This window comes from Hippoglossus stenolepis, chromosome 5, assembly GCF_022539355.2.
Source record: "Hippoglossus stenolepis isolate QCI-W04-F060 chromosome 5, HSTE1.2, whole genome shotgun sequence".
NCBI classification, from domain to species: Eukaryota; Metazoa; Chordata; class Actinopteri; order Pleuronectiformes; family Pleuronectidae; genus Hippoglossus; species Hippoglossus stenolepis.
In genome coordinates, this window is record NC_061487.1 from 11,490,990 (window position 1) to 11,709,797 (window position 218,808).

The following is a 218,808-nucleotide window of genomic DNA, read 5'->3' on the forward strand; positions in this document are numbered from 1 at the left end:
GAAGCCAATTGCAGAGCTCCATGCGGTTTCTCTGTTTGGTTTGAGTAAAACTAAAAGCTACGCTGCCAGTATAACAGGTATTTGTCTCCACTGTCCCTTTACCATGGCCCCTTATGCTTCCTCTGAGTGGAGTAGCCGGTTTCAAGACAGCCACCTTTTACATTCCCACCATTTTATTACCTCAGTTAACTTTTCAATTCTCAAACCTTTTTATGTCCCAATGTGACCGTTCAAATATTGTTGTGTTTGTGTATCTTCCTGTATTCTTGGCAGCTACAGTATTAATTGTAAATATATTTACTCTGTATGTTTCAATGCATGTGACTCACCAGGTAGAGCAGGTTGTACATTTATCGCAGGATTTGACCTCTGGCTCCTCCTGTCCACATGTCTACATGTCCTTGAGGAGGACATTGAGTTCCCTTTACATTGCGCAATCATGGGCTGAGACGTAAGTTTACAGTTGTAAGAAAAACGTGGAAAGATCTTTGGCTGTCAATCAAAAGGGTGGATGTTCATCTCTGCACTGATTATAGACAGTGTCAGAAATGGAGGGTCAAATTCTCATAAATTTTAAATACCGTTTTAAATAAAGTCTAGGAGAAAACAAAACTCACTCGAGTTTGACTAAAGCCAAACGTCCACTTCCTCCTTCTGCTACTCTGGAGTGTCATCACCATGGCTAAGGCCTGTATATACTTTTTGGTATGACTCATTATGGGTTTCTTCCATTATGATATAATCTACATCCTAGCTAGTGCTGTAACGAACAAGGCCTTCATTGCACAATCTGACATCAGATTTACACAATCGTTGTCTGGGAGAGAAACTTGGGTTCAGCTTTTCACTGACAAAGTTTTCCAACAAATTCCCATAAAAACAAATTCCAATGTGTTTATAGGACATACACACACTTCAGTCTAACTCCATAGAATCTTCACTGATGTCTCCTGACTCTGTAAAGTAAACCATGGACAGAGACACCTTTAGGACGGTAAGAAAATACAAACTTATTGGTCTGCGTGACATTAATGGTACAAAAGATTATTGCTAAAAAAGGTCCCTTTGTCTCCTTTTATATATTTTTGGTAAACTTGAGATACACACAAATGGCCTATAAATGCATTCTTATGCTCATGTCTTCCTCTGTTAAGGTAAAAATGTAAAAAAAAAAAACTCTAACATAATTTACAAAACAAACATGTAATATGATAAACATTTCAAAATAAAAGGTACACAATCACTGTTTTGCACAGTCTAATAAGGTGACTTAATAAATTCTTAATGTTAAACACACCTTCTCTGACATCACAATTTTTTGGGGCATCACAATGGTTCTCTACATACCAATAACAACCTGTCAGACTTTTAAGCAGCGGCCCAGGCTGAGACACGTTTTCAAATGAGTCAGACTGAATGAATGTATCTACTTTCCCTGCTTACATCTGACAATCATGCCAGACTGTAGCGGCAGATTTCTCTCCTCTAAACTTCAGTATATATATATTTTTTCCTTTGTACCAGGCCACCCTGATGGCTCTATGTCGGGGCTCGGTCATGTGATGAGAACTTCTGTCTGTGAGGACTGTAAAAAGGCTGCTGTGCAGATTTCTCATCAGTTTTGATCAGACCAAAAGGTTTAAGTGACGTTTATTTTTTACTCCTGAACTGAACACTCTCACTTGCTGTTAACATCACAGCCCAGATTAGAACAATAACTCAGCTCAGATTACTGTTCACCTACATCTCATTGTTTAATGATATCAGTGGTGTGCAAATCATCTCCCCATTATTTGAAATGTCTTTCTTCGCATTGCAACCCTTGGTTAGACTCATAATGTAATTGATTGCTTTTTAACTACTTTGTCCCAACAATTATTTACAGTAATTTTGACACTTTGTTCCTGACATTTTCTTTCCAAGGCTCCCTAATTAAGGTCTTGATATCATTTTAAATGAATGAGATACAGTCTTTGTATTTACCTATGTCCCACGTCAGTTTCCAGGTAGAAGGTTGCTTGGAGACCGCATACCTCAACATCCGATCCAACCATGTTAAATAAAATGGAGGGAAAATCCCTGATCTTCCTGTTTATCCAGATCCGCTCCAATCAGTTTTAATAGGTTCTTCCTTAGTTCAAGCCCCAGCCATCCACAAAGGTTCATGTAAACCGGTTCAGATCAAAAAGACAGAATAACAAACAAACAAACATAGAAAATATAACCTCCTTAGTGAAGGTAATCATTTCAATACAAGATGAAAATTAATCAGCAGAAAATTTACTAATTTTAAATTCTAAATCTATAAATTGAAATACATTAAAATACACACAATAAAAATAGTTTTGTTCTGTTTATTTACACAAATTGAATAAAGGTAAAACCACATTATTTACAAATTTCCATGAAAAATAAATACTCCCTGAATATATACAAATAAATACAATCCTAGTGAGACCACTTCAAGTTCCCTTAAGGTGGAACAAAGTTTTACAGGATCTATGTGGACTTACATTCAAGTTTACTTGGTCATGATGAGCAAGACAAGTACATGTTGATTTACTTCAACCTCCATTAGGCAATATTATATACTTAGATCAAAAGCTGCCCAACATGTGCTCCTTTGTTGTGGCTGATTTTTACACAGCTTAGTTTGTAGGTGAGCTGATCTATGATGGGACAGATCTGAGGTTAACACAGTGTTCTATTAAAGGTGTAGTTTGTTCCGGCGTAACAAGTACGAAGAGCTGACGTTGGTGTGCATGGCCTTTACCGGCCAGTTGTTATGATCTTTCAGCCGTTAAACTGGCCTTACCTCTCGAAACCACCATTAGCAGCCAGTTTACAACTACTTGGCAAGCATGATACTTGATGTAAATAAGTGGTGAGGAGTTGTTAGACTAGAGGTGAAAGGTGAAAAAGTATGAGACTTCACATTAACTTGGTGGACAGATAACTCGACTCCAGTGAAATGTTAAGTGTAGCTAAGGCGTTAATTTAGTCTCGAAATTCGCTGTGGATGTGGGAACAGTGGCTGATGCTCCCCTCCTTGGATTGGTCGCAAGGCCTCCACCCTATCGCTGATCTTCCCCCCTGCCCTTTCTGCAGCACCTGTAAAATTCGTGGTTCATGTATACCGTTGCTGTCTACATCTTGTCTATGCACTATTTACTTATGTTAAGGGCATTATAGAAGTGGCTTGCTCATTGCACCTCTTTTTTCTCAAACTGCGACATTTCCCGGACATACAGTATTATTGATGATTCTGCCGCCAAGAGAGGCGTTAGAAGATCAGAGATAGGCTGATCACTGGAGTATTGAAAGTGACCAATCAAAGGAGGTGAGTAACTGCCACTGTCCCCGCCTCCAAAGAAAAAAAATTCAGCTTGACGAGTCAGCGACCGTCGGGTGATGTTGAGAGGTTGCGAGGAACCACATTTCTGCACGTGGAGCAGAAATACTTTCAGCTCGTGGATACTGTTCCTTCCCCTCCTATCATATGCAGGGGTGTGGTTTTTACTTGTGTGAATGTTGAGTCTCTTGTGTTAGTTGGCAGTGGTTTGCATACAGATTTGTCATAATATTGGATCTTGATGAGCTGATGGTGTATCATGGCTCTACTTTCCTTTACCATTAACACATCTGCTAATGTAACATTATTACTGATAGTTAGCATGGATCAACAGCCTAATGACTTCTCTATGCACCTACAAGTCTGGCAGTGTTCAGATATTTCATCTGTGCTGCTCTTCAGCCAGCGCCAACATCCTGTCATATGACTTCCTTTAGAGAGAGATCCACAGCACACGTAACAGGTCTGTATTTAACCTCTTCAGAGCTGCATCCCAAGTTTCTCAAAGTGATAAAAGTTCAATAACTGGAGGTGGTGTGTAAGAAAGAAATCGTATGATGCGATTGGGCAGGCCCAGCTGGGAAACCACCTCATGGGCTCTTGTGCCGAGAGTCCTCCTCACTGTCACTCTGCTGATCTGCTGGAGACTGAGGGGAGTATCTAAGGCAGAGAAAACAAGAGAGGCCATTTAATTTTACTGCTGCTCTTAGGCCCTGTGCATTATCATCCTGGGTATCATCATCCTGTACCCAGAACACACTGAGAAGTGGCCTGGGACACATGTGGCCACATTTTTTCTACTGTGTGAACCCAAATGAGTCATAGTCAGTTGACTTCCTCTGTTGTGACGTCCACTGCAGTTTCAAAAGGAACCAAAAGTAGAGTTGGTAAAAGTAGAGTTTTCCACACACTGAAATATATGTGACCACCACCACTATATTAACATGAACTTCAACCATATATTGATATTATACTTTTTCTCTGGCGCCCCGGGCCACACTGGGTGTAGAGTATGAACGGCGCTTGTGTGTCACAGAAAGTCTTGCTTTTCATTTCGGCGCCCATGTTATCAGTTTAGAGCCACGTGTCTCAGGCGTGTGAGCAGTGCTGCTCTTCTAGGGGTCTCACCTATTTTTCTATATTTACTCTAATGTTTCTGTAAACTGAATCCATTCATTTGTTTAACAAGGGTTTTATTGTTATTGTAAGACCAGAACATCTTCATACCTTAATGTCCTGGCATTTCGTTGAGCACATAGGCTACTTTTAATGTAGGAAATACAGTAGTAGCAACAGAAACCTCACGCAGCAGATCAGCAACACAGTCGTCACACGCTGCACACGCACTCAGTGTGGCCCAGGCCTCAGCCTCTCCTGGCCCCGCTTTCCCTCTCTCTCTCCCTTTCACACTGACTCACACTAACTCACAGATACACTGACGGAGCCATCTGTATAGTTGAACTGGTGAAAAACAACATCGATGCTCTTTGTAAACAGAAATAATGTGTGTTTGCATGTAGAGCAGGGAGGTGAGATCTGATCACATGTGGTCTCTGAAGTCACATGTGGAGAAACATTGTAATGCCATGTGTGAAGTGACAAACTTCAAGCTGTGTACTTGTGATCGTGTCTCTGGAGACGGATGTTAATACCAGTTCTGAACAGGGCCACTGATGATACCGTACATAGAGACATTAAGATATGCAGACTGTGTGTAAACAAACTTACTTTCATAGAACTCAATGCAGAGGTAACAGGGAGATCCCAGACTGGTGTAGTGGATGGGTTTTTTGTTCAGGTTGTCCCTGGCATACACGTTCCCCCCAAATTCCACAAGTAGCTCAACTAAGTCAACATTCTTTGCTTTGGCTGCATGATGAAGGGCAGTCTCATGTAGCTTGGCAGCATTAACGTTTGCCCCTAAGGGAAAGAAAAAAACAGAACGGCATGAGTGAGAAGTACATGAACTATGAATGTCATAATAACTTTATATCATTTAAGGTACAGATGAAAACAAACCTGCTGTTAAACTAAATCTCCCTCATGTGAAATATAGACGTGATGAGACATGTTAACAAGCTGAGCAAAAGCAGGCTCTCAGTTTGTATAACTGTGACAAATAACAGGCACAAAAAACAGTCATATCGAAAGTAAACAACAGACATGCTCCATCACTTCACCGTCCTACTGTGAATCTCTACACCAGTCTTAAAGGGATAGTTCACCCAAAAATGATTATTCACTCATTAAAAACAACAGGAAACATGCTGCTCCGTACTGCTCGTGTGGTGTCATCGAAGTGTTCCCAAGTCTCGCCATTCATATTCGACTCGAAACAAGGTAATTTCCACCGTATTTTAAGCCTAAAAGTCCACCAGAATTGGTTAAGCTAGCAGACGTTAGCATTTCCGACAGTCCTTGAATGCGTCTTTACGTCTGAAGATAGGTCACTAATAGATAATGGGTGAATTATCATTTTTCGGTGAACTATCCCTTTAACGGTTACTAACGCTGTAGGTGTCCAGAGTTATATAGTTTCCTATCTACACAAAAATAGGGATATTTTAAGTTGTAAAATGACTATTAATCGAGTCAAACAGCTAAAAAGTTTTACTCACAGTTATTCAGAGATATCAATGTTGTCCCATGAAGACAAAATCAAGTTGACTTTGTTGTGGTAATTATCCGAATACTGAATATCATGATGTAGATGTAACATTTACAGTTTTTTAAAAAGTGACAGATTGTGTAATAAATGGAGCGATGCCGGCGAGCTAGTTCAGGCAGCCAACTCGAGCTGCGCTGCGCCAATCATGTGACATTCATCATGTGACATACCTCACTCTCCACAACCATCTATAATAAACACCCACCTTATCAGGTGGGCTACTTAAGCAGAGAGACATTTCCCATCATCCCCTTTGCTCGCACTGCTGCTGCAGTATTGCTACCAGTTGCTTCAGCCCCCCCCCAGCATCCACCTGTAGGCTCCAACGGGGGGGTTACAAGTATTTGCTAATCACTCCCATCATTCCTGTGTAATCATATAGGGGAGTTACTTAGTTGGAGCCTAGACGCAAAACACTAAACCTGTTCTACTGCTGCACTAAACATTTGAACGCGAGTTGTCTGACTGAAATGTATTTAAAAATATATTAACAATAAGATTTTGATATAAACATATTGTTACATTTAATTTAACTCACTTGTGGTTTGCAGAGAATAAAAAAATGGACTCACCTGCACTGAGGAGAACTTTGGCGCAGTCGTAGTGTTGCCTGGCACAGGCTACATGAAGCGGTGTCCCGTAGTGGCAGTCGTGGGCCTCCATGAAAGCTCCTTGATCAATCATGAGCTGAACACAATCTGAATTACCTTTCGTGAGAGAAAGGACAAATTTATTTATTTAGAACAAAATGAAATGTCTCTCTGAGCACAGAAAGGTTAGGAGATACTTATTTCCTGTGGGCTTGAAAGGTGGCTGTGAAATGATTTGTCCTTTAAAGAGCACAGGAGCTGTTGTTTAGCTTGAATAGATTTTGGCTGAAGTTTCACCTTAGTGGATTCTCCTTACCAGTCCATAGCCTGTACACTTTGTTCCATAGTTTTTTCTAATTTCCACATCCACAAATTATTTTAAATATGAATCAAGAGCTCAATAGTCAATCGCTTTTGATCACAGGGACACGTTTTCATATTGTACTGAGCTTCCTCTGTTCAGCTTTGTCTCTACCTCTGGGTAAATTTTCTAAATTTGCGATTAAATCAAATTGTTTAAACTGGAAATCATGAGTAAAATTAATCAAAAATCAATGGGTAACTTTGTGTGACTAAGACCTACCTTAACTATTCTAATTTATTTCAGAACGTTATGAACGTTTTCCACAAACAAAGGAAAACTATTTTTCCTGATGTTTCTCCTGCACTAACACATTATAAACTCTGGTAAAGTGACACCAGTGAGGCAAATACATCTTGATGCACAGATTCGTGCTTCAAAGTACATTCTTGTCTGATGTTGTACATAACATGACGCACCTCCCATGCACGCCTCGTGAAGAGGTGAGAAGGTAAACAGCTGAGGGTTAACTGTGGCTCCATACTCCAACAATAGCTTGACACATTCAAGGCTTCCAGCAGCACAGGCATCACACAGTGGAGTGCTACCGTCGATGTTGCGGGCATCCACCTGTCGGACACAGAGGTATAACAAAGTCGTACATACAATCAGTCTATCATGCTCTGATGAGCTAAGACATTCACTTGACTCAATTCTGGTGGAACTGTTCACCTGTGCACCAGCGCCCAGCAGCAGTCGGACACATTGGGTCTGGCCCTGTATGCATGCCTCATGCAGCGGCGTGATAGAGTCAATAGCCACGATGTTTACTGCTGCACCTCCCTCGATCAGCTGCTGCAGCTGCAGCGCCCTGCCCTGTGCGGCGGCCTCATGCACAGCTGACCGGTCCGTCCAGAATCCAAGGCCGTGAGCTGCAAACATGTGACACCAAACAAAAACTCTGTCTGTCTGTTTATGTGAATTAATCTTTCTAGGTTTGTGAGTGTTGACTTAAGATTAATTCAATCTTCTCTCCAAGTTCCAGTTTATTTAGTCACTTCAATGTTAAAAAGCACAATAGAAATATTTGTTTGTTTCTCATTTTGGCTCAAACACAAAGTGATATTTGAGAGCCGCAGAAGTTTTTTAACCAATTCTTAACCAAAACAAGAGACATAAATCCCTTGAATAGGTCTTGATCCTGTTGTACTGCAGTTGAATTTATCAGTATATACATATATTACATTGTCAGGAGTATGTTATTGTTTTATATTACATTGTAAGAGGTTGACTAATGTGTTTTATTACATTGTAAGAAAACACAATGGCTGCTTTACAATTTACAGCTCAAATGAGCTCAGACAAGTCATAAGACCTTCTTGGTCAGAATTGTGACATTTCCTGTAACCATGTAAACATTGAGGTGCAGCGAAGGTTGATCCTTCACCAAAGGAGACGAAGTTGTCACAACTCCACTGTGCATTGTCCAATCAGCACCACAACTCTGTCACATGATCAGTGTCCCGGCCTGAACAGCTCCATATGTCAATATTAACTCACGGTCATAGCGTCACCTACTGATTGCCTGTGAAAACAACTTTTTTTTAAAGACTCCACTGTGCATTGTCCAATCAGCACCAAAATAATCACCTATGATCAGAGCTCTGGCCTGAACAGCTCCATATGGGAATATTAACTCAGGGTCATAGCGCCACTTACTGATTTGTCATGAAACGGGAAGTATTTTTTAACTTCACTGCACATTGTCCAATTGGCCCCAAATTGCTCAGGCTTCATCAGAGCCCCAACCTGAACAGAGCTATTAGTCTGTATGTAGCGATAGCGCCACCCACTGGCAACAGGAAGTAAGCCTCCTTTTACAACTTTAATTTGATTTAAAATTGTCACTGTGTGGTCTGAACTTGATGGTTTAGACTGTAATAGTTAGTGTTTGTTTGAGTCTCTCTAGAGTTTGTAAGACACATGTAACGTAACGTGACGCACAAAGTCAGAACTTCAGTGTTAAAGTGACCGAACAATCCGGAGTCATGATCCGACATCATCGATTAATAACTAAATACATGTGATTATCAGTTTGTGTGAAGAGTGACGCCCTGTTTATCCAGCAACATAAATATGAATTCAGCAGGTTTTTATAAAGTTAGTGAAAACATTAGAACAGACAGATTTTATTAAATGATGAAAAAGCAGCCATGTGCAGTAATAGAGAAATTGTGGATGTGATACATTGAAATGCATTGCGATACATCTTTGTAAATCGAATCGTTGAATGCTGGATCGTAATCGATTCGAATAGTGAGGCTAGTGAAGATGCACACCTTTAGTGTTAAATGGCCAAAATGGACACTAAATCCAAAATGGCCAACTTCCTGTTGCGTTAATCAAATTAGTGGCAGGCCTTTTTTTTTCGTCCGGTCATGTTACACGAGTGTACCGAATTTTGTGAAGATTGGTTAAAGCAGACAGATTTGCTGCGTTTTAGGGGGCGCTGTTGAGCCATTTTGCCACAACCATTTCCAATTACTCCAGAATACGTAAATTTTAACCAGGCCTGACGCACCTGCGAAGTTTGGTGAGTTTTCGAGTATGTTCAAGCCGTCGAAAAAGCCGTCAGCTTTGCTTTGACCTCATTGTATCTCTCCGGAGTCATCTTTGTTTCGCAGAGCTAGATATTGAGGTCATTACTGAAACTCTTCTCTTGTACCAGCAATTCAAAGAGCTCCAGATTTTGATTTAGCAGATTCTCTTTCTCCTGAGTTCTGATTCCCGCTCACTTGGCTCTAGAACTATAGTGTCATCTGCCACCTTTTCCTAATTTTTCATTGTCGCCACTTCCTCACTGGTCTCTCTTCTCTTTATTCTCCATTGCCCTCAGTTCTGCAAGGTACAGCAGAAACATATACAAAATCGGTCAAAAATTACCTGTATTCATTTCCTGTGTTATTTCATGCATGGCTGGGTGTTTCTTTGCTATATTCTCTTATAGCTTATTCTTTCTTCTTCATTTAGGAGAAGGCTCCTTTGATGACATGAAGATGAGTCTTCTAAGTCATCCAAGGAGCCTTCTCCGTTTAGGAGAGCTAAATTCCAAGACACACCCACAACTCCAGCTTGATCCTGTAGAACATTGTCTAGGTCCTCAGCATCTGAGATTTCAGACTCAGAATCAAGACCAAGTATTGCCTCCAAATTTTCCTCATCCTGTTCTTCATGCAGCATCTTTATGGCCATTCAACTCAACCGTAAGTCTGACGTGTTCCGTAGTGAATACAGTATGTGGATGGTTCATTTTTGACCCATGTGTGTCAAAGTGATGTACAAATACAAAATGTACGTTTGTTTATAAAGTAAGGAAGGAAAAAGGAAGATAATGATTTGTGGTAATCAAAAACAAGATATTTAATGAATACTTAGAATATTAAATGATAAAATACATTTATTTCAAACATATAGCGAAGAAACACTCATACATGAAATAAAACAGGAAATGAATACGGGTCATTGTTTACCCATGTTGTGCATTAGAAAGGTCTTTTTTCGCAAAAATATTTTTATTCAAAAAGGAAAAAAGGAAAAATTAAAATAAGGATTTGTGATGATCATAAACAAGTTAATTTGGGAATACCTGAAATACTGAATGATGAAATTCATTCACTGCAAAGATATAGAAAATAAAAACTGAGCCGGGTCAATTTTGACCCATGTTGTGTAAGCCTCGTTTTACAACATTAATTTGCTTTACGTTAAATTTTTACCGTGTGGTCTACACTTGATGTTTTTTTTACCGTAATGCGTGATTAGTGGGCGTGGTCCAGCGCCGAGTAACTGACGCAGGAAGTGACGTGTTTATCATTCCATTTGTGTTGTATTGTATTGTAAGGAGTGTGTTATTGTGTTGTATTACTTTGTAAGGATAATTTGTTATTGTGTTGAATCATAATATAAGGATCATTTGTTATTGTGTTGTATTATAATGTAAGGATAATTTGTTATAGCGTTGTAGTATAATATAAGGATCATTTGTTAATGTGTTGTATTATAATATAAGGATCATTTGTTATTGTGTTGTAGTATAATATAAGGATCATTTGTTATTGTGTTGTAGTATAATATAAGGATCATTTGTTATTGTGTTGTAATACACGTTATTGGCTCCATTGCCCTGTGATATCAATCTCTGTATAAATGAAGTCTGCAACTTTTGCTGTTAAAACTAGAAACTATGTGAAAAATGGTGCAACAGGTACTTCAGAGCCCACTGGCCTCACTCACGAGCTTCCAGCTTTGTGCCCTGCTCTCCATTTATTTACCAACACTTGTTTCTGACGTTGAGCTCGATATCTACAGTGACTTGCAGCTACTCACCATGAAATGAAAGCTACATGAACCGGCTGATATCACAGCTACCAACTGTTAGCCTTCGTTCGCTGTTTCGCACAGTTGTCCCGGGTTAGTCACCAGCTCTAAGCTACTTACCGATTTCTCCGTACAAGGACGGTCTGGCCCGGGTGACATCCATTTCATGTTACTGCTCCTCTCCTCCGCGAACCACGTAGATTACGCTAAAAGTGAAAGTCATGTCGGAGCAGATCAATAATGACAGAGGGGATATCACCACTACAATAACACGGTGGGCAGACGAGGGGCTGAGGTGTAGTCCTGAAAGAGACAAACAGTGGTGTGGAACTCTGGGTAATGTAGGCGACTGACAAGCAGGAAGTCTCCTCGTTAAATAATTGATTTAAAGAATAGAAAATACACAGAAATATCTCCCAGCCAGGAATAAGAAAATTAATTCAACTTATAAAACTAATTTGCTTATTTATTGACTTTTTTTCTATTCAGCTTGTTCATACTAACACAGATTATATTATAGTTTACGCTAGCTTGTTAACCTGTAACAATAAAGCTCTTAAAATACACAATATAAAATTATGAAAATGCATCTACATGCAGTTTGTGTTCCAGCAGTAACATTTGATTTCATGGTGAGGAGAAGCCATTTTTAAAGTAAGCTAGTATTATTAGATTTGGCTGAGGAAAGTTAGCCAGGGCTCACAATAAATAGACTAACTTTGCATTATCTTACTCTTGCCCAAGTATCCTTGTTTTTGGTGTAATGTGCAATTGGTTAATTCAGAAACAGAAACAATCACATTTTCATGTGTAAGTTTAAAACCTTAACAATAACATTGCTGTGGACATTGTTTCCACAATTATATCACATATTGAAAATGTTCCCACACCACAAAAGATTTTAGAACTATTGATGAACTTTAAAAAATGTTTGTGGTTTGGGTTAAATGCCTGGTTAAGTGATGGGTGTGTTGTCACTGTTAAAATAAACATTTGGTTAAGATTATACGACTGTGCTCAAAACCTCTTTAATGTTGACTCAACAGTCAAACATTAAAGTCAACTGGTTGGAAGTGAGAAACAAAGTTATCTATCCTGTTGCGCAATATTGATCAGAGATGACGCCAATTTATGATGAGTCACTGTCCAACATTTCAATTTACAGCTTACTACTGAGTATTGGTGTTCTATTTTACAGGGAGTAGTAAATGAGTGAACAAGGAAGTGATTGTGGGTACAGCAATGGATTGCATACTTTGGTGGTGAGAGCAAAGAGACGCAACCATTTTGAATTTTGTCCCCAGTTTCCATGGTGGCCCCATAAGTTTCAGTTGCTTTGTGAATTTGCCTAGATGGGTTGATGATGGAACCCAGCTAGGTCTTATCCGGTTCTTACGGGTAAAAACAAGTGTATATATTGGGCTACTGTGTTAGGATCCAGAAAGCAGCTTGACGTTGAGTTGATTTGGATAGTTAGGGATTTGTTGACACTTTTGACACTTTAGTAACCATAGACTAAAAAAATGGTCAATACTTGATACTTTATTTTGTCATTAACCTCTGATCAGGTCAGTGAAACATAAAAAATGACAGTAAAAACACAAATAAATGACAGTGACAGCATGGGCAGTAATTCATATCCGGTCACAAAAACACGCTAATAGGAATAAATAGACCTCATGTTGGTTCTGCCACTGTTCTAGTAGTTAAATATTGACAACCTGAAGTTTGTGGTTTATCTCAACTTTCTCTTCATGGCAGAATCCAGTGTTTAGTCCTCCAAGTCGTGACACGTGTTGTGGCACGTCAGTGTAAAACGACAGTTCCGATAGTCTTGCTTATGATGATTCAGTCGTTGAGGCAGGCGAAGCACACACCCGCCTCACCGCCGCCGCAGTCCTGCGTTGACTTTCAAAATGGAGGCTTTCTCCTCCGTAGGTTTCTGTTTCTTTTTCGAGAAGGACTCTACCAGAGCCGATCAGCGGAACAACGAAGCACGTCGGAAACCGAGGAGATTCCACCATTAGCCGAACATCTAACCTGGGAAACGATATGAAATGTCAACCTAAGCGGATATATTCGGTCCTTCGTGGGTTTGACTGGGCTCAATTCTGTAACTTCCTGGTTTTTTCGCATTAATATGTCAGTCGAAACTGCGGCGAAAGCTCGCGTGACTCTGAGAGGTTTAGTGGACACAACAGCACGCTCAGGACCTTTTAACACGTCTGTGGTTATGTGTAAAAGAAGAGACAAGAGTTTTCAGCGAATGGCAAAGGGAGAGCGACAGATTTCCTAAATCCAGCGATGGAAAGTGGACATGTCGGTGCTGCGCGTAAGGGTGACAAACACTTTCTCCTCCTGAAACTTTAACTTTGACTATTGATGTGACTTGAGTGTGTGGACCCCACTATACCTCACCTATATTGTTATATATTAAATATATATATGATTAGATATACTATAAATGTCGTTGGATTCCACGGGGAAGGACGTGGCGCTTCTGTCGTGTCTCTCAGGACAAATAGTCCCAGCCTGGTGGAACTTTTCTCGCTCGCAGAAAGCGAAAACGCAACTTAATGTAAATTCGCTCAGTAGCTTGTAGTTTACACGCTGTTGTGGTTTGTGTTCACTTTTAGGTGTTTTAGTCCCTGTGTCAGACTCTTCAGACGTCTTTCAAAGCAGGATTTTGGCTCCCCTTCAAAGTGCGTACTTGTACGAAGAGTCAAAGCAGTCTTTCAAGTATAAGTCCGCAGTGTTGATCAAGAATGAGCAACTGGAGGAGAAGGTTAGTCCAAATCTGATCCCACCATTTCAATGTCATGGAATACTCTGACTTCAATTCATTCACATTACAGCACCGTACAACATTTGATGGAATGCTATTTAAAACAATTGTCAAACTATTTATATTTAGTAAAATAATTGATATTTTTGTCATTGCGTCATCTGTTTTTAATTAAAAAGTTAAGGCAACATTGTTTTTTAAAAATCTTTTAGTATAATGCGTTCCGAGAAAAGAGAAGACAAGCAGGATATTCAGAAGAGGATTTGAAGGAAACCTTTGGGTTTTTGCTGTTTGATGACGTCAACCAGGTACAGATTTGCTACAACGACTCATCTGAGACAGTACATGTTCCAGAGCTCGCTGATTTTCTCATTTTTATTTGCTTAAAGGCTCATTTGTTCGGAGAGACAGGCCTTCTCACAGGAAAGAGTGCTTGCACAACTCTGGGAGATCCCATCAAAGGTAAGTTCTGATTTGCTTCACTTCGTCATACTGACACTTGGTCACCCAGTGGTAAGCTCACCACTTCGTATTGAAGAGCTCAGCTATGAATGAACAAGCAATCCGGTTTCTATGCAGATGACGCTCTTGTAAGATTTGTAAACAATGATCATCGGATCATATACAACTAATCCATTAAATCTTTCTTATTGATTTAAATTATTTTATGGAGTTATTACCTTGATCGCCGTGTCCAGGTTATTATCCATGCATCTATGCTGTTCAGAGTGTTTGTAGTGCAGATGAGGCTAAAAAAAATGGTCCAAGTTGAGTGCATGGGGATCCACTGCCTTTAAAAGTGAAAGCAAGTGGAGGAGCTTTATGAATGTTTTGAAATGAAAGTGGAAGAATAGGTGTTGTGAAACAGAAACTGTAATTTGGTGTATAGAAGTGTGTTGGAAGGAGGGGGAGAGACGGTATGTGTTGCCAGTTTCATTGCTTAGTGCAACTTTTTTTTTAAATCTCATTTAACTGTGACATGTTTTGTTAATATATCAAGTTTTGCCTCTTAACTTCCATTTAGAAATGTTGCCAGTCAAATATTTGCCGTGTTAGACCTGTGCAAATACTCCCACCTGGTCAGACATGTGTACACCAGCATCTCTGCACATCTACATGTGTTTATATTTTCAGAAGACCCCTGCCTGCCCCAGGCTGTTTGAAGTGTGGATGTTGTAAATTGTAAACACGGGTCAAAGTCCCTTTTAATGACTCTGTTTTTCAGCGAACAGTAGTATAATATTACGACCATGAAAACAAGAGCCCTGCTGTGTCACGTGTAATTAAATGTAGCAACGTTGCACTGTTACCGAACATCCGTTTCTGTTTGGATCTGTTTGAGTTCTTGTCCACATCCCAAACGTGATGTAACAGATTTCCTCTTCTACATTTTCATAACCAAGATGTGAATTCCTAATGCTAGGACCACAAATTTGCTTTATTGATTTTCAGAGACATTTGGACAGGTTATACTTTTAGTATTTTTTATTGTCATGTTACTTACAGCACTTTGACAGGATACTTAAGGTGAGGGTGTATAATAGACCCACCAAATCTGCCAAACTAGTCATTGCCTGTTTCTTCTACCTCTTCTTTTGTAGATCTAATTAACTCTACGTTTTAATATCTGTAAGTTTATTGAGTGGCTTTGTAGAAAATAAGAATTCAGTGTATGGCCCTGATCAGTGTGAAGCAATATGTGTTCTTACTTGTACAGTGAAGCTTAAAGTATCTATAATATTCAACACTTTCCAGATGTAAATTGTTCTTTTAAAGTTTCTTATTGTTAACGATTGAGGATAAAATGATGTCGCATGTAAATGATCTGTCATTCAGTGGGTGAGGTAATTCAGATAGCTGTTAAACATGTGGTGTGTCCTTGACAGTTGAGGCATTCATTTTTAAAGGTGTGTGCTGTTCAGTTGTTTTTGAAAGTCACTGCAAAGTTATGTGTAGTTACATTGTAGTTTGTTATAATGTATTCAAATCTTAGTGTGTCCCTGTGTTTATTTCTACCGGAAAACACATCAAGTGAAAGTTTCCTGTGTCTACTCAGGTGTTTACATATCAATGTACTCTGACTGTTTGGATCTGAATCGCTGGTATCAAGGAAAATCCGGATACGTTGCCATCATCAAGCTGACAAAGGTATTCAAAAAAAATGGGAACTTTGAAATGTATTTATTATTATAACATAATATTTTACGAGCTAAATCATTGTCCTTTGTTGTTTCCACCAGGGCAGAGTTAAGAAGGTTCCAGAGAACTACACCCAGAATTTCACAGCACCCACAGTTGGGTTTGACTGCCATGAGTCAGAAGAGTTGTCCTCAGTATCTTCCAAAACCAGTTCCTTTCTTGCTTTTGAAAGAACCCAGGTAAGCAGAGGCATGTGACTGAGTGCTGAAATGTCAACAGATAGTTTAACTTGGAGATGTGCTTAACTCAGGAGATGATTTGATTCCAGAGACAAGTTGTTCTGTAAGAGATTGCCCACGTCTTTATTTTCCACTTAATTAAAATGGAAAGGAAATGTAAATGCATGCAAGTAACATCGTAACACAGTCTTTTGATTTCATAAAATAGAGGCACCCGATAGTAGTATTGTTTAAGTCGTCAGATGTTGTTGTAGTGGCATCTATAGCCGTTTTCAGACATGAACACCGGAAAATGTCTGCACAGTAAGGTCGTCGCCTTTCACATATGAAGAACGTTGCAGGAGATTCTTCGATCAGACTCATTCACAACAACAGAAAGATCTCAAAGGGATGGCACAGCATGCACGTATAAATTCCTATATGGATATCACATGTTTTTGTTCACAGCACATCGACACCAGTGTCTGCCCTTATCACCAAAAGCTCTTAAATCTCGTTTTGTATTTCCAAGTTGACACCTTTTTCTGCTTCCGCTCATCGGACATTATTGTGGACATTATCTGGAGTTTTTACGAGGGGGCTGGCGAACTCTGGAGAGTGTCCGCAGCAACTGACTCGGACATTTGCAGTTGAAATTATCCGGAGTTCAGTGCATGTCTGAAAGCAGCTCAAGTGTCTTTATCTCTTCGTCTATATGCATCCTTGTTAGCACAGTATTGCTGAGCACCTTAATATTTGACAAAGTGTGTGAAGAAAGAAAGAATGAAGGTAGCTCAGAAGTCTTTTGTTTTGTATTTGCAGTATTACCTATATGAGCTGTTGGACGAGGAAAGCAGTGAAACAGCTCTATCTCCCAGTGCTGCCGTTCCTTTTGCTATTGTATCATTTTCATATACGGACACAAAAGCAATACGAACACCACAGGCTACAAGGTACTGTAACATGATGGCAGCACAAATTCTGCTCTGCCTATATCAACACCATTTAATACAAGTCAAGAATATTTGATAACTGGTTTCCTGATTTCTCTTTTCAGTGAGAAGAAAAAACTGGGTAAGTAAAATCCAGCAAATCTAGCAAATTCAGTACAATAGCAATTCCATAAGGTTTATTATTTGGTAATTCAGCCGCAGCCCAAGTGTGCCAGTCTTGAAATATATTGTTCATGTAAATAATTTTACACCTTCAAATTTAAATAATGGCAGTCATTTCTTTTGCGATCATTTGCATGTCCAGTAAAACAGCTTTGTCATGGTTTACATGCACAACTTCATGTATAATTTCCCAGGTATACCTGATAAGTGCCCCATGAGTGTATTTAATTTATTAATAAACTGAAATGAGCATGCATATAGCTTTTTAATAGTTGTTGTATGTGATTTTATTTCAGTTCGTGATTACATGGCCTGGAGGGGTCAGCTTCAGATAGGCACCCAGTCCTATGATGTTGGGTTGAGGTCCACCAAAGGGGCACTGATTCCTACAAAACTGTAAGTTAAACGTGCAAAGAGAAGTATATACTGCTCTCTTTATTACCTTAGACTTGAATTTAATGACTATTTTTCTCTCTGTCTTTGTTTTCTGTTTAAGGCCTCCAGTGGTCAAAGTTGAGAAAGCCATTTCCATGATAGATCTGATGCAGCTGTTGCCAAAGGCTGCCTTTGAAACCTGCTTCTCTGCTGAAGGTGGGTTTTCCAGATATCAGAAAAAATGTCTTTATTGTCCAGGAGTTACATTGCAAAGGAATGTTCAACAAAATGCTTGGATTTAATTCATGTATAGTAATGATTTTGGCTCTTTTGCTGTCTTTCAGTCTTTCTTGGTGGCTTATACTGCAGTCTGTATGAGCTGGTTCCTTCTGAGGCGAAAGATACAAACTCACTCTCTCAGCTTCTGCAGGAGATCAAGGAGAAAGATATTGTGAGTCTTTTTATTACAGATCTTTCAGACATTAAAATGCTTTGTCTTTCATTCCAAAAATGTTAAAGGAATATATAACATTGTTTATTCAGTTTGGCGAAAGAACCATACTTATACCAATTGAATTTGTCAAGCAATGTAGAATCCTCCTGTCAATTGACTAAATCAGTGAATGGACTGCATTTATGTTGCGCTTTCAAGTCATGGTTTTATCTCTGGAACTTTCCTGCCTGTCATAAAACATAGTAAAAGAAAGTGCTGACAGATAAACGATCAAACAAACCAACTGAAAGGGCACTCAGAGAGAGCGGAGTTCTCGCCATGTTAAAGAAATCCTGAATCTGCCCGTTTATCTGGATCCTCTCCAAAATTGAATGGGTTCTGTCTCGGGTCATGCCCCATCCCTCCACATAGTTTAATGGAAATGGTTTTAATAGTTTTTGCTTCATACTGCTAACTATCAAACAGACATGGATGAAAACACAACCTCCTTGGCAGAGGTAACAATTAAATTAAGTAACTGACTTTGTTTTTTTTATTTGCTCAGGCTCTCACTGTTCCACTGAATGATGGTGGTTTTCTTATCCTGTTGCACTCATCCCATTTTTCCCCAATCGATGGTAAGATAAGAAAATTATGATGATGAACAGGGACATATATGATGCAATCTTTTATCAACTACATAATTCAACTAATCCTTTTTTTTTTTTAGATAATGCTTTGAATGCATCTGAGGTCCTGCAAGGCATGTTTATTTTTCCAGGCTCACGGGTCATAAAGAGAGGTACAGCATGCATTCACTTTCATCTTGTGTTTTTCACACCCCTTAAATTCAATGACAATAACCCAAATCAGTGACAGTTGTAGTTTGTTTTGTTATAAGGCCAAACCAGAGATTTAGAAGTATTCTTTCCTCTTTTTTTTTTTCATCACAGGCACAAAATCTGGACAGATAAAGGCAACCATTTCATCTGAAATCCTTCAGGTTCTACCAGTGCTAAGTTATGCAGAGGGTGTAGTTGAGAAAACACCCCTCAACTCAACTGAAGAACTGTGTGACGTGTTGAGGCAGCACATGCAGAGCTACGCAGAACTGATAAACCCTGGGTTGGACTTATGTCCATCAAGAGAAGTCAGCCTCTTTCCAGATCAGTACGATGTGCTGGATGACCACACAAACCTCTACTCGTCCCCCGAATGGACTGACAAAGCACGACAAAGCTTCAGGTCATACATGAGCAAACCAGTCTCCTTTCAACTACCAGTGTCCATGGCTTCAGAAATTCTGGCAGCTGACGAGGGGGAGCAAAGGGAAGACCTCGATGACAATATCTACTGTCTGTCATTTCCTGAGGAGGCACCAACCAATCCTATTGGCATGGGCTCAGAAGACCAGTTGACAGACCAGAAATCTCCTGTAAATGCTGTGACATCTGTGGAGAATTGTCTAATAAGCACTGGAGCACAAGTGGATTTCATAACTGTACCTCAGAATGTTGTACCAAATGATTTGCAAGCAGAAGATGCAACTGAAGACAATTCAAAATCTGACCTGACTGCACTGAGCAAAACATATGATACGGGGGCCAAAACTCCCTTATCCTCCCCGACATCAGATGACATGTCAGCAGAGCTTATTGTCAGCATCACATCAGCAGAGCAAACTGTCACTGATGAAAGTTTAAATGTGATCAGTTCTATGACAGCAACAAAGCATGATGACTTTCAGATTTCTGGTTTTTCCGCAGCCAAATTACAAACAGCAGGAGTCAACTCTCTGCATAAGACGGTCAAAATTAAAACTATAGATTGCCCAGAGGTCACCAACAGCTCAGAAACAAAACGAAGGAAATTGCTGAAGGGGCATTCCAAAATCTGGCCAAGTCTGGAAAAGAAGCCTAAAGCTTGTGTTGAAACTGAATCATCTGGCGACTCACAGTTGAACAATCTATTGGATATTGATGGGAGAAAATTAAGTCGAAAATGCAATTTTGGAAAACTTTTATACAAAAAAAAGGTGAGATGCGTTACACATGGTTCAGCTGTAGCAGAGGAGAAAAAAACTGACCCTGGACAGCAGAGCTCGGAGGACGCCATTTTAATGGATCTTGAACTTTGTCCCCTGAGAAGGAAAACCGAGCGCTGGGAATTGAAGCCTGTTATCAGTGAATGTGGAAGGATCTTGGTTCCTCATGGCTCTGTGGCTTTTGCTGAACAGATTCAGTCTTTAAAGCATAAGTTTCAATGTACAATAGATGAACAGTGCTCTGAGAAAATGTTGGTTGATGCCTCTGTGAACGATCACAAAAAAGTCGAAATGGAGCAAGAGTCAAACACTGTGCCATTAACAGCAGTGGACAAAACGGATGACATAATATCCACGGATGGAAGGAATCTTTTTGAGAACATTGTGGCCAGTTTTACAAATAATGAAAATAGCCTGTTTAGACAATCAGACAATTGTTCATTGCCTTTGCATCCAGTGAGTAGTGAGCATTCCTCAAAGAATGATGGCACTGACACTCCTCCAACAGAGGTTAAAGGAACTGGTACTCTCCTCCCAGGAAAGTGTGCAAAAAAGGGTGAATTTAGTTTGAGTAAACTAAAATCAGTTCTGTTAAAGGCAAAGAGAAAAAACAATGTCCTTGTGTCCAAGGAAACAACAACAGGTATTGCCCACACCGAGCCTTGTCTCAGTGTGTCCAAGGAAACAACGACAGGTATTGCCCACACCGAGCCTCGTCTCAGTGTGTCCAAGGAAACAACGACAGGTATTGCCCACACCGAGCCTCGTCTCACGAAGGGCAAAGATGATGCGGAGGCATTGGAGGCCTTGACCAGTGTCCAGGACACTAATGTGGATGTCAAGGAAGTGACAAACATGCTATCAGTTGACCCTCGTTTTGCATATGCCCTTGGCCTGACCCCGAAAGAGAACCCAGATAAGGTTCAAAAGAGTGAGGGTCAGGACTCTCAATTTAAGGAAGTCTCATCAGAGACACAAGAACAAGCCCTTTCAAACAAACAGTCTCAAATCCTACAAAATCCTCCATCAATCTTCACAAGAAGGGGTAGGATTAAGATGCTCAAAAAGCATCAAGGCATCTCTGAAGACAATATTAAAAAGAAATGTAAGTCATATTTCAAAATTCTGAGATTTGGAATGCATGTTTTTGGTTTAATTTGTGTAATCCGTTGAATATTGTGAAGGACCTTAAAAATAACTGACATTTTCTTGGCTCTGTGGCTTCTGCAACTGTCCTCACAATGCTATCTGTGCTTTGCTAATTAATTGCTTTTGCTCTTCTCTTGCTTTTTCTGCATTTTTGCCAGTCCTATCCATCTGAACCCAAAGTATTGCTTGACAAACACGATTTAAAACAGTAGTTCACATGTTGGTGGCAAGTTCCTTACACTAATATATGTACTTTATTTTTTCTCCTCTGTTTTGTCTTCGTAGGGTGGTTGCATTTTCAAACCCCAACTCATTTTCCCAAACTCAAACACAAAGAGGGTTTTAGGGATAATTCTGTCAGGAAGACTGGTACGGAAAAATTGAACAATGCTTGCTCATCTACTGAAGCTTTGAACTTACTTGCTGACTTGGCCCTAAGTGCCAGTATTGACAAGGTTCCACCACAACCAGCGCTTGAGGGAAAATCTGAGACGAGTTTCAAGAAGTGTGGCCTTATAAAAGATGTTCCCAGTGCTGGACAAGAGTCACTTCTTCATTCTCTGCTTCGACAGCCTGCTGCTAGATTCATTCAGCCTCTTGAGACTTCTTCACCAAGCCCCCCTGTGGAAGACAGGGAATTGGTTGGTTTGATATCTAAAGAACATGGTTACTCATTGCCCTCGTCTTTCTCTCTGCTGTTGGGTTTGCCAGGTACAACCTTCCGGGTAGCCCCTTTAAGTGGTTCTACCAGATTGCTGCACCATCAACAACACTTGAGTAGAGATCATACTGTTCGCCCCTCTGTTGGCCAGGAAGACAGACATGAACGCAACCACTGCAGGACTTCAGAATACCAGAACAAATGTTTGGTACGCAGGGAAAAGTTCAGTCACTCACGCACCATTGTTAATAAGGATAAATCTGTCAGTGTCACTAGACAATGGAAGGAAAACTATGACTTCAGCAGAGACAGCAAGTTTGCAAGTGTCTCTAAGGGGAGAGCTATCGTCCGAGCCTTGCATGGGTATGTATGTTCTGTTACTTATTTATACAAAGAATGACTTTTCGCATCATTTAGACATGAAGAGATACTTAACTTGAAGAGCTCATGTTTACACATTTCCCATTTTTGATAGGCCGTGGGATTCCTCAGTTCAAGACATCAGTGATGAGTTACGACTCATCGTCCACATGTGGATTGGTCTGTTTTACAGCCGGTCAACAGCCAGATTCTTTCAAGATGACTCGAACTTTACAAACCTTTGTTCAGAAGAGAGTGATTCTTTGGAAATGTCCTGTGAAATGGTATCACCACCAGCTCAGTCTGAGAACAGGGCAAATTCATTTGGTGCTTTCCCAAGTCCAACAGACTCTCAAGACCCTTCAATTTCAAAGGTTTTGGACCTCAGCAAAAATGACAACTTTGTCGTTGACCAAGGATCTGTGATTTTGGACTTGTCACTGAGAAACTCTTGTGCAGAGACTGTCACTTTAGATCCACAAATCAACAGTGACAAATCTTCTGTGTCCAGTGAACTGAAAGAAGCAAGTGACATATTGAATACGCCCAAGTCATCGGTGGGACTACAGGAAGCAAGAACGTTACAGGTTTGTTTCTAAAGTTAATGTTGTACTGAAGGCAAACTATTACACGTCATATTTTAACCATGACAGTGTGTGTGATATTTGAAGGACTAGGGGCCAGATGCGCCAAGTGGTCTTTCTCCTGGTCTTAGGCTAAGTAAATCATAACTTGATCATCTTGAATCCAAACTTATCGTTACGCCAGTTGCACCATTTAGGCTTAGGGGAGACATATTATGCTTGTTCACTTTTTCCCTTTTTTTTGCTAGAGCGTTGTTTGGGTTTATGTAAAATGTCTGTAAAGTAAAAAAAACAAAGGTCCATGGTAAAGGCAGATCTTCTCCCCCAAAGAAAACAGTGCTCCTTAAGCTCCTGAAACACCTTGTCAGTAATGCAACTGATACTTCCGGGCATCACGATTCCCCACAACATCACATTTGGCCACATTTGCATTATGCATGCCTAACGGCTAGTCTGGCACTCCTGCTAGCAAAGCCAGGTAAAGCACACAGGCTGAAATTTCCTATACATGTTGGAAGCAGTTAACCAGCACAACAGAGATGGCTAGCTGACCAATCAGAGCAGAGCTGTATGGTAAGAGGGGGCCCTTAAAGAGACATGAGCTAAAACCAAGTGTTAAGGTAGAGGAGAGGCAGCAATGGACAGATGGAGAAAGAATTGCATTTTCTCTGGAAAACCCTAACCCTAGATCATGTAAAGCTTGTCAAGAAATAACCCAAATAACCCCAAAATTCTGAACTTAAATAAGCATGATATAATCATAACATTTTACTTCTATTTAAAGTGCCTTCAGATAATGTATATTATAACTATACAAATACAATATACAATTGAATTTAAGCCTTCTTTTCCCTAAAGCTGCTTTCAGATATGCACTGGACTCCGCAGATCCTCCGTATTTTCTTCGGAAGAGGTGCATGTGTGAACGCAAATGTCCCAGTGAGACGCTTCACAGTCCCTGCTGACTTTATCCACCCGGTCACCAAATTTTTTAAATTGTTACCTTAAGCTGTTTTCTTGGGTTGGGCATTTGTAGTTGAGATTATTGTGACTTTTGTTTTCATCATAAAAGATCATTATTGTTTGCTGCGTGTCAGGAAACAATTATTTAGCCTCATACTTCTGTTCGTATTGATACACATTTCCCATTATAATTAGTGTAGCTACCTTTTGTAATTATCTTTTACAAGATTCCTTTTTTTAATTGCAGGTGCATAACTTGCAAAATTGGCCTTTAAAACATTGAATACTGAATTAGCTAAATGCTCACAGCTTTTACTCAATGAAAAATACAATGGGTGTAACATTTAATTCCTATGTTCTGTTTTCTATTTCTTTTTCCAGTGTTACAAACCGATGGTACACGTGACCGAGACTATCAACGAGGTGAATGATCTCAGAAGCAACTATGCAAATGAAGAAACTAGTAGTCCTTCACAAAAAGCTGACTGCCTGGATTGCATTGATAAACCATCTTTTGAAGATGATGGATCACTCACTCACGCACGAGAAGAGATAAAAAGTGTATCAATCTGGACAGGAAATCTTGTAACCCCATTTTGGATCGGCCATATGTTACATGGATACAACAAAGAGAAGACACATGAGAACAATAATATTGAAAATTCACAAACTACAGGGATATGTTTGGTTAAAAAACAAGCAACGGATTCACTCAAATCCATGACTAATGAGGAGACAGAATCAGACGAAGCAGATGATGTGCTTTGTATAGATGAGAATTATGAAAGTCAACCTAAAGATGGTGAAGAATGGGAAGTGAAAGAGAACCCATGCCAAGAAAAGGATATACAACCTTCTCCTAAAGTGATTCACAAATGGGACTCTACAAAGCAGCAATTGGGTATTGGTTGCAATGGATATTGTTTTGAAAATGAAAAGCAGTTACCGAGGGAGGGACCTAAACCAGTATCACCTGGCCAGACTGAAAATGTTGCTGAAGAAGATAACTGTGGAAAAGAGGATGAACTTGATTGCGTATCACATGACAGTGATTTGAGTGATCAGTCGTTACCTATGAAATGCGACGGCCTTGAGTCAGTTCAGGATTGTTTTACAGATTGTAGTCGCCAAGCACCATTTGATGAGCAACCACCTCAAGCCTGCCATGATGCACAGTTGAGAAAACCTTGTGCAAATGACAGTGCTTTGACAGATGAACATGCTATTTCAGAAGAAGCTCCTTGCACTCCACATGAAAATGAACCTTTTTGTGATGAATCTGCAGATGAGGAAAACCCAGTAAAATACACTTGTTTGGCAGAGGAGGCACCGCATGAGGAGGCACCGTGTCAGAAGGCAGAGTTACTCGTATCGGATGAGAGCACTTGTTCTGTAAATGGTTCCTCCGCAGCTGGGTTTATCCCCCAGACAAAGGACAGTTTGGAGATGAGAGGTAGTAATGATCCTGATGATCAGAAAACCAAATCAGTTGTGTTGGAGAGAAAGGACAATAACGCATCTCAAGAAGAATTATTTCATCACCAGTCTCACTCACCTCCGTCTGAGGTTATTAAAAAAGATGAGGCTGAAGAGGCATCGACTAAAGAAACAAATCTCAAAATGAACATAACAAATGAGGAATTGGAAAAAGCTCACAAGGAGGTTGTAATTCCATTTATTGCAACAGATGTAGTACAACTACATATCTCCAACCCACAAGGCAAGATAGACGTTCAAGGCCAGAAAGGAATACCATTTAACAGTGAAACTGCACACCCTGACAAGCTCACAGAGGTATCAAGTTCTTCTATAATGTACCGTAAAGAAGAGGAAGTGAATGCTGGCACAATATCACTTCTTGATGGAAGCAAAACCAATCAGTCATTAGTCTTTGGAAGTGAGGCTGATAACAGGTGCCCTACTCCAACTTTGGATGAGGTGCCATGCGACTGCATACCTTGTTCTCTACCTGGCGGCAGTACTGAAAAAACCTGCATAAACATTACTGCACGATGTCTTAGCAGAAGCTCAACACCTCTAAATCTTGAGAAGCCTCTTGAGCAAAAACTCTGTTACCCATCTAGAGTTCATCGTGATCCCAGCCCTCACTACGTTCAGCATTCTGATGAACAAAGAACTCTAAATGTTCTGAAATGTCTAGAAACGTTTCTCTCCAATTCAAAACGTACCGACAAATCTAACCAGATTGAAACAACTGATACAAAAAACGGTCTTGATCAAAAGCCTAACCTCAGCAGCAAGCACCTCTCTACTTCTTCAGCTGACATTATGAACAATAAATTAGGCAATTTAAAGCCAGTGGTGGTGTCAACCTCTACCTCACAAGAACTGCCCAAAGAATCTTCAGGTCACCTTGTATCATCTTTAAAAAATAAGCTTGAGGAAGTACTTGGTCCTCAACACAGTTTTGAAAGAACAGATATAACAAAGGACACCTCTATAGGGCAAGATGATTGTCATTCCTATAGATCTACTCCCTCTGCTCAGTGTTTGCAAACCATTAAACCAAATATTGACCAAGACGGGCATAAGACAACATCAGAGTCCAATTTAAATGATGGACCTGGTTCATTCAATCAGCGTCCTGTCATGGCTGTAAAACCCTCTAAGAATGATGAAAGTCAATCAGATCATAGCTCTAAAGATGGACAAATTGAGTACTCTCCCACCAACGCACCACCCACCACCATGCCCTTGGAGAAGACAGAATGTTTCATAGAAAATTCTGGACTAAATGATGAAAATCAAAAGCTCAGTGAGTTTTCTACCAAAGGTTATCAACTGTCGATTGTTAATGACGGTAACTCTAACTCAGATGAAGCTACATTGGCACCTTTAGATCCTCCTGATAAGTACCAAAGAGGGAGTATGATTCTTTCATCAGCTCTGTCCAAGCAGTCAGTTGAATTGGCAAAAAGTGATCAACACCAAGGTTTCTTTACACATAGTTTACTTGAGAAAGTTGGGGAAACAATTAAAGAGAACCCTAAAATGGATCAGAAAGATGGCTCAGAAGCATCAACTTTATTTGGGGATGACAACGACACCAGCATTACAGAAGAAAGTCTCATCCCTGGACCGCAAACTTCTCTCACGTGCACAGTTTTTAACACTGGTCGGAAAAGACCATATTCTTTTCTGGAGGAGGTTTCTCGAAGATGCCTACAGGATGACCCCACACAGGCGTCAATGGAACAGGAGTGTCTTATCTTCTCTGACCAAATGAAACAGCTTTTGAAAAGTAGTAAGAGAGGACAGATAAGCAAACAGGATACAGATGACACCTTGACATTGTCTTGTGCTAGTCCTTTGACTGTGCACTTTTCAAGCCTGGAGGAGCAGGAGGATTCAATGGATCTCCTGGACGCACCCTCACTCGCTGGACAAAAAATCAAGGTTGACATGTCTGACAGGAAAAACACAGAGGATGAAAAGGCTATGCATCCTCAAAACCTATCCCAAAAAACAGATAACCTCAAGGAACATGTGGATGTATCTGCTGTCACTGCAAAAAGTGCTAGGCTTTATGAGGCAATGATGGATGACATTTGTGGTGTCCGAAAGGCCCCATTGAGACCCAAGCACTTAATGAACAGAGGTTACAAAAACATTGAACCAAGTAACCCTTTCGACTTCTGTGATCAAATGAAGAGAGAGATGGACGAGAGCTTTCGAAGTAAACTGAATTCAGTTGTGAAGAAATCCTGTAAAACAAAGTACAGATTCTACATATTGGCAACGTCAGACGATGCCGTCTTTGAGGAAACCAAGGTAAGACCAAGTTTTCAAAGAAATAATGAAGCAGTATTTCTGTTAACTATATTGTTCTGGATTGTTTTGTTTTTAGCCGGCATTCCTAGAGCCATTAAAGGTATATGCCACTATAATGTATTCTCTGACAATTTAACATTCATTCCCTGTACAAAAAGGGCCTGTCCTGAGTTGTTGTTTACTCCTTGATGGAGATGGATGGTTGTTTTGAATAAGGAAAAAAAACCTAAATGTCCATGCACATTTCTCAGCTTCTGCAGAACAATCAATTTCTTGGGTACTTGATTTGTCTACACCTCAAATTTCCAACATGTAGAAAAGATATTGGCGTCTTTCTATAGCTTAAAAACAATTTGTTGATTAATTGATGAGGCATTAAACAGAAAATGTATCAACTATTGATAATTTTCTAATAAACTAATTCGATTTGCTAGAAATTTTGGTCATGTCTCAAGTAATAATGTAAACGATTCCCTTTTCTTTGTCTGTCATGAAATGTCAGTTAAAACAAGACATGTGATGATGGCACCTACCACTTGATGGGGACTTTGCAATGTTTTTTTCAATATTGTATGAACCAAAATGAAAGTAATCATTTGCTACAGTTCTAGTCTTTTACTATACATCTCAAACTGACCAATGGATTTAAGCATGGACACTGATTACAGATATATAAAGCAGCTCAGTGTAGTTTGTCTGATATATCTGAAGTTTGGTGTTTGTAAGTTATATCTCTCAGTATCACTTGACAGCCTGTATGAGGAAATGTTCTTGTTATATATATGACAAGTTAAACATGACCTGTTTGCCTGCAGGTCAGGAAATGGTAAAAATAGAACTGACCTTCAAGTTAAGTCCCTCAGCGGGTCTGCAGAGGGGGTTACTTAGTAAATGAAGCAACTAGCTTATTTATATTTATTATAGGACACATCACTGATTGTTTAAAAAGATGGATGACTTGACACCTTCTTTAAAAGTAAAACCAAAACATCTCAATTGTGTCATGGCTGGCTGCAGTTTGGGTCATAAATCCTGCCCACTGCGAGTTAGCGGATGGGACATGAGGCAAACTAATTAGTATACAAAGAGTTTCTGTCATTTTTAGGTTGTTCTGATCCCTCTGACATAGAGTATGTGCAACTGTTCAATTCAGTGATACGCTTGGTTTTGATTAGTGTTTTGACGCTAATGTTCGAGACATCATAATTGACACAGGAGATTGACTCATAATCGGTTGTGTTCTCTATGAGACTTGTTGTTGGAGCCTGTCCCCATCACGCCACAAGGTGCACTGAAATATTAGAGATTTTGTAGAGTTTGATTGTATCACAGAATTTTTTTTTAAAAGAAGATTCAGTTGCCCAGTTATTAGGGAAATGTTGAAATGTTTCAAGTTTTTACTGATTAATGTAAAGATATTTCGACATGTTGGCATAGAAGTTTTGTCTGAAGGTTTAGTCTTGACCATGAAATTAGAAAAATGTGAACACGCTGTTTCCAAGGTCAAGAATAAACAGTTGTTGAGATTAACAGGGCTAACAGCACACTTTACAATGCACACTTGACTGTTCTATACGGTTGCATATGTGGATTAAGACAAAAGCAGTGTTGACTCATAGCTTGTTAAAAGGCTAAGTGGGACTGGGTATGATCAACAGAAGTGGGTAGAAAGGTTTCTATGGTCATCTTGATTTGCTTTTTACTATTGCATTTCATTGTAACCACCTTGAATCCTAAGTGATCACCACCTCTTTCTGTTGTTATAGAAAAACTACTTACATACACTTATGATGCAGAAACTCACTTCATACACTAAGGTTTACACAATGGATGGATGATATAATGTCTCATTCATTGTACCATTTATTGTATTGGTATCAAGAGGTAAGCAGCAAATAAAAGCTGAATTCACAGCTGAAAACACAGTCTCTTAATTAGCCCTATACATGTTGGCTGTCCTAAAATATATAACAGAAAGTCAAGGGAATGTGTTTATTGCAGTGTAGGACTAAAGGAAATTTGCTTCTAACGTTTTGTGATTTCTCCTTTCTTTTTAAAAGGCACAGTTAGAGTCAGTGGGCCATACTTCCATACAGCCATCCAAGTTCTTCCTTGGTGAAGGCAGTTCTTCATCCCTTCTCATCGTCCTCAGGAATGAAGACATTGCAGAGCACATTTGCAAGGTAACCGATCATCTACTGTTAAAGATCACATCAGGACTTTTGCGATAGATAATGAATTAATGACTCTGCCCTCTTAAATCTAAGGTCCCACATTTGCTGGAGTTAAAGAAGTCACCAGGCGTGCAGTTTGCTGGAATAGATGAACCAGATGATGTTGTGAATCTCACCCACCAGGAGCTCTTCACACGGGGAGGTTTTCTAATGTTTGACAATGCAGCACTGGAGTCCCTCAGTCTTTGTAAGTGGACTAGGTTGTAGTGTGAGATCTTATTATGTGAGCAGTTTATACTAGTGTATCTAGTATATCTGTACACGTGTAATTAATCTTCTTAATTTGTATGAATGTTTAGGCGACATGAAAAAATGCTCCGACATCTTGCAAGAGCTGGGCAGAACAGGGAAGTGGAAATGGATGTTACACTACAGAGACAGTCGTCGGCTGAAGGAAAATGCGAGGTAGGGGCAGCTTTGGAATGAAAAGTATAAAAATAACTTGCTTCTCACTTCCCTATGTGGCAGGACACAGCTGTTCTAGAAGACCTTTTTATTTATTTTATATATTAACTTTTTCCATAATCTAACAAAAGACAAAAAATAAAGCAATAAATTAAATCTTGGATTATAGAAGTAGCTAATATTAATTAGAATTTTTCTTCTTTTATGTACATTATCCTTTATACAAACTTCTTCACATAATCACAGGTACATACTTCACAGTTGTAGATTCAAAAGATGTAATGTCAGTCATAATATTTATTTAATATTAAGAAGGGGAACAGTCCTTTCTTCCAAAATTGATCCTGAAAGTCCAAGTCCAACTTTTTGTCTGTATGAATCCTTTGGTAGGAGACACTTGATAAACACAGCTCAGGAGATTCTCGTAATGGTTTATCCAACCAGTCTCCGATGCTTTTGTTGTGTATGTCGCACTTTGGAGAAACAAAAAAGGTCATTGTTACATGTTCAAAAGTAATGCTCATCAAAGAGCCCTATTGTACCTGCGGTATTATGGCAACCACAACTGAGCTGACTTTTATTCTCATTACAACATAACAACATGCACTGTTTGTCTGAATATTATTTTCTTTCTCCCACATTCAGGTTGAATTCAGAGGCCAAAGAAAAGAAGTGCTTCTTAAACTCTTGCCAGGACAGTGGGATACTGGAGTTCTTGCCTTACCACAAGTGTGACCACACATCAAGAGATCAGCCTGACTATCTCACATGTTTGGTTCGCTTGCAGGTCCAGAATATATCAGCCCGTTATCCTTTATTTATAACTGGTGAGATCCTATTGAATTAATATTGACATTCAATGAGTCGTGTGCTTTTATTGTTAAGGGATTGTTTGCGAGGAGCATCTGATATTTTATTTAAGTGAATACTTTCAGGATAAACATAACATGAAACAACAAAAAAGTTGAGTTTACCTGTGTTTTGGTTATGTAGCCGTACAAAAGGAATAATGTGGATTTCTTGTTCTTACAGATGCAACAACAGACGGGACATTTGGGATAAACGGAATTTTAACAATGACCGTGAACTCTTTCCTGACAAAGTCTCCAAGTGAAACATTGTTATGATGTTTTCTGACCTGAAAACGTCTGATGGACTTTTCGTTTCATCTAAAGTACAGAACAATAAATTACTCACTGGATGTGAGGAAAAACTGGTACTAGGGATTATAAGTGATTTCAGACATACTGCATATATACTCACACATGTACTTATGTTCACCTTAGGGTGTGTGCAGCAATACCTCTTGATCTGTTTTAACAGGCTTTTCTGTATGTTTATTTGTTAAGTCAGTTATCATTCAGTTAATGAATTGAGTGACAATGATGCCAGTGTACTGGCAGGTGTGCTGTACATACTGTAATCATTTTGTATTATATTTATGTTGTAAATTATAAAGTTTCAAAGACATACATTTGATTTAAGTATATATCATCTTCTAGCTTATAACTCTGACTTTATACAATCTGTACTCATGTTTGTACGAAGATAATATTTTTGTTGTCAAAAAGTTCACTACGATTTTAGACTTTACAATACTTTGCTTAGGCCTGGCAGCAAAGCAAATTTGGCTGTTTGGCAGTTGTGTGTTACTACTACACTGTGAAGGTTACTGACAGTGATTCTTAACTCCTGTTGGAGCAAAAAATAACATTATTATTATTAAATGCTAAATATCTTAGTCCAGTGAACAGTAGAGTTCTCATACATTGTTTTGCTTTGAAAAACATTGTGTTGAATGAAGCATCTGATTGAAAAACGCTGTCAATGAAATGGTCTCAGATCAACAAAGCTGTCTTTACTCAACTAAGTAATGAAATAAAAATATGGATTTAGTTTTTGTAAGGAAACTCCAGTTTGGCTCTATCAGAGTAAAATGGTTCAAATGTTTGGTTTCTCTACATTATGTAATTTCTTTTATCATGGATTTAATACTGTAAAATAAACATTACATTTATTGGTTGATTTATTAAAATTACTGAAGCTCTTCTTTAATTGTTGTGGGCATGAGCCAATAAAAAGGTTATACAACAATAGTGAATGCAATGCAGTGTTTATCTGTTTGAGCGGCCTTCAGTTTCTTATCTGTTGTGTATGTTGCACTGTGGAGAATAACTTTTTTTGCTCCCGTCTGTGTTCGACAGAAGTGACAAAGAACTTAAACTTGTGTTTTACATAATCAGCTTTAATACAAGGCAATATGGCACCATCAGAAAATGTGGTATTTGGAGTTATTTTACAGACATTATGCAATGGGAATTTATAAAAAACTATATTTAACCAGGAGAGGGCCTCGCTGAGAATTAAAATCTTTTTCACAGGAGTGTTCTGGCTTGAGCACAGACGCACACAACACTGAGGTTATAAGAAACATTTGATGAAACCGATACGTAATATGAAGAGCAGATCCAAAAGTAATGTAAACTTGATAAAATAGAGTATTCCAACATTTTCAAATTATTTATGAAATTGATAAATACAATATAAAAGGTTTGTAATGATACTGCAGAATGAGCAGATCCCCCTCTTATTTGTATATACTTAAAGAGTAATAAAAGGAAGAACCTGATTGTTATGCAAATAAGGCAGCAGACATTTTTATATACTCTAGTCGAAGGGTTTGAAGTGCAATAACAAATGTAATACCCCAATATTCTACAAATATATTACTCATTCATTGACATTATTCTGTTTAGCTTATTTCAAGAGGACATCAAAAGAAGAGTTTTTTTAATGGTTCTCACTGAAAATTTTTTGGAAATACAGCGCCACAGTATGGACAGTTAAACTTGAACTAGCCTCTCAATCACACCAAATTTGTGTCAGCTTTGAAAATTATTAGAAAGCTTTAAATTGTATTGAAAATGCTCATACATCTTGAAAATTAAAATCTGACTACTTTAAGATTACTCTTGTGATTTTTAAGTCAAAAACTTTTTGGACAAAATAGACGTAGATAAATATAACTCTTGAGGTGCCTTTGGGCAGCGAGCGGTTGCTGCTATAAACAATATTCATGAACCTTGAATAGAGAAAAATTACTTATAATTACTCATTTTTTTCATCATTGAAACTGACATGAAAATAAAAAACATTATTGTTCGAAATATATGTCAAAAATAGTGAAATATGCCAATTATTATTTCCTGAGCCACAGGTCAACATTCATACTGAAGCCTGACTTATTGGTATGAGCCTTTCGCAGGCATATCGGTAACTGTTCATGATTACTCATATGCACTAACATGACAACTTTTATTTCACAGAATCAACAATGCAGATGTGCATTTGTTTTTACTTTTCTACATCAACTTCTACATATTTTGTTGCATTTGGTTTTCTTTTTTGTAAAATATCAAGACATTACATTTCTTTGTCAACAGGGCCTGATGACCTTTGGGGAATTATTGTCAAAGTTTTATATATATGTCGGTCAGCAATTCTTCTTTTACTCCAAAATTAGCAGGTATATACAGGTTTATAAACATACGTACACCAGCTAAATTAGGGCGATTGACTCCTTTCCCATTGCCATTGCAAGTAGAGTAGGTGTTTTTTTCCACACTGTGTCATGTTTGACGCCACAAACGTGTCAGGAACTGAGGCGCTCTCTCACCTCGCTCATTTGCCAAATTATCATGTTCACCCGGGTGTCATGTTTCCATCAGCGCCGATAAAACCCTACTGCATCTACTGCACAGTCATTTGATTCAGGAGTGGGGTTGTTTACTATTGCAGAAACCCAGAAAATCCCATAAAAAAATTGGTACCACTTAATTTTAAGACATATTTACTTGACGATGAAAATTAATTGATCAGTTATTAAAATTGTCGCCACGTCAGCTCTCTGGCCCCGTAAAAACCTGGTATTAACATGTGGTTTTTGTGATCCGATCACAAGAGGACAGTATTCGGAGGTGGTCTAAGCTACATGTGTCCATATTCTTTTAACAGTGTGAACGTAAATCAGTCCCGGGCCACATATGAAGGACTTCCTACTCAGCTGAGGTCCTCTGAGCCGCTGCAGTTTCACTGTGAATCTAACTTATTTTTTCTCTTCTCGTTGATTTGTTCTGACCACCAGCACAATATCAACACTGATCACCACATACTGATCGATACTTTCCTTAAATTGGTCAAATCTTTATTCACAGAGCAACTGCACGGTATTCATTCAGCGCCTCTCTCTCTTGCTCGCTGGCTCGTGTGGAGACAGACACAGACAGACAGTGACATCGGTCACACTTGTGTACTCAGACTGGGTAAAAACTGCATGACTTGATCTTCGTGAACAGAAATGATGTACATGTTTATTTGCATCTAGGGCGAGGAAGTGAGATCCGCTCACGAGACATATGTGGGGCCGCATGTTAATACCAGGTGTGAATGCACGCACCCAGAGCGGTCCACTTGTGATCGGATCACAAAAACCACATGTGAATACCGGGTGTGTACTGGTACTGATTTTCTGGGTGCTGGCGGAAACACAGAACCTCCCGTGTACAATGGGGGGAACAAGGGTGCCTAACCACAAATGGAGCCCCTCAGCGAGGTAACTGATGATTCCGGCCGTGGTGAGAAACCATTGAAGAAACGTGTTCTCTCATTTCAACGCGCCTCAGTGAAAACGGACACAAAAACTGGTTCCCAGGCGAATGGACAGCGACTCCTCTGAATCCGAACCTTCTCTTTGGAGACTACAGGACATTTCCGCACAGATTTCCCTCCATGTGGCGCACGAGCTGTTGTTCTGCGCATAGTCAGGCGGAAGTGAGCTGCGCGCGCACAGCGGAGCAGCGGAGGCAGACGCTGACCTACTGCGCAGGCGCCGTGTGGATTTCGGGGATGGGTCTATCGATGGAATCAAGATGGCGTCTCTGGCAAAAGCGCCAATATATGTACTGAAGTAGATGTTCCAAACTGACCGCGTTGGCGGCTTTTCTCAAGCCCCTCGGCGGGGTCCGTGAAAACATGCAGACCGGGAGCATGCTTTGGAAGAGGAATTGACCGGGTTCGATACCGCTACAAAGTCAGCGAGATGTGCGAGAGCTATGCCCGCTCGCTGCTGCGTGTGTCGGTGGCGCAGATCTGCCAGGCTCTGGGCTGGGATGCCGTTCAGCTCACTGCGTGCGATCTGCTGTCCGATGTGCTGCATCGGTATATCCAGCAGTTAGCCAGGGTCTGCCATCGCTACTCCGAGCTCTGTAAGTGCCGCATTTGTCGCCTCCATTACTTTTTAACCTGAAGTGGTCGATCACGTTGTTGTTGACTGGGCTCTGGAGCTGGCGCCCCCTAGCAACGGTTGATGTGTCAAAAAGTACAGTAGCTACATAGCTGAGATGCTACTCTGTTTATTTTTGTGACCGTGATGCTCTCCTGCTGTGGTGAACACACGGCGAGTGGCTCACGTCACATGCTTTAGTAACCAGCCTGCTGTGCTATCTGTAGTTGAGTCACTATCGGTGTGAAACCTGTTGAGCTCTACTTCTTGCTGTAGCTCGAATGTCAACATCAGCCAGAGCTCCTCCTTGTGTGTGTGTGTGTGTGTGTGTGTGTGAAGTCAAACCTCTGTCCCAGGTTATCAGTGCAGTTAAGGGATCTGAGCTTTAACGGCTTGTTCTGATGCTGCATTTCAGATGGAAGAACGGATCCGGTCCTGGATGATGTGAGCCAGGCCTTCAGGCTGCTGGGCGTGAGTCTGAGTGAACTGGAGGACTATGTCCACAACCTGGAGCCCGTGGCCTTCACCCATCAAACGCCACTCTTTCCTGTTAGCAAAAATAACGTCCTCCAGTTTCCCCAGCCCGGAGCCCGAGATGCGGAGGAAAGGAAGGACTACATTCCAGATCACATGCCCCCCCTGGTCTCCTTACAAGAAGGTGCGTACACAAATGGTTTACCAGTGTATGCCTATTGCGTGTGTGTGTTTTTCACAGGTTGAAAGTTTCTTTGTGGTGTTTATACACTATACAGAATACAAATTTACATTCAGTTTGCCAGTATTTGGTACATCTAGCTAATACTAATGTCGTCCTGCAATTTATCGTACATCCATGATGGTGAAAGTATTCTTTAAAATATTTTGTGGTTTATTAGTTAAGTTGAATCAAGACCTCTTTAAACTTTATAACTTCCAACTCCTATTAAACCACTTTCAAACATGCAATGTACTCTGGATATTGTAGCTGCTTACAGACATGCACTGAACTCCGCATAATCTCCTGAAATTATCATCAAATCAGTTGCTGCCGACATTCTCTAGGGTTTCTCCTGCCAGCCCCCTTGTAAAAACTTCAGATAATGTCTGAGTAAACCCATGTGAGAATATAGCAGGAGATTTTTTGCTGAGGATTCACTGGGAGCAAGTGGGTGTGTTGATGACGTTTCTCACATGCGAAAGACGCAAAACTGAAAAAGAGGAGCCATAAACGTAGAAGACGCAGACAAAGATATCAACTTGGAAAGGCGACGAGATTCACTGGTGTTGATGTGCTGTAAACAAAAACGTGATCTCCCAACGTACATCATACATTATGTCCTGCCTTCTGGAGGCTGCACCAGCCCTCGCTTGAGCGCTACAGAGATTTTGTTGTGAACTCGTCTGACCAGAGAATCTCCTGCTTCGTTCTCCAGAGTTCAATGTCTGAAACCTGTTTAGACTGTGTTAGTTCCAGCTAGGCACCTAATAACCGGGCAGCTGTGCATGTATAACTTTATCTTGGGGTGGGTTAGGGTTAATCAGTATGGCTGAACCACAAAAATAGCATGTAAATATGTAAAAAAAATAGTAGGTCCTGTGTTTGTGAGAAATCTGGTAGATTAATTGAAAATAATGCCTCACAAATTTGTGTCCCTTTACTCTCCAGAAGAGGAAGAGGAGGAGGTCCTTGCTGACATGGGCACCTCAGCCGAAGCTATGCAGGTGGCACTGGAGGAGGATGAGGATGAAATCGAAGAAGATGAGACCGTCAATGATGAGAACTACCCTCTGAAGAGGCACCTGGACAGCCCCGATGCTGCTGTTGGCATGATGCCTACTTCCAAGAGACCACGGATGTACCCTGGCCTCAGCCCAGAATGGGGGGTTGAGCCCCGGGAGCCCCTGACGTCTCTCAATCCACAACGTGTTCCCCCAGGCATCCTGCCTTCCCATGATAGCCTTGATCCCCTGTCACCTGAAACACCCTCTGGAGCCTTGCCCCCCTTCAGACCTCAGCCGGTAGTACCAAAACACTCTGATCAAAAAGGCCTCACCACTCCAGGGAGAAAGCCTAAGGTCTCATCCCCTGGCAGACAACGGACTAAGTCCCCTAAAGGGGGGATTCCTGTTTCGGTGGGTGGTAGTCCCATCCACTCTCCAAAAGCGTCTAAGGAAAGGAAGAAATCCCCGGGCAGGACGAAGAGTCCTAAAAGCCCCAAGAGCCCAAAAATGAGTTCGGTCAAAGCATCTCAACCCCCAAGCAAGACAGACGTTGTGCATAAATTACCGCTGTCTGCGCTGAGTGAGAGGATGGGTAAGGAGAACATCCATATGCGTCAGAACATAGAGGACCGGGAGTTAGCCGAGGGCCCCTTTAAGAAACTAGAGCCTGATAATACAGCTATCGATGACTCAATCGATGCTGTGATTGCCAGAGCGTGTGCCGAGCGGGAGCCCGATCCTTTTGCCTTCTCATCTGGTTCTGACTCAGACAGCAATGGATTCTCCAGCCCCAGGAGACTGACCATTATGGAGCCATCGACACCTAAAGTCCTGATGGGGGCCAGCAATGCTATAACAGACACGTCAACACCACTTCACCTACAGACACACCCAGGCCTAGGAAACTGGACAATGGATGATTCAATCAATGAGGTGATCCGAAAGGTCAACCAGGGGGGTCCGTCTGCACAGCCGCCAAACCAAGGAGTGTATGTGTCGTCGGGGTCGGCCTCGCCACCCACTCCTGAACCTCTGCTCAAGGTGTTTGAGGAGAAGAACAAGATTGTGTCGTCAATAGATGTCAAGAAAAAGCTGAAGAAGGAGCTCAAAACTAAAATGAAGAAGAAGGAGAAAGACAAGCCGAAAGACAAAGACCGGGAAAAGGATAAGGGCAAGGTAAAAGAGAAGAATAAGGATAAGAACAGGGATAAAAACAAGGAGTTTTCCAAGGAGGCCAAGATGCCCTGGAAGGAGTTTGGGGTGAAGGATGAGGAGCACTTCCTTCAGCGAGACTTTTCTCTGCCCGAGATTTCCATCAAGATGAAATCCAGAGATGGAGATGTTCCTAAGAAGGAGAAGGAAAAACACAAAGACAAAAAGAAGGATAAAGAAAAAAGCAAAAAGGACAAAGACAAGAGGGAGAAGGGCAAAGACAGAAACAAGGAGGACAAACAGAAACAATCTGGCTTAGCTTCTTTTGCTCTGGGTGAAGGCCTACCACTGTTCAGCCCCTCCGCCTGCCTGCGCATGCCCCCCATACTCCCTCCTCTGCCCCCGATGCTCCAGGAGAAAGATGTGAAGAGCAAAGAGAAGGACAAGAAGAAGGACAAGAAAGAGAAGAAGAAAAAGAAGGACAAGGAGAAGGATAAGGAGCGAGAGAAGGCCAAAGAAAAGGAGAGGGAGAAAGAGGAGAAGAGGAAAGAAAAGGAGAGGGAAAAGGAGAAACGAGAAAAGGAGAAGGAGAAAGAGAGAGAGAGGATTCGATTGGAGAAGGTAACTTTTAAATTTGATTGGGTTTATCTTTTAATCTCAGTGTTTGTTTGTTACTTAGATTGATCTTATTCTTCCCGTTTCTTCAGGTGAAAGTAGAAATTCCAGCTGCTCTACCGTCTCCAGTCATCCCCAGACTGACGCTCAGGGTGGGAGCAGGCCAGGACAAAATGTGAGCAACGAATGAATGAACGAATGTTTCCAGTGATATTTCCTCCATCACCTCTTTGTGACGTTCTCCTTCTTGAACTGCTAAAAGCTGAAAGGCAGTTTTACCATGACATACAAGTGGGGTTTAGTATCACACCTCCAATATTTTTTTGGCGTAGTCTGAAACAATAACTTTAATAATATCATTATATTATTTTAGTGCCTTTCAAGCTGCCTGAAGCCGCTTTACTAAGTAAGAATAAAGTGAAATATGCGTATGGCTTCGGCCGGATTTTCTTGTCTGAACCTAACTGGACAGGCATTCTGTATTTTCTGTCCGAATCCAACCCAAACCCGATGCAGTTAATACAAGCTGCATTGAGTTTGTGTTACTCTGTCCCTCACACACATGGTTATTGCTCGATTTCTCTGATTACATGCACAGTGGCAAAAATCAGGGGAAACCTCACCACTACATAAACCTTCCTGCGCTCTGATTGGCTAGCGCTGGCCCAAATCGTCAGCGACTCCGACTACATTTCTAGCAGGTTGGAAATCTGATTGGAGTGAGCAACTCGTTGGTGACCTGTCAGCGAGCCTGTCTATGAGCGTCTATGAACAGTTCACACATCGCGGTTAAATACTGCCAATCTGATTCTTTTGTCTGAGACTTGCAAAACTCATCGGTGACTGGTATATTAGCCTGAAAATCGTGTGGTGTGAACTAGGCTAAAAGCTTGCATCAATGTAAGGTCAGAACTGTGTTATTTATTTATTTTTACTTTTCTTATAATATAATTCCTGATTCAAATCAAAATGATGCCAGTTTTCTTATTATATAATCAGGCAACGTTGCTTTACTCAATATTGGAAAACTGTTTCTTTCTTCCCATGAAAAGGTTTTGTTGAAAAATGTTAGAATTTTTTGGAATTGTTTATATATGAAGAAAGTATTGTTTTAGTATCTATATTTAAATTCAGGTATAGTATTGGCACTGATAATAATTATATCTTCACACTGACGTGTATTTGTCTCTTTTCATCACCAGAGTTATCAGCAAAGTGGTTCCAAATACAGAATCCAAGACGCCAACACCCAAGACCCCCACTGCCAAGTCTGGACCTGGGAATCGCCCTCGGACGCCTCCACCTCCTCCAATACTTGTCCCAGTCGCACCCCCTCTGCCTCCACCCGCTTCCCCGCTCCCACTAGCGCCTGCTCCTTCGTCTTTGCTCTCCCTGGCACCCATGCTCTCTCCCACCACTTCCGTCAAACCACCGGTCCGCAGCGTAGTAACTGAGACCGTCAGTACCTACGTGGTGAGTGTTCATGCTCTGGGATTTTTTAAACTTATAATTAATGCAAATGAGAACAGTATTTACACAAAGGGTGTGGTTTGTCTTAAAGGAATAGTTCACCAAAAATGTAAAAGTCACCACTATGACGATGGAGGGGTGGGTGAAGTGTTTGAGTCCACAAAACACTTTTGGAGTTTCCCGGGGTAAACAGCCAAATCCAATACAATTGAAGTAACTGGGGACCACTTCTTCAAACTTAAAAAAACAACAGACATATAATGCCTGCATACTGCTCCAGTGGTGTCATCCAAGTGTCCGGAAGCCCCGACATTCAAATTCGACTTGAAATGGCATAATTTACACCATGTTTATAGCCTAAATGTCCAGTGTTATCTTCAGCCCGGAGCCACGTTCTCGCGCACACAAGCTCTCGCCTCTGTGCTCTCGCCCAAGGGGCAAGTGACGACATCAGCGAAAACTCCAGTAAATGAATTTCCCCTAAGATTGAAGGGACTACATTGTTAGTTTTTCACTCATGTGCTTTGCAGTCAACATTTTGTCATTAAGCGGTTTGTCGCTAATATTTCTCTTATTGTCTGTATCTATTCTTAGATTCGAGATGAATGGGGAAACCAGATCTGGATTTGTCCTGGATGCAACAAACCTGATGATGGCAGTCCCATGATAGGATGTGATGATTGTGATGATTGGTATCATTGGTAAGAGAAAGTTTCTTTTCTGGCCTGTTCACCCATGTTGTGTTTTTATAAAAGATCATAGTTTTGCATAGGGGACAATTTAGGTGCCATTATTTACAACCCATAACAATTAGGCCACTGAGTTGTTGTATGGTCAGTAAGAAAAAAGGTAAATAAATGTCAGTTTTAAGCCATACTTATTACAAAACAATCAACTATGCATATTTGCTAATGTAAATTAAATGATAAAACGTCCTTTAAGATTAGTTAATCATATTAATAATCAAGCAGTACAGTTTTACTCATTTACTTAACTGTGTTCGATGGTCGTCCAGGAGGACGTCCATGGAACAGCAGTGAGCGTCTAAGTAAAGATGAGGATAATTCCTGGATAATGAAATAAAGCTTGTCTTTCACTGAAATAGACATGTAAAGGAACATTACAGCCTGGTTGTGGTTCCTCGTTTGTGTTTGCCAGCGACAGCGACGGCCAGATTCCTCTGGCTGGAACTCTTTGGAAATGTTCTACATTTACTGAAACATGAAGATAATTTGGCATTATTGAGCTAATTTATATATTTATTATAGTCCAATTGGTTTTCAAATATTTCACACAGTAAGTAAAGTCACAGATGCAATTCATGTACAAATTTATACACACAAAATCTGAATAAAAGATTGATATATAATAAAGAACAAAATGTATATGGTTTAGTACTAAATCAAACTGTCATAATCCAAAAAGAGCAGAATTAGCTGGGTAACATGGTTTCCAAGTGAGGTGTGAAGCATCCACATATGTTTTGGAACAGAGTATTTGTTCGGGGTCTTAAGAAGCCTATGTCAGCTTTTCAATGACCAGTCAAGTTGACGGATGTAACGATTCTGAAACAGACCAAAACAGAATCTGTATCTCGATACATGACGACCGAGCCACAATCCCCCCCACCGCACCACTACAGCTGCATGTGCTAGTTTTTCATTTTGCAATCAACTGTATAGCACCTGTAAATCACAAAATTAATATTTATTAAAAGTTAGGACACACTGCATTTATTTTAAATACAGTATTACACATAACACATGTTTTACTGTTTTCCAAATGCATGTTTCATGTGATTATTTTGGTCCATTTATAATCAAGTGACCAGTTCAACAACATTGTAAGGAATTAGGGATGTGAGGCCAATTCAGATAAGAAATGATGTCCCAGCAACGACTCAAAATCTCTGGTCTGGAGGTCTTGACCAGCTTTAAATATATATTTTTTGCAATTCAACTGTAATAGTTATTAACCCTCAAAATGCTCATAATATTTTTTTAATATTGAGGGTAACATACTTTAAAGCTTTAGAACAATATGAGCACCATTTCTCATGTCAAAAAGTCAAAGTCGCAGTTAAACTTCATCACCCCATTCTCCCTTAATTAGGATCAGTGGCACTTACAGTTTAGGTTCCATAGGCTTCTCATATGACCGAATCAGCATGAAAATCTTATGATCAGCGACAGTGCGACCTAAAAGTGTGATGATCTGACACAGCATGACCCTGTTCTGTAATTCTTTCTGACTGATGCCTGTGCTGTTTCACCTCTAGTAGAAATGTTAAACCAGCAAACTGAACTGTCTCCTCCTCTTGTCCGCTCAGGCCTTGTGTCGGTGTCATGACAGCGCCTCCCGAGGACCAGCAGTGGTTCTGTGTTAAATGTTCCGGCAAGAAGAAGGACAAAAAACACAAGAAACGGAAACACAAACTGCATTGAGACTATGCAAAAAGCACATATCCTGGACTTTTTTTCGGACTGAAAGCCATCACCGAACACACGTGGCACTGCTGTAAAAGAAAGGAAAAAAAACAAAAAAAAAATAGAAAGTTTAAAATTTTGGCTGATACTAACTTCTGATGATTTTTTAAAATGATGTCAGCCATGATGCATTGTGATTGGGTAAGGAGAAAAAAAGACTTTAACCAGCACATAATCTCGCCTTCGTTCTCATGTGGGCTCTGTGGGTTTCCCTTATACACGTGTACGTTGTTTGATTGTTTTGGATGTCCGCTCCTTAGAGATCAAGACAGTTATGTTTGTATGAGGAGACCAGACCACGACAATTTGCATGAGATGAAAACTCAACAAAGCAGAACTAGAGAACAGCGAACATCCATTGTCTTTATTTCTGTTTCCGTCACGTGACCAGAGAACGACCGATCTCGACGTCAACACCTCCCCCTGGTTTTCTGCAGTGTCATTGCAATGTCATGTATATAATGATGATGGCATCAGGCATGTATAAAAGTGTAAATACCAACTTCCAAGCCAAGTGCATTTTGTTCTTAGGATGATTCTGACTTGTTAAATCCATTTCCAGATATTGGTTTTTAACTCAAATTCTTTTCTGTACATTTTTTAAATTCAAAGTTTGTATTTTTATTTTTTTTCTTTACATTGATTTTTTCCCCCGGGGTTATAATGTAGCCGTGCTTGTAATGTAATTAATTTCTCTGATGCTTCAATATTAAAGATGAACAGTCTGTTTGCTCGCAGACTTTAAGACTTTAAACCTCATTGCCATCGAAACTGTACCTTAAATTGTTTGTCTATTGCTTTTCTGCACCTTTTGTTTTATCTTTTAACACTGACAGAAGTCTCTGCTTTTACCCCACTCCCCTTCTTTTTTCCCCTCAGTAGCTGTTTGTTTGCATTTGCTTTACGAAAATAGATTGAAGATATTTTAACAAACTGAGTTGCGGATGTGGAAATTTGTTCCAGGACAGTTTGTTTTGTGTTGAATCATCTTGATTCTGTGTGCAATTGGTTACAGATCTAGTTCAGGATTCAGTTTGTCCTTCCACACTACACCTACATGAGATATGTGGGACAGTGCGTGAGAACTACATTTCAGAGCATGACTTATTTAAAACTGGATTTTGAGGACCTTATTTACTGTGTCTAAAATATCTCCCGAGCCGTGTGCAGCTGCTGTTTTTTGCCTTTCCCTGAGCGACCACACGGTGTCATTCTTCCTGCACGGTCACTGTGGCACGCTGCCTCTGACATGTGCCGAGAGCACAGCAGGCTTTCGGAACGTGTTTCCCCCACATGCATGTATGAATGTATGCAAGAAATGTAACAGGTGTCTCAGTTGATGCATGTGGAATCTTAAACCCTGCAGTTAGCCCTGAAGGGAAAGCAGCTTGAGACGTGTTGTCCCTCATGAGGGAACCTATAGATGACTGGGACTGTAAAGATGGTTTACAGCCTCTCAGAAGCCTCTTTTAAAGCTCAGATTTCTACAGAGTGAAGTGTGAGATCGTTAAAACACATTTGTCCGAGTTATCACTTATATTTATCATGCAATCTCTTCCAACGGTTTTCAGAAGGAGGAGTACTTGACTGTTACAGGAGCTTTTATTACCGCTCATCTGCTACTTTACATGCTGAACTCTGTATCAGATTGCCTCGTTTCTCTGGCAACAATCAGCAGCCTAGTAGTGCTCACAGGCCTCTCACACCAGAAGCACATCAGAAATGTATTTTGGTGCAAAACCATTGAATGATTTATAAACAAGCAGCAGCAGCACCACAACATGAATTCTTTGGTAGAGCAGTGGTGTTCTGAATGAGCTGCTGCTCTCTGACAGAGCAATGAGGAAAAACCTGAGAAACAGCCCATTCATATTTTATCATTTACTGAGGTTAAAGACACAAAGTAGTTTTAATAGATCTTGTTGGGCCATTAATGTTCTTGAGATGGTGAGGGCTGAGTTCTAATATGCTGTTTAGATTAAGATCTGAACCCAGGATTAGTTCAGTTTGTCGACTAGGGCACTAAAATATATTGTATCTATAATAGATCTATAATGATGATGTTTATTACTCAAACTCGGGGTCTAGATAAAATACAACATAAATTTAAAATACATAAAACCAAGATGACTTCCATTTCATAATCATGTGCCGGCCAATGAATGTATACATGAGATTTCTCAGGACAGATTTGGTAAAATAATATATATTTAAAATAATAATATTTCAGTTATGTCCTGCTAAGATTTAGGAGGATTGTGGCTCACCAGATCAACCATTGTTCAATGCATTTATTTATTGAGCATGGTCATTGTCTAAATAAGAATAATCCTCACACTCTCAGATACAACACATTGAACATATACAGATACCTGATATCATTTTAATTTAGAAAGCTCACTTGACTTATTCGCCTTTTAAACTTAAACTTCAACTCTCTCTCTCTCTCTGTCTCTTTGAGCGTATGTCACCCATCCATGTGTGTTTATGGGAATCTACTCATTGTCTGTCAATAACCCGACATTAAAGAGGAAGTGGAAAAAGTGATGTGCTACCAGAGAAGAAAGAGGAAGTAGAATGTCTTCTGCCCATGCAAAAGAAACTGTCATTTCAATGTGGTGCAGCTTTTTGCCACATGAAATGCATCCACTCACAAAAAGTAAATTACAGGGGGAAATACAGAATGTTAAATATGTGATAAAGAACTTCATGATAAATTAGGTCAAAATTAAATTAAATCTTTCTTGAGATCATAAGAATATGAATTCAAGATCAAAAAGGTCACAGATCCATTGAATAGTGTATCTTGTAAAAACACAGACTTCACTCCTGGTTGCAGTGGCTCCCTCACTCCCTCTGTAGTCACTCATGCTGGTGTCAGATGTCATCTTGTTGTTAGCATGTGCTGGATCATATATGTTTCTGTGCGGTGGTGGTACACAGAGCTCTGGGACTTGTCACATTAAAGAAAATTAAATCTTTATTATCTTACATTGCCTTTTAAGCATGATATAATGCTCAACATGTGCTGCTTATTTACACATACACGGGTGACATGCTTTAAATTGAAAATGACAAACTACTTCTTTACTTTAATGTTAAAACAGTTCTTGACATTTGAGCACGCTACAGTGCACAATGTGCACCCAGTTGTGACAGTTTCAGTTTTAACCCACAAAAACACAGACTGCATTTGCTCGAGCAGTCAGTCCCCAGGGACCCTAAAAGTGGTAAAAAGGGAAAGCTTTCACTTCTCATGAGACCACCTGCAGGGCTGTTATTTGACTTTTTGCATGACAGGCACAAGTGCAGCATGAGCTAAAAGGCTCCGAGATGTGCACAGGATGTGGCTGCATTCACTTCCTGCTTTTCAGAATCTCCCTGTGTTCTAAGTGCATTTCTTACAGCATTTTCTCACCATGTCTGTTGCACTATTTTACTTCTGTAACCGCTTTTCATATAAATTAACTGTAAAACATTACTGCAGAGGGTTCTCAGTGCTTGTACACAGGCGGATCAGCAGAGAGAGAAACCCCCTCTCTGTTACTCTGTGCTCTACATGACGCCTGTGGCACTGACAGATATATTAAGCAGCAACGCATCATATAGAACTGCATTTCAACATCAGTGTTTTAAAATATTCATGTCAGCAGAAAGAAATGTGGGGCAGAAACCAAGAGGATTTGTGCCACGATCGGAGGAAGTGGAGTCCCTTCTTCGCTCAGGCCCTGTCGACTGTTCTGATACCAGGACGCACTGACATGACCCTGTTTCAGATGACTTTCCTACTTAATGTCAGGTTTGCTCTGAAGGGACACAGCACCTATGGGACAGCGAGGCCTAGATTTGATTTCTCCTGGGTTTTGTGCAAAGAATATCGAGACAAATTGCTCTTTCATTTTTAATCGGATGAGATGATGGTGGTGTTTGAAGCGTGTTGGTTATGAGATGATATGTTCACCAGTGATGAGCACGACGGAAAACTATGTGGCTCATGGGATGTAGGCAAATGAGCTTTGCCTAATGCAAATTAACTTTGTCCAAAGCAAATGAATGTGCCTGTTGTCTTTGCCGTAAAAGCTTCTTCACTGTGAACTGAATCCTGCCTTTGGTTGATGGAACAAATTCCTACCCTACATGTTTCTGCAGAATTATAGAGCTCATGTGTGTGTGTGCATGATGCTGTGGGTCTACTCACAGGTGAACATGTACCATTGGAACCACAGGCAGTAAAATTAACCTGCAGGGATTTCAGTCCCAGCGTAGATTGACTGCAGCCTGATGGTGAGCTCCAGCGACAGTACGGTTTATATAAGATGCATTCATGCTGACTGTAATGTTTGCTTATGCCCTGACAGGCTATCTTTATACTCCAGAATAATGATGTCATGAGATTGTCATGGCAAGCTCTGTCCCCGTCACCCACAGGTTTATTATCAGCCGACTCACAGGAGCTGGACAGGGGATGGTAATGTTTACCTACAGTATGAGAGGTTGGCAGTTTATTTAATGAGAATATCAGTTATAATAGGCTCAGTTATGAGGTGATCAGGTTTGGTAAACCAATTTCCAGGAGCGTACCTCACTTTGACCTTTATTTTGTAGCACTGTTGTTAACACCCACAGAGACATGCCACAAAACCAGAACTTGTGGATGAGCTCTTGTGGCAACTGCTTCTAATTTTCCCAAACTCTGACAGTGGGAATAAATCATCTACGTCCAATTTCCCCAAGTTTCCCTAATATGGGTGTCAATTAGCGCAGGGGTGCTACTATAGCCACAGCTTTACAGCCTGCAAACTGGGCTGCCGCAGGCAACACAATGCATTAGCGCATGATGAGCTGTCAGAGAGGATTATTTCAGCCACGCCAGTCAGCAAAGGGGGTGGGCGCCGCTCTGCTGCACTAAACCGAGGAGAAAGAGTGGGCGGGAGACAGAGAAAGAGAGAGAAACACATAGAGGAAAGAGGGAAAGAGAAGAAAGTGTCCATTACACCGGGTGGATTTTTCCAGAGCACCGATGTTGGAACACTCTTCTGAGCTGGCTCTGGTGCAGAGTTTGTATGCCAACAGCATGCGCTGTCCCCCCTCTGCGGCTGGGATCTCTGTCAGGAATGAGGACCTGCCTATGAGGTACGTCGGGGTTGGCCCCTCACTCAAATCTGGGCTAGCTTTTGTGGAGCAGCCTGTATTTGGACTGCCTCTTTGTCTAGGCTGGATATTGTCATAGGATGTATTGTTCCCAGTGGAGGCATTCTTCCTGCTGTGATTGTGACTGTGGGAAGGGCAGAGGGGTAGGCTTCTCCTGGTGCCCCAATATCTATATACATATATATTTGGAATCCAAAAACCCTGTGTTCAAATCTATTGAGTCAGGCTTTTCAAATCAATGACATCTTCACATGACACAAATAATTCATTCAGGTGGAGCTTTAGTTCTTAAATGGATTTGAATAGAAAAATCAATCACTTTGTGTGTTTGCATCATTAAATTTACCTTCCTCTTCCCTTCAAAGTTCCACAGGGGCTCCGATGTTTGCATCCCCTATGAATGAAGAAAGAGAGGTGAATGTGTCAGTGATGCAGGTGTTTGTCTCTGGATTGCACAGGCCACTGAAAAACACCAACCTCTGTGATACTGAAACCAGCCCGGGGCCTTCGTCAGTCCAAAAACAGCAACAACAAATGATAAGAATTATCTGTAAAAGAACAAGAAGAAACATTCATATCCACTGTGGAATTTGCATGAATGTAGGAGAACCGGTCATTGATAAGAGGGTGGTATCACATGTGCTCAGTACATCTTGACACAGAAGATTTCTTCTAGAAAACATGATACGATGATGTTCCCTCTCTCCATTTTCTCCATTTGTAGTTGGTCGCCATTCTGCAAACGCTGTCAGGAGAGGCAGAGCTCTCACAAAGCGTGACTCCAGGATGATGTTCAAAAATATACACTGCGTGACCCATTTGGGTTTTGACACTGGCCTATTTTTACACTGCGCAGCTTGACATGAAAGGGTGCAAAATTTAAATGCAGGATAATAACGAGTGACCCGCAGGACCCGGGCTCCACTGCACAAGGGGAAAACATTTGATGTAAACAACAAAAGCATGGTACGTGTGGGGGATTATTATAGGATTACAGTAGTAATAATCTCAGATTAAGAACAGGAGACTAGTATTCAAAGGTGCCGGCAACTAGGTATTGGCCACTGGAATCTGCCCCAGTAAACATCTTTGAAGAAATGACAAGGAGATAGATGCCAAAATATGGAAATAAATACTGTTGCGATGACATTATGCACTTCCCTGTATATATTGTATATACCCACGAGAAAAACAGGGCAGCTCTTTACAAGAATCCTGCTTTACTTCTTAACAAATCTATTCAAGAAGGTCCCCTGAGATCTAATTGAGTCAAAGGAAATATGTGGATGCTGAAGATGGGATGACATTATTGTATTTTTCCTCCATTTTAATGAAACCTGATTCTCCAGAGAGGTTTACACTACCTTTTTATAGCATCCCCTCAAGATAAATGGTAATGCATGTTGCATTGTGGGCTTGTCTGCATGTATATGGCAAAATAGGTCGCATATCTCATTATGCATACAAACCTCTTTTAGGCACCATTTAATAAAGAGCACACTCTGCGCTGATGCCAGGTTGCCTTGAAATTGCTATGGATACAAGGATTAAGTCGGATTTCACAAATGGGATGTTTCTTAACACTCGCCATGAATAATATTTTCGGATTGTGCAGCTGCTGGAGCGGTAATGAATGGTTTGATAATTAGGCGAGTCCCCACCACCACCACCACCACCCTGCCTCTCTGCTAAAGGCAAACAGTACTTGACAATGACCCCCTCTACCTTTCCCCCGCAAGTGTAGAGGCCTCGCCTGCAAGTCCTGCACAACAAAAGGAGACAGGCTCCCGCTCCCGCTCCCCCAGGGCAACCACAGCCATGCACAAAGGGGAACGTGACCTCTGACCCTGGGGAGAAAGCAAGAAAAACTGTTTCATCCATCTCACTTTTGGATTGGGAGAGATTGAATGTTGTTGCAAAAAATAAGTGCACAATAATCTCATTTCTTTAAACAAAAAGGTCAGGTGCCTAATTTAGATTGCTGAGGAAAGCTGGAAACAGGAGCAACATAATTAGTCTCTGTGCTGATGACCTCGTTACTATATATAGTAGAAGTGGGACAGAATATCGAAAGGGAAATTTATCGTCGTCCTGGCTCATGAGATACAATTATCAATATGCTGGTGCCAAGTATCGATATTTAGTTATTCAGTTTTATATTTTGGACTTTGGCCAGTTTATGGCTTTTTTACAATGGTTTGATGGCACATGTTGAAATGTACAAATTACAGTGTGTTTGTGAAAGACTAAAGAGGCACTGAGAGCTCACAGGTTATGTCAAACTTTGTGAAGCTGACATTAAAATGCAGTGAATAAATGCACTTTGCACTGCACTGTACCTCCTTAGGGGCATTTTGTTGTTTTCTTCAGTCTGACAGATATCGTAAATTAGCATTATACGATTGTGGATTATTGCAGAATCGCTGTATCGTGATATTAAGGTCATCGCTGGCCGTGTATCACGTATCGCATCGTACCGTGAGTCACGCTATAAACGATAAATGTCTCTCTAATCAGGACGATTAGATCCCTGACTCATCCACAGGCTCACCTCCCTTCATAGTGAGGCTCTGTTTCTTCTCATGTGCATTTTGTATTTGTCTGGAAATGACGGAGGGCTCTTTAAAAGGCTGTTGTGGTGATGCTGCAGCACTTTAAACATCATAATCTGCAAATAAATCGGCGTGGATCGCCATGTGCAGGTCCCCGTGGAGACATTACAGTGATTTTACGTGGGAGTAGCAGCTCAGTGAGCAGCAGCAGCAGCAGCAGCGTGGATTCAGACTTTTGTTGGAGGGGCAGACCACGCCTCTGGTTTGCTGCAGCTCGCTGTGCAGTCACACTCGTGTCTCTGCCTGGGTTTATTTCAGTCGGGGGACGGAGAGAGGGAGAAATTAGGAGGAAGGAATAAAGGCGGATACCACCGGCGCACATTCCCACCACCACCACCACCTCTCAGTGGCTCTCTGATGCAGTTTTGAGGAGGACACCCCCTCCCTCCCTGCACCTGTTCTGCCTCGTCTTCTCGCCGTCTCGCAGGAGTTGTCGAGCCGCCTGAGAGCGAGCGGAGCGCACGTCGCCTTTCATTGTTAGACAGACGGCGTTCGGAGCATGACTTCTGCGTTCAACATGGATTTCCACCCCCTGACGGAGAGTCGGCTAATGGCTTCGAGCGATTCACTGTAAGTAACCCAACCACCGAGCTGTGTTGTGGAGGGCAGCGTTGGTTTTTTCGAGAGGAAGCTAAAACACACGCACGCACGCAGGAGACAGTTCAGGGCGAGTTGGGAGTTAGCTAGCGTTAGCTTAACTGCCTACAGGGATGCTAATGTTGCTAATGATACGATACGCTCACCTGGGAGTTGGGAGTAGTTCGCTTCAACTTACCAAATAACACATGTATCCACATTTGAAGTCGACTACATAATTATCACACAACCCACCAGATACGACCGAGCACCCGCGGTGGGGCTAACCCGTGTTGCTCGCAGCGGTTCCGGGGGGGAAACGCAGTTTGCTCGGCGCTACAATAGTCAAGTGACATGTGCTTCCGGACATCACACGTTTCGGTATCGGGCTCAGAAAAAGCAGCATCGATTAGCTTTCAAACGCCAGCAGCCCGGAGTGTGTTCTCTTCGGTGCTGCACACACACACACAGCTCCGCAGTGTTGTCTAGTTAGTTATTTACAAGTGGGTAAGTTAACATGGGCGTCAAACGGTACGTGTTGTATAGGTGGGTAATGCACGGTTTGAAATAGGAAGTGTGTTGAGAGGAGTTTCCGTGTTAACTTTGCTTGAAGTTTGTTTATAATACACAACGTTGCAGACTAGGCTGTAGTTTGTTTTTCGGCTTTATTTGCTTAAATCAACAGCATGAGTGAAGACAACCGCGCACACACTGCCTGTGCTAGCTGCCGAGCTAGCTCCCCTCGTTAGCCGCAGCTCTCGGCCACTGGTGACCCCCCCTCCATGTTGAATGTGGAGTGCTTACTTAACGGAACCGAGCACGTGGTTTCCTACATTATTGAGCCATTAATGGGAATCTTGTGACAGGGCATGTAAACAAGCGAGGGAAAGACCTAGCACAGAGGTCCATATTGTAGCCTGTGTCCTCTCCACATAACATCAACTCATCCTGATTGACGATAACATTTACAAAACCCACCGCTCGCTTTTTACAAGATTGTTTGAAATTCAAATGTTTGCACTTTGAGGACTCGTGTCTTTATTTGGCCACAAAATGGATCCTTGGTCTGTTAAGATTATTTCCCTAGAGTGGTTCTAACCTGCCGTTTTGGTTGTTAGTTTAATTGATCTATAAAAGTCACCAAACAGTGAAAAATACCCAGGATGACCTCATTTATTATATTGTTTTATTTGACTGACAACTCCTAATTATTACTTTATATTTAATGTAGGACCAAGATGTGCAGCTTATCCTCAACCTCAGGTGGTTGTATTCTTGTATTTATCAACTACTAAAATTAACACTTTAATTGTGAGGATTTGTTGTTTTTCTTTTAAGTGACTGTAAATTGGGAAATTTTAATGCTCATTTTCATTGTTTTCACAAATCAATGACACCAGACAATTAATTAAATCAGAAAATACATGACAGATTAATCAGTAATGTAAATATTTTTTAGTTGCATGCCTGCCTAATACTACAATATGACATTGCAAAATCTTGGGGAAATGTATGCTTGGTTTAAACCTTATTTTAGTAATATTTCACATGTTGATGGGTGTTTTTTGAAGAATATCTCATGTGAAATTTGACAACAGTGAGCTGGTTATAAGATCTTGCCCTCGCTGTACTTGATTGATTTATCCCTCTGATTGTTGACAGTGAGAGTGACTATCAGGGCTTAAGCGGGATCCTTTGGCAGCTAACACGGCCATAGTGCTGTGTCAGTAAGCTAAGCGTCTCGGTGATCCCTTTTGTTGTGGCCGGGGAGCTGATGATCTGTGTGAAGTGTAGGATCTTGGCACAGTGTCCGGGGGCTGCTCAGACCAGCTGTTCTTTTCCCTCGTGAGGGTGGCAGTGGTGGGAGAGTGCCATACAACCAGATGTTGAAGGCCAAGAGTAGGAGGACTCTGATCTAGCCTGTCACCTGTTTCTCTGCTCCTGCTGCTAGCTTGGCGCTGCTATAATTACGAGACTGGCTGTCCTAGAACTGCAATGTGCTCACAGCCTGGGAAGGCTCCTAATCATGTCCCCTATCTGCAGTGTGGGGTTGTGATCGAAGGTTGAGCAAATTCTTTTGCAAGCAAAATAATATTCTAGAACAGGGTTACCTAAGACCAGATGCACCCACTATGGCCATAAATTCGTCAGTGCTACTTGACTGTTAAGTTATTAACTTATGTCCAGTTAGCAGGGGTATGTTGACGCAGCAAAATAACCGAGCCTGTCATCCTGAAATTGGATATCAATGGCATAATGTTATCAAGATAATTCACTGACCAGGTCAGTGTGCTTGTGAGCCAGAAGTCTGTGGCTGCAGTTCACATGAGGTGGAATCAGCTGATTGGCTTTAAAAAAGGACTTCTTGAGTGGACAAGTGAGGAGTGGCAGTAATGGATTAGGGCAGTTGGCTGGACTGACCCCGTTGCTAAAAGGGGTAACACTGCATCATTTTCAGCAGTGGGGGATTATAAAGGAGAAAAATAATTTAATTTTTGCAGACCTACAAAAAAGAGTATCCGTGGCACTGTCCTACAGTGTATGTCCAATTTTTATACATCTGAAAATTTAATTCTAGAGTTAATCTGAATCTAGATTCTTTATTGATCTAGAGCGAAATTTCATGAAAATCATATTCACTGCTGACTTTAGTGGAAACTACTGAGTGTCTTTATAGGAAGTAGGGAATGATGGAGGGATTTTTTGGACACAACTATAGATAAATGTAAGGTATTTGTTGACATAAACTGAAAGCAAATAATTATATGTTTAGTAAGTGGGGTAGTGTATTATAGATCTTCTGCCCTTAATAGGTTAGGATAATGGATGAGTAAGTGTGCAGTAAGCACTACTGTTAAAGTAATCAAGTCTAATTGCTGCTTTTAGTGGACTTTGTCTCTTTATTTGAGAAGCCTTGGTAAGGATGTTGGTGAGCTCCACCTGAACAGTTACACTCATGCTCCATCTAATGCTGACAGAGGTGTAAGCAGAGTTTATTTAATTGCCTGTAGACTGTGGATATAAGCCTACCATTGGGTGCCTATTCTGGGCTGTAGTCTCTTTCCCTGTTGCTCTCCGGATACTGAATTTAAAATCCCCTTCTTTATGAGAAACAAGACCAACCCCCAAGCTGGTAACCTACACGCTAAAAATAGACAGATTTGATGAAGCTTGGGATCATGTATGGGGTTGGGCAGTAACATGGTATCCCAGGGTATTTGAAAATAGCAGTGGTGTCCGTTTCATTACCGCCATGAAAGAATTCTGCTGCGTAATGTGTGCATGTATCTAAGAAATGCCTTGAGTGTCTATCCAACGCCACTGTTTGTGTGGTGGAATATGCTATGAAAGTAGCTAGACTAGTTTAATTAGCTCAAAACGAATATTAACCCTGAGATTGCAGACAACTCAGGCACACTGAAGTGATGGGAACATTTTGGTTATTCCTAAAACCAAGGTGTGACACAAACCTTGCCTCAAAAACCAAGGTCTGAACTGAGTTCCACTCGTGCAAATGCTCCACCAAAAGACGTTCCCTCACAACACAATTTTTTTTGCTGGCCAAGACATTTGGAATTGGTTTAAAGAAATACAAGCAAGCCATAGCGTTTTTCCCCTCGCAGAATATTGGGTATAGTCGGACCTATTTCCATACCGCTGATGCTGTGGAGATGCGAGACTACACTGTTCATTCACACAAGCTTAACTTTAGCAACGTCATCTATAATCACCAGGGACACTCGGTTTGATTATGGGGCTAATGGGGCGGACCTCGTCATCAGATGCTGTCTGTCTGTTAACATGCTGCCCATTCAGAGGCTGATTGAACATGTCTGTCTTCATCAAACAGAAAAATTCAACGAGGAAATCAAGCCATATTGAGCTGAGTTGGAGTTAACACCAGGACGAACAAATCTTAATAACTAATGATCAGAACCATAGTGTGCTGATTAGGGCAGACCACTATGTATGGAAATCAAGTAATGTATAGTCTTCTTTTCTCGCCTCAACCGATATCCATTCTTCATCTTTTTTTCCCCCAAACCTTGACCATGAGTCTCAGTGATTCTTGCTCAAGGTTCCTACAGAAAATCGGTCCTTTTTTCTGTGGCCAGTTTTCAAGTCACAACGTCAGGTCTTTCATGAGGTTTTGTTTATTCCTAGCTTGTGAAACCTTATTTAACTTAACAAATACTGTTTGTGCTGTGAAGAAAATACATGGAGTTAGAAGAGAAAGCCTTTACATCGTGCGTGACAGATGTCAAAGATATTACCAAGGCATTAGAGTCATTCTGTGTCTTGGTGAATCAGATTATAAGGCCATTGGTTTCCTGAAAAAAGAAACATCTCGTTTATTTTTTGAGAGTACTACTAGCAAACAGCTGTTTCATTTGACAGATTTATTTCCCAGAAGCATTACGTGTCCGTGCGATCTTTGACATTTTTTTATCCTCAATAAAGCATTACAGCAGTGTGCTGTTGCAGAAACAGTTCAAAGCAAAGAAGCAAGTTTCACTCTAACTCAAAACAGGAAGCGACTCAGCAATGTGTCAACATTACCCCCAAAAAAGGCTTGTTTGATCAATATTTTAACTAAAGCAACATGTGATAGTTTAGTTCACATTTCATGTGCCATCGTACATTAAAAAGGCAACTGCCCACAAACAGTGTAGAGAATCAAGAAATTGTTTGCCATCAGCAGTGGTGACATAACAAAATCATGTGACGTGTTGTTGGTGTGACGCCTGGAGGTTTAAGGTTGAGTATCGTCCAAGCATACGATGCTGAGCTTTCAAAATCCATGTACATTAGGAGACAAATTAGCTGGCTTTCTATTATGGGCACAGCAAAGGTGTCGCTGACATGCTTGCGCGGTCAGAGCTCAACAGGACAGACACATGGTCCAAATAAATCACCAGTTTTTAATGGATGGTGCAACAGTAAGCATGCAACTGTCGTGGCTCTAAAGAAGTCGTCAGCTGCTGCGGGGTGTCTTTGAGCATGATGAGCTGCCACCTCGCAGGGCTGTTTGTGGAAGCTCAGAAAGAGGACTTCATCAATATTGTCTGTGAGCACCCTGCCGGCTGCTGTAGGGAGCGGAACAGCGCTTTATTGACAATCAGTTGTAGGATTTTGGAGTTGGTACAATCTATTATGTGCAAACATGTACAATGTCTGAGGCGAGTAAAGATTAATTTGTGGAGCCTAAATCTTTAGCGGGAAAAATGAAAAAGCGACCCACACAAACATCTCACTGAACCCACTGTGTTTTCAACAAAACTATCAAGTGTTTCAAACACCTTTTTATACTTGCATAATTCTCTATTGACATAATAATATACTTCCTAAACAGTTCCATAGCTCCACGGATAGATATTACTTCTTGTCTGTCACTGTCATCTTCCTGCTACCTAAGTTAGCAGAACTAGTCATAGGTAATTTTAGGTAAAAGAATCACTTACTTGGTTTCATAACATTTCTTGTGCAGGCTCCATATTTTTCTGAGCTTTAAGATAAATGGATTTCATAACCTTCAGAGTTGGGCTCGCCATTACTATTTTGTTTAAAATTCCAGAAATGTTGAACCACTTGTTTTAATTCAAGAGCAGCAGCATTCGCACCTTTTACTTGTCAAGCCTAAGTGTCTTTTTTACTTTTAACCATCCAGTCACTTTTCTCTTTTGAGGTTCAACTCAATACAGCCTAGAGTGACAGTGCTGTCTGTCCACCTTGTTAGCATTTTAGGCAAGCAATTTCAATAAATGATTTTTTAATTGAAGTTCATTGCATAATGTAAATTTTTGACTGAGGTAATTTTTTCATTTGTGGGGGTTAAATAGGTAGGCCCAAGAATTTATTATTACCTTCACCGAGGAGGTTTTGTGTGCGTTTGTTAGCAGTATTACACAGAAACTACTCCTTGCGGAGGAGTGGGGCATAACATGAAGAATAATTCATGAAATCAGGCATGTTTGAGGACTTTTATAAATCAGTAATTTTCTGCAGCTCTAAATAAAAATCCAGGTCTAGTGAATTTAAATGTGTTTTCACAAGAGGAATGTTGGTTCTTTGTGGAGTTATGCGCTCTGAGCACCATTCTAGTTACATTTAAATTTGTTTTTAACTAAAGGGACAGGGGGGCTGGGGCACGTTAATTAATGTAAAAGTGGGTTTATTTTGAGCCTTCGTGTTTTTGAATGAATCCAGTTTTTCAAGTGAGATTTGCCATTTTTACTGTGAGCACTCATCAAAGGGCACTCAGCAAAATGGCGTCGGGAGTGTCACTGGCAAAACGGGATAAATGGTCTCACTCAGTACTGTGGCCTTAGCAGATGTAGGCTTCTATCTGTTCCGAAGCATCTCTCTGACTCGGCCCATTGTGTTGTAGAGGAACGGTGAATAGTGTTCTCCAGCATGGGGGAACAATATGTGATTGTTCCCCTGCTGTGCTGAAGAAGCTGTAGGTTACTCTCTGTACCATCGCCAAAGCGCCTGAAGAGAAGATGTACCGCAAAATCGGTTTCTGCTAACCAGCGATTCTTGGAGGTTTAGAGCTCTGCTGTGCCTTTTTTGTGTAGCTGTCGAAGCTTGTGGGAGGAGGGGGCACTCACCCCTTTTTTGGTGGAGAGGCTTTTGTTTCAGTGGAGGGATTTTTCAGTTTATATCATTATTTGAATGTATCGACGGCCTCCAGGAAGAAAAAGCTGAGGAAAGGAGTTGGATTAAAACAAAAAAAAAAGGAACCGAAGTGTGATTTGTTAGCATGTCATTTAAGTCCCTCAAGGAGTTCGGTGTTTCTGCGGAACGACTGGGATCAATTTGTAAGAGATGGATGGCTCGTGTCCAAAGGTCTGTGTGTTAAATTGTCTCTACCTTAATGTATCTTTAGTGTTATCTTTTTGTCACTGGACTGTGTACTATAGTCGCCACTTTCTGTCTTATACTTGTGAACAGTGGTCCTTCTTGATCCTCTGTGGTACTTCACTGAGTAATGGAGTGATACTTTATCCTTAACATAATTTACATGCATCAATATCTGTCGATGGCTGCTGATGTGGCCTCACTGTTTCCAGCATCTTTACCACTGTCAGGAAATATTTATATGCTTGATTTTGTGTTAGATAAAGATCCTTTAGTCCTAGGTAAACTGGTATTGATTGTCTGTCTCAAAGGCTTCCCTCAATGTTAAATGGCACCATTTAGTATTTTAAACATCATCATTGCTGTACTACCCACCATCACCCAGATTGTTGCTCGATATGTTGTTGACTATGCAATTCAGAGTGGTTTACACCATCCATTTCCGTGAACAATATATTGTTTCAGCATCTACTTGGGTTTAAACATTAAACAGTCACACTGCTAAGGATTTAGAAACCATTGAAAAGCGCTCATAATGATTTTTGGGTTTCCCCTTTTTTGTGCTCGTAAAAGTTGCAATGCGAGTCCTTCTCGCACAGAATATACTGCTCCCGAAGTGCCTCACATGCCTTGTATGCATTCCTGGCTTTTTGCCGTAAATCACCTTCAATATCTAGTATCATGCAACTAGCGTACTGGCTGCTTCAGCTTGAACTGGTATGGTATGTTGCCATTGTTAACGTGCCTACACATGAGTTTACAGGTTATCAGGAAGTCTCTGTAAGGAACTAGGCTTTTTGTGAGGTCACACAAAAAATGAAATGGAGAGACAGAGGGTGAAAAGAGGAACTGTATGGAACAAATAACGCTTGTATTGAACATTACAGCAATGGGAACATATTCTAATCCACCCCCAATTTAAAATTATGGACCTTTTAAGTAGCCATAATATGGGCACAATGACATGTAACGGAACTATCATAGCTTGGTGTTTTTCATTAAAGACAGTCTAACCCATACAATAAATCACTATAGAATGACTCAGTATGTTTTGGTTATTGGTTTCACACACTGCCATTGAAAGATTCATGCCCTATTCGTTCAGCAAATTAGCTAAAACAGTATAAAAATTGGTTTGTGATTAACTTTTGAAAGAATGGTTCTAAAACCATAATTGGCTAATTCCAATGTTTACATTTTTAAGAGAAACAACATGATTGTTGTAACAACAAATCTATCCATTTATTTTGTAAACTAAACTGATGAAACGAAAAGACCGAGCTATAGTAGAACCGGTTTTGTGTGTTTGTGATATCTCCTAAGCCTCAGGGTAAAATCTGGAGAATTGGCCACCTTGTTACCTGTAGTCTGCCTTTCACACATGCACAACACGGCGGGAGGTTCTCTGTCACATTAGTCTTTGTTATTGAAGTGTTGGGTCTCCCTGTGGTCCTTATTGATAATTTGTCAGTTTTGAGTGGACTTGATACAACACCACTGATTGATCCCGAAGAAATGAATTTTCTAGAGACTATATTTATTTATTTATTTGTGTATATTAACTACAAATGCCTTTTTGCTTGTTTCTCTTAGCAACGGCAGCAAGATGAATGGGTCGCTGGAGCATTTGGACCAGCCAGACCCTGACTCCATCAAGATGTTTGTGGGACAGATTCCACGCTCCTGGTCAGAAACGGAACTTAAAGAGCTTTTTGAGCCCTATGGAGCTGTGCATCAGATCAACATCCTCCGCGATCGTACACAGAATCCCCCTCAAAGCAAAGGTATAGTCAGCAAAAATGTTTCTCCTATAATTCATTTTTTGAATATCTAATTGATTAGTTGGCTGGATATAAGATGTATTGAGTCACAGCAATAATAAATAAGGAAAATCTAATTATTGGTTTGTTACCTGCCAAAGTGTCCAGAACTACAGATAAACTTAGGGCTACTTGCATTGCTTTAAGTGGGCAAGCACGATACACAAAACCCTCTTATTGCCACATCGTCTACCATCACATTTCAGCAAATTCCCCTTAGGCAATGTACAGCATTACTCGTCTGCACACGCAACCCAGCTAGATTTGTGCTCACAGATGAGATCATTCAATAGTCTTTTTGTTTCAGGGTTAAATAAATAACACCTTTTTTCATAACCCTGCTTTATAGAAGACGTTGCCATTCGGCTTTAAAAGCAGCGTAGTATGAAGGAAGTGTTACTCAGCTGCAATTTTCCATTAAGCCGTCCATCGATGGGCTCACCTTAGAAATGGTGCTCGAGTTGAGCAATTCAGTTTAGGTTACAATTAGAGGAGACTGAAGTGGAAGCCTGCTGTCTGCAGAGTGCTGCAAAGTGCCACTGGAAGTGCTCAGTCTCCCGTAGCTAACTGCAGGTGAATAAAGTAAACTGGTTCCCTGATGTAACTGTCCTGGGTTTACAACATCACCCAAATTTCAATTCCCCTGATGGTTGGATGATTCACTATGACTAAAGGCACTAATCCCCTCTTTGGCTTTCATGTGGTGGGACCATGTTTGATGATGAACAACCATTTCATGACCCTGAAATACCACCATATCTGACCACCATTGAAGGTGTCAAGCCAGCCATTGCTATTACTTTTTAAGGTTTGTCCAAAACCATTGGCTCTATTTAGCCCTTATCGGCCTTTAAGTCTAAAATTGGTTTAATAACCAGGTGAATCAATGATTTTACACACCGAATAGTTTATCCTTATTTTAGGTCAGACTGTGGGGCCAGCCCAAAAACATCAATGTCCGTGACTGACTGAGTTCGTGACAAAGTTGCATCATTCGTCAGTGTGCTGAGTGTTGGACTATTCACATTAGCCGTAGAACTTTTAGGTTGATTCGTTTCGAACTCTTACGATTGTGTCGTCAACCGTTGCTGTTAGCCAATCCGACACTTTCAACTCCGGTGTCAGTTGTTTGCCCAGTTCTTCGTGCCTGCAGAGAACTGCGTGCCCATTCCCGTCAGGGGAATGTGTACAGCTATAGCACGAACTATCGGTGATACGCCGAATTAATACCAGCTGACAGCGATGTCAGCAGCCCAGCAGGAGAGACACTAAGCGCTGCGGTAGGATTTTATAACTGAGCTGTGACCAAGATGCCAACTTAATATATATATTAGAAAAGGTACAAACAGTTGAATCTCAAATTTATCTCACCCATGCTCCATGCAGCCATATCCTAGGTTTTTTCCCAGTTTTGTATGTGTGTCACCTGCAACAGACAGACCAACCACAGCACTACTTCTGAGTCATGAGCCTTTCTTGCTTTTATAGTCCCTTTTTAATCACTTATCTCTCATGCCTGCAAACATTGGTTGAACAGCAGCACTTTACATAGATGTATGCAAAGATGGAACTTGTGGTTCCTGGTTTAAATCTCAATGTAGTACCTTTGGTTTTCCACTTCACCATGGCTATTTGACTAAAACAGCCTTTCATTTGTCAGAGCCCGGACAGCAACACACCCTGAGTTCTTTTACCACACCTGCATTAAGACAGCACTTAGATCCACATTATCAGGCTTTTTTTTTATCCAAAAATGTAAACATCTGACATCAAACAATCCTGAATGTGTTCAAAGGTATACAAGAAAATCTCCCGGGTGCTTTATATGCAGTGTGTATATAAATATACAGCCAACACTGAGTAGTTCATTGGGAGGCTAAGGAGTTCAAAGCCTCCTTTTTAAAGAAGAGCCCTCCCCTGATCTGTGTGGAGTGTCAGCTGTGATGGCCTATTGACATGTTAATGCATGTTAATGTATTCTAATAGATAATCTGGCCTGATCACAGTGGTCTTTGGCTCTTCCAGCCTGTGTGAGGTGAATTAGTTTCAGTGGCACTCCCACACCCATGAGTTTCACTCCCGTCTACCTTTCCCTTCTAGCCAAACTCCTGCTGGGAGAAGTGATGGCAGGTTTATCAAAGCACAACAACCCAATGCTATCAGGCTTATGTTTATTTGCATGGCAGATAATACAACCTTCACCTGCTTTTTATGTCATCAATCTTGCTTTTGTTAGCTTTGCTCTTTGAAATTGCTGTAATCCCACTTCCGTTTTGGTTGGCTGTTTTTAGGTCGCATCTACTGCAGGTCATGAAAAAAATCATCTGATAACTATCACGCCTCTCCGGATGGTTTATTTAGCTCCGGTAAATCGGAGGCAGGGCTAAGCGGCAGCAGAGAGAGAGAGAAACTCAGCTGGTTGAGAGAGAGAAGAGAGCAGCTCGATGCATATTAGAGTTCAGCCCTCCCTGCAGCCTGGGAGCTCCAGTAACAGCATAATACACACTATGTAGGTCAAAGACGCTGCAGTGCTCCACTTCCCCAGCCCAGTGAAACTGACAGGCTGGAACGCCACTGGCAGTCTACTGGGACGGAAGGATGAGAGGCTTTTTTTCCCTCCCCCGCTTTAAAAAAAAAAACCCCTCCCCCACTATCTCTTTCTTCCTCTTATTCCTCTTCCTTGCTCTTGCTTCTGCTCCCTCATGTTTCTTTGTGCTGTTTTTAGGGCTCTGATATGTATGTCGAGTGTGATTGGAGCTTTATGCAATGCGGCACGTCTCTCCCTATTGTGTTGGTACTGTGCCCTGACTTGCCCAAGCTGTGTTGACCTGCGGACTGTGCAACAGTATGTCCTGACAGCAATCCAACCTTGTTGTCCTCTCTATGGCCAAGTGACAGAAAAACAATCTCATTACTCCAGTGTCCTCACTGCAAGCTACTACACGAGCGATCAAACTGTCGGCATTAAGAATATCCAGTCACGTTTCTAACGTGATATATGCAGAGAGAATACTTTCATCCATTTAGCTTCTTACCTGCTCTGAAGTAGTTGTCATATTACATTTACTGCCTGTATGGGTTGTGTTTTAATGCTGTTTGCCTCCTTCCCCTCACCTATTGTTTGTAACTGTGCTTTTTCTCCGCAGGATGCTGTTTTGTAACTTTTTATACAAGAAAGGCTGCACTGGAGGCCCAGAATGCAATGCACAACATAAAGACCTTAAGTGGGGTGAGTAAGCACAGTATGGGCTGCTTTTAGCAGCTTGAGCCCCTCTACATCTCCGGTGCAGACTGTGAGCGGTGTGCCGGCCGATAATGAGCTCTCAGCTCACCAAACGCCAGTATGGCCTGTGAAATATCTCAGCTCCCACTATGCACTAACATCACACCCATACACAGGTATCAGGAAAAGGGTGCCTGACCGGGCAGTGGGTTATTCAGGCAAATGACCCAATTGCCACAAAGTAGAGCAAATTATGAATGCTTGTCTGCATGAATCACTGATGCACTTCTACACTTGTTTCCTAAATTCAGAGGTAAAGAGGAGAGTTAAAACCTTTTTTACCAATGGAATCTGGCGTGAGTGAGCATGATCTCTTAATTCCTCACCTGATTTATCTGGTTAGATTAAAGCCCAGTCAACTGGAATAAGTGCAGTTGCTTGTTAAACCTCAACAAATTAGCAATGCCTATACACCACTCTAAATTACTTTCCTTGCAATCAGTTCAATCTATACCAAACAACTGGTGGCATCGATTAAATCAATAGCTCAGTCTATTGGAAAAGGAGCCACAGTCAGTGAGGTCACAGGTAAATATTGAACCAGGTTGATAAATGAGTGTAGTGGGCTGAGTATACAGGCCCAGCGGTCTTCACCGAAGGACTATCAATCAGTCAGACGTTTCAAATAAAGTGTGGTCAAACAGCTCAGCTCTCGAACCCCAATTCCCGCTCATTCCATTACTTGCATCGACTGCAGGTGACCGAGTTTGGTTCGCACGACAGTGGAAAAGCTTGTTTCCCTTTCCCTTTTTTCTCTCCCTTCTGTGCCTCGCTCGCCTTCGTCTGTGACGCTAGCCAGTACCCATACCGAGCAGACCATCTGTCTGCTTCTCTTTAGTGCTTGTCAAAAACAAACCCACCACTTCTCATAAGTACAACCTGCTCAGGCATCTCGCAGCCAGATTTATTTCTTCTTTCACATGGAAGGTAAATGTGCTAAAAATATATTTGCTTGAAGTTGTGTGAATTGCCTTGGACAAAAGTTTTTATCGAACGTCTTGCAGTGACACATCTTTTAAGCATTCTTTTTTTTTTTCACATAATGAACACGGCTTTAGAAGCGGCAATGTGCTCAGAGATGTTAAGCTGACTTGAATTAGAATTTTCACAGCTCAGTGTGTACATGTGTGTAATATGATGATTTGTAGGGGGTCATGACAAAAGTATTGCATCAAAATCTGAAAAAAACTCCCTGTTCATTAGAAACCAATACAGGAATAGCTTTCTTGTCAACCATCTCTTCGAACCATTCTAAAGATGATGAGGGATGTTGACCGGAAGAATCGATAAGATCATTCACAGTTCTGCACTACAGCGAGAAGTGAAATTAGATACTAGAGAATTTGATCCCTGCCATCAAGCCAGATACTTGCAGTGGTGAGGGATGATGGTCTTGGAGTGAGAACAAAATAAGAAGCAGAGAGAAATGCTTGAAGATGGGGGGGGCTAGTGTGAAGGTATGATATTTTAGTGATGAAAAATAACAAGGCCCTGCGTACATGGTGTAGAACGGTAACAGATTTGATAACTATTCCTCTACCCCCTTTTTTTTTTTTTTCTCAGATGCATCATCCTATCCAGATGAAACCTGCAGACAGTGAGAAAACAAGTGGTGAGTGGATTCATCTGAAAAGCATGGTGACACCAGCTGAAGGATTCTTAATGTTGAGGCAAAAGTTTAGCCAAGAAAATAGTGGTGTGAGTTTTTAAAAAGGCAGGGGCTGGATTGTGTCTATTAAATGCCAAAATTAAGACCTGAAAAGGACTTAGTTCTGGGAATGTGCTGCAATACACAATTCCCATATGGTGTAAAGGGTTAGGAGGATTTAAGGATTTTAAAAGGCACTAAGGGTTGAGGGATAGACCAGGCACAGAGGATCTGGAGGACAGCACAAATGGATGATATAGTCATCAGTCTAGAGAAGTGGACACAGGGAAAACAAAGCTGCAAGTTGCAGAGATTTGCTCAAGATCCTTGCACCTTTGGTGAGAGGCAGAAAATGTGTCAGCACGACGAGGAGTGAGCTTGAACATTGAGAGAGGTGCAAGATTTTGCGCTTGACGTAACTGCTGCTTTCATAGCTCCATAATCGTCTGGCTATAACTGAATTTTTTTTTATCCCTCTGCAGCGGTAGAAGACAGAAAACTCTTCATCGGAATGGTTTCAAAGAAATACGGCGAGAATGAGATCAGAATGATGTTCTCGTCTTTCGGCCAGATTGAAGAGTGCCGAATTCTCCGGGGACCAGATGGTCAGAGCAGAGGTAGGTGTAGGCACTGTGTTCTTGGCTTTGCAGCCGCCACCTTCAGTGTAGCCAAGAACAAATTCTCATCAAGTATTTATACAGGCCCCACCCCGCTTCTTCATTTCAACCCCCTCCGCCCCCAAATCAAGTGCTATTCACCTCCACTAGCACCCATTCCATCCCCACAGTCTTCCCTCCCCTCACTGTGACACTCAGCCTCCACATCTCACAGTGAAGGGCCGCTGCACTCGCGGTCCGGCACAATGGCCCGTTGCCTTGGCAACCGCTGGCTGCTGGTGTTCGTGGGCTCAGCTGGCAGGCGGCTCGGCTCAGCTCCTCCTTTACCGCCTCCTTCATCACACTCCACAAAGGCTGGAATTAGCCTGTCGTCGCATCTCCTACATAATTCTCTGCTGCAGAAAAGCTTAGATAGCGGGCGGCTTCGGGCTCGCGTGTCCATGTGTATACGATAAAACCTCATAGAGACAAGGAGCCATGAATTTAGGCTTTTTTTTTCTGGTAAATTTACGCAGCTTAACCACAATTTGAAAAGGACCATATATGAATGCAGATCTTGCACATTTCAAAAACCTTTCAATGTTTATTTATGTGTGCATTTTATGTGTATATAGTCACTGTTTCACCATGACGCCACATAGTCGAGCCTCTCTGGGTGGCTATTTAATCCGTCGATCACTGTGCTCATGTGACACGTGTTACTGTTCTCCTTGTTGTGTACCTTCTCTGTGTGCTAACCAGTGAGGGTGATTCTGTGTGCTTGGGAGTTGCCATTCTCTGTACTGTAATGTGTTTTTTTGGGGTTCATAACGAGTTGTCCAAACCTTTTGTCTTGTTTTGTTTCTTCTTGTCCCTCCCTCCCTCCCTCCTCCCCCCCTTCCTATTGTTCCCCCCCTACAGGCTGTGCGTTTGTCACATTTGCTACCAGGGCAATGGCACAGAATGCAATCAAAACCATGCATCACTCTCAGACTATGGAGGTACTGTACCCCTTAGCACCTATTTCTCACCCCCTTTACATTCTGCTGCCCCCTTGTGTTTGAAAGATGAAGAACCTGTCCAAGCAGATGGTTGCCATTCATCACAGAGCACAAGATATTTCCAAAACCACTCTTGTTAATTATAAAATTACATTTTCATCTGCAAAATAATCAAATAAAACCTGAAGCATTGCCTTGCACAAAGTGTTTACAGGACACGACAGGATATGACAAGAATTGCCGTCATCTCTAATTTTGGGCTGGACTAAATGGATCTCATTTATTGATTCTGATAATTGTTGAGAGCCTAGCCATCCGTATGCCATAATCAGTCTATATTTTGGGCCACAGGGAAAATAGCCCACACCATCAAATATAGGTTAACAAAGAATTACTTTAGACTGGAGCAGCCACCCGATTAGATTTCTTCAAAAACTGGGTCCATGTCCTGGTGAAGCCGGTGGAGACTTTTGGAAGTGGAGCAGCAGTAATTTGACAGCTAGCAGGTCAGAGGCTCCCCAGTGAAGCATCAGGCCACATCTAATTAGGAGCCCAACCAAAAACATAACACTCCTCCTCTCATATAAAATGCAGGCCCTAGTGGTGGTACCGCCTATTCCTCCCATATCATAACTTACCCAGTTTTCAGCTGCCATGGGAGGTGCTGCTGGTGCAGAAGCCATTTTCCCTGTCCAGCCTGGTCCCTGTTTGGCTCTCAAGTATCAAAATACTTTTGCACCGCATGCCTCGTGTCCATACGTCTGTCTCTACCGTATGTGACTGTCTGTTTGCGAGATTGTGTGTATTGTAATGCATTTTTCTTGTTAGTGTCTGCTGACATATCTTTGTTTTAAATGTGTATTTTTTATATGTTGTCTCCATCTGTTGTCTGCTTGTCTGTGGACTCTGTTCAGCTAAAAGTGCTAAAAAGATTCACTGACTGCAGCATTGTCCTGTGCCCCGTATTGGAATGTGGCCTGGCTCAGCTATGCATGGCAGATGTCCTGTGTGTTAGTTTTGATATGAAGATTGTCTTGAGGCATAGACGATACCCTCCTTTTTAAACATCCCTTGCAATGACTGCGTCTTTGCATTGGTAAATTAACTGATGAATTCTTCTGTGTGTTTCTGAACCGGTCTGACTCCCTATGTTTTCACTGCTCCAGGGCTGTTCCTCACCTTTGGTAGCGAAGTTTGCCGACACACAGAGAGATAAGGAGCAGAGGCGCCTGCAACAGCAGCTAGTACAGCAGATTCAGCAGCTCAACAATGCCTCCACCTGGGGAAACCTGGCTGGCCTGGGGACCCTCACACCACAGTACCTGGCTGTAAGTGTTACTCAAATTTGCAACCCGGCTGAGCTTCACATTATTCATGTATTATGGTACAAGTTTAGTTTCTTCAATATGTGTTCTTAGATTGGACATATAATGAATTTTCATGGGACTCCCAAAACACCAAGGTAGTAAAAAACTACAGCTACCACTGGACATTTAAACCAATACGTACACATAAGGCAGTGAGTAATAATTGCGGTGCTTGGACTTTTTAATAAATTTGTGTAGATGGAGTCAGATGGAATTTTGAGGTGTTAAGATTCATGTATGAACAGATCTCAACCAAAACCTAACGAAATAAAAAGCTTGACAAAAGCAGGATTCTTCTCAGCGATGTGTATTTAATCATATCATTATTATGTGACCCTGTTCTTGTTTAATGTTGTTTGAATAACAGACTGCACTGGATGGGAATGCAGAAGCCAGTTTGTTTAACAGATACAACCTTGTAGGCTGTAATACTGTAAACTTAGTAAGTATCCAAACTATTAACTTATTTAATAACTAGTACATAAAAAGCACAAACAAGCTACAAAATAATTCAAAATACCTCCTAGTTTTCAGACCTGAATAGATGAATTGTCTCAGTTTGGGTTCTGCCTGAAGAAGCCAGGCATGTGATTCACATGTGGCTTCTCTGTATTGGAGCCTGTAAACATGTGACTTGAGTGTGTTTACAACATAAACAGTTGAACTGTTTGTTTACAGTCAGTGGGTTTTTTTATTTCTCAGTGTCAAAACATGGGAGTTAAAAACCAATCTTCCCCTAAATTGTTGGCGAGCCTTAAAGTAATTATCACCAATATATATCAGTTTGTCAGTCAGATCATTACATATGTTATCAGAAGACTAGATAAAAGTCAACATTAGGATTTTTTTATCTTCTTCCTGCCACAAATGTGCAGTATGCTGTAATGGCAACACAAAATTGTCTGTTCTGAAATTAAATGATAAACTAGTTAATTTGGTAACAAGACCTAATTGTGCATTGCCTGTCTGATTATTGATCTTTCTTTCTTTCTTTCTTTCTTTATCAACAGTTGCTCCAGCAGGCCACATCTACCAGTAATCAAAGCAGCTTCAATGGTATGCAGAGACTAGGAGGTGAGTTAATTTTTTCAGACTTTGTTCTTAATCTGTTCGCTCGTGTCACAAGCAGACTTTTCATGTCACCAACCATGTGACTTTTAGTACCATAAATCACATTACTGTCTCAGATCAGTGGCACATAAAGAATCAGTGCTGCTAGGTGCAGGTCTTTCTAAAGACAAACAGCCTGCACTTCACCATGAAATTAAGTATCAAAATATCTTAGAGCACCATGTTGCTTTAGAAATGTAACATTACATAACAAAATTAGGCTGGCTTAAAATTTTGGGCCTTGAGTAAGGAAACTAGCAAGATCCCTTTCTTATTATAAGGGAGATTTAAGTAATGGAGAAATTCAGTTTTCAGTCATATCGGGTAAAATTGATACAAAATGCTGTTCGGATGTAAATAATGGACTACATTTCCCTACATTAGTCTTCCAAATGAAATAAATAAATGCCTTTTTTCCAACATGTTCCCTACACCTTCTTATTTCCAAGTTTATACTTTATGTTTTGCTTTTTAGCTTTGTTTGTTTATTAATCCAAATGTAATGCAAGTCAAATGACAGAGACCCATGATGTAAAAATTAAATACTGACTAAAAATATTAGTACCAAAAATGTTTTAAATTTCTTGGAATACAAAAAGGTACTGCACACTACAGCCAGCCTTAGCTCAGGCTAATGTTTCCTTACCTGTTTTCTGTGATTTTACTTGATGTGGCCCTAAAAGTATATCCAATCTTAAACTGTAGCGATATATTCTGGAGTAGCTGGTTCCCTCCAAGTCTGTTTGCAAAGGTGTTTGTGTGCAGGAACATGAGCATACTGTAAATGTGTAAGTCTTTGATAATCACCTGTTGGTTCGTCCTCTCAGCAGGTGTGAATCCCCTTCAGCTGCAGAACTTGGCCACATTAGCTGCTGCAGCGGCTGCAGCTCAGAGCTCTGGCAGCCCGAATTCCAACGCCCTGTCTGCAAGCGCTGGAGCCCTGGGAGCTCTGGGCGGTCAAGGTAATTCATCACCAACTAGAGCTGAATTTATAGTATGTGCATGTGCTGTACATTCAGGGTTGAACTCTGTGGCAGCGTTGATGATCATTTGTTATTTCAGTTGAGTGAGATTATTTGTTTATGAATGTGTTCTGCATCCACAGCTTTTGACCTTATTTATTTGTAATTGATAAATTAACCTGTCCGTTTTCTTGGTTTATCGTCACATAATATTTAAATAGATATTCCTCACCCATTGATATATAAATGTCCTCAAGTCAGTGCTCCTGCTGCTGTAATGGTACCTACCAACTGCTCTTCAAACCTCCCTCATCCGCAGCGGTCATCAGCCATTCCTCATTGATTTTATGGGAGTTAATCACCCTCATATAAAGCTTTATGAGAGGCCCCATTTCCTTTTTAATCTGGAGCCAGTGTATATACATTTGCTCCATCTGTCTGAGTTTAGCATATTGCTGTTGTGCTAATGACCACTCATTAAGAGACAGATTTTTAACTGCCCCTTCACTGCTGTTTCATCCTCTCTTAACTATAACAACTTGTGGCAAAGATGCCAGGGGTTTAAAGTGTTATGGCGTGTTTTGAACAGGAGCTCGTCACGCTTGTAGTAACCCATATTTCCTCTTTTTTAATTGTCTCTCAACAGTTTGTTCATCAGCCTCCAGCGCTGGTGCTGCTATGAGCACCTTGGCATCGCTGGGCACCCTGCAGGGTCTCACTGGGACCTCTATGGGCCTCAATAGCCTTAACGCTCTCACCGGTGGCGTCAGTGGTGAGAATCTGCTTTATACTAAACAGATAAAATCTACAAAATGTCACCTGTACACTTTTGCTAACCTGAAAGCTGCATTAAATGATTTATGTCACTGCTGGATGTACAAGCAGCAAGTTGTTTGCCAAGGGCATATTCAGATGGATGATAAAACATTTTTAAAACTGTAGCATTTTCTATTCAACCTAAGGCTATATGGCAAAAAGTTAACCTAGCTCAATATTTGCCACAATGCAGTGTCATCGGATTGAAGGTGCTTGATTGAGCATAACCTTCTTGGTAAATAAATGAAGCTCTTTTCGGAATTAGCTACAGACTTTACCCATAGTTTGCCTTTCACACATGCACAACATGGGAGGTTTTCTGCACAGACGAGAGGTGGAGCAGCCGGGTGCAGCAGACAGAGGCAGGAAGTGACGTATTAACTCTGCTGCATGTATATCATGATTTTGTTAACAGCACCCTAACATGATGCCGCTTTTGCACCAGGAGATATTTTTTGGAGTCTGTCGCATTTTAGAGGCATCATCAATCCCCCCACTCGCCCGTGTTGAATCCAGTGGGGGATACCCTGCTGTGTTCACACACCGACTTCTCCTGGATTTCTACAGACATTATACTAGGAGGCCAGGCGGATAAAAATCCATAGAAACTGCAGAGCGTCTCACTCAGACATTTGTGTTCACCACCTCCGGAGAAAATACGGAGGAGCTGCAGAGTCCAGTGCATGTCTGAAAGCAGCTTGAGGGAAATGCCTTTTTAGCAAGGCTGCTGACATGTTGAGTTTGGGACAAACCTGACAAACTAGCTAATCCCGACACAGACTGGACAAACCACACTTAGTCCCTGTTCAGACCTGGCATTAACTTCCGTCCTGAGAGATCTGATTACAAGTGGACACTTCTAAGTTCATCTGTTCACACCCGTCATAAAATGTGTCCTCTGTGACCACTTGTGATCAGATCCCATTTCCCAGCTCTATATGGGAAATGTGTGAAAAGAATATGGACAAATGAGTCCCAGTCCACCTCCCATTGTGGCGTGAATGATCAGATCTCAGGATGCATTTGGGTGCGCTCAGATCTGAACTTGGCGCTAATCACTTGTGATCTGATCACGCAGGGCAGATGTTGATACCAGGTCTGAACAGGGTCATAAAGACAAACCAGAATCTAGGTAATAAACACTAAAGGAGCATTGACCTTTGGACTGAGTAAATACATCTGACAAAACATGAACGACAGGTCACTAACAACTGGTGGTCTGGTGTTAGATGACCACACAGATTCTGCGAGAACACCAGTTGTTGTTTTTTCTACTAAAATACGGCAGCGCAGTCAGTACTACAAAGACAGAGAAAAACAGTTTTGGTGAATCCTGTGTTTCTCTTGTCAAGTCTTGGTTGCCTGTCTTCCTCTTTTGTTGATTTACAAGTATTTTCACACATATTCACAACACACAAGTGATTTCTATAGTATCAGATCAATCTTTACATATCACACACTGAGTTTATGTGCCGAATGACACATAAATTATACTGTCCTGTGTCCCCTTCTTAAGTCATAACAACTTGAAGGTTATATTTCTGAGTTTGTCTTTCTGCCCCCTTGTGGTCAAAATCATTTAATGCAGCTTAAGTACATGTTAGATATTTTACAACTTGCACCAAACATTTGAGTTGTGATTGTTTATACAACACATTAATTTGATTGCGTTTCACAGGTATGGCGGCCATGAACGGCGGCCTGGGAGCCTCCATGGCTAACGGGTCAGCAGCCAGCTCCATGGACGCTCTGACCCAGGCCTACTCAGGGATGCAGCAGTACACAGCCTCCGCTCTGCCCTCCCTCTACAGCCAGTCCCTCCTGCAGCAGAGTATCGCTGGCAACCAGAAGGAAGGTGAGCAGATCCTCAGCACGTACCAACACACTCTGGCTTCACATATTAACATTGGCTGCGTGAACATATCTTTTTCAGATGTGTTCTACATAATTTGACTTTTGCATTGATAAAAAAAAACTGGTGCATGTGCCTTTTTTAAAATGTAATCTAACTTGAGTGTTTGGTTTTCTTACCAAATGGAGTAGGGCCAGAGGGCGCCAACCTGTTCATCTACCACCTGCCCCAGGAGTTTGGGGACCAGGATCTTCTGCAGATGTTCATGCCTTTTGGAAACGTGGTCTCTGCCAAAGTCTTCATCGACAAACAGACCAATCTGAGCAAGTGCTTTGGTAAGTTTTTAGCCTTCTGAACACCTACATATTATGACTGAGAATACAGCCTGGAGCATTGTGTCACGAATATTGTCATGGTCAATTTCTGGATTTTTTTACAGGTCTCCATTTTGAATAATGCAGTGACAGTAATAATGTAGTCCAAGCGACAGCCCTGCACATTTTTCGTAGAAGAAGCAGTGTATTCAAAGTGTGACACACAGCATTAAAGTATCACATCTCGGACATATTTTAAGACTTATAGAAATAATGTTTTTTTTCCTACACAATGTTGCAGACTATATAAATGTGAATATATATTACTTCAGAAGTAGCTACTGTCTGGGTGATCCATGCTTGGAAATATGCACAAACAGAAATCAGTTCTCAGTTGAAGAATTACTTTTCTTTCTTTCTCTGGTGGTTATTCAGGAAAAACCGTAGTTGTATCCATAACATTTGTTTGATGTTTTGGTGTAATTTTACAAGAATGTTTGGTTGAGGGCATATTTATGCTAAAGCACGACAATGAAGAGTTTAATGCGTCTTTTACCTTTATGTCCTCAGGGTTCGTCAGCTATGACAATCCAGTGTCTGCGCAGGCTGCCATCCAGGCCATGAATGGTTTCCAGATTGGAATGAAGAGGCTGAAGGTTCAGCTGAAGCGCTCCAAGAACGACAGCAAACCCTACTGATCCTAGCCCCGGGGCCTTACCCCCTTCCCAGCTCTAATGCTAGCACTGCTAGGGTAAGTTCACCCTCCAGCCAAGGTCACCACAGCAGAGACTCAGTGGGGCAGGGGGAAAGGAGCCCACTACAGGAGGGAGACTTGCCCTATTACTAAAAAATGGTTGCAATGATCGTTCCACTTTTTACTGTTTCATTCCTGCGGTTTTCTCATGTAATTTGAGTCTGATTAAATATTTTAATGTGTATAATTATTTATGACTATCACTGGAGTCAGTGTTCGCTGGAGGTATTTTGTGTCACTGTATTTTAGTGGAGAGCATCAGATGTGTTTCCATGCCATTTCATTGCCTTCAGGTCAAGTTTGACAGGTTGACTAAGGATCAGTTGTTGTGTTGAAGGGCTGAAGCCCCCAGGCCACGTAGACCCCGGGCCCAGAGCTTCACCCTTTGTTTGGCTTGTGTCTCGTTTGTGTCGTGAAAATTTCTTTCACTCTCAATCCTTCAGTCTTTGTCTCCTTCCCTCTATCTGTTGCTCACTCGTTCTCTCCCCTCCCTGTCGTTTCATTATCTAGGCCATGCGGAGCTAGCCTACCTCTCTATCTCTCTATTAACAACCTCTTATAGTACTTCCATCCATCCTCCACGTCTCTCACAAGGGACTGGCTCTAGATGGATTTCTTTGGGGACCAAGTATACAGTTTGCATGTTGGAGTCTCTGCCCATGCGTCCCTGGTGGTGTCACTTCCTTAAATCTGTGTATTGTTTTTGTGTGTCGGGCGAGATAGGGGTGGGGTCGTTTACTGCACTGTCCTTTACTGTATGTGGTGATTGTTTTTGTTGGTTTTTGTGCCTCATGGCTAAACGATTCTTGTGCCGTGCCCCTAACTTTCTCTTCTCCCCTCTTTGTCTCCTCTCTCTCTCTCTCTTCCTTTCGTGTTTTTGTTCCTTTTTTTTAGAACAAATCTCCATGCCTGTTTGCTCATCATTAGCCTAGCATGTCTTCATGATGTTGAAAGCCAAGCCAAACTCCTGGCCTCATCATCCCACCATTGTCTGTGATGTCTCTCTAAGCTCGCCTGACCAATACCTGGCCACCCACTGACCCTTGACCTTAGCTCAACCTGATTTTGTTTTTTGTTTTTCCTGCATGAATATTTTTTGTTTTTTTCTCTGTATCGAAATGTGATAGATGGGAGAGAGGTCAAGCTAATCAATGTGAAAACTTACCTACGTTTAATTCATTTAAGAGAACTTTTTTGTGTTTGCGAATGTTTAAAAAAAACAAACCTGTGGGATTCCTTATTTTAATTTAGCTTTTTTTCTCTTTGTTTTTTTTTAAGTTGCTTTCGTTTTACCTCTCAGTAAACTTCACTTGAAAGTTGAATACAGGGATTGGCACACAGCTGTGCTATTCGGTGCCATTAGCAATATGTTGGTTTAAAAAAAACTTCAGACAACTTTCCAACACTTTTAAAAGTCTGACCAGTAAAACCCCTCTCAGTGCTCTGTGATGATCTCTACATTTTGCGAGCAGTGTGAAGATTTACACCAAGGCTATTTAAAAATTTATTCTTTTCATTTACAAAAAAATATCCAGTGTATTTACCTTTTTTCTTTTGAACTATCGATGGCACAATAACAGGTACATTTGCTCTGTTTAGAGAAATGACTACCTACATGAGTCAACTTTTTTAGAACTGATTCACAAATAGACAATCTGTGGTTTAAATGCACACTTAGATTACCTATATTTTATACCATTGAATCTATAGAAGTTTAACTAACAGGACCCAGGCAAAACGTTGGGTTTTTTGTAGATTATGTTGTAATGTCATCTGTGTCAGGGGGTTCTTCAGTGTATTACATTTATAAAGAGGACTAAATCAGTTGTAAAATCAGCGTGACCATTTAAGGGTCATTTCTAGAAAATTAAAAACACTGAGTCAATGATTCCTCTGCATTACTTGTAATTTCAACTTCTTGGGGGTGGGGGGGAAGTACTTTTTTTTTTTTTTAAATAGTCACATTTTTGAGTATGTAGGCAATTTTCTTTTTTCTGCATTTAAAGAAAACTTAAAAAGAAGTGTTATTCTCCATGGTACGTCTGGTTGACTTTCTGTGAATTTCTCATTAATAATTTAATTAATGGATGTTTCATTTTGGTTTAGTTCGGATGCCTCATGTTGAAAGATGATTTACAATGTCTGTTAATCACACAGATGCCAGACATGTGTTTTTTTTCTTTGTTTTGTTGTTAAAGTGCCCATGTGTCAAAACTCAGTGTTTTTGATTTCACACATTTCTCTCATGTAATATCTCCTGGTTCTCCTAACACGCACACATGCACACTGCGACACACAAAAACACTTTCTGTCATTGCTAACGTGGGAGCCCCTGAAGGAAGAGATCACCCGGACACAACATGCGACCTGTGGGTCTCTGCACATTTATTTAGACACACACACACACTTGCTTTTATTTTAGTTTTTTGCTGATTATTCTTTTTATGTGACTTCCAGTGTAATGTTTGAGTCGTACACCGCAGTATGCACAGCACATTAACCACTAAACCACTAAATCGACCACAAAAGTGTTGGTTTACAAATACATTCCATTTTTTTCAACACAAAGTTTACAATTTTTTTTATCGGGGTGGTATTTTGTCTCTTGCACCACCATTCTGGTAAAATAACAACCACTTCAGCCCCTAAGGGAAGGGTTCCCTAAAACTGCGTACCTGATGGCGCTTAAGAGTTGTCAACTCAGGGGTTTTTGTGTGTGTGTGGGTGAAACTAAGACACACAGGATTTTACGACACAATGCACAATTGTCACGTTTGTCCTTGTTTCAGTTTGGATTTTTTTTTTCTCTCAAAATACATAAATGTTCCAAAAAAAGTAATAGAAAGGTACCAAATTTTAAACAGTGCTTGAGGAAAGTGTAGTTTTGTAAGGGAACGTTAAAGCACAATTTGTGGGAGCTAAATCACTTTTTGCAGAATGTTGTGTGTGATTATAATCCCAAAAATGTCACGGTACCACTGATTTCACTTTTGAATAATGGGCATGTGCTTTTTACAGTGTTTTTTCTATCCAAATGCAATACAATATTCAAAGTGCCATATATACGTCTATAGAAACTGCCTACACATCCTTATTAGGCCTTGGTTTAGAGATTGCTGCAGTTTGCCGTTTTTTCTTGTCTATTTATGCCAGTGTCATTAAAGCTCTTGTCACCTGCTCATGTTCCCCCCTCGCCTCCCACTCCTCCCCCACTCTGTGTTGAGTTACTGGTTAATGTGTATTGTGATGTACTTCAATTTGAACAGTTGGTTTGAAAAACTTGTAGATAAAACAATAAACTTCCCTATACATTTGAAGGTCGAGTGTGAACACATGTATTTTGAGAAACTCAACGATCAGACATTTTCTTTTTGGGGGGGGTGGTCATAGACGATGACTTTGGGATCCATTTCTAACATCTTATAGTGATTTAAAGTCGTGTAGAAAACGAATGCAGGTCTTTAGGGACATTCAGTGTATGTTAAAGTGTTCCTGTGAATGAATATATATATTTAAAAAAGCACAATGTACAGTCCACAGTGGTCCCGACAAGAACTTGACTCACTTCAGGGGCTTCCATCACAAATCCCGTTCGAGCTCTAACAATCACTTATTTCTTTTGTTTTCATATTCTCAAGTGCTACTTTTATTTTCTTCTTTTGACTTTGTGGTAGCTTTGCATCACTAGATATTGTCCTGATCCAAAAGAAGAGAGAGAAATATCTTTTTCCTGTTATTTTCTTGTCTGGTAATCGGTAAGACTTTGTTCATGTTCCACCAATAATTTAATGGATGTTTTTTCTTGTCTTGATGAAAGCCAAAGTGGGTGCATCTTGATGTGATCTGTATCATACACACAGTAGTTATTCTTTTTTTCTGTTTGGTCAATATCAATTTTTTGAAACTGGGGGGGGGATTTGAAAAAGATAAAAAATAAAAGACCTACACAGGCTTTCCAATTTCTACAACTGGTTGTTCATATGTATTTTGTACCAGTGAAGCTTTTTATATTGGAAATTAAAGGATAAAAAAATCTATATTGGGGAAAAAAAAGTAGTCTGGCCTATCTATGTGGCCTCGTCTTGACCATATCTCGAGTTCGGGCTCTTGGTGGCGTCAAGCAATTTTTGTTTTGTTTTTTTGTCTCTAAAAATATAAAGATGCCTGATTTTTGGTTTGACTTGGATCTCCACGTGTTCCTCACACTTCATTGATCAGTTTTTTCGGTGGTGGGGGGCTGGGATCCAATAAATCGTGGTAAGTTTCCTGTTAGTATTTGTGCTGTCCACATAGTTTAATGGTCATCGGGATTTCGACAACTTGTGTGGATAATTGTCTTAGTTGAAGAGTTAACTATCTGTTTAGTTTGGAGCCTTGCTTTTTACCTGTGTAGAGATTTGTTTTGTTTTTTCCCCATAGAGGTGTGTAGCAGAAAGACTGTGTTCTTTTTTTGGTCAATGTTTGTTCACGTGTGGTGTGTTTCTTTGCCTCTGTCTCCAAATTAAACCATTTCCCCTAATATGGACTGTGTGTCTTTGTGCGTCGTGCTCGTCCAGTGTTTGTTAAAGACATTTTACAAACCACCCCCCCTCCCCTCCCTAGTGTGTCCTGTCTCACTGACGCATTTCTCTCGTCATGCTTCTCTTTGCTGCTTTCTGAGCAGGGACAGGTGGGTGGGTGGGGGGGGGTGGGAGCAGGTTCATGTTACAGTCCCTGGTGTCTGATGGGCTGGGCGGGGGTGGGCACGTGTTTACTCCTGGGGCTTCAATCATGAAAAATACCGATAGATTTCTTACATGCATCAGAAATTGAAAATAATATAAAATAATGGATTCATAAAAACACCTTAATATGTAACAAAGCCCACTTCAAATGTTTTATACGTTGTAAACTTAAGCTATAACATTTTAAGTTGTACAGTGGAAATACATTATTTTGTTTAGACAAAACAGGCAATTTGAAGACATCACATGGATCTGTGGTAGATGTAATGGGTGTTTTTTATTTTATGCCATTTATTAACAAAATGCCGAACAAATAACCAGCTTGATAAAACCTCCAACCAAACTAATCCCAGAAAATCCTCAGTTTTCAAGTAAACTGAAGGCTGTTTAAAATTTGAGCAGAGAATTATGTGAAATCTTTACAATTTGTAGCTCATTCACTTGCCTCAGCCACTTCAGATAGTTATTTCTACGACCTTCTAGAATTAGCTTTTACCATCTGTTGGTAAAGAGCAGTTAGAAACCTTGGTTATTTCTGTTGGCACAAATATATCCTCACGCCACCCTTTAAACAAGATGAGACATGTTACACAACAATGCAACCATGATGGCAGAGGCGTGGCAGGAGTAGCTGCATCTCTGCTCCTTTCATTACACATACACCGTTTCCTCTGTTGTGTAACATTCGTACATGTTAGTGAGAAGCTCAGTGAAGCTGAGGCAGCGAGCCAGGACTGACTGAAGGAAAGATGCTGAGGATGCTGTGTTATCAGAAGACACAGTCGGATGTGACTATTCCCTGTGCTCCTCTACCATGTGTATGTTTCTGTGATGTCCTTTTAGATGAAGTGACTTTGAACGAGAGACCCCATCTCAAAATCAAATTTCAACACATTCTATGTTTTGATTTGTTAATTTGTTGTAATGCTGTATGGATTTTAACTTTCACATCACTTTAACCATTGATGGCTCTATTTTCATTCACAGTTTGATTAAATTTAGGCAACAAATCAACTTTGTTTGATTTTTAGAAACAATCGTCAGGTTAAAATCACAATGTATTTAAAGATGGACGACATGACTGCACCCCAAAAGTGAAGCCAAAGCATCTCAGTCTCCACCTGGTGGCTGGCTGCAGTATAGGTCACAAATCCTCCGGCCTCCCCCATGTTAGTGGACAGGACACAGAACAAACTACAAGAGTTAAAGTACACATTAGATTCTTCTCAAGTGTGGTTTATGTCAATGTATGTCGTTTTTTTTCACACTGATTCATTTTTCTGGTTAGTTTGGTTAAAATTAGTTATTTGATGCTATAATAATGGGTTGAATCATCATGATTGAAAGAAGAAGGCTCGAGCTTGTGTATCGGTGGGACCTCGCCATCGCGGTGGAAACCTTGAAGGTGAGATCCACCTTTGTTCGGCCTGCAAACAAATACAAGTAAATGGAGGAGCTTAAGTGTTTCTGGCCCAAAAATATCCACTTTAAAATATAAAAATGGAGAAAAATTTAATTTGGTGTGATTACAGTGTAAGACGTGGAACAGAAACTGTGTTTTCCTCTGGTACAGTTAATAAGTTACGTTCACTGTGAATACAGAAGAGCTGAGTTCAAATTCCCAGTTGAGCAATTCTGACTTACCAACAGTTAAACAAGTTATAAATGGATGTCTCCAAACACTAAATCAAGGTCATTATGAAGTTTTCCTAGGTCACTGCATCAGAAATCTAAATAAATGGATAGTTCACCCAAAAATTTAAATTCACTCATTATCTACTCACCACTATGCCGATGGTAGGGTGGCTGAAGTGTTTGAGTCCACAAAACACTGAATGAGTCTCAGGGGTAAACAGCTTGGAGCCAATGTTCAGACGTAATAAAACAACAGAAAAAAGAAAAACATACTGTTCGTGTGGTGTCATCCAAGTGTCCTCAAGCCCCGACATTCATATTCGACTCGAAACGGCTTCATTGACACCATGTTTTAGGCCTTAAAGTCTCCTACTGGAAGTGGCGATGATAGCGGACGTAGCGATGCGAACGTGTACCCCGCGCCTGCCCTTTTGCGAGAGCTTGTGTGCAAGTGTGTGGTTTAAGTGACGCCGTTTTGAGTCGAATATGAATGTCGGGTCTTGCGAACACCACACGAGCAGTATGGAGGCATGTTGTTTTTTTTCTCTAGTTTTATTACGTCTGAGAAGAGGTCACCATTGACTTCAACTGTATCGGATTGGGCTGCTACAAAGTTTACTTCTGAGACTCCAGAAGAGTTTTGTGGACTCACACACTTCACCCACCCCTCTATCCCTTTAAATCACAGCTAAAAAATGTTAAAAAAAACCAAACTAAAACACATTTTCAACAACTCAATGCATATTGTGTTGCTTGAATGTATCAAAAACATAATTTGGGAACATTGTCTAATTTATGACAAATGTATGTGACATCAACCCCATGAAGTCATGTGATTTCAACCCCATGATGTCAATGCTAACCTGTAGTAAAATGACTAGATTTAGTCAGAACAGGAAATGAACAGACTGGAGCTTAGATGTCCCACATTACACAAAATCACCCTAATAAAAATAATATCTGTGGAACCTAAATCACATGTGGATATAGTGAATGGACCGATTGTGGAAGACACAGTGAAACTCAGCTGATGAACACAGTTCAAATGGAAATGGAAACATATATTATATGCATTAAGCCAAATGTATGAAAACCACACAGATTTTCATGAATCTAAACATTTTAAATCTGAATGAAAATTTTAAAATAATCTAAAATCTGCTAAAATAAGTACTGAAATGTGCACAATTTTAACCAAGGGTGGGGTAATTGTTATTGTTACAATTATATATAACCCACTTTTAAAAACTTGATTTACTGTTGTTTTGAAGCTGTAACATCCTATAAACAGTATTTAATGGATCTATGTTTGGTTGACTTGCCTCCTGCTTTTGAACGTGTTGTTCAATAAAGTTGAGAAGTTAAGAAAAAGTATTCAGCCAATAGGATTCCCGCGTTGCGTGTCCTCCCGTCACGTGTCAGCCGGCAGTATGGCCGCCGTCCTGTAGCCGCAGGGAGCCGCTGCTGACACACGGGAGGAAAAGTTTGGTGCAAACATGGCGGCGGTGTTTCTCCTGAGACAGTCTCTGAGCAGACTTCCTCCGGCCGCGGCCCGACAGCTGCTGCGCCGCCACTACCACACGGAGAGAGGGGTCTACGGCTACCGACCCAAACACACCGAGCACGAGCTGCACGGCGCGGCGCTCAACCAAGGTCAGTGAGGAGTTAACTGTCTTCATCACCTGAGAGGAAGAGGAGGCTGCTGCTTCCGTGTGTCTGACTGAAACACGTGTCTTTATTCTTGTTTGTTATGTCCTTTTTAATAAGCACTTTACAGTCTCATTACTTTGTAAACGTGTCATTCATTCACTCAGATGGAGTTGTTATTGTTAATGTTGTTGTTTTGTTGTTGTTGTCACTTTGACACTGACAGCCTCTTGCTCTGTGCTCAGATCATGGTGTTGCTCGGCTGGTGGAGGCTTACAGAGCACATGGACACAAGGCTGCTAAAATCAACCCCCTACTGCCTGTTTCTGAAAGTGTCCCAGAGATCAACATGCTGAGGGGCAGCATGACAGGACCACTCAACACCTCAGGTACATAACAGCTGTGGATGGACACCTGCAGAAAACACACAACTCACAGTAGGATAATGACAATATCCACAAGTTATGTTTCCTTATACATGCAGAGGCCAAAAGGGTCAAGGGGCTCAGGGGCCAGTAGTGTATGAGTGTTGTATGATAGAGAAGGTGCTGCACATAGATGCACAATGTGTGACTGGCAAATCTGTACTGGAAAGCCTTTTGAGTGGTCATCAATATTAGAAAGGTGTGATATAAATACAGACCAAGTAAACCTATTGGAAAGCCAACTAAATAGCTTCAGAGAGAAACATAATGAGCATAAGGAGACACAAAACAACCACAAAAAGACACAAGAAGATACAAAGCAACCAGAAAGACAATAGAACCACAAAATGACACAAAACCACCACAAAATTACTCAAAATTACCAGAAGAAGACATAAATTGACCACAAATACAAACAAAACCACAACACAATGACACAAAGTGACCAGTAAGACACAAGAAGACACAAAGCCACCACAAATATACACTAAATGACTACAAAATTGAACAAATTGAAAACAAAAAGACGCATTGACTCAAAATAACAACAAACGACCGAATAAACACACAAAATGACCACAAAATAAACACAAAGATGTAAAAAAAAAACACATAATAAATATTGAGTACACCTATTGAGTATATTGTGTATGAAAAGTAAAAGTACTCGTCCCTTTGTTATATTGATTGTATGTCGTGTCCTGGTTGTGTTTGAGTAGATGCACTTTCCAGTGCTGCTCGCCCTCTGTATTCTTCTCCCATATTTACTCGTCATGCACAGTTAGAGCCTCACGTGTTGGCGTTACCACAGCTCACTGTGTGTGTGTCTCTGCAGGTCTGAGGCACTTTGGAAAGGCTGAGGCTTCACTGGAGGAGCTTCAGGCCTATTTAGATGAAGCCTACTGCGGCCACCTGTCAGTGGAGACCAGCCAGCTGAGCACCCTGGAGGAGAGGGAGTGGTTCGCTGACCGCTTCGAGGAGCTCAAGAGGAAAAGTTTCTCCACGGAGGAGAGGAGGCAGCTGGCCGAGATCATGCTGGAGTCTCAGGTCGGTACAAGGACAAAGATGAGAATAAAAAAATCCATTCTCACATTTCATATTGAAGAGTTTTTTGTGCATCAGCTTCTGTCCTTTTCCTCGCACCACCTGTAGGAATTAGACCACTTCCTGGCCACCAAGTTTGCTACTGTGAAACGTTACGGAGGAGAGGGAGCAGAGAGCATGATGGGCTTTTTCTACGAGCTGTTCCACCAGTCAGCTCACTGCGGAGTCACGGACATTGTCATCGGTATGCCCCACAGAGGCCGACTGAACCTCCTGATAGGCCTGCTGAAGTTCCCACCTGAGGTTAGACACTCCCATACAGTACTGTAACCGGCAGCACACGTACAGTGGCAAGAAAAAGTAATCAAGGCTTTTAAAATGATCTGTATTTATGTATAAATGAGTCAGATCTACATCTAAGTTTCACTTATGAACAAACACAATGTATTTTAATCAAGACCATTGAATATATATATATATATATAGATGGAAGACGTGTCTCCACTTCCTCTCAATATGCGGTGGGTTAAAGACACTTCTTTTTGTTTTTGTTCTCAAGAATAATAACGGAAGACTGGATCAATAATTGTTGATTAGCATGAAGCTGGAAAGGTTAATGCATTGATCTTAAAGAGTGCAGGTACTCATCTGTCAGACAATATGTCTGTACATGGAGAGGTCGGCTGAGATCACTGAGTTTATAAAAGCACATGGTGGTTGTCATACTTTGACTCAAAGATCAGGTCAGATTTTATGGTTAATTAATTCAGAAAACCATTAAAATCCCACAGGGTTCCCATTCTTCCTCTTGCCACTGTAAACACGTCACAGTTCGCAGCTAAAGAGTAAACACGGGTGTGATAACGTCAAACAACAAACTTCTTCCACCCCTTTTATCTCTCCAGCTCATGTTCCGTAAGATGCGTGGCCTCAGCGAGTTCCCCGACAGCTCGCCGGCCATTGGCGACGTGCTCTCCCACCTCACCTCCTCGGTGGAGTTGGATTTCGGAGCTGGACACCCTCTTCACGTGACCATGCTGCCCAACCCTTCTCACCTCGAGGCCATCAACCCGGTGGCTCAGGGCAAAACCCGAGCCAGGCAGCAGCTCAGGAAAGAGGGCGACTACTCCCCGGAAGACAGCGCCCAGCCAGGGGACCAAGTCATCTGTCTGCAGGTACCTGGTCACAACAGCCAATACACACCCACAAGAAGGTGAAGAGTTCTTACTGATCTGTTGTCTGAAACCATGGATCAGGGTTGATCCCATGATCCTACGCTGCTCCATGATGTCATCAAACTAGGTGTTTTGTTAATGTTTTAAATGAGAGACCCCTAGTGGCTGAAGTTACATACTGTAGCTTTCAATGGTATCAAACATGAATCATCATTTTTGTTTATCAAGATCCAGGATATTTCATAACCTTTTGACAACAGTGAAAAAACCTTTTCCCTTTTGAATGGAAAAAGAAATGCACATGTATCCCAACATCACTCCACTATTTTGATGTAGATAAAGATGCTGTGTAGAAAGTTTGTATTTGTGGAGCTCACATGAAATAGGGGGAGATAGATGTGGTTGTGGGACTAGATCCAACAGAGATTCCTGGATTGACACAAATCGTGAATGTTGCAATTGGAAGGTCGTAACTTGAGACCACCAGGATGCCCATACACATCTTCTGTTGCAGTACACTCCCTCTTGTGATAACCATCTTTTTCCAGCAAATAAACTGATATTCTCTTTAAACACAACTAATCAAATGCAACAGCTGTGAAATATCATTTGAGTCAAAACAACCTATACCTTTCTCGAGCTGTGGACCTCCTACATGACGGCAGTTGAAAGCCTTCTTTATTTCCCACTCCTGATCCATGGTTCATCTCTGAGTGTAACAACAGACCTCCTTGAACATACTACAGACGTTAAGATTCTCTGTTTCACATTGTTTTATGGCTGAATTAGCACAAATGTAAAGCAGTGGGAGACTTGTGCAAAGCAAGGAACTGTTAAAGACGTTTTCATCAGACTTCCTGTATAATTAAAAGTTGAATTAAAACTTTGAGACCATCTCTGTTGTTCTCTTTTTACAGGTCCACGGCGACGGCTCTGTCTCTGGTCAAGGGATCGTTACAGAAACCTTGACTCTCTCCAACCTGCCTCACTACAGAGTCGGTGGGAGCATCCACCTCATAGTGAACAACCAAGTGGGTTTCACCACTCCATCAGAAAGAGGGAGATCATCTATGTACTGTAGTGATGTCGGTCAGTGACACAGATTCAGTATTCATTAATTATTATTATTATTTATACACAATATTTCTGTGGTTGTCAAATATTATGACATCTCTTTTAAATGTCATGTCACAAGTTTTCGATCTTGGAAGCATCTTACAATCGCAGACTTGTATTTGTATCCCAGGTAAGATGGTGAACTGTGCTGTGATCCATGTAAACGGAGATGATGCAGAGGAGGTGCTGCGAGCCACTCGGCTGGCTGTCGAATACCAGCGGCGTTACAGGAAAGATGTGATCCTGGACCTGATCTGCTACCGTCAGTGGGGCCACAACGAGCTGGACGAGCCGTTCTTCACCAACCCAGCCATATACAAGATCATCCGGTAAGGTCAATTTCAATTTACCTTCTTTACTTTGCATTATAACTCATTTTCAAAAATGTGTGTAACATACACTGTATTTCTCAGGAGTGGAAAGTTGATCAGGGACTTTTTTTTACACTTCTCATTAAGAGATCTTTAACTTGGGGGTTTGCTCCATTGCTGCGGTGTTCTTGGAATATTATTGGGTAACTGTTGCTTTATTGCAGCTCCCGTAAGAGCATCCCTGACTCCTACTCAGACAAACTGATCTCCGAAGGTCTGATGACCGAAGCCGAGCGCGACCAGATCAAATCAAAGCTCTACGGCATGCTGAACGACAAGCTGGCCAACACGACCCTGTACAGCCCCTCGCCCACCAACCTGCAGGGCCGCTGGGGAGATCTGGTCGAGCCCCAGGAGAGAGTCACCACCTGGGACACGGGCGTCCCCATTCCTCTGCTGCAGTTTGTTGGAGCAAAATCAGTGACCATCTCCGAGCCAATCCAGCTGCACAGTCACCTGGGAAAGACCCACGCACAGGTAAGGCCGTGGTCTCTTTCATATCTGTTGGGTGGTGTTGTGCTGCTGATGTTGCAGCAGCTGGATGATGCTGGGCTGCTCCTTTTGTGAACTCAGGCTCGGTTGCACAAGTTGGAAGAGGGCACCAAACTGGACTGGTCCACAGCGGAGGCCCTGGCGTTTGGATCTCTCCTCAGTCAAGGTAAGTGTCGAGCAGAAAATAACATCAGATCAAATTAATGAATCATTGAAATTTTATTGCTGGCATTCAACTGATTTCTTTATGTGTTGTTGCTGCAGGTTTTAACATTCGAATCAGTGGGCAGGATGTTGGAAGAGGCACATTCAGTCAGCGTCATGCCATGGTGGTGTGTCAGGAGACCAATGACATGTACATCCCTCTCAACCACATCAGTCCTCAGCAGACTGCTTTCCTGGAGGTAACACTCTTACCCTCTAAATAATGTGTATTTAACACAATATTCTCTAAGTATAACTTTCTTACATTACCTTTACATACATCTATTGGAGATGTTCCGATACCATTTTCCCCTTCTCGAAACAGACTACATGGATCCCTGTATGGAAGTTATTATTGCTTGTTTGGCCTGACTAAGGTTTAACCCTTTGAAAACTATATATACAGAGAATGAATGGCATATAGCTACTTTTATTATATAGTTTGAACACAAATAAATAGTCCTGGAAAACACAACAATCACTTCCTTTCAATAGCTTGAGACTAAATACTTGCATTCAGTACTTGTATCTATTTTACTTGTTTGACCTTCCACAGAAATATTGCCAAATGGCTGACATTTTAGCTAGCTCTGTCTAAAGCTACACTGCCAGAAATCACTTCTTCCTCACCGCTCTTAAAACAGTACTTAACCGTGGCAGTACAATGCGACTGCTGTTTTGTAGCAGCGAAGAATAGCTAGTGATTTCTCGGAAATGAAAACCGCAGCTTTATCTGGGTGAAACCAATATACTGTAAAGATGTGGTATCTGATTGGTACTTAGATTTGTGTACTCACAGATGCCCAACCCGGTATTTTCAGCAGTATTTGAGGCATTTCTGCATCTGGTATCGTAATCAGAACATCTCTAACATCTATGATAAGAGTGCTTCCTTTCAAGTAGCATATTGTGGTGTTTTGTGTATCGTCAGGTGTGCAATAGCCCTCTGTCTGAGGAGGCGGTGCTCGGGTTTGAATATGGTATGAGCATCGCACAACCAAAGCTTCTTCCAATCTGGGAGGCTCAGTTTGGAGATTTCTTCAACGGAGCACAGATCATCTTTGACACGTTCATCTCTGGAGGTAAACCTCTGACCATTCTCACACATCTAGTATTAAACTCACATTGTCTAACATCTTAGAAGCATTTAGAATCTTCATACATTTGAAACTATGTCCCCAGGTGAAGCAAAATGGCTGCTGCAGTGTGGGATGGTGATCCTGCTGCCTCACGGCTACGATGGAGCCGGACCAGAACACTCGTCCTGCCATATGGAGCGCTTCCTCCAGGTCTGTGGAAGTGTCATTCTGCCTCCATCTCATATTGAGTAACTATTGAGTAATATTCTGTGTTCACATTAACATCCAAATATCAAATCTTTTGTTTTATTTATATTGGTCAAAATCACAATTTGCCTTTTAGGGCTCAACAATCTGTACAAGGTTCTACATTATCTGTCCACAAACTCTCGACTAGGATGAGGAAGAATTAACAAAAAACTAAACATTTATGAAATATGAATTATTGAAACCAAACAAACTTGGATGCCTCACATTAACCACAGTATGTCAACCCCACATTTTATGGATACTGTGCTACTGTAAAGGACAATTTCACAATTTGTCAGGTGTGTCTGAAAACGTCAGTCAGGTCAGGTGCTTAGTGTCCTCTCTCCTCTGGCCCACTGGCCATCAACAGATCATTATGCATAATGTGCTTTGAATTGAAGTGACGGTGATAAAATCCACAGTCGTCCTTCAGTGCAAAATACATGCAACAGTTTGACTGCAGTTAATCTGAGGCTTCAGCTGATAAATCGAGTGTATCTGCTAAAATTCAATAGTGATGTGATGAGGGACAAAATCTGTAGCTTTGTTCAACACTGTGTTGAATAAATGAGGATAATATGCAGCTTCAGGAGCCTGGTTTAGACAAATCGAGCAGATCTCTGCCACAGCTAGTCTTTTTCCCTCTTTGTGTTTCTTTGTTGAGCTGCAGTAGAAAGATGTTAAATGAGGAGGGAACATTTTAGTGAAAAGGCTTAAGCTGTGGACAATTATCTGCCTGATCTCTTTGACCCAGATGGCCTCATATTATTATATTATCCTCACAATAATGGGAAAAAAAATGTGAAACCTATTTTTGAAGCTGAAATTCCATGGATCTGTGTTCCTTGGTATAAATATTACACTGTGTCCATGTGCTGATGTGAAGATCTAAATCAGAAAACATGCACCTGTGTATTTGGAATGAGAAATTATATTTAAGAGTCATAATTCAATTTAAAAAGGGTAATTTTAGTCCAGGTCTCCTCTCTTCAGAAATGCAGTGCAGCTCAGATCGTGTTATATACAGGAGTCTAAGCAGGTATAATCAAGAGCAAGTAATGGAGATAATGGGTCTTGATTGGCCACCAGACAAAAGACATCACACGTAGGTTGTGTCCAATTGCACTTCCACCTCCATTTCTTCACTACTGTCACTACAGTGGACACGGTCTTTTACTCTGAAGCGAACAGTAATTTGAGATTTCAGACACTTGTGAATCATCGTCATTTTGTGTCATTACTCAGATGAGGTGTCCCCACAGTGGCCATTTTTGAATCTATAAAATGTGATGCTTGATTTCCTATTGTGGGAGTGTTAATAGTGTACACACCACGGCAACTGTGCTTGTTACTGCATTATGGACATTTTTGTGGACACTAGAGAGCATACATTTCACACAAATAGAGTGCACTAATACTCTTAGTGGGTCTTTTTATTAGTTACACCTGCACAATAATAATATAATAATAACTTTATATAGCACCTTTAGAATAAATAAACAGGGTTTACAAAGTGCTTTGACAGACAAAGCAGACACAGGAAACTCAAAAAATACATTCACACCGATAAAAGCAGTTAAACAAAAGCAATAAGAGGACAGGATCATTTAAAAGAACATACAACTAAAAAGAATAGGAACAATAAAAAGAAGACGACATTACCGAAAACCAAATGAGACTTAAGCCTTGACTTTGAAACGACCGTCTGAGGATCTAAGGCTGCGAGTTGGTTCATCAGGGGTCAACATATCTGCTAATGTAGTTTAAGGCCAGCGAGCTTTAAAAGTGATTGGTAAAATATGAAAGTGAACAGCGAGCCAGTGGAGAGAAGCCAGGATTTGGATGATGAAAACCAGTAAGAAGTGGAGCTGCTGCGTTCTGAACTACAAACACTAAAAGCACATCACCAACAATGATCTCAGTGTTGAAAGGTATAATCAACATTTCTATGATGGTGCCAAAAAACAAATAATTTTAGGTTATTATAAAAGTAGACATTTTCCACAATACATCAACATACAGATCCTGTAATTGAAAATTACAGATTCACGCACAATTAGAGCAAGTAGACAGGCAAATCAGGAAATGTTGGATAACAGTCTGTTATTACCATCTTCACCAAGATATTTTCAGGAGGGAGGACCACCAGTCCGTTTGTTGAGTGATGAGGGGGAATGTCAACATCCTATAGTTATTGCAGGTTCTGCAGTTTATTTTTAAAAAATGAATGGCATTGAAAATAGCAGCGCTCCCTCACAGACACACACACCGTCTTTCACAGTCCAGATCAACAAGACCACCGCCCCTGGTAAAAATGATCACCGTCTGGGGAGGTTTATTCAGAAAACTAATTCCCACTTTTATTACTGACCAACACACAGTACCAGATTTTGAAGGAATGTTTATATTAATATTTTAGTGCAGATTTGAAGGCACGACTCTGTCTCTGCTGTTACATGTTAACTGACAGGAAGGTGTTTACATGAGTCTCTGTTGCTGAATCTGTCTGACTGGATGTTTCTTAATCTGCTTTGTACCAGCAGCAGTCACGTTGGTGTTACACATTACCTGAATTGTAACTCATCCTCTCTTGTACTTTAGTTGTGTGACAGTAAAATGGAGGGTGTGGACAGCGACACCGTGAACATGGCCGTGGTCAACCCCACCACTCCCGCTCAGTACTTCCACCTGCTGAGGCGACAGATGATCCGGAACTTCCGCAAACCTCTCATCGTCGTTGGACCCAAGACACTGCTGAGATTTTCTGTGAGCGTGGAAACCACCGTGAAGAGCATGTTCAACATTTTGTCTCCTACTTCTTTTATTGTTGAAGTGGGTGAACTGTGTATTTTCATTTAACAGGGGGCCGTGTCCAGTCTGACCGAACTGGCACCGGGAACATCTTTCAGACCAGTGATCGGTGACACTTCAGCCTCTGCAGAAAGGTACATTTTTAATAACTGCACAAACTTCAAGGACTCGGCTAAAAAATATTTTTTTCAAATGGTCTTTGATATGTGATTTAAGGTACCTACCTAAGTTAAGATCAGTAAGAGGTCAAAGCTGACAATTGCAGCAGGAATTAGAATGTCTCTTACACCCACTAAGGCCCAACAGTCGCCTTATGTAACCACATTTAAATTGAGTAGATCTTGATTTTTATTTGGATCTGCACCAAATTGCACACACTCATAAATATCAGCCTAAACATGTCTGATTATTTTCATCAAGATCAAGAAAAAACGCACAATGTTACAGATAGTGAAAGAATAAATCCTAGATCCACACTAAAATTGAAAGGGTTTTTCCCTGATCCGTAACGCATGCTTCCATCGATTCTCGTGGAATTCCATCCTGTAATTTATGTGTAATGCTGCTGACTAACAGATGCATTAACAGCTGCTGAAGAAAGCATAACCTTCTTCATCCATGTGCATCACCTCCACAGCTACAACACCATGACAATTAACAATGTCAACTATCAGTAGGTGAGAACATGTTTCAGCTTTTTGGCCCTGAATCGTTATAATTCGATTAACTTAGTGGATCTCGTAACTGTTTATTAGTCTTAACGGTTCAGACCGCTCTGCTGATGAAGACAATGTGGTGACATTCATAAACAGGAAGTTTCCTCTGCAGCAGTGAACACAATACACAGTCGCCTAATACTGTTCTGCTGCATCCTAAGCTCACCTGGACTATTATAAGTCTCTACCTTACTGTGGCTGGCAGCGGTATCATCCAGGTAATCCTCTCTCCAAAACTCAAGTGAGATCCACTTCCTGCCGGTCACCCACAAGGTCACCGTCCTCAAACATGAATTAAACTGGGGCTCGAGGATTTTGACTATTTGTTGTTTGACACGGATGCAATAAACCTATGTTGTCTAATCCCTCTCAGTGTCCAGAGGGTGGTGCTGTGCTCAGGGAAGCATTACTACGCCCTGCTGAAACAGAGGGCGGCATCAGCAGCAAACCAGAACACAGCGCTGGTCCGTGTGGAGGAGCTGTGTCCGTTCCCACTGGGGGCTCTGCAGCAGGAGCTCAACAAGTACCCCAACGCCAAAGGTAGAGCTACCTCGCACTGAGCAATACACAGACCTGCTGTCTGACTCACAGAGCTCCACCTTCACACCAGCACACATAGTCAGTATACATGCACCTTTACTCCAGCAGTTTGCTTTGACACAACACTTCTCTAGTTCATTTCTGTAGGTTTTGTTATGGTTTCGCTGCTATCTAATTTAGGTTTCAGGCAGCTATGGGTTAAGAGGGAGAGCGGGTCGTTGACCGACCAGGATGTTGGTGGTTCAATCCCTATCTCCTCTAGTCCACATGTCAGTGTTAAGAACCACAATGTCGTAACAGTTGTGTCATCAGTGTGTGAATAAAATGATTAAAAAAAAAACACAGCATGCAGAAGTGCTGTGTTAATGGGGGAAAGTGACTTGTGGTGTAAAGCCCTTTGAGTGGTTGTTGAGACTAGAAAAGCTCTAAATAAATACAGTCCATTTATAACAAGTAAGCCCAGGCTTCAGTGTGTGGAGACAGAAACATTTGAGTGTAGCTTCACCTGAGTGATATGATACCATTTTGGACGTCACTTAACCATTATTTAGTTCTTTATATAAAACTAAAGAATCTAAGTGACATTTAAAAGACAGGGGGAAAGAAATTGTTTAATTTAAAGAAAAAAAACACAAAGCACCAAATAGTAAAAGAGAAATAAGTGTGAACAGAATTAGGATACAAATCTGATGTAGAAGTTTGTTCCGAATATAAATGTAAAGCAGAGAAACAGATTTTTCATGATGGGGTTTATTCCCTCCCCCTTTTTTGGAGAAATCTACAGATATTATTTTAGACGCTTGTCTTTTAATTCTCATTTTTCATTATCTTGAAATCCTAAAATATGTTTTGAATCCAGAACAGAGCCAAAGTGATCAATCACCTTTGAGGAATTTTTCTTCAGTATCTTGTTATGAACTGAGAGGAATTTCTGTCTCTTGCTTTTGCCAGCTACAGTTGAGTGTCAGGCAGAAAACCAATTACAAGCAGCTACACAACTAAGTCACACTAAGTTTAATGGCATTTAGGAGAATGTGGCAACTTCAATAGAAAACCACAGTCACCACTATCATTGTGACGAGTCTGGAAGAGGACATTAAATAACCAGAAATACTGGTAGATCATTGTAAGTGACATCTAAACATCTAAAGTATGAGCCAAACTGGTATTAACTGCAGGACGAGTGCTTCTGCTGCTGTACCAGTTATCAGTGGCTGAGTGAGTTTCAGGCCAGACACTTGTTTTGCAGCACATTCCAAGCTTGATGAACCACTGCCATCAACATCCTTCTCTTCTTCACCCACTAATCTTTGTCATTTCTGGGTTCTTTACTGTATTTTTCTCTTCTAATGAACTCACCACAACCACTCTCCATTAGAAGAGGAGGATGCATTTACAGGCAGTTTTCACAAATCCTGAAACAAGTCCCCTCTGGACCTACCACATGTCTGTCTGGGTTTTACAAGGAAGTAGTTTCTATTTGTGTTGATCAAAATGTTATAATGCTCATCTGAGTCATGTGCTCACAGCAGTTAAGCTTTTAAAACACAAACAGTAGTGAGGGATGTTGAGACTTTTTTTAATGCAGATTTAGCTTCTTGAGTAAAATACAAGCTGTCAGACATGAAGCAGGTTGTGAAGATGTTTGTAAACCCAACTCCGAGCTGAAACGCCAAAATGTCTTTTCTGATTTATTTTTATTAGATGTTTTTATTGACAGTTGATTACCCTAAAAAAGATTGAAGATGAAAGCAACTTAAAAGAGTGTTCTAAAAGTGTTCCTGAATTTGTTTATTTTCTGAAAACCTTTGCTTAAGGTTTTACTTCAGCTTACATTGTTCTCCGATCAGGAAAAATGAAATGTATTCAACATATCACTACATGTTTGGTCTGATCTCCTTCTGTAAAACAGTGAATCACCTCCTTGTTTACTGTGTATTATAATCAGTTTTCCCTTTGTTTCTCCACAGAGTTTGTTTGGAGTCAGGAGGAGCCTCAGAACATGGGCCCCTGGTCTTTTGTGGCTCCCAGGTTTGAGAATCAGCTGGCCTGCAAGGTGAGCAGAGTTTGGAATAACACAATCAACATTGTAAAGCCTGATGTTTGTAAACAAACCGTGTGTAATAAACTCACAGCTCTTACTCCTCTATCCTCCTCAGCTCCGGTTAGTGAGCCGGCCCGCTCTGCCTGCACCTGCTGTCGGCATCGGGACCCTGCATCACCAGCAGCAGGAGGCCATCCTCACCGCTACCTTCTCCTAAGACTGGGAGCTAAAACAACCAGTACACAAGCTTCAGTACCACACTACACCACACTACTGCTGTGGTTTTTCCGCTTTCATCACTAAATGCATGAAGCTGCTGCACGGCAGATACATCGGACTGTTAGAAAATGTGAACGGCTGTGAAACTAATTGGTCAATAATTTAAGGAACAAATCAAAGTGTTAGAGAGAGGACGTTTTTGGATTGTTCTATTTGTACACGTAGTCAAACAAAATTTTTTATTGTGTTTTTGTGGTTTGAAGGCAAGGCCTATTTTCTGTTTACTTCTTTTCCCCTTTCTCTCATTTAACTTGACAGTTTCCTTTATTTGTCCAAAATGTAAGACTCTATGGTAAGAAGAAACACACCTGCTAACTAAGTTTGGATCTAAATCAAGGCCTTGTAGTAAACACACATTTAGCCGACCATGGAGTTTGTAGCACTGGAGATTGTTGTATCGTGCCCGTGTCAAACCTGTAAGGGCTCCACACCTCAGGAATCTAAACCATTGAATTGTGTCATGCATCTTAGCTTGAGTTGTTAATTTTTTAATTGACTTGGTAGACATCTCAGAGCATTACCCTTAAACTATTTATATAAGAATGGCAGTATTTTAACTGGATTAAATACTTCAGGAGATGAAATGTTTCTAAAAATAACAAGATTTGTTACCCCTGTGGTTGTTAAATGTTTATTCTATCATGAATTAACATTTGTACATTTTATGGTACAAATTTGGGCTAAGAGGTACTTGATTATTTAAATTATTTAATCACAGTTGAAAGCGGGACTTGAGTTCAAAGTACTGGCATTAAAGGGCTAATGTAAATATACTAAAACAGAATGATCAAATGGAAATATTTTTCAATAAATCTATTTTCATGTTTGTGCATTGTGCTTGAGTTATTTTTGTCTCCACCAGTCTCATAAACCCTTGACCTGAAATAACCGCATATAGTTACAATCGGGGACATACTGAGGGATCAGGGGTGGGAAGTATATGTACTGAAATACTGCAGTTAAATACATTGATGAGGTACATGTTGAATTGAGTATGTCCATTTTCTGCCACTTTATACTTTCACTCCAATACAGTACAGTGTCAAACATATCACTTTTTACTTCTTTATATTTATCTGACATCTCAGTTACTCTGAAAACTCAGATTTATAAATCAAACTATAATCCAAGAGATTTTGAATTAAATCATGATTACACTTATTTTTCATATAAATTAAGACTTAAGTAATCCCCAACTCCACTCACCTGTCTGAATGTGAGAATCTGTAAAAAAAAATATATATACATATATATATATATATATATATATATGTGTAAACGAAGATGTTGAAAAAGGCCTTATCTCACAATGTTAGAGAAAGTTTTTTAAAAAAGTGTTCCATAAAACTTCATAACTGTTGAGTTGTTTTTGCGTAATCCTGCTAATGAAAAAGACAAACAAATGGAAACATAACCTCCTCGGTGGAGCTAATAAGGGCGAAAGAACAATAGCATCACATTAGACTATTGTCAAACCAATTGTGAACATTTATACTGGGTTCGAAGCAGTTTGGCGTCAAGCACCTCTCTTCGGACTACACCTTGGCTAAGAAGGTGGTCTAAGTCAAGTTGCTTTTTTGAAGCTAATGTACTTACATGATTCATTGTTGTTCTTCTGTTTTGGGTTTGCACCCTCATGGTTGAATGCACTTCTTGGAAGTCGCTTTGGATAAAAGCATCAGCTAGATGATATGTAATGTGATGTGAATCTTCAGCCAAAGTCAAACTGAATAAAGTGGAAGGGGGCCGGGGGGGCAGGGGGCACCTGCTGCACATGAGCCTCCATAACTCCTGGCTACTCCCCTGCCTGTATATTTCCCCACCTGTTAAAATGAACCCATGTTTGTTTACAACACGTTAAACCAGACCTGGTGTGAACATGTGAACGTGCATGTGAGCAGAGACCGACCCTGACACCGGTGATTTGGCGCAATGCGAACACTTGAGTCGTTCATGTATCTGTCACACACGCACGCACACACACACACACATCCTCATCCTCATATCGCTATAACAACCACGGGGACGTCCCTGAGGCTCCACGGTGCAGCCCGACCTCAGATCACCGCGTCGCCGCTTGACTCTGACTGAACCCCGGCCGGGAGGAGCTAGGAAGAGGAAGAGGGGGAGGAGGTGGATGAGGAGGAGGAGAGAGGAGAGAGGAGAGGCTGTGTTTCCCTCCCTGTCACAGTGATCTGAGCAGCGGGGAAGCTCAGGCTCGGGATCCGCTACGTCAGGCAGATTAGTCAAATAACCCCTCAGACCTCCCTCCCCTCCCCGGGCTGGGCTGCATGCAGGGGGCCGAGGAAGCGACACGGTCTGACAAAGAGCCAGGAAGTCTGTGAGCTGAGATACACCAGCGCACCACTTCTCCTTCCTCCCGTGGCTTTTGTGTTTCTGGATGAGGGGACTGTGGTGATCGACCCCAGCCAGCGGCGTCTCCTCTCTGCTCATCCCCGCAACCCCCCCCCACCCACCCACCACCACCATGGCGAGAGAGAACGGCGAGTGCGGCGATGGATCCTGGAAGAAGAACGTCGACGATATCAAGAACATCTTCGACTTCAAGGAAGTGCTCGGGACGTGAGTAACGCAGAAACTTTGAATGCACCAGACAACACATGACACCACACTGCAGCGATCCGCGGGAAGGGAAAAGGTTCACTGACAGACAGACAGCTGTTGAATATGTGCAGAAGTAACCGAGCATGGCTCCAAACACAGACTGGGCCTGTTTAAACTTCAAATCACAGCCAGGACCATCATCGGTTGATTGTTCACGGAGGGGGACATTATGCAGCAGTCACAGTTCATTAAAAAAAAACTATACCGCAGATCAGGGCTGAAGCCACACAGAGACCGGTGCAGGCAGCCATCCATCTCCTCCACAGTTCATCATAACAAGTGTGATAGAGAGAACAGGGCTCATTTGCATGCACACACGATGCAATCAGCTCTGAAGGGCCATCTGTGGTGACTCTTCTTATTCCAACAAGGAAACAATGGGTCTGGGGTTGTGTCTTCATCTTGGATTAAAAACTGTGGTCATGAGAACTGTCCTCCAGCTCCATCTCATTTGACTTGTGGTTATAGTTTTTAGGGACCACTGTGGTTATAGTCGTTCTCTTGCCCTTGGCCCTCAGAGGAAGTGAATTCCAGAGTTGTTATTGGTCCTCTGTAGGGGCTGTAATACCAGGTTCAACGCTGGTTTGGAGCCAGTGACTAATCTCAAACTGGTTCTTTGTGTTTCTCCGGCCGAGGAACATGGCTCTAGTGCCAGAAAAATTGGTTCGGCTCTGGCACCAACGCTTGTTGATCTAGAAGAAGAATTGCTTACATAAGGGGGTGGGACCATCATGACCAACAAGACCAATAACACAAACCAAAACATTAGCTGCTTTCAGACATGCACTGAACTCCGTTTCTCCGGTCCACATAAAGTCCACAGAAACTCTGGAGGAGCCGATGTGAGAACACAGCAGTAGATCCCCCGCTTGACTCACCGTGAGCTAGTGGGGGGGTTGATGACACACCTCACTTGAATCCTCCGGAGGATTTGTTGCTGTTTGAACGCCTGTGTGAGTGAAGAATCTCCCGCTGCGTTGTGCATGTGTGAAGGAAACCTCTGGAGAAAGTCCGGACCCAGGTCTCCAGAGTTCCAACAGAGGTCATGCCCGAAAACGGCTTAATTGTCTCCTTGTTTTGTAGTCGTCGAGTAATGTGCAAATCGAAGAGCAACTCTAGCAAAGAGAAGCTGTAGTCCACCACTGTCAATGTTGTGCTTGAAGTGTAGTGTTGCCAAGAAATCTGAGATGTCTAGAGTTACGCATTGAGTGACAAAGTGACATGGCTCTAGTATGGCTCTAGCTTTAGCACCAGCCCAGCACTAGCACCAGGTTCACCTTGGTCAAAAAGGGAGCTTTGACTTCATGTCTCGTCTTCTTTGCTGCAGAAAGAGATTCCAAACGTTCCCTGAACAGAAGACCCCTTGGTCTAGATACGGTCAAGCTCTCAGGCTTTCAGACTTGTGATGGATTGCTTGTTGCTATCACACATCTAATGTGCATTTCTCTTTTCCCCCCTCTGGTCTTCGTCCCTTGAAGTCATGTCCCTTCTCCCTAGACTGAGAGTAATTTAATGTGGTGATGTTTGTGTTGTTAGGGATTCAGGGGGGAGGCCCATGTCTCCCTTGGGAAATGTGTGTTTTTCCTTTTTTTTAAATTGGCCTCAGAATCTGATGTCAAGCAGGGCCAAAAATGGCCTCCATTAGTCACTATGATATAGCTAAGCCGGGAAGGAGGTATTTCACAAACATTCAAACACACTCGCTGTTGTAAGAAATGCAACCTTATCTTGTGTAAATTTAGAATATTCAACATCCTCTTGGCTTTCCTCCCCATCCCCTGATTCCGTGAAAGTCTACCCTTGCTCAGCAGGACCATGCACCTGTTTTTCCTGAGCGGCAGCAGCATCATAAAGTCCTCGGGCAGATTGGTGATTCATGAAGTGCACTCGACACTTCAGCTGTTTCTGCTAAACAGTCAGACATTCCTACCTGGAGGCTCTTCTGATTTCCCCAAGGCTTTCATTTATGTGCGAGGAGCCTCTGAATAACAGCAGTGAATCATCGTGATTTACTGTGTCCACACACAATGGCCAGGTTGGAGGAACACGCATCCCTCGCCCACAACACATCTCTGGGGGCCAGTTAGTCTCAGCTCGGCCCGTATGTTAGATATTGTACAGCGTGTTATCGTGCTGATTGACTCGACCTAAATCCCATTTACTAGTTCCTGTGTGCCTTAATGAGGGAGTTCCTTGTAGCTGCACGCTGGTGTTCACAACAGGTCACCATGGGTAGAAAATCCCAGCAACTCAGCAGCTTTACCTGAGGATTAAAAATGGATGAGGAAGGACTGTTGGTCAGAGGAAGAGCGATAGATTACCCTCCCCCTCCTCCTCCCCCTTGTCCTCCTCTTCCTCCCACTCTAACTCTCTGTAGATTCCATGTCGGGTTTCCCCTCAGTGTCCAACAGGGACCGACCCTTTGCAGAGGCCTTGAGTTAAAGGAAGCTCTTTCACTGCCTCATTGGAAAGTACATTTAGAAGTGTACCGTGCTTTCAGTTTCATTTATATTCATTTGTACTTGTGCTCCACTACATTTTAGAAGTCTTCACTTCTGTAAACAGATTGTGTTTGTGAATCAGCAGAATCTGTAGGTGAGAGACAGTATTTGCTGGTGTCTGTTTCTAGGTTGACCAATCCTGTTTGAGCAGGCTTTGGTTGCACGCAGGTAATGGCCCAGTCACACACACATACAAAGACTACTTTGTTTTCATGTGATGGCCGATTGGCTCAGAGATTGCAGAGGTGTATGGGCGATTACATGTTTTACAGCACTGCATTTATCAAACAGATTTTGTCCTCAGTTATTTTGCTGATACAGTTTTGAGTCACTAAACCTTCAGGTTATTTTATGGGATCTAACACATTAGATGTAAACTACCCAACAGTTTAAAATGGTTCAGTTTAGCTCCAAGTCCTACAACCATTCTGCCGCGTTAAGCTTAATTTACTGATATCATTTATTGATACCGTCACTCTTAATATTTCTGTATTATTGTCGGATCTTTTTCCATTTTCCAACACTGCTGCAAACCTCAGCACTGACAAATCAGGGCTGAATAGAAAGTGAGAGGTTCTATTATATTAACTATGATTTTTTTTTTTTCTGAAACATTTCAATTTGTGGATTTAAAAAAACAAAATGCACGTTGTTGAGAACATTCAGCAAAGAGCAAAGACTGGACTTGGGCAGCAGCTGGAGGCCAGTATCTCTCTCTGTGTGTGTGAACGTTATGACTGATCAGATAATAAGAGGAGCTTGCGAGCTGAACACCTGCAGCGGTGGCGGTAATGCTTCGGCCTCACTCCTCCGCCGTGTGTTCTACTTGCTTTAGATGTTGTAAGCTAATGAGATCTTCACCAGTGAAGCCAGTCCTCCCTCCTCACCTGCCACTCGCCCTGCAGCTAATTTCAGACCCGTAAGCTGCTGACACTCTGAAGCAAATTAAGTAACCTGACCACAAGCGCCCTCGCAGATCCCAGTTGGCAAAGTGTTGGAGTTACCAACAGTGGTTGTTGTAATGTGTGTCTCAGGTTACAGCTTGATGGATGATTAAGCATTCATTAATCCAACTTTTTCCAATTCAATACCCATTACAGCCTTACTGATAATTGATTGGTTTGATATATGATATTGATACATTTCTTTCCGTTTATATGCAAAGTGACTCGAGATAATGTTCAACCCTTTTTCATTAAGTCAACCTTTATTTTAACTTTAGTACATACATGTAGACCTCGTTTCCAATATAGTACAGAAAATAAATAAATCAAGATACCAAGAAAACACAAAATAGCAAACGCCTTAGGAGTAAATACATTTAGATTTAAAGCTAAGTAAAACAAGAACAACTGGAGGTCAAATAAAGTGAGATAGATAACTTAAATTGCCCTTGGGATAAGAGTTGAGATTTAGATTGTAAAGAATGGTATTCCATGTTTCAGGTGCATGATGACAAAACCTGTAGCTCAGTAAAAACAGTTGGCACCTGCTGGCTAATCCAGTCATTTGAGTGTGTTGGATGAGACACTTTAAAAGACAGCAGTGAGGTGGTGTTAAGGGGTAAAAGACCAAAAAGGGCCTTATCGATATATGTCGTATAACATATGTTGTGACTTGGCACTATACAAATAAAGATTTAATTGAATTAGCCAATAAAGAAGTAGATGCTGCAGAGAAATGCCAAAGATATGTTTTTAAGCTGATTTAAAAATAGTCTGAGACTCAACCAAAACAGTGAAGTTGCCAACTGGGCAACCAAAAGAATGAGCTAAAGTTGCTAAAACAGGTTCTACTGGCTCATCATTACAAAGCTATGCTCACACTACAAACCTTAGTGCTCAATTTCAGATTTTTTTCTAGGTCTGATTTTTTTTTATGTAGCTGTTCACACTATCTTGTAAAATGTGGCCATTATCAGATTCCAATGTGAACTGGTCATGGCCCTGATGTGCACAAGAACAACAAGACGTCACACGCAGAACACTTTGTATGGAAGTGAACGAGGAGAAGAAGTTGGTAATAAACATGGAGGCCACAGATGTGAGCGTTTACGGTTTCATTTTCTCTTGATACTTTCAAACACAGACCGGTTACGTGATGAACCCCTCAAGTTTTGCTTGTACAGATGTGTCACCCCAAGTACTCATGAGTACCCTCCCCCACTGGCTACCTCTGTCGCAGCTGTCTTCCATGTTTGTTTTCACCGGGTGACTCCTGCCCGCCCTTGAGCCTGCGCTTATTTATGAGGAATATTGATCTACAGTGACGTAAAAGTTGCTCTGAATTCAGATACGGGTCACATGGCTTTTCAGACTGAGGTCACATTTCAAAAAAGCTGATCTGTGTGTATATATATATATATATATATATATATATATATATATATATATGTGTGTATATATATATATTATACAGGTTTTTTTGTATCTTCCTCAAATTCCAGTTCACTTCACTACTGAGAGGAACAAATTACAGCAGTGGTTTATTTATTAAAATGTAGTAGCTTAAAAGCGATGCTGTCTGATTGCATCCTGTCTAAGTGCTTTTCCATGTATTTGCAGAATCCCACATTTTGAGATTAAAGTGCCAAAGTTGTCTCTGTCAGCTCCGAGCCAAGCAGAGCGGAGCTGCAGCTCACTCATTCATCTCACTGTTTAACCACTGAAGCTACAACCTTTTATCGTTCTTTATTTCTTTTAACCAAGACGTAAATTTCCTTTCCTGAGTTTGATGTTAATGAAAGAAGAGGCCTCTACATCTGATATTAAACCGACCCTGGATGTGACTAGGCCGGGGTCAGCTTTGTCAGATCTGCTCATTCCTTCGAGTGTTGATCATTCTCTGAAACAGCCTGTGCGGAGAATAGTGGGATCCTTGAACGCTGCCTGAAGCGGGGAAAATGGCAGCTAGGCAACAAGGATGGTGGAAGACCTTGGTTGCACCCTTTTGAAGAAGATTCCACACCGACCACTTTGCACCACCACTGTCCTCCAGCTCCATTCACTGTGGGAGGACATGACTGTAATGATGGAAAGTCAAATAATTGTGTGTGTGTGGTAATTTCCTGAGTTCCCATTTGTATTCATGCCCATTGGTGTGAATGCCTACAGAGAGAAATCTGCTGTACTCTGAGTGTTGAAGTGCACTAGACTGTCCTGTATCAAAGCACAGGAGCCAGTTATCACCCTCATTAACATAATGCAGCCTCTCTCTGACTTACCATGGGTTTCTGCCAAATATCTACCCCCACTGTCTGATATTCCTTTTCTTTCCATTTGTTTACGAGTGATGTCAGCTCTCGCCTGTAAACTGACTATCTTTCTGTGTTTGATCAACAGTCTGGTGAACACAAAGTGCACTATCCTGGAAAGCTGCCATAGGTCCAGAGTGTGTTTAATGGTTGTCAGCTTCAGTCTTTGGAACTGAAGCTAAAATATCCTGGATACGGGAGTCGCCATCTTCCCTTATGATATAATTTGCAGCCTGTGTCTGTGCAGTACTGATCGTGGTGTGGAGCCATGGTATTGAGGAAACATGCTCTCGACCAATCATAAGTCAGTCTCAGCTGTCAGTCATGACGTTTCGCCCCCTTTTTTTAATAGCATCAAATAACTATAAAACCAAACTTACTGGAAATTATAACACTTTTAACAATGACAGACATCATGTGAGAAAATGTTATTTAACATTTATTCCGATTTTCAGTTTGGTCCATGTCCCATCCACTAGCATTTGAGGCAGGGTTTATGACCAATAAGGCAGCCAGCCTTAACATGGTAAATCGACAGATTATATTATAAAATATGATGATGAATTCTTCATGAAACTTCCCGACAGCTAGAACTTTAAAATGCTAATTGTTAACACACCAGCAACAATATTCCAGTATTACACAGACAGAAAACATTGTGTCTGCATCATTAGCACTTTTACTGTTTGATACTTCACGTTTTTATTAAACATTTTGTATTTAATACTGTACAGCTTTCTGATGATATAAAGTCACAACCTTTACTTGAGTGATGGATTGGCCTATGGACCAATACTGATACAAAATTAGCTTATTGCAGGTATATTGGCACTGCATGTAAACCCATGAGAAACAGTTATAGCAGGATAGAAAACAAAAGATAGAGATCATATTGTCATAGTTACATGATGTTGTTTTTCCACCAGAGAGGTTTTAACAACAGATTTTTTTTTAAAAACTTAATGGTATTTGATATTGGAATTGGCTTCAATAATCCTGTATCAACAGGCTACACTGGAGCTTTACTTAAACGTCAAACTTAACTAAAGGATCTAAACAGTTCGTCCGCTGCCACTAATAATGATTCTTTAGAACCCAGAGAAACCCAATAGTAAACCGAAGGAGCAAAGCCACTATTGCAGTTGAATAAGTATTTTCCAGATGTTGCTGATGAGAATAACACTGAAGTTAACTTAGAAGCATTTTGTCCAGCTGACAGTGGAGTTTACAGAACTGAGTAGACAGAGTTGTTTATCACAGCCGAGCAGATGGTGCTGTGACGCCTGTTTAAAAAAAGTGTTTTGTGTAATTGTAAAAACGATCTGCTGCCAGTACAACTTTGTGATGAATCTCAGCTGAAATGTACAAAAGTGTGTGGTTTGTCATTCCAATCATCCAGTATCTGCCTGTAGTCACATTATTCACAAACTTCGTGCATCAGATTATTTTGTATCTTTTCAAAGCACTGATCAAATCATGTTTCAGATTAAAGGGCGACTCTGACCACTCTGGGTCACAGAGGCAGCAGCTCCACCTGGATTCCCACTTTTCCTCTCCATACATTGTGTAATGAGCCGCTGTAATTCATCTTACACAAGATGATTCAGTGTGATTACTCAGCAGCAGCACAATACACACACCGCTGCTGAATGTCAATAAGGCAGCCTCAGTCGCAGACACCCCCACCCCCTAAAAAACACGCTTCCTCCATGGAGAGCACCCTGCATTTCCATAATCTCCAGTGGTGAACAGCTGAGGTCAAAGCCTGAAAAAGTTTTCTGGAGGATTATTCAAAACGAGGCTCCACACTCTTGCATCTGCAGCATCAGTGGCTGTTTTCACAAAGACATCAGCCCACGTTCTCACATGAGTCAGCCCGTTTGGCTCACACACACACACACACAGCGTGGTGCTGGTGTGTGGCGGCAGAGCGACACACGCAGCTCATCCAGGAGCTTTGTGGAAGAACACCATCACCACCATCCAGCTTTTATCATTATTCAGCAGCATGAGTCAGTGTGCTGAATCCTTGGTGCAGCCTGTGACACTGGAACATTTTTTTTGCAGCCATTCAATCATCTTCACCTTACGTAAGAGAATGAGATGTGCATCAATACAGGTGGAGCCTTCTGTCATTACTTAGCGCTCCCCCAGATCACATCGGGGATTAGTGTGGAGATGAACTGGGTGAGCCAGAAGTCAGATAGGTTGTTACCTCTAAGGAGGTCATGTTTTCACCTCTGTTCGTTGGCTTGTAAACAGGATTATGCAAAACAGCTAAACAGATTTCAGCCAAACTCGGGGAAGGATGCGGCCTGTTTCTGGGAAGAACCCATTTAATTTTGGTGTGGATGTAGATTAAGAAATGGATACAAGAATCCTTTTCTTCATTTTTACAGTTCTGGCACACAGTCCCCTAATGAAACCACATTTAAATTCACTAGATAAGGATTTTAATTGGGTTCTGCACCAAAGTGCACACACTCATAGATATCAGTCCCCTAAACATGTCTCTTTTTTTCTTTCATCAAGAGCAATGAAATATTTTCTGAGAAATCTATGAAAATGTTGAAAAATGCTCTATCTCACAATGTGAAAGAAAGTGAAAAGTAAATTCCTGGATTCCCCCCGAAAATGTGCACCAACATTGAATGGGTTCTTTTCTTCCTGAAACTCGATCTTCCTTTGCTGCTAAGCCGCCCAATAGCTTAAACTTTCTTACAAACAAACCAACGAACACACTGACAGGGGCGAGGTAATAAGAACTAGACAATCATGTGAAAGTTCAGCCTTGGTGGAGGTGTGCACTTTACTTCTAGTTTAGGTATGTAGTTTTCCCACTCACTATTTCTTTTATTTTTTTTCAATTTTCAAATAATCTACGAATAATATTTATGATTAATCAGTCATTCTATGAAATAATAGAACTTTGAGCCAGTAGGGATGTATTCAGTCTGAGCAGAAATACAAACTCTAAACAAATAAAAGCATAAAAACAATGAAAAAGAAAACAGAAAATTATATGAATTAAAATACTGGAACCAGCAAATGTCTTGGCTCAGGAACAACAGAGAGGATTAATAATTTATCAAAGCAGTTGCTGATGAATTTATTTTCTTTAGATGCACTAATCATTTCAGCTCTGGAGTGAGGTGTGATGGTGGTGGATGTGTCACCACGGCTTTTATGTGTGTGCAGATACAGCGTGTGTGGGCGGCAGCGTCACCATATGCACGTCTCCAACAGACATCGCACCTCTTTCTCTTCTGCGAATTGTGAATTGATAGAGTGAGAGCTCGCAGCAGCGTTGTTGTCGAGCCGAATGCAGGGAGAGAGCGAGGGAAGTCACAGGCTCGGTTTCTGTCATGATGTCTGTCATACACGGAAAAGGATGCTGCTGCTTGTCAATGTGGTGAGCACGGGGACAGAAATGGTGCTCGAACCATGCTCCCTGTTAGTTTGCAGGTTTCCTGTGGTTTTCAGCTGTGTGTGTGTGTGTGTGTGTGTGTGTGTGTGTGTGTGTGTGTGTGTGTGTGTGTGTGTGTGTGTGTGTGTGTGTGTGTGTGTGTGTGTGTGTGCGTGTGCGTGTGTGTGTGTGTGTCCTGCTGCAGAGAGGAGAGGGCGTGCTCTGAAAATGTAAACGTGCATGAGAGCTCACTTGCTGGTGGTGGAATTTTGCTCTACAATGTCCACGCAGCTGTAGAAGTCGGTAGCATGCACTGAATAGAAATGATGCTCATTGTCCTCAAGGCAGCAGCTGCAGTTTGTGTGTGTGTGTGTCGTGCACCATCTCCTTCACATGAGCCCTTGAGTTTACATATTGTCCCAAATGTCAGAGCGAGGTCAAAGTCAGAAGGGCGTTTGCTCCAAGCCCCTTTCAGTTCTCTTTGTTTGCTGTAACATCTTCCACCTCATCACACCTGGGGCTGGGCTTTGTGACCAGGTTGTGTGTGTGTGTGTGTGTGTGTGTGTGTGTGTGTGTGTGTGTGTGTGTGTGTGTGTGTGTGTGTGTGTGTGTGTGTGTGTGTGTGTGTGTGTGTGTGTGTGTGTGTGTGTGTGTGTGTGTGTGTGTTCTGGCTCTGACTGACCCTCCCGGTTCCTCCCCTGCCCCCCCGTGTCGTGTGATGGTGGAGTGAGGGATTAGCGTGGATTTGATGGCCACGTTAGGATTTAGCGAAGCAAGAGGCGCTGACTTTAGAGCCCGTCAAGGGAAACTGAGAGAACATAATGGACCTTTTGATGTTGGGCCCGTCTCGTGAATCACTTCAGGTGTTTATCACATCACTTTTATTTTGGTTAAACTGAGGATGCTCCAATTTATAACTGCAGGAGTCAGTATGCTTTCATATTGTTATAGGTTTTAATTTCAAACATGTTAAAAATACAAATATCAATATATGCCAGTGAGAAAAGGGCACAGCTTTAAGAACAAATGAGGTCGTAAAAGTGGAAGGAAGGAGTGAATACTTATTGAGTCCTCCACTTCTCTTTTCATATTTCATCAAAACATTTTCGTGAAATACCGCAATACTCCAGCTTTCATCATAAACAGCTCAATTACAATCAGCAAACATGAACATTCATGGCTCACTGAGAGCAGGTAAGCAAATCTAAAGCAAATGAAGCATTTCCACATCCTGTTCCATGTCTTGCTGTGCTACCTCCCCTCCTCAAGCATCCATTTCATTTGTATTCATGTAGTTTATCTGTTTAAAGTGTTTTTAATGTTGGACACGTTTTTGTTCTGTGGGCTGATTCTTTCATTTACTTAAACATTAACAAGAGAGCTCTAAATAGATAATGAAATGATTTGGAATAGAAGTTTATTGCAAGACCCTGTTGCTGTGTCAACACACTAATTTAGCTGTAAAATATGAATTGAAGTAAAACTTTGTGAGCAGCTCAGTTTGTGTTAAAAAACAAACAAATATAATGGATAAGACAAATAAATAACACATGGTTTTATGAGCTGTGGAGCCAGTCAAAATAATCCTTTTATTTTCTTGTCCTGACACATTTTGCTGAGCCTTCACCGCGGAGCCATCAGTTCATCAGTAATAATCAGGGATTATTTTATTATTTTAGATCGTACGACCTGTTCTGGTCCAGTAACCGTGACCCTGAGCGAATCAAAACACCAATCCTCTTTTAAGATCTTCACCTCAAACCATCCTGGGGCGGAGGTTAAAAAAACGCTTTTTGTGAAGATGTGTAACGAAAACAAGAAGTGGGGGGGGGAGCGATCATGCCGCGTGCTTCGCAAGATTTAAGGTGGACAGAATGTGGTATCATAGCAACAGATACAGATTGCTCAAGCAAATATTCGCTTAATTCAGTATTTGTTTTTAAGGCTCTCGCGTACAGAGACAGATGGTCGAGGCGGACACGCTATCTGCCGATCTAAATGGGTGTTTTAAAAGTGTTTGCCATGCTTTCGGCCGCACACGAGCACCAGGCGTAAGCCAGTGCGGATGGCTGTTGGCTTTAGTCAGGGACTTTAGCCAGTTCTTAGTAAATATTCACAATATGCTGTTTGTGTACTCTGGCCTGTCTGCCTCTGAGTGCCCTGTATGTACTCACCCACGATAGGTTTTCTGTGTCAATATTGCCCCAGCGCATGTGAAGGAGGACTAACACGTCTCCTCTGTCTATCCCGCAGGGGCGCGTTTTCAGAAGTGGTGATGGCTCGGGAGAAGACCACGGGAAAGATGGTGGCGATCAAGTGCATCCCCAAAAAAGCACTGAAGGGGAAGGAGACGAGCATCGAAAATGAAATCGCCGTGCTGAGGAAGTAGGTACCGCTTGACTGAGCCTGTGGGGGAGTTTGCAGTAGAGGAACACCACTTTTAGAGGGGGTCACCAGTGTGTGCTTCCTCTGGGGGGGTAACGCTTGTGTGTCTGTCTGCTCTCTGAGTTGAGATGCAGATGCCACTCAGGCTACATCCAAACTACTCCGTTTTCATTTGAAAGCCCATCAACTCTGCTTGTGATACGCCTCCCATCCACACTACTCCAGAGTTTTAGAGCTGCTGTTCCTGTTTCAGGGGTTTCTGTTGTGTGGGGCTGTATTTTTCGTTTTGGTTTGGAAACAATGACGTAGACACTCACAACCACTTGCTGATTGGGATTCATCAAGCTCCTGTCACATGACCCCTCTCTGGAAAAAAACTGTTGCCTCAGCTACCAGTGTAGAACACAACATGGATAACTAATTACAAATGTGCTGTTAAATTCTGCCTTTTAGAATCATATAACTGCCTACATGCTTAGGAGAAGAGCTATTATTCGAACAACCAAATTCTTCTTGTGTACATTGGCATGCACATTCCCAGTGTCCATGAGTGTTTTCAGGAGCGTTAGTGTGGACAGGGATTCAAAATGATACAGTGTGGACTGGGATCGTTTTGAAAATGCCATTTTTAACAGTCATTGTCAGGCTTGAGTGACGTCCTTGTGGAATCTCATCTATCCACCATTTTGGGTCTTCACAGCGTGCACACTCACACACTCACACACACCTACACGGGGTATGACAGGATTGCATTGACAGTAGGTGACACCCCATCCTTCTGCAAGGCCTGATTCTGTAATTCCACCAAGGAGCTCAGTTATCAGTCACTCTTGAAGTGAGCACGCCAGTTGTTGGGTGTAGTTGCCTGGCTACAGTTGCTATCCTCTGACTTCTTCCTTTTTTCTGTCTCTCTTTTCTGATGTGTCATTCCTTCTATTTCCTCTCTGTCTTCATTCTCCTTCCTTGTATCTGTAACGTCCCCAAAACTGCGACTGGGAGGAAGTTGTGAACACTGAGACGCTCCCCACCGCTTCCTGCCTACACTACCACCCCCACCTATTCTTTATCAGCCACCTGCCCATCTGTCATCTGCATATCTCCTGGCAGAGGCTGCTTTATTTCTTTTTTCTTTAGCTTAAACCTTACATGTTGGTTGCCTGGACACAGACTCTTCATGACTCATTGATTAGCATCCTCCAAGAACAACCCCCGCCCTGCTCTCCATCACTCAATTAAGGTTTTCTCCTTTAGGTGAATGATAAGCTTTGCCAGGTACACACATGCACAAGCATACACAGAGAACAAAAGAACAAAAGAGGCAAAGAAACATAGGGTTTGAGGTGGAAGGGCATGGTTTTAACAAAGGAAACGGCTAATTGCACCTCATTAGGGGCCTGTTTTAACAAACATAGGCCAAGAGCAAACAAAGTGATTTTGTTTTCTCCTCCCTCCTCCAGGATAAAGCATGAGAACATTGTGGCTCTGGAGGACATCTACGAGAGCTCAAACCATCTGTACCTCATCATGCAGCTGTAAGTATATCAGCTCACCTCTTTGTGTAGCTCAGCTCTTTGTCTCCCATTTGTCTTGTATCTGCATTGTGTAAAGTCCTCGAGGGATTTTTGTCCTCACCTGCACATCTGAGTGAATACAATGATTGGTGGGAGATTGATCGTATTACACACACAAACAGAGGGACCAAATAAAGTTAATTATGACTACCATGCTGGACCAAAACTTTGCATCAGTGAATAAATACATTAAAGGCACAATATGTTACTTCAGCCACTAGGGGTCTCTCAATAATAACAATAACAAATGCCCACCATTGCCTATGAAAATCCTCCTGACGCAACTTTTTCACATTACGCAACGGGAATATGTAATTGTGATCCATTAAGAGTGACAAATACAAACGCTGGAAAGAAAAACCGCATACTGGGTAACTGGTGAACTGGCTAGCAGTGTGTTCTTCCTTCATCATATGTTGTTTGCTCCGGACGTTATAGCAAAGCCACATGACGCAGTCAAACACAACCAAAATGAAACGTCCTGTTTCCTATTACAATACAATTGTGGCTTTCTCTGGGTTTCAACATTGTCACTTCGCAAGTCAGCAAAATACATAGCATAGGTCTAATTGTGTTGATACATTTTAATGAAGAAGTGTTGCACGTTGTATCTTTAAAGTAACTCATTTAGAATTTTAGGAAATTAGCGTATTTACTTTTGTAATGACAGTTGATTCACGAGATGATTACGATATGTACCATAAGTACGAAGCTGGAGCCATGACCAGTGGGCTTAGCTTTACTGACGTCTGGAAAGATAGGGAAAAGTTTGACCAACTTTATATTAAATAATTCAATTTAAATTGTCCTATAGCATCTATATCTATAGTGTGATAACAAGCTGATGTTTGAGACCAGCTTCTGGTTGTGTCTCTCAGGTATTATAATGACATGAGTCACTAAGCTAAGAATCTGTCGCACACTTATTGTTGTTCTAAAAGTTTCCAGACTCCTCACAGACTTCTTTCAGCATCTGGATGAAAAAAATATTCTGTCTGGTGCTTGAAAAAAACAATGTTTTACCAATTTCACAAGTTACGTCTAAGATAGTTTCCTATCCAGGTAGTATGGTGGCTGTGAGGGTCAAAACAAAAGCACATTTCACAAAACACAACATTTGAAGAAACACTACAACATTTTAAGTGATAATATAATAAGTGATTGTGGCTTACAGGAGCTCATAGGCAGATTTTGTTATCAATAGACAAACTTAGGTGTTTCCCCCTGTTTCAAGCATAGACTGTATATAAATAAGGACGACGCATCTCCACTTCCTCCATTTGTCAGTTGCCTGACTTTTTGAAAGCACTTCGTTATCACTGATTCTGATTAGAGCGAAATAAATCAACTTCTTCATTGGTTTTATCATTTTATAAACCTGACTGTTGTTTTGTGTGTGTGCGGGCAGTGTGTCTGGAGGTGAGCTGTTTGACCGCATTGTGGAAAAGGGCTTCTACACAGAGATGGATGCCAGTCGACTCATCCGGCAGGTTTTGGATGCGGTCAACTATCTACACTCTATGGGCATAGTGCACAGAGACCTAAAGGTATCAACAGTATTTAATATCACAGTTCCTTACAGAATCACCTGCATTTGTTGTTGATGACTTCAAAATGTTTTACATCTTACAGAGAAGAGAAATCCCTGTCACCTGTGTGAGTGATTCACTAACTACTGTATGTGGATCATCCACAGAGGTTAAATGTCAGGGGGTTTCAACCTCAGTAAAAGTGATGAACCTGTCTGGATGAACTTTAAAACTTCCCCAGACTCATGAATGACAAATCCAGGGGGATTTTGTTTCACATTTTGTCTGCCATCTTACCGTCTGGGCGACTGAAATTAATCCACACAGAAACAAAACCCACAAGCTTGACAGACTCTTTCTTTTTGTTGTTTTCAGCCTGAGAACCTGCTGTACTTCAGTCCTCATGATGAGTCCAAGATCATGATCAGTGACTTTGGCCTCTCCAAGATGGAGGGAACAGGTGACGTGATGGCCACCGCCTGCGGGACTCCGGGATACGTGGGTGAGGATGCACTTTGAGCTCTTCCCTGTGGTGGAAACTTGCCCTGAGATAATTAGCTGCTCTAGTTGACTAAACATGACCTAATCCAAGTGGTCACCGGTTAACCTCCGCCATCTGCCACAGGCAAAGCACCAAACATTCACATTTGTCTCCAGCCTCTGTGTCCTGGTGAATTGCATTGGTCACAACATGAATATTAGTGTTTCTGATCATTTACAACAATATTTCTTTGTTCCAGCTCCTGAGGTTTTGGCTCAGAAGCCCTACAGCAAAGCTGTGGACTGCTGGTCCATTGGGGTCATCGCTTATATTCTGTAAGTGCTTCATTTAAAACATAAATACATATACTTTGGAATGACCTGAATCTTGTTTTCTGTATTTGAACATTTTAAACAGGAAACCTTAAATCAGATCCGAAACAACCAGGGAAAGCTGACTGAGAGGAAAAACCTCTTTATCAAAAGCGTCCTAGCCATACATGAATTTAAAGTTATAGATGAACAACACAAAGTGGATAACCAGATTAGAATTGAAAAATAAACAAGTCTCATATACTACATACTGATTCTAAGCATGGTCACATGGTTTGTATTAAATCATGTTTGTTTAGTGATACCAACATCGCAGTTTGATTGACAACCAGCATCACATGTTATTATTTCCTGTTCGTAGAAAATGGTTAAGTAAGTCTGATATTGTGCTGATTTATTAAAACAATATATTCTGATGATTAGTTTATTGTATGGATTTGAAATACAGCTTATTTTATTTAATTTTTTCCTTATATTTTCTTATTGTCTTTAGTTTTTTGTAGGAGTTTGATCTTGAATCAAATTAATTATTTTTGAAGGCCCTAGATTAAAAGTAATGAACATCACCAAAGGGTTAAAAGTTCATCCTTTGGGAACCATGAATGTGTCCAAGAAATTTTAACAGCAATCATTGTGATCATTGTTGAGATTTTTCAATCAGGACCAAAGTGAAGGACGTACCAGCAGACCAACTCTTCTCTGGGTCCACATGATAACGTGGCTAAAATTGTGAAACACATAAAAACATCAGAGAGAATCACTTATGCTGCTCATTTTATTTTACACAACCTATAAAGTTTGTAGTGGAAAGTGTTACACAAAGCCACTCAAATAATTAGATAAAGTGATGCTTCACGTTTGCAAAAAGAAAATCCCAGGTCTCATTTTCCACTTAATGTCATGTAGTGGAAGAGTTTCTGATGCTCCCGCAGATAATTCTTCTCTCTGATGGTCGTTATGCAATAATGTCATACTGTTTCATTATCAGGAGACGACTTAAATGTACAGGGTTAGGGTTGTGTTATGGATTTAGGTTGCATATCTGCAATTTGCATGTCCTGTTTTTTTCCATATCATATGGAGTGTTTTGTCCTATTTCTTCCCCTCTTAGACTCCATGTAGTCTCTATAATCCCCCTGAACCATCTCCTGTAGCATGCTGCATGAAATCAAACTGCCAGTGAATGAGATTAGGCCCACAGCAAATCCTGTTAGATTAGATTTGGGTTAAAGTTTCTAACACCAGCTGGATGACAGTGCTCACACAACCTATTGTTGTGCAATCATCCATCTTCATGTTCTCAGGCTTTGTGGTTACCCACCTTTCTACGACGAAAACGACTCAAAGCTCTTTGAGCAGATCCTCAAGGCAGACTACGAGTTTGACGCACCGTACTGGGATGATATATCAGACTCTGGTGAGCTTCGTCGGACTGTTTGTGTTGAATATGTTGAAATATATTGTGACAACTCTGAATCACAGGTTCTGCAGTTTCCTTGTAAATTCAAGGAAGCAAATTTTAGTTTGGAGCCCCGAAACTGACAGTAAACAATAAAAACAAGAGACGTTAGTCTATAATCTTGCAGGTGGTGTCAGTGTTGAGCACAGACAATAGATTGTATATAAAGAATGAATGAATGATGCCTCACAATGTACAAAAATGAAGCTAAAATATCCCGAATACGGGTGCTGCCATCTTGCATTTTGACATCATTCTGAGCCAGAGTAAAGACGGATAGAGTCATGATATCAAGGTTCAGTTGATACACATGCAACCGACCAATCATGAGTCAGTCTCAGCTGTCAATCATGAAATTTTACCCTGTTTATATGTCATTAAATAACTAATTAAACCCAAACTTACTGGAAAAATGAACGCTCGAACATCAGTGTGATAAGAGCTACTTAAATGCAGCATGACTGCAATTATAATTGTTTCTATATATTTATAGATTAGTGCCAAGTTTATAGTAAACCAGATTTTTTTAGAAGATTATTCCTGTAATTCATTTGGATCTCGGTTTTTCCGGTCATTTATTTATTTTTGCTTTTTTGGTTATGTTAATAAAATGAAAAAGGTTACACATGGCATTTCCCGCTTCCTCTTAAGTTAAGTTAACTTTTTTATACATCACAAGGCTTTACAATCTGCACAGTATTCAACTTCCTGGATGTGCTCTTGACCTTTTCGATTGCTTTCATAGCCAAAGACTTCATCAGCTTCCTAATGGAGAAGGACCCAGAGAAGAGATTCACGTGTGACCAGGCCCTTGAGCACCCCTGGTGAGTAACCAACCGCAACACACTGCGCTCCGCCCAGACAATCACAGGGAACCACACGTCCCGGTGCAATTAAACAGCAGTATGACGCAGATAGCCAGGCTTGCGCATTTGTCATAGAGAGCATGTCCTCCCACTGTCATCTGTCGCCATGGCTCCGAGCCGCGAAACCCACCTCTGCTGGCCACCGGCAGCCCTCAGAGAGAAATCTGCTGAATAAATGGCTGCCAATTAGCGTCCGGTGTCCTGAAGGATCCTTAAAGAATGTAAAAGCTTTAATGAACAATTAGGATGTTTTTCCAGGCCTGAGCTGGAGGTAATGAGAGCGAGCTGTGAGCAGCGTGGGCTGCTGTCTCCGGCTGAAGCGGCCAATATGAATACGTCTGTTAGACAGTAATGGGTCTTTCGGGTGCTGGGCAGGTGGTCCCTCTGATCCAAATATGTGGCTTGTGACACCAGTAACAAGTGTTCGCAACAGAGAGGAATGGGTTTCATTGACAAGGAGATATTATGATGAATGTGGGAGAAAGTGATGTGGTGAATGAGCTCCGGCAAAAAACACATTGCCCCATCAGTCAAACATGTTTAGGGAGGATGAAAATAAGTGATGGGAGCAAATAGGAAAACAGAATGAGGATGGATTCCCAGGTTATAACACATACAAATATATATCAGTTGTGCAATGCCGTGCTTGTATGTGTGAATTGTTATTTACATGATCTAAAGGGACTTGACTTTAATTTTCAGGATTGCTGGAGGCACAGCTCTCTGCAAGAACATACATGAATCTGTCAGCCGACAGATTCGGAAAAACTTCGCCAAAAGCAAATGGAGGGTGAGTCCTCGATGTGGTCAATCTTGGTTTTACCCAAGAAATGGTAAAACTGAAAGAAAACATATATCTCAGGATGAAAAAGTGGTGCCACACACTTAAAAGACACAGGCGAAGATGTCAAGAGAGTCTCTAGTGATAAGGGTTGACGCCGGAGACGATGTACTGTAAACAAAAAGCAGCAGAATTAATACGTAACTTTCTGCCTCTGCCTGCTGCACCTCCGGAGATTTCTGTGTTGTTGTGAACGCTTATTAGCGGAGAATCTCCTCCAGCGTGGTTCATGTTTGAAAGGAAACCTCTGGAGAAAGTCTGGACATAATTCTCCGCACATCCCCGGGAGGTCATGTCTGAAAATGGCTTTTTAGGGTTGCAAATACATGCAAGAATCTGTCTTTGGTATCACACTCTTCTCTTTACACTCTCTCTCCTCACAGCAAGCCTTTAATGCGACGGCTGTGATCCGCCACATGAGGCGTCTGCAGCTGGGAACCAGCTTTGGCAGCAGCATCTCCAGCAACAACTCCGATGCCAACCCCCAGAGCCGAGCTCCAGCCAAGAGCCAGTCTGTGGACTGCGCCCCGCTCTCCCCGAAGGACTGTGAGTGATGCTTCAGACGCTCTCTGTAGATATGGTCATGTCCAACTTGTTAGTGCACTCAGCTCAGCTCTGTTCACTCTGCTGCCGTCTCCATTCAACTCACTGGCAACTGTTTGAAAAGCTCTTGAGGCGTCATTTTCAGTCCAAGAGTCTAAACTGGGCTTGAGATGAGCCATATGTTTGTGTTTCTGGTGAGAGTTTAGTTTAACACAAGAGCTTTTAAAAATCAAGCTCACTCAGTAGTGTTGTATCTCTGTGCTTCAGTGGTGAAACGAATACTTGACAAATTAGTTGATGTGCAGAAAATGTATCAACATTTGCTGGTTTCAGTTTTTCAAATGCGAGACTTTGCTGCTTCAATTTATTTAAAATCATTGTAATTAAAAACCTTGTGGCTCTTTGATCAAACAAAACAAGCAATTGGAAGATGTCACAATGGAATTTTCACCAGTTTCTCACCTTTTTAAAGTCTTAATTTAAATTATTTTATAGATTTAATTGATCTTAAATCTATTCTTTAGGCCAAATTATAATGATTATAATCATTGGTTACAACTGTTGTGTATGCTGTAGTATGTCACATCTGCTGAGTACTCATGGGTCAGAAGGCGTAGCAGCTTATATGATCCCATCACGAGATGGTCTCTACCAGGTATAATATTTACTATGTCAGGAATGACAGAAAGAAAACTGTTAAAAAACGCATCACTGGGCCACATTGTAGCAATGTCTACATTAGCATATTGCATTCTGTATTAGATGTGTGTCAATCCGCTGCTGAAAATAGTCCCTGAAATATTCACTATTTTACTCCTGTTTGATCAACATTGGCTGAAATCCACAGTGCCCAGCTGTTTCAGGAATTATTTGGTTTATTTAGAAACAAAAGTACGTGTGACATTTTTATTGAAAGATCAATATCTTCAGTAGGAACCAGTGGGCTCTGTGCTGCGGAAAGGCCAGTGAAGTGGAACAAATTGAGACATAGGATTTGTTGAAAAATAATACAAAATATAGAATAATCATCATTTTAACTTGAATCTCTGCTACTTTTTAAACAAACTTAAGATAGTGACAATTCCTTATGTTGCACATATTCTGTCCCATAGGTCCTCCAATAGCTCCTCTGCCATCTGCGGTTAAAGTGCACAATCAGGACTCTGACATCCCCTCTCCTGTACGAGAGGAACCATCCGTGGTGGCCGAGCCGCCACGGCCCCGACCCTCCACCGTTACTGTCATTAACACGGGGACTAAATGACGCCAGGTTCCGCGGGAGGTGAGCTGGGAGACCACGGAGCTTTGAGACAGGATCAAACCATCCCAGGCCTCGTGATTCGATGTCGTCGCCCAGTTTGCCCATCCCGCGGCCTCCCACCTGTTTCTGCCAAACACGGGAGGAATTTAAGGAGCGTTCGTTTCAGCTCCATTTACCATGGCTGTAAGCCCGGCACCCCGCTGCCTGGCTTCCCACTGTCATACAGACCCCGAAGTACGAAGGGGGAGAAGTTGAGCAGAAGTTGTTGAGGGAAGCCATGTTGCATCATGGTTGGACAAACAACCTGCTGGTGTGCAGTGCCACACTAAAGGGAAACTCTTCACTGAAGCTGCCGTCTTTCTGACTGAGCGTCTTGAGATTGGACGCTCCTCTGTATGCCTTGTGTAAATATCCTGCCTAGAACTATACTGTGGAGTGGAGTGATAAGTGAAACATAAGCTTCAAGTTGTGGTGAAGTAATCGTGACATCATCTGCACTCTGAACTTCTCGTCGTTTTTGACTGCGCGTTCATTTGCTTTGGTATTTGCGCCAATGGCTCACAGGGTCATGACCCCCCAACTGTGTGACGGTGTGTGTAACCTCTTTGCTTTAAAGTGTGTGGACGAGAAAAACGAGCAGGGTGATGTGCTGTGTTCATGGGGTGTGAACGCTGAGGGTGCAGCTGCGTTGCACTAAATGCATCGGATTATTTATTTTCTTACATTACGACTTTTCTAAAAATATATCACTTTGAGAAATGTGTAAATGTAAAAACCTTCAAACTGAACTGAAAAGTTATGGCTTTAAATGATGACACAATATGTGATAGTTGCTTATTTGTAATCACTGTTATGTTTGATTGATTATTTTTAACGTGACTGTGAAGTCCTCCTCGACCACAGGAGGGCGACCACGTGTTGTCGCTCTGTGAGCAGTTCTCAGGGATGTGCTCCGACACGAATCTGTCCAAAACACCAGACGCTGCTGCTGAGGAGCAAAGTGAAAGAGCTGAAAAGAAAAACCCTCCAAATCCTGCATGTTATTCTTATGTGTCTCTGGGTTTGGCATCATTGCTAACATATGAGCATCATGTAACCCTCACTGAATGAATTGTTTCCCCCAATGAAAACCTTGAATTACAGATTTAAAGAGCATTTTCGTGTTCACATTCATGTCTGGGGTTAAAAAAAAAGGGTTATATTCAGATTGTCTTTCTTTCAGTTATTATTTTTTTTAAATTTTTTTTTTTACTTATAATATATTTCTTTATAAACAGATTTTTCTGTTTTTCCACTTTTTTGATGTTGCCCTTGTTATGTTGAGGACATTTCGTCAAAATCTTTGATTCCTTAAGTCCATCATTACTCCAAATTGTGCATATTATTCTAATGTGCCATTGAGGCTGACAAAAGTCCCTTAAATCCATCATTACTAATATATGAACATCATGTACCACACTGAATGGTGAACGCCCAACGACAAACCTTAAATCACAGATTTAAAGAATGTGTTTGAAGTGTGAATTCATGTCTGCAGTAAAAAAGAAAAAAGGAAAATGACAAATGAATGCAAATGTATCAAATTTGCTCCCATGGTCAGTATATTGTACAGTTGAGTGGTGAAAATATCGTGCTCTGCTTCCGCTCATGAAGTGTCAGGTCTGGAAACAGGTCACTTTCTCTCTCTGTGTTTAATCACTGTGCTTTCATACCAGCCTGTTGAATTTAGCAGAAAGACTCGTTCTCTCTCTCTCTCTCTCTCTCTCTCTCTCTCTCTCTCTCTCTCTCTCTCTCTCTCTCTCTCTCTCTCTCTCTCTCTCTCTCTCTCTCTCTCTCTCTCCGTCGTTCACACAGAAAAGAGAAGGGGTCTGTCTTTGTGTTCTCTCTGTGGATCCTGTATTTTCATACGAACGAGGGGGAGAAAAGGAACTCTACACCAGAACATGCCCAATATCAAGGGCTATGCCATCTTGAATTATTTAAAAAAAAAAGTTGGATAGTGAAAATATGTAAATACAAATCTCAACCACACAGTTTGCTTGGGTCTTGAGTGTTTATTTTTTTGTCTTCCCTCTCAAAAAAAAAAACACCAAAAGAAAACATCATATGGTGCGTTTAATGCCCCTCAGTATGCATGTATTATATATTGTTCTGTGGAGTTGTAGAGATCATGTATTAAAAAAAGAGGCTTGTTCGTATGTGTCGTTGGTTCTTTGATAGAGAGTAAATATCAAGTTAGTAAATGTATGAACACTATCTCTCTATTATATTAGAAGTTGTTATTTAATATAGATGATCTATTCTGATCTAACATTTATCCTGCAAATTTCAAAGTCAACAGACACTGGAATGTAGTGTAGTCTTGTTTTTTTGCAGAGCTGTATATAGACTCAAATGATTTAGTTGTTATTTGTATCTAATGTCATTACAAGTGAGTAAATATGTCACAAACATATGTGAGTAATGTGGGTTTTGAAAAAACCCTGTATCTATTTAACTCAGAACTCCTAAAACAGCTACAACAATATACTTTACTAATGTTTTATCAGGCTGATATATAAGGTTTTTTATTTAAACATTAATTGTATGAGAATTTCTTTTAAACATGTTGCAGTAAAAGACACCCTGGTTTCATAGGTATTTGGCCTATACTGAATATCTGTGGTTAATGTTGACATTACTGTTCTTAGCAACACATCCCCATTATAATCCTGAAAAGGTTTAATTGGGTTTCTTTTCACTTCAGTTCCTTTAAGCGGAAATGCCGAAAAAACAAAAGAAACCCTGGTTCCAACTCCTGAGATGTGACTATTTGCTGGTTGTCTTTGTCGACTAAACAATAATTGACTGTCTTAGCTTTTGGGGCGGTTTGTTGGACCAAACAAGAAATTCAAATAACTTCACCCTGGAATTTACGAAACTGTGATTTCGCACTGCTTTCTGACATTTTCCAGACCAAAAACACATCAATTAATCATGAATATAAACACTTAGTTAATCAATAATAAAAATAATTGTTAGTTGAAGCCCTGAAAAAAGGTTTTAAATGGTAAATCACTTCAATAGTTTTATGCTCATTTGTTTGTTTTTTTTAGAAGTTTAGAAGAAGAATCATTACTATTCCTTTATACAATAAGCAGTGATGTCAGTGGGAGCCCAAACAATGAAGACATAAAGCCAATATCAGCAACACAGGATTTCAAACATTTCATTCTGTGTGTGATGTCTTTACTGTGCAGCTGTCAGGGTCTGTGGTGACAAGCATCGCTGTGTAGTTCAAGACGTTCTTCTCAGTCTTGGTTTCCTTCAAGCTCACAGCATCACATCTCTCCTCTCTCACTGTATCTCAGGCAGAGTGACGGTTGTACTCTTGGGGAGGATGCATCCCGTCGTAGTGAAACTCCCTCCACTGCTCGGTGCTCTGTCTGGTCCTCTCGTCTTGCTCTGGAATATTAGAGATGATTTTTGCCAGATGAATGAACTCGATACTTGGAATGAACTCATCCTCCTCGTCTGCATGCATCAGACGTGAGGAGTTCACGTACCATCGTTCTCCTCCTCAGCGTAGTTCTCAAACTCATTCCTCTGCTCCTCGTGAAACTCTCTTTTGCGCTGGTCTGCAGCCAAAACCAGCCTCTGCTCGGCTGCAAGCACAGAGGAGGAAAATATCATATATCATATCATATCATATCATATCATGTCACATCATATCAAGTTAATTGTCACTTCAGCCCAGTTGCTGCCTAAGACAGACCAGACAAGAGTTCAGAGGTGAATTATTTTGAAAGTATTTGAAAATGTAAAGAAACTCATTGCATAATTTACATATTATGTGTCAGTGTTAAAAAGGCCTGACATGGATTAGTTTTACAGAGGGCAAGGTAACAAAAGGAGCTAGATAGAACCAAACAATACATGCATTGATCCCTAATTAATCAATCAATCATAACAATGTAGAATTTAAATTGATAATGATAAATGAGCCAAATTGTGTGAGGAAATATTTCTAAAATGGAAATACTCAGTTACAGAGCTTTCCATCCCTGGAAACTAGAACTCCATTCAGAGAGCACAAAAACCTGCCCAGGCCCAGCAGTCCCCTTATGAAACCACATTTGAATTCACTGGATCCAGGTTTTTATTTGGATCGCCACCAAATTGCACACACTCATAACAATCAGCCCCTTAAACATGCCTGATTTTTACCATCAAGATCACGAATTATATTCTGAAAAATCTATGAAAACGTTGAAAAATGCCCTACCTCTCAATGTTAGATTAAATGAGAAAAATAAATAAATAAACAAATTCTGGATCTGCACTAAAACTTAATGTGTTCTTCTTTGTGTTCATCCCCTGAAAATCATTTGAGTAGTCTTTGCGTAATCCTGCTAACGCAAAACAAGAACATAACCTCCTTGACTCGGCTGATAAAACTGCAACAATTTCAATTCAACAAGTGGAGACACACACGCTGAAAACACTACGACGCTAAACTGAAACCTGACAAAATACCACAGACCTGAATCAGTGAATGTGGAGAAACAAAGCCCTGAACTTCATACAGCTTGAATGTGTGTTGAAGCTGTGATTCATAGACAGTGATTGTGTCCAAGGCCGACACACAAAACCTGGATCCCTGAGTGTAGGAGAGAGGCTAATGACTCATGTCTCATCTTTTCATCCTCCATCCAGAAAGATTTGTGTGGGTAGACAGCAAGGCTAAGGGAGAGGTTCACGGTTTTCAAGGCAAAATAAAAGACTGTCTCTTTGGAAGGGACCCACCGGGTTCATTTAACTCAGACTGCTTAAGCCCAATATTAGCTTCAGCTATAATTCAGAATTCATTTTGCACAGAATGAGGATTTTGCGGATGTTGTTCTTCATCTCAAACATTGGTAGTATTTTAGGACTGGACATCTACACGGTCAATATGACTCTTTCAACAAACTGCGGAAGTGAGTATTGTTTTAACACAGACTTTAATGAACCCATCGTTTGGCCTAAAGTGTTACAACTTGGTTTAGGTCTCATACAGATACAGAGAAGTGAGGTTGAGGACTGTGGACGGCCATGTGACCTCTGAGCAGTGAGACTGGACACATGAAGGAGACCAGAGGGCGTTTAGAGTAGTCGTTATGTCATGTGTGGGCACGCTAGTGTCAGTGAAAATGACAGGCTGACTGCAATAACATTAGAAAGAGCCATTGGCTGAGATTGCAGAGGTTCCAAATCGCCACGCTAACCTTTTCCAAAGTCCAGTGGTGACCTTTGACCTTCAGCCAGGATTCCCTACACAAGTCTGTGCATGAGCTCATCTTGGGAATTCCAGCCACTTGGTCGCATACAGATTATAAAGTCTCAGGTTTACAGATTAATTGCTAGAGAGTATTTACTTGCAGAAGAAATTATATTAAATAGAATTTATGTCACCTTATCTACCCACTGAAATAGATAATACATACATCAAATATTTTCCTTTCCAAATTTCATCTACCTGCAAGAGTGTTGTTGTGCTTTTGTGTCATTAGGCAGCAGGAGAGTGAGCACTGTTTATTTCTCTCACTTTTTTACTTGGTGTCTCTCTGACCCCTCTCCGCCTGCGTGTCGGCACATTCCAAATGCTCACCCACTCACTCGTCCGTCACCGTGTTCTCTGCTTGGTGTTCATTTGTTTCTCCTTTAACTGCACAAAGTGTCTCGTTGTTGTTGCTGCACACAACCCCACAGCCTGTTACACAACTCCAATTCAGAGCGGCAGTGTGTCGAATTCCTGTACTTCTATCTTTGTGAGGGCCATTTTAAGCATAGACCCTACAGAGTGAGGACAGTTTGACCAGGTTAAGACTTGGTTTCAGGGTTAGGGTAAGGGTTACAATTAGGTTTAGGTTATAGGGTTAGGGTTAGGCATTTAGTTTGGCTGGTTAAGGTCAGGGTAAGGGGCTCGGGAATGTATTATGCCAATGAGTGTCCTCACTAAGCTAGAAGTGCATCGATGTGTGTGTGTGTGTGTGTGTGTGTGTGTGTGTGTGTGTGTGTGTGTGTGTGTGTGTGTGTGTGTGTGTGTGTGTGTGTGTGTGTGCTCTCACCTTCCTGTTGGTAGAACTGTACATAACAGAGCTTTTAAACCCCTGAGAATGTCAAACACTGTGCAGCATGTGAATTTTCACAAAACTTTTTAGGAGAATATTGACACATCTATTCCGAGTCTGTGTGAGTCTGTGAGTCTGTGAGTCTGTGTGTGTGTGTGTGTGTGTGTGTGTGTGTGTGTGTGTGTGTGTGTGTGTGTGTGTGTGTGTGTGTGTGTGTGTGTGTGTGAGAGAGAGAGAGCTCCATGCTGCCCTGTGGCTCCTGCTGCAGCCTCCAGCAGAGGAGGAGGCCGACCTCAGACAGGTTGGAGGTGGTCTCTGGTGCGTTCATTTGAAAACAGCTGCTGGACGCCACAGACAAACATTTAGTCCACAATAAACCTGTTCAGACTACAAAAGATCTGTATTTTAACAAGTTATTTAATTTATTACTGAGCAGCTAATTTACGATTTTTTAAAAGAAGAGATAAATCCATCACTGGGGTCATAATATCCGATGCCACCTGTCTTTATTATCGTACCAGTTCTATTAAGAGATTAAAAATCTGAACTTTCTTTTGGCCTTATTTAAGAATCCATTGCGCAAGACAAATTCCTTAAAAGGACATTCAAAGTTTCTTCCAGTTAGGAATTTTGTTGATACTTGTACAGCAGTCTGCCCATATGCAAACATTTACGAGGAACGCTGGATTTATTTGATGTATGAATTTTTTATAGGCACAGTTCACATTGATCTAAGCCAGTTTAAATGTGCCAAACTAACTTGTATCTGTTGTGCCTGAGCAAGCTGTTAAATTGTCTATTAAAATTACAATAAATCAAACAATATGAGAGAAAAGCAGGCAAAACATAAAGATTTCTTAAAGCTCTTTGGCAGATTATAAAGTTTTGTGGACAGGTGTGTTGAATCAAAAACTCTTGACTGAGAGAAATCCAAAGAATTTCGAAGTCATATTCAGTTTTTCAATCATAATAATAATTTTAAAACTGAATGATTAAGTAGGATAAATGATTTCTTGTGAGTCATCATTGATAACATTATTTGGATAGTACAACATGATGACGTCCATTCTGGCAAATAGCAGTGTAGAAATTAGTGTTAGAGTACATCTGTTGCCAAAATGTGTACTTATATAATGACAGATGACCACAAACACACACACACTCACTCATCTTGGCTGGCCATATACAACCTGAAGTAAACTCACCGTTAATCTCATCCTGGGACTTCGCTCCCCGTTTGCTGCGTCTCCTGAAGAAGTTTGAGGCATCGGCCTCCTTCATGAAAATCCTCTTCAGCGGACCTGCAGTGGAAGCAGGAGGAGGTTCAGCTCACAACATAAAGACAGAGAGAGGATGAAGGGATGGAGCAGTGCAGCTGATGCAGCTCTTCACCTTGTGGATCTGTAGTGCTGCTTGTGCTGCTGGGCACAGCTGCAGACTCGGCCTCTGGAGACACTGGGTCAGAGAACAAAACATGAAAAAACACACAATCTGAGCTCCTGTGTATGAAAAATGAAGACAATAAACAGCTGTTATAAGTGTGTCTAAACCTAAAGGGGAAAAATCCACATGTCCACAAAGCCAAAAACCCAAATCCAACATTCTCCTGCATGAGACTCACAGGAGAGTGCGAGGAGCACGGCGAGGAGAGCGAGGACGGTTGCATACGTGCAGGACATCTTTAGCTCCGGGTCTCAAGTGTTGCGGTACAGGATGTGGACCAGGAGGGAGAGAGGTGAGTGAGATGTGTGTGAGAGAGGTAGGGAGGGAGCCCTGAGGATGATTGAGAGCCTGTCAGAGGAGGGAGGGAGCGACCGAGCAGATCTGATAAGAGGATGAGTCCAATAAACTGGAGGCAGCTGAGGATTCAATTCTGACTTGATTATCTTATTCTGCTCCTTTGACCACTTATTTTTTTTAGTCATTGCACGTCAGTTAAAGAAAGTGAGGTGACACCATGGATCTAACATTTGCCTTTGGCCAGGTGACATGGGCCTATGGTGGCCTGTTTTTATAGTTAAACTAAGGGCTCACTATTGAGATTACACAACAGGCTGAACATTAACCACTTGTCTGGTTGATACATGAACTAAAGATGGAGGCCAGACAGCAAAAACACCGACATGTCTGGGAAAAAAGTGACATGCAATAAACCAGGGCCCAGAGCCAGAGCAGGGTCTTCTTGCCAAACGTCTCCTGCAGCTGAAGTGGGCACCTCAACAAGGCCGTCTTCTCTACCACTGTGTAAAGTTTTGCCGGAAAGTATGCAGCCTTCTGTTTGCTCTGGTTTTTTCCCACTTGGATTTTGGCCGCAGCCCCAGAAGAGAGTGAATGTTTAAACTGTTTTGTGAGGCGATCCGAAGGTGGAGAGATTGTTGCTCAGGAAGAGTTTGAGAAAATGTGAAGGGGGAATGTTTTGCTCAGGTAAATGAGGAAGGAGGAAAATCTCTCTCATATGCATCAAATTAATATCATACCTGAAGTGAAATAGGACAGTGGACGCCACAGAATTTTAATTGACAAAGCCAGGGAGAAAAAATCACGTTTGTTCGTCTGTTTGATTACATTTGGTGGGATTTGAACAGTGTCACAGTAAGTGATGAGTTTTTATCTTGGATCTGGATCCAGAACTTTAAAATGTATTTCTTAACATTGTAAGAACATGTTTTGTATACTGTAGTGCTCAGTAACACAGAGTCAGTACTACAGGTCAGTAGGTAATCTTACTCACTGAACACTGGTGAAACTAGTGTTAACTGTGCAGAGAACACACAAAATCTCAAATCTTGAATGAAAGGAAGCAGAAAGAAGAATAAGAAAGAAGAGTAATCTTATATAATCTGCCCCTCTTTCACAAGACAATGTTATTAATCAACAAAGCAAATAATTAAAAACAATTAAATGGATGTATAACTAGAACTACTGGTCTGGGAGTGTTGCCCAGGGCAAAGACTAAACTAGGAGAAGCAGCCTTTTGTCACTAGGCAGCACAGCACTGGAACCACCTACCTTATGGTTGTAGGAAAGTCCCATCAACTTTTAAATCCAGACTGAAATCTTTATTAATCACAAGTGCCTTTAACTAAACAATTTTTTCAAGGCCACACCCTCATTGTATTAGCCTATTTCTATTTTATTATTTTACACATCGCTATCTATTTCATTTGTATTATTTTACTCCTTCCACTTATATATAAACACAGATTTTGATAATTGTTTAATCATTTACCTCTTATAATCTCTTTACCTCCTTTATTCTACTATTTGCTTTTGCTTGAAATTTGTTTTCAGTCTTGCTTTCTGATTTGAAACTATGTTTCAGGCATCTTCCCTGAACGGCGCCTTGAGTCCACCTGTGTGAATTGTGCTTCATCAGTAAAACTGCCTTGCCTTATGATTACACGTGTTCCTATTATTTTGTCAACTCCATTCATATCAACGAGTGCAGAGAGTTTCAGCACAGACTGAAGGAGGGATTATCACAGGCCTGCTTTAGTTTTAGTTGGTGTATTGGGAGCAGAGTTTTACGAGTGGACCGTACTGCGCTTCCTCCAGTAGGGGCCGCTGTGGGGCTGCAGTGGCCGCCTCCTTGTCGTTTCTCGCAGCGACAGTTGGGTGGCGCTGTTTCCCGCCAGGCACTAGGAGGACTGTGGTGGCAGCAGCTGAGGACTCACACTCAGACCAACATCTTCCACATCGTCCGCCGCACTGCCGCGGTCTCCCCGGGTTCGAACACGCTCTCACACCGACAGAAGAGCAGCGCAGAGCGGGGCCTCCTGTCTGTTCCTACCGGGAGGGAAACTTTAAAGCCTGGAGAGGAGCCATGCTGCCGGACGACACAACAACAACCCCGCGGACATAAGCGACACCGAGGAGCAGAAAGTAGCTTCCACCTCCGCGACACCACAAAGAAGAAGGAGAGGGAGAAGAAGAAGAAGGAGAAGAAGAAGCGGCAGCTCACCCGCTTTATTGTATTTTTTATTGAGGGGGACACCGTTGGGAAAGACGGCGTCTGGCCTGAGGAGAAGCTCCGAGGTCGGGGACTCCGGTCGGAGCAACGTTCATCGTTTCTGGTGAGAGCCCCGGTTCTTGTTTCACATTGTCGGTGTAGCGTGTGTGGTTGTAGCGCAGAGAAACACGGCTGAGCTGAGTCAAGACACAATTTACAACAACACGCACTCAAAAAAAAAAAAAAAACACACGACACAACAACGCAGTGGTGTTCACTTCACAGTGTCTCGGTTCACTTCGTCCCATTCACCGGTCAATGGCCGCAGCTCAGCCGCACAGGTTAACTGTGAGGTTAGCTCCACCGAGCAGGAAGCCACGTTCACTCAGGCTGAGAGTTTATCACTGGCGAACCCAGGAGTTAAACATTAGTGTGAGTCGTGTTGTTAAATGTCCCACAGCAGCACAAACAGGCTGCTTGTCACTAAAGTCAACGAGGCTGTTGTAAAGGGGAAGAAGAAGAGGGAGGACTACTGCTGCTGCTGCTGCTGCTCTGCGTGTATCGTCTTGCATAGTTGCTACCAAAACATTCAGTGACCCACATTTCACAGGGTGTCCTGTCTTTCAGGTCCAAATAGTTTCACAGGCCAGTCGAAGCACCAGCGAGTCAGTCTCTCTCTCTCTCTCTCTCTCTCTCTCTCTCTCTCTCTCTCTCTCTCTCACACACACACACAGCTGCAGGCAGGTATAGTACTGTACAGAAAGGCAGGCAAGACTCAGCGGCTTCCACAGGAAACAGTGTGAGGAAATATAGTTTCTAGCAATCCCAGCTTTCAATGAATCACACAGGTTTGGTTCTCATTATGGAGTTCATCTGCCTCTCTCTCTCTTTTTGAGTTTGTGTGTGTGTGTGTAGGCTGCAGGATGTTCAGTAGGAAATCAGCATTGTTTTGGAGTGAGGTATTTTCATGGCCAACTGGTGAAGGAAGTTCATTTCAGTGTGAGACCATGTTTATTGGCACATATGTTGTTCTCATGTGTTTATGGCTGTTTCATTCTGAGAGCCTGTGTTTATTAAGAACTATTAACCCAGTCTGGCCAGTTTAGGTTGAAATAACTATCAAGGTTTTCCCCCCATTACCTGCAGTTTATCGGGTACAGCTAAAGCTAATGCAGCACACCTGCTATCAATCCTTCTTTCTCAAAAGCTGTAAAGCCAGTTTTTGTTCATGTTCTTTCACAGAGGTGTCGGTTTAATATATGTTAATTTGACAGGCCGTAATTCATGACACTGCTGACTCGTGTTGTGCTGAGAGGAGTTTCCAATATGTAGTCGACCTGAATCCTGTAAAAGATGGACACCATATTAGAAAAATCTCTGTTTGATGCAGCTCAGTTCAACAGCATTACTGACTAATAAGTTGAACACTTCTCCAAAATCAAAATTTGATTAACAAAAATGTCCACATCATCAACAATAATAAGGACTGTTGAGCAATTACTTGGTTTACAGGTCAATAAAAGTCTGAAGAAACAAACACCATGCCCATCAGAATTTAAAGCTCAATTTGATGTCTTCCGGTTTCCTGTTGAGACTCACCAACACAAATATTTAGTTTGCTGTCACAGAGGAATAAGAAATTCTGCAAATATTCACATTTCATCAATTACAACAAGAGATTGTTGCATTTTGGGCTCAAGTTTCTGATTAATTTCCTGTTGATTGATTAGTTCATTTATCATTTAATAATGTCAACTGTCAATAGCAGTTATATCATTTAGACTTGACTGTGCCGAAAGTCCGCAATTTATGATATTGAATAATTTCCACTCTCATGAAGAAACTGTTACTAGGATTATTTTATTAAACTTTTGTCTCTGCTGATATATCAGTTTCATCACTGAAATCAAAACAATGTTTTTTAAATACCTTTTATCTTATACCATTATATTAGTGCTTTCTTAAGTTTTTTTCATTTAGCTAAAGAAAGCAAACTTCTTAAATCAAACATTGCCTCGCAGCAGAAAGATGATTATAAGTGAAGAACCATTCAGAGGAAGCTCTTGACAGGATTTGATACCGTGCTGCAGAAATGTTTTGGTCAGAACCAATATAAGTACTGATGTTCGATAATGCTGTCATCCTTGTCACTGGTTATAGTTGATTTTGTTTTGCTGAGGGCTGAGTGAAAGAGCTGTCAAAGCACTTTCTCTCATTTCCTGTGAGCAGGTTTCAGTTTGACAGCCACACGCTGTTGAGCTTTCCTGCAGTAAGTGAGCTTCAGAAGGCGTGTGTCCGTGCTAGGCTCAAAATACCTTGTGTTGAGCCTGGTACATGCAGGAGGGCAGGGATCTGTGGGGTGGGTGGTGGGGTATGTGACTGTGGCTGTGTGTTGGTTTGACGTGGGGTCGTTCCCTTGGTGAAGGCCTTGGGGATGGTGGTATCAGGGTAACCTGACCCGCTGTGAAACAGCTGTAGCTACGTGGGGCTGATCCCCCGAGTCACAGTGCAGATCAGATGATGGTCCAGTATGTGTATGGGTGTGTGAGCATACACACGAGTGGCCGTGTTTTTGGCAGAGCTTCACATGCAGTGACAAAAACAAAACTTCATTGACTTTTTGGCTACTTTTAATTCCTTGTCCTTCCCCTCGTTTACTAATTAAGTGTTTGTGTGTGTGTGTGTGTGTGTGTGTGTGTGAGAGAGAGGTCAGTTTGAAGCAGCGGGCCGAGACAACTGGCTGAAGGTTAATGTGTCACCACTCTCTGGGGAGCAGCTGCTATGTCACAGGCACCACTCCTGTCTATAGATAGCCATGAATACAAACTCTTCCTCTTTTCTCTGCTGCATTAACACAAGAATCCTGGCACCGGCATGCAGCCCGGCCCTCACAGGCAGTTGCCTCGCGAGACAAATGCTGCTGCTGGCAAGTTTTTCCACTTTCACCCCCGATTCTCTGTCTGTGTCTGAATCTGAAAGTGCCTGATGTGGTGGTACCAATGACCCCCGCGTCCTCCGTCCCTCCCTCCAGCGTTGAGCCAGCTGGCAGAGAACCTTTTTGATTGAGTTATACAGTAATAACCCGTCACCACATATCTGGGTCATCTGCAGTATTAATGTCTGAAACAGGTGAGGGACTAATATTGCCTTTTTCCCGTCACTCTTGGCAGGATTGGCAGGACGCAGTTCGAACACTTGTTTAGTCTTTATTTGGAAGCAGACGTAGTCGTCATCCACTCCAACGTTATTACAGCTGCAGTAGCTTCACATATTTTCGGTGCGGTGCAGTGTTAATAATTAAGTTGTCCCTGGTTTAATAAAAGAACAAAAGTTTGATCGTAGTGTTTGGTTTTTTAATTAGCTGAATTTGGAAACCCCCAGGCTCGCTCCACTTCAGGCTCAGCGGGTTTGCTTCTTATCAGGGACCGAGAAAGAAGAACGCTGTTCAACAGCTAAAATGATTGTCAGGCTCCTTGTTTATGATATTATCAAATTTCCATTTAATTTAAAGCTTGGTGACTTTCTCAACGCTCACTTGTTTGAACAAAAGCATGATGTAAGCAGGTTTTCTACAGTTCTTTCTTTTCTTCAGACTCACCGTATAATGGGAAACTGCGGACAAGAGTAGAAACATATAGTTTAGGTGTTTTTAAAACTAGTACAACGGCTTCTGAAAGTTGCTTGTGTTAGCAGTTTGATATGGAAACTGATATTCTGATATCCTCAAACCCGTCCTGCCATCTGCCCTTGCTAGATAGCAATTTGGCCCATTATTCCCTTTTAACTGCCATGAAAGGCTGTCAGGACCTACTGGGGCTGCTGGTGCAAGGACGAGCACAGACAGACAGTGAGTGGAGGCTAATTGTCGCTCTCTCTGATGCTAATGCTCTGCTCACAAACCAACAGCAGGTGACATGATGTCCAGGCACAAATCAAACAAGTGCGCTCCTGGACGATTATCTCTGTAATGAGCCAAACAGAAGTTTGTGATAATCATGCCATCTTTTCATTTAGAATCTTACTTAAATGTGCTACTACTCGGCTAATCTGGTCTATATATGCACATTTCCAGAAAAGCAATTAACACCCAATGTCTAGTTTGACTGCAGTGTCCATGATTCAGTCTCTACCATTGTTTGATATGACCGTCATTTAATTCACTGAAGATTCAAACTCCCACAAAACTCAGATTTTCAAAAGCAGGATTGTGTTTATAATGTATTTCATCATCATCTTGGAGTGACAGTATCCCGCCGCCGGCTGCCAGATAAAATCAGGCTCTTATCTGTTGATCTCAGTACCCTGCTATGAACCAGCTGCGTCCACACGGCTTATCTGTCACAATTCATGCTGGCTTTTCATCCCATTCATAAACTCAGCTGTGTTATCACGTATAGTGTAAGTGATGTAAGTCAATTCAATGATGTTTTTAATTTCAGAGACATTGTTAAGCCCTTCGTGACATATTTCTGAAGGGAAATTAGTTTTGTGGTTTTTTATCAATAATAATTCCATGCAATTCTGGACGCACTTGTATATTAAATCTCAAACTTTCCAACATTATGCACATATGTGAACCTACAATCATACAAATTGCAGTATTATTTATGTGACAAATGTCTGTGACTCAGTAATAACTGTACTTGTTTAACTCATTGCTCAAACCAAAAATGCCAAACATCAGCCTGGTACTGTTCCTCACATGTGATGTGAGTATTATGAGTAGTTTTGGAAATTACCAGGGTTTGGTGTTTTCAAAACGAAAGACGAGGTAGAAAGCCACCCACATCTTAATGCTTATCCTCTCTTGATCATTTCTGTTAGTGTATGATGGCTTAAACAACAGTTAATCTCACTACATATCTGGAGTTTGCTTTGAGAATTACTGCGTCACTTGATTTGTTGAACATTGGTAGATGTGGTCTAACACTCTGGCAAACCCTGCACAGTTTGTCTGTAACAAGCAGAAGATGTAGCAATGAGATTTGGAAAAAATCCCAGTTACTTTAAGGGCTTCAACTCAGTAACGGCTATTACCTCTTACAAGGAGGTTGTGTTTTCACTGGCATTTGTTTGTTTTTTAGCAGGATTATGCAAAAACTACATAGATTACACAGATTACCATGGAACTTGGTGGAAGGATGCCATATGGATTAGGGGAGAATTTATTAAATGTTGGTGTGGATCTGGATCATGCGCCTGATCCAGTATTTTTTGGGATCTAAAACAGGGTGTTCTTTTGACATTTTCACCAATTTCCCAGAGAACAATTTGTGTATCTAGATGGAAATAGAAAGTCAGGCATTATTAGGGGTCTGCTTTCTATGAGTGTGTGCAATGCTGTTGGTGACTGTTGGGATGCACTCTACTGAGTGTTCAAGTTTTCATTGATGATTGAGCCTGCAATTATTTTCTCGGTTGATCTATTGATATGTTTAATCTGAAAGAATAACCTAATCAAAATCTTATTTTATCAGAACTAATTGGCTATAAGACTGAGAAAAGCAGTGAATCCTAACTCCTTTGAGAGCCATCTAATATTTGGTATTTGACACTGACATTAGTGATCAGTTGATTTGAAAAACCAGTCAGCCCTAATTACAAGAACATTGCCTTCACAGTACAGTTTATAGATATTTTCATGCTGTTCAACAGTAACACCTGTTCTTTCTGAAAACCATACTATAGCTCAGTATTAAACTTCAGCTTCAAACCTTCACTATTGAACTTGGTTGTCTACTATCTGACTGCAGGTGGAGCTTGGCCGCAGGGAAAGCTTAGAGAGGAGCAGGGCTGTCACTCAAGCTGCTGTAACCATAGCAGCAGTGCTAATCAGCCTGCATTCTGTCTTATTGCCTGTAAGATGTGTTTCTGTGTCACCTGTCCTGACCTCTTTAGGCCACAGGCTCTGGCTGAGGTGTCTGTTGTCCCCCCTCACACACACACACTCACCAGCACTGACCAGTCTGTCATCACTGCTCAGCCCTTCGGACACAGGTGACATGTGTTCTGAGCGTAAAAGAAGGGTGAGGAGAGAATGTGTGTCAGTGCAGATGGAAAAGAGCAAAGAAAATAGGCGAATATGACGAGACTCTTTGTGTCGCTGCCCTTGATGAAGTTCAAACAGATCTTACAGTGGAAGTAAAGCCTCACCTGCTGCAGAGTGTGTGGGTGATGCATGCCTGGTTGTCATGCTCAGCACTGCTCAGCTCAGCACCACACAGCACGGCGCTACCGCCTGCGTCTCCTGAAAAAAGCCCACTTTATACTGTGCACAATGCAGCCTTTATGCAAGGCCCCCATAATGGAGCCAGCTCCTTCACTCATGTCCTCATTGTCTTGGCCAGGATGAGAAAAGGCTGCTCTTTAGAAAAGCAAGGCTGAGCTCACCCGTGAATCATGCCAACAGTCACGCTTGTTCTCTGCTGCCTTCTGTGAGCGAGACAACCAGGGGAGGGGAGACGGGAGTTTTCTAGGACCCCTGTCCTCCCTTCAGGCAGTGATGTCCGGAGTTTTACTGGACCCTGGAGGGGTCACGCAGCGGTTGCGACCTTGCTTTTCCTGTTTCTGTGTGTGGCCCAGACAGAAGTCACCCTGTAGCTGGGCTGTGGTGTGATCGGTTCGTCCAGCAAAAGTGGGACAATTGCACAGGCTTCCGCAGTGATGTTGGCGTGTGGAGCAATAGTCTGGCATTGCAGGGCTGCTGTGGGGGTGGTGGTTCTTCACAGCAGGAGCTCTGCTCATACCCTTTTAGAAAACCTCTTGTTTATCATCGACACAGTTACTGTCTGCCCATGGCTACGGCAGGAAAAGGACAGAATCCATATGAAGCATATGTCTAATGTCACCACTGCAGCATCGATGATGCTTCACTCCCCCCACCTCCCCGCTCCTTTTTCCTTAACATCCACCCCTCTATCTCCTGCTTACTGTACTGCCAGGAAAACAGCTGTTTAGCACACAACTGTGTCAGGGCTACTCTGTGATGTGAGCATCATATTGTGCTGGGTGTTGATGACTGGTTTAGGGGCTAAAAGATCCAAACTCACTGTAGGTTTTGAGATGGAAAAAATCAGCATGCATGTAGTCTCCTGCTGTGCTTTGCATTTTCAACATGGAAAAAAGCAGTGGGGTTGCCGTGGCAACAAATCCCGAATCAGTGCGATGCTCGGACCCTTCCATTCCCCCTCAAGTTCCCCCTCTCTCCATTCTGCCACCTCCTCCTCCTCCCTGGCCTCCTCCCAGTGGATCTGGAGCTCAGACCTCAGACCGGCCTACTTAGGAGAGCAGGCATGAGGCTGAGAACAGGGATCATGTCCAAAGCTCCGCACTCGATCCCAGAGCAGGGACGTGGGCCAGCGGATACGGGTCCACAGTAGACAGCCCCCCTTCTTCTTTCTACTGCCATTGTTAACTTTCCATGGAGTTCTCAGAAAGTGATTTGTATCCACTAAGTCTGCTGGATAATAGATCATGTCCCAGTTATTTATGAGATGTTAATGTGCCCCCTACTATATCCTCATCGTATACATTATTACAGCAAGAGGGGGTTCGGGTTATTACCAGGGAAATAGCACGTCGGTTTATCTTAATCTATTGGTACTTAATCCTGATTTATCCTAGCGATTATAAACACGTCAAAGTGTTTTTGTTCAACCAGAATAAAATCAGAATTATGGTGTCAATTTACGGATGTGTTCATTATTGAACATGGCTCTCAACGCCACCCAGTGTTTGAAACCATCTTGGACCTTGCAGGGCCGCTGCTTAGGTAAAGTCAACTGTTGATATCTGAAAAGGTTACAACCTCTAATCAATGGTAGACAGCACCGCCGACAGCGATTACTCATGAGTGGGTATCTGGAAAGCTGCCCTCATTTTCAAATCAATGCTGAAACCAAGGGTTGTCTACCTGCCCCTCGCATGTCTCATACACGTTTGAATGATGAAAAGTGTGTGTGCTGCTGCTGCTGGAGTTGTCGCTCATAGCTGGATAACTTTGCGTTTACCAAGCTAATTGGCATTTACTACGTGGCTGTGAGTTTACAATGTCCATGTGTGTGTGGGGGATAAAGAACGGCGGGATAGGTAGACATGTTTCAGCACTGCGTTCTGGAGGAGTTATTTGGCAATTTCCATGGAGAGACACTTCAGCCAAAACTAAAGGTGAAATATTTTACTTGCAATGATATATAACAGCAAAAAGCAGCAAATAATTGCATTTTAAAGGCTAGAACAAGCAGATAATTAGCATTTTTGTAGCGACTGAAATAACTTATCAATTTTCAAAATGTTTGTTTCGATTACTCTTCTGTTTATTAAATAATCAATGAATTGACTGTTTCAATTGAAGTTCAACCAGAGTGGTAAGAAAATGTATATTATGGCTATTAAATCACTGATGCTTTGACAGGTAAGTCGTCTTCTTCAGTGCACCCGCAAGCAGTGGTGAATAAATAGTTTTCAATCAGTACTGAGTGTTCCCATTCTATCCAGTGTCAGCGTTGCAGGCTGTGTGCACGGCTGCAGCAGGAGTGTGGGTAAGGCCGATGTGTCATGAGGCAGAACCGACTGACGTGAAGCCGTTATGACAAGCTAGTTGACACTCTGCCTCCTCTTAGTTCCTAGAATGATAAGATTGATTGGTGAAGACAGAAGGGAAGAACGTATGAATGTGGGATAAAAGCCGCACAAGACAAGATTATCATGTAAAATTTATAGTCTGACCAGTCTGAAGAGGACAAATAAGGCTGTAGTGGAAAAGAGTGTCATCTGTTTTACATGAAGAGCGTGGGACAGTCAAAGGCACTTCAAAGCTTGTCGACAGGGCCTGGGTGTATGTGACTTGAGTTGCATAAAGCCATTTGTGAAGTCTGATAAATTGTGTGATGTAACTTCAGTCGTAGACTTAAATTTGGAATATATCGAAAACCTGGCAGTGGATTTAGAATGAAATGATGTGGACAGAGCTCTGTAGCGGCTCCAAATCTCTGGTTGAGGCTAGTGACTCAAAGATACATTAGCTTCTACCAGCACCTGAATCTGTGACCCAGCTGTCTGTGGTTGAGATGCATCGTGGGTAATGCAGGGGGCGGGTTTGGACAAGGACGACCTGGAGTGAAAAAGATGATATCTCTGGTTCAGCTAAATCAATTAAGATCTTTTCTTTTTTCCCTGACTCCGCCGATGTTAGAGGAGTGCTATGTTAAATTTGTGAGAGTGAAAGTTTGTGAAAAAAATAGATTTTTTTCTATTGTATATACCCTAACCAGGTAACTGAAACCAGTGAGTTCACAAATTTCACAGTATGTGGGTTTTCCAGTCCACGTTTTTTTAAGGTACCTCACTGTTATCTGAAGCTGTGCGTATTGTATGAAGTTCCCTTCTGCATTTTACATGCTCCTGATCTTCAGTTTAATATTTTGTCCATGCGCTGTCCCAGTTTGCTTTGGCCTCTGTCCCAGTTCAGACCAGACGCTTGCTGCTGTCCACTCAGTGTAGGGAATAGGGACAAGCTCTCTGCCTCATAAAACTCTTTACACAAACTTTATAAATTTGCAGAGGATTCAGGAGCCGCATGTCCTATTTTTCATGGCAGGTTTTTTAACACACAGATTCTAATGATCTGTTTTTGTGAAATCAAAGTTTTAAATCAAGCCACTGCGTTTGAAAACCCTTTTAGTTAAGGCTGATGCTTTACTCAACCTCCACCATCTCCTATAGTTAACTGGAAGTTAATGAATTCAGTCGTCTATCAAACATTTATTACTTTAAAGCTTCTCAAATGTGAGAATTTTGCCGCCTTTCTCTGCCTCATCTCTTTGTCAATTGGATATGTTTGGACACTGTAAAGAATAAGAACTTAAAGATTTTAGACAAAAGAATTTATACTGACAATAACCATCTATTGCAGCCATATTTTGAGAATAGAACTGTTTGTCCGTGTACTGTTCACCTTTTAATAATCAACATTTAGAGAGCATCTCTAGTTCTCAGTTAGACCCTGTTCTCTTACAGTGTCCATCAAACGCAATCATCCCCACCTTTCCTCTGTTTGATTGTGGCTGATTTGATGCGTTGCTGGATATAATCCATGTCATGAGTCATGACGGACATCGGGAAGACAGAGGGCTGTCACTAGGGACTAGTTGACAGGCAACGAACCCTGAAGCCCTGCTCTGCTCATGTGTTTTCATGTCTGCTTTTACTCATTATCATCGTCATCATCATCATCATCATCATCACCACAGACAGACAACAACAGGTCCAAACTTGCAGTTGTAGTGGAGTCATGATTTCTACATCGAGGTCACAGGGAGAGGCTTCTCGTAATCTGCTGCTGCCGCCGCCAAACATTCACAAATATCTTCCGTCTTGATTCAAACCCCTTTTCCTTTCCTCACAGTGATTCTCTCTCACACACATAGAGCTTTTAGCTCCTGCACTCAGTCACACTCGTGCACACAGTAAATGCAGCTGGAATGTGTGATGTGGACTCAATGTGGCCCAGGCTAGTCCTGCTCCATTCAGCAGCAAATCCCTCCGGTTTAGGATTTGCTTTTACAGTCCGCTGTGCCAGGGACCGAACTCTAAACTCACCCGTAAGAATCTCTCACTAACTCGTCATGTTTTCCCAGGGGGGAGGAATGTAAAGCAATGTGCCTGAATGAGCTGAGTCATAATTATCATCTGGGTGCTGATTTGTCTCTGTCTTTGTTCACACAGTAAGAGACCTAGTGATCTAACCTTGTCTTTGGTGTCAGTTTGGCTCCTGATGAGGGATTGTGAAACATGGCTGCAGGCGGATGAGGTGTCGTCTTTTTTGAATTAACGGCAATTTACAATACAGACCTTGTCAGTGAAATGTCAAGAGCCACATCAACACTACAGCTTTCAGATAGTGGGTTCATTCTTCTGTAACTAAAACATGCAGTAATGTACTGCCCTTTTGTCTTGCATGGATTCCAGCCAAATTTCTTTCTTTTTGCCTTCCTCAGGCCTCCCCTTCCCGAGAGCTCCATGGAGAAGATGAAGCGGTTCAAGAGACGTCTCTCTCAGACATTACGAGGCAGCCACACCATTGACGAGTCGCTGTCTGAGCTGGCTGAGCAGATGACCATCGAGGAAAACGGCCTGAAGGACAGCGGTGAGCTTTAATTACAGTTACTGTAAATGTTGATATGCAGAAATTAAAAGGGCCTTTGTATTCAGATCTCCATAGATTTCTCAAAGTTTCTCTTCACAATATTTCATGGCTCTGAGATTAAGTAGTTTCAGTTTAGATACGTTTTCTTCACATTACTTATGTATGGCAAATGCCTCTAAATACTACAGTGTCCATGAGTCTCAGCATACCAAGGTCAGACTATGCGACTTTCAAAGTCATCGGATCCCTGTGCAGTTCACACTACATGATGCCTTGTGATTGGGAGTCTTGCAGTCTTTGTGCATTCATACTACTCGATTGATTAGCGACAGGAGGCTACACGAACCTTTACCACCCAAACCCCCTGACTAATATGTCTGGTGTCCAACTACGTACATAGTTGTTGCAAACTTCTCTAGGTGTATAGCCTACTAGAAATCTAATCAGAGGAATTGACATGTTAGTGAGCCTCTAAAAGGCTTTGATGCTTTGAAGAGATCACACAAAGCCATTGGCGACTGCAGTTTGAGCACTGATTTGGCTCAGATTTGCTATTGTCTCTTGACTTCCAATAATTGTCGGCGAGTGGAAAATTGGGCTAAAAATGAGGAGTTCTGGTGCTAAGAAGGTGAGACCAGTCAACGGTGCAAATTTAGAATGTCTGTGGTGTTAAAGTAATGGCTTTTTAAAAATTCATATCAACTATGAAATGCCAATTTAGACAGTTATATGTTTATACTAGGGTGGTAGCGATTCTCCAAATCCAAGGTTCAGCTCAGTCTTCGGTTTTTGAGACAACTTAAAGGTGACTACAGTTACAGTGCTGTTGAATTATCACATTATACTATGAAATGTTTCTAATATTGTTGTCTTCCTCATTCAAATCAAATAAAGACTAAATATTAGAGACACTATATAACAGTCCAATTCAACAGCAACGCATAAAGCAACTTTTATGGAGGGAGGATATACTGGAGGATTGTTGAATTAGACTCCATTAGAGCAAGTCATACCTATCTGGCAGCTGAGTGTGTTCCTGAGTGTGTATCTCTGGGTCTATCTGGTCACTGTGGGCTGTGTTGCTGATTAATACGAGGGGCTTAGTTGAGTTGATTTGAGGGCCCAGGTCACACACATCTACAACAAGTGAAGGATAAACATAGTCGAGTGGGCATTTATTCAAGCACCGGGATAATGTGTAATACCAGCACATTTACGTAATGAAGAGCATGTCCGAAATGGGATTTAGTCATTGACTTTTAATGGACTGCAGATATAATGTACTTTTTTATCCAAAGCCAAATCCAAATTTGATCTAACACGGACCTAGAATCTGAAAGAGGAACTGCTGAATGTTTTATTAAGTTAACAATTGAAGCTCACATTTAGCAGCATGCTCAACAGAACACAGTGGCCCTCAATCACCAATTTCTTCTTTATAATTTTCTTAAATTTGTTCTTAAGAAGTTTTCTAAGAAAACTCTACGTCAGATTAATGACGCGTTCTTAAACTGCAGAATTGTTCGCATCTTTGTTTTTATATTGATGAATGCCATGTGTTCTTAAATTGGAAGCGCGTGTCAGTTTTTCCTAATTAGTGTAGGTAAACGCTCCGCTAATACCCATAAAAGGGCATGAGACTGCAGTGCCGTGTGCACACACAGAAACCGCAGAAACTCAAAAGAACATTTAAGAAAGCAGGAATGATTGAACAAAAATCTAAAGATGGCACTGCACCGGACTCAAACCGTAAATTGTTTTTAATATTTTGTAGTTTCAGCAGTGGACATAAAATACCCCAAAAACAATACATGGGATGTAGTTACATTTTCAGTGAAAGCTGTAATGGGAGAAAGTGGCATAATAAGTAAAAAAAATTGTTAATATAAATATTGTCAAACACAGAAGAGAGAGGGGGAATGGAAAAGAAAAGGATGGAGCAGCTTGTCATTGGAAACACAGCATTGCAGGTGTGGATACTCGACCTGAGCCTGACGGGACCCATAGGGATTGGACAATGTGGGCCAGGTTCAGACAAAATGTAATGATTGGATATTTCTTACTGAAAATGCACCTCAGGGGTTGTGGTTGACCTTTTTCATTAGGCTTTAATATAAGTTGTTACTCTTTACAGAGAACCAAACATTTTCTAATAAAGATGCGCTTCTTTCACACTGACAATTCAGTTTTATTTTTCTCCAACTGCCACTCGCTTATTGTCGGTTTGTATATAAACTCTGCTCCGCGCACACACATACTGTAGATGGTTACATCATACATTTGGATCCCGTTGAAGGCTGCCGCCTTCAAGGCGTCAAAATATAAAGCAGAGCGGCACAGCAGCTTATCTCTGCAGATATTCACAAAATCTGCAGGGAGCGAGGGAGGGAGCATGCCTCAGTGTGCCACCACGTCGTTACCATGGCACTCGGGGGTCTGGAAACATTCTAGAGTTTCCATGACATTGCCACAGCAACTTGGATGACTTGGTGAGACTAGTTAGGAATCTCTTTTTTTAATGCATCTTTCAGCTCTTCCCTAAATTTCATGCTCTCTCTCTTCCAAGCCTCTTTCAGACTTGTCCTCAGTTTTTTTCCCTTCTTCAAACAATCAGATCGTCCTAGACTCCCCCCTTCACCTCCCAATTCTTCTGAGAACTAACTGAGCTTTGTAAAGAGCTTTTTGTGTAGTGATTAACACCAGGTTTGGCCAGAGTGTTCTGTGCTTGGTGTGTGGGGACACAGAATCATGTTCTGTGTGTGTGTGTGCGTGCGTGTGTGTGTGAGACAGAGCTTGCGTGTTGGGATTGCTGTGGCCTGTGTAACAGTAAGTAGGGTAGAGAGGAGACAGAATGGAGTAGCCAGATGAGATGTGATCTGAACTCTGTGATTGGGGAATGTGTTCTGGTTCTGATCTGGTTATGTAACGCAACATGACTCAGGCCAGCGGCGGTGGCAGCAGCTGCACAGAGATAAGGGAGCGGTGGCATAAGGACCTGCATATTATCCTTGGGGGCTGTGTATTTTTCTGTCTTCATATAGGGAATATAGGAAATTCTTAACAAACAGCGCAGTGCAAATGTTTTAGAGGAGGCTGTCAAATAGAAGGGCAATAATAGTTTCTATTTTCTAATTAACACACACAGTAGAAACAACAGAAAAAAGGTCAAATGAGTTGGTGTGACCATCCTTGGTGTTTAAAATAGAGCTTTGTGGAGGCCACATTGTCTGGATCAGATGTCACCAGATCTGCTGCAGGATTCTTTGTTCTTCTTGTCACTTCAGATACTTCTTCATGACTCTGGTTGTGTGTGGGGTTGTCACAGGGGGACTGCAGGTCCTTAAAAAGTCTTAAAATGTATGAAATTCAGTTTTACAAATTTAAGTCCGTAAAAGTCGCTGCAAAATGTCTCTGCTCTGCCACACAGAAGAAGGATTACTAGTTCAGATATGCGTTTGTCTGTTTCTAGTTGAGTTCATGCCTTTCTGACCAGCCTGCTAGCTAGTTTATAAACATTTTGCTGTGAATCAGCTTAGAAAAGGCAGTTTGAGTCTGAGTCTTGTGAACCTAATTTGAATAATGAAAAAATACACAGCACCACAGAGTTGGTTGACCCTGGATACCTGAGGCCAGACTAGTCATTGAGCTGTGGGGGTGTTTCAGGTGAATACGTGGCTGGCTTACTCTCGAAGCTCACAGATCTTTGTTTACTATTTATTATAGACGTTGTAGATATAAAATAAAGCATGTTGCTACTACATGTCTAACTTCCTGCCTCTAATTTCGTTTAAGGAGACTTTAATGTGCGAGTTGTTTTTGTTGAACTGCCCTCCCTGTACTTGTTCCCATCGCTGTTTCATATGATCTGAGTCTTTTTCCGGGGGGGGGGTCATCATCAAGATGGCACCCTGCGTCTGTTTGCATGTTTGGGTGGAGGGTTCACCATGTTGAGAGCTGTCAAAACCACAGAAGTGGGAATTACAAGTGGGCCGTGAACTGTGACTCTCCGTGTATTATCTTGTAGTATTTTGATCATGAACTGATATAAACTATTATTTCATTCTCTCTGACCTTGTTTATGTCTGAGTGACAAACCAATGTTTACGCTCCATAAACATCTTTCTCTTGTGTGATGGAATTATTTACTCTTCATAGCTGTTGCTTTGTGTTACATCCTAATCCTCACTGCCCTCGTTGCACATGTCCTGCAGTGTCCGTCTGTCTGGGGTCCGACTGTCCTGCTTAACTGCTTCCCTGGGACTCAGTGTTTTCCCCCACAGTCTGTGTTTCAGTATGTGCTGCTCTGTACATAATAAATCCCCCTAAATCCTTTGCTTTCTGACAAATGGGACTACACAATTTAGACTACAAGGCTTTTTGTTTACATGCTAACCTCTGTCACTTCTTTACTTTTTATACCGGCTATTCACAGTATTAGAGTTGCAGTGGTCTCAAGAACAGAAGCCTGAGGTCGGCATCTGTTTACATTAGGATAACCACAGTTTCAGTGCAGGAATGTTATACTCAGTTTTGTTTGAAACAAACAAAAATATGGAAAAATTACACTAAACTGTACAGCACTAAATCTATTTTACAACAATTCACCTGTTTCTTTCATCAGTCCATTTACTTTTATTATCTCAGTTTCTTTCTTTGTCTTTTTCTTCTGGGTGTTTTCCTCTGTTTATCAGTCTCACCCTGCTTCTTGTGATAATTACAATTTAAATTGAGTATCCTTACATAAAATCCATTTATACAAACACATGCTTATTGTGCTATAGTGATGCAATAGACTGTCCTACTAAGTCACGGCAGTTCTTATATCACATGCAAATCTATGCATCAGTAGATTAGGACTTAAAACCACTTATGTAACGATAGTGATTATTTTATGCAGTCTGGTGTTATGCTATGGTTTCGCCACTGCATCAGAAAGCTGTTAGTCAGACAGACAGAAAATGTCTGTCTGACTAACAGTATTGAAGTAACGTATTGAAGTTTTAAAACGTTTAACTTTTGCATGTCTGTACTTCACTTTGCCATTTGTAATTTATTGTCTGACATGTAAACCCTCATATACCTGCAATGACAATGAACAAACAATCATTATATCCATTGTTTTTTGTGTCTTCTCCGGCAGAGCCCATAGTAAGGAATGGTCGTCCTCCGTCTGCCCACAGCGTCCACTCCTTCCTCCATCAGTACACAGGATCCTTCAAAAAGCCACCGCTGCGACGACCGCAAAGTGTTATCGGAGGAGGCCTTGGGTCTCTCATGGTCATGCCTCGCAATGGCAGTCGCCTTGGTGAGACACGCACACACACACAGGCTGTGGTCACATTTGATTTGCGTCTTTGTGACTTTAAACAGAGGTTTAGTGCAGGAGATTTATTTTGTGTTGAATTTGTAGAATGTGTGTAGATGCTCCAGTGGCAAATTTTATTCTCCTTTTTAATTTAAATATAAAGCTGTTAGATTTAGCCATCTAATAGCCACACGTAGAATATCTTCAAAACATGTCAGATGCTTGTCTTACACTTTTCTTCTGAGTCAACTGAGCCTTCATACACTAAGTGATATATCATGTGTGAAATTATGCGCTGAAACAAAGATTCCCGGAGGCAGATGTCTGCGCAGAAGTGCATAAGTATCAGTTCAATCATTCCAGATTTTACATTCAGCCACACTGTAAACAATTTGTTAGAAAATGGAGCCATACCATAAGGATTTCAGATGCTCTAAAGAAAACTAGTCACCTGGATTGTGAGCCCAGGTACAATATTTAAATCCACAACAGTTTCTATGCTATAAACATAAAGCCTGGATAAGATAGCAGTGTGTTTCATCCTGTATGAAACCTGAGTTTGTTTGAGACGTGGGGAAATGAGCATGATATATGGATTTGTCTAAGGCCCTGTGGCACTAAAGTATATTAAATATATCAGTCAAACTTATTAAATCTAATATACTTTCTGTGCACGTCATGTGTTCAACACAGCCGAGGGCGAGATAAATACAAAGAAGCTGGTAAAAGTAAATTAAAGTCAGTAATTTACTGAAAGTCTAGTTTATTTAATGCATCACCTTTCACAGGGCAGATCACAAAGTGCTTCACGAAACAACAGTTTTTACAATTAAATAATTAGACAAAGCATTAGCACACGAAAACACTATGAAAACTACACAAAGGGCTGTTTGAATAAATTGGTCTTCAGCTTCTTTTTTAAGTGTCCACAGAGACTGCAGATCTTTTGCATGGTTGGGTATCCTTTGGGTTTTTTTTCCGATACCAGTGTTGAATTGACTGGTCAGAGATGTACATAGCTATCTGGATCCAAATGATCTGGGCCATTTGTAGGTGGCCCAGAAACCATCTGCTGAGCCCTGACCTGTTTCCACACAGACCTGCTCCATCTCCCAAACTCAACCCCTCATCCTTCTTTCCACTCTCTAACTTTCTCTCTCCGCTCCAGACATCGTCCACGAGAACCTGAAGATGGGGTCCGATGGGGAGAGCGACCAGGCATCAGGGACGTCCTCTGACGAGGTGCAGTCGCCCACGGGTGTTTGTCTGAGAAACCGAGGGAACAGACGCATCTCTGCAGAGGTGAAATTTGAGTCTCTTGTGTTGTCACACTTTCTTTGTCCTTGCGCAGACTTCCTGCTTTTTGAAATAGTAATTATGTTGTGGGGTGTGAGTCACCGGCTACTCTTTAACAAGCTCTGACGTTGGAATATGTTACTGTTGTGAATCACAACACATCTGTTCATCCTTGTTATACCTGGACTAGCGGTTACTCCTCCACATTGTCATTGAAGGTCGGGTTAATATATTTCAATGGGAAGCTAATGATTCTCAGTATTTAACAATGGACTTTTTTTCCTCTGTAAGACACAGTATCTAACGATGTGTGTGTTGCAGCTTCACACTTGGAAACTTAGCATTTTCCTGTTTTCATGAACACGCAGCTGCCCACATAATCTTAGCATTATACATTAATACGCACACATACATAAGCACATACATATGTACACTGACTCCACATACTGTACCTCTAAACATTGTTTTGAATTTCTTCACTACCACCTACACCCACTAACCTTTTTCTGTTTCTCTCTCTCAAACATATACACACGCAGTGGTAGTTACATAATGTCAACACATTATGGAAAGACTTTTGCTGTGATTATTTTTGTTGTTGTTTTGTCTTTGAATTTTTATTTCATACCACAATAAGGATGTTATGCAGGTTGTTTTATTTATTGTATTTATTAAATACAGAGCAGCATCATTATTCCAAAATAAAGATTCAACATTTGAGAACAAAAACAAGCCTCTGTAGAGATAAAATGGTCGTGGCTCCAGTCATACTGAGGCTGATTTAGTGGAGCATATTTGAAGGCAAACACGCACACAAATGGAGAACGTGATCAGGAGTGAAAGCTTTAGTCCTGTTGGGCCATAGCGACACAAAAGGCAGCATGAGGCCATAGGAGAAATGACACTTTCGCAGATTTGAATCAGCTTCGTATGTGTGTTTCCATAGTAATGACAGAAAATCCGATGGACAAGATGACATCAATCATTTTTGTTTCTGTCATTTGTTTAGTGTTAAATATGATTTAAATAAGACTTAAATTTGAAGTGTATATATACACACTTTTATTTATATATATATATGAAAGTGTGTTTTATATTTTGCTGTAACAACAAAACAGGGAAAACCTTATTATTGTAGCATAGTATCCACATTATATTATGTCTTTCTCTACAACAGAGCCAGGAACATGGACCTTTTTAAAGGTTCAGTGTGTAAAATGTAGTGATATCTAGTGGTCAAGTTGCAGCTGAATAACCCTCACCTCACCCTCCCCTTCCAAACATGAAAGAGAACCTGTTGTGGCCTTCAGGTAAAAACTCAAAATGAGTAGCTTGTCCAGTTTGGACTATTATATTTGGACATGGCGGCCTCTGTATAGAGGACTAGCTCCCCATGTAAATATAAAAGTTTTTAAATTTAAAGGGTCCATTTTAGGGTAAAGAAAACAATAATTTGTACAATTTTAGATGAAACACACTAGTAAAAACATCACTAGGCGTATTTTATATCCAATTTCTGCCAATAGATCCCTTTCACCTAAATCTTACACCCTGGACCTTTTTAAATCCATCTTAATGACTACTAATGGGATTTTAGGGATGTACACCTGACTGCAGTGTCAGGGTGACTGTGGGTTGGTGAAAGTGAAATGTCAGTGAAGGTTAACCCTTACATGTTGACGTTTTTACTCATTTTAACATCCTCAAACATACAAAGCATTTGTTTTGGAAATTGATTTATGATCATTTATAATTTTTACAGATTAAATTACCTTGTCTGTGTGGTAGATGTTGACAATTTGACAATCTGTCAGTGAAGCACATCTTGCTCAGCACCTGCTGGTTCATCACAGGAGGAAAAAGTCTTGTGATTGAAGAAGACACACTTCTCCTCCTCTTACAGTGTTTATCAGTCACTTTGATTGCAGCAGGATCTCTGGGGGTTTCTGATTTCTGAGCGCATAACCTACACAGACAAACCAAGCAAGCGACAGACTGCTCGAAAAAACAAACAACAACCTGTAAAAGTGCAGTTAAGCAGCTTACACCATTTTGGGCGATACCCACAATCACGCACACACATCCTGCCTCCACACACATGTTCACAGACATTACACGTCACATCTCACTGTGCCTTTGCAAGCAGCGTACCTCACACTTCCTGTGACTGTTTCACAACCAGAGAATGTTGTACACGTACACAGTTAAACTCAGATTCTTTCTTGCAGCCCAACAAACACACTGTGCATTGATTGTGCTGATACAAGCAGCATGATTGAGCGCAGAGTTGCTGTTGATAAAGTGATCCAGCAACGAAATCACTGTGTGGCCTCACTCACTGTCTCTGTGCTGCAGTGACTCTCAAAGGAGGGACAGGAGAAGAGGATGAGGACGAATGAGGAAGTCCTTCCGTCTGTGGTCAGGTAGCGGATTGGTGGATTGTCAGTCTCTTGCTGCAGAGGAAGCAGTGCTGTTTTGGGATTACATCACAAGGATTACTGTAATACGGTCCAGATGGGCCCCTGTTGTAACAGATTAGGCCTGGTTGATTGGACAACTAGAGGAGGGTGGGGGGTGCAAAGATCAAGTGATGGATGGAATCACTTGCTCCGATGACAAACCACCAATCCTGGTCCTTCACACAGACACTACGGAGCAGCAGCGCTGGATGTAATGATCAAAATTAAAAAACACAGATGCACATTGTGGCAGCATGTGCTCAAGCTGAACGGCTGTTATTTACATGAATGCGACTTAATGTTTTTTTATTTTCGATTAATCTGCCATCAAAAATTGTATACAAAATTAATAGAAAGTAGAGAGAACTTTCTGTCACAGTTTCCCAAAGCCTGTGTTTTTCTTTTTTGTTTGCTTGTTTTGTCCCAACACAACAAAACTGAAAGACATTATAAGAACATAACAGCAAATATTCTTATTTGAGAAGTGAACACAGCCCCAAATTTATTATTAAAATAGTTATGGATACATTTTCTGTCAATCAACAAATACTTTTTTATCAACTATTAATTTCAGCTCTACATAAATGCATTGTTAGAGTAAGTAAGTAAGTAAGATGTAAGTTCGTTATATATCTAAAAAGCTTGTGGTTCAGAGTACATCCTTTTTATGTGCTTGAAGTTAACGTAGGATTTTTATTGGTCCTCCACAGATTTCATACAAATATATCTGAATATATGCAAACAGAATAACAAATCCACACAGCAGAAAAACATGTCTAATCAAATTCTTTGTCAGTGCATCAAATGCCACCTCAGTAGGATGCGTTCTACTGAGTGCCATTCTAGTTGATAAATATAATTTTTTCTATTGGTATTATATGGGATTATTGCTGGTAAACTGTTCATGTAATTTGACAAGTAACAATATCAGACATGCGCTGCATCCAACTCCTCAAGTGTGAGGCCTCGCTGCTGTCATTAGTCGAGTCAGTGTCATGGTTCATCTGTCCCGGATTTCTCAGTTTCACATTCATCAGTGAGCTTGTTGTTCAAATGTGGAAAGTTCAGAGTTGCATATTATTGTATTGCAGTGAGGGGGGCAGAGCAGTCGAGTGTTACTAAGTGTCCAGTGTTACCTTGGGGGGTTTTAGATTTATAGCAGAGAGAGAGACCGGATTAACAGTAATCTAACAAATGAAGGAAATGCATGATGGGAAGGATCCGTGTGTGTGTGTGTGTGTGTGTGTGTGTGTGTGTGTGTGTGTGTGTGTGTGTGTGTGTGTGTGTGTGTGTGTGTGTGTGTGTGTGTGTGTGTGTGTGTGTGTGAGTGTGAGTGAGTGAGTGAGTGAGTGAGAGAGATTTTTCTATAAGAACTCATTAGATTCATGATTTAGTACTTTGTTGCTCTGGGAAAGACTTTACCCTGAACTCTTAAAGGGCCCCCTACAGGGAGCCTTTCTCATGTGCACAGTCTGCTGCACAGAACTGTATGGAAGCATGCGGCTACACGTGTATTTATACACATACACACTGCCTTCTCTGTTGACCAGTGGAGGCCTAAAGCTGGCTGTATAATGCTGGTTCTTACAGATTCTACTTGTTTACTCTGGATCTCTGCCATTTTTTTTGCTAATCAGTGGTATTTATTCAGAGCTTACGCTGTTTACTGAGAGTTAACTCCGTTTTCTCAGGGTTTTACACCATGTGGACACAAATTGAGTCTCTGTTGTGTGTCTCTCTTTGTGTGTCCAGGACCTGAACAAACGTCTGTCTCTCCCGGCCGACATCCGGATACCTGATGGTTACTTAGAAAAACTGCAGCTGAGCAGCCCGCCCTTCGACCAGCCGCTGAGCCGACGCTCCCGCAGAGCATCACTGGTGAGAGAGAAAGAAAGGGAGAGAGCGAGAGAGAGGGATACAGAGGAGTAGTCATATTTCTGAACTAGGTGAAGTAGAGAATAGAAAAGTAGATGTTAAGAGAGGAAGTAGTTAAGAGATATACATATATAAATAACAGCATCAGTATATGATGACCAGAGAACTACAGATAACATCATTTGACTCAGTTTTTAATGAAATTATGTTTTCCTTTGAAAGTCTTTTTCTGTTTTTGGTTAAACCAGCAAATTAAATAATCAAACAAATCATCACATAAAACTAAATCCAATATTGCCATGAAGAGGTGTTTAAGATCTCATTGTCCAATAATGGAGGCATTAATAGAAATGTATCTTTTGCATGTTTTTAGCAAACACAAGAATACAGTACATAAAATGAAAAGACCCAATATATAGACGGAATAACATTTCTGAGAAATACAAAATACTGTAGAGTAACATGAGTAAATTTAGAATCTAAAGTGTTTAGATCACACACAGCAGCCTAATACACCTAACATGTTTTAACTCAGGTCTACATCAGTATGAATTGTATGGAAGATGTGTATCATCTCATGATGAACTCTAAGTCATATCCTCATCTTATCTTACATTTAGTGGAGGAAAACGTGTGCGTACCTCCACACTGCAATGTAAATGTAAACTATTTGTTGCCCACCATTGAGCAATTCTGATATGAGAGTCGTGTGTAGAAGAGTGTGACAGAATCAGAAGGAAACGGAAACGGAGTGAATGGCAGGGAGGAGCTGCAAACAACAAGAGGATCTCACACCTCGACCATTATCTGTCTAACCTCATCCTCTCAGTCTGTTGTCACGTATTAACATCACACTCCAGAATTCACTTCATCAGCTGCCTCAATAATTAGCTTGTGATTTTACTTCCCGTCGAAAGGAAAACAGAGGAACACTGAGCTTCACTCATACACGCTCCCCTGCAGAGTGGTTTATAAAGCAAAGTCCTCGCTTGGCAATATTCACAATGTTCAACACCCGGTCCTATCAGCTCATCTGGTGCTGGTCCCTCTGGGTCAGTTAAAAATCTGGTGACCCTGCCTTTAGTTTTTAATGCTCCTAGTTTCTGGAAAAGCTTTTCTCAGGACTGAACATGACCTCCCACTCTCACTTAGAAAAACAAAAGCTGTTGCGTTTTATTAAAGAGCTTTGGATCTTAGTTATTAGATAATCTCTCTCTCTCTGTGCATGTAATAAAGTGGCTGTGAACTGTGTGTGCAATTTGTTCTCTCATATTAGATTTTTAGCACATTATGGCTTTAGCTACTTTTTATTTTTATCAATTAGTGCTGATTATTTTCTGTCATTACACAACTTATTTAATTCGATTAACAGCCCAAACCCAGATATATTCAGTATATTCACTTATGACAAGTGTCAAATCCTCACATAGGAAAAACAGAAACCAGCTGTTTTAAAAATGACTAAAATACTACCAACCAGACCACAACAGTTTTCAGTTGTATATTAAATCTGCTTTATAAATAAAGTTTTCCTTTGCATGTCTTGCCTATAAACAAACACTTTGTAAAAGCCAAAAGCCAACGGTCCTTTGTCACAACACATTAGAAGTGATGATGGTCGGGGGCGTGTGACCTCCTTACATCCCCCTCTGTTGCTGCGAGGCCGTCACAAGGATTTCTCGTGGTGTCTGTAAGCTTGTCATCGCTAATTCAGACGCCGCCCTCATTAATACGGTTTGTCCTTTTCTCTCCTCCAGTCAGAAATAGGATTTGGGAAGCTGGAAACCTACATCAAACTGGACAAACTGGGGGAGGTACGTGAGTGTGTGTGTGTGTGTGTGTGTGTGTTCAGTGTCAGCCTTGGACTCTTTGCTGTTTTCCACCAGGTGCTAATTCTCAGTGGCACTTGGTGACATATCGTGCACAGGCACATTCACAGATTTAACTTTTGACCCCTGATGGCTCAGACTGCAGCATCAGTCCAATCTCTGATCTTTCTCCCCACCTCTGTCCTTCTGATCTTGTCCTCCAGGGCACGTATGCTACCGTCTTCAAAGGGAGGAGTAAGCTGACGGACAACCTCGTGGCGCTGAAGGAGATCAGACTGGAGCACGAGGAGGGGGCACCGTGCACAGCGATCCGAGAAGGTACGAAGGTTGACCACGAACCCTGCAGCAGTCCCACAACTGACTCCACTTAGATTAGACGATAGAAGATTATATTTGTTTATGATAAAGTGCCTTCCACCACAGGGCATGTTTGAAGACGTTGATAAAATTCTGGTTGTTGTGAGTGTTTGAGAACAGTGACACTTGAACCAAGGTTCACTAATACAAATAATTGCTCTGTTACCACCACCCTCAAAAAGAAATGAAATGTGCTCAATTTGGAGTGACAGTGATGCATCAGCTGAAGGCAACAATATGTCTTCCATTCACTTTCACTGAAGCCGGCACGTCTAACACATTCAAACATGTCTTCAATTTTGCTGGGATCATCTTTGGACAACTAGATGTTAATGTTCAAAGATGGAGGATTAAGTATTTTGCCATTTCACTATGGGACTAAAAGATGTACAGCTTGTAATCACCCTAATCAATATTTATATGTATTAGTCATGTGACTGTGACATCACCTCCTAAGTGTGGGGTTGTTTTGTTGAAAGCAAGATGAGTGGGACATTATTTGTGTGAGTCTGTTTGTCCCTGTGCTGTAGGTTTATGTAGATACTGTTTACTTTGTAACTACTTAAATATTAGTTAAAAGTCAGGTTGGTAAGTTGTTTTCAGAACACTTTCTTTATTTTATTTGTTAAAATCCTCCTCCTTTAAGTCCCCAAAGCATCACTAAATAAAGTCGGACTAAATTAAATAATTGGTCGCCGTGCTTGTCTGTCACTGACCGACCTGCCTGCCCGTGTCTCACTGCGCAGCACCTAAGTCTTCAGCAGGAGGAACAAACAATGCTGAAACATACACGATGAGTCACGGAAAAGTCGGCTGTGAGCAGTTGTCAGTCAGTGCATGTTCATGTTTTGGGGGCGTAGCTTTGACAAGAGGGCTGATGGGAAGGGGTGGGATGTATCTGTTGTGTTTTTGCAAATGCACCATCCCAAAGCCTGCTCGCCTTTTCTGGATTTTCTAACTCTTCCACGCTTTCATTGAAAGTCTGAGACATTTGTGAGGGATGTAAGGATTTATAATACACATGACTGAAGTTGATCAGTGTAAACCCACCTATATGAGCGTTTAGTTTGTGTTTTAAAAAGTAATTGTTATTATAAAGTAATAAAAGAGGCAAGATACTTAAGTAAATAAAAGGGGATTGTACTGGTGAGATTAAAAGCTATCCCAGCCAAAAGAGAGAAAATCTTGTCTAAAATAACAGCAAATAACATATTACAGACAAACGAAGACAATAAAACTGAAATGTTTTATTCCGTATGTCACTTAATGCAAAAACAAACCACCCTTTTCACCTTTTTCTTTTCCTCTAGTGTCGTTACTGAAGGATCTGAAACACGCCAACATTGTGACGCTGCACGACATCATCCACACAGAGAAGTCGCTGACACTGGTCTTCGAGTACCTGGTGAGACCAACACATCCTCCGCCCTTCACTTCCTCCATGACTCACATGTTAAAATATGCTAAAACAAATATATTCTACATCTTTAATATTCATGAGCCTCAGGAGATTAGAGCTTGCTTACCTGCTGTTTCTGTGCCTGTAGCCTCTGCACTCCTCTGACGTCCATTCTCTCTCTCTCCCCCTCTCTCTTGTCCAGGACAAAGACCTGAAGCAGTACATGGACGACTGTGGGAACATCCTGAGCATGCAGAATGTCAAGGTGAGCTGCCGCAGGCTGCCTGCTGGCCCAGCCAACTTCAGCAACTTCCAGGACTTAAGTGGTTACTTACACTAACAAGAAACACTGTTAGTGTGCCCCCTGGTGGTGGAGTGTAGAAAGTAGCACTTGTTTTCTTAACCTTTTCCACAAAAACCTGTGTGTAGAAATGTTGTTACATTTCCTTTTTTGGACTGAAAAGATTTGAAGACATATTGTTATTTAAACACAAATGAAGAAAAACTTCTTGGATCAACGTGACACAAAACATTTGCTACTTAATCAACAGAGTTGCCCACAATTTCCACAAAAGGTCAAGGCACAAGGTTCAACAGATAAAAAGCTTTTATTATTGTGGCTACATGATTAAAAACAAGACCAACGCATGCTGACAACACACCGGATCAAACAGTCATGCACACAGTTAAGTGAATTAAGTCACAGCTTCTGTCACACGTGAGTTTACACAGCAACATCTGGCTCCCTCATTACCCCTGCACTCAACTCTCATAACCTCCACATCACAAATTATAGTAAATAAATCTGATATAGGAGTAAATTCTGTCAAAACCATACACCACTATTACCACTAAATACTTAGATATTATTGTAGTAATATAAGTAAGTAAGGCTTGGGTTGTTAAGAGCAGTAGTTCCTAAATTAGGGGCCGAGATCGCCTAGGGGTGTCACAAGATGATTTCCATAAATTAAATTTAAATCATTTGAAATAGCATATTTTAGGTCTATTTGTAACAAAAAATTACAATATATAATATTTAAACATAAAATAAAACCAACCACCTTTGGGGATAATGGGGCTCCCAAGTCTCTTGCAGCTTTATTTTGGGGTTTAGAGGGACCATCAAAAGATTGTGTTACCATAAGCATTTCATTTAAACCTGGTATTCTCCTTAATAATATTTCAGAAATAACATTCATAATGTTTAGTGTTTTAATTCACAACCACTGCATGAATCTGAGTTTGACAATAAGATCATGGTTACTTATCAGAAATGTCTCTTTCCTCAGATTTTTCTGTTCCAGATCCTGCGAGGCTTGGCGTACTGTCACAAACGGAAAGTTCTTCACAGAGACCTGAAGCCCCAGAATCTGCTCATCAACGACAGAGGAGAACTCAAACTGGCCGACTTTGGTAAATGACAAGAACTCACATTAAAGATTGAATGGAGATTTGAAATCTGCTTTATCTATATTTTACTACTGCATAACACATTGTTTATATTTCACACATTTCTGCTCCACAGGGCTGGCGAGAGCGAAGTCTGTGCCCACTAAAACATACTCTAACGAGGTGGTGACACTTTGGTATCGGCCTCCCGACGTGCTGCTCGGCTCCTCTGAGTACTCCACACAGATAGACATGTGGTGAGTGGGCCTCGCGCGCCAGGGGCGACTACAACTGTTACAAAACACGTATCACAATCATGGCTACTCTCCTCTTTCTGCCCATATGCCTACAGAAGATCCAAATATTTCTAATTTCAGTAAATTGTTTTACGTCTCTAACGAACACAGATTTTTAGAGGGTTTTTTTGTCGATGCTCTTCAGGACAGACGTACACAGAGACCTTGATGTGCACGTGCTGCTGATGAACACACCCTCGAGCTTTTATGGAATTTGACTTTCGATGATTTTTCCCGCTGCTTTCTCCACTCACAGACACAAAGCAGTCAGTTACTGCTTGACTCTGGGAGTTCGGTCTAAAAAGTTCATGCTGGTGTAACTACAGACGACCTGTAGAGTCAGATTGTGTTTGAAGCTTCATTCAGACCTAATCCCTCCTGTCTGCGTCTCCCTCACAGGGGTGTGGGTTGCATATTCTACGAGATGGCCGCCGGCAGGCCCCTGTTTCCAGGCTCCACGGTGGAGGACGAGCTGCATCTCATCTTCAGGCTGCTAGGTGAGTGCTGCCCCCTGTTGACCGGGACGCGATGGAACTTTGAATATGAGCCTTTAATCGCATTAACCCTGGCATGTAGCCCCTGTGGCAGCGTGAAAAGCCCCCTGCAGCTGCCGCCGCAAAGCCCAACTCTGACATGGTCGATTGAATGTCCCTCCACAGGCACTCCGACAGAAGACAGCTGGCCTGGAATATACTCTATTGACGAGTTCAAGTCCTACAAGTTCCCCAAATACAAGCCCCAGCCCCTCATAAACCACGCACCCAGGTAAACAGGGAGTATTCATACTCTGTTGTTATTTTATCTTTCTCTATCTTTTTACACCAGACATAGTGAACTACAGATTCTACCATGTTCTGGTTTTATTACATTTTTCAACTGTAAACAGCCTTTAAGTTAATGAACACTTCCCCTGACTTCTCTTCTCGTTAGCCCTCTTGTCATTGGCGATGGAAAAGAGCAAATGTTTCTGATCAGACCCAGGTATCAGAAGAGAAGAGCTTTTTCAGTTTGTAGTGAATGAGACATTAGTATTTGAGGTTTGTTTTGTTAGCATCTGGTGCTTTTTGTTGCTTCCTGTAAGGACATCCTGTGGAATAGTTGACTGTTTTCCTTCCTTACACTCGCCAATATCTGTGAGTGTCCCCCACTGCCACTGACCTCCCCTCCCCTTCCCTCTCTGCAGGTTGGACACTGATGGCATTGACCTGCTGATGTCATTCCTAAGAGTGAGTCTCTCAGTATCTGGCAGCTATGTCAGGACTGTATTTATAGAAGGAAGTGTATCCAGGCACATGCTCATTTGTATTCAATCACACACTAACTGTTCCTGTTCTTTTACTGACTCTATGTTTCTTAACTTCAGTACGAGTCCAAAAAGAGGATCTCTGCCGATGAAGCAATGAGACAGCCGTACTTCAGGAGCCTGGGGCCACGTGTGCTCCCGCTGCCAGAGAGTGAGTAATGAAATGGCAATGCAGTAATGCAGACTTGGCAGGCTCCACTAGGTACAACTTGAAGGATATTGCAGCGTGCAGCGGGGATCAGTTACAGCCTCGTAACATAAGGCACTATTCTCCTGGCAAGATGTGATTTCTGTCGCACTGACAAAATAATGCTCTACATGTTTGGCAGGCATATCCATATTCACACTGAAGGAGGTTCAGCTGCAGAGGGATCCCGGCTACCGGAACTCATCGTACCCAGAGTCAGGTGAGTTATAATGTTAATGCCAATAATCAATACTCACTGGCCTTCAGGCAGCCTCTCTTTTTTTCTATAGTTTTCATGTCCGACATCATAAAATACTGTCTCGTTTGACACGGTTTACACCATGGTCTCCTCCATCTTGGCTCACTATAGCTGCTTTCAAACATGCACTGCACTCCGGATAATCTCCTGACTTTCTTCAGAGGGGCTATATTTGTGAACCCAAATGTCCGTCATGCCATCCCCCGAGTAAAAATTCCTGACAATGTCCGACTGAATATATGTGGGTAAACAACAGGAGATCCTCTGCAGGATTCACCACTTGAGGACGTTTTTAACATGTGACAGAAGCAAAACTTCAAAAAGCAAAAAGAAAAGAAATATCTTGGCGGTGCCATACACGTAGAAGACATGGACGGAGATGTAAAAAGAGATCTTTTGGTGATAAGAGCCGATGCCAGTGTGCTGTAAACAAACAACATGTGACATCTGCAGTGAATGAATACGTCCTGCCTGCTGCTCCGGATCCCACCCGGACGCTCAGGAGATTTCTGTGTTGTTGTCTCTGAGCAGAGAATCTCCTGCTGCTTTATTCATGAGTGAAAGGCAAACTCTGGAGAAAGTCCAGACCTCGTTGTCCTGACATTCTCTGGAGTTCATGTCTGAAAACAGCTTATGAAAACTACAACCAATGACGGTCAACCACACAAATATTGTGGCTATTGGTTTAGGCTGCGACGCAAAAGCAAATGTTTCATTCACCTCCTGTGCTTGCACAGAATAGCAGGATTTCTGCAGGTTTAAAGAAGTTAAACTCTAGACTTTTTAAGACAGTAATGAAGGAAATTTAAAACATATGTCAAGTACAACAGACATGAAGGAGTATGAAGTCCCAGAGTTATACACTTTTCCATAATTTAAAGATATAGTCATGAAGCCAAGTTGAGAAGAACCCTGGAAACACCATGTAATCTGTCAAACTACAGGCAGAGACAGTAGGTATCTATAAGTATCTATAATCTTTCCCAGAGCCAAGCCGAGTGTTCTGAGTGTTTCTAGACTCACGTCAGTTCCACGTAGTTTTTTTGTTAGTTTTATTACAGCATGATAATAACTGTAAGAACTACAACACACAGAGACATTCAAAACATGCATCCCGCCAAAACTAATTTTAATGTAGCGTTAAGTGAATGTTAACATAATTAAGACCAACATAGTTTAAGACTCAGTGGAAACCCTGCATAGGGACGACGCTCAGATACTAATTTTGTTTTTTTTACTTGAGCCCACTCACCAACACTGTTACAGCTCGTGGAGATGAAAGTGTCTGATTATGAAAATCTCTTCTGTAAACTATATCAAATCTATAATTTATGTTTCCATTGATGTTTTTTCTCTCCTTCAGGCAACGGAAAGAGCAGAAGACAGAGTATGCTGTTTTAGACTCGCTGGACTCTTTTTTGTGACCATTTGGGAAGGATCTCCAAGCTGTACAGTCTCGCCAATGGATCAGAGATCTGAGATGGATGTTGGCGTGGAGCAGTACATTCATCGTCCTCATCATCCTCATCACCCCCTCAAACTTACTTGGGAATCTCATCCACAGTGCGACCCCCTCCCCTCTAGAAGAGACGTTTATATACTGTACATCTATATTTATTGAGAAGAGAATTTGCTGCTAAATCCAACTACTGTCTAGAATTCTAATGGGCTCAGTCACTTTAATGAGAACATGCAATGTATATAGATTTCCTTTTTTTTGTTTTTTTTTTTTTTTTTTTTTTGAAGGGGTGGTATTTTCAGTGGGGTTTTTTTTTTTCCATTTCCATTTTCATACATAATGACTCCTCCACCTCAAAGCTCCTCCTCGGTGTGAGTGGATGTGTACAGCTCATGTGTACAGCTCAGCAGACGTCCCTCCGTTCGCAGCACGAACGGAGGGACGTCTCTGTAGCAGCTCAAAGTGGTTTGATTCTGTTGCTACGGCGCTGCACAAAGAATTTGCGACCATTTGCTCTGAAGGTTTCTGAGGCCAGCTCTGATTTAATAACTGATCATTTTATCCTAACTGGAGGCTAATCCGAGAGAAATGCTGCCAAGCTCTGTGGAAAAAAATAAGAAAAAGAGATTTTGTTTTGTCAGATACTGGCAAAGAGTCATTCCAGGATGCTGTGGTCTCTGTTGTGACCAATGAACAAATGCAGGAGGGAAACTGGCAGCGTAGAATTATTAACAAGGGCATTAAAGGATTAGATCCGCCTCCTAAACAATCAAACTCGTGAACAACCTCCCTCATCCTCGTTCTTCCTCGCCTCAAGTCGGACACATTTTCTCCTCCGCTCAAAGAGGAGAAAGCGCAAAGTGAATTTCCAGTGTCGGAATCCGTGATGCTGCCTTTCCAGACGTGTTCTCCTCCTTTCTGCCATTCCCATCTCCATCAACTGTAAAAAGAAGAATGGCTCAAATGGCTATCTTTTATTTCTCTGGATTGCCTCTATCGTTGTGTTGCATGTCTGTTCTGTCGTAGGAGGAAGCACACGTTCAGGGAGCATAGCTGTAGTCCTGCCCCCAGTGAATAAGAAACTAAAGTCAAATCTATTTAACAGTGTTACAGGAGATGTTTTGTATGATATTCTTTAACTTTATTTGTCGATCATTGTTATCTGTGTGGGATTTCACTGCAGATGAACTCCCATATTTGAGCTTTTTTTTTTTTCCAGAGTAAAGAATATTAAATCTAATGTTTAAACAGAATCCATGGGTATTGGTTTTGATTTTCTTTTCCAGACACTTCATATTTTGTTTCAGCTAGACTTTTTAAAACCATAATAAATTACATTAAAGAACTATGTTAACTCTCATAACTCCAGGTAGATACAGCAGGTATCCATCGTTCACTCAGCTTTTCAGTTTTCTTACAGCGTCTTACTATCTGTAAGAACTACATCACACTGAGACATAACAAAACTCACATCTTACCAAAACATTCTCTTAAAAAAGCCAAATTTAGCAGTAGCATTAAAATAAACATTAACGTAATTAGGACTTACCTGAACATATTTAAGCCCTAGTATGTAATAGTTTAACATATGACGTTTTAAGGCCTAAAATTCACATCGTTAAATTTTACACCTTTAAGACCCTGCAGAAACCCTGGATAAGGGGTTAAGAGATTAAAAAAATTCAAACTAAAGTTTAAACAGAATCCACATGAGCATCCACGTCTGATTTTTTTCCTTCACATCTTGTTGTAGCCACAGTAAAACCTGAAGTCGTCAGTATTTCAGCATTCAATGCTTGGTTTATTGAAAACGACATGACGTTCTTCACAATACAAAAAATATACAGAATACATACTATATACCAAGTCCATTATAAAAAAAGAACATTACAAGCGTTACAAAGGCTTTTTTCATTGATTTGAAATCTCGTCTTCATTAAAAGATTTGTTTGAAATAAAGAGGAAAAATAGGACAACAAGGCACAGCCGGTACTATCGGAGAAGCATAGTGCATACATTACATACAATACCACACAGTGTGAAACCACCTGTTTCACACTGTGATGAACATTTAAGGAAAAAAAAATATTTTTTTTATTTTTAATTTTTTTCTTACAAGACTAAAAAACAACTGAGCTCTCTGCGCAGAATGAGTGGACGACTAGCCTTTTCTTCAGCTAGATACACGTCACTACTGTCCGTGTTGAACAGGGTCAAGTGGAAATGTGCTATACTTTATCACAAAGAGCCCGATGCCTCACAGACATCACGGCGTATGGCTTTTTTTTTACCAAGTGCTTTCCACCACTGTAATCTGAAGCAACTCAAGTGCAAAACAAAAAGGTGAGGTCACATACTGTCACAGGACTTTACTGAAGCAAAAATATTTGACAAGATGGGGGAAGAGATTGCTGCTGCTACTGATGAGGAGGAGGATGATAAAACCTTCAACAAGAGATGGATGAAGATGGGAGGGTTTTTTTCTTCGCAGACCCTGGATCAGGATTTGTAGGTGGTGGGGGACAGGAGCAGGGAGGAGGGTGTTCCTTCCAGGTTTGGCAGGGGGACAGGCATGTGTCCGTTGATTAGGCTGGGGAACTGTGGAGGAAGAGAAAGGGGCCGAGAGTTAGCGAGGCGGGGACGGACGCTCTATGAAAGCTGCTTTCCGCTGAGGAACTGCAGCATTGTCACCGCTCTGGTTTCCTGTTTTTTTTTCTTTTTCTTTTCATTGTACCTCTTCCTTTTTAGTCTCTGTCCCCTGCACCTCCACAACAGACGAAGCAGTCAACAGTGTTTGTGCACAAAGAATCCGGTATTGTGTGTGTGTGTGTGTGTGTGTGTGTAGGGGGGTGTGGTGTGGTGCATGTATGTACGTTTCTCAAATGAGGAGCAGCTCTCAAACCAGTCCGCCCTGTTCAAACCGGCTCCCCTGGGCTCAAACAGGAAGTATTCACAGGATTTCCTCTCCAGCTCACAAGCGCTGAAACAGGACACCTCTGCTGGACCTGCTCACTAACGCAAAACTAGTTTCACCACCGCTGCTATTTTTGCAGATCTCAAAAAAGTCTTGTTTTGTAAAGTCTCTTTGTCAAGTTAATAGACACAAATTTGAAGGTCGAGACCCAAACTCCTCATTTTAAAGGACAATATAGAGGCTTCATGATTATTTCCTGTTCGATAAAAGAAAAAAAATGTTCAATATCTGTCCAGGCTATAAAAACTGGTGCCAATCCTTTTATTACCTGTAATAAAAGATAAACCAGTTGTGTGTGTTTGACATTGGTTTATTTTAATCTGTCACAATCGTTATGCATGTAACTTAACAACTGCTGGGAAGAACGAGGGATTTTAATTTCACCTGCAAAGTCTCACAACTTCCTGCTGGGCTTCCAGTAAACAATTATCCTTTCGTGCACACCCTCTGTTCTCACCTCCTGCGTGTCCGTTGCTTCATGCCCACACCTGTCAGAGAGTGTGTGTGTGTATGTGTGTGCGGGTGTGTGTTTGTTTGTTACCTGGAACAGCGAGCTGTGGCCCTGCAGCCGGGCGGGGCTGAGCGGGGCGACTGGGCTCAGGCTGCTCCAGAAGTGGATGCCCGACAACAGCGGACTGTGAGCCAGCAACAAACCGGAGGGAGTCTGCAGAGGGGGGGAACACAGGAGGAGGAGAGTGAGGGAGGTTTCTTGTAAATGAGAAAAAAACAGTGAAGACAACATTTTTCTCTAAAGACAAACAGAGACCCACGGGTTGCGGAGCATTTCTCTGAGGTCCTCGGGTAATGCGAAACATGCTGAAATAGTAAATGGACGTGTATTGGCGTTTGGAAAAACAAACTGGCGGAGCAGGAAGGAAGTCTGTGCGGGTTTTTTTTTTTTTTCCTTCCAGAATACTGGGGTGACGTGGGGAGGCATGGTGGACAGTGGGGGTTGTTGCTGATCGGCGAGGTGGAGGGGGAGAGGGGTCCTCGAGCACTTGGAACGCCAAGTCGAGAGAGAAAACATGTGAAATCAATTTCTCCCTCTCTCCCCTGGTCTTCTTTCCCCCTCCCCCCCGACTTTCCCCGTGTCACCTCAGAAGTGAGCCAGTGTTGCGGAGGGACCGGCCCCGCTCCCATTATTAATGGAATTATTGGAGCATATGGCATCACTTAGGGCCTCTTCCCTGCTCTCATAGGTCGAGCTCAGGGAAGATTTCTGTAAATCGCTTGTTTTCTTCTGATCCCACTTTTTTGCGCTGCCCAATAAACAGATGTGTAAAAGCAAGTTTGTGAGTTCGTGGACAAACCTCTGATGTGGGAGGCTCAATTTCCCCTGACGCACCTTCAATGTAAACATATTGTTATTATTATTATAATACCTAAACCAAGGAGGGACAGTTTCATTTTGTTGGCTCGTTTCACTGAACTGATTATCACCAAACATGGTAGAAGGATGGAGCCTGGTTCTCAGGAGAACCAATTATATTTTGGTGGGATGCAGATTAACGGGCATATACAGTTTTATGATAAATAAATAATTTTAATTTTCAGACCACCTCCTCCTAGACGATCATGTGTTGGATTATTCGACCTTGGCGGAGGTTTGTGGTCTACTGAGAGCCACTCTAGTTCTTCTTATTATATTAAATTGAAATAGATCATTAAATATACAAATTGAGTAATGAAAGATCAAAATGTCTGAAGTGGGTTGAATTTAGCTCAAACTTTCTAGATTTGTGGCAGAAACCAACCGTCCTGTAATCTTGAGTCCATCTTCTATTAGTGGTCAGTTGTTTATGACTGGACAGCTAAAGACACTGACCGCTAACACACTGAATGAGCTGCACTACTCAGACATATTTCGACCAGAGCTTCTATTTGCAACACATTCTCGCAGTAATCCCCTAAAATAAAAACAAACAGTTACACATTATATTCATATATATAAATCTAAATTTGCTGAATTTGTTCAAACGACGTAAAATGCCTTCATAACATATTTTAGCCTAACATACCACTTCACCTTTTTGTTACCTTCCCCTTTCTGATTCTTTAAGCAACTTCTCATGACTCAAGTGATTTTTTTTCCTTCCAGCATCACGCGCCGGGTTTGTGTCGGATGTTTGTCGCTGTGTCTCTCAGAACTAAAGGACACTGACGTCATGCTCAGGACGGATCCCATCATCCCCCCATCGCCAACCAGACCACCGCACAGAGGGGATGGAAACAGATAACATCACTGAATTATTCTCTTTCTTTGTGAGATTTGATTATTATCGGACTAACTACTTCTGCTGTGGCTGGCACAGAGACATCATCTCTAGTATGCCTTAAATTATTGAGAGCAGAAATGAGAGAACTTGTATTAATGTGTCCCTGGGGAGCGATGGGGCGGATGAACATGAGCAGAGAGAGAGATCAGGTTTATCTCAGGTGTGCAAAGGTCGACTGACCCATCAGTGACTGAATTGATTTCATCTCTGAAATTAACATAGTGAAATGTCTCAGTGTACACTGATTAAAAAAAACTGGACAAATAAACAAGATTTAAAACAGGAAAAAAGAATCAGGGAATCTTAAATCCTAAATTGAATCTGATTTCTTCCTCATCGTGCAGCTGAACACACTCATGACGTTCATTCAACAGTGGAAATCAAATAATGTTGAGACAGTTCGTCCCAACTCTGCAGCAGAAGTTCCCACTAATATGTTGCACTTGCAGTTTGCTTTTGGGTTTGGTCCTGGAGACTGTGCTGCTCTTCCATCATGTGCTGCCTCCGTCTGGTTCTGTTTGTCCAGTGTTTTGGATCATTATGTTGCTGTAGGATGAACCACTGACCAACCAGTCAGTCGTGGTTCTGTTCTTTTCCCTCCCTGTCCTGCCGGTAATATACAGCACTACTTCCTGCAGCACGGTATTGCCCTAATGATCCATCAGAGGGAGTCGTAACAGTTTGTTCCAACACAGTCTTTGGATGTAACCAGCCAAGAAATTGTTTGCACCTACATTCAAAGCTTCATTTACAGCAGCAGAGAGGCTGCAAGTTAACCAGTTTCTTAATCTCTGAAAGGTTCATTTGCACGATCTTTCAGTTTTTGCTTCCGTCTTTTTTCCCTAAGTACAATTTAAGGTTATTCATTCCTGGAATAGTGGAGGTTTTCTAAAACATTTCACTGGTCAAGTATGTTGGGAAACATGTGCTGGGAAACACTTTGAACTGCTGATCATTGTCCAAATGACTAATACAGTGAAAATGTGGAGTCAGTAAATTATCTGAATCATGTTTCTGGAAAAGAAAGAATCAATCCTCTCATACCTGCGTCCAACATGCTGCCAAGAGGGAATTTTAGATGAGTAATAATTAGAGATGCACTTTTGTTTGCACCAACCTGAATCTGGATATCTGCTGTTACCATGATTATGATCATTATAAGCAGTAGTAGTAGTATTTGTAAGGTTCTACAGTAGTAGTAGATCTCATGAGTTCCACAGTAAGAAGAGAATCAGGACTGTTTAATAACTACTTATGTCTGTGAAGTGATCCATAGTATTTAATCCATTTGGGCTGAGACATTTAGGCTACGTGTTTAAAACTGCATTATTACGTATTTACAATTCATCAAATCATCAGGCTTTCGAATCCGGATCAGAACTGTGACGTCAGTCCGATAGTGAATCGTGTTACTATCTGCACTCAATACCAAAACTGGATCTGTTCTGTCCGAACTGAAACCATCACTGAGACGAATCATCTCACCTGTGCAGTGAAGAAGGCAGGAGTGAGGGAGCCGGACGGGAGTGCTGGGCTGTTGAGGGCGATGGAGCCGATGTCGCTCCCGGCCAGCAGCAGGGACGGGGCGGAGATCTCCAGAGCTTTGGGCTTTTTGCTTTTTGGTGGGAGTCCATCTCCATGGTTACTGTGACTAACAGAACTACTTCTACCACTGCTGCTGCTGCTCCTCTTCTCGGGAGGCTGCAGGGCTCGCTCCCTGTGCCCAGAGGAAAGGTTGAGGGGCTGGGCGCTCTGGTCAGAGTCCTCCTCCTCTAACTCTTTGACAGCGGGGCTCCAGCTTCGGCCCGGCTGGGCGTGGGGGGAGGGCGGGGAGTGGGAGTGGGAGTGAGAGGGGAGCCTGGATGGCCTAGGGGAGATGTAGGACTCGAGCTTGGCGGAGGGAGGGGAGCTCCTCTCATTGGCACCAAAGCGAATGACCGAGCGCGACTCGTCCTGACGCTCCCGCAGGGCGCGCAGCAGCTCGGTCTGGTTCTGCAGCGAGCTGATGCTGAAGGAGGAGTAGAGACCCGAGTGGAGGTAGTCGTTGCGACACTGCTGCACCCCAAGGGCAGCCAGGGTCCTCCTATGCACCTCCTCCTCCCCTTCCTCTTCCTCCTCCTCCTCTACCTCAAGCTCAGGGGCCTCTCCTTCCTGGAGGGGAAACCGTCCAGAGGCCAGGCCCATCTCCACTGCCTGCGGGTCCATCTTCAGGATCTCAGGGAAGGACACAAACTTATACACAAACTTCTGGCCAATCACCTTCTTAATGATGTTCTGTGAAACAAACACACATCAGTAATAGTGAGAACGTTACAAACAATATACAGTTATGTAAAACATGATGACATTAAGATATTAACGCATATTGATTATCAATGTTTCAGTCCAGAGAAGGTAAACGGCCTCACTAAAACAGTTTGTGTGTGTTCCGGTGTGTTAGAGCTCTATTGTGCGTTTGATGAGAAAGAGGAAGTGGACGTGTCTGTCGGGTTGACTGTGGTTTCAAGAGAAGCATAACAACGGATCTGTTGTTGTTCTACACCATTTCACATGCTGCCTTCAGGTCCCACCACCTCTAAAAGCTGCTGTGACATGATTTGTTGTACGACCACACGGTTCTACTTCCTGTTCTTGATCAGTGTTCAGCTTATTTCACCTTGTCGTAGTAGTAGCGCAGGGCTCTGCTCAGCTTGTCGTAGTTCATGTTGGTCTTGTTCTTGCGCAGGCCCCAGAGCTTGGCCACTTCCTCCGACTTGAGGAGCTTGAACTCGCCGTCCGTGGACGTCCAACATATCAGGTGCTTGTGGCTCTGGTCAAGCAGCAGCTGCAGCAGGAACTGCCACAGGGTGATGGCACTGTCCATACCTTCAGGAAGACAGATCAGTGTGAGCAATTGGACTCAGGCACAGAATATGCAACATCAAAGTTCTCACTGGTTATTTTTTAGGTAGTTTTCTGACAAAAACACCAAAACTACATGTGTAATACTAGTTCAAGCATCCAAGAACAAGAGGAAAGCAGCTCTTTGCATCGCCTATGCCAGTTATTATCTATGTTTTATAATTCAGTCAATTAACTGTTCACTCCTCAAACATATCGCGTGTTTGAGGAGTTGGTTTAGAGCAAGAGGAGCTGATGTTTCGCCTTAATTAAATGTCTCTTTACCTGATTTTCCGCACAGACTAAATTATGCGAGTGGCTGAAGAGGGACAAGCCTGTTTAAGCTCTAACATGTGGTGTAAGAAAGAGTAGAGTGCTGATGAATAGAACAGTGTGTGTTAAAGACTGCAGTGTAATGTAGCAGCAGCGGGCAGAAGAGAGAAAAAAAAACACACATATAAGGAGGAACAACAGCTCAAGCCAGAAATATGCTGCGGTTCAACCTGGCCCTCTCTCCACAGGAAGTATGACTGGCCCAGGGTGGGTTATTCCTTTAATAGAGGAATGTGCAGCCTCGAAGCTCCTGTCTGCCTGCTAGCAGCTCACATATTAATAATTTTGTTTAAGAGAGGAGGGGCTGTTTCCGCCACCGCAGACTGTAGCACCACAAAGTGCTGAAACGGTTGGTGGATTAATCGATACGTCAACAGACAGATTGACTGGCTCAAAGTTATTAAGCCAATTGGTCAGTAAGTCATTTATTGAGCTGAAATGCCAATTTAATATGTTTCACTTTTGGACTTTCGATCAGACAAAACACGCAATTTGAGCCAAGACATTTGAGAACCGCAGAGAGATGAAAACTGGTCGGCTGCAAACTTCAACCCTGTAATGAAAAGCACGGGCGATGCATACCCTGCATGTGCACTGTATATAACCCATTCAGCCTTTTTTGTATTGTAATAATGCCATTTCATAATGAGATCCTTATGAAAGCATTTATACCATATAATGAAAAAGGCTATTAGCTATAGATTATGTCTTATATGTTGGCAAAAGTAAATGTATTGCTACGATAAATGACATCATTTTCTGACTTCCCTGTGATAACATATGATGGGGAATAATTGTATAGTCACAATTTATTTCTGTTGAGCTTTAACCTTTAATCAGCTACAAAGGTTAATCATCTGGAGATAATGTCCAAAGTACTATTACCACCAAGTTAGGTGCAAACGTATCCAGGCATTGTTGAGTTCTTTTGTACGCACACACATACACAGATGGGCAAAAGCCCTGCTTCCAGCTTTGCCCATGGGTAGGTCAAAACTGTTGAGTAAATGCTTGATCAGATTCAGTTTGTGGAAATTGGGTTAAAACATTTCTCCTTCGAGCCGAATTTGCACCTAAAGACATCAGCTACTGAGCCACTACAGTCCTCAATCTACCAAATGAGCTATCGAAGGGATTTGACCACAATTATAGTTAGATCGGATTAGTTGGATTGATAGACTTTAGTTCTACTGGTTCCTTTATCTGATATTTACTGTTTCATCTGATAGTTTAGCAAATTTTAGACTCAATTGAATTGATCTAATGTTCTTTGTGTCAGACATCTTGCTTCTTTTGTTAAATACAAAAGGAAGCAAACGTATAGTTTTTTCTACACATATAAACATGTAGTTTTTTTTATTTCACAATATAAAAATATTGTATTGTATTTTTGTATTACACATATTTTTGTCTATTTTAATATTCACATAAAAATATTGATGGTGTGGTTTTGGCGACAGTATTGAAAATTGTCCCCCTCCTCACAGTCCTTCATATTGATGAATCGGACCTCTTAGTCATCTTGTGTTCTCTTCGGTCTAATCTGTGGATGTGCCTCTGCAGATAGTAACAGATTAGTTACTGATGCTCACAAAAACAATGATAACAAAGTGTCCATTCAACCACTTCATACAGTATCTCTGTCCAGACAGGAGCGAGAGGGAGGGAGGGCTGAACTCACTTCCGACACACGCTATCCCCTGAGTTTTTTATCTGCCATGTGAAACTACAAACCTGTCAGAGTCAGGACTTCCTCCTATTCTACTTCCAAGGACAAATGGTGAGCAGAGGGGACCCCACAGCAGGGGATCGTTTCCCCAGTCCTGCCACACTTCCCACTAAACCCCGGAGGAAGAGGGGTCAAAAGATCCAATCATTGTCCGGTTTTCGCAGCTCCACCCTGTAACCCTCTCTGAACCCACACTTTGGCTTTTCAACCCTTTAAACTCCAAAAGTGAAGCTCGCCAACACAGGGCCAGTGAGCTGACAGGTCTGCAATTAGGCCAGAAGGACTTATAAACATTCACCTTTGCAAGATGCTGCAAATAGCACAGTGGAACTTTGAAACACCCTGCAGTCAGAAATACCTCAGAGAGTGACCAGCAGGAGATGTAAGGAAACAAGGTGATAATAACCTCACAGCTGACACACTACGTGGATATTAGAGTGAGTGGCCCAACACAGGTCACACCGTGTCACATCATCACATTTTGGGCTGCAACAACACAGATCGTGATAAGATAAGTTGATGTGATGCTGATTGGGTCATATGAGAAAACCAATGGAACCAACGTTTTATGCGTCTTGGATCATAATTAAGGGAGATATGGGAGGTTATAACTTGTATGGGTACTCAGTAACTTTGGTCCTATCTTCCTTATTAGAAGTCACAGAGAAATTGTTCTAATATTGTTTTAAAACCATTTCCCAGCTCCAGCTGAACACTATACTGCCCAAATCTAAAAATAACAGCATATCTATATTTCAAAATTGGTCAAACCTTCACCAAAGTTAGTTGATGATGTCACCAAGACCTCCAGAAGGTTTGGTCTTTGAGTCATTTCTGAGATGTCATTACTCATCTGAACCTCTTCCAATGTTATGAGTGATCAGTGTGTGGTCAGGTTCATGCAAAATAACAATACACTACTTTATCAATGGGCTCCCAAGACATACAACATCTCTGGCATCATCCATTTTTAAGCCAAATCTATTGCAAAACTGAACTTGTGAATGTTGAGGTGCTGCTGAGCCTCTAAGAGTGATGATGAAGTATAATGGACAGAGACAGCCCCAATTATACCTGCAGTCCTCCACAGATCATGGTAAAACTCATCCCAGGAATATCTCAGGGACACTGTTGGTGTTCTGCCCGGGGACGAGGAGCCCTGCTGCGGATGCTCTGACTGACGAGCCTCGCCGTGCGCACAAAGCCGTCCACTGTGTTGGCTGAGCGGAAACTCCTAATGAGATTAGATGGTGTGTGCAGACATTACTTAGCCATGACTAAATCTGCTCTCTTCCTGTTCGCAGACGGTGGAAAACTCAACATTGGCACATTAAAATGAAGCCTCGAGGACAGACTCCGAGGCTTTGTGCTTTCTTTGCATCGCGCTGCGTCTTTTGTTTGTTTGCTTGTGTGTTTTGTGTGGCGAGGTTTCAACACTCGTATCCGGGAGCTGAAAGTTGCGGCGGCTCTTTACGCACAGCTCAGCGGTCTGGATCGCTGCTCTGCCCCACTGACTCATTTTCAAGATGTTGCTCGGACCGGAAGACGAACACAAACCGTGCGTAAAAGTTAAAAAACGCGTCCAGGCGACCCAAGTAGCTTAACACCAGCTAAACATGTACAGTCGAGATGGCTCAAGGATAAAAAAAAAACAAAAAAACGAACACGATCGCGTTATTTCACAGTTTACATCCCGCAACAAGGCACCAAAGCGCAGTTCATCACACAGAAAGAGTTGATTTTACCTGATCTCTGACGGTGTGTTTTCCCCCCGAGAAGCGTTACGGTGAGCCCTGTGTGATTCCTTGTTTTTCCATGCTTTACTTCTGCTCCTCACAGTTGTGCTGCGCTGAAATAGGATCCTGGGCTTTTTCTCTTTCTGAGCAGGAAGTTGGAGCAGGCAGACACAGAGCCGGCTCACTTCCTCTCCCCTACGATTCCCCAGGCAGTTTGCCGTCTGTGTAAACACACTTTTCCTCCCCTCCTCTCCTCCCGTGCCTGCCCGCTGACCGTGCGCCAGCAGTGGGCCTGCTCACACAGGATCGGCACACATGGTGATACAGAAACTCCGACTGCCCATAAACTGACATCATCACCATCGGTCCGCAGGCGAGCGCGCTGCCTTCACGTACGCCTCGTTTACTTTCAAGTCACAGGCCAAGAGCGGAGTCGTGTGGTTTGGGGTCTATTACACGTTCACTACTGCGTTATTGTGTGTTACTGCACCAAACGCGTATCAGGATAACTCCATTTGAAACTAGGATGGCCCTCAGTAGAGCTCATACCGCCGCCAAGGCCCAACAGTCCCCTTAAATTCAACCAAGCTTTCAAAGTCCAAATTTGACAGACTCATTGATATTAATCCTTTAAATGTGTGAGATTTTTTTTAATTAGGATCTGTAAAAACCAATCATATCTCACAATGTTAAAGAAAGTGATAGGTGTCCAAGATCCGCCTATTTGTGGAAACCACTCCAACATTTAATGGCTTCTTTCTTGGCTCTTCCACCAAGTTTTGTGGAAACCAACCAACCAACCAACCCACCCACCAACTAGACACAGACAAACAAAAATTATGACAAACAAACAAGGGATAACCTCTTTGGCAGAAGTGAAAATGATGCTTTTAATTGTCATGTATTCCTGAGGATAGGAAAATACAGTTTGACAGGGGTTTGGGGGAATTAACGCTACAAAAGACACATTTGAATAAAATGAATAGCAAAAAATCTATACAGTTATATGCTATATAGACGACAATATCTTGCATTATGCAAATGATATGTCCAAATATTTGTGCAAAAAATAGACATCATTATTTAGCGAACTGATATATAATGTCACTTATACTATAATGTCAGTCCATCTATCCATCCATTATCTATACTGCTTATCCTCTGAGTGTCAGGAGGGCTGGAGCCAATCCCAGTGTGTATTGGGTGATAGGAAGGGTAAACCGTTGACAGGTTTTTAATACAATAATAATAATGTAAAAAAATGAACATTACTTTTTGTACTTTGTTTTTAAATGTTTTATTGAAAAATAATAAGTATACAGGGTTTCATTTGAAAAAAAGTCTGCTGTGATTTAATTTATTTTGTTGAGGTATTTTGAATATGTTTGTCAATATTGACAAAGACTGGTGATTAGCTTTTTTACACAAAATACCAAACATCTTGATTTAATATTTTATTTATTGCTTCTGTGCAGGCCAGACACACTCATTAGTCTGATTAGGCTTCCAAAAACTGGGCCTCTGCAGTAAGATTTTGAATGTGATTATATTTTGGATTTTGGAGCATTTTTGCCTTTATTGGATTTCAGGGACAGGCTGGACGAGCAGAGGGAGATAACATGCAACATAAGTCTTCAGCTGGCATTGAACTGGGGATATTGCAAAAACAAAGCGTGAGCCTTAGACTTGGTCCAAGAGACGGTTACATTTAGGCAGACAAGTTTTAAAGTAACATTTCATCTCCCCCTCATATTTAATTCAGTGAATATCAGCTTTTATGGTCCTATTTATGGTCTTTGATTCCTCAAATCGTTTGTTAAGTCAGAACACAGTTTCTTAGTAGGGGTGATACCACACCAGAGATCTGCTGTAGGACACCAATTCATGTGTTGTATGATGTGCATCCCTGTGTAGGTCACGCAGTGGAAGTGAAGCAATGAAACTGATTCCACTGCAGCTGCAAGTCTGTAGAGCAAATATTTGTTTGTTAAAATATTTTGCAGACTGACTGACTGAACTTAGATTTTGTAATGTCTGCTTGGTTTTGTTATGAAACAGCATTTAGTCTGTGATGCAAGAACAAGCCTATTTAATCTAGTCTAAAAGAGTCTTTTGAGATTAGCTAAAGGTTTAAGTCAAGGTAACGCTGTCGGTCGGACAAGTGAGATCTGTAAAGGTATAGTAAGCAATTCTGGAGAGTGGCTTGATATTTGAACTTCACATCAAAACATATGCACCCCCTCTTATCAGTGCTCCATCATAAGCTCTCTTTAATATAAAAACACAAACACTCGGATACAAATCATCAAACAAATGACATGCACACAAACACAAAATCAAAACACAACATAGAGTAAGAACTGCCAAGAGGTAGCCGTTTATATTCTATTAACAAGACGACACTGAGAGGACCACAGGTTTATAGCTAAGCCAATAAGGAAGATGACGTTACCTTCCACAATATTAAATTATCTGTGTTTGCAACACTTGTGAGTTTAAGTCTTCATTGCTTGTTTCTTAGAGCCAGCACACCAGCTGCACACAATCACAACTCTTCTGCTACTTCTCATTTTGTTTAAATTGACCTATTGTGTATTTTTGCAGCACACAATTACAATAACTAATTGGACTAAAGTTAGCTGGAAGATTATTTGCATCTGTTGTCCCTGGGCAGACAGATAATAACATCAAACCAACAGCATAGCATAAAACTCAGTTAGGACTAGCTATAAAAACAACAGCAAATGGGAAAAATACTGATACCTTTCAGTTGGCACATGCTCACAATGACATTAAAGGGGGCTTGAGCCCCTGCCTCCTTTTCTTCCTTGAGGGAAAGTGCCCTTTTTCTGGGGTGCTTTAAAAAAATATAAAAATAATATTATACTCCTGTTTGTTTACTTTGTGTTGTTTGATTCGCTCCAGAGTTTATGAGACATGTTTAAACCTGCTACACAACACAAGACGTAACGTGACGCGCACAGTCAGGACATCAGAGTTAAGATGCAGCGCGTGTTTTAACTTCATTGTTGCAGAAGAAGCGACGTTCCGTTTATCTAAAAACATAAATATGAATGAATCAGGTTTTTATTAAGACCAGTTCTAAGTTTGATTGATTAGAAAGCATCAGAGGAGCAGAATCTGTTGTTGACCAGTGCAGAGTGATGCACCTCAGTGCAGGAGCGCTGCTAAGGGAGGCCAGACGGGGCCACCTTGATACAGTAAAGGCTATAATCAGAGTTTGTACTTTTAAGCCTTAGCTGCAGCACACAGGTCTAAACTGAATAAATGTTAAATGAGTGTGGAGAGCACAGACCACTGTCATGGACTCACTGTTGTAGTCTGATAATTGAAAACCTTATTTTGTAAATTACAGCACACATGTAATAACAGTAACAGTCTATAATATTTTCAAAGCACTTTGTAAATAAAAAGGGAGTTCATATTTGTCTGACTGATTTTATGAACTGATATTAACTGATGAAAAAGCAGCCATGTGCAATATTATAGGAAATTCTGGATGTGATACATTAAAATGCATCGAAACGCATTGTTGTGCATTTGAATAATGTTGACTGCTGAATCCTAATGGAATCGTGAGGCTGGTGGAGGTATTTTTGGAAGTTTTCTTTCCATTAGAGTGAAAGAAGACATGGAAGTAAAATAGACCAAAATCTCAAAATTGACCAGTACATGAACAAGCAATGCTTTTGCCTGTAGTGTCCTGCTTTAAACTGCATTATTTGGATTGTAGGCTCCTCATCTAATAACTATTCATTCTACTACTGTTCAGTATTTAACAAGTGTGTGAGTGTATTAAAATAAATTGTTAAGTAAGTCAGAGATGCGATACTATATTTAACGTTTGGTTTTAAAACAATTTTTTCAAATAAATAATTATGAGAAGTGCCCTTTTTCTCACTTGAGCCCCTGCCCCCCAAAATGTCTGTGCACATCCCTGCGTCTCAGGTAGGAACAGAGCAACCTCTGCATCAGTCTTCTTATCTGTGAACTCTCTGAAGTCTCTTCACCTCCTCCACCAGCGCATCAGTAAGCGTTTGTGGACCATCAAACGGGCCGCCGCATCTGTTAGCATCCAAAAAATCCATACATTCTTTACTGGCCCATCAGTCTGGTGGCCCTTTGCCTGTTGTTGAGGCTGTGGGACGTCCCCAGTGGAAATCCAGGGCTGAATGTCTCTCAGAGTTTGACCATTCAGTGTCTCTCCTCTTCTTTATTTTCACATCTCTTCTTCTTTTTTTAAGTGTGTTGGATTAGAACCAACCTTTTAGAATGTGCACATGCTAAGATTTCATCTGAAACTTAGAAAGTAGATGTAAATAATTGTTTCCATCACAACAAGCAAATACATAGATACTTGTTTTACACTTGCAGTAAGGTTGTTGTTGTTGTTGTTTTTTAAACTCTTTGATGTTTTTTGTCGTTGCGTCACCTGAACGCACTGAGGTCAGTGTCTCCAAACATCCGTGTGACTGACCCGTGGAGGTCAGTGGTCCCCTGGAGGTGTGCACCGGCGAGGCGGGACTCTCCAGCGGTGCGTGTGATTGGTGGCACCGCTGTGCGCGGCTGAAAGTGATGGCCTGCAGAGCGACAAGCAGCGCTCAGTGCAACAGAGTCCCGCTGATGCGCAATGCCTCGTTTTACTGTCCACATCCGCGATGAGTGGCTGGCGGTGCCATGCCGGGATACCGCCAACACCATCAGGTGGCTCGGACACGAGGCGCTTAAACGTTACATTAAGAACAAACCGGACAACGGCGGCATCACGGCGGTGAAGGACACTCGGTTCGTGGCGCGAAGGTGCCAGAGTTCGGGTTTGCTCGACGCGGATGACACCATCGAGGATGTACTGGAGGATAACGACTTTGTCGAGCTGGGTAATGACAGAATGACCGAATGCATAAATTAAGTAATGAACAAGTGCATCCATCAGCACTAATGTTATAACATTGGCTGTGCGTAATTTGTGCGTAATTGGTGGCATGGTGACGATAAGAACGTTGAATGACAAAATTAAAGATTAAGAGGGAATACGTATAATTTGTATGATTTCTTGTTCTTCCAGCCATAGACGGAGATACCATGTCTCCTGACTTTATCCCGTGTGAGCGTGGAGTTTCTCATCTGTATCCTCAAACTTGTGAATTTGTGCCATATAGTTATTATTGGGTACATATACTGTTGGTGTTTTGTTTTCATCTCATTAAATTTGTTTTGTTCTGGGTAACACTGACTTTTGAATGGAATCCCAGTCTCTATTGAATAATGGAGATTTATCATTTCTGTGTAATATAATCTCCCTTATTTTCAGTGTAGGGCAACACTGTGTTTAACTGAATGTTATCCTTGATAAAACTATGTGATACAGTACAGCAGCATACAGAGAACCTGAAGACGTAAGTGTTCGTTATAACCATCTTCTGCTAAAATATTATATTGACTACGTCTATATAACATGCATCTTCTTGTATACAGTATCTCTCCCTGGATGGCAACAGCCTGACATCCACAGATTTGGTCAACCTAGGCAGGGGACTGTACAAAATAAAGGTAATTATCAACAACTTGTATTCGTTGTCGGGTCCAATTGGATAATCTTTTACTCAGTGTAATCATTCTCTTTACTGACATTTCCAGCTGACTCCAGAGGCAGAGAAAAAAGTTGTGCAATCCAGAGACCTTTTGGACCGCATTGTCAAAGAAAACAAAGGTTGAGATCAATTTCAGGATAAAGACCTTAAATGTCTGTCTGCAAAGACAATGAGTGCTTTAAACATAGTGTTAACCAGCTGCTGCAACACTACAGCCTCCACAAAGAAATTATTACATGTTTTCAGTTCTCTGTATTTCTCTCTGTGCCATCAGTTGTCTATGGAATCACAACAGGATTTGGCAAATTTGCCCGAACTGTCATTCCTGTCAGCAAGCTCAAGTAAAGACAATATTTTATTATCTCTTTTCTTTGTCAACTGTTGAAGAATCATCCCTTTTTTTATGTGCTGATTTAAGGCTGATCAATTTTTTTCCTCCAGGGAGCTGCAGGAGAACTTGGTGCGTTCACACTCAGCAGGTAATAACAGTCTCTACTGTATAAGGCTCACTTTCTTGTTTGGCGCTTAACATTTGCAAGACCTCCAGAGCTCCAGGCTGGATGTCAGGTATTTTAGGATTTTCTTCTGTACATACTTCAGTATTGATCTGCTCTGGTGTGCAGGTGTGGGGAACCCATTGAGCCCAGAGAGAACCCGCATGCTGCTCGCTCTCAGGATCAATGTCCTGGCCAAAGGGTACAGTGGGATCTCTCTGGAAACCCTTCATGCAATGATCCAAGCCTTTAACGGTGAGCCTCACTCGGACCCACCTATCTCACTTGACCTCAGATGACCTGAATTATCTATTAGCTACTGTTAACTGATATACTACTGATTACTGGCTTAATGGATATGTATTGGGGAATCTGACTGTTGCGTGACTCTTCTTATGAATCTTACATTGCCCCCCTCAGCTTCCTGCCTCTCCTTTGTCCCAGAGAAGGGAACAGTGGGTGCTAGCGGAGACCTGGCCCCACTCTCTCATCTGGCTCTGGGGCTGATGGGAGAGGGTAAAATGTGGTCTCCAAAGAGCGGATGGGCAGATGCCAAATATGTAAGATGAGGATGAGTTTTTCATAGTGGTAAAAAAGTGGGAAGTTTGCGTTTTGCTTGTGAGAGTAAAAGGTCACAAAGGCCAAGAGGAAAACATGTTTAACTTTTGATGACCCTTGACCTTTTACAATGTTTTTTTCTCTTTCATCTTTGGCCAGGTCCTGGAGGCTCATGGACTGAAGCCAATATCACTAAGGCCTAAAGAGGTAATGTTTAAGGCCAACCACACACTCTCCTATTTGTTTGGAACTGATTACATAAGAAAATCAATCCAGGGTTCATCGGGAATCCTTTGTGTTTTCTCCGGTACAGAATTTAGAAGAATATGAACAGTGTTTACATAACAATTACACATCTTGATATAGTTATAGTAAGGTGGACCTTGCTCTTCTTTTCCTTCACAGGGCCTTGCTCTGATCAACGGGACCCAGATGATCACCTCTCTGGGGGCGGAGGCCGTGGAGCGAGCCCTGGCGATCGCCCGTCAGGCTGACATCATCGCTGCCCTCACCCTGGAGGTGCTAAAGGGAACCACCAAGGCTTTTGACAGTGGTGAGCAACATCCTCTCAAAACTACAGAAGCATTTTCCTTCAAATGCAAGATCCTGCATTTTGTCCATCCTTTCTCATTTTTTAATTTTCTGTCTCCTCCCATACAGACATCCATATGCTGCGGCCTCACCCAGGACAGATAGAGGTGGCACAACGCTTCCGCTCGCTGCTGGACTCCGATCACCATCCATCCCAAATTGCAGGTCAGAGGACCGACCTGGTATTTAAAACAGACAGAGCATGATATAGTAGTTGCACATCATTATCATTACACTCTTTAACACTGGTGCAGCAGTGGCTCTGCCCCTTCACAGCAAGCAGGTCACGTGTTAGGACATATCTAAAGGTTACAGTGCCACACTGTGTCAAGGTTGGACGTTATCTCTGCGTTTGTCAGGGTGTCTGACCGACCTCATACATCTATGAGGAATGTTGCTCCTGCTGCCCTTGATCAAGGTTCTTGTTACAGAGCTGGAGCACTCTATAGTCCTCCACCACACCACATCTCATAGCTTTGGGTGGGTCAAATGTAGAAGGTGTTAATAAATTAATAAACATGTGGTATTTAATGTTTGTCATCTGGTGGTGTTTTTTTTCAGAGAGCCACCGTTTCTGCGACAGAGTCCAGGATGCCTACACCATGCGATGCTGTCCTCAGGTAACTTCAAGTAAAGTTTGTTCCAGAGGGATTCAAATTCAAACAGGTTGTTTGTTCATATCTTGAGCATAACCATCTCTTTCTGTGCACAGGTTCACGGTATCACCAACGACACAATCAAATTTGTCCAGAACATCATCAATACCGAAATCAACAGTGCCACTGACAACCCTGTATCCTCCTCTGACCTGCAAACAGGAAGTCTGTTACGTGAATTTAAACGTGCCACTGTAGTCACTGCACTCCAAACAATTATCAACCATACAGTTTAGGTTCTGCCACAAATTGTGTGTTGGATTTTCACTAGATATCAGTTTGTGTTATCATTTCCTTAACAATTGTACAAGATGGTGTTCGCGGAAAGAGGTGAGACCATTTCAGGTGGAAATTTCCATGGAGAATATCCAGCAAAGGTTTGTGACTCATCAAACAAAAGTTTTTTTGTATTTGCTGTAGATTTTGTTCTCCTCTCTTTCACTGCTCTTCTCTTTTCTCTTAGGCTCTAGACTTTTTGGCCATTGCAGTCCATGAGCTGGCATCTATCAGTGAGAGGAGGATCGAGAGGTTGTGTAACCCCTCCCTGAGCGAGCTGCCTGCCTTCCTCGTCAACGAGGGGGGACTCAACTCAGGATTCATGATTGCCCACTGTACCGCTGCTGCACTGGGTCGGTGTGCAAAAACATAACATAAAGTAGAGCATGAGTAACATTCTATGTTGCTATTTCATTCATTTCAAATAAAATGTATTTCCGATTGAGAGTTAAAGAGGTTCTAATATTGAACATGGATTTCAGGTGGGATAATTTGACAAAAAGGAGTATTTTTATCATTTTAACATTATATTTATCCATATTTCTGACATAATGTCTATCTTTATTCTGTGTCCAGTTTCAGAGAATAAGGTTTTGTGTCATCCATCTTCTGTGGACTCCTTGTCCACCAGTGCTGCCACAGAGGACCATGTGTCTATGGGAGGCTGGGCTGCCAGGAAGTCCCTGAGGGTCATCGAGCATGTGGAGCAAGGTTAGATTATTTTTTTTTAAATACATGTCATTAATGGTTTATTAATATCAATATTATGACCGTTTCCATTAGAGTAATTGTGTGTAACTTCGAGGCACAAATAAATAGTATCAGTTCATGTTTATACACATTACAATTTTATCAACAATAGTAGGCACTATTTGCCTTCAGTGAAATAGTGGACATGGAAATCAACTAATTATCAGTCAATAAAGTGATTTTAAGCATGAATCATGACTTCAAAGGAATAACTCACAATGTGTGCGTCATTGAGTTGCTGTGTATGAGTAATAACATCTTTTTTAAATTATCTAAAAACAACCCAATTTTATGTGAGTTTTAAAATCCTGACAAGAAAACTGTTTCTGGTATCAAGAGGCTCAGAGACCAGCTCCTGATGATTCTGTCACCAGTGCAAAGGTACGGCGTCTAAAAGAAGGGCCAGTGTACACCGACATGGATAGAGTTGCCTCAGCAAACATTTGCATGGTCGTAAATCAAAGCTCATCGAGTGGAAACCGTGGTTAACCATCAAACCACAGGTTTCAAACGTTAAAGTTAAGAACAATATATACATGACTACTCTCTGAATTATTCCCAAGAACAGACACAGTAACAAACACTAGTTGTTGCATGTAATATTTAAGCCTTCAGTATCTGTCTCTGACTTTTAAACATGGAAGTGGATCTATACTGTTATTTTTGTAGTATTGTGAGTTTTGATGCATTAAGTGGTTTAACTGCTCTACAAGGACACATCTAATTTATGTGATATTGTCTGGTGATTTTATTAAATACATGGAGATTATATCTTTCTAAATTAATGGATATTCTCTGTGATTAGTTCTTGCCATAGAGCTTCTGGCAGCCTGTCAGGGTATCGAGTTCCTCCGCCCACTTCGTACCACCACTCCACTGGAGAAGGTCTATGAACTCGTGCGCAGTGTGGTCAAGTAAGTCAAACAGATGTGGCCAAGGTACACAAGCTTTCCCTCCACCGAGATGATGTTCAGGATGGTTAATATTTATCCACTGTTCCACTTCTGACGTTCTCCTCCTGTCTATTCTTTTGTCATTAACAGGCCGTGGATGAAAGACAGGTTCATGTCTCCAGACATCGAAGCCACTCACCGTCTCCTACTTGACCAGAAGGCAAGTCCGACTATAAAATGTGCCCACTGTCAATGTACATGCCGGTCCACTGGTTATAAGATTAAATGGAAACATTTTAATTGTATGTTTATATTTTCAACTCAGGTGTGGAATGTGGCCAAACCTTACATTGACAAGTATCAGTCGGAGTACATCCCCGAGTCCCGTCCCGTCTCCCCCACTGCCTTCTCCCTGGACGCTCCAGCATCGCCGAGGAAGCGGGTCCGACATGAGTAAATGCCTGTCCAATTCTTTTTATTATTATTTTACAATTGGGAATTTCAATGAAAACCAACCAAAGTATTTGATTTGACATTGATTTGAAGATGCAATATTGGTTTTCCCCCTGTTGACTAAGTTCATATTTTGAGTTTTGACATTTGAGTTTTCGATATGTTGCTAAGATAAGAAATGGGTATAATATATGTACACACACTCAGTGGCCACTAATAATGACACCAGTAAAATTTAATCCAACAGCATCATTGTGAATGTTTCCTTTACAAAGATTCTAATGTTCACTTTTCATTGACACTGTCAGCGACGTATGAATTGAACTGTATATTTATAGTTTAGAGTCTGGTTTGCAGTAATGGGGAACTCAACAGTTTAACTTTGAGGTGTTTGTAATGTAAATTAGATACAAGAAAATGGGGTCAGAATATTAGTAGAATTAAGTCCACTAACTATGACCTCAAATAAATGTATATAATCAATACTTAATACGGAACCTGGTCATTTTAATCTGTGTAAAGGATGAATATGTTGCAACGCTGTTTCGGCGGATTTCATTAGATTGTATGGGTGTAGTTAATAAAGTGGCCACACAGTGTATGTTTCTATATAGTAATTGTTAGGTGTTGAACTTGCATCCTGTATATCCACTGCCCTATGCCACTGTGCATTAGAGTTTTACCTATGTACACTTGTGTTGTCCCTTTAACTGTTTCTAATTTAGTTATTATTGCCACATTACTACCTCAGCCATTTTCATATCAAATCTTTTTAATGATGTAACATAAACATTACTCTGAAATTTTGTGTTTCTGCTATAATCATATGAAATCTTAAATGATTTTCATCTATATGTTTTCAAACATACATTTTTTCATCTATATGTTTGGATAAAAATAAAATTTTAAGCGGAAATGTTTTATTGTTTGCGTTATGATCCTGCTTCTACTTGTTAATATTTATGTCCATTTAGGGTGTTTGTGGCTGACAGAAGTTAATTCAGAGTTGGAGGAATCCCTTCAGCTTCAACCCCTCTTCAAACAGAGCTGTGCTCTGAAACACCAACTATATAGATTTCATTTTTTGGAGCAGCAGAAGGTAGCCAGACTTTGGAATGAATCTACTCGCTCCAGCGACTTAAGTCAAAACACCCACAGAATTCGAGGATTATCATTTAATGTTTATTCCTGTGTGTCATACCTCAGGGAAGTAAGTTTAACAGTAACTAGTCCAGTTAAACAGCACCTGTTTGTCTGAGAAAACACTCTTGAGAGGCCCTGAGGAAAAACCTGAGGAGGATAAAATGTTGTGCCACAGACATGTAAAGGCAGATGGGTCAACAAATTCAAAGGTTAAACAAATAACTCATTAGAGATAGTGGGACAGGGGGCAGAAGTCTGTTGTACACAGAGACAGCACTTTGTTAAAATAAAGACTTCGCCATGTGCTGAGCTGAAAATAATTTAGCGGGACCAAATTCTCAGCGTCTTTCAAAAAGAATCCTCAACCTCTCAGTTTAGTTTTCTGCAGTGTCTTTGTGAATATTTATCATTGAATAAAAGACAAATATGTGTCCACAGAAAGCTCAAACATGGCTGACTGACAGTAGCTCCTGGTTAAAGGTCACAGATAACACCAGGACTAAAACCGAACTTATACCTGCACCGTGGGTCCATGTTGGAGGTATTTACATGCAGACATTTATTAGTTTAAGTATACAAGATGTGCAACAGTTTAAGGCACTTTTGATGTTCAGATTATTATCCATCACAAAGCAATATGCTCATGGAGTCAGTGCAGGATTACACGAAGAGACAGGCTAAATCGTGAAAACTGTGGACACCAAATATTGATTCAATGTTGGCATTGACTTACTTTGTATGCAAATAAATTAAAACTATCACGGTCACTTTTTGAAAGCATCCAATCAAAAAGTTATCCTTCCTGACTAAAAAGAATCTGGAAGTGAATTTAAACCAGATATGATTTATTAAAATTAGATAAAGGTTTTATCTAATTTTTGTTTAAAAAAGCTACTGCAGAGAAGAAGCTATTCAAATAACCACTGACAAACCGAAACAAAATAAATTTCAAATCAATTCTACCTTTCCAGTGAACTTTCAAGATTTTACTTTGAGCGCAGTGAATGTGTTTTCTGCAATGATGATACTGAAACAACAGAGAATTGCTTTGTATCCTGCTCTTGTACGCAGTTATATTGGAATCTATTCACAAAATATTTCTATTTTAAGATTATTCTATTTGGTCTTTAATTATTAGAAGATACACAATTTTAAATGAATTCGATTTTTGCCTCTATTCTTTAATCATGAGACTACATTTTTTTTTACAAAAAAGCATCTTAGTTTTCACATGCATGGTAATGAAATCCAACACAACACTAAATTCTTGGGAATAAATAAAAAACAAATGTGCCAAAGACTTCTATGTATTATTAAAAAGTGATCTTACTTAGATTTTGATACGTTTTTCCTACTTACACCTTATTTCTCTGTATATTAGTTTTCTCTTGTGTAGTGTGTATTCTACATTGTAATATTTGTTATGAATGACTACCTTAGAGTTCATCTAAGAAAAATATTAATAATAAATAAAATAAATAGTGCCTGACACCTTTGCACAGAACTGTAGTCGTACCGGGATGTACGTTTAAAAGTTATTGTATGGTAAAGCCTGTGCAAGTACTCTTAGTTAATAGGGATGTAGTCTGAATTTACTATAACTACTGTTTGAGATATTCCTGTGTTACCAACCACATGATGTAGAATGTTAAACACATTCTACCATAGAGTCTAAATGCTAACAGAAAGTATTGCTTTCTAAATAACCTTACCCTTAACCTAACTCTTAAGGCTAAATATGTTAACTACTGGAACAACGACACTGACGCTACATGTGTTGTAAAACAGCAAAGATCAGAAGATGTTGCTGTGACGGACATAAAGAAAAACAGGTCTCCTTCGAGCCGGATTCGAACCAGCGACCTAAGGATTTCAGCAACAGCCACTACAGTCCTCCGCTCTACCAACTGAGCTATCGAAGGGACGGTGGACCCCTACATATCGTAAACCATTTTTATTCCTACGATGCTGATATTATTCTCACTTTATTTTCTCGTTTTATTACATAGTTGTAAGCTGTTATACGAAGCGAACAAACACGTGTCGAAAGTGTTGCTGATGACCTCACGTCTGCTGCCCCCTACCTTGCTAACTGCATCCTGGCTAACTACACGCTAACTGCAATGAACGTCTTTTATTGGAAGTACTGAAACGCTGCGTCGCCTGAATCTCTTATTAAAGCAACAAACGGATCGTCTGTCGCTGCAGATTGAAGCAAAAGTAAGTTTTTAAAAAATGACCTCGTGTTGTTGAGAAAGCGAGTAAACTAATGTTCGCGGTAAACCTAAAAGTGGATTAGCTAAATTACCTAAAAAGCAACTGCGCACCTTCAGCTCATTGGAACTATAACAGTGGCTGGAAATGCTACATTATAACGTGTTTTTCCAAAGCTACACACTATTTACTCCTTCACGTTTGAATAATGTGACAAATAGTCGTCTAGAGATGGCAAAGTAGTACATGAAGAAGTTAAAAATAAAACATGACCCACCTGTGTCCTGCGCACAGACTCAAACCAGCCTGATGGATGCTCCTCTCTTCTTTCCAAGCAAACCACATGTGTACAGATGTGCAGAGGACACACACACACACAGCACTGAGGTCTCAACCCTGAGTCACACGAATGAGGTATTAAACTGCATACATGGAGTTGTGTGTATTTGCAAAGGTATTTAAGGGACTGGTATTTACGCGTGTGTGCAGTTTGGTGCAAGTCCAAATCACAAATCCTGATCTCGTGGATTTAATAATGGGACTGACTGTTGAAATCCAACTTTAACCACTAGATGGCAATATCCCCCCATTTTGACACATTTAACCATGCTGCCACATGTTGGGTCCGTCACATCATTTTCTGCTTTGTCCACACAGGAAAGTGCTGCATGCAAATACAATCTACACCAAGACAATATTTCCAATTTTTACCAAATGTACTGTTTCATTCTGTCTCTGCACTACAAGGGTTCATGTGAAATCCATTCAATGTCGGATCCTCACATTGGACATATTTGTACTGTTTTTACACTGTATATATTAGTTTTAATTCCATTCATATTTTTCATATATTTCTTATTCTCCTTACACTTAAGTATTATTATCCTTAAACTTAAGTATTGCACGTTACTTATTACTTACCGATGCCTTTTTTGACTCTTGCTGCTGTAATATTGCAAATTCCCCCACTATGGGACTAATAAAGGATTGTTTTATCTAATCTAATCTAATCTTATTTGACCTTATCTTATGTTATCTTATCTTATCTTATCTATGGAAAGCTCATCGTCAAGGCACTAGTTTGAGTTGCTTGTTGAGGTCCAGGTTTATTTTCATCTCCACACATGTGCTTGACATATAGATACAGGGAGGTAAAATGTTGCCCCTCCTGGACCCCACTGTCCCACATTACGAACATATAACACCACACACTCTTAATGTTGTTATGTGTGAGCAAACACAGTCTTTGGCACAACCATAGCATTTCAGCACTTGTCCTTGTGGATGTACTGTAAACACACACTCCGCCACCAACGAAATGAAACGAACGAATATCAAGCAGTTAAATTTAATCAACGCATAAAATGTTGCTTACACATAAATGCATCAATGTAGGCTATTATAATAATTTGAATCATAAAACAGTCTAATTCCATAAAGGATCACTAAGTATCATGAGTACTTTTACTTCAAGTATTTTTCCTGATAACACTTAATACTATGACTTTCAAAGTGTAAACAATCTGAGAACTTCTTCCACTGTCATTGAGAGGCAGAAATCAGAGTGTGTGTCGAACACCAGAGTGACAACAGCAATTACTTTCAGTCTGGTTTATTAAAGGCTCTTCAATGATAGAAATGACCAGCAGTCTCTGTGCACCTCCACTCATGGGATATTCATCTTGTCCTGACCTGTCGCACAGCGGGGTAACATGTTACACGTGCTCCTACATTACATCACAGCAGCGTGGGGACAGACATGGAGCCTACAGCAGGTGAGGCAGCAGACATTCCTCACATAACACAGGCAGGCTCCAATACCCAGATCTTCTCCATCCTTTACTGCGATTATCATCCTGCCTGCCTCCTCTCAGCTGAGCATACAGGGAGAGCTAACCCAGCTACACTCCCCCTTCTCCAACAAGCTACGGTAAAGGTTTGAAGGGTGAATCTTCAAGACATGTTACCATCAATCAATCTCATAGATGGCGTAAAGCACCAACTTACAAATGTTTTGTGACTTTTTGCATAATCTACCTCACTGAAGTGGGTTTAAATCAATAAAAACATTGATTCACGAGCTTGACCCATCACAATCAGATGTCGGTCATGATTCACTCTGTCTTTATAGCATCCAATAACTAATTAAAACCAATCTTGCCTGATAAAAATTGCACTTGAAGTTAGTGTGACAATAACAATCGAAAAATGTCACCAAACATCTTTGATAAAAATGTATTTGATGTTTACTTTGACTTCTTAGTTTGGCCCATGTCCCATACAAGAACATGGAAGAGGTGGGCGATCCATACATCTTTATGTACAGTTTATGAATTAGTCATAGACAGACTTGACATTTAGTGAACACTGATTATAAATCTTTATAGTGTAATGTTTGGAAGTCATGCAAGAATAAATAAATTCACTGCACAATTTTTGCAGTGAACGTCAATTGACCTATATGAACAATTTCATATGTTAAAATATCACATATAGGAAGTAAAGTGTTTTTCCTGCACTCATTCGACGTCATATTTACATCTATACATAAAAGATAAACAACAATGAATCATAAAGCTACATAGAGTTGTTACTGATGCTCACCATCAAACACATGATGCTACATAGCTGTCATGACTCTCTGGACTTTGCCTCTTAGATGAAGAGTATTTTGGATTTTGTTGTTTTGGATCTGTTTGTGGACTCTTTGGTTTGTGGACTTTTTCCTGTGTTTCCTTGTGTTTGGATTTGTGTTCAGTTGTTTCATTCTGAGTTCTGTGTTTCCTGTTTTATTTTGAAGTTTTTCTCCTCGTTTGTCTCTGCCTTGACTTCCTGTCTTTGTCCTGTGTCCCGCCCCTGTGATTGTCAGCATCTGTTCCTCATGTGTTTCACCTGTGTTCAATCAACCCGGCCTCCCCGTGCATATAAGTCTCTGTGCATCCCTTTGTCTGTCTGTTGTCTTACGTGGTTACATTTCACTGACACCTTTCATGTCATCCACCAACAGAGCCCTCGCTTGTGAGTTTTTCTTGTTTCTATGGAAGTAAATCGGTCTCATCAGATTTTGACATTTTGAAGTCTTTGAATTTCTAGCACTGAACTTTTTAAAGTTGTAATTATGCATTTGTATTTTTTGCTGCTGAATTTCAGTATTCCAATTTTCAAAGTATAATATTCAACTGCTAAAATTCTGTTGCAAAAATTCTGATGCAAAAATTCTGTTGCAAAAATTGAGATTAAACACCCGGGATACCAGGAAAAGCAAACGATTGTCTCACATCGAACCAAACCTCCGACCAATCAGGTCATGTGTCAGTGGTCATGTGACGTCAGGTGATGCTTGCCACAACGAGAAGCGCCATACTGTCAGCTACGCTACTCGACCATCCATGGCATCAAACCAGCATGAGGTTTGGTTCGATGTGAGACTATCGATTGCTTTTCCTGGTATCCCGGATGTTTAGTCTGAATTTTTGCAACTGAATTTTAGCAGTTGAATATTATACTTTGAAAATTTGAATACTGAAATTCAGCGGCAAAAAATACAAATGCGTAATTTCAACGTAGAAAAATTCAGTGCTAGAAATTCAAAGGCTTTAAAATTTTGAAATCTGATGAGACTGATTTACTTCCATATGTTTCTAGAGTTTTCTTTTGATCAGTGCTTTTCTGTTCGTGGATTTTGTTTTTGTAAGAACTTTATCTTTTAATAAAGGACACCTTGTGTTGGTTTACTTTGCTCCTGCCTTGCTTCTGCATTTATGGGTCCACCTGCTCCCTAAACCCTGACAATAGCAAGTAAATATCAACCAAAAAAAACAATAACTTCAATTTCCTGTTTAAAATTACAATAAGAGTCAGATTAAATTAAATGTGACATTGTATTTGGCTATTTTTGATTGTAACAGAGAAAACCCTAATGAGTTTATGCAACAGGTCCCATCCGTTATAACAATGTGTGTTCATGATCTCTAACATTAGACTTTTCCACCTGTTTGGCACGATTGTTTTTTCAGTGTCACTGAAGTGTCACTGTTTGCTCTCTCGCTGTTAATGACACTGTATGTCTTCTTCTCTGCAGTTGCTCACACCATGGGGTAGATGACATGACACAGGTACGCTCCAGCCATCTGGGGACCTTCAGTTCCCCTCCCACAACTCTAAAAAGTAAAATGGGACACATCCGCCCGCCTGGCTTTTATGAAGGTGAACCCCCCCCCCCGGTTCCCTGTCCACTCTTGCTGTTAATTCAGGCTTTGTGCTCAGTCATCTGTTGAGTCTTTCCTGTGCTGTAAGACAGCGTGTCAAAAGGTGGCATGAAATATAGAGTATAAGCTTCCAGAGGTGTCTGGATGGTGGAGGCTGTGAAGCGAAATATTTTTGTGGAGCGGTAGGGAAAGGTATTTGCTGTGCTGCTGTCTTTCTGTAAAATAAATGACTCATAGCAGAAATGCCAAACGATTTACATCATGGGAATACTTGGAGTGTAGAACTAATATTTACATAACTCAGATCCTGTTTCTATTTTTTGGCATTCCAGATTAAACCGTCTGAAATGTGGGTGATGTCATGGCTGCGAGCAGACAGATAGCAGCGATAAACGTCATAAAAGTGGAAGCAGTGATAGCGGCGACGGAGCATGTGTGGGGCCTTCTGTTTAACGCCTCGCCTGCGGGCACGGCACCTTCCCTCCTTGCCTGGAGCATGTCTGGCTTTTTGTCTGGATTTTACAGGAGAGTAGACATATTACTCGCAAGGGTTGAGACGGTTCAGTGAGCTGAAGGTACTAGGGGACATGGCAGCATGGGGGGGTGGAGGGGGACCATATCCTTTTACAGTCTGGAAATAAACCAGGCCAGAGGTGGTGGAACAGCCCAGAGTCTGTCGTCTCATTGGTCCATTAGATGACACAGCAGAAGCACCACTGCGGATGCCAAGCACAGCAGAATTCAGCAGAAGTTTTATATTTTTGGTAGTATGCTTTTTTTCCATTCTTGCTGAAAGTTGGATGAGATGTTTGATACTACTCTTATGGTGCGTGCAGTTTCACCTAGCAGCTTGTTAGCTTTGCCTCGCATAAGCTAGCTTGGCTCTGTCAGAAAGTAAAATTCCCGCCTAACGGCATCTCTAAAGCTAACCCATTACCACTTTATGTTTTGTAAGTTTAATCCATATGTAAATGGAAGGGTAAAAATGACAAGTTGTGGCTTTGCTGGGGCATAACGTGCAGGGCTACTTCTTGAATGGGTGCAGTGACCTCCTGGAGGCTCCGCTAACAAAAACTTCAGTACGTCACCCCCCCATATTGAAGCAAAGCGGTAATTCTTTGCCTTTTTTATATGGGTTAACAAACGAGCTGTTTTTATGCAGGAACTAAAAAAAAAAAAAAAAATGTCCCGAAAATCCGGACATTTTTCCAAATTTGTATCTAACCTATGAAGAACACAGCAGGAAATTGTCTGGGTCAGGCGTTTCACAACAACAGGAACATTCACATGAGTGGTGGCACCTGAGTAGACAGGAGGCAATACATGTTTTTGTTTACAGCATGTTGTTGGCGTCAGCCCTCATCAACTAAAGCTCTCAGATCTAATTTTCTTTCCAAGTTGAATTCTTCTTTTGCTTCTTCCACCTGTGTGGCTCCTCTTTTTAAAACTGACATATTTCTATTCTTTTAGTTTTGTGTCCATTGCAGGTTAGACACATCTTCAACACGCCCACTTGCTCGCTGTGGTCTAACATGGACTTACTCAGACATGGGCAAAAGTTCTAGAAAATATCCGGAGAAAGTGACATCTGAGTTCTCAGATACAGCCCCTTCGGAAAGTCCTAGGAAAATGTCCAGAGTTCAGTGCATGTCTGAAAGTAGCTAAGATGTAACATGTTTTAATATGTGCGCTTTGGAGGTGCTGATTTAGCTTGACAGAGCCTCTTTCCGCCTGTTTCCATTCTTTCACCCACATTATCGTGTTACTTCTTTCATGATTCGGTTTAGTAGTGTTCAAGTTGTAACAGAGAAACAAAAAAACGCTGGACATAAAGAGAGTAAAGGAATTTGTTTATGATTTGCCTTGCTTTCATCCTGCCAGGGGAATACACCACCGACTGGCCAAGATTAGACATCCTTTCCTGCAGCATTTTTCATGGTGACTCCTGGGATTTGAGGATCGAAAAACACAAGTGATGTACAAAGAACAACTCGAGGTGCATCACCCCTTGCCCTGGCAGATCGCTGGAAAACAACTGAAATAACCCATGAAAATCTAAAAACACACACAGGCATGAACCCTGTCCCCTTTAAAGGAAGAGGGGCCGCCACTGTGACGAGAGTCACAGTATTCCAGGAATGTCCTGATCCGTCAGGGCCAGGATGCCTCAGGGAAGAGACTGAGAATGCTTATGAGTCCTCTTCTCCTTCTTTAACATGTGCACGCACACATAAGAGAGGATGATTCATATGACAGGCGGAGTGGGAACATATTACTTCTGACCTTATGTATTTACAAATATGATATACAGTCTCACTGACCCCCTTCCCTTTTCAACTTCACTCATCATCAACCTGTTTTCTCACTTGTCTGCGCTTCTACATCAAATCAGTATTAAATGACTTTGAATGCCACATGCAAAGCTGCCTGTAGTATCACGCACACCATTTCTTTCTTCAAATGTCTTGAAATGAGATGATGTCACTGTTAAAGTAAAAAAAAGGTGTGAGACTTGATGGGGTCAAGGGTTTTGTGACCCCTCAGCTCCAGAGCTGATGTGTGTCTGACGAGGCAAGTAAAACACAGTTAATGAGTGGCAGTTAGAAACAAGTGGTGATATGTGGCCGGAATGCAACCCAATGACACACTTGTCAGTCAGCGCTCCGGTGCTTGGGTGGTTCGTGGAGGGAAATTAAATCTCTGAGTTATTGTTTTAGACCATCAGCAGTTCTTTTCTCCTCCACCTGATGACAGCTAATTTCTTCAAACATGGGTGTTTGAGGAATGCAGAAGGAAAAAGGTTATTGCTGGTCTGTATAAGCATTTATTGATTTGAGGCTAACAATCTATAGCACTAATTAATTACCCACTAACACAATATATTCAGTATAGGTAAAATTGGAATAAACAGGCGACCAGCAGCAGTCAGGGGGACGGGGCAGTGTGCCTTCAGTTAGTGGACTGAGTTGAATCTTTTTCTACGTCCTTAGATAAAGTACAGCAGCGTTTGGAAAGTGGCAGCCTGTGGCCGATAACATGACTGTCCTTCCAGATCATTTTAAGGATTTGATTATTTATATTTCTCCATATCAGATTGACACAGACATTCACACGGGTGTTGTGGGTTCTGATCTCCGTTACGTTAACTACATTCTGAGAATCACCTCTAAAGTAAATGATCATTAAAGTAAAAACAATGATTATTTAGTTGCTGCAATGCCTTATATCGAGCTGAATTACAGAGCTTTCATTTAGAACAATTTTGAAGTTTGGGTTTTAAGATTATGCTGATGGCTTAACAGACCTCTGAAATAGCTGACATTAAATGTACAGAACTTCAAACTTACATATAAGGCACAAACATGAATGAATCAAATTCTGTTAAATTTTATAAAAAACATTGAATATAAAATCTTCACCGCAGATAAACCAGGTAGGATGAACACAAAGTTTACTAACTTCACTCTGCACCATAGGCTGTTTGCAACAAGCTCTGCACACAGCGTCCAGCACACGGACAATAAAAAGTGACACTATATTGTAGAATTGTTAGAGAATGACTCATTAATGACAAGGAATAATTCTGGAGTAGCTCTGGAGAATTAACACAGGTCATTGCAAACAGGCAGGAATGGGCACTGCACTTGTGTAATATAATGTGGGCTAATACAATAATCCTCATCATTGCAGTCATCTTCTCATAGATGATGAAAAGATGATCAACATTTTCCAAAATCATGATCTTGTCTTACCTGCAAGAAATGCTTTATATATCTATATATATATATATATTATTGCCATTTTTTAAAGGGGAAAAAAGTCTGATTTGAGGAAACACAGAGGGAGGGGTGTGTTGGAGACGACCAGACGAGGGCGGTGCTAACCTCTTCTTATTCCCAAATGTCAATGAAGTCTCCACAGTGACGCTGAACCCTCAAGTGTGTGGGATGGAATAATCTGAGGATAATGACTGCAGAGATCTTGGATAATACCAGTTAAATCTGACCAGGTGCTTCTCCGCCATGACAGACAGGAGGAATCTCCCCTTTCAGTCTCTTGTGCTTCTTAATTCCGGTGTAGTGTACGTTTGCTGTTAGATTATTTTATGTCTCAAAGCAATACTGGATAACAAACAAATGGATACGCGTTCCCCTGGATCAAGCTGTTGAATGCGCCCTCTTGTTGTTGCCATACACAACTCAACTGCTCCACAATGAGACTGTGGACTTTACTTGTCACTTTCCCGGTGATGTGCACGTCTTCTCCTCTTTTAACCGGTGAGTTTGCTTTTATTTGACTGACAGCTTTTCTCACCCCTTTAATGAAGATGTGAATAAATACGTCAAGGATTGGGTGGTTTTATTTTGGGGAACTCGCGCATCCACGTGCGTCACAGCATCGGGAGCGCACTGCGTGGACCAAACTCGCAAAAGCCTTTAAATCCACTGAGAAAATAAATCTGTTTACACCTGCGGTTATTCTCTCACAGATTATACTTGTTATACTTCTACTCGTTTTATTTATGTATCATATTAACAAATGTTTTTTTTTATTATTCTTACCAGAAACGTCACGAGGCAAAGATCCAGCTGTGGAGAACAGCTGCTCCGGTCGAGCCTGCAACCCTCGCATGGGCAACCTGTCCCCGGGCAGAGTGCTGAGGACCCAGTCGACCTGCGGCTCCAACTCCTCGGAACCTTTCTGCTTCTACAAACAGACCTCTGACCCCAGCAGGAGAGAGTCCTGCTCCCCGGCCAAGTGCACCAAGTGCAACTCCGCCATCCCCGCTCAGGCTCACCCTCCCTCCGCCATGAGCGACTCCTCGTTCCGCCACCCGGACACCTGGTGGCAGTCTGCAGAGGGGCCGGAGGAGGAGACGCTCCAGCTGGATCTGGAGACCGAGTTCCTCTTCACCCATCTCATCGTGGTGTTCCGCTCCCCCCGCCCCGCTGCCATGCTGCTGGAGCGCTCCCAGGACCACGGGCGCACGTGGAGGACCCTCAGGTACTACGCCCGGGACTGTGAGGGGGTGTTCGGCCTGGCAGAGGCGTCATCGGCCGGGGAGAGTGGGGCCACATGCACCTCCAAGTACTCTGCAGCTTTTCCTTGCACCAGAGGAGAGGTGAGTGGCTGTAGTCTGGAAAAGTTTACTTCTTAAGGCAAACAATAACTGGGCCTACAACAACAGAAAAATGAATAAAACGAGGGAATACACATTATTTTACTGGATTTCATATAATGAGAGAGCAAAAAAACAAAAACCCTGTAATGTCTACATTATCTATTTGGGTTTTTCTCAAAATCTCAGCAAAGCTACCTAGAAATAACATTGTTTTACTACAACACCTTTAGGAGCAGGAAAACTTGGGAGCAGCCCTCATTGTCAGGGCGGCGGCTGCCCCCTCTGTAGACCCACCCCTGAGACTTGTGCAACAACAGTGTAATGGAAAATGCAACTCATTATCATGAATCATGACACATTGTAAGATTAATATGATCCTGTAGGTCTTGAAATTATTCCTACTAATATATTGTTGGCAATTGCAAAACATATAATCTATAAAATTATCAAATTAATACTCAATGCAAGGAACTGTCATTTACAGTTTCTATTACATCAGAAAAAACGCATTAAATACAATGCAATACAATACAAGACAATTTCTTAAAAGAAAAATAGTTATCATAAATAAAACCAAAAATATAGTTCACATGGCAGACACATTTATATGTTTTTTCAAATGAAAGCACGGACATTTAACATTAGTTTTTGCTAGTTTTTAGTTAAGGTTTGTACATTTCATTCAAACGGCAGAATTTTTATATCGATATCACCATATGATAATTTTTACACAATATGATTTCCTCATAAAGTCTGTGGCCAGTCATTCCCACCCAATCGCAACCCTCACCGAATTAAAGCTCTGTTATTAATACATGATTCATGGTTAATAATAAATAATCCTCGATGAATGATGCTGCTGATCAGTTGAAGCTTCAAAGATCAAAGAGATGAATATTGAATATTGGACTGTGATTTTTATTAAAACACGCTGCCAAATATTTACTTAACACTCACCATCTGCTCCGCTCTCTGATGTCCATTTACTGACTGCGAGACGCTCCAGAGGATGATATCACTCACACACACACACACACACACACACACACACACACACACACACACACACTATTAAACAGTGGACCAAGTGTTGTAAACTGACCTTCTCTGATAAGCTGTGGGAGACTATTTGTTTAGTACTGGGAACAATATCAATGTTCACTTTTGCCTCTGATGGTCTTCCAGAGCATTTCTGGAACTGCTCTGTGTTCACTGGGAGATCTGGGCCAGATAAGCAGCTACAGTTAATTCATGAGCACACACACACACACTCATTGACACAGATGGTGTCAGATGGAGACTCACGGTCCAGGATAGATTTATTTTAACTCACAGACCACGTCAGGAGGTTCTGGTTGAATGTCTGAGTGAATATATAGTTTTGCCTGATCTCATAATTGCTGTGTATATGAGGCAAGTATGTGTCTCTCTACAGTTTGTCGGGTTCCTCATGTAAGCCCCTCAGCCAGTATAATTACTGTTTCTGTAGCTGAAGCCTTAAAGAAATCCCATAAATAAAGGTTTTCACTGTTGAAACAATACTACAGATATACATACATACATACTCAGTTTAAACGTGCTGAAGGGTACAAAGACACCTTTTTTGCACAATGAGTTCACAGTAAATCCTGTCATTGTTGACATTTACTTACAAATCAAATTATGTAATTTTACAAAATAAATAAATTATGATACAGCAACAACTTTGTCCTTGTTGACAGGACAAATGGACGATGCAAGATCTTTTAAGTAAGGACCAATTAAAAAAGTTAAAATAGCATCTTTTCATTTCAGTAAAGATTCAGTTAAATGATAAAAGTTTGATTCAGTTCATTTAAAGGTGAAAATAAAATGTAAGTAGTTCCCTAAAAAGGGAATTTTACTTTTCTTGAAGTAATATAAAGAGAGATAAAACATCTATTTTGTTTAGACACTCTTTTGTCCTTTTTCGTGCTTTTGGGACATAAACGTGCCTTTTTAATTGTTGGATTATGGGACAGCTTGTGGGACACCAGTAGGGGCAGCACTTAGGGTGGCAGCTGACCCCTCTGTAGATCCATCCCTGGGAGAGGCATTATAAAGTCCCACCTACATGCAGATTTCTGAAAGATTTAATATAGTATCACTGGTACTTTTTTATTTCCCAAGACATTATGCAAGATAATAGTATTTCCCTAAAGGGAATTTTGGACGATTCAAGTATTTTCACCATTCAGTGGCGATGCACAGAACTGCAGTGAGAATTGGATTGAAAAAAGCACGTTGCTTTGTGTCTGACAGTTTTTATTTGTGATGTTATAATGTTGTAGGAGTAGAAACTGAAACTGAAAACATCAACATTGCAATAAAGTTAATGAGAGTGAACAAGAACCATTTGACCATCTTTACATGGGAACTTTTTAAAAAACATAAAGGAAAATCAGATCCTGTCTGTTTTTTATTTGGCAGATCACACACAAAAAGAAACGTACATCATTTACGTTTTTCATCCCGGTGCGTCTTTAAGATAATATTTTTCACGTATTAGATTTATTGTTTACAAGTGAAACAACACAGGGTTTGTGAGATTTCTCATCATTTCCTTTGCAGGTGATCTATCGAGCCTTGTCTCCCTGGCAGTCAGTGGATCCCTATGGACCATCTGCTCAGGACCAGCTCATGATCACCAACCTGAGAGTCCGCCTGCTGCAGCGCCAGCCGTGTCCCTGCCAGGCCAAACATCCCGGTGCTGCTGCACTCCCCACCGACCACTACGCCATTTATGATTTCATTGTCAAAGGCAGCTGCCTTTGCAATGGACACGCTGACCACTGCGTTCCAGCCAGGAGCTACCAAACCAGCCAGCAGAGGACGAGTAACATGGTGAGCAATTTTCAGCTAGATTCTGCGAACGTGCATCGCACCAACAAAACACACTTGTATGGTTTGTTCTTGGGTAAAAATTCATCACACTCAGATGTTGTGATTTGCTGACGGTGTCTGATTGTCTGCATTTCTGTTGATGTGGTTGGATTGGGAGGAGAAGGGTTTGGGTGCTTTTATTCCCACCACGCCCGTGTTACTCAAGTGAGCTCTCGTGCGTCCTGCTGAAGCTGAGGGTTGTAGTGAAGCTACTGGATATTAGGCCATAGATTTACCTGCCACTTCAGGGATTTAAGGATGTGAAAACCTTAATTATAGTATTCAACATAATGCTTTAACAACCCTGAGCTGCTGTCGTGTTATTCTCTTCACTGTAAATGGAGAACAGGAGAAATAGTGTAATTCCAACATGACCTGAGGGGGTTTAAATAAGTTACACAGGCAGGAATACGGTTCACAGCATGTAAACACAGTGATTGTCTATATAGATGTTAGTATGTTGCGAATACGAAGCAGGGTTGTTATACACACATAACATATGAGTGCAAGGCTGTTTGAAATCAGTATAAACTAGAATGGCACTCAGTCGAGCACGTACCTCCACCAAGGCCCAAGAGTCTCCTTACATACAATCGAGCTGCACCAATCTATACACCCTCATAGATACCAGTCCTCTGAATAATCATGATTTTTTCCATAAAGGTCCATGAATTATTTCCTTGGAAATTGGTGAAAAACAACATATCTCGCAATGTTAAAGAAAGTGGATAACAAAATTCCTGGCTCTGTCCCTTTGTCTGGAGCTTTGCCAAATTTGAATGGGTTTGTTCTTGGCCCATATCCCATCCTTCAACAAAGTTGCGTGTAAATCTTTTCAGTGGTTTGTGCATAATCCTGCTGACAAACAAAGAAAGAAACCAAACAACAAACACACAAATGGACAAAACCATGACCTCCTTGGCAGAGGTAACTAGAATGGCACTAGAGCGCATACCTCGTCGAACAATCCCACACATGATTATCTAGCTCTCATAGTAGAAATGCAAATGAAAACAAGGAAGTGGTTTGATCACATTAAAGAGAGTGAAATATATTCTGCCTCTTAACCTGCACCAAATGTTAATGAGTACTTCAAAAACCCAGGCCCAGTCCATCCACGGCTGAAAACATAACCTTGATGGCAAGGCATATTACTTAATGAGGTAATGAAAAGAGTTACATCTTCACACTGACTCTGAAACACAAATATAAAGGATCCTATTTGGATCTTATGAAAAGCATAGACATCCAACCTCAAGAACAGAACCCCTTTTCTTTCTGTCTGTATGTGGAGCGCATATCTTCAGAACTGTTCATCATATCCACTTCACACTTGGCAGATGTGTTAAGGGCCCAAGGAAGTGCGAGTCTGGTGCGATTTGGACAGGCAATAGCTCAGTATAATATAATACAATGTACAATAGGTTGCAATACTTGCTGAGAAATGGAAGAAGCAGTAAAATGAAAACTGAAGTAATTGATTCTTTTCTTCCTGTTGTGTGTGCCTGGCAGGTCCATGGTAAGTGTGTGTGCCGACACAACACGGCCGGTGACCACTGTGAGCGCTGTGCACCTCTCCACAATGATCAGCCCTGGCAGGCTGCCAACGGCCTCATAGGGACGCCACACGAGTGCCAGAGTGAGTGATGGGGCAAGAGAGTCAAACGCAGAGTAGGACACACAGCATGTGGACTTATCTGCTAAATGAATTTAGTCATAAATCACCTGTAACCCTTTGAGAAACCGATACTTGATGAATAACAGAGCAGCTACTGCAAGAGTTGTCACTGCTCTGATAAGTTTTTTGCAAAATGTGCGGGGTAGAGGGAAGTATCTCATTCTTTCTTTCGTGGTGTATGTCTATCAAAAACCACAGGGTGCAAGTGTAACGGCCACGCCAGGAGCTGCCACTTCAGCCGTGGGCTGTGGCTGGCCACCGGACGGCAGAGCGGCGGCGTGTGTGACAGCTGCCGCCACAACACGGAGGGCCGCCACTGCCAGAACTGCAAGACGGGTTTCTACAGAGACCCCACTCGTCAAAAAACGGCCCCTGACTCCTGCAAACGTGAGAACCTCTGTTTCCTCACTGTGCACCGTCGCTTCTTTATAACTTTTGTCTCCATGAACACCAGCTGAGAATTCAAATTAAGAGGAGCAGCCTTTGAGATATGTAGGACAGCAATGTAGATCAGATTTGACCTCTGACCCTCCACCTCTGACCCTAAAGCAGATTGATTTCTCTTTGGGACGCGTATCTCCCCATCAGCACCTTTCTAAGTCACTTGTCTTGTCGGTGATGAGATAGAGAAACACTCCAGTCGACTCTGTCGCAGGAATGACGGAGAAGACGTTACTGTTTTGGAATGTGACTGTTATTGCAAACAATGAAGGAATTTCCCATGGTCCATGTGAGCACATTTTTCCCATTCTCCCCCCCCCCAGCCAGACACGCTGCAGCATTTTTAAGAGCAAACATACCGTTTTTTGGAAAAACAGTTCTAGCAAGTTTGTAACAATTGGAAGCATCGGGCTGAGAGTCTGACGGTGCAGACAGGCTCCACTGATTTATTGCGAGTTTGTTTTTGCTACTCAAAGCACATCCAGTGTATATTCCCAGCAATAGGATGATGAAATATATTAAACTTTTATACTGTCGTGGGAGTTACTCATTAAATAGGTTTGTTTTTCTTCTACAAGTGCGTTTGCACTTTACATACATGCATGAGCATAATGTCTGCTGCTGCGACGGCGTCACAGTGATGTTAACATGTGATCCTGTTGTTCCGTCACCTCTCTCCTCCGCAGCCTGTTCCTGCCACCCTGTCGGCGCCGTCCTCTCGGGTGGGAGCCCTCTCTGCAACCCTACCAGCGGGGACTGCACTTGCAAGCCTGGCGTCGGCGGCCCCCGCTGTGACAGTTGCATGATGGGATACTGGGGGCTGCACGAATACGGCTGCCGCCCATGCGACTGCACGGGGGACTGTGACCCCTACACTGGTGACTGCGTTTCTGGGTGAGAGCCAAGACGCAGCCGTATGTATTATATAAAGTTATGTATGGTGGTGGAGGTAGAGTGCATTCTGGGTTATTAACGCTGAGCGGAGCCCTGAACCTGACTGGTTTTTTTTTACCTCTGCACCACAGCTCAGACGTGGAGGTCTTCTATACAGTCACTGGCCACATGGGACACAGCAGCAGTAATAGTGAGACGGCACTCTTTAGGGCAGAGGAGCTTTTCTCTGCACTGCACCACTCTGGTGAGTCTCAGGTCATCTCACAACTTAATACACTGCACACCCATCCCACCCATGCTGCTGTTTTTGTTCTTGAAATCTATAACGTCACGATGAAATGATTTATATACAAAGCTTATTGATTTTGTTTCACTCTCCTCAGAGAAATGTGAATGTGTTGAAGTAACGCTCAGCAGCCCCAAACTCTTCTGTGCTGCAGAGTACGACTATGGTAAGAGCTATTTGACACAATGCATTGATTCAGTGTTGTGTGAGCCGGTCACGACAGTCATTTATTGTTAGGCCATTCAACGACACAATTAAGTCAGTAGCAGCTTAAAACCACCAGGTCGGTTTGTTATAAAGTTAAAAAATACCCCTGGTTGTTCTATCTGATATATTCTGCATTGGTTTCCTCTGGATCTGTGATACTGAATGTATACTGCACATTTTTTATGTCACGTGTACCAGAGCACAGTGTCTAACAAAAATGTAGAGGTTTATCAATGTTTAAAGTATTTATGCAAAAGAAAATGTCTGATGATAGCGGTATTGCCATTAATAGTAGTAAATGTGAGTAGGCATGTTGTGTATCTAGTTGTAATCTAGTAGTACTTTTGTGGTAATCATTAATCACGATCAGCTGCCAACACCTCAATCACGATTATACATCTTTACCATATTCTCGTTCTTTTTTTTCTCTATATATTGTTGAGTAATGCATACTAATGTATTTATTAGGACAAATCCCTTGAGATGTACCTATATCACGATCACTACATAACAAAAAATAGATACAGTTATAATACAGAAATAATACACTTTCATACTTACATTATTTAGGTCTGTATATTTCTATATGCTTGTCTGGGATACATTTTCTGATTCAGATTTACCCCCCCCAAACCAACCTACTTGATTTTGAATACTCACAAAGATTGTATTTCCTTCCTCATACAACATTTGAAAATGTAGCAGCACAGTGTTTATCTGTGATTACTTGCTAGCAGTCCTCTTCTTCCCCGCCTCTGTTGGTGCATTGCTGCATTGAATAAAGCAGAGTATAGATAGTGTGCCTCATGACTAGTAAAGTGATTTTGGATTGTAAAACATATTGAGTTCCCCTTTATCCTCATAAATGTGATATGAAAAGGGTTTACCGTGCCAGAAGTGTAAAATTACTAATGATGGTGTTTGTAGATGTTGGCGCTGTTTTTCTACAGAGTTGCTGTATGAGTGATGTATCGATGTTTTTTCCTTGGCAGTGCTGGTTGTAAAGGTGATGTCAGCTCATGACAAAGGCTCCCACGCCGAGGTGGAGGTCAAAGTGAAGAAGGTCCTGTACCAGAGTCGTCAGATGAAGATCCAGAAGAAGAGCATCACCCTCTACCCAGAGTCCTGGACCACCCACGGCTGCACATGTCCCATCCTCAACCCAGGTTAACTGCAGCAGCCACTTCCAATCAGAGACATTATTGCTCACGATGCAGAATCGTATAATTAGTAGAATCTCAAGTCGACAACCTGCCAGCTTTGTGTCGCTCCTCAGAGACTTCTGAGTGGGCGCCAGGGTCCCAGCATCACTCATTTTGATTTGACGTTTACAGCGTAAAGATTAGAGCCATCTCTCTGTTATAAGACTATTTCACATCTAACTAGCAACAATAACCCAAGCCAGTCCATCACAGCACAGTATTTAACTTGTTAATTACAGTTGTACAATAGTGTGCTTGTGTAAATGGTGGAGTCTCGCCATGTCTGTGTTCTGATTTGACGTGAAGGCCGGACCATGAATGTCTTGACAAGTTTATTCTGACAATAAGAGCCAAAGAACAAAATCCTCAGGTCAATGTTGTACATATGTGGAGCCCCTAAACAAATGAAACAACACAAACATATCACATTATAACTAGTGTGTAAACGTACAACATAATAACAGAAAGGCTACATATGGACAATGGAGGGCTATACATGCCAGGTTATAACTATTTACACCGATTTTGTGGGGCGGTTATAGCTCAGGAGTTGGAGCGGGTCGTCCACTAACCCGACGGTTGGCTGTTTGATTCCCGTCTGCCTAGGGCAAGACATTGAACCCCAATTTTCCCCTGATGGCTGTGTTGGCAGTGTGTGAGTGATGTGTAATAAAGAAAGTACTGCACATAGATGCACTGTATAAATGTGTGTGAATAGCAAATCTGTACTGTAAAGTGCTTTGAGTGAAATAGCTATAGAAATACAAATTATATTACAAATCATAATGGACCCTGTTACACGTTAGATCTTGTTTTGTGTATTTTTGTGACGTTCTCAGAAGAAGTCAAAGTCACAGATCCTCTGCTCTGTCTTTCTCTCCAGGATCAGAGTACGTAGTGGGGGGACACGAGGACTGGAAGACCGGCCGACTGCTGATCAACACCAAGAGTTTCGTTAAACCGTGGAAGTCAAGCCTGGGACGCAAAATGCTCCACATCCTCAGGAAAGACTGCGGCCGCCGATAGAGCGTCGGGGAGGAGCGGACCGGAGACACGGACAGAGGGATGGAGGGGATCAGCTGAGACGTGCAGAAGATTTTACTGCATAAGTAATGGGCAAGATAAACACAGGAGATGTCTGAATTTTGCTTGGACACTAAAGTGAAAGTAAAAGTCACAAGAACAGAACACTACAATGCTGTGGATGTTGCAGAATGAAATAATATGAAATAAGTACAAACTGGATTCAGTTAGATCGCCTGCAGTCACTCGAGGATCCGAGTGAACATAGCATCACCTTCGTCCCGACAAAGCTGATCCTAGAATTTCCTTCTTATTTTATAATATGTCTCAGCTCATCTGTCCACATTACTTATACAGCAATAACGAGTGCATGTAAAATACTCTGTTAAACTCTATTTACTGGGCGAGGAAGCTGTCAGAGTTGATGAGCCTAAATCATCACGTCCTGCTGTATCTATTTCATTGAGAGCTGTTTGGAATCTTGCAAAGGTGCCCAGACTGAATCCTCCTTGTCGTCGCACACACATTGGTGATAAATCATAGGTCATCATCAGAATCTGTGTGTATATTTGTGTGAACGTGCGCATATGCTCGATGTCCTTGGCAGTGGCTCTGGGACAGTGCAGGTCCCAACAAGTAACTCCTGGATGAAGAAAACAGCATTAGAGGAATCAGGCGGCTTAATCTGAAGAGCTCTGTGTTTCTCTGGCACACTCGCCCGCCTGCTGTCCGACAAGAGAGCGAACACACACCTCCGCGCCCTCTCTGGTCTCTGCGGCACAGATGAGCGGCTGAAACGCTCAATGATTGAGTTTGCTCTTACAGCTGCTTCAGTTACAAGAGTGGATCCTTGTCAGGCCGCTGGAGTCAGACTCGATTCTGTGGAGGATTTTTTTGCTGTCCTCAAAAGACCTACTTCTCTGTGAGGAGGCCTCTCCTGACCTGACTCTGTGGGAGCCAGAGAGTACACTCTATCTTAACATATGTTCCTCTATTCGGCCTGTGACTCTCGCTGCCCCCAAAATAAATATGTATTAAAAGCCCCGGTGCTCGTTGACATCACCCTGTATCCGATCCAGAGTCCACAGGCCATTTTGATTAGCTGGGTCTGGTTAAGAATAGGCCCGCTCCGCTGTCTCCAAGGAGACTTACAAAGTGCGTGAGGAGACATGATGCATTCCTCAGTCATAACATCACCGCCGATGTCCTTGTCCCAAAGACTTTACCAAAATAAGAGAAAATTAGCAGGAAAGGTTTTTTTCTCTTTAAGGACAAAGTGGTGATTTAGGGTGCACGAAGCATCAATGTGACATTTCTAATGCTATTTCTGTGTGTCCTATATGTATTTTTTAATCAAAACTGCATAAAGTCTGTGTCAGTGAGCTCATTCTTAATGCTTCTGGGAAAAGTCTCTTTCATTCCATGGTCACATTATGCTGAAGCAAGAGGTTATGAATAGCCTGTAACGTCTGAGTAAGTGGAGGTGGCGCACTCATGTTTGACCCATGTTTTAGTACCGCCCTCCTTTGGTTAAAAGAGAGAAATACACTATCCCACTATGAGGTGGTTAAAAGTTTGACATCAAATCACCTTTTTATTAGGAACAGCTAGTTCAAACCAATGCTGCTTAATGCAACAGTCCCACCTTCATGAAGGTTATAATGTTCAGTCTTTATTATAAATATGAATAAAAATAATATACGCCTGTCATTCTAACATGGATCAATCCAACAGTACTAAACAGATAGATGGATGGATGGATAGACAGACAGACCGACAGATAGATAGATAGATATGTTAAGCTCTACAAAAATGGACACAGCATTCAGTGCAAGATTTATAACAATTTATTTTTTTATAAAAATTGCCTCAAATTAGTAATAGAGCAAAGAAATATAGAAATATATATATTTCTATACAGGAATGAAGCACAGCATTCTGGGTAAAGTGTTCACCAAAAACCTTTTTGCATGATTCTCTTACATATATTTATATATTTTGCATATTTTCTAAAAGCAACACGTAACTTAAATGACAATCACTTCATTTATTAAAGATATGTCCTTTTATCTACTGGCTCAATAGTTAGTTGGAAAAACTAAATACTAGTAAGCTGCTGCCATGACACAAGTCTGTTGCTCTTGCTAACATTTACCTAAAGGTTCTCTAGCAGTGGAAATTTAGTTCAGAGAAATATTGCATAATTGCTGTCAGTCTGAAGAGGTCTGTTGTCTTTGATCAGTCGTGCTCCTCCTGCTGCATGCCGCTCTAGTAGTCCTCCCCCCGGCTCACTACCTCCTTGCAGGTGGGCCTGAGTAGGATGGTGTGCTCATACTGGGCGGTGTAGCTGCCCTTGATGTCACAGAGGGGCGGGTACGGGTCTACGATGCCAAGGTCGCACAGATTCTTCAACGCCATCAGGTACTTGCTCTCGCCCAGGCGGTCCAGCCAGCGGCGGCAGAACGCCAAGGTGCAAAAGTTCTCATTGATCACGTTCAGCAGATGTTTAGCCCTCGGGAGTCTGCGGCACAAGCGACGACACAGAGTCAACAGTGAAAACAAGCTTGAGGACGAATCTAGAGATGTGAAGTAACATGCAGATATGATTTTTTGTTAAAATGATGGATTGATTATCAGACTCAATATTTTGGATTCCAACACATGGATGAGATGAACCTTATTGGCACGTGTCCGACGTTGAAGTTTTTCATGTAATGTGAGCACTCCATGTCATCGTGGACTGCACCTCTTCCCGTGCTGCCGAATGTCTCAATGGCGTATGCTTCACCTTCCTGAGAGGCAGAGAAAAGAAAGACAGGAACACAAAACTCACCCATCTTAATCTATAAACAGCATATATACCTTTGTGTAGGCCTAAATGCGATATGACACTAAAAAGGACAAAAACTCCTCAGGGGTCACAGAGAGTAGATAACAAAACCCTAAAGTTGTCAGTTGGCTGAGACATTCACATGCACTCTATTGAGGACAGCAGTGTCCTTTTTTGTACGTTGATTGGCGGAGTTTCATTGGCGTTTGTGCGTCTCTATCGGAGCGTGGCCGTTGTTGGAATGCTTGTGGTATTAGCTGATAACACTGCGACACCCTCTGTCCCTCCACGATAATCAGTCAAAGTGCTCGCGGCCCCGTGGCACGCCCAGCTGCCGCTCCAGTTGTGCACTCGCTCTCTGATCACAAAGAGGTTTAATGTCCCCGTAACACAAAAGAACACTTCAGCTAAAAATACCACACGCAAAGCTGCCACATCAGCAGCCACCACTCCACCTCCCCTCTCCTGGAACCGTCAGGTAAAAAAGCTTAACACAGCAACTTGCCAATTAACATACTCAATCCTGTCCAAATACACTCACACACTGCAGGCATGCCGTTGTGACGCAGGCACGCATCTCCATGTTTCTCCTTGGTGAAGCGGCGGCCTGTTAATGAACCCTGGGCGCCCACATTACAGTGCTGCTAGTGAAATGAAGAGCCGGGGTTTTAACATGTGTTGCTACGCGATGCGGCCGGTAATTCCATTACAGGCGTAATTAAAGTGCGGACGAGGGTGACTAAGAAACCGTTGGAGCAGAGCATTAGAACATACCTCCACACCTCATCATAACCCAATAACCAGCCACAAGTACCTGCAATTACACTTAGGAACTGAAAAAGGGTCCATTTATATGCAAAGTCGAGCAGCTCCGAATGGTTTCATTTCAGACACTCAAGTAGAAAAGGCTCCTGTCATGTTTTGTGCCCGAGAATCAAGTCAAATAAACACAATTTAAACTAGAATCAGTAAAGTGCATACCTCAACTTATGAAACCAAGTTTTTTAAATTCAATATCCATGAATTATTCTCTGAGAAAATTAAGAAAAATGTTGAAAAACGCCATCCATCCATCCAATATCTATACCACTTGTCTTTTGAGGGTGGTTGGGGGAGCTGGAGCCAATCTCACCTGACATTGATTAAGAGACGGGGTACAACAGAAACAGGTCGCCAGTCTATCACATGGCCAACAACCTTTCACACGGACATTCACACCCTAGGTAAATTTAGAGTCTCCAATCAACCTAACCCCCGTCTGCATGTCTTTAGAATGTGGGAGGAAGCTAGAGTACCTGAAACCCACAGACACGGGGAGACCCTGGCCAAACTGATGCGATTACCACACCAAGAAATGTGTGTATCTGCCCCCTGATCCGGATCCACAACTAAATATAATGAGTTCTTCCCTGATCTTTTTCACATCCTTCCACTAAGATTTGTTGTAATCCACCTGGTAGTTTTTGCGTTATCGCTTAAAAACAAAGAGACAGGGGTGAAAACGTAACCTCTTTGGCGAAGGCAATTTGAACAGAGTAAGCCATGTCCAGTGATTGATGGTGTACAAACCTCCATCCTCGTGGCCTCTCCACCTTTAACAATAGGGACGGTCTTCCCTGAGTGTATCCTGTACTGTCCAATGGAGTGGCCGTTGAGATTCCTGATTGGCTTCACTGTAAAGAGAACACACACACTGAGGTTTAATAACTAAGCAGCAGCACTGAACCTGCGTGTGAGGAAAAGATGACAAACGACTTCACATTACCCTGATATGTTTTCCCATCTATCTCCACTTCATATGACTCCATGACCTCCTGGATCGTCTCACCGACGTCGCAAAGGCGCACGTCGATTCCTGCAAACTTGGACAAAGAGGTGTCCACGCTCACGTCAGTAAATTACATTATGTTCCTCGCGCAAACACAATAATGTCACCACCGCCTGAAACGTTTTTTACAGCTACACAAACTCCAGAGGGCTGTACAGTATATCATATAAGGTTACTTGACAGGTAGATAATGTGGAAATAAACCAGCATATGAGTTTGTAGGTATGAATGATGTGATGAACAAAATAAGGAATCGATCCTGAGCTCTGAATCCAGTTAGAAGTAGCATCAAAATCAATAAGTTAATGTAAATGGGGAGTCACTGGGTCTCTGTAAATGATACCTAAATGTGTGCAGTCTCCACCTGCTCGGAATTTGTTACCTACACCAAGGAGGTTATGTTGTCACCCCTGTTTGTCGGTTTGATTGTGAACAAGTGTGGGGCCGGGAAAGGGACTGTTGGGCCTTTGCGGAGGTATGTGCTCCACTGAGTGTCATTGTACTTTGGATTGTAAAATACTCCCTACAGGTACTATAGAATATTCAACCTATGATAGCTTTTTTAATGCTCCTTATTGGAGAGGAAATAATATACAGAGGATTCAGTGAGATTTAAAATGTAAATGATTGTTTCTGTGTTTTTTGTGCCATGTAATGGCTGTATCTGTGAACATAGTCTGCATATTGAGTTATCTCACTTGATTTGCATTCACTGGTTAACTGTATAATATATGTTATCTCTACTATATATATACCCATTAACCCTTTTCTGTCAACCACTGCATCTGGTCTTCTAGTTTTGATGCAGTGACAAATGGTGCTGTGTGGGAAGAATAAAAAATGATCGTATCTTCATCATCATTCCCTCATTATCTATATATTAGAAGCTATTTGTGTGTCCCCTCCTATCAAGTTGAAGATCATGTTCAAAGGAATCCACATTTGCTTTATGATGACTATTGTACCATAATTGTCTTACATCAAGTCCCATTAAGCCTTTTCCCTGGGAGCCAATTAGATCCCGATAGAAGTTCTGCAATTATTTTAGATTTTTGATACTAATACACTGTGATCTAGACAAGAGAAATGTGCTCAGGATACTTGTATACTGATTATTCTTATGTATCTTGTAAGCTTCCTGTGTGTCAGATAGAGCCGTGTTACCCTGATGCCAGTGTCTGTTGCGTCTTTCACAGCCTCCAGCAGCCGGTCATACTTTGGATTGAATGTGACGGTGAAGGCACAGTCTATTATCCGACCTGAAAGAGCAAACCCTTTGATTACTCACAGCAGTTGCCATGAGGTGATTCATCTATGAGAACAGCTTATTCCGGGCAGTAAGATCTATAATGCAATCATTCATTTACCTAGTTATAATAAATGCCAAGTGTGAAACAGCACAGCTTAACTCCATAAGCACATAGAAAGTCATTAGTGGGCTCTCACCGTTGATGTGCGTTCCAAAGTCAATTTTGCAGACGTCGTCGTAGCGCAGCACGGTGGGGTCTCCTGCGTTCGGGGTGTAGTGGGCAGCGCAGTGGTTGATGGAGCAGCCGGTGGGGAAGGCCAGACCGGCCTCCAGTCCGTTTTCTTTAATGAGCCTCCTGGAGCAGTCCTCCAGCTTCTCACTGCCAGAAACAGAGAGCGGCACAGAGGGACAACAGGTGACAGGAACGATGAGACTGTTGTCAGGACAGATAAAGCACCGTGAAGCATTTGAAGAGATACAGCAGCTCTCCTGCTGGTTTCTAAGACAAAGAAGTGCTGAAATCCTATCAATGCCAGTCCAGGATCAACATGAGGAGCCAAGACTTGTGTGTCTTACAAGGGGCTTGAGGAAGAAATTTCTGTTTATGTCTCACCAGATGTCAATCATGGCCATCCCCGGTTCAATCCAGCTCCTGACGTAAGAGCGGACCTGTCTGTGTGCCTCGGCCGCCTGCCTGAAATCACTCCACATCTCCTCGTTGGCCCTGTCCAGCACCCGCTTCTCCTCGCTGGTGGTCCGCCATGCTGCACTGCGCCTGGCAGGGGGGGTAGGCACATCACAGAGGGTGGTGGCACTCATTATTTTCTCATTATACAAATATTCATAATGAGGATGTGACATACTCTGCACAGGTGAGGACAAATATGACAACATTACCTCCTCCTGAAGAGGAAATTAAACACTGCACCTCATTATGATGTCCAACGTGAATAAAGTGCAGAGCAAATAAACACTTGGCATATCACACAGTGGACAACCACTGCTGAGTGTAAGGGGACGACATAGAGGTCAAACACACCCGTCTTTTGATGGGGGGTATTCACACTCCTCTCCCTTTGGAAAGTCTCCGTTGGGATACAGCTCGCAAATGGGGACTGAGGGAGGGTCAGTCTGTCCCTTCACTGTGGCCCAGATAGAGAGGAGGAGACAAGAAAACACAAGTTATCCTGCCTGTGTTCATGACAGTGATATTTTACCTTCGCTGAAGAATAATCCTCCAGTCCCTGACTTACAGATCTAATTATGTGAAGCACCCTAAAGAATCTAAATCTAAAAAAACTGTAAAAATCCTGTAGCACTTGTATTATACCACAGGTAGGAATGATAATTATGTGGCACATATTTAGGATCACTTAATTTCAGTTCTCTCAGTCCAAACTGTGACTCTTCTCGACTCTCGCTGCATTAGTCTGTTAATGTCAAACGTGCCGTCATTAATTTTGTCCCGTCTGCTCGACATGTAAGTCCTGTCGCATTGTGTCCTACACCTGAGTCAGTCCTTCACCGCACAACTATCCTGACACCGATTAACCAGGTCAAACTGCTTCTGTGCAACTGTTGTAAATGTGGAGCTGTGTATTCAGGAGATTGATTTAGTTTTAGAGGAACAAGGTTCTTGCAGAACCTGTGGTCTAAAAGGTCAAAGAGAAACCTGGTATTGTGAAGATCTGTTGCAGTAAGAGAACAAAAAGGTCTTACATCCTTTCTTCTTTTTCTTCTTCTTCTTCTTCTTCCCAGCAGAGTTCTCTCCCTCTTCCCCATCTGTTGAAAGCATCATTAGTTTCAATTCAGTTTGTGGCACTGCTCCAAGTGTGCTACTGAAAAATCGGATATCTCATTGCAGATGTGACCGGCTGAATTTCACTCGGCACTTTCTGGGACTTAAAAGTTCAGCACGATCACCACAGCAGATGATAAGGATGATGAGGATGATGAGGAAGATGATGAGGAAGATGGTCAGGAGTTACCTTCTTCTCCATCCTCCTCTCGCTCTTTGTCCTCCAGCATCTGCAGCTCCAACTGTTTCGCCACATCACCAACACATAGGGCTCCTCCATCCCCCTCAGCCTCATTTGTCCCTGCTGCAAAGTCACACACACACACACACACACACACACACACACACACACACACACACACACACACACACACACACACACACACACACACACACACACACACACACACACACACACAGCACACACACACACACGCCGTTTTGCATGCATGTGCAGATGAACACGTGCGTGTGCACCATTGGCACGACATGCATATAAATTTTGACATACAAAAAAACTCAGAGTAAATTATGTTTTTCCCATTCATTTAAAGAAAGTGCATCCACCAACGTCTCAACTTGGCAGAGTGTGTGCATTAATTCTTTCTATACATTGGGGGTCAATATCCTCAAGGGCACGTGTACCTTGCAGCATTCTGACATTTAGCCTTCCAGAGACACTGCTGTGTGGACCACACTTCACTTGGGGCAGGTTCAAATACCGAGGCTTTTATTTTTCCACAGTTTGGAGCAGTAAAGCTGAATTTATCATCGTGCAGAGTGGTGGATCTTGTTGCACTAAAACTGTGGATACTTCTATTACATCATTTCATGCAGCTTAGAGGGGGATTTGTAGGATGGAACATATTTTAATCTGGAGTAAATGTTATTCAAACGGATTCTTTCAATCAGATCTGGTGTTAATTTTTCAGATTGTCCCGTCTCCAGATGAGCAGCAGCAGCAGCAGCCTGTCAGAGTTGGGACAGTAAAACCCTCTGACAGGTTGAAAACTCTCCTGTCCCGCATATCTGATGCCTTTACATGTGGCTCTATTGAGGAAACACATTTGCGCTATTTCCCTCAATGGTCCTGTTTAAGTGATGCCTCCTACCTGCTGCAGTGGTCCTGCTCCTCTTCTTCTTCCTCCTCTTTCTCTTCACTGACTCCGGCGCATCCGCATCTTCCCTCTCCTCGTTCAGGTCCGCGACCCCGTTGAGAAGTTGCGGCTCCACTTCTCGCTGTGGCTGTAGCTCCGCCATGACCGGCGACCGACCGACGGAGAGATGAAGTGACGCATAAACTGCTGAGAGCCTCCAGTGGTCAGAGCAAGAAACAAGCGTGGAGCAGCTGGAGGAGGCTGAGCCAATAACGGAGCTGATGGACGATCTCCGCGCAACAGCTTGACCTGAGCGGAGGGAAGACGATCCTCTCCTCTGTGCAGAAACTTTTTTTTTATTATCAGTTGTCTTTCTCCTGCAGAGGAAGTCTCATTTGGGAGGAGTGCAACATGATCCCTCTGCAGAGTGTCTCCTTCATGCAGTGCCCTGATAGATCCCCCCCCACCCCACACACACACACACAGAGCAAAACTGTTTTGGCCCATATTTGGTCCACAATTCCACACTGTCTTATACTGGGTGGAATGATGGCCCTTGGTCAGTCCGCTCCTGGTTGCCAGATCTGGCCCAAAAGTAAGCCAATACCGCACCAGGGTGTCAAGGGTGGCCAAAAATTGTTTTGTGCTATTTGAGCCTTTTAACAAACGGGCCACTTTTAGGTTCACATCCAGATTACACCTTTGTCCGGGACACAAGAACTCTATCAGGTGGCCCTTATCCGTATTCTGTCTGGGCCGAGCTGCACAGCATAGAGCTGAAGTTGTCCTGCAGCAACTGTCCGTTTGCCCTTTTGACTGCGCTTCCCCTCTGAAGAAAAAGGGGTATTATTAATCTGGCATAAATATAATTAGCCCAATACGTTTACTTTTACATTTTACCACTTTAAATTGTGATCCAGCCAATAAATAATAAAATAAAAAAGGAAAGCGATGCCCTGTAACCCTCATCATGACGTTTATGTCGTGACTACAAGTCTGAGTTTGCTAAATTAACATTCTTGTTTTTTTTGCTTATGACGTACACAATGTCAATTAATGCATTAAGAGTTTATTTCTCAAAGTTTGAATATTGTGGTTTGCAGTCACATAGATGTCAGAGTTAAGCTTAAGATGCAAAATCATATTGCTGCTTAAACTATACTTCACAGGAAACTTACAACATGATGTGTTAACTTACACTAGCATGGGGGGGGTGAGGGGGGTGATGCTCTTTTTTTCCAGGTTCGAGCAATGCTCCCCCCCAAAATGTCTGTGCACGTCCCTGGCTTCAATCAATCATTTCCTCCTGAACATCGTGGCACCGTCTGAGGGTCATGTTACCTGCTGCTGCTGTGCGCACCTGTGACACACGGCAGCTCCTCAACACAAGCCGGACGTGAGTGTCAACATTTACCAGAGGCTCGATACCTTATTTGTTCTTGTGAGCGATGTTGTGTTGTTTGTATATTGTCACGCAAACAACTCGTAAGTGTGAGAAGTCGATCGCTGCTGGTGCGTAACGGAGGTTACAGGTTGGAGCTTGGAGCCGCGCGCGCCTATAGAACTATGTGTATCCAAGCAACCAGCTCAGCGGTGGAAACGAGAGGTGCATTCACACAAGAGAAAAGTGGATTTTAACGCTCTTTAGTTGTGTGAAGTGTGTTTTTCGGATGGCTGGGAACATCTGGAACTAATTTGTGGATTTTGGGGGGGAACAATGAGTTCTTGTGGTGCGCGGACAGAACTCAGAGCTGGTCCTTTGTATTTCTTTGACCAGGTGAGTTAATGAGTCATTTTGCTGACTGTAAAATTAGGAATAAACTGCCGGACATTAACCATATACTTCCCTACAGCCAACAAGACGAAACAGGGTTGAAGGTACACGGAGCCACTTTTACCTTTATAATGTGGCACCTGGAGGAGGAGCGCATGAGGACACACACAGGTATTTCATTGTTGCTATAGGAAATGATCCGTTTGTACTTTTGTATTTTTGATGAATAATTTCCTCCTTTCCTCACAGTAACTGGGAGGATGACAGTGCGGAGGCGGCCAAGAGGCTGACAGGTGAACCACGTGGTGAGGGTAAACCTGAACCTGACACCTCAACATCACCTGCTGCACTGGACAGAAGGAGCCAGGAGCCAATAGACGTATACAAGCGAGCAGCCCCTCTGTTACTGAGTGACCTGGCTCTCCTGCTTTCACAGTACGACTGGGCCGAGGTGGGCCGCGTCCCACACGGGGTGGCAAATATTCTGTGTCACTCCTGGCAGGATCTGACCTCAGGGGCGGCGCTACTGAGCAGTCCCGAGCAGACTGACAAAAGAAGAGGGTCCAAAGGCTCCCTGAAGTTTGGAGGAAGTCCCCATCATGTGAGCGACGATGGCAGGAGGCAGAAAGAGGAGGGAAGTGCAGGTCCCTCTGAGAGTAAACCACAAGTTGGCGCCAATCCACGTGTTAAAAAGCGCAAACAGAAGTCCAGAGGTAAATGAGCCACATGGGTCGCATACGCACATGTAAGAATATACTAGGAAAAACTACAACTTTTTGAGGAACACAATGTGCTTGAAAAAGAAACAATTTTCAAAATATAGCCAATGATGTGTGGCTTTGTTTAAAGTTATGGAGCAATTGTAATGACTTAAACGTGCATCTTTCTGAATCCGGAATTGTGAGTGGATGTTTGACATATTATTGGCCCCTCTGTGTAACGTTTGGCCCCTAAATGGCCTCTGAGTAAAATCTATAGATCCATCAGTGGTGGTAGTATCTGCCTGATCAAAGCCTTTCACAAACTTTTGACTACACATCACATGAGTGGGTAGCTCATCATTTTTATAAATCATGCACTCTTTTTATTAACAATCTTTATCGACTTGTCATTTTCCAACATATTGATAAACTCAGTGGGCTTCCACACTTCTCAGACTGCTGTAGGTTTTAAATTATCTGTAAGTAGTTATTTTTATTCATGTTTAACAATTCATTCATTAATGCTTTAAAGACCAATAACAAATCCCTAATAAGAACATCAGAATCCCAGGTATTCCAGACTTGATAGGTTATCAGAAAATGTTCAAATCTTAAATAACAATTTGTTAACATGCTTTATGCTTCATGCTGTCTCTCAGTTTACAGGTCAACAGGTTTACCGGTACAAAGTTTGGCAATCATAATATAAAGTTCTGAAACATTTTTTAAGTGAAAAAAGTTTTTAATCCAGAAGATGCTAAATACAAGTCAAAACAACAGCCAAAGGGCTTTTCCACTATCTGAAAACCCCAAAATAGATTATACAGTTGGCTCATTACCAATCTATAAATGATTAATAAAAGACTTATTAACAATTAATGAAGCCCTTAGGTACAACATGCACCCTTTATGAGGTAGGCCTATACTTAAAATGCTTGTCTCACATCATGGGGACACCTCACAGACTGTACGATACATGGAAAACTATAGGAATTAGACAGCACCGTCCCCAAGTGAAACTGCTCCTCTATATGTCAGAATTAACACAGGTAGGAGACAATAACAATGAGAATGACAGGAGTGAACAGGTTATTCCTCTTGACCTCTGGAGTCTGACAACATCTTGGGTTGCAAGCTTGTGGAAGTGAGAGGATTTGTTTACCAGATCAGACAAGGTAGCTGGGCCCAGTTACTGCTGTATGTTAATCAGTTACAGGCTATTGAATAACATTACTAAGTTTTCTAATGTCACTGCAGCAGCTTATATAGAAATAATTAACGAAATAATAATACAACTTTATTTCTACAGCACTTATATAAAAGAGGTTTCAAATTGTTTCACGGGGTACTTGGGAATAAATCAACACAGAACAAGAGAAAGCAAGATAACATGTGAGAAAATGTTAAAAACAAGCAACATTCTTTAAAAATAGTTAAAATCAGACATTAAAAGGCTTTTCTATAAAAGTTTATTTTAAGCAATGATTTAGAATAAAAGCTCTGGCAAGTCTAATCTCCTGAGGCGAGGAGTTCCAGAGCCTCAGGGCCCTGATGGTAAAACCCTGGTCCCCTCTATACCAGCTTTGAGTTATAGGAACTATAGTAAGTGTTGGTTGGAAGATCTTAGATCACAGCTTGGAGCATAGAGAGTTAGTAGCTCCATAATATAACGGAGGGGGGCTGAGATTCAAATTTATTAAAATAATATTCAAATCAATTAACTAGTAGCAAATGAAGGGAGGCAAGAATTTGAGAGATACTGTATGGGCCCTATGGTTGTTGTTGGTTGAAATGGGAACATATAGATATGATATATATAAATATCAAGCAACATAATGACTAAGTTACATATTCTCTCTCCCCAGCAGCTTGTAGCTCCTCATCCATCAGTTTCTCCATCTCATCCAGCAGCCGTAAAGATCCAGGTACGAGGTCGGAGCTGCTTCACTGTGTTGATGATGTGGCTGATGTGACTCTGTTTGACTGTGTGTCACTGCTGTGCCTCTGCTGCCTCAGCTGGATGTGACTTGTGTCCAGGTTGGATCGTTCAGCCGAAGCAGCCCTCCCACGTCGAGCCTCAGCAGATCAGATTGTATCAGTGGGCGGTGGAGCGACTGCGGGCAGCAAGAAATCCTGAGTGCGTCGTTACTCTGCTCCTCTGCATTTAAAATGAGAAGTTTGTCAATGAGGGTTTACATTCCAAAGGATTACATCCTTGATAATCAAATGAGCAAATCAGATTTGTTTTAGCTCTGGAAATGTCAGCTCTATCAGGAAAGACTTTTAGTGAAAATTCAAATGAGTAAATTAGAATTAAATTACATTTATTGTGAACAAGAAGAATTGACTTTGGTGCTTAGACCTCAGGCAGAGGTAGAAACCAAGTAAGAACACCTATGAATGAGATGTTTTGGATGGAGGGAGACTTCCACCCAGAGTCTGGACACTGGTGGTGGTGATTGGATTATTATACTTGGGATGTTTCACAAAGGTTATGATTGGGTGGTTGCCTGGGAAGAACACAGTGTTCAAGACTGAACTTTTGCTTAGCTTCATTTGTTTGGTCAGTCCACATTATTTTGCAGTGAAGAAATATCTATTGGATAGATTGGATCGAGCTTTCTACAATGGGTCCAATGACTTTATGATCATTCCTGTAGCCTAGCTCCACCATGTTGCAATTTGTGGTTTAGATTAAGCCTAACGTGTCTTTGCAAATATTGTACGGATCGGTAATATATTTGATTCAAACATCAATGTCGCATCTTCACTGTTTGAAACTATCAGTCCAGTACTTTCTGACACCTGCTAGACATCAGCCTCAGCTGTACTCTGTGTTCAGTACTCATTAAAAAACAGAAGGCTAACATATGTGCAAAATTTGACATTGGTTAGTAATTGCTAAAACATTTTTTAAAAACAACTTCATCTTCACATAGAAGACAGCAAACACCGAAGCTGAGCAGTCCACTCAGACTGTGTCACTATGGAGAAGCAAAAGCAAAAGTGAAGAGCAGCAGAGCCAGGAGGAAGAGCGGCTCGTCCGTCTTAGTTAACGGGATACCACGGATACCAGAAGTGAAGCAGCCGGATCCAGCACAGAAGAAACTACACTACAGGATCGACGACGGCTCCTCGTTCATATAGTATCCTTCCCGCAGGAAGTGAAGCAGTTTTAGGGCATATGGTAAATGTGTCACTGCATCTGATTTTTTGACCCTTGACCCTGCCTCTCAGCTACCCGTCTGGTTGCACAGCAGTTTGCCAGAGCCACTCAGCTCTGCCCTGTGGAGGCTTCTATACCAACGTGTTCAGTGACAGCGACTGTCCCGTCATCCTGGCCACTATCACTGCATTTGGGCACGGGGCTGTTACACACCCTCACAAGTGAGTTCCAATGTGATGAATTCATTTTAGGAAATCTCCTGTAATTTCTTTACACATGATGTGCAGTTTGACAATCATGAGGGTCATTCTGTGCAAACCATAATGTCCTCTTTGGCACCATGAAGAAATAATTCAGATTTTCCCATGATTATGTGACATTTACAATCTCAAACAGTTATAACATCTCTGCCTTTGTGGAGATATTACAACTACTGTTGGTTTATAAAGCTCCGAATGATTTGGGGCCAAACTACATTTCTGATCTGCTGCTCTGCTGTGAACCATTCAAACGTTTTACGCTATTGCACTTCTGTCCGTCCTGGGACAGGGATCCCTCACTTTCTCTCAGGTTTCTACGTATATTTATCAATCCCTATGAGGCTGACTTGATTCGAATTGATTTGATTCAAACATGGTCTATTTGTTCATGTCTTGCTCTGCACTGTGGTTGCAAAATGCCTCTATACTATAAAAATGTTTGTGTGACAGCTTTGATGATGTGTAAAATATAGTTCTTATTGTATATGTTTCTCCAGCTCCTCTTTAGTAGCAGTGTGGGACCAGGATGGTGGATTCATGAATGACCACTACGGGAGGAAAAGTCAGGAGTGGAGCTGGCAGACGCACAGTGCACTTAAAAAGAAGGTCGTTATACAGGTACAAAATATGACTATAAATTACAGTACCCGCATGTCACATATACAGTTATAAAAGCTTATGGCCACTTTCTGTGCGTTATAAATAAATGACGTTCCCTTGGCAACAGTTTGGAGGAAATCTCTCTGTGGAGTCTCAACTTCCCTTCAGTCTGTCCTCACTGACAATGTGTCAGTATTTATATCTGCATTCAGAACATGTCAGAGGTGATGGTGATGGGGTGAGCCTGTCATGTGATGTTTGACGTCTACAAGGGAGATGTCACTGTAGGGGAGGAAAGCAGGGTATGATGCATGACCCACTGAGGAACAAACACAAAGAGTCTCTGACACGTTTCATCTGGACTGTTTGGTCAGCTTGTTGATGAACAGGGAGTTTTCATGCAGAGTAGATGAATGAATTCACTGTAGCTTAAGTCAATTTGCTATTTTTCTCCCTCTTCGCTAGCGACACCCAGTGGTCGGAGGAGTTATGTTTTAAGGTTGTCAGTCCGTCCGTCAGCTCCATTCATGTGAACATGATATCTCAAGAACGCTGTGAGGGAATTTCTTCAAATTTGGTACAAACGTTGATTTAGACTCCAGGATGAACTGATTCGATTTTGGTGGTCAAAGGTCAAAGAACAAGGTCACTGTGACCTCATGTTTTTGTGAACATGACTTATCAGAAACATAGAATATTTGCCTAAATCTGGCACAGATATTCACAAAATTCTCTTTTGCCTCGTTAAAGCCTTCAGAGAATGCTTTCAAATTTGGCTTAAACATTCACTTAGACTCACAGATTAACTGAAGTAGATCAAAGGTCAAGGTCACAGTGGCCTCACAAAACATATTTTTGGTCTCTTGCAAGTGATATATATCAAGTCTGCATTTAAGGAATTTCTTCAGATTTTGACAAAAGATTAACTGATGAGATTTCAGTGGTCGAAGGTAAAAGTCATGGTGACCGATATCATTGTGAATGTGATATGTCAGGAACACCTGGAGGGACTGAAACTGGCATAAAACCACAGGACTCTATCTAACCTAGTTTAACATTGTGTACATTTGAAGTAAATCAATCAACATGTCTTTCTGTCTCCTCCAGTTGTCAGATCTGATCAGTGTGAAGCTCCTCAATGGTACGTCTGCCACTCTCAGCTTCAGGTGCAATGATGAGAGTGTTCAACTTCCTCTTCCTGTCCTGTCTCACATCAACCAACCGAAGGAAATGGTGAGATTATGATTATTTAGTAGATTTTAGATTTATGATTAAATAAAGGTCATATGATTCATATCATTTACTCTGTTTTAACAGCTCTGCTTGCAGACCGATGGAAAGTTTACCTCTAATTTTGCTCAAGACCTGCCGCTGGCGAGGAAGACAAAATCCCCTGTTGTGGTCCTGGAGAACAAGAGGACCCTGACTCCTGTAAAACACTTTTTATGCCAGTGTGATGTTTGAGTGCTAAAGCTTGTCTTATGCTGAAGTTAAGGTTAGGTTAAGATAGGTTAGGTTAAGGTAAGGGCAAACACAAATCAATTGGGAAACAGACTGTAACACAATGTCTGTATAAGAGATAGTGATTATAATCAGCCGTAACTGTGTTGACCATAGAAATGTAGATCATTCTTTAGATAATCAGGTGTTTTCTTTTCTCGTATAGAAATAATGAAAACCTTTGATTCCTTCCTGAACTTCTACAGGTTCTGCAGACACCTTCACTGAGTTACTTTGTATAGAACATCTTGCTAAATGCCTCCTGTTGTTCTGCCTCATATATTCTACCATGCAA

The 218,808-nt window shown here is 41.6% G+C and overlaps 12 protein-coding genes, 2 long non-coding RNA genes and 1 other non-coding gene across 30 annotated transcripts; 9 read left to right on the forward strand and 6 right to left on the reverse strand.

Annotated features, from left to right (window-relative positions):
- Positions 1-2,340: 2,340 nt before the first annotated feature.
- Positions 2,341-14,856, reverse strand: LOC118109031 (ankyrin repeat and SOCS box protein 13). 2 transcript variants are annotated; one of them, XM_035155826.2, is made up of 7 exons: positions 14,754-14,856; positions 11,409-11,494; positions 7,644-7,843; positions 7,391-7,541; positions 6,593-6,727; positions 5,081-5,272; positions 2,341-4,012 (listed from the first exon to the last, which is right to left on the reverse strand). In XM_035155826.2, the coding sequence occupies exons 2-7, from the start codon at positions 11,449-11,451 to the stop codon at positions 3,855-3,857; spliced, it is 879 nt and encodes a 292-aa protein (XP_035011717.1). In that variant the 5' UTR covers positions 11,452-11,494; positions 14,754-14,856; the 3' UTR covers positions 2,341-3,854. The 2 variants fall into 2 exon arrangements, with proteins under 2 accessions (XP_035011717.1, XP_035011718.1); XM_035155827.2 differs by lacking the exon at positions 14,754-14,856 and having other exon boundaries at positions 6,593-6,718; positions 11,409-11,744.
- tasor2 (transcription activation suppressor family member 2) lies at positions 13,141-32,641 on the forward strand. 3 transcript variants are annotated; one of them, XM_035155823.2, is made up of 22 exons: positions 13,141-13,626; positions 13,925-14,073; positions 14,286-14,381; positions 14,463-14,535; positions 16,130-16,221; positions 16,314-16,451; positions 17,253-17,383; positions 17,488-17,504; positions 17,842-17,941; positions 18,042-18,136; positions 18,265-18,371; positions 18,919-18,991; positions 19,084-19,155; positions 19,307-21,502; positions 21,832-22,570; positions 22,683-23,154; positions 24,496-27,906; positions 29,967-30,089; positions 30,174-30,327; positions 30,440-30,545; positions 31,191-31,372; positions 31,578-32,641. In XM_035155823.2, exons 1-22 carry the CDS (start codon positions 13,593-13,595, stop codon positions 31,670-31,672), a joined length of 8,655 nt encoding a protein of 2,884 aa, XP_035011714.2. In that variant the 5' UTR covers positions 13,141-13,592; the 3' UTR covers positions 31,673-32,641. The 3 variants fall into 3 exon arrangements, with proteins under 3 accessions (XP_035011714.2, XP_035011716.2, XP_035011715.2); XM_035155825.2 differs by having other exon boundaries at positions 22,258-22,570; XM_035155824.2 differs by having other exon boundaries at positions 13,141-13,620.
- A 2,787-nt stretch (positions 32,642-35,428) lies between these two features.
- taf3 (TAF3 RNA polymerase II, TATA box binding protein (TBP)-associated facto) lies at positions 35,429-44,009 on the forward strand. Its single transcript, XM_035157456.2, has 7 exons — positions 35,429-35,809; positions 36,242-36,484; positions 37,472-39,300; positions 39,387-39,469; positions 40,497-40,767; positions 41,359-41,465; positions 43,094-44,009. Exons 1-7 carry the CDS (start codon positions 35,644-35,646, stop codon positions 43,206-43,208), a joined length of 2,814 nt encoding a protein of 937 aa, XP_035013347.1. The 5' UTR covers positions 35,429-35,643; the 3' UTR covers positions 43,209-44,009.
- A 2,199-nt stretch (positions 44,010-46,208) lies between these two features.
- LOC124851889 lies at positions 46,209-52,062 on the reverse strand. The gene is made up of 4 exons (XR_007032734.1): positions 51,789-52,062; positions 50,127-50,248; positions 48,879-48,949; positions 46,209-48,795 (listed from the first exon to the last, which is right to left on the reverse strand). It is a non-coding gene; the product is annotated as an uncharacterized LOC124851889 (long non-coding RNA).
- Positions 48,166-78,492, forward strand: LOC118110190 (CUGBP Elav-like family member 2). Of its 11 annotated transcripts, none has more exons than XM_035157857.2 (15): positions 48,166-48,383; positions 60,044-60,234; positions 63,417-63,499; positions 65,117-65,165; positions 65,684-65,818; positions 66,719-66,798; positions 67,965-68,126; positions 68,533-68,607; positions 69,176-69,239; positions 70,103-70,237; positions 70,884-71,009; positions 72,732-72,908; positions 73,097-73,240; positions 73,790-73,970; positions 74,868-78,492. In XM_035157857.2, exons 1-14 carry the CDS (start codon positions 48,271-48,273, stop codon positions 73,915-73,917), a joined length of 1,662 nt encoding a protein of 553 aa, XP_035013748.1. In that variant the 5' UTR covers positions 48,166-48,270; the 3' UTR covers positions 73,918-73,970; positions 74,868-78,492. The 11 variants fall into 11 exon arrangements, with proteins under 11 accessions (XP_035013748.1, XP_035013749.1, XP_035013747.1 ...); XM_035157858.2 differs by having other exon boundaries at positions 70,106-70,237; XM_035157856.2 differs by having other exon boundaries at positions 48,167-48,383; positions 70,106-70,237; positions 73,094-73,240.
- Positions 78,493-81,695: 3,203 nt separating this feature from the next.
- On the forward strand, positions 81,696-95,350 carry dhtkd1 (dehydrogenase E1 and transketolase domain containing 1). The gene is made up of 17 exons (XM_035156688.2): positions 81,696-81,985; positions 82,225-82,368; positions 83,240-83,451; positions 83,557-83,751; positions 84,354-84,623; positions 85,541-85,712; positions 85,870-86,068; positions 86,275-86,587; positions 86,684-86,768; positions 86,867-87,006; positions 87,738-87,888; positions 87,989-88,095; positions 90,736-90,900; positions 90,997-91,079; positions 92,035-92,201; positions 94,172-94,257; positions 94,361-95,350. Exons 1-17 carry the CDS (start codon positions 81,829-81,831, stop codon positions 94,460-94,462), a joined length of 2,748 nt encoding a protein of 915 aa, XP_035012579.1. The 5' UTR covers positions 81,696-81,828; the 3' UTR covers positions 94,463-95,350.
- Positions 95,351-96,514: 1,164 nt separating this feature from the next.
- camk1db (calcium/calmodulin-dependent protein kinase 1Db) lies at positions 96,515-119,771 on the forward strand. Its single transcript, XM_035157956.2, has 11 exons — positions 96,515-97,107; positions 108,563-108,694; positions 110,152-110,226; positions 111,674-111,812; positions 112,170-112,296; positions 112,535-112,610; positions 113,912-114,024; positions 114,812-114,890; positions 115,635-115,722; positions 116,157-116,319; positions 117,429-119,771. Exons 1-11 carry the CDS (start codon positions 97,013-97,015, stop codon positions 117,578-117,580), a joined length of 1,239 nt encoding a protein of 412 aa, XP_035013847.1. The 5' UTR covers positions 96,515-97,012; the 3' UTR covers positions 117,581-119,771.
- A 78-nt stretch (positions 119,772-119,849) lies between these two features.
- On the reverse strand, positions 119,850-133,866 carry ucmab (upper zone of growth plate and cartilage matrix associated b). Of its 2 annotated transcripts, none has more exons than XM_035157960.2 (5): positions 133,772-133,866; positions 125,062-125,124; positions 124,875-124,970; positions 121,123-121,221; positions 119,850-121,021 (listed from the first exon to the last, which is right to left on the reverse strand). In XM_035157960.2, exons 1-5 carry the CDS (start codon positions 133,809-133,811, stop codon positions 120,924-120,926), a joined length of 396 nt encoding a protein of 131 aa, XP_035013851.1. In that variant the 5' UTR covers positions 133,812-133,866; the 3' UTR covers positions 119,850-120,923. The 2 variants fall into 2 exon arrangements, with proteins under 2 accessions (XP_035013851.1, XP_035013850.1); XM_035157959.2 differs by lacking the exon at positions 133,772-133,866 and adding an exon at positions 125,291-125,517.
- LOC118110247 (cyclin-dependent kinase 17) lies at positions 127,294-159,433 on the forward strand. 2 transcript variants are annotated; one of them, XM_035157954.2, is made up of 17 exons: positions 127,294-127,742; positions 138,616-138,764; positions 143,905-144,069; positions 145,238-145,371; positions 149,577-149,702; positions 151,457-151,513; positions 151,732-151,846; positions 153,196-153,290; positions 153,487-153,549; positions 154,577-154,700; positions 154,813-154,933; positions 155,372-155,469; positions 155,632-155,737; positions 156,156-156,198; positions 156,336-156,426; positions 156,605-156,682; positions 158,085-159,433. In XM_035157954.2, the coding sequence occupies exons 2-17, from the start codon at positions 138,638-138,640 to the stop codon at positions 158,120-158,122; spliced, it is 1,581 nt and encodes a 526-aa protein (XP_035013845.1). In that variant the 5' UTR covers positions 127,294-127,742; positions 138,616-138,637; the 3' UTR covers positions 158,123-159,433. The 2 variants fall into 2 exon arrangements, with proteins under 2 accessions (XP_035013845.1, XP_035013846.1); XM_035157955.2 differs by lacking the exons at positions 127,294-127,742; positions 138,616-138,764 and adding an exon at positions 140,309-141,253.
- A 524-nt stretch (positions 159,434-159,957) lies between these two features.
- Positions 159,958-170,460, reverse strand: LOC118110249 (ETS domain-containing protein Elk-3). Its single transcript, XM_035157957.2, has 5 exons — positions 170,118-170,460; positions 166,087-166,295; positions 164,916-165,704; positions 161,696-161,818; positions 159,958-160,778 (listed from the first exon to the last, which is right to left on the reverse strand). The coding sequence occupies exons 2-5, from the start codon at positions 166,291-166,293 to the stop codon at positions 160,680-160,682; spliced, it is 1,218 nt and encodes a 405-aa protein (XP_035013848.1). The 5' UTR covers positions 166,294-166,295; positions 170,118-170,460; the 3' UTR covers positions 159,958-160,679.
- A 4,023-nt stretch (positions 170,461-174,483) lies between these two features.
- On the forward strand, positions 174,484-180,990 carry hal (histidine ammonia-lyase). The gene is made up of 20 exons (XM_035157397.2): positions 174,484-175,006; positions 175,195-175,255; positions 175,498-175,525; positions 175,605-175,679; positions 175,767-175,839; positions 175,995-176,061; positions 176,162-176,199; positions 176,344-176,469; positions 176,635-176,774; positions 176,932-176,979; positions 177,178-177,325; positions 177,433-177,528; positions 177,925-177,983; positions 178,076-178,156; positions 178,331-178,396; positions 178,483-178,648; positions 178,872-179,006; positions 179,851-179,959; positions 180,089-180,158; positions 180,264-180,990. Exons 1-20 carry the CDS (start codon positions 174,760-174,762, stop codon positions 180,393-180,395), a joined length of 1,965 nt encoding a protein of 654 aa, XP_035013288.1. The 5' UTR covers positions 174,484-174,759; the 3' UTR covers positions 180,396-180,990.
- A 2,379-nt stretch (positions 180,991-183,369) lies between these two features.
- Positions 183,370-183,456, reverse strand: trnay-gua. Its single transcript is given in 2 exon segments — positions 183,370-183,405; positions 183,420-183,456. It is a non-coding gene; the product is annotated as a tRNA-Tyr (tRNA).
- Positions 183,457-186,692: 3,236 nt separating this feature from the next.
- On the forward strand, positions 186,693-190,370 carry LOC124851884. Its single transcript, XR_007032724.1, has 3 exons — positions 186,693-186,766; positions 187,830-187,954; positions 189,838-190,370. It is a non-coding gene; the product is annotated as an uncharacterized LOC124851884 (long non-coding RNA).
- A 1,448-nt stretch (positions 190,371-191,818) lies between these two features.
- Positions 191,819-203,104, forward strand: LOC118109927 (netrin-4). Its single transcript, XM_035157398.2, has 10 exons — positions 191,819-192,233; positions 192,522-193,078; positions 195,668-195,940; positions 197,492-197,618; positions 197,856-198,044; positions 198,785-198,992; positions 199,124-199,236; positions 199,376-199,444; positions 200,478-200,651; positions 201,571-203,104. The coding sequence occupies exons 1-10, from the start codon at positions 192,170-192,172 to the stop codon at positions 201,711-201,713; spliced, it is 1,917 nt and encodes a 638-aa protein (XP_035013289.1). The 5' UTR covers positions 191,819-192,169; the 3' UTR covers positions 201,714-203,104.
- Positions 203,105-203,541: 437 nt separating this feature from the next.
- Positions 203,542-210,828, reverse strand: LOC118109929 (methionine aminopeptidase 2). The gene is made up of 11 exons (XM_035157400.2): positions 210,528-210,828; positions 209,606-209,719; positions 209,337-209,399; positions 208,657-208,759; positions 208,231-208,392; positions 207,815-207,996; positions 207,533-207,627; positions 206,306-206,402; positions 206,110-206,213; positions 204,387-204,502; positions 203,542-204,231 (listed from the first exon to the last, which is right to left on the reverse strand). Exons 1-11 carry the CDS (start codon positions 210,673-210,675, stop codon positions 203,979-203,981), a joined length of 1,437 nt encoding a protein of 478 aa, XP_035013291.1. The 5' UTR covers positions 210,676-210,828; the 3' UTR covers positions 203,542-203,978.
- Positions 210,829-218,808: the final 7,980 nt, after the last annotated feature.

Bases quoted from the DNA above. Each gene is read 5' to 3' on its own strand.
- LOC118109031 (XM_035155826.2), bottom strand. From the start codon at position 11,451: ATGGATGTCACCCGGGCCAGACCGTCCTTGTACGGAGAAATCG. The intron at 6,728-7,390 runs GTGCGTCATGTT...CTCTCACGAAAG, and splicing joins TCACGAGGCGTGCATGGGAG to GTAATTCAGATTGTGTTCAG. The intron at 5,273-6,592 runs GTGAGTCCATTT...TCTTTCCCTTAG, and splicing joins CAAAGTTCTCCTCAGTGCAG to GGGCAAACGTTAATGCTGCC.
- tasor2 (XM_035155823.2), top strand. From the start codon at position 13,593: ATGGAAAGTGGACATGTCGGTGCTGCGCGTAAGG. The intron at 23,155-24,495 runs GTTTGTTTCTAA...TTCTTTTTCCAG, and splicing joins AGGAAGCAAGAACGTTACAG to TGTTACAAACCGATGGTACA. The intron at 30,546-31,190 runs GTAGGGGCAGCT...TCCCACATTCAG, and splicing joins CGGCTGAAGGAAAATGCGAG to GTTGAATTCAGAGGCCAAAG.
- taf3 (XM_035157456.2), top strand. From the start codon at position 35,644: ATGTGCGAGAGCTATGCCCGCTCGCTGCTGCGTGTGTCGGTGGCGCAG. The intron at 35,810-36,241 runs GTAAGTGCCGCA...GCTGCATTTCAG, and splicing joins CCATCGCTACTCCGAGCTCT to ATGGAAGAACGGATCCGGTC. The intron at 40,768-41,358 runs GTGAGTGTTCAT...ATCTATTCTTAG, and splicing joins AGACCGTCAGTACCTACGTG to ATTCGAGATGAATGGGGAAA.
- LOC118110190 (XM_035157855.2), top strand. From the start codon at position 48,271: ATGTTGGAACACTCTTCTGAGCTGGCTCTGGTGCAGAGTTTGTATGCC. The intron at 69,240-70,102 runs GTGAGTTAATTT...TCGTCCTCTCAG, and splicing joins TGGTATGCAGAGACTAGGAG to CAGGTGTGAATCCCCTTCAG. The intron at 71,010-72,731 runs GTGAGAATCTGC...TGCGTTTCACAG, and splicing joins TCTCACCGGTGGCGTCAGTG to GTATGGCGGCCATGAACGGC.
- dhtkd1 (XM_035156688.2), top strand. From the start codon at position 81,829: ATGGCGGCGGTGTTTCTCCTGAGACAGTCTCTGAGCAGACTTCCTCCG. The intron at 91,080-92,034 runs GTACATTTTTAA...AATCCCTCTCAG, and splicing joins ACTTCAGCCTCTGCAGAAAG to TGTCCAGAGGGTGGTGCTGT. The intron at 94,258-94,360 runs GTGAGCAGAGTT...TATCCTCCTCAG, and splicing joins AGAATCAGCTGGCCTGCAAG to CTCCGGTTAGTGAGCCGGCC.
- camk1db (XM_035157956.2), top strand. From the start codon at position 97,013: ATGGCGAGAGAGAACGGCGAGTGCGGCGATGGATCCTGGAAGAAGAAC. The intron at 97,108-108,562 runs GTGAGTAACGCA...TCTATCCCGCAG, and splicing joins TTCAAGGAAGTGCTCGGGAC to GGGCGCGTTTTCAGAAGTGG. The intron at 116,320-117,428 runs GTGAGTGATGCT...TCTGTCCCATAG, and splicing joins CCCGCTCTCCCCGAAGGACT to GTCCTCCAATAGCTCCTCTG.
- ucmab (XM_035157959.2), bottom strand. From the start codon at position 125,348: ATGTCCTGCACGTATGCAACCGTCCTCGCTCTCCTCGCCGTGCTCCTC. The intron at 125,125-125,290 runs GTGAGTCTCATG...TCTCTGACCCAG, and splicing joins CGTGCTCCTCGCACTCTCCT to TGTCTCCAGAGGCCGAGTCT. The intron at 121,222-124,874 runs GTGAGTTTACTT...CTGTGCTTGCAG, and splicing joins GTCCCAGGATGAGATTAACG to CCGAGCAGAGGCTGGTTTTG.
- LOC118110247 (XM_035157954.2), top strand. From the start codon at position 138,638: ATGGAGAAGATGAAGCGGTTCAAGAGACGTCTCTCTCAGACATTACGA. The intron at 151,847-153,195 runs GTACGAAGGTTG...CTTTTCCTCTAG, and splicing joins GTGCACAGCGATCCGAGAAG to TGTCGTTACTGAAGGATCTG. The intron at 156,199-156,335 runs GTGAGTCTCTCA...TCTTAACTTCAG, and splicing joins TGCTGATGTCATTCCTAAGA to TACGAGTCCAAAAAGAGGAT.
- LOC118110249 (XM_035157957.2), bottom strand. From the start codon at position 166,293: ATGGACAGTGCCATCACCCTGTGGCAGTTCCTGCTGCAGCTGCTGCTT. The intron at 165,705-166,086 runs GTGAAATAAGCT...TTTGTTTCACAG, and splicing joins TGCGCTACTACTACGACAAG to AACATCATTAAGAAGGTGAT. The intron at 161,819-164,915 runs GTGAGATGATTC...CCCCCTCTGCAG, and splicing joins CTGCCTTCTTCACTGCACAG to ACTCCCTCCGGTTTGTTGCT.
- hal (XM_035157397.2), top strand. From the start codon at position 174,760: ATGCCTCGTTTTACTGTCCACATCCGCGATGAGTGGCTGGCGGTGCCA. The intron at 175,526-175,604 runs GTAAGTGTTCGT...TCTTGTATACAG, and splicing joins CATACAGAGAACCTGAAGAC to TATCTCTCCCTGGATGGCAA. The intron at 177,984-178,075 runs GTAACTTCAAGT...TTCTGTGCACAG, and splicing joins CCATGCGATGCTGTCCTCAG to GTTCACGGTATCACCAACGA.
- LOC118109927 (XM_035157398.2), top strand. From the start codon at position 192,170: ATGAGACTGTGGACTTTACTTGTCACTTTCCCGGTGATGTGCACGTCT. The intron at 198,993-199,123 runs GTGAGAGCCAAG...TCTGCACCACAG, and splicing joins ACTGGTGACTGCGTTTCTGG to CTCAGACGTGGAGGTCTTCT. The intron at 199,445-200,477 runs GTAAGAGCTATT...TTTCCTTGGCAG, and splicing joins TGCTGCAGAGTACGACTATG to TGCTGGTTGTAAAGGTGATG.
- LOC118109929 (XM_035157400.2), bottom strand. From the start codon at position 210,675: ATGGCGGAGCTACAGCCACAGCGAGAAGTGGAGCCGCAACTTCTCAAC. The intron at 208,760-209,336 runs GTAAGACCTTTT...TCTGGGCCACAG, and splicing joins GAAGAAAAAGAAGAAAGGAT to TGAAGGGACAGACTGACCCT. The intron at 207,997-208,230 runs GTGAGACATAAA...TGTTTCTGGCAG, and splicing joins ATGGCCATGATTGACATCTG to TGAGAAGCTGGAGGACTGCT.